This window comes from Salmo trutta, chromosome 28, assembly GCF_901001165.1.
Source record: "Salmo trutta chromosome 28, fSalTru1.1, whole genome shotgun sequence".
In the NCBI taxonomy this organism is placed as follows: Eukaryota; Metazoa; Chordata; class Actinopteri; order Salmoniformes; family Salmonidae; genus Salmo; species Salmo trutta.
This window is the reverse complement of record NC_042984.1, coordinates 29,539,167-29,803,734: the sequence shown is the minus strand read 5'-3', so window position 1 is coordinate 29,803,734 and position 264,568 is coordinate 29,539,167. Positions and strand designations below refer to the sequence as shown.

Below are 264,568 nucleotides of genomic sequence, written 5' to 3'. Positions count from 1 at the left end.
AAATCAAAAAGGGTAATATTAGCCGACCTTTACCCTCCGTAATTGATGGTTGGGAAGATGACGTGAAGAAGTGGCCTTGTGTCACCTACGGTAGCATATTTACTTACTTTGTTGAATACGTAGCTTGCAACGGTAAGGCGATGAGCAACTTAAAACCTCTATGGGCTAACGTCCCACCCTAGTCAACAGCCAGTGGAATCGCGTGGCGCAAAATACAAATACCTCAAAAATGCTATAACTTCAATTTCTCAAACATATGACTATTTTACACCATTTTAAAGACAAGACTCTCGTTAATCTAACCACATTGTCCGATTTCAAAAAGGCTTTACAGCGAAAGCAAAACATTAGATTATGTCAGGAGAGTACCCTGCCAAAAATAATCACACAGCCATTTTCAAAGCAAGCATATATGTCACAAAAACCAAAACCACAGCTAAATGCAGCACTAACCTTTGATGATCTTCATCAGATGACACTCCTAGGACATTATGTTATACAATACATGCATGTTTTGTTCAATCAAGTTCATATTTATATCAAAAACCAGCTTTTTACATTAGCATGTGATGTTCAGAACTTGCATACCCACCGCAAACTTCCGGTGAATTTACTAAATTACTCATGATAAACGTTGACAAAATACGTAATTATTTTAAGAATTATAGATACAGAACTCCTTTATGCAAACGCTATGTCAGATTTTCAAATAGCTTTTTGGCGAAAGCACATTTTGCAATATTCTGAGTACATAGCTCGGCCATCACAAGCTAGCTAATTTGACACCCACCAAGTTTGGGGCTCACTAAACTCAGAATTACTATTAGAAAAATTGGATTACCTTTGCTGTTCTTCGTCAGAATGCACTCCCAGGACTTCTACTTCAACAACAAATGTTGTTTTGGTTCCAAATAATCCATAGTTATATCCAAATACCTCCGTTTTGTTCGTGCGTTCAGGTCACTATCCGAAGGGTAACGCGCGAGCGCTTTTCGTGACAAAAAAATCCAAAATATTCCATTACTGTACCTAGAAGCATGTCAAACGCTGTTTATATTAAATGTTTATGCTATTTTTCTCGTAAAATAGCGATAATATTCCAACCGGGCAACGTTGTATTCATTCAAAGGCTGAAAGGAAAGAAATGGAGAGGTCTCGTGAACGCGCATCTCAGTCTCACTGTCCCCAGGCTGACCACTTACAAACTCTGCTGCTGTTCTTTGCCCAGAGACAGCAGACACCCCATTCCACTTTCTGGCGGCTTTAGAGAGCCAATGGAAGCCTTAGAAAGTGTCACGTTACAGCACAGATGCTGTATTTTCGATAGAGATGCAACAGAAGGACAACAAATTGTCAGACAGGGCACTTCCTGTATGGAATCTTCTCAGGTTTTGGCCTGCCGTATGAGTTCTGTTATACTCACAGACACCATTCAAACAGTTTTAGAACCTTTAGAGTGTATATGCATATTCTCGTTTCTGGGCAAGAGTAGTAACCAGTTTAAATCGGGTACGTTTTTTTATCCGGCCGTGAAAATACTGCCCCCTAGCCCCAACAGGTTAAAAAGTTTGGAGGCGTACCAATACCTACACAGTAACAAAGTTGGTCGGGTGTTATTGAAGGATTTTGGTGACGACCTTGTCCACCTAAAAGCAGACATAGAACCGAGTCAGAGCCTGCACGCATCTCATCACAAGGCGTGGGTACTAGCATCAACAACAGGTGTCATACAGACAGCGGACACATCTCGTCACAAGGCATGGGTACTAGCATCAACGACAGGTGTCATTCGGACACATCTCATCACAAGGCGTGGGTACTAGCATCAACGACAGGTGTCATACAGACAGCGGACACATCTCATCACAAGGCGTGGGCACTAGCATCAACGACAGGTGTCATACAGACAGGGGACACATCTCATCACAAGGCGTGGGTACTAGCATCAACGACAGGTGTCATGCGGACACATCTCATCACAAGGCGTGGGCACTAGCATCAACGACAGGTGTCATACAGACAGCGGACACATCTCATCACAAGGCGTGGGCACTAGCATCAACGACAGGTGTCATACAGACAGCGGGTTGCTCATGTATTGCTAGGGCCAGGATGCTCTTGTAGTCATGCTGCAGCAGTTCTGTGGAAAGTCGGTAAAGTAACGACCAAAAATTTCACAATTCAATTCGTTTGAGCGTGCACTTACTTCATGAAGTACTGTTTTAATAAATATATATATTAAATAATACATAAGATACTAATATATTAGGTAATCAACTTATTAAGAGATGCCTACACAAGCACAGTGTAATGATCTCTCACCAGTTTATTTTTCATAGGACAAAGTACAAGCTTATGTGTCAACTGGCATTGCTTGCGTGTAAATGCTGGTAAAATCAAGCGTACATTCCGTTCCTCTAGCAAGTCCCTAATTGTGAAGCCACGATCCCCCATCACCTCATCTCCAGCACGCAAATGGTGGAGAAGTTCTGTGTTATGAACCTATCGCTACATTTCCCACCATAAGCCTCTGAAATGAACATAACCATTCCTGATGGACCAGTTGCTACTAGATATTTTACAGTATTACTGGCATAGTAGTGACTGTAAGATTCAGTTCTTGGGTCCACATTTTTTGTCTTCTGCAAAACACTTTCTGTGCAGTCAATAACACAAGTTGTGTTTGAAAAATTCTCCTGAAAAACCTGTGGCATAGTAGCCTTTATCATCTCACGAGGCAGCCATAGAATGAGATCCTTGGTGTGCTCAGCTATGACATCTATCCAGAATTTCAATGTTTTACTGACCTGAACGGGTGACCTTTTGAAGCGTCTTGCTAAATCGGCTATAACAAAGTTCTGTCTACGTTTCATTAGTGTCAACAGAATTTGGTCAACAACCGGCATTGTTGATGATGTGTGGGCAAAACCTTAGAAGCTAGACACGAGTGTTGAATTCTAGTATTGGAATCCCTGTGTTCAGCAGACAAGTCTGCATCATCTTTCAATGTAACATCTTTAACAGACAGTAACCTCTCGGGCTGGTGCTGTCGTCATGCTACGTGATGATAGGTCCTTTTTAGTAGGTGTGGTCCTCCATTGCTGGGTCTGACCACTGTGTTTGGGCATCATGGAAGGTCTTTGAAATAGGACCTGGCTCCTCTGAAACCTCCACCACACCAGGCTCATCTGTAGGTGATGATTAGTTGAATATGAATATAGATGATTAGAATATGAATATAGATCATTAGTTCATGAGATTATTTGGTGAGGATCTGAAAAAGCAAATACACAATTTTTTTTAAACTCCCTGTGCCTTACTTATAGCGTTTATCAGACTATTCTCTACTGCAAATAAGCACTCTAAACCCAGTGGGATACATAGAATAGGTTTAATATTTTCAAAATAAATATTCTGTATCTATTAGCTAGAACATGGAATGAAATTAACCCCTGCCAAATACAGGGTTGGCTGTGGCAGGTAAAAATTTCAGGTCACCTACCACGATGGCAGATCATTCATAATAATATTAATAGAAGAATAACCTAAGAATAGTCATAGATTTAGGTTACACTATGTACCATATTTCTAATGTCAAGGAGCCTACCACTGACTCAGTGTTTACAATTAGAAAGCGTTTAACATAGATTTCATAAGTCGCTGATTTTTTTTTTAAAGTGGCTGGTAGAAATTAAAGAGAGAAATTTCAGACCCTGACTAGAAGCTATCGTAGTTTTTTATTTATTTTTTATTTCACCTTTATTTAACCAGGTAGGCTAGTTGAGAACAAGTTCTCATTTACAACTGCGACCTGGCCAAGATAAAATAAAGCAGTTCGACACAACAGAGTTACACATGGAATAAACAAACATACAGTCAATAATACAGTAGAAAACGTCTATATACAGTGTGTGCAAATGAGGTAAGATAAGGGAGGTAAGGCAATAAATAGGACATGGTGGTGAAGTAATTACAATATAGCAATTAAACACTGGAGTGATAGATGTACAGAAGATGAATTGTTGAAAGAGGAGAAGTCGGCACCAACACATCCCTTACAAATATTCCACTAGTAATTAGCCAAACCACTAAAAGGCAAATGCCTGTTTATAAAAGGTCCCACAGTTGACAGTGCATGTCAGAGCAAATACCAAGCCATGAGGTCGAAGGAATTGTCCGTAGAGCTCCGAGACAGGACTGTGTCGAGGCAAAGATCTGGGGAAGGGTACAAAAAAATGTCTGCAGCATTGAAGGTCCCAAGAACAAAGTGGCATCCATCATTCTTAAATGGAAGATGTTTCGAACCACAAAGTCTCTTCCTTGACTGGCCTTCCGGCCAAACTGAGCATTTAACATTCAGTTGATGCTTTCTATTTGCTGTCAGGTCATATGGTCTATCGCATTAGATGTTCTTTTATGTTTTTCTTGAAGGTGGATTTACTTTTTGCCTGAGAAATATGGATTGGTAAAGAGTTACATTCAGCTATGGCTCTACATAAAACTGTAGATTTAAGGCGATTTGTCCTTGACTTGGGTTGTCTTAGCTGCCCTGAATTTGCCTGTATGGTTTGGTGGTTATGCATGTTGCTAGTACTAACTGGACTGAAAAATACTATTTTTTTTTTTAAATATAAAATTCCGAAAGAAAATCAGAAGACTTGGATAGTAATTTGTTTTTAACGTGAAGCCATGAGAGATTCTGATGCATTTGGATAATATTCATACGGTTAGAGGAATGAAGAGCTAATCTGGAAGCCCTGTTCTGAGCCATTTGGAGCTTTTTTATATCTTTCTTTGCGGTAGATGACCATATAACTGGACAGTACTCTAAGTGTGATAGGACCAGGGATTAAATCACCTGATTCAGTGTGCTTGATGTTACATCCTCTGAACATTTTCTTGTAACTGCAATTCCATTACCCATCTTAATAACAATATTATCTATGTGTTCTGACCATGATAAAGCTGTGTCCAACGCCTGGTAGTTTCATTTTTTTCACTTGCTCTACATGCGTGTGGTGGCAGGTAGCCTAGTGGTTAGAGCATTGGGCCAGTAACTGAAAGGTTGCTTGATCAAATCCCCGAGCTGACATGGTAAAAATATGTCGTTCTTCTCCTGAACAAGGCAGTTAACCCACTGTTCCTAGGACATCATTGTAAATAAGAATTTGTTCTTAACTGACTTGCCTAGTTAAATAAAGGTAAAAAAGTGTTCTATTCATCTACAAATTCAATTGGGGATCATTAGCAAGCATATATCTTGAACCAAATACAATACATTTAGTTTTAGAAATGTGTTCATATCAACCCACTCAGACAATGTTCTTAGTTCACTGCTCAGTACATCTGTTAGCTCATTATATTCTCATGCTACGCTATACATTGTGGAGTCATCTTTGTTCATTACTGAAGGTAAATCATTAGTGAAGGTAGTGTTGAGAAGTGGGCCTAGGCAACTTCCTTGAGGAACACCACAGTGTATATCTTTACTTTTTGAAAGCTACCATTGAAGAACACGTTTTGCCTTCTCCTGGATAGATAGCTTTCCATCCAGGATAGAGCTGCAACCATAACATTTGAGTTTACCTAGTAACGGTTCATGATCAATTACGTCAAAAGCAGCACTGAAATCTAGCAACACTGCACCAACTAACTTCGTGTCATCCATACTCTTTAACCAAGGATCTGTCATTTGTGCTAAGGCCGTACTCGTAGAATGCCCTTCTATGTATGCATGCTGGAAACCCGTTATCAGACATTTACATGAGAAATAATCCTTGATTTGCACAGATACATTTTTTCCCAATAATTTACATAACACAGGCAGCAAGCTTAAAGGACGACTATTAGGACCAGTGAATGCAGATTTTTTAATCCTTAGGTAGTCGAATAACCTTTGACTCTTTCCAGACTTCTGGGCACACCCCATACATCAAGCACTTATTAAAAATATGGGAGATTGGGGTAGATATTTGGTTAGCTGTAACTTTAAGCAATTTGGCGTCTAGATTATCTGGACCAGGTGACTTGCCATCCGAAAGAGACAACAGCATCCTTTCTACCTCTTCCCTTTCTACTTGATTAAATTCAAACATGCATTGCCTCTCCTTCATGATACAATCTTTTATAAGGGTATATGACATGGAGCCATCAGTTGGAATCATAGCATTCTTCAACTTGTCCACTTTGCCTGTAAAATATTCATTAAAGTAGTTCTCAAGGACAGAACTACATACATTTTTTAAAGGTACACACAGCCTACATATCAATACATACACACAAACTATCTAGGTCAAAAAGCGGAGAGGCTTTGTGCCGCGAGGTGTTGCTTTATCTGTTTTTTGAAACCAGGTTTGCTGTTTATTTGAGCAATATGTGATGGAAGGAAGTTCCATGCAATAAGGGCTTTATATAATACTGTACGCTTTCTTGAAATTGTTCTGGATGTTGGGACTGTGAAAAGACCCCTGGTGGGATAAGTGTGTGTCAGAGCTGTGTGTAAGTTGACTATTTAAACAATTTGGGATTTTCAAAACATTGTTTCTCCTCAACTCTTAGCCAAGAGAGACATGCATGCATAGTATTTATATCAACCCTCTGATTACAATTAAGAGCAAAACATGCCGCTGTGTTCTGGGCCAGCTGCAGCTTAACTAGGTCTTACCTTGCAGCACTGGACCACACGACTGGACAATAATCAAGATTAGACAAAACTAGAGCCTACAGAACTTGCTTTTTGGAGTGTGGTGTCAAAAAAGCAGAGCATCTCTTTGTTACGTCTAGACATCTCCCCATCTTTACAATCATTGAATCTATATGTTTTGACCATGACAGTTTACAATCTAAGGTAATGCAAAGTAATTTAGTCTCAACTTGTTCAACAGCCACACCTTTCATTTCCAGATTCAGCTGAGGTCCAGCACTTAAGGAAAGATTGGTACCAAATACCATGCTCTTAGTTTTGGAGATGTTCATGACCAGTTTATTACTGGCCACTCATTCCAAAACAGACTGCAACTCTTGAAGGGCTTCAGTGACTTCATTCGCTGTGGTTGCTGATGTGTGTATGTTTGAATCATCAGCATACATGGACACATGTTTAATGCCAGTGGCACGTCATTGGTAAAAATAGAAAAGAGTAGAGGGCCTAGAGAGCTGCCCTGCGGTACACCACACTTTGCATGTTTGACATTAGAGAAGCTTCCATTAAAGGAAACTCTTTCAGTTCTATTAGAAAGCTCTGAATCCACGATATATGAATCCACGTTTTTTCAACAACAGGTTATGGTCAATAATATCAAAGGATGCACTGACATCTAACAGTACAGCCTCCACAATCTTCTTATTGTCAATTTCTTTCAACCAATCATCAGTTAGTTGTTTCAGTGCAGTACATGTGAAGTGCCCTTCTCTATAAGCAAGCTGAAAGTCTGTTGTTAATTTGTTTACAGAGAAATAGCATTGTATTTGGTCAAACACTATTTTTTACCACAGTTTGCTAAGAGCTGGCAGCAAGCTTATAGGTTTGCTGTTAGAGCCAGTAAAGGCCACTTTACCACTCTTGGGGAGCGGAAATCCTTTGGCTTATCTCCAGGCCTGAGGACAAAGACTTTCCTCTAGGCTCAGATTAAAAATATGACAGATAGGAATGGCTATAGAGTCAGCTACCATCCTCAGTAGCTTTCCATCTAAGTTGTCAATGCCAGGAGGTTTGTCATTATTGATTGATAACAATCATTTTTCCACCTCTCCCACACTACCTTTACAAAATTCTAACTTGCAATGCCTTTCTTTCATTATTCGTTTTTTTATGCATGAATACAATTGCTCACTGTTCATTGTTGGCATTTCCTGCCTAGGTTTGCCCACTTTGCCAATGAAATAATCATTAAAATAATTGGCAACATCAAATGGTTTTGTGATGAATAAGCCATCTGATTCGATGAAAGATGGAGTTGAATTTGTCTTTATGCCCATAATTTAATTTAAAGGGCTCCAAAGGAGGTTATTTTTCCATCATTCTTTATATCATTGATCATGGCTTCATTCTCAATTTGCTGTAAGTTAGCCAGTCAGATGTGAAGCAGACATATTAGCCACTCCTTTTGCCCCATCTCCTTCAGCCATAGTTTTTCAATTCCTCATCAATCCATGGAGCCTTAAACAGATTTTAGTAGGTTTCTTAACAGGTGCGTGTTTATCAATAATTGGATGAACCAATTTCATAAATTCATGAAGTGCAGCATCTGGATGCTCCTCATTAATCACATCAGACCAACAAATATTTTTAACATCCACATAAGAGTCACAGCAAACTATTTTGTATGATCTCTTATACACTATTTTATGCCCAGCTGTTGGAACTTTAGCTTTCCTGGATATAGCCACTATATTGTGATCACTGCATCCGATGGGTACGGATACAGCTTGAGAACAAAGTTCTACAGCATTAGTAAAAATGTGATCGATACATGTGGATGATCTTGTTCCTGTAGTGTTTGTAAACACCCTGGTAGGTTGATTAATAACCTAAACCAGATTACAGGCACTGGTTACAGTCAGAAGCTTCCTCTTGAGCGGACAGCTTGATGAAAACCAGTCAATATTTAGGTCCCCAAGAAAGTCAACCTCACTGTTTATATCACATACACTATCAAGCATTTCACACACATTATTTAGATACTGACTGTTAGCACTTGGTGGCCAATAGCAACACCTCAAAAGAAAAGGCTTTAGATGTGCCAAGTGAACTTGCAACCACAACACTTCAATAACACTTGACATAAGATCTTCTCTAAGCATTACAGGAATGTGGCTCTGACTATATACAGCAACACCTCACCTATAAGCGTTTCTGTCTCTTTAGGTGTTATATCCTTGTATTGCTACTGATGTACAGTTGAAGTGGGAAGTTTACATACACTTAGGTTGGAGTCATTAAAACTCGTTTTTCAACCACTCCACAAATTTCTTGTTAACTAACTATAGTTTTGGCGAGTCAGTTAGGGCCTCTACTTTGTGCATGGCACAAGTAATCTTTCCAACAATTGTTTACAGGCAGATTATTTCACTTATAAATCACTTGTATCACAATTCCAGTGGGTCAGAAGTTTACATAAACTAAATAGACTGTGCCTTAAAACAGCTTGGAAAATTCCAGAAAATGATGTCATGGCTTTAGAAGCTTTTGATAGGCCTATTGACATAATTTGACTCAATTGGAGGTGTACCCGTGGATGTATTTCAAGGCCTCCTTCAAACTCAGTGCCTATTTGCTTGACATCATGGGAAAATCCAAAGAAATCCGCCAATACCTCAGGAAAGCAATTGTAGACCTCCACAAGTCTGGTTGATCCTTGGGAGCAATTTCCAAATGCCTGAAGGTACCACATTCGTCTGTACAAACAATTGTGTGCAAGTAGAAACACCATGGGACCACGCAGCCGTCATACCACTCAGGAAGGAGACGCGTTCTGTCTCCTAGAGATGAACGTACTTTGGTGCGAAAAGTGCAAATCAATCCCAGAACAACAGCAAAGGACCTTGTGAAGATGCTGGAGGAAACAGGTACAAAAGTACCTATATCCACAGTAAAACGAGTCCTATATCGACATAACCTGAAAGGCAGCTCAGCTAAGAAGAAGCCACTGCTCCAAAACCGCCATATAAAAGCCAGACTACGGTTTGCAACTGCACATGGGGACAAAGATTGTACTTTTTGGAGAAATGTCCTCTGGTCTGATGAAACAAAAATAGAACTGCTTGGTCATAATGACCATCGTTATGTTTGGAGGAAAAAGGGGGAGGCTTGCATGCTGAAGAACACCATCCCAACCGTGACGCACGGGGGTGGCAGCATCATGTTGTGGGGGTGTTTTGCTGCAGGAGGGACTGGTGCACTTCACAAAATAGATGGCTTCATGAGAATGGAAAATTATGTGGATATATTGAAGCAACATCTCAAGACATCAGTCAGGAAGTTAAAGCTTGGTCGCAAATGAGTCTTCCAAATGGACAATAACCCCAAGCATACTTCCAAAGTTGTGGCAAAATGGCTTAAGGACAACAAAGTCAAGGTATTGGAGTGGCCATCACAAAGCCCTGACCTCAACCCTATAGAAAATTTGTGGGCAGAACTGAAAAGTGTGTGCGAGCAAGGAGGCCTACAAACCTGACTCAGTTACACCAGCTCTGTCAGGTGGAATGGGCCAAAATGCACCCAACTTATTGTGGGAAGCTTGTGGAGGCTACCCGAAACATCTGACCGAAGTTAAACAATTTAAAGGCAATGCTACCAAATACTAATTGAGTGTATGTAAACTTATGACCCACTAGGAATGTGTTGAAAGAAATAAAAGCTGAAATAAATAGTTCTCTCTACTCTTATTCTGACATTTCACATTCTTAAAATAAACTGGTGATCCTAACTGACCTAAGACAGGGAATGTTTACTAAGATTAAATGTCAGGAATTTTGAAAAACTGAGTTGAAATGTATTTGGCTAAGGTGTATGTAAACTTCCGACTTCAACTGTATCATCACATGAATTATCTAAGTGAATCTCGGAAATGGCTAATATATGAATGTTATCTGATGTTAGCAAGTTATTTATTTCATGAACCTTATTTCTAAGGCTGCATATTTTATTATGGGCGATTTTCAGGCCTTTCCTGGGTAGCTTATCAGAGATAGATATAATACTGAAAAGAGCAAACAAAGCAAGAGGAAAAAAAGATACATTAAGTAGTCCATTAATCAATGTGTGTGTGCGTGTGTGTGCGCTGCAGGGTTGAAGCTACGAACCCATAGGCTACGAACCCTCTCTTCCCCTCCAGGCCTCTGGGAGGGAGGGTGGACAATGAGCCTGTCATTGCTGAGGTAAGCAATGTCTCCACGCACTCTGGCAGCTTTCATGGCTGGGATCAGTTCTTTCCTCTTCTGGCGCACAGCTTCAGGATAGTCCTGGTTGAGGAAGATATACGTTCCTGTCAAGTTCTTGGCTCTTTCCAGAACATCTACCTTGTCCTTGAACCTCAGGAACTTGACCACTATCGGCCTGGGCCTATCACCTGGGTCCGGCGGTGGGTTTTCCAGTCCTTTGGGCACGCTCCACCTCAATCTTCCATCTTCAATTTCTCAGAGATAATTTCCCTCGCTTTGTCATCAGATTCAGACTTTGTCCTCAGACACTTTGTCCTCCAGGTCTCATGTGGAGATTCTGCAATTTCATCCACAACCATGTTGTTCCGCCTTGATTGTCCCTTTAGTCTGGTTTATCTGTCATTGTTATCATGGATTCACACACAGAACCGATGACCTCTCTCAATGACTTACAGATTGCTGTCATCTTGCCGTTCTCCTGTTTCAACTCATCGAGCTGACCCTGGGAGAACTGAAAACTGTTCTTCAGGTCCTGGACCTCTCTAGTCAGGTTGTCCATTCTTTTATTTGTAGAATCCACGAGTATTTGGACCAAACACTTGAAGCTATTTTCTTGTTGTAACAACTGCTTGTAGGTCTCTTTTTGTTCATTTAATAAAAAGTCCTTCACGTGTGATAGACACCACTGTCCTCAATGGTACTCCTGCCGGCTTTGGTCTTTGTCATGGTAGCTAGCAACGTAGGTTAAGCTGTTACTCGTCGCAGTTTCAGACAGGGCAGGTCACGGGGAAAATTGAAAACCACAAACAGCACGGATCTAGACAGCCACATACCCGGGACAATCCGCGGTCCCAGCCACAATGGCAGACCACGTCGCGGGCTGCATTCAAGAAAACCCTGCTAGCTTGATATGCAGCTAGCTAGCAGCTAGGCTAGCTGCGACGCCAAATAGCTCCTCAGTCCGGTCCTTGGTCGGCAGGATCACTGGAAAGAGACAAGCAGTCCCAGCAACCGATGCCAACTGCTTCGCGTGATCCAAACTAAGAAGCTAGCTAGCTTTCCAATACACTTTCAAACAAAAGGTGACCAAGAACCTGATGGTCACTCTGACAGAGCTCCAGAGTTCTTCTGTGGAGATGGGAGAACCTTCCAGAAGGACAACCATCTCTTCAGCACTCCATCAATCAAGCCTTTATGGTAGAGTGGCCAGATGGAAGCCACTCCTCAGTAAAAGGCACGACAGCCCGCTTGGAGTTTGCCAAAAGGCACCTAAAGACTCTCAGACCATGAGAAACAAGATTCTCTGGTCTGATGAAACCAAGATTGAATTCTTTGGCCTGAATGCCAAGCGTCACGTCTGAAGGAATGCTGGCACCATCCCTACGGTGAAGTATGGTGGTGGCAACATCGTGCTTACTAGTCAGGATAGAGGCAAAGATAAAGAGAGCAAAGTACAGAGAGATCCTTTATGAAAACCTGCTCCAGAGTGCTAAGGCCCTCAGACTGTGGTGAAGGTTCACCTTCCAACAGGACAACGACCCTAAGCACACAGGCAAGACAAAACAGGAGTTGCTTCGGGTGTGAGTGAAAAATTATGTATTCACCTTATTTGTTGGCTGTGTAACAATTATTTACTTAACGAACAGTAAGATATTTCAGTCCTGCTAATGCTGTGTTTTATGGTCTCCACTCTAGCACCCTGCAGCTAGTCTGGGTGTTGAGGTCATGGGTTCTACTAGAGATAGCTTGAAGCTGACAATTGACTTGTGTTGGTGATAAAAACCTGAAAGCTAGCATTCTATTGACAAGATGTGGTGTGTGTGACTCGAGATAGAGAGAGCCTGGAAGAGTTAAGAACAATGCCTCATTGTCTCATCTTCCTGGCATCTGGGAAACTAAGTAAAATACCATCCTGTGTAGATAACCAAGGTGGCTTATGGGAAGGTTAGAAGTGACTGACTAAGCAATCTTGGTATATTAAAACAATGCATCGTCTGTAAAGGCTAGACACTCAGCCTAACAGTCTGTCAAGACTGGTGGGCTGACGGTCTCGTTATTGCAATAATTAATTGACATTAAATAAAGATGATTGTTTGAAGAAATGACCAAGACCAAGTCTCTCTCAGTACTGATTTTCCACGACATGGGACAAGTCTCTAAATGTCCTTGAGTGGCCCAGCCAGAGCCTGGACCTGAACCCGATCAAACATCTCTGGGGAGACTTGAAAATAGCTGTGCAGCGACGCTCCCCATCCAACCTGACAGAGCTTGAGAGGATCTGCGGAGAAGAATGGTAGAAACTCCCCAAATACAGGTGTGCCAAGCTTGTAGCGTCATACCCAAGAAGAGTCAATGCTGTTATTGCTGCCGAAGGTGCTTTAGTAAAGTACTGAGTAAAAGGTCTGAATACTTATGTAAATGTGATATTTCCGTTTTTTATTATACATTTGCTAACATTTCTAAAAACCTGTTTTTGTATATGAACATGGCTGTAACGTAACAAATTGTGAAAAAAGTCAAGGGGTCTGAATACTTTCCGAGTGCACTGTACATAGAGTAATTGAACACTGGTCACTTGAATAATGTTTACATACTGTTTTACCCACTATGTACAGTCGTGGCCAAAAGTTTTGAGAATGACAAATATTAATTTCCACAAAGTTTGCTGCTTCAGTGTCTTTAGATATTGTTGTCAGATGTTACTATGGAATACTGAAGTATAATTACAAGCACTTCATAAGTGTCAAAAGCTTTTATTGACAATTACATGAAGTTGATGCAAAAAGTCAATATTTGCAGTGTTGACCCTTCTTTTTCAAGACCCCTGCAATCCGCCCTGGCATGCTGTCAATTAACTTCTGGGCCACATCCTGACTGATGGCAGCCCATTCTTGCATAATCAATGCTTGGAGTTTGTCAGAATTTGTGGGTTTTTGTTTGTTCACCCGCCTCTTGAGGATTGACCACAATTTCTTAATGGGATTAAGGTCTGGGGAGTTTCCTGGCTATGGACCCAAAATATCGATGTTTTGTTCCCTGAGCCACTTAGTTATTACTTTTGCCTTATGGCAAGGTGCTCCATCATGCTGGAAAAGGCATTGTTCGTCACCAAACCTTTCCTGGATGGTTGGGAGAAGTTGCTCTCGGAGGATGTGTTGGTACCATTCTTTATTCATGGCTGTGTTCTTAGGCGAAATTGTGAGTGAGCCCACTCCCTTGGCTGAGAAGCAACCCCACACGTGAATGGTCTCAGGATGCTTTACTGTTGGCATGAGACAGGACTGATGGTAGCGCTCAGCTTGTGTTCTCTGGACAAGCTTTTTTCTGGATGCCCCAAAAAATCGGAAAGGGGATCCTTCAGAGAAAATTACTTTACCCCAGTCCTCAGCAGTCCAATCCCTGTACCTTTTGCAGAATATTACATTTACATTTGAGTCATTTAGCAGACGCTCTTATCCAGAGCGACTTACAGTAGTGAATGCATACATTTCATTTCATGCATTTTTTTTTGGTTATTTTTTTTTTTTTTGTACTGGCCCCCCTTGGGAATCGAATCCACAACCCTGGCGTTGCACACACCATGCTGGCATTGCAAACACCATGCTCTACCAACTGAGTCACAGGGAAGGTCATAGTCTGTCCCTGATGTTTTTCCTGGAGAGTAGTGGCTTCTTTGCTGCCCTTCTTGACACCAGGCCATCCTCCAAAAGTCTTTGCTTCACTGTGCGTGCAGATGCACTCACATCTACCTGCTGTCGTTCCTGAGCAAGCTCTGTACTGGTGGTGCCCTGATCCCGCAGCTGAATCAACTTTAGGAGACTTCCTGGCACTTAATGGACTTTCTTTGGCGCCCTGAAGCCTTCTTCTCAACAACTGAACCGCTCTCCTTGAAGTTCTTGATGATCTGATAAATGGTTGATTTAGGTGCAATCTTACTGGCAGCAATATCCTTGCCTGTGAAGCCCTTTTTGTGCAAAGCAATGATGACGGCACGTGTTTCCTTGCAGGTAACCATGGTTGACAGAGGAAGAACAATGATTCCAAGCACCACCCTCCTTTTGAAGCTTCCAGTCTGTTATTCGAACTCAATCAGCATGACAGAGTGATCTCCAGCCTTGTCCTTGTCAACACTCACACCTGTGTTAACGAGAGAATCAGGCAGGGCTGAAATGCAGTGGAAATGTTTTTTGGGGATTCAGTTCATTTGCATGGCAAAGAGGGACTTTGCAATTAATTGCAATTCATCTGATCACTCTTCATAACATTCTGGAGTATATGCAAATTGCCGTCATACAAACTGAGGCAGCAGACTTTGTGAAAATTAATATTTGTGTCATTCTCAAAACTTTTTGCCACGACTGTATATACTGTATTCTAGTCATGGTTCATCCTAAATAACTACTGCTATGCACACCTTTTCTATTCATATATTGTCCATACTGTCTATACACACCATTATATGTATATACAGTATATTTATATTTCAGACTATGACATTGCTCATTCGGATATTTCTTAATTTCCAATTTTTTCATTTATTTTTTGGATTATGTTTGTATTGTTGGTATTACTGCACTGTTGGAGCTAGAAACATAAGCATTTAGCTGCACCTTCAATAACATCTGCAAATCTGTGTACGCAACCAATAAACATTGATTTGATTTTAAACTGTGTATTTTACAAATACATTTTATTTGATTTAAAGCCGCTAAAAGAAGGTTTGAAGGGGCCTGTTGCAGATGGTAATTTCTGCCTTCTTAATTACTACACATTGCTCGGGTTTAGATGAACATACACACACACACACACACACACACACACACACACTTATCTCAGTTGGTTTATCAGTTCAATCTGTTGGGGAAATGTGTAATTGCCCTGCTGCAGATGGTGTAAGGTGTATTGATACCCTGTAAAGAGGAGGGGACTGAATTCTCCCATAGCATATTTTACCTCTTAAATGAGGTTTGTCAGGGCATATGCTCAACCCAGCATGACTATTAATGTTATTAGAAAACTGCTTGCTTCATCACTTTATTTTGCTCTTTATCCTCCCTCCCCTCAGGAACTCACGGAACTTCAATAATTAAGAGGCATACAGTGTTCCTGTGCTGCTCTTAGACAGCTTGTTGGTAGTCCCATTGGGAGCCTAGGGTTCTATTAGAAAGTGCCCCGAGAGTGAGTGAGAAGGTGAGGGGGTACATGCTCGCCTGGGTAGTAAAAGTAGGACGTTAGTGAAGTGTTTGGTAAACAGCCCCAGCCCACTACACTATGGAGACAGAAGATGATTCATGCATCTATTTTGTTGACTCCCATTGCTTTTCCTATTCCATCATTACTGTATCTCTCTGTTGGTTTCAGCTGTTTCTATACCTTGTCTCATTCCTCCCTCTATCTCTCTCCTTTTATTCGTCCACCTCTCTCCTCTCCCCCCTCTCCCCCCTCTCCCCTCTCTCTCTCTCCCTTCCTTTCTCACTCCCCTTCCTCCCTGTATCTATTTAAAGAGGACATGAGATCTAGGATATCAAGGTTCAGAAGTAGATGATCTGAATGGAATACATCTGAGGTCCCTAGACACCCAGTCATGTCAAAAAGCTGCAGCCGAGAGAGAAAGTGCCAGTGCTGTTCTGCTTGCTCTCTGTGGAGAGATTTTGATCAGTGGAAGGGAAGGTGTTTTGTCTCTGCAAGTGCCCTGTTGGCCACAGATTTAGCTGTGGTGGTATCATAGACATGACAGCTCCTATTTCCTCTCTCTCTCCCTGTCTCTCTGGCTGATACGTACGCAGTTTGCAGTTAAGTCTCAGTCCTGCACTCTATGCCATGACAACAAAAATGACAAAGACAGCAAAATGCAAGTGATAGGGGATCGATGAGACTTGTTATAAAGTCAGTAGGTAAATCTACATCTGATTAGGTGGAAGAAGGAGAGGGGTTAACTTTCCAGCTTGTAGTCTATATCATGGTTGTATTAATGAAAACGGCCAAACCTGCTGACAGTTTATATTTGCTGGGGCACATGTTACATTTTCTCTCTTAGCCTCTTTTAGTGAGATTCATCTCTTGGCTGTCTCAGTGGAAATACCTCTTGTTATCCTGGGTTATCCTGGGTTGGATCAGGACCCCTGCAGCTGTACATACAGGACTGAAAGGAGGGCGCTTTTAGAATGACCATCACTCTCTCAGCTAAGTTTGATCCCTAACACCTAACAGCATTGCTTGCTGTTTGGGATTTTAGACTGGGTTTCTGTATACACTTAGTGACATCTGCTGATGTAAAAATGGCTTAATAAATGTGATTGATTGACTTCAGTGAAATACTGTTATATTCTGGGATATACTGTAAATTGCTGAACAGAGTTCAAACGTTACTTTACTACTGATGAGATTAAGATCATGGGGATGGTGGATGAACCCTCGTAGGTGTTATTCTGGCTCATGGGTATTTGTCAGCCGGTATGTGAGCCTATAGGGTCATGAGTCTGTTGTGTGGCTGCTGTGGTGCGAGTTATACCAGGGCCTTCAGTTCTGATTATCCAAGGCCGGATTGGGCTGTCTTCATGGTGTTGGCCAGTGGAGCGTCTGATTGGACAGTTGACCTAAGGGGCACCAGTGGCCATTTTTCCTGCTATTTCATCAGAGTAGCAGCTGAGTCCAGTATTTTTTTATTTTATTTCACCTTTATTTAACCAGGTAGGCTAGTTGAGAACAAGTTCTCATTTGCAACTGCGACCCGGCCAAGATAAAGCATAGAATTTCGACACATACAACAACACAGAGTTGCACATGGAATAAACAAAACATACAGTCGATAATAGAGTAGAACAAAACAAAACAAAAAGTCTATATACAGTGAGTGCAAATGAGGTAAGTTAAGGCAATAAATAGGCCATGGTGGCGAAGTAATTACAATATAGCAATTAAACACTGGAATGGTAGATGTGCAGAAGATGAATGTGCAAGTAGAGATACTGGGGTGCAAAGGAGCAAGATAAATAAATAAATAAATACAGTATGGGGATGAGGTAAGTAGATAGATGGGCTATGTACAGGTGCAGTGATCTGTGAGCTGCTCTGACAGCTGGTGCTTAAAGCTAGTGAGGGAGATATGAGTCTCCAGCTTCAGAGATTTTTGCAGTTCGTTCCAGTCATTGGCTGCAGAGAACTGGAAGGAAAGACGACCAAAGGAGGAATTGGCTTTGGGGGTGACCAGTGAGATATACCTGCTGGAGTGCGTGCTATGAGTGGGTGCTGCTATGGTGACCAGTGAGCTGAGATGAGGCGGGGCTTTACCTAGCAGAGACTTGTAGATAACCTGTAGCCAGTGGGTTTGGCAACGAGTATGAAGCGAGGGCCAACCAACGAGAGCGTACAGGTTGCAATGGTGGGTAGTGTATGCGGCTTTGGTGACAAAACGTATGGCACTGTGATAGACTGCATCCAGTTTGTTGAGTAGGGTGTTGGAGGCTATTTTATAGATGACATCACTGAAGTCGAGGATCGGTAGGATGGTCAGTTTTACAAGGGTATGTTTGGCAGCATGAGTGAAGGATGCTTTGTTGCGATATAGGAAGCTGATTCTAGATTTAATTTTGGATTGGAGATGCTTAATGTGAGTCTGGAAGGAGAGTTTACAGTCTAACCAGACACCCAGGTATTTGTAGTTGTCCACGTATTTTAAGTCCAGAGTAGTGATGCTGGACGGGCAAGCAGGTGCGGGCAGTGATCAATTGAATAGCATGCATTTAGTTTTACTTGCGTTTAAGAGCAGTTGGAGGCCACGGAAGGAGAGTTGTATGCCATTGAAGCTTGTCTGGAGGTTAGTTAACACAGTGTCCAAAGAGGGGCCAGAAGTATACAGAATGGTGTCGTCTGTGTAGAGGTGGATCAGAGAATAACCAGCAGCTAGAGCAACATCATTGATGTATACAGAGAAGAGAGTCGGCCCGAGAATTGAACCCTGTGGCACACCCATAGAGACTGCCAGAGGTGCGGACAACAGGCCCTCCGATTTGACACACTGAACTCTATCAGAGAAGTAGTTGGTAAACCAGGCGAGGCAATCATTTGAGAAGCCAAGGCTGTCGAGTCTGCCAATAAGAATGTGGTGAGTGACAGAGTCGAAAGACTTGGCCAGGTCGATGAATACGGCTGCACAGTAATGTCTCTTATCGATGGTGGTTATGATGTCATTTAGGACCTTGAGCGTGGGTGAGGTGCACCCATGACCAGCTCTGAAACCAGATTGCATTGTGGAGAAGGTACGGTGGGATTCGAAATGGTCGGTAATCTGTTTGTTGACTTGGCTTTCGAAGACCTTAGAAAGACAGGGTAGGATAGATATAGGTCTGTAGCAGTTTGGGTCTAGTGTCTCCCCCTTTGAAGAGGGAGATGACCGCGGCAGCTTTCCAATCTTTGTGAATCTCAGACAATACGAAAGAGAGGTTGAACAGGCTAGTAATAGGGGTTGCGACAATTTCGGCAGATCATTTTAGAAAGAGAGGGTCCAGATTGTCTAGCCCGGCTGATTTGTATGGGTCAGATTTTGCAGCTCTTTCAGAACATCAGCTATCTGGATTTGGGTGAAGGAGAAATGGTGGGGGCTTTGGCAGGTTGCTGTGGAGGGTGCCGGGCAGTTGACCGGGGTAGGGGTAGCCAGGTGGAAAGCATGGCCAGCCGTAGAGAAATGCATATTGAAATTCTCAATTATAGTGGATTTATCGGTGGTAACAGTGTTTCCTAGCCTCAGAGCAGTGGGCAGCTGGGAGGAGGTGCTCTTATTCTCCATGGACTTTACAGTGTCCCAAAACTTTTTTGAGTTAGTACTACAGGATGCAAATTTCTGTTTGAAAAAGCTAGCCTTAGCTTTTCTAACTGCCTGTGTATATTTGTTCCTAACTTCCCTGAAAAGTTGCATATCACGGGGGCTATTCGATGCTAATGCAGAACGCCACAGGATGTTTTTGTGCTGGTCAAGGGCAGACAGGTCTGGAGTGAACCAAGGACTATATCTATTCCTAGTTCTACATTTTTTGAGTGGGGCATGCTTATTTAAGATGATGAGGAAGGCACTTTTAAAGAATAGCCAGGCATCATCTACTGACGGGATGAGGTCAATGTCATTCCAGGATACCCCGGCCAGGTCGATTAGAAAGGTCTGCTCGCAGAAGTGTTTTAGGGAGCGTTTGACAGTGATGAGGGGTGGTCGTTTGGTCGCAGACCCATTACGGATGAGGCAGTGAGCGCTGAGATCTTGATTGAAAACAGCAGAGGTGTATTTGGAGGGCGAGTTAGTTAGGATGACATCTATGAGGGTGCCCGTGTTTATGGATTCGGGGTTGTACCTGGTAGGTTCATTGATAATTTGTGTGAGATTGAGGGCATCAAGCTTAGATTGTAGGATGGCCGGGGTGTTAAGCATGTCCCAGTTTAGGTCACTTAGTAGCACGAGCTCAGAAGATAGATGGGGGGCAATCAATTCACATATGGTATCGAGGGCACAGCTGGGGGCAGAGGGAGGTCTATAGCAAGCGGCAACAGTGAGAGACTTGTTTCTGGAAAGGTGAATTTTTAGAAGTAGAAGCTTGAATTGTTTGGGTACAGACTTGGATAGTAATACAGAACTCTGCAGGCTATCTTTGCAGTAGATTGCAACACCGCCCCCTTTTGCAGTTCTATCTTGGCGGAAAATGTTATAGTTAACGATGGAGATTTCAGGGTTTTTGTTGTTTTTTTCTTAGCCAGGATTCAGACACGGCTAAGACATCCGGGTTGGCAGAGTGTGCTAAAGCAGTGAGTAAAACAAACTTAGGGAGTAGGCTTCTAATGTTAACATGCATGAAACCAAGGCTTTTGCGGTTACAGAAGTCAACAAATGAGAACACCTGGGGAGTGGGAGTGGAGCTAGGTACTGCAGGACCTCTATTAAACTCCACATCACCAGAGGAACAGAGGAGAAGTAGGATAAGGGTACGGCTAAAGTCTATACGAATGGCCGTCTAGCACGCTCAGAACAGCGAGTAAAAGGAGCAGGTTTCTGGGCACGATAGCATAGATTCAAGGCATAGTGTACAGACAAAGGTAAGGTAGGATGTGAGTACATTGGAGGTAAACCTAGGCATTGAGTAATGATGAGAGCGATATAGTCTCTAGAGAGGTTTAAACCAGGTGATGTCATCGCATATGTAGGAGGTGGAGCAACATGGTCGGTTAAGGCATATTGAGCAGGGCTAGAGGCTCTACAGTGAAATAAGACAGTAATTACTAACCAGGACAGTAATGGACGAGGCATATTGATATTAGAGAGAGGCATGCGTAGCCAAGTGAACATATGGGTTCAGACAGTTAGCAGGCCGATGCTAACAGTTAGTAGGCCGGGGCTAAACAAGCTAGCAGTTAGCAGACCCGGGCTGGGAAGCTAGCAGTTAGCAGACCGGGTTAGCAAGCAAGCAGTTGGCAGACAGTTCTTCTCACCTCTTCCTTGGTTCTGATTAGGTGGAATACAGCTACGACCGGAAGTTACTTTTTCGTAGCAGGTTAGGATAATTCTTTTGGCAGTTTAGGAGAATTAGGTTCAGGTTAAGAAAAAGGTTAGAGTTAGCTAAAATGCTCTCCTAACTTGCTACGAAAAGTCACTTCTGGCCATAGCTGTAATTCCTATAGTCACAACCCTGTCCCGCTCTCTATCTCAAATTCAAATGCAAATTCACCATTCATCATATCACTCTCTTTCTCTCTCTCTTTCTCTCTCTCTTTCTCTCTCTCTCTCTCTCACTATCTTTTTCTCTCACGTTCTCTCACTTTGTATTTAGCTCTCACATTCTTCCTCCCCCTGTACTCATTCCGTCTGTCTCTCTCGATATATACCTCCTCCATTCCTCTTTCTCTCTATCTCTCTTTCTCTTGTTCACAATATAAATTAGCGTGTGTATGCATGTGTGTGTGTACTGTCAGACTGTAAATGATTTTTCACACGCTACTTTAATCTCAATTGAAATTCTCCATCCTCTTTGTGTGTCTCTGCTGGTTCCTCCATTTGTTAATCACTCTTTTCTTTGGGGAAGGGGCAGCCTGATCTTTCTGAAGACGCTTTGATTAGTTCTACGATGTGCTGGAACTGCCCAGACAGCTGACAGACATTAGCCCTCCATGGGCATCTCCATTTAGCCAAATCGACCAGAGTGGTTGTGATTGTCTCATCAGCATGTTAGTTGCCAAGCCCAGAGAACCAGAAGGCTCTTGGACATGCTGTAATACCAACTGTTAAAGGGTTTCTGACAATGTAGATAGACATTTTGTTATTTTTAGAGATAACATCACATTTTTTGTCATTTCAGGGTTGATATTAAGTGTTTTTTTGCTGGCAACATGAATATTTCCTTTGATTGCAATATTTGGACCTCCTGTGAAACTGAAGAGCTACCAAGCTTGTAGGCATGCATACTCAAAGAGGATTTGAAGATCCCTTTTGAAGAAAGTTATTTACCGTCTCTCCGCAATCATTTGCACTGATCAGTGGAAAATAATTTAACCCCAAATGACTTAAATATGCAACACATTTCAGTGTTCTACTACCATTCCATAATGAACTTAACCCTCATGCCCATGCATATATTCATGCATATCTCTGTCAATGTGTGTGTAATTTTCAATTTACTGCATGTTGGCTATCATTACTATTGAGGTTTTATCTGTATATGCGATATTCTGAGCTTGCTATTGCCTGTGGCTTGTTCTCTTGATAATGTTTTTTTAAGCTCTTCTTACTCTCAGATCCTCTCTGTGCTCAGTCCCTCTGGGACACGGGGGAGGGGGGGGCTTGTGTAAGATGACTGTCAGCAGGGACTGGAGAGGGGTGTTTGTTGCAGAGGGACAGAGGAGAACCTTGATGAGGTGGCTGTAAAAATGTTTAACGGTTTTGAGTTTTAGTCTTGAAAGGTGCCAGCTGTAGTAATTATGCAATTGTCTTTGGGTGCATTTTCTGAAGAGAAGACAGAAAAGCCCTCACAAAACCTACCCAGGAACCATAGCCGAGGGAAGTAGTTTGCCCAAGCTGCAGATGGCTATATCGGTCCGCTAATACAGGACAATTAAAAGCCCAGTGCTCAACTTTTTAGTTGTAAAAACTGAATGCCTTCAACTGAAAAGTGTCTTCCGCATTTAACCCAACCCCTCTGAATCAGAGAGGTGCGGGGGTCTGCCTTAATCGACATCCACATCTTCGGCGCCTGGGGAACAGTGGGTTAAGGGGGCACACCTCGGGGCAGAATGACAGATTTTTACCTTGTCAGCTCGGGGATTCGATCCAGCAACCTTTCGGTTACTGGCCCAATGCTCGAACCACTAGGCTACCTGCCGCCCCTTTTGACTGGTACTGTATATACAAAAGTTAGGACATACCTACTCATTCAAGGGTTTTTCTTTATTTTTGACTATTTTCTACATTGTAGAATAATAGTGAAGACATCAAAACAATGAAATAACACAAATGGAATGATGTAGTAACCAAATAAGTGAAACACATCATCCTCCTGAGGCTGCTTAGTAAGACCTGTACTCCTGCTGTAGCCTACAAGAGGTTTCAAGGGTTGAGGCAACATGAAGAATAGCACATTATTATAGCCTATTCTGCTGACCAGATTCTGACTCATAATAGTAATAATAAGAGATTCATAATACTGCTTCATTTAGTGATCCCCTGATTAACAAGTCACACTGCAATTCAGATTCACATCAATTATTTAATCATTAGTTCAACATTTAACTCAAGTCAAATTTACATATTGATAATATTAATCAGAACCAAGAATAATATGCATATTTGTTTCACAATCCTGGCTATTGACTATTGTCTTTTGTGTGAATACCTAAGCTCCCTTCTAAATACGAGTAGAGTACTCCTGGCAAAACCGTACTAGTGGTAAAATATCAACTGCACGCGTGACTGAATGAGTTTGATGTGATGCACAGGAGGGGCTCAGGGGTATGCTGGGCCCGCCGTATGGGTTGCCTCACAGCTTATTACTGTGGCATTGACATCATATGCAGCTGAGCAGCCCTGCTGGGGTCTGATAGGGTTTAAGGGGCTGGAAGTGGGACTTCTCTGGGTCTGAAGTCTGCCTCTGTCTCTAGCTCTCTCTCTCCCTGTCTTTTTCTCTCCCTGTCTCTGTCTCTCTTTCCCTCTCTCCCTGTTTCAGAGGGTCTCTATCCGCTGTCTGTCTGCTCAAAGAGAGAGGGGGAGTTCACAGCCGGCGCAAGGAGGAAGGGAAAGAAAGGGATGAAAAGAGAGAGGGAAAAGGGCGTCCGAAGATAACAAAAGGAGTATAGTCCTGAAAGGGTGAATTTGAATTTGGACATTTTGGCATTTGCACATCCAAACCAATGTACCATACTCCACACGCCACAATCTTTGGGATTCTTAAGGCAATAGCTGGCATTTTAAAGATACTGTTTACATTCCATTTCTTCGGCATTCATATGCAGTACATATTCTTTTTGAAGAGTAAAATGAACATCGGTGGACTGACATATAAATAGATGTTAAGTGAGCCAGGCAGATATAAAAGGCATAATGGTAGTGTTGTTGTCATGGTACTGATCTCAGTATCAGTGGCCTTGACTGAGCCTGCAGAGTCAAGTGCTTTGAATTCACCTATTGAGAGGAAAACACATCAAAGACAATCTATCTAGTAGGTCACACACACAGCAGCTCAAAACGTTTGTGAAAAAAACCCCACAGTGATATCCAGGACCCACTCCACCGGGAAATATAGTGGCACCTGAACATTATTGCAATAAATATGTACCAACGAACGAAGTCAAAACTATTTCCCGTTACTATTGTGTTTTGATGTCTTTTTCAATCTGTGAGGGGAAATCATAAAAGTGAATCTGACTGTTGTCGTCAAGGGAGTTTATTCCACTGTGGTTCGTTCCGTTGGGATTTGTTTAGCTTGATTTAATTACATGACAGGTAGTCCCACCTGAGGAGGCACTCAATTACTGGTGCTGTCTTTCTCTCTCATTCTATCTCTCTCCCTCTTTTTATCTCTCCACGGTTTACCAACGAGTTAATTGATTGTTTTTCTCCTGTTCTGTCTTGTTTCATTTACCCTCCTGCAGGAGTAAGAGCTTAGGTAAGCTCCTCCAGGACCTTTTCTGCCACAACACAACTCCCCGCTTCTCCTCCAATCACCCCTGGACTACACCTACCACTAAGGTAGAGCTTCAGGAGACTACCAGGAGAGTCAGATTCCTGCCCCTGGAATACCAACAAGTGTGCATCCTTTTACACCTTTCATCCTTAATTTCAAATCCACCTATTCTGATTACGAGGGGGGGGGGGGAAATGTTTGCCAGCCTCTCTGGCCTCTTGGAATCGATCCTGTGGGAACTGTTCTAGTTTTGAGCCTGCATTGCTTCAGCTGACTCGGACCATCTGGTGGGTTTCTATTGAACACTTTCAGGAACTAACACATAGGTCTAGTACTCTGCTGCAGGGATACCTAACAACAAGCCCGATCAGAAGAGGTAGAGAGGAGAGGCCCATCTGGAGTGTGCCCACTGGGCACAGATGTCAATTCAATGTCTTTTCCACGTTGGTTCAACCTAATTTCATTGGAATGACGTGGAAGCAACGTTGATTCAACCAGTGGGTGCCCAGTGGGTGGTGTGTTAGAGCTAGTGGAAGATACACCTGTGGACTTATAGGAGGCTCTGCAGAAGAAGACCTGATCCTTCCTGAACTGTAACACAACTCTGGGTGGAGAAAACCCTTCCTGCACTCAGCCAGCGTCACACCACCGGGCCTCTAACGATTGCTCTACATCTCCCCATATCTGTCTATCTCTGTCTGTTTTCTCTCTATCGTTCTTTTTCACCTGTCTACTTTACTTCGCCCTCTCAATTTCTCTCCTCCTCCCCATTCATTCTCTTTTTCTCCTTTTCCACAACACCCATTCCTGTCACATGCTCTCTCTGTTCTCATAATTAACGATGCTTGTGTACCAATTAGACTTTCAGTCGGTGCGACCCGAACCCTGAGAGCCCCCAGTGGAAGCAGGGACCTTTGGAGTGCCGCTGGTGTGTGGATCGAGCTGTTCTAGACCCCCCCCCCCCCCCCCCCCCCCCCCCAGTACCCCCTGTCATTGGCCCTGGCTGTAAATGTCACGGCGCCGGCTGACCACGGCTGAATCGTCCACAGGGTCACAGGGCTGGCTCTTTTATTTTCCACAGGCCAGGGATCTCTACGGGAGCCTCACTGTGTCTCAGGGGACCAAACGTTACTCCTCAGCCCCAGTTGGGCCCTGACAGCTGCCTTCTGGAATTTAGTGGTTTGGTCTAATTAGAAATATTCTGTCTGACCTCCAGAGCTTATTCCTATTATACTCGGATGGAGTTTTCATTTAAAGACTTTGTTCGGTTTTGGCTATTACCCTCTTCACCAGATTCAAATAACAGCTGAAGCCCAGGATAATTGCCTTTGGCTGAGAATGTGAATGCAGGTTCCTACCAAGTCATTGCAGTGGATTATCATGAATTCTCATTACCGTGAAGGTCACACCCTGTAGGTTTTTCCCCGTTGTTGTTTGATCCAGCTCCATCTCCCACTGGATGTTAACATTTCACAGGGATTGTGCATAAAGCTAGGCACACCATTTGCATGTGTTCGCTATAGGAAGCCTTCAAAAAAACCTTGTTTTAGCGTATTCCTCTCTAGAGAGCAGCGCACAGCTGCACAACAATCAACTGCGGTGATTTTTTTACCAAAATAAAAGCCCTTGAATGGAGTAATAGGATAAATAAAGGGCAGATGGCAACCCTGCTTTAAAACATCAACAAATGAATGAATAAAACATTCGGTGGTAAAGGCATTTGGCAGAGTGCTGAAGTAGCCTCTCTCTCTCCCCCCCTCTCTCTTTCTCTGTCACGTTCCCTCTCTCACTTGAGACAGGGGATCAGGTAGCAGAGCAGAAAGACCGGAGGTTGAGCCGCAGGGCCCCTGCTTCTCTGTTTGTTGTGTTTTTGTTTGCCCCACACCCGCCCATGCATGTAATGACCCATCACCTTCGTCAGCCTCAGGAGAGATGCCTATACTCGAGATGGCAGTGAGCCTAGTCAAGTCCCTGTACTGGGAGGTGTTCCCCCCCATGTCCACGTGCAGGGTCTACTGCACCCCTGTGTTCCATGACGGCCTGCTCTATGTGCTCGGGGGCTGCAGTGAGACAGGCCTGCCTCTAGACACTGCCGAGGTGCTGGACATAGAGAGCCAGACATGGACCCAGCTACCTCCACTCCCTACAGCCCGGGCAGGGGCGTCAGCGGTGGCCCTGGGGGGTCAGGTGATGGTAATGGGGGGCATGGATGGCCAGCAAAGCCCCCTGTCCTCCGTGGAGGTCTACAACCCTGACGAGGGCAAGTGGGAGAGGAAGGCCAGCCTAGGACAACCCTCCATGGGCATCACCTCATTAGAGAAAGGTAAGAGTCCACCTCATACTGGACTACTGCTGCAACAGGATAATATAATGTTGAGCTCCAACCCTCTCACTCTGCTGTTTAATAATTTAACTTTGAATCATCCACAGCCCTGCCAAGTTCTCTCAGGAGCAGATTCTCTTTAGTTCTAATTAACTAGTGTCACTAAGACCTTTAAGACTGTTATGCATAGTGAGGAGCTTTAGTTGTTGTCTCGAGCTGTGGTTTAGAAGAATACTTCCTCCTGATTAAGTAAACATATTGGATATGAAACCATTTCCCCTTTCCCTGTCATCTGAGAGTTGTCTCAGGTTATGTACAGCACCAGTCCAAATTTTGGACACACCTACTCATTCAAGGGTTTTTCTTTATTTTTACTGTTTTCTACATTGTAGAATAATAGTGAAAACATCAAAACTATGAAATAACACATGGAGTCATGAAGTAGCCAAAAAAGTGATAAACAAATCAAAATAGCCACCCTTTGCCTTGATGACAGCTTAGCACATTCTTGGCATTCTCTCAACCAGCTTCATGAGGCAGTCACCTGGAATGCATTTCGATTAACAGGTGTGCCTTGTTAAAATATATTTTTTGGTTACTACATGATTCCATACGTGTTATTTCATAGTTTTGATGTCTTCACTATTATTCTACAATGTAGAAAATAGTAAAAATAAAGAAAAACCCTGTAATGAGTAGGTGTGTCCAAACTTTTGACTGATAATGTAAATGTAAAATACTGTATGTTTATGCTGTTTGAAGAGCTGCTGGAGAGAGGAGATATATGGATGTTTAGCTTTAAGTGCTCCTCTGCAGTTTCCTGTTGCTCTCAGTTCACATTACTACTTACCAGACGGCTGCATCACTATGACCTTTCAAGGTCATAATATAGAGTCATAGTGAAGATAGGAAACAGCACAGGCAGACAAGTGACTTTGTTCAGCATAGGTGAAGTGTTGTTTCCATTGTGTTTTCTGTAGGCAGTTTCAGTTTGTTTATACACAGCTGTCTGAATGTGAACATGCTTCTACTTTAGGCTTCTGGTTTTCACAAGTATCCCTGGGTACAAGAGAGAGTGGAACTTTGTTAAAACACTCTGTGTACTATGAGTGGGAGCAATTATGGTTTTAAACTCTGTGAATAATCACTGGTAAAGCTTATGGAATTATACTTCTGTTACCTTTTCAGGCCTTTGTGACTGACTTCCCCCTCTTGTTTGTTTTGGTTTTAATTATTCATCACAAGTGTTTGATAGGGGTGTCACACAGCTGGCTGAGAGATGGCCTCATTCTGGAATATGTCAATTAGTCTCTGTGTGTTGGAGTGTGATGTTGACATGGGGTGTGATGTGAGAGGATGCCAATGATTTATCAGTTGAGACAGTAGACAGAGAGCGTACCTGACTCCTGCTCTGTCCCAAAGCATGTCCAATATCAGCCTTGACCTACAGCTACCTTATCTTCATCCACAGACATTGCATGCTGTCATGTTTAATTGGCTGTCTGGCATGACACAACATCTTGGTTACAGGTGCAAGCTAAAACATCCCGGTTTACAAATAATTCATTGTAGAGTTTTCCGTTTTAGTATGCCTGCTGGCGTCTAATGCTGTTTTCACAAATCAGGCAAAAAGTATCTTTGAGACAGGATATGGCTAAATTGATGATCATTGTATTCTGTAAAGTGTTGAGTGTAAAGGTGAACTATGCGGAGCAGTAGCTCTGTTTCAACAGTACTCTATTTAATTTGCTATGTCTCAGTAGTGCTCCTACTGTGCCAGTGAGGTCTGTCAGTGAGGTAGTGATGGCTTCCTGTGCTGTGTGGACTGGCAGCTGTATGCTGTGTGTGGTAAGATAAGCCAGAGGGGTATGCTACAAAGCAGGATTAGCCAGCTAACTCGTCTAAATATTTGTGATGATATTTTGTAGAAAGATAAACTTGAAATGGGCATGGTCTAATTAATTTAACAAACGAACGACATATTTAAGTTTAGCTATGATTTTAACCATAAAATCAATAGTTATTTCTGGTTGCTTATCAAAGTTAGTTGGCTAACTCATTGATTTTGCTTTGTAGTGTACCCCTCTGGTCTCTGACTTGTACTCTAAACTTCCCAACCTATCAGCTTCTCCACTGATACTTCCTGATGGCTCTCTGACAGCTGAGTGACAGTTGGCTCTGAGGCTAGCCCCTCAGCCCCTCAGCACAGCACATCATGCAGAATAGACAGCTGTATTCTCACCCACCTCTTCCCCATCCCTCACTCCTCTTATCAAACTCTGTTTTTCTCTCTTTAACCATTTTCCTTCTCACTCCTTGACTCACACTCTTGGTTGTGCAGTCAACTGATCAAGCGAGCATTGCTGTTGCTTAGCAACAAGTGTGTGTGTGTGTGTGTTTGTATTTAGATGTGTGACAGCGAGAGTGTGTGTGTGTTGGGGCGAAGAGCAACCCAGAGAGCACAACAGCATTGTTTTTAACTGTGGTGACACAACCCAGAGAGCACAACAGCATCGTTTTTAACCGTGGTGACACAACCCAGAGAGCACAACAGCATCGTTTTTAACCGTGGTGACACAACCCAGAGAGCACAACAGCATCGTTTTTAACCGTGGTGACACAACCCAGAGAGCACAACAGCATCGTTTTTAACCGTGGTTGTGTGACCATGCCAACGTTTGATTCACTCTTCTCTTCTGTTGCTGTTTCTGTCGGTTTTGTTTAATGGCATGCATGGCTGGGGTTAGGCCCTGCCTTTTCCTCTCCACCTCTGAACTGGGCCTCCTCTCCACCTCTGAACTGAATCCGTCTTCTCCTGTTTTTTCCTCCTGTTCAACCAGCTCCGTTACCACGGCCACCCATGTCTTGCCCATGGAGGTTTAAGCCTAGAGAGAGAGTATGCTTTTAATTTCACATTTAGCAGGAACAAGCCGGGTAAATTTCACTTTTTACTTAATATGTGCTTCATATCTAAGATTATTCCAAATTGTGGCTGTAGTCTTTTGATGGGCTGTCAGGCCTTCCCTATTGGCTGGCCTGCTACTTGCCTGATTAAAAAGCAGTTCCACTGTGTTGTCATCTCCTTAGGTTTTATTACAACCATGTCTCAGAACTTCCTCTGCCAATTACTTCCAAGAGCTTGGCTCGCTTAAATAGTCTTTTATGTCCTCGTTTGGTCGCACCAAGCTTCAGGTCTTGCTAGAGAATAATGTATTATGCAAAATCATTTCAGAGCAAGCAGGGTCTCTGAAACACTTTGTATGATATGCTAATAGCCCGTTTTTTGGGTTGATCTGAACACATTGAACGTTTTCATGGCTTGTTTGTATCTATGTTCTGCAGCTACAGTGTCACTATTATGTGAACAACAACAACAACATCCAAACACAAAGAAGTGAGACAGGAAATGGTAGGATTTCTCTTGTAAGAAGAAATAGACAGAGATTACAGCGCTATTAGCTACCCTCCTGTCTCAATCAAATAGCAAACCCAACAGGACATGAACCCACTGTGGCACTGTCCCCTGGGACACTCAACAATACAAGAGAGATTGTAATTAATTAACATTTTGAAGGTCTTTATATCTTTCAGTCTGAAAACACTGTTTTATACTTACGTTTTTAATAAGCACAGCAGGACTTTTAAGGCATACCTAATATGCATGCACATAGTCATATGTGTATACGCACACTAAAAATGTACGCACACACAAACACACACTTAGTTTTCGTGAAATTTCAGGACTTTTTGTGGTGTAAAAATGTTTGACCATTAAAAATCCTATTTTCCCAAACCCTTACCCTAATACTAACCCTAACCTTAACCTAAACTTAACCCCAAAAACCCTAAACCTAACCTTAAACGTAAACCTAACCTTAACCCTAAATCTAAGCCTTAAAAATTTGAACAAATTCAGGACCTGAAAAAAGTCCAGACTACCTTTTCATGACATTCAGGTGAAATGTTAGTACTTTGGAGTCCAGATAATGTAGGAAAACAAACACACACAGCATGCATGTACAAACGCGCACACACACACACACACACACACACACACACACACACACACACACACACACACACACACACACACACACACACACACACACACACAGTTGAATGAAACCCGTTGAGGCCTCCAAGCCATTAGTCTCCTTTTCTCAGTGTTATTGTGTAATGGCCGTTTGATCTTATTTTGCGAGTGTGACCCCCAGTGTGTGTCAGTGTTTTTGCTTGACCATGGGGATCAGAGGAACCTGCGCTGAACAGGAGAGCAACACACAAACACAGACACACACATACTAACTAAAGCGGTGTACAAACGGGGGTGTTTTTCAGGCTTTCAGAAATGCCTATCTGCCTGCAGCTGTAATGGAGTCGGTTTAGGTTCTTTCACGAGTCACATCAGAGCTCATTATCCCTGTGCCCAGTTGTGTGTGTTGTGTGTGAAGCCCGCCTGCCTATCCTCTGTCCCACCGCCCACCCGCCTCCCATGTCTGTACACTGTACCTTCACAGGAAAACATTCAATTTATGCTGCTGAAGCAATTTGTACTGCTATTCTGGGAAAAAAACAAAGTACAGCATCCCCATGAGATGTAATTGTTTGTTGCACAGATTCTGAATGCTACTGCACTGCTTTTGAAAGCTGATCCACTGTGACTAAAAATGTGTAGAATGTCATTACTTTGGCAAGTAGATGGTGCTGTATATAGATTAGGTCAAATTTAATGAAACATGGAGTCTCTCCCTTTCTCTTTTCTTTAGGGGCTGGCTGCCCCATCCTGACAAACTCTCACACACAGTAAAGCTACTCATAGTATGTTAGAAAACCCAGGGCTTTGCTGTGGCTGATGTGATGCTCAGGGAGGGAGACAATTAAATAAACCCACCACAAAGAGAAAGTTGCTAGCTTAGTGTCTTAAGCCTGGCAGCAGACAGCAGGCTATGTAGAGCAGTTTCTCAGGCTCACTTCACTTTCCGGACAGGAAGTTTCCTTCACCCAGGGGATGGGGGGTTGGGATGACTATGCTGTGTTTCTGTACTGTAGAGTAGACAGCAAGAGTCTGACAGGTTGCCTTTGCCGGAGGCAGAGATACCCTATTGTCCAGGGTGGGAAGGAGTGTCAAGCTGACAGATCCAGAGCATACTGTATAATTACCTCCCTATTCGTCACTTTGTTGAACCTCCTAGCACACCTTCATATTCACAGTGACTTACACAACCCACTATTCCTTTCTCTAGGGATATATATTACCATTAACTGAAATCAGAGCCTAATAGGATAATGCTGACTTGCTAATAGAACATTACATTCTCATAGGCAGTTTCATCTTTATCCTGCACTAGCTATTCCCTCCAGTCACACTTGAATCGAGTACAGGCTTAACTGAATGAACAGAGGCAGAATGCAATATGGAATTATATGAAATAGTTTGGGGTATGGCCTCGTCTCCGTGGAATGCTCCTCGGAACCAAGTGCTGATGACACATAGCCCTTTGCTAGACAGCTGGCATCGAAACCCCCCCAAAATCAATATGTTACTCAATAGGGAGAAGGGACACAGCGGAGAAACGGTTGGATCTAAAGATTGAAACAATGATTATTAGATGTAAAAGAGATGCATGTGAAGAATAGAATAAAACTGCAATTCTGCTGTAATGGAAAGCATTAATGCGAGGTGCGTTGAGCGTAGAATTCAAAAGTCGTTTAATGTGTAGGGTTGACATGAGACGTCTGCATGTACATCTAGACAACCACGCATGCCATAATGCAACATACAGTACCAGTCAAACGTTTGGACACACCTACTCATTGCAGAGTTTTTCTTTATTTTTACTATTTTCTATATTGTAGAATAATAGTGAAGACATCAAGACTATGAAATAACACATATGGAATCATGTGGTAACCAAATAAGTGTTAAACAAATCAAAATATATTTTATATTTGAGATTCTTCAAAGTAGCCACCCTTTGCCTTGATGACAGCTTTGCACACTCTTGGCATTCTCTCAACCAGCTTGCGTTGTGACAAGGTAGGGGTGGTGTACAGAAGATAGCCCCCTATAAGTCCATATTATGGCAAGAACAGCTCAAATAAGCAAAGAGAAACGACAGTCCATCATTACTTTAATAATTATCCTCTACGGGATCCGTCCCCCCCCCCCCCCCGCGGGACGGTTGCGCTAACGTAGGCTAATGTGATTAGCATGAGGTTAAGTAAAAAAAAAAAAACAGTTCCCAGGACATAGACATATCTGATGTGGGCAGAAAGCTTAAATTATTGTTAATCTAACTGCACTGTCCAATTTACAGTAGCTATTACAGTGAAAGAATGCCATGCTATTGTTTGAGGAGAGTGCACAATTATGAATTTGAAAATGTATTAATAAACCAATTAGGCACATTTGGGCAGTCTTGATACAACATTTTGAACAGATATGCAAAGTCTAAAACTTTGCACATACACTGCTGCCATCAAGTGGCTTAATCTAAATTGCACCTGGGCTAGAATAATGCATTATGGTCTTTCTCTTGCATTTCAAAGATGATGGTACAAAAAATAAAAACACGCATGTTTTTTCTTTGTATTATCTTTTACCAGATTTAATGTGTTATATTCTCCTACATTAATTTCACATTTCCACAAACTTCAAAGTGTTTCCTTTCAAATGGTATCAAGAATATGCATATCCTTGCTTCAGGTCCTGAGCTACAGGCAGTTAGATTTGGGTCCGATCCTTAAGAGGTTTGACATGAATGTTAGTCAATCCGGGAAAATTTCAAGAATTTTGAAATGTTCTTTAAGTGCAGTCGCTAAAACCGTCACGCGCTATGATGAAACTGGCTCTCATGAGGACTGCCACAGGAAAGGAAGACCCAGAGTCACCTCTGCTGCAGAGGATAAGTTTATTAGAGTTACCAGCCTCAGAAATTGCAGCCCAAATAAATGCTTCACAGAGTTCAAGTAACAGACACATCTCAACATCAACTGTTAAGAGGAGACTGGATGAATCAGGCCTTCATGGTTGAATTGCTGCAAAGAAACCACTACTAAAGGACACCAATAAGAAGAAGGGATTTGCTTGGACCAAGAAACATTAGCAATGGACATTAGACTGGTGGAACTCTGTCCTTTGGTCTGATGAGTCCAAATTTGAGATTTTTGGTTCCAACCGCCGTGTGAGAAGGTAGGTGAACGGATGATCTCCGCATGTGTGGTTCCCACCGTACATACACTCTATAATTAGTTTTTCAACAATGACCCAATACACAGGCTGTGTAAGGGCTATTTTAGCAAGGAGAGTGATGGAGTGCTGCATCAGATGACCTGGCCTCCACAATCACCCGACATCAACCCAGTTGAGATGGTTTGGGATGAGTTGGACCACAGAGGGAAGGAAAAGCAGCCAACAAGTGCTCAGCATATGTGAGAACTCCTTCAAGACTGTTGGAAAAGCATTCCTCATGAAGCTGGTTGAGAGAATTCCAAGAGTGTGCAAAGCTGTCATCAAGGACAAGGGTGGCTATTTTGATTTGTTTAACACTTTTTTGGTTACTACCTGATTCTGTGTGTTATTTCATAGTTTTTGATGTCTTCACTCTTATTCTACAATGTAGAAAATAGTAAAAATAAAGAAAAACCCTTGAATGAGTAGGTGTGTCCAAACTTTTGACTGGTACTGTACATATATAATTAACATCAAATGCTAGCTTAGTGTTGACCCCAATAGTGCATGCTGTAAAGCTATATGCATGATTAACATGAAACGCTAGCTGAGCGTTGACCCCAATAGTGCATGCCGAAATGCGGGAAGATATGGGCACCTGCCAAGAGTCCCGGCCCAATGTTGATCTGCTGAGTCCCTTGCATTGTTACAATATGAGAAGGTGTAATAATGAGTGATTGCCACCGCTATATGCATGAGTGTAATTGGATAAGTATTATGTGAACTTTGTAAATAAAGCACGGCACGCTGGCACCAGAATCAAACATTTGCTGATGTGTTTAGACAATGCTACGTATGCTTGTACATAGAACCCAACCATGTATGCTGTAATGCGATTTGTATGATATAATGGGATGTTTGCTTTGCTTCAAACCCAGTCATGCATGCAGTAATACAAAGCGATAGGGACAGATTACAGATAGCGTTGAGGTGAAAGAAAACACCTTTGTGTTACTTGAGAATGGAAGAGAAGTGAAACAGATGAGGGTTGAAGAGGGATGAGAAAAGATTGATGAGCAGAACAGGGTCAAGCTTGAAGATATATTAGCCTAAAGCATAAGAAAGGATTTATTTTTTCACCTTTATTTAACCAGGTAGGCAAGTTGAGAACAAGTTCTCATTTACAATTGCGACCTGGCCAAGATAAAGCAAAGCAGTTCGACAACATACAAAAACACAGAGTTACACATGGAGTAAAACAACATACAATCAATGATGCAGTAGAAAGAAATAAGACTATACAATGTGAGCAAATGATGTGAGATAAGGGAGGTAAAGGCAAAAAAGGCCATGGTGGCAAAGTAAATAAAGTATAGCAAGTAAAACACTGGAATGGTAGATTTGTAGTTTGAAGAAAGTTCAAAGTTAAAATATAAATAAAATGGTGCAAAGGAGCAAAATAAATAAAATAAATAAATACAGTAGGGGAAGAGGTAGTAGTTTGGGCTAAATTATAGATAGGCTATGTACAGGTGCAGTGATCTGGGAGCTGCTCTGACAGCTGGTGCTTAAAGCTAGTGAGGGAGATAAGTGTTTCCAGTTTCAGAGATTTTTGTAGTTCGTTCCAGTCATTGGCAGCAGAGAACTGGAAGGAGAGACGACCAAAGGAGGAGTTAGCTTTAGGGGTGACCAGAGAGATATACCTGCTGAGTGGTAGTGAGAGATATTATTATAGTACACCAGGAACCTGATTTAGAATGCTTAAGCGTGAGGCTGTAGTGATTAGGGTGAAAAGACCAGATCAGGAAAAACCTAGATCACGTGAAGGAATAATAGTTATAGGAGTTGTGAATGCGCCATTTGAAGGAAACCATAAGATAACAGTAAGAAGATAGCCTCACCAAAACGTCAATGCAGAGAGAAACCGCCTTGTCTGGGGGCCGGGAGCATATGCTGTAGAATAGGAAGTAGCAGGTATCTTAGTATTGAGAATAAAGCTGTTGTGTTGGGATGAAGAGTTGTGCTGATTGTATATGAGTTGCCTGAAATGTGATTTGCCTAGTGTGCAACATGCTGTCTCCAGGCCTATGAGTTGAGGCCCGCTGTAGAATTACCAATTATCCGTAATGTAAACCAATCAACTGCAGACTAATGAGCCTGAAAATCCCCTAAAGTAAATGGATGGGAAGCATCCGTAGTAAAAACCTGTCCTCGAGGGCCAACTGTTTAACATATGATGAGATCTTGAGATCAGACACTCTTGCAACAACCATAGTAAAAGTATCATGAAAACTGGGTGCTAACCAAGAAATGGCAGTTTTAGCACCCATAAAAGTCATGAAAGATTCTATAGATTTACATAGAGATTTAATTCTCTGTGAACCTACTTCTATATACTGTATCTGCATACTGTAGTTGTGTTATTGATACAAAAAGGTTCTGTCTGGTGATTTATCTGACAGGACATATAGTAACAGTGCATTAATGATTAATAATAATAATAATAATAATGCGTTTTGCTTGGCAGACGACTTTCAGAACACTCAAGGACACCTTCCATTAAAAGTAGGCCTACATACAGTAAAATCAAGTGTATCAATCAGTAGTGCAGAAGATGAACCTATTGTTCGATAATGTAGTCAATACTTGACCTTGGTGCTTTGGAATAGGAGATAGAGATCGATCTGTTTCTTGTTTACATGCCGCTAGATATTCTGCTTACAGAACAAGGTCAAGTCAGACAGGTTGGTCCTCATCTGTCACTGAATAATGTCTAGTTCGGGCATGAGCAACATTGATGGGGGTGGGGGCCACAAAAAATCTGAGGGGCCGACTTCTCTCACAGAGGCTGATTCTCCTATCTATTAGTGTATTCTGTATGCAATGATTACTAATAGGCTGATCTTAGCAGGTAGACTTGAATCAGGTGTTTCACTGCTGAGCTGGGACAAAACATGAAGTATTAAAGCTTTCCAGGAGCAGGAATGAGGATCACTGCTTTCAAGTAGAACCCACGCCTGCTTTATAAACTGCATAATAGATTGATGTCCAGCTACAGGAAGGAGCTTTGGTCCAAGAAAGTTGGATGTTTTCCGTTGTCCCCCGTGAGGTATTCCTTTCTCACGTGCTTGTCCTCGCACTCTCTGTCCTCTTTCTCCTCTCTGCTTGAATAGGTAAAGCTACAGGGCTTTATGATGTGGACGCACAGAGCATAGCCAATATCACCATCCAGTATTCCTTTCAACCAACAAAGCGGCTCACAGTCACACACACATACGCAAAATGATAAGAAGCAAATACCCCCTGGAGTTGGTGAGAATTAGTAACTAGGATATGAATATGGATGAATGTCTCATTAAGACAGCTTATTGAGATCATCTGCTGATTTAATCTGTCTCACTCTGACCAGCACCCTGCCCCTGTCACCAACCCTCCTGCCCCACTCCTCAATCCCTTTCTCTAAGCAGCAAGTCCCCCCAAAACACACAAATGTTCATAGTGCTTGTAATTTCAACAGAATTACACTGAAAAGAGGTTCAATCCAACGTGCAATCCAGTGTCCTGTTGGTGTCTGTTTTCCTGAGCACATGAAGATTGCAGAACACATTTGAAATGTTATTTCAAAGCTACAGTAGTTTCTCATTAGTTATGTCTGCCTCATGCTTCTGCAGAAAAGAACTTTCCAAAATGTGTTTTCACCCATCCATTTCAACCCTCTGTGTCTCTCTCCCTCTACCCTCTACTCCTCCGAGCTGTGTTTCTCTCATTTATTTCACTTGGCTGAAGGGTGTTTGGAAGCAGAGGGAGGATTGCGGTGGGCCCTACATGGGGAAGTTTCATTAGCAATTCAGCTAATGCCTTCACTGGCACACCACTCTGTCTGAAATGAAGATGAATCCATCCCTCTGTCCCTCCGTCTATCCTTCACCTTCTCCAACTAATGTCCTCCCTGACGTCCCAGACTGTATACAGACCCTCCAAGGACTTTGTCACAACGTAATGTAGAGCCATACAATACGATACCATAGAGCAACATTTTGTTTCTGTTTCTTTACTTTGTAATCACATAGTGACTAGGGCTTGGAATTGCCAGTGACCTCACGATACGATATTATTACGATACTTAGGTGTCGATACCATATGTGTTGCGTTTCTCACTATTCTACATCTATTGCGATTTGATAGCGATTTAATGTTCCAAACATATTGCTCACTATATGTCTGCTGCAGAGAGACGAGAGAGCACGAGAAACCGAGTTTTGATCAGTCAGGGACATAAAGGTTCTGAAAACATGTTGACTTACTATATTTTGCTACCATCACGAATAGTTACCCACTTATCAAAACACAGGCAGCTTTTCCTTTTACTTTAGTTACTATGGCAATGTCTGTTTCTATGCAAAGCGGTTGCTAATGGAAGGTTAGTGGGGTGGGGGGGCATATGAGTAAGGCATAGAAGACATCTCAGAAGTATCACGAAGTGTATACATTTACTGGCAGTGCCAGTTATATTCAGCCTGTATGTCAGAATGTATATGTTGGAACTGGCAAGAGGGAGTGCCGAGCTGGGTATTACTCTTGGGTCGGCAGGTAGCCTAGTGGTTAGAGCATTGGGCCAGTAACTGAAAGGTTGCTGGATCGAATCCCCGACCTGACAAGGTAAAAATCTGTTGTTCTGCCCCTAAACAAGGCACTGTTCCCCAGTAGGCCATCATTGTAAATAAGAATTTGTTCTTAACCGACTTGCCTAGTTAAATAAAGGTTAAAAAAATATAATATAATTTTTTTTAATCAAACACATTAGGTTACTTGCAGCCAGATTGCCTCACAAGTCGGCCACTGAGAAGATAAGGTTTTGTAAATGGAATAAATACAAGAATGTGCGAAATCTACAGAGAGTGGTTTCGCCCATGAGAAGCTCATCAAATGAATAATGTAATAGTGGTGAAAGATGAAAGAAAGCTTCAGTGTAGTCCCTCATGGATATATGTTGAACCATCTTCCTGTCTCTGTGAAGTAATTCTGAGCAGCATGTTCTCTCCACAGTTAAAGTCTTTGTCCTCATTTGTTGTGAAGACAGACTTTATTTGTTCCCTTTATTTTGTTTAGACCACCGCTGAAATGGAGTAGTTGGAGTGTGTAACGGCATGGCCGAAGTTCTTTGTGTTGCTGCCAATTCATTGAGCTAGGGCACTTTATTGTCCCAGAGGGGAAAATTTATTTGGACAATTAAAGAGTGATGCTGCTTCCACATAAATAACAAAGTTTTTTTTTTACTACCCCTTAGACCAGGCTTGGGCAAAGGCCGGCCCGGGGGCCGTATGATGCCCACGACCTGATTCAATACGGCCCGCGGCATCATGCTCAGATCACATAAAGAATGTGCAATAGTAAAGTTTTGAAAAATGTATTTGTTATTCAAATTAAAAGCCACGTGAATACTCGCCTTTGTGTAATGATTTACAGTTGAAGCCAGAAGTTTACATACACCTTAGCCAAATACATTTAAACTCAGTTTTTCACAATTCCTGACATTTAATCTTAGTAAGAATTCCCTGTCTTAGGTCAGTTAGGATCACCACTTTATTTTAAGAATGTGAAATGTCAGAATAATAGTAGAGAGAATTATTTATTTCAGCTTTTATTTCTTTCATCACATTCCCAGTGGGTCAGAAGTTTACATACACTCTATTAATATTTGGTAGCATTGCCTTTAAATTGTTTAACTTAGGTCAAACATTTCGGGTAGCCTTCCACAAGCTTCCCACAATAAGTTGGGTGCATTTTGGCCCATTCCTCCCGGCAGAACTGGTGTAACTAAGTCAGGTTTGTAGGCCTCCTTGCTCGCACACGCTTTTTCAGTTCTGCCCACACATTTTCTATAGGATTGAGGTCAGGGCTTTGTGATGGCCACTCCAATATCTTGACTTTGTCCTTAAGCCATTTTGCCACAACTTTGGAAGTATGCTTGGGGTCATTGTCCATTTGGAAGACCCATTTGCGACCAAGCTTTAACTTCCTGACTGATGTCTTGAGATGTTGCTTCAATATATCCATATAATTTTCTTCCTCATGATGCCATCTATTTTGTGAAGTGCACCAGTCCCTCCTGCAGCAAAGCACCCCCACAACATGATGCTGCCACCCACGTGCTTCATGGTTGGGATGGTGTTCTTCGGCTTGCAAGCCACCCCCTTTTTCCTCCAAACATAACGATGGTCATTATGGCCAAACAGTTGTATTTTTGTTTCATCAGACCAGAGGACATTTCTCCAAAAAGTACCATCTTTGTCCCCATGTGCAGTTCAAACCGTAGTCTGACTTTTTTTATGGCGGTTTTGGAGCAGTGGCTTTTGGAGCAGGTGCCAGGTTCATCTGTACAAGCAATAGTACGCAAGTATAAACACCATGGGACCACGCAGCCATCATACCGCTCAGGAAGGAGACGCATTCTGTCTCCTAGAGATGAACGTACTTTGGTGCGAAAAGTGCACATCAATCCCAAAACAACAGCAAAGGACCCTGTGAAGATGCTGGAGGAAACAGGTACAAAAGTATCTATATCCACAGTTAAACAAGTCCTATATCGACATAACCTGAAAGGCCGCTCAGCAAGGAAGAAGCCACTGCTCCAAAACCGCCATAAAAAAGCCAGACTACGGTTTGCAGCTGCACATGGGGACAAAGATGGTACTTTTTGGAGAAATGTCCTCTGGGTCTGATGAAACAAAAATAGAACTGTTCAGCCATAATGACCATTGTTATGTTTGGAGGAAAAAGGGGGAGGCTTGCAAGCCGAAGAACACCATCCCAACTGTGAAGCACGTGGGTGGCACCCCCACATGTTGTGGGGCTACAGTGTAGACATTGTTAATGTTGTAAATTGCTATTGTAGCTGGGAACGGCTGATTTTTAATGGAATATCTACATAGGCGTACAGAGGCCCATTATCAGCAACCATCACTCATGTATTCCAATGGCACGTTGTGTTAGCTAATCCAAGTTTATCATTTTAAAAGACCAATTGATCATTGGACAACCCTTTTGCAATTATGTTAGCACAGCTGAAAAGTGTTGTTCTGATTAAAGAAGCAATAAAACTGTCCTTTAGACTAGTTGAGTATCTGGAGCATCAGCATTTGTGGGTTCGATTACAGGCTCAAAATGGCCAGAAACAAAAAACTTTTTTCTGTAACTCGTCAGCCTGTTCTTGTTCTGAGAAATGAAAGCAATTCCATGCGAGAAATTGCCAAGAAACTGAAGATCTCGTACAACGCTGTGTACTACTCCCTTCACAGAACAGTGCAAACTGGCTCTAACCAGAATAGAACGATGAGTGGAAGGCCCCAGTGCACAATTGAGCAAGAGGACAAGTACATTAGAGTGTCTAGTTTGAGAAACAGACGCCTCACAAGTCCTCAACTGGAAGCTTCATTAAATAGTACCCACAAAACACCAGTCTCAATGTCAACAGTGAAGAGGCGACTCCGGGTTCCTCTGTCCTGTGTCTGTGTTCTTTTGCTCATCTTAATCTTTTCTTTTTATTGGCCAGTCTGAGATATGGCTTTTTCTTTGCAACTCTGTCTACAAGGCCAGCATCCCAGAGTCGCCTCTTCACTGTTGACGTTGAGACTGGTGTTTTGCTGGTACTATTTAATGAAGCTGCCAGTTGAGGACTTGTGAGGCGTCTAGTGTCTCTAGTTTGAGAAACAATGTACTTGGCCAGTTTTATTGCTTCTTTAATCAGGACAACAGTTTTCAGCTGTGCTTACATAATTACAAAAGGGTTTTCTAATGATCAATTAGCTTTTTAAAATGATAAATTTGGATTAGCTAACGCAACGTGCCATTGGAACACAGGAGTGATGGTTGCTGATAATGGGCCTCTGTACGCCTATGTAGATACTCCATAAAAAATCAGCTGTTTCCAGTTACAATAGTTATTTACAACTTTAACAAAGTCTACACTGTATTTCTGATCAATTTGATGTTATTTTAAAGGACAAAAGAATGTAATTTTATTTAAAAAACAAGGACATTTCTAAGTGACCCCAAACTTCTGAACGGTAGTGCATGTCTGTCAACACAGTCATACACATTATGTATAATCCTGCAATATGATCATGGCTCGCGATGGCAAAAATATATTCAAATGTGGTCCTCCATAGAAATAAATTGCCCAGGCCTGCCTTAGACCAATAATCTAATCTAGCACCTCCTAGTGCTGTAGAGATTATTAGTGCTCCTGTAACTAGTCAGCATTGACCAACCACTCCAGTCTAGACTCTAGTCATTACTGACCAGCACTTCAGAGACCTTGTCCTTGGTGGACATGAGCAAGTTGATGGCAGTCAGCCAGAAAGAGCCCAGCCCTTCAACTCCCTGCTCTCTTTTGATCCTGACTCTGATGAGCTGCGGTAGACATCCTCTGCTCTGATCCAAACTGTTTGATAAACTGCACACATGCTTTAATCAGGGACCGAGTCTCAGAGGCAGCAGGAGACTGGTCTGTTAACTTTATCATTCTGAGTCTGGGGTACCTGCTCTTATCTCAAGTATAAAGTTTAGTCTCTTGCTGAAAATCTCTTGGCTTTAGTGTTAAAAAGCAGTGGAAAAGACATTCAATCACTCCCACACCCTTCACCTGTAGATGTTGATGGGCTAATCTTTCAGTGTTCACATTTAGATCAGAGCTTGTTAGCGTCATAGCTGTTCTCCACCCATTCAAACTTTAAGAGCCAAACACACATTGAGTGGTGCATCACAGGAGACTTTAGTGTTAGCCTCAGCGCTAGCTATCTAGGTGTCAGGTGTGCTCATCTCCTCCGCAGACTCATCTGCATTGCAAATGAAGGAAACCAACCCCGGAAACCTCGGGAGCAGAAGGTGCCTCGGTGGCAATCTCCGTGTCGGGAGAGGGAATGAGAAAAGTAAACAACTGGAGTGGCAGGGAAAGCTGCTTTCTGTAATTCAGCAGAGAGAGGCAGGGGGATGGCAGTGACGGGAGCCACCCACAAGCTGTCAACACCCTCTGCTTTTCTCCTCCTGAAGTCAAGGATGACACCCCAAACTATAAGCTGATTCATTTCAGAGAGGGGAGAGAATGTGTCGCTCAGTGTTGGGATAGTCGGGATGATCTTTCTTTCTCTCTCACAGCCCTCTCAGCTTCTCTAGGAGAATTGGAGAATTGTTGCTCTCTTATGAGATCTGCTCTATTGGGTTTGGTGTGTATTGTAATTTTATCCTGTGTGTGTCTCAGGAAATTGCCTGTGGCTGCTCTTTCTCTGTCTGTCTCGTTTCTCTGTCTGCCTCGTTTCTCTGTCTGCCTCATTTCTCTGTCTGAGGTGAGAAGATGCTCTGTTAGACTGGGAGAAAGGAGATGAGAGGAGTGACGGCATCCATGGCTGTTAGTCTGGAGTAGTGCTGTGAGCAGGAAGAAGAAATGTGAGATGGCTGCCGTTATGCTGTTGAAGCTGTTGAAGCAGGGGCAGACAAATTGGCAGAATGACGGGAACATTCTCATTAATGAGGTGAATTAGACAGCACTCCTGAGTCATCTGGCCCATCTCTCTCTTACTCTGTCATTCTATCTGTTGCTCTCTTTCTCAATGCTCTCTCAATTAGCTCTCTCTCTCTTTTGTTGTCCTCTTTTCTCTCTGTCCTCTCCCTACCTCCTTATTTCTCTCTTTCTCCCTTCTCCTCATCCCCTCTTTCTTCCTCCATAGATCCTCACAGTGACATGTCATTAGTGAGCAGACAGCCCAGTGCCCAGTGCTTTCACACCAGCTCCCACCAAACAATTTTACACCGAGGGCCCTGCCCACAGAACCCTTTCTGTGTCCTGCCGCCATAGTTCCCCAACCCCCTTGGCTCAGCCCTGGCTCTACTCTAAACATATTCCCTTTCATTTCTGTTTCTGAAGCACTGTGACAGAATTACACTACATGACCAAGAGTATGTGGACACCTGCTCGTCGAACATCTCATTCCAAAATCATGGGCATTAATATGGAGTTGGTCCCCCATTTGCTGCTGTAACAGCCTCCACTCTCTGGGAAGGCTTTTCACTAGATGTTGTAACATTGCTGCGGGGACTTGCTTCCATTCAGCCACATCAGCATTAGTGAGGTCGGGCACTGATGTTGGGCGATTAGGCCTGGCTCGCAGTCTGCGTTCCGATTCATCCCAAAGGTGTTCGATGGGGTTGAGGTCAGGGCTCTGTGCAGGCCAGTCAAGTTCTTCCACACTGATCTCGACAAACCATTTATGTATGGACCTCACTTTGTGCATGGGGGCATTGTCATGTTGAAACAGGAAAGGGCCTTCCCCAAACTGTTGTCACAAAGTTGGAGCATAGACTCTTGTAGAATGTCATTGTATGCCGTTGGGTTAAGATTGCCCTTCACTGGAACTAAGGGGCCTAGCCTGAACCATGAAAAACAGTCCCCCACTCATTCCCTCCTTCTGCCATGCCTTAGGTTTAGGGTTAGACTGCTTCTTCCATGCCTTAGGGTTAGGGTTAGACTGCTTCTTCCATGCCTTAGGTTTAGGGTTAGACTGCTTCTTCCATGCCGTAGGGTTAGGGTTAGACTGCTTCTTCCATGCCGTAGGTTTAGGGTTAGACTGCTTCTTCCATGCCTTAGGGTTAGGGTTAGGGTTAGACTCCTTCTTCCATGCCTTAGGTTTAGGGTTAGACTGCTTCTTCCATGCCTTAGGTTTAGGGTTAGGGTTAGACTGCTTCTTCCATGCCTTAGGTTTAGGGTTAGACTGCTTCTTCCATGCCTTAGGTTTAGGGTTAGGGTTAGACTGCTTCTTCCATGCCTTAGGTTTAGGGTTTGGGTTAGACTGCTTCTTCCATGCCTTAGGGTTAGGGTTCGACTGCTTCTTCCATGCCTTAGGTTTAGGGTTTGGATTAGACTGCTTCTTCCATGCCTTAGGGTTAGGGTTAGACTGCTTCTTCCATGCCTTAGGGTTAGACTGTTTCCGCTATAACTTAAGCTCTGTTCAAACTGCTTCTGCAGGTGAACTTAGACCTGTTCCCCAATGAAGAGCAAGTCTCCCTGTTTCTCCCACCCAGAACAGCAGTACAGCAGGAGGCTGAGTACTGTACTGGCTTAGCTTCAGAGAACATTAAAGGAAGTTTGGAGGCACATTAAAGGGACTGTTTGGTAATGATATTATCCTATTTTAAATTAAGCACTTCATTAGTGTGTTTAGGATCATTAGTGTGTTGTGTTTGTTTATGATGAGAGCTTAGAAGTTGAAGGTAAACATTATGGCCTGTTTGGCTAGAGGATGTTTGGTTAGATTCTGTCTCATACACACACATGCAAGCATACATACATGCATGCACGCGCGTATGCGCGCACACACACACACCATATTAAAGTCTTTGAACTTGCAGAACGTTCCTGGGTGTGTGGTTCCAAATGATCCCTAGTGCGTAACGCTATGTACTGCCAGCTAATTAAGGCTTTTGTACGTGATGCACATGTCTATTTATATGCCTGTAATTCTGTGTGCCGTCTTTACACTTAAGAATCCAATCTGAGATCAAATAATCCCAAAATATTATCCTGATTTATTTGAAGATGTTTTGCAGATTCTCTTCATAGATGATACACTGCATGCATCAAATTTTCAGAAAGCTTAGAACAGCTGTATTGCTGCTGTCATGTATGTGAATTAGAGATCTTCACTGGTCCAAAAAGTTGTTTATGACCAATAGCCGATGAGCACCGATACGTTTTATCTGTAATTTCTCTTCATATGACAAGGATTGAAAAGGATTTGCCAGTAGATTGTCGACTTGATTCATGATGATGACTGCAAGCTTGCTAGCTATGATTTTGAAAGTATGATGTTGACAGTCCAAGGATGATGATGCAGTCCAATCAAAGCTACGGTAGATATTAGTGATTTGATGTAATTTTATCTGTGGCCAATGACCTTGAGCCTTTTTGGATGGGCACTTCTAATGTAACTCTATAGCAGCACCCAAGGGGCTTGAATTTTTTGGCTCCCCCAGTAGGTTTTCCGGTGATGTTAGTGTCCCCATGAGTGACAGAACATTGAGCCAATCACGGCTCAACTAGAAAACCAACCACTACGATCAGTATTTTCCGCTGGCAGCCCCACCACCACAGAAAGCACTGTGCTAGGCTGAAGCTCCTGCATTTTAGAGCTGCGTTACTCAAGAAAGCAAAAAAGAGGCCATGTTTGTATGCGGCTTTATTAACTCAATATTTTTGGGGGGGATTGTTTGCAAACTGGTGTGTGACATGCAAAACAGGCAAAAAAAAAATAAAAATAAATAAATATATATATATATATATATATATATATATATATATATATATATATATATATATATATATACTTTTTGTTTAGCTAAACAGGTGGGGCTCAAAAGAATTGGGGTCCAGATCGGGTCTCGGGTATTCATGGACAGGTATATCCGTGAAGACCTCTAATGTGAATCCATCTCAGTGACTGTGGATGAGTGTGGATCTCTTCTATTGATCCAGACCAGAAGGATCAGAGGTTAATAGGTCCCTGGCCTGTACAGTAGTAGTGTCAGAAAGCCCATGGAAGGGAGTTATTGATGAAGTTGTGACCCTGCCACCCTCCCTGTGTCTGTCTATGGTCCCTGTGGACATATTCTTTGTATCTCAGATTGTTCTGGCAATTGTCACATATAAACTTGATTGGGAGGAAGTATGCTTTACATGATTTTTACATTTGTATCACAAACAATTTGTTTTTTTAAATCATGATGAAAGTGGCCCTTTTAAACCCTTTTTAGACCTTCTATCAGTGTAGATGAAGGGGAGGAGACAGGTTGAAAATCAGATTTTTAAGCCTTAAGACAATTGAGACATGGATTGTGTATGTGTGCCATTGAGAGGGTGAATGGGCAAGACAACAGATTTCAGTACCTTTGAATGGGGTATGGTAGTAGGTGCCAGGCGCACTGGTTTGTCCCACTCTCAACAGTTTCCCCATGTGTATCAAGAATGGTCCACCACCCAAAGGACATTCAGCCAACTTGACACAACTGTGGGAAGCATCGGAGTCAACATGGACCAGCATCCCTGTGGAACACTTTGACACCTTGTAGAGTCCATTCCCCGACGAATTGAGGCTGTTCTGAAGGCAAAAGGTGGTGTGCAACTCAATAGTAGGAAGGTGTTCCTAATATTTGGTATACTCAGTGTATATGCCTCCTGTAAGACCCTATGATCTGTGAACAGTACTTGACACATCTTGGTGACATTATACTCCTTATAGTGTGTCCTAAAATATAGTGTATGTCTTGATTATGAAATACACGGCAGTGATGGTTTAGTAATCAATTGAGGCTAGGAATCTAAGCGCTAGGCCCATATCATTATTCCAGTGGACATCTAAAATCTGTCTTCACAGCAGAGCGTTTTCATCCACTATCAGCAATCAAATGAGCAAAGTGAAGAATAAGGTGTTGTATAATTGGTATTGTTATGAGTGTTACCTTGTTAACTTTTCATATTTGCCATGATTATTTTCTGACATGATTAAACATGGAGTAGAGATATTCAACGGACCCTGTAATTGACTTAAAGCATGTTTAATTTTGTCTAGAGAAAACGATGCTTTTCTAACAGTAAAATACAAACCACACAAACCATTTAAGGCACATTTGGGACATGCTGCTAAATTGAGTTACTAAATGAAGCATTCATAAACTATACTGAACAAAAATATAAATGCAACATGCAACAATTTCAAAGATTTTACACAATTACAGTTGATATAAGGAAATCAATCCATTTAAATAAATTCATTCGGCCCTAATCTATGGATTTCACATGACTGGAAAAAAAGATATGCATCTGCTGGTCACAGATAACTTTTAAAAAAAACCTAGGGGCATGAATTTGAAAACCAGTCAGTATCTGGTCTGACCACCATTTGCCTCATGCAGCGTGACACATCTCCTCCGCATAGAGTTGATCAGTCTTTTGATTGTGGAATGTTGTCCCACTCCTCTTCAACGGCTGTGAGAAGTTGCTTTAGATTGGTGGGAACTGGAACATGCTGTTGTACACGTCAATCAAGAGCATCCCGAACTTGCTCAATGTCTGGTGAGTATGCAGGCCATGGAAGAACTGGGACATTTTCAGCTTCCATGAATTGGGTACAGATCCTTGCGACATGGGCTGTGCAAAAGCCCCGCCTTATCTCAGCTCACTGGTCACCATAGCAACACCCACCCGTAGCACGCGCTCCAGCGGGTATATTGCACTGGTCATCCCCAAAGCCAACAATTCCTTGAGCCGCCTTTTCTTCCAGTTCTCTGCTGCCAATGACTGGAACGAATTGCAAAAAGTTCTGAAGCTGGAGTCATATCTCCCTCTCTAACTTTAAGCATCAGCTGTCAGAGCAGTTTACCGATCACTGCACCTGTACACAGCCCATCTGTAAATAGCCCACCCAACTACCTCATCCCCATATTATTACTTACCCTCTTGCTCTTTTGCACCCCAGTATCTCTACTTGCACATCATCATCTGCACATCTATCACTCCACTATTGTAATTATTTCGCCTCTATGGCCTATTTATTGCCTACCTCCCTACTCTTCTACATTTGCACACACTGTACATATATTTTTCAAATTTTATTTTCTATTGTGCTATTGACTGTACGTTTGTTTATGTGTAACTCTGTGCCGTTTTTGTCACACTGCTTTGCTTTATCTTGGCCAGGTCGCAGTTGTAAATGAGAACTTGTTCTCAACTGGCCTACCTGGTTAAATAAAGGTTAAATACATTTTTTTTAAATGATCATGCTGAAACATGACGTGATGGCGGCAGATGAATGGCATGAGAATGGGCCTTAGGATCTCGTTACAGTATCTCTGTGCATTCAAATTGCCATCGATAAAATACAATTGTGTTCATTGTCCGTAGCTTATGCCTGCCCATACCATAACCCCACCACGGTTCACAACATCAGCAAACCGCTCGCCCACACGACGCCCTACACGTGGTCTGCGGTTGTTTGATTTGATTTATTAGGATCCCCATTAGCTGATGTCAATGGCGAGAGCTAGTCTTACTGGGGTCCAACACATAACAAAAAATACATTACAGACAAAAGACTTCACAATTGACATACGTTTAAAAACATGAACATGTAGTGTGTGTGTGTGTGTGTTTGTGTGTGCGCGCATCTATCAGTTACACATACATGTCGGTACATACACACAACAAGTAGGTCCATGGGGGAGAGGTGTTGTGCTGTGAGGTGTTGCTTTATTGTTTTTTGAAACCAGGTTTGCGGTTTACTTGCGCTGTATATGATGGAAGGGAGTCCCATGCAGTCATGGCTCTTTATAATATGTATGTTTCCTTGAATTTGTTCTGGACCTGGGGACTGTGAAAATACTCCTGTTTGCATGCCTGGTGGGGTAAGTGTGTGTGTCAGTGCTGTGTGTAAGTTGAATATGCAAACAATTTGGAATTTCCAACACATTGTTTCTTATAAAAACAAGAAGTGACACAGTCAGTCTCTCCTCAACTCTTAGCCAAGAGAGACTGGCATGCCTAGTATTAATATTAGCCCTCTGATTACAATGAAGAGCAAGACGTGCCGCTATGTTCTGGCCAGCTGCAACACTTGACCATATGACTGGACAATAATCAAGATACGATCAAACTAGAGCCTGCAGGACTTGCTTTGTGGACTGTGGTGTCAAAAAAGCAGAGCATCTCTTTATTATGGACAGAACTCTCCCCATCTTTACAACCATTGAATCTATATGTTTTGACCATGACCGTTTACAATCTAAGGTAAGTCACTTAATCTCCACAATTTGTTCAACAGCCACACCATTCATTACCATATTCAGCTGAGGTCTAGAACTTAGGGAATGATTTGTACCAAATACAATTCTCTTAGAGGATGTTCAGGACCAGTTTATTACTGGCCACCCATTTCATAACAGACTGCAACTCTTTGTTAAGGGTTTCAGTGACTTCATTAGCTGTGGTTGATGATGAATGTATGGTTGAATCATCAGCATACATGGACACACATGCTTTGTTTAATGCCAGTGGCAGGTCATTGGTAAAAAAATAGGCCTAGAGAGCTGCCCTGTGGTACACCACACTTTGCATGTTTGACATTAGAGAAGCTTCCATTAAAGAAAACCCTCTGAGTTCTGTTAGATAGATAGCTCTGAATCCATGATATGGCCGAGGTTGGAAAGTCAGAACACATAAGTGTTCTCAACAACAGGTTATGGTCAATAATATCAAAGGCTGCACTGAAATCTAACAGTACAGCTCCCACAATCTTCTTATTATCAATTTCTTTCAACCAATCATCAGCCATTTGTGTAAGTGCAGTACATGTGGAGCATCCTTCTCTAAAAGCAAGCTGAAAGTCTGATATTTTTTTTTACAGAGATATAGTGTTTGGTCAAACACAATGTTTTCCAACAGTTTGCTAAGAGCTGGCAGCAAGCTGATAGGTCTGCTTTACCACTCTTGTATAGCGGAATTACATTTCCTTCCCTCCAGGCCTGAGGACAAACACTTTCCTCTAGGCTCAGATTAAAGATGTGACAGATAGGTGTGGCTATAGAGTCAGCTACCATCCTCAGTAGCTTTCCATCTAAGTTGTCAATGCCAGGAGGTTTGTCATTATTGATCGATAACAATACATTTTCCACCTCTCCCACATTAACTTTACAAAATTCTAACTTGCAATGCTTTTTTAATGTATTTAATTTTTTTTGCATGAGTACGATTGCAAGAAATGGCCCACTTTGCCATCATATGGCAAAGTGGGCCATTTGATGTTGGCCCACTTTGCCAATAAAGTAATCATTGAAATAATTGCCATCATCCAATGGTTTTGTGATGAAAAAGCCATCTGATTCGATGAAAGATGGAGTTTTTGTCTCTCTGCCCATAATTTTATTTAAAGTGCTCCAAAGGAGGTTATTTTTCCATCATTCTTTATATCATTGATATTGGCTTCATAATACAGTTTCTTCTTCTTTTTGTTGAGTTTAGTCACACAATTTCTCAATTTGCAGTAAGTCAGCCAGTCAGATGTGCAGCCAGACTTATTAGCCACCCCGTTTGCCCCATCTCTTTCAACCATACAGTCTTTCAATTCCTCATCAATCCATGGAGCCTTAACAGTTCTAACAGTCAGTTTCTTAACATATGTATTTTTATCAATAACTGGAAGAAGCAATTTCATAAATTCATCAAGTGCAGCGTCTGGATGCTCCTTTTAAATCACATCAGACCAACAATATTTTTTAACATCAACCACATAAGAGTCACAGCAAAATCTTTTGTATGATCTCTTACACACTATTTTAGGCCCATCTTTTAGAACATTGGTTAACCTGGATATGGCCACTATGTTCTGATCACTGTATCCAATGGGTACGGATACAGCTTTAGAAAGTTCTTCACTATTAGTAAAAATGTCATCAATACATGTGGATGATCTTGTTCTGTCGTGTTTGTAAACACCCTGGTAGGTTGATTAATACCCAGAACCAGATTACAGCCACTGGTTACAGTGAGAAGCTTTTGAGCGAACAGCTTGATGAAAACCAGTCAGTATTTAGGTCCCCAAGAAAGTAGACCTCTGTTTATATCACATACACTATCAAGCATTTCACACACATTATTTAAATACTTTTAGCACTTGGTGGCCTATAGCAACACACCCCCCCCCCCCCCCCCCCCCCCCCCCCAAAAAAAAGGCTTTAGATGTGCCAGGTGTACCTGCAACCAAAACACTTCAATAACACTTGCCATAAGATCTTCTCTAAGCATTACAGGGATACGGCTCTGAATATATACAGCAACACCGACCCCATAAGCATTTCTGTCTCTTCTTTAGGTGTTATATCCTTGTATTGCTATTACTGTATCATCAAATAAATTATTTAAGTGAGTCTCAGAAATGGCTAATGAATGAATGTTGAATGTTATCTGATGTTAGCAAGTTATTGATTTCATGAACCTTATTTCTAAGGCTACATATATTAATATGGGCTATTTTCAGCCCTTTCCTGGGTTGCTTATCAGAGATAGACATAATATGGAAAAGAGCAAACAAAGCAAGATAAAAAAATATAAATTCAGCAGTCCATTAATCAGTTGGTGTATGTAAGTGTGTATGTGTGCTGTGGGGTTGAAGATACAAAGCCATAGGCTTGGCCCTCTTCCCTTCCAGGCCTCTGGGAGGGAGGGTGGACAATGAGCCTGTCATAGCGGATGTAAGCAATGTCTCCACGCACTCTGGCAGCTTTCATGGCTGGGATCAGTTCTTTCCTCCTCTGGCGCACAGCTTCAGGCTAGTCCCCGTCTCTTTCCAGAACAGCTACATTGTGTTGAACCTCAGGAACTTGACCACTATCGGACTGCGCCTGCCACCTGTGCCGGTGGTGGGTTTTCCAGTCATATGGGTGCGGCTCCACCTCAATCTTCCTGTGGTCCATCTTCAGTTTCTCAGAGATCATTTCCCTCACTTTGTCCTCCGACTCCGTCCAGGTCTCATGTGGAGATTCTGCAATTCTAGCCACAACCAAATCAAATAAAATGTAACTTTGTCACATGCGCCGAATACAACAAGTGTATACCTTACCGTTAAATGCTTATTTACAAGCCCTTAACCAACAATGCAGTTCAAGAAAGAGTTAAGAAAATATTTACCAAATAAACTAAAGTAAAAAAGAATAAAAAGTAACACAATGAAATAACAATGACGAGGCTATATACAGCGGCTACCGGTACCGAGTCAGTATGCGGGGGTACACATTGACTCCGTACCGGTACATGTTGTTCCGCCTTGATTGTCCTTCGAGATAATCTGATTTCTCCGTCATTGTTATCATGGATTCACATACAGAACTCATGTCCTCTCTCAATGAATTCCATCTTGTCCTTCTCCTGTTTAAACTCATCGAGCTCAACCTGGGAGAACTGTAAACTGTTCTTCAGGTCCTGAACCTCTGGACTGGTCAGGTCGTCCAGTCCTTTATTAGTTGACTCCACCAGTATTTGTACACAACACTTGAAGCTATTTTCTTGTTGTTGTAACAACTCTTGTCCTCAATGGTACTCCCGCCGGGCTTTGGTCTTTGTCATGGTAGCAACACTGTTACTCCTCGCAGTTCCAGAAAGGGCAGGTCCTGGGGAAGATTGGAAACAACAACAACAAACAGCAGGGATCTAGACAGTTACAAACACGGGGCAATCCCCTGTCCCAGCCACAATGGCTAACCGCGTCTCAGGCTGTGTTCAAGCCTTGAAGAAAACCCTGCTAGCTTGATAGGCAGCTTGCTAGCATTTAGGCTAGCTTCTACTCAAAGCAGCTCCTCAGACCCGGCCTTGGTCAGCAGGATCACTGGACAGATAGTAGCGGTCCCTGCAACTGATGCCAACTGCGTCGCGGGATCCAAACTCAAAAGGTAGCTAGCTGGTAACCAAACTTTCAAAACTTGCCAAAACAACAAACTTGCCAAAATAACAAACCAAGCTCTCCCTTGTTCCGCATTCAACAGGAAATGACGTCTTGTGCGGAGTGTTCAAGACAACTGATGACCAGTTGGACGTACTGCCAAGTTCTCTAAAACGACGTTGAAGGTGGCTTATGGTAGAGAAATTAACATTAAATTCTCTGGCAACAGTTCTGGTGGACATTCCTGCAGTCAACATGCCAATTGCACTGCTCCCTCAACTTGAGACATCTGTGGAATTGTGTTGTGTAACAAAACTGCATATTTTAGAGTGGCCTTTTATTGTCCCCAGCACAAGGTGCACCTGCATAATGATCATTCTGTTTAATCAGCTTCTTGATATGCAGCACCTGTCAGGTAGATTGATTATCTTGGCACAGGAGAAATGCTCACTAACAGGGATGTAAACAAATTTGTGCCCAATATTTTAGAGAAAAAAAGCATTTTGTGTATATGGAACATTTCCGGGATATTTTATTTCAGCTCATGAAACATGGGACCAACACTTTACATGTTGCGTTTCTATTTTTGTTTAGTGTAGATGTTGGAAACAACCAAGCTGCAAATATCAACCCTGTTTCTTTATTCCATCGGCTAGTTACCATGAATGTGTATCATCCTAACCACTGTGTCTGAGTATTGAGGGAGGGTGATCAATGATCTCTCTCGCTCTGATTCTCTTTCTCTTTTTGATTCTCTCTCTGAGTTTGTCTCTCTCACAACATCCAGCTCTCTCTCTCTCTCTCTCTCTCTCTCTCTCTCTCTCTCTCTCTCTCTCTCTCTCTCTCTCTCTGCGACTTATGTAACCATTTTATTTACATTAATGAACCATCCTGTATGAAGAGCTCCTTGTCAACTTCCATGCATTTGAAAGTAACAACTTTTAGTCCTACGTTTTATGCATGTTTTCATGTAACTCATATGATTTTACCTGCCCTCTGTACAGGTACAGTAATTGAAAATACAGTGTTCTATTTTCTAACCCTGTGTCATGAATTGCATTACATATAATCTATAGGTTGTCATGACACCCAGGAGTCCAGTTATGTTTACGTTAATCTCCATGAAATATGGATACGTATGCAGGCATGAGATGTAGGATCATACATTCTAGCTTCTTTCAAACTATCTCTCTTTCTCTCTCTCCCTCTAGCTCGCTCAGATTCAGATAAGCTTTATTAGCATGAATGACAAGGCCACTGTTGCTAAAACGAAGGGAGATGATATCAATACATTAAAAAAAATAATAATGGTACACTTTATTTGGACTATAAATAATGGTACACTTGATTTGGACTATAAATAATGGTACACTTTATTTGGACTAACAGACAATATACAGACGGTCAGTAACATTTCAACTAACTATCTACTATCCATAACTCTATCCCTATCCCTAACCTTAACCCTTACCCTAACTCTTATTCTAAACCTAACCCTAACTGTGACCATAGCAAGCACTTGCTTATCAACAGTTTGTTGATAGTATGACCATCTGTAGAGCATCTACAGATGGACAATCTGTACTATCCAAATGAATTGTGACCGAAATAAAATAAATACATGAAAATAGTAATAATAATGTGACAATGTAAAAAGCCTTCTGCTTTGATAAGTAATCAAAAAGAAAAGAAGAAGATGTATAGGTACAGTGAGATCATGCAGTGTACGTGTAACAACATTGAATAGGTACAGTGAGATCATGCAGTGTACGTGTAACAACATTGAATAGGTACAGTGAGCTCATGCAGTGTACGTGTAACAACATTGAATAGGTACAGTGAGATCATGCAGTGTACATGTAACAACATTGAATAGGTACAGTGAGATCATGCAGTGTACATGTAACAACATTGAATAGGTACAGTGAGATCATGCAGTGTATACGTGTAACAACATTGAATAGGTACAGTGAGATCATGCAGTGTACGTGTAACAACATTGAATAGGTACAGTGAGATCATGCAGTGTACGTGTAACAACATTGAATAGGTACAGTGAGATCATGCAGTGTACGTGTAACAACATTGAATAGGTACAGTGAGATCATGCAGTGTACGTGTAACAACATTGAATAGGTACAGTGAGATCATGCAGTGTATACGTGTAACAACATTGAATAGGTACAGTGAGATCATGCAGTGTACGTGTAACAACATTGAATAGGTACAGTGAGATCATGCAGTGTATACGTGTAACAACATTGAATAGGTACAGTGAGATCATGCAGTGTACGTGTAACAACATTGAATAGGTACAGTGAGATCATGCAGTGTATACGTGTAACAACATTGAATAGGTACAGTGAGATCATGCAGTGTATACGTGTAACAACGTTGAACAGGTACAGTGAGATCATGCAGTGTACGTGTAACAACATTGAACAGGTACTGTGAGATCGTGCAGTGTACGTGTAACAACATTGAATAGGTACAGTGAGATCATGCAGTGTACGTGTAACAACATTGAACAGGTACAGTGAGATCGTGCAGTGTACGTGTAACAACATTGAATAGGTACAGTGAGATCATGCAGTGTACGTGTAACAACATTGAACAGGTACTGTGAGATCGTGCAGTGTACGTGTAACAACATTGAATAGGTACAGTGACAATCATGCAATGTACGTGTAACAACATTGAAGAGGTACAGTGAGATCATGCAGTGTATACGTGTAACAACGTTGAACAGGTACAGAGAGATCATGCAGTGTACGTGTAACAACATTGAATAGGTACAGTGAGATCATGCAGTGTACGTGTAACAACATTGAATAGGTACAGTGAGATCATGCAGTGTACGTGTAACAACATTGAATAGGTACAGTGAGATCAGGCAGTGTACGTGTAACAACATTGAATAGGTACAGTGAGATCATGCAGTGTACGTGTAACAACATTGAATAGGTACAGTGAGATCATGCAGTGTATACGTGTAACAACGTTGAACAGGTACAGTGAGATCATGCAGTATACGTGTAACAACATTGAATAGGTACAGTGAGATCATGCAGTGTATACGTGTAACAACGTTGAACAGGTACAGTGAGATCATGCAGTGTACGTGTAACAACATTGAATAGGTACAGTGAGATCATGCAGTGTATACGTGTAACAACATTGAATAGGTACAGTGAGATCATGCAGTGTACGTGTAACAACGTTGAACAGGTACAGTGAGATCATGCAGTGTACGTGTAACAACATTGAACAGGTACAATGAGATACATTGATGTCATCTATGGAATGTAGGTGTGCATGCAGGTGTCAGTTGTGTGTGTGCAATCGCATGCGTGCGTGTTTGTACAGAAATGAAATTAGTAAAATAATTCAATAAGGAAACAAAACAAAAACAGAACATGACAAAACATAACGAAACATAACAAAAACACTAACAACTGCAATGTCTATCCTATCTTTCTCTGGTTGTGGCACAATGCGACTTCTGCTCCTCTCCAAGCAGTATGGGGACTTTATGTACAGCCAGGGATTTTTTGGACATTGTAATCTATGGGTGTTTTTTTCAGGCCACCTAAGTACAAACAGTATTAAAACATAAAAAAATAATAATAAACATTTTCGGGATGGAAAAACACTTTCAGTGTAAACTTAACAGAGTAAAAACCATATATAAAGTATATATACACCTATATATTTTTTGCATAATATAATATTTGATAACTATCACCAAAATAAAAGCTAGACAGGGAGAATTTAAAATTCCAAAAGCAGTATTGATTTTGTTATTATGTTTGAGCATAAGAACTAGGCATTAGCCATGTCAAAATGCATAGAAATTGAGAAAATTAGCTTTAGAACTAAAACATTTTTCTCAGCTCCATAGCAGATTATGTAGAATTTCAGGAAATTAGCTTTAAAACTGAAAAACTCTCTCCCAGCTCCATGGAGAAAATGTTTGAATTGCAGGAAATTGTCTTAAAAATTCAAAATGCTGATATACAGTATATTTAATACAGTCTCTACCTTTATTATTCAACAACCTGCAACAACCGATTGTTAATGTAGGAGGATAGATTTCTCTCCAAACTGCTTACACACATGAATACCCTCTATAGTCGGTCAGGCAATTTACATAAATATAGGTTACATCTACATATTCACTTTCACACAAATGGAGACACAACCATTCCACATTCACACAAACGCAGATCCTCTAACATGCAGCTGTATGGTTTCTTGAGTGGAGTCAACCCTTCTCTCCTTTCATTATGGGAGCTATATTTAGTGTGTCTGTAATTGGTGAACAGAGCTCAGTTTGCTAAGGCATCAGTGTCACTGTTAAAGGTTGGAAGGCGGAAGCACCGCCATAATGAGGCACAGTGGTGTAACATCTTCGGTTTGATATACTGTATAGTGTAACCAACCCTACCCTGCTACCCACACCCAATCAATTAGATGTAGCCACACCGTCCTTCCTACATCAGCCTCGTCTCTGAGTGGCATGGCTGTAGAATAATAGATTGTGGAAGCCATTTCCCATGTTTCACACTCATACAGAAGAATCACAGACCATATGGTGCCTTTTAGAGCCCTGGTACAGAGAGGAGGGGGGGGGGTAGACAGAGAGAGATACAGTTGAATGAGAGAGGGGGAGAAGAGATAGAGAGGAAGAGATAATAGAGGGTTCTAGAAAGTGAGAAGAGTTGCATTAATGAGGGGATTCTCAAATCCTCAGAGTTATTCTGTCATTGAGGCGTTACTCAGGTCAGGGCTCAGTGATTCTAGCTCCACATGCACACAGCTATCATATTAGATGGCACAGTGTCTACTCTCTGGGCTGCAGCTGATGCCAACTAGCTGTAGTTTTAATAAAGCTGAGCTGTGTCCGGGCGTGTAGAAAATGTCATCTATAATAACACCCCCGTCGCTTCTCCTAGCAAAGGAATGTGCGGACTGATGTTGTGTTGTTACTTCTTCACCCCACCCCTCACCTCACCTGGGAAAGGCCTTGTCACACTGGTAGAAAAGTCAATATATTGATGGTAACTCAGGGTTTTAAACTTCAACACATTATAGCCCGCAACCTCCCCACCTCTGGAGTGTGTGTCTGTCTGTAACAAGGGCCCTCTTTACCTCCCAGTGGGCAGTGTTATCTTGGCTCTGTGTGGCCTCTCACCTCCCAGCTCTCCTCTCAGCCCTTGTGTAGCAGCTCATCCACCCTCTCCCTGAAGGACACACACATTTTCAAGACTTGGCACTGGCTCAAGGTGAGATCCTGACCTTTCTAAGCTGTGTCGGGTTCTTGCCACAGATCTCACTTCAGTTCAGTCCTCTCAGCTGTTCCAGGGCCTTCAAGACACATCCATTAGAGTAAGGTTATGGGGTGTCCTGGCTTTAGGCTGTCTTACTAAGGTTAAGGGGTGTCTTGGCATTAGCCTGTCTTTCCAAGGTTATGGGGTATCCTGGTTTCACCTTTAGCACTCACCGTACCTATTCAACGTTGTTACACGTACACTGCATGAGCTCACTGCACCTATTCAATGTTGTTACACGTACACTGCATGATCTCACTGTACCTATTCAATGTTGTTACATGTACACTGCATGATCTCACTGCACCTATTCAACGTTGTTACACGTACACTGCATGATCTCACTGCACCTATTCAATGTTGTTACACGTACACTGCATGATCTCACTGCACCTATTCAATGTTGTTACACGTACACTGCATGATCTCACTGCACCCAACTTACTGTGGGAAGCTTGTGGAAGGCTACCCGAAACGTTTGACCCAAGTTAAACAATTTAAAGGCAATGCTACCAAATACTAATTGAGTGTATATAAACTTCTGACCCACTGGGAATGTGATGAAAGAAATAAAAGCTGAAATAAATCATTCTCTCTACTATTATTCTGACATTTCACATTATTAAAATAAAGTGGTGATCCTAACTGACCAAAGACAGGGAATTGTTACTTGGATTAAATGTCAGGAATTGCGAAACTGAGTTTAAATGTATTTGGCTAAGGTGTATGTAAACTTCCGACTTCAACTGTAGACTTCCAATTTCATCGTCAATCTTGAACTATCTCCCTGGTTTCAATGCAGCTGCTGAGGAAATAACAGTATTGTCTATTACCTATTATCTACTACAAAGCATTTTCCTAGACAAATGTGACTTTGTGTGTATGTAATTTGTCTATGTTTCTATCTAGAACACGGATGAGTCCGTTCTGTATCCTACTGTACCTGGTGGTATTTTGGCTGTGTGTAGCATCAGGTTTGTGTGTGTTTCTGTCTTTCCCCCTCTCTCCATTCTCTCCTCTTTCCCCTCTGTCTTTAGTTCTGTCTCCTCCACTCGCAATAAAAAATAAAACCACCATGTCCTTTGAGTCCTTAGAAACACTTAAGGAGACAAAAGGCTTCAAATTGGCTACCTGCTGCTCAGATGAAACCAAAGAGCTGGAGACGTTCCTCTCTCTCTCTCTGTCTCTCTCTCTGTCTGGGAGGAGGAGAATGGTGTCCACGGAGACAAAGCACCTGCAAATCCACTCAGCTTTCAGAATGACAGAGACCTGCATGCCAGAAGCCCTTCAAAAGACTTTCACCTCTTAACATTCATTTGCTTTGATTGCTACTCATATTATCTCTTTCAAGTGTTCTTTCTCCTGTCAGGTCGATCAAAAGGATATATCTGTGGGTGGTAACTTTCATCAGGCTTTATGTGTTCCCTTTTTTTGTCATCTGTAATAAATGTCTGTCTATACCTGGTAAAGCTGTACATCAGTTTGTGTGGGTAGAAAGAGAGCTTGTGTAACAGAAGAACTGTTGCAATCAAGTAGAAAGATCTATCAGTGGCCCAATGGGGGTTGTCAGGTGTTTTACGAACAATGCAGCTGGCAAAGTCAGCACAATTATTGCACAACAGTTTACCCAATCCATTCCATTTCCTCTCCTGTCCAACCCACCCCACCAAATGCTGTCTGCAGGATGCAGCAAGATGCAGGGGAAATGCAATGTGTTTTCCTCTCTCTCCTCTGTGAATCCCTGCCATCTGTCTCGTTCCGCTACATCAGAGTTCTATTATCTCTACAATATCAGCTAACGATTCCATCAAGCCTGCGATTAGCACCATCCCTCAAATTAAACACACTGCTGCCTGTGGAAGGCTGGTTCCTGGCTCCGGCTGGGGAGCCTGGGGAGATGATGGGTGAAACCAGCAGAACGGCCATGCTCCTGACTATGGCTGCCTAGGAGTTAGAGGCCGGGACACTCACCATATCCTAAGGGATGCTCCCAAGGGAGGCAGTCACACAATCTGGGACATAAGGCACAGATACATCTCCTAGGCCCGGGGAAGGAGTGCAACCTAATGCAAGAGGAGCTGTTCCACTGTAATCTCGGATGGTCTTGTTGTCTCTTTCTGTCTATTTGTACACTACATTTATGTCTGTCAGAGACTGGTGTCTGTCAGAGACTAGTGTCTTTCAGAGACTGGTGTCTGTCAGAGACTGGTGTCTGTCAGAGACTGGTGTCTGTCAGAGACTGGTGTCTTTCAGAGACTGGTGTCTTTCAGAGACTGGTGTCTGTCAGAGACTGGTGTCTGTCAGAGACTGGTGTCTGTCAGAGACTGGTGTCTTTCAGAGACTGGTGTCTGTCAGAGACTGGTGTCTGTCAGAGACTGGTGTCTGTCAGAGACTGGTGTCTTTCAGAGACTGGTGTCTGTCAGAGACTGGTATCTGTAGAGGTGATGACAAAAGGATCTGGCACAGTGATAACGCTTTGTGTGAAAATAAACAGCCAGATGCATGGTCGTTCGCTCACCTGCACACATATACACACACACACACAGCGTGGAGCCTTCATTGGTTGTTAAAAAGAATAACTTTTCAACAAATTATTGAGACACTTACAGTACCTTTCGTGCAAAGGCAAAGCTGTGAGCTGTTGTTTTTGGCATAATTTCTGTGTCTGCTTGAGGGGTTTGTTCAGTCAGTGATAAATCAGAAGAGAATGATGTGATTGGGGCTGTGTTTTCATAGTGTGTGAAGTGAAGGCTCTTCTAACCTCTCTCTGATTAACCCAGATCTGTCACCACCCAGCCTAGCTGACAGCTTTACAAGCTACCTTATTTCAGCTGATATCCTTGCGAGCACAGGGAACAGTGTGTAGGCAGTACAGTGTGTGTGTGTGTGTTTCTAACTGCAGATCCATGCATGTGTACGTGCACCTGTGTTAGAATGTTTATGCAGTCAAATGTGTGTATGTGGTTTGAAGTGTATTCAGCACATTTGTTTTTATTTGTGTATCCAATAATGTGTGTGTACAGTGTGCACGCTTGGGTGGTGTGTATTTGGTGTTGTTGTTGGTCCAGAGGCTTTAGCCTCTGCTGTGTATCAGCAGCCTGTCACTTCAGGTTTCTGTTCCTTCTCTTGTGTTTGACAAATAAGCCCACACAATCGCTCAGCCAACCTGTCTCGCTCCACCTCATCCTTGCCCCCGTCCTGCCTGGAGCAGAACTGTTTCTCTCCGTAGTGCTCTCTCTCTCTCTCTCTCACATACACACACGCTTCTCTCAAGATGCTCATTTCAGTTTCAGGAGAATCACATTAGCACTTAGGTTGATAGAGAATCCATCAAGAGAGTGGTGGAAAAAAGCAACAAGAGCCCTTAATGAGAAACAAATAATTAGTAAATGCTTCCTCTGAGATGGACTGTGTAGCGCTCTGTTGTTCTAGAGAGGCTTCCGAACTGTGCCTCCTTTTCAAACATTCACCATCATTACTGCTGCTAATTGTCCGTTTAATGGTTATTTATACGTAATTTGATTCGTGTGTGTATAACCTGGTAGACAGGCTAGGGAAGTCTGATTATACTGGACCAGTTTTAGTCTTACGAAGAAGCTTTACCAAGGTTATCACTGTAGACATAGCCATCATATCCATACAGGAGCCAGATGTCCAGCATCTGTGACAGAGTATCATGCTCTTCTCTATCTCTCTCCTCCACTCTTTGCACCCAGTTACCTATTCAATTGAAGATAATGACCCCCAAGATAAAATATCCAATTTTTCATTCTCTTTATTCTCGGCATTTTAATTCAGTCTGTAGTCAAACCAAAGGATTTTTTTTTAAAGCTCCTACGTTCTTGGGAGGCTCAGTTGTCATTCCCTTTCAGCTTCCCTCTGACAATGAGGTGACTATGAGGTGAGGCTGCTGTTGTGGGTCAAGAGGACAGAAAATAGGGAGAGGGAGGGAGACAAACAGACAAACGGGACTTCAGTGATGGAGAGAGGACATTCACTATAACCCCCTCACTGTGAATCAGACTTACAGCAGAGAGAGGAAGTAGACATAGAAGCAGAGAAAATATCCCAGGGAGGTACCACCCCGTGGGTTCAGTGTTAGGCATAGTTAATTGGGATATTATTTGATTCATTCTTTTCCTCAGACAGCCAGGCATTGAAATGCCAGTGGAGGCCTAGTGATTGCATTATGCAACTGGGTGACAGGGAGGGGTGAGGAAAGGTCAGTAAGTGAAATTGAACGACTGTGAGGCTCTGCGTTCTAATTTAGTGGTTCTAACGAGAGACTGATCATTAAAGAAAGAACATCATCATGGGTTTATTTATGCGGCCCTGCCTTGTTATTTTACAGCCGACATAACAAAGACTGTCCATCTCAGTAGCAATTAAAGAGATGAGAGTGTATGGAGAGAGAGCGAGAGACGCGGGCCAACACAATGAGCTAATAGGATGTAGGTTATTGTATCCCAGATCAAACAGGCTAGGTTGATCTAGTCTAGACGAGTCAACATACTGTACTGTAAAGGTGTGTAAGTAAGATGTTTACAGTGTTGCCCTCTGTAAGTCACATTTCATGGTATCAAAAGGAGAAGTGTCCCAGAAAACCCCTGCAAAGTAACCCAGTAAATATCTCTCTGTTCACCTCCTATCATTCCCCTCAGTTCTCATATCAACAGGGTTTGGACTCATTTTCTATGGTGGCTGTTTGTGTCTGTGTGTACAGTATTTGTGCAGGGAGTTTTCTGCTATTGTAATCCTTGGGCAGGCCGCCTAAACGTTTCTTCGGGTCGCCAAAGTCCAAATAGTGTTAAAAAAATGAAATAATAACAATACTATTTTTGGAAATACATTTTAAATGACTATATAAAATATGTAGAAAAGATAATGGACTTATATACATTACATGACCAAAAAGTATGTGGACACCTGCTGGTTGAAAATCTAATTCCAAAATCACAGGCATTAATATGGAGTTGGTACCCCCTTTGCTGCTATAACAGCCTCCAGTCTTCTGGTAAAGCTTTCCGCTAGATGTTGGAACATTGCTGCAGGTCCTTGCTTCCATTCAGCCACAAGAGCATTGGTGAGGTCGGATGCTGATGTTGGGCTATTAGGCCTGGCTCACAGTCGGCTTTCCAATTCATCCTAAAGGTGTTTGATGGGGTTGAGGTCAGGGCTCTGTGCAGGCCAGTCAAGTTCTTCCACACCGATCTCGACAAACCATTTCTGTATGGACCTCGCTTTGTGCATGGCGGGGTTGTCATGCTGAAACAGGAAAGAGCCTTCCCCAAACTGTTGCCACAAAGTTGGAAGCACAGAATTGTCTAGAATGTCATTGTATGCTGTAGCGTTTAGATTTTCCTTCCCTGGAACTAAGGGGCCTAGCCAAAACCATGAAAAAATGCCCTAGACCATTATTCCTCCTCCACCAAACTTTACAGTTAGCACTATGCATTCGGGCAGGTAGCGTTCTCCTGGCATCCGCCAAACCCAGATTCGTCCTTCGGACTGCCAGATGGTGAAGCGTGATTCATCACTCCAAAGAACGTGTTTCCACTGCTCCAGAATCCAATGGCGGCGAGCTTTACACCAGTCCAGCTGACGCTTGGCATTGCGCATGGTGATCTTAGGCTTGTGTGCGGCTGCTCAGCATTGGAAACCCATTTCATGAAGCTCCCGGACGAACAGTTCTTGTACTGACGTTGCTTCCAGAAGCAGTTTGGAACTCGGTAGTGAGTCCCGTTCTGTGAGCTTGTGTGGCCTACCACTTTGCCGCTGACATGCTGACCACACCGCTCGCGTTACCCGTGCACGAATTGCAAAATAAATGTACACATACATGTTATTCAATAATGTCATCCAAACTGCTCGTGTGTATAGCCAGGCGCTAAAATAGAACTTTGTTCTAGAATTTAGTTCTATTTTTGACGCTGCACGTCCTGCCTCTCCCATATCCTCATTGGTTTTTAGGAGCATATACCCACGTGGGTGATTTAAAGAGGAACTGAGGTCCAATCTCCAGTCCAGTTGGTGGTGGTAATGCACCTTAAAGTTGTTTACCAACCACCATATAAAGTCCACAGAAGAAGAAGAAGAAGAAGATTGATGGAGGAGAGATTACACACATTTACTAGGTTTCCCCTTTTATCTGTGGATTAATTGTCGGGGTGTAAAGAACACACAATTTTGTGTGACTCAAAAGATCCAGAAGATCCAAAAAAGAAGGACCTTGAGCATTTCATGCAAAACGTTTATATCCCAGGACAAATGAACTAGCAACAGCAAGCTAGCTAAATGGCCATGAATGTTTCATGTGTTCCAACCTGTCCCCAAATTAATATAGTTGGTTCAGAGTTTGTTTTGATATTTCAACCTGCGTGTCCAGATCACGTCTGGTGTGGACGGACAAAATCAACATGTGCGCAATGGTGTACATGCATGTGTTTAGTCAGCATGTGAGCCATTGTTGTTCCTAGACGTTTCCACTTCACAATAACAGCACTTACAGTTGACCGGAGCAGCTCTAGCGGGGCAGAAATCTGTTGAACTGACTTGTTGAAAAGGTGGCATCCTATGACAGTGCCACGGTGAAAGTCACTGAGTTGTTCAGTAAGGCAATTATATTGCCAATGTTTCTCTATGGAGATTGCATGGCTGTGTGCTCGATTTTATACACCTGTCAGCAACGGGTGGGGCTGAAATAGCCAAATCCACTAATTTGAAGCGGTGTGCACATTCTTTTGTATATACCAAAGTAAAAGCTAGAGTCAGGGAGAATTGAAAATTCCAAAAACAATGAATTTAGCATTATTGATTTTGATGTAATTTTTTTGCAAAAGATCACATCATATGCAATGGCAAAATGCATAGAATTACAGGAAATTCGCTTTAAAACGGCAACATTTTGTCTGAGCGCCATGGCAAAATACAGTTGAAGTCGGAAGTTTACATAAACCTTAGCCAAATACATTTAAACTCAGTTTTTCACAGTTCCTGACATTAAATCCTAGTAAAAATTCCCTGTCTTAGGTCAGTTAGGATCACCACTTTATTTTAAGAATGTGAAATGTCAGAATAATAGTAGAGAGAATGATTTATTTCAGCTTTTATTTCTTTCATCACATTCCCAATGGGTCAGAAGTTTACATACACTCTATTAGTATTTGGTAGCATTGCCTTTAAATTATTTAACTTGGGTCAAACGTTTCGGGTAGCCTTCCACAAGCTTCCCACAATAAGTTGTGTGCATTTTGGCCCATTCCTCCTGACAGAACTGGTGTAACTGAGTCAGGTTTGTAGGCCTCCTTGCTCGCACACGCTTTTTCAGTTCTGCCCACAAATTTGTTGTCCTTAAGCCATTTTGCCACAACTTTGGAAGTATGCTTGGGGTCATTTTCCATTTGGAAGACCCATTTGCAACCAAGCTTTAACTTCCTGACTGATGTCTTGAGATGTTGCTTCAATATATCCAGATAATTGTTCTTCCTCATGATGCCATCTATTTTGTGAAGTGCACCAGTCCCTCCTGCAGCAAAGCACCCCCACAACATGATGCTGCCACCCCCGTGCTTCACGGTTGGGATGGTGTTCTTCGGCTGTCAAGCCTCCCCCTTTTTCCTCCAAACATAACGATGTTCATTATGGACAAACAGTTATTTTTTTGTTTCATCAGACCAGAGGAAATTTTCCAAAAAGTACGATCTTTGTCCCCATGTGCAGTTGCAAACCGTAGTCTGGGTTTTTTTATGGCGGTTTTGGCTTCTTCCTTGCTGAGCGGCCTTTCAGGTTATGTCGATATAGGACTCGTTTTACTGCGGCTATAGATACTTTTGTACCTGTTTCCTCCAGCATCTTCACAAGGTCCTTTGCTGTTGTTCTGGGATTGATTTGCACTTTACGTTCAAAATATGTTAATCTCTAGGACACAGAACACGTCTCCTTCCTGAGCGGTATGACGGCTGTGTAGTCCCATGGTGTTTATACTTGCGTACTATTGTTTGTACAGATGAACGTGGTACCTTCAGGCATTTGGAAATTGCTCCAAAGGATGAACCAGACTTGTGGAGGTCTACAATTGTTTTTCTGAGGTTTTGGCTGATTTATTTTAATTTTCCCATGATGTCAAGCAAAGAGGCACTGAGTTTGAAGGAAGGCCTTGAAATACATCCACAGGTACACCTCCAATTGACTCAAATTATGTCAATTAGCCTATCAGAAGCTTCTAAAACCATGACATAATTTTCTGGAATTTTCCAAGCTGTTTAAAGGCACAGTCAACTTAGTGTATGTAAACTTCTGACCCACTGGATTTGTGATCCAGTGAATTATAAGTGAAATAATCTGTCTGTAAACAATTGTTGGAAAAATTACATGTCATGCACAAAGTGGATGTCCTAACCGACTTGCCAAAACTATAGTTTGTTAACAAGAAATTTGTGGAGTGGTTGAAAAACGAGTTTTAATGACTCCAACCTAAGTGTATGTAAACTTCTGACTTCAACTGTATGTAGAATTGCAGGAAATTTCCTTTAAACTGCTATATTTTCTGTCAGCTGCAGGCAAAATGTGTCATTGTAGGAAATGAGCTTTACAATGGCAAGAATTCATCTCACCTCCACGGAGAAACGTGTAGAATGACAGGAATTTGAGTTAAAAAGACAACACCACCTGTAAAATGTTTGATTTTTCTTCTGCAGCTAACAGGTCGACTGTGCCCATTGCCACGCTCCCTGCCACGCCCCTCTGCCATACCCACCACCTAAGCCTCTTTTTGATACAGAAAAAACCTCATATGTGTGTGCTTGCCTGTGTGAGGCAATCTTATGTGATCAATTTCATCCTCAAGGTCGTTTACAAAATAAGGATTTGACAGAGTAATTGAGCATCCATCCGTTCTATACTGAACAAAAATATGAACACAACATGCAACAATTTTAAAGATTTTAGTTACAGTTCACATTAGTCCCTATTTTTTGTTCAGTGTTTAAAGGGGCCATTGTAATGGGCATTGACTGTCTGTGTGCCAATCACTGCAGCCCATTCTCTTTCCGACAGCCTCAGTCTTCAGACTCTCATTGACTTTTGTATTTATGCTTAACTGGCTGAATACATTTCCAACCCCCTTCTATCCATTCCATACATATCTTGAGAGCTAATAAAGGGTGTAGATATTGATTGCTTTTCAGAGGACAGAGCAGTGCGCCCTTTAAATGGCACAGTGGGAATCAGCCCTCAATCCATCAGCGGTCCGACAAAGAATAGGCCAGAGCAGGGAAGGGTTTTACTGCAGTCAGCCGCCTGCGCATCATTATCACCAGCTTATTAAAGGCTGTCATCACTCTGTGGGTGTGTGTTTGTGTGTGTGTGTGCGGTGTGTGTGTGTGCGGTGTGTGTGTGTGTGTGTGTGAGCTACAGAGCGTGCTGTCTCACTCTTAGCCCAACACACCCTGAGTATCATCCTTCAGAATCACCAAATACGTTTGCATGTGCAGGAATTTCCTACTGGGCTTCACACTGGTTGAATCAACGTTGTTTCCCCATCATTTCAATGAAATTATGTTGAACAACGTGGAATAGATGTTAAATTGACGTCTGTGCCAAGTGGGTTGACTTGATGAAATTGTGCTGCCACAGTAAACCAGAATATATAGACAGACAGTAAACAAGATATACAGTTGAAGGCGGAAGTTTACATACACCTTAGCCAAATACATTTAAACTCAGTTTTTCACAATTCCTGACATTTAATCCTAGTAAAAATTCCCTGTTTTAGGTCAGTTAGGATCACCACATTATTTTAAAAATGTGAAATGTCAGAATAATAGTGGAGAGAATGATTTATTTCAGCTTTTATTTCTTTCATCACATTCCCAGTGGGTCAGAAGTTTACATACACTCAATTAGTATTTGGTAGTATTGCCTTTAAATTGTTTAACTTGGGTCAAATGTTTCGGGTAGACTTCCACAAGCTTCCCACAATAAGTTGGGTGAATTTTGGCCCATTCCTCCTGACAGAGCTGGTGTAAATGAGTCAGGTTTCTAGGCCTCCTTGCTCGCACACACTTTTTCAGTTCTGCCCACAAATTTTCTATAGGATTGAGGTCAGGGTTGTCCCGGGAAGCCAGTTCATCCTTGAGAACCTCACTGAGTCTGTTCAGAAAGGCTGAGTGAAGTGCTTCTGTATTCCAATCGCTCTCAGCGGTGAGCGTCCGAAAGTCAATGACGTAATCCGCTACTCTCCGGCTGCCCTGCCCGGAGCGCAATGAGTCTTTGAGCAGCGTTCCTGCCACTGATGGGGTGATCAAAAACCCTCTTCATCTCCTAGCTGAAACTTTGCCAATTAAAACAAATGTCTGATTGCTGCTCCCATATGGCCATGGCCCAGGCCAGAGCCCGTCCTGAGAGCAAGGAGATGACGTGGCTGTGCTGTACTGAAACAGCTGCAAAAACTAGTCATGTTGTTGCTGGATGCAGGCCTTGCTCTGCTTTGTTGCCAGTGAATTCATGATTCAGAAATCTGCGAAGTATGGACAAATTCATTGTTTTATTGAAAATGTACGGCTGAATGAGCTATTTTTGTCAAATGTACTATCGTTTTTGAGTCAGGAAACGTGTACTTTTCCTCCTAAAACATTTGCGATTATTTTAAACAATGATTTTTCGTTAGCCGACTGCCACAGCAGCAGAGATGGGTAATAACTGAGCATTACACATTAGTTATACAAAGTAAACAGCAAACTACAAATATGTCTAATGACGAAATACTCACAAGTGATGAAGAAAACTACTGGACGGGTGCCGATGGTGTTGTTGAACTATATTTATTTGAGCCTGAGTATTCGGATGAATAATTGAGGCAAGTTGAGCTTCAGATGGCCGCTGCGCTCTAGCCACCGAAGCTGCAACAGCAGCTGGACCACAGCCCCAGCCCATCCCCAGGATCAACACAGACTGGTGGTGCAGTTGTGGCAACTGGCTCCAATGCCGAAAGATGACGAACTCTGGTGTCCTCGATTCCCCCCCCCCCCCCCCCCCCCGTATTCCAAGGATGAATCAGAGATGCAACCCTGTTCCAGCTGCGCCTATCCAAAGAGTACTATAAGTAGCTAACCTTCACTTTATTGAATGATAACTATAATTATAAACCTCTATGAGTGGGACCATTAGTGGGTTTATGTTTTCACATTAACATCCTTCGGTTTTCTGTCCCCATCATTTCTGATTGTATATCTTGTTCTTATGCATCGTCGCTGAAGAGAAGAGCTGGCTATACACACGCTGTGCTGCTAGGTTGGCTGCAGAAGTATTGAAAGTGCTTTCATATATTCATGCCCCTTCACTTTTTCCATATTCTGTTGTGTTACAGCCTGAATTTAAAATGGATTAAATTGATTTTTTTTCCAATGGCCTGCACACAATACCCCATGATGTCAAAGTGGAATTATGTTTTTCAAAATGTTTAGAAATGTATAAAAAATGTAAAACTGAAATGTCTTGAGTCAATAAGTATTCAACCCCTTTGTTATGGCAAACCTAATAAGTCACATAATAAGTTGCATGGACTCACTCTATATGAAATAATAGTGTTTAACATGATTTTTGAATGACTACAGTACCTCATCTTCATACCCCACACATACAATTATCTGTAAGGTCCCTTAAATAGAGATACAACCACAAAGACCAGGGAGGTTTTCCAATGCTTTGCAAAAGAAGGGCAGACATTGAATATCCCTCTGAGCATGGTGAAATTATTAATTACACTTTGGATGGTGTATCAATACACCCAGTCACTACAAAGATACAGGAGTCCTTCCAAACTCAGTTCCTGGAGAGGAAGGAAACCGCTCATGGATTTCAGCATGAGGCCAATGGTGAATTTAAAACAGTTAGTGTTTCATGGCTGTGAAAGGAGAAAACTGAGGATTAATCAACAACATTGAAGTTACTCCACAATACTCCACAATTGACAGAGCGAAAAGAATGAAGCCTGTAGAGAATACAAATATTCCAAAACATGCCTCCTGTTTGCTTTTAGGCACTAAAGTAATACTGCAAAAAATGTGGCAAAGTAAACAACTTTTTGTTCTGAATACAAAGTGTTATGTTTGGGGCAAATCCAACACATTACTGAGTACCACTCTCCATATTTTCAAGCATAGTGGTGGCTGCATCGTGTTATGGGTATGCTTGTAATCGTTAAGGACTGGGGAGTTTTTCAGGATAAAATAAAGGAAGGAAAACCTGGTTCTCTCCTTTCCAACAGACACTGGGAGATTAATTCACCTTTCAGCAGGACAGTGACCTAAAACACAAGGCCAGATCTACACTGGAGTTGCTTACGAAGAAGACAGTGAATGTTCCTGAGTGGCCGAGTTACAGTTTTGACTTAAATTGTCTAGAAAATCTATGGCAAGACCTGAAAATGGTTGTCTAGCTATGATCAACAACCAATTCGACAGAGCTTGAAGAATTTTGAAAATAATAATGGGCAAATGTTGCACAATCCAGGTGTGGAAAGCTCTTAGAGACTTACCCAGAAAAACTCATAGCTGGAATCGCTGCCAAAGGTGCTTCAACAAAGTATTGACTCGGGTGTAAATACTTATGTAAATTCTATATTTCTTTGTTGAATTTTCAATCATTTTGAAAACATTTCTATAAACATGTTTTCACTTTCATTATGGGTTATTGTGTGTAGATGGTTGAGGCTGAAGGGTCTCCCCCACGAGGGCGCACATATACAGTTGTTACCCGTCTCCGCAGCTGTGGCATTCGGCTAAATATAATATTGGTAAATGTTTGAGGTGGAAAAGTACACATTTCCTGACACAAAAACTATTGGACATTTGACAAAAATAGCTAATTCAGCTGTACACTTTCAATAAACGTTTAATTTGTCCACACTTTGTGGATTTCTGAACTATGAATTCACTGGCAATGGAGCAGAGCGAGGCCTGCATCCAGCAACATCACAAGTCACGTGACCTGTTTTTTTCCCCAGCTGTTTCAGTACAGAACTACAGGAAGAGAGAGGGGGAGAGGTCAAACTCCACTAGTTTCAATGTATGAAATCAGTTGGGAGTTTCTGGATTTGGGGGATACTTCTCCTTTAAGAGCTACAGAGCCAATGCTCCAGTTGGCATGAGAGATGTTGGAAGAGCTTAACCGCTGTTTAGCTCTCCCTCTTTACATTTTTGAATACAAAGCCTTTTATTTTGTCTCCCTATTTGGTTTGCTCCATTTTTAGCTCCAAATTACAAGTTGGTGTGGGGTTTTATTTTGGTTTGCCTTTTCTGGGGAAAAGTTAGTGGGCACTCATGGTGGGTGTCTTTTAGGACCCAGATTCTTGTTGCTAGTCAACTTTCCTTGGACACCCCCATGAGTGTCTTTCAGAACCCCTCCTAAAACTCTACCTGTTTTGTTCTGGTTGTCCATGGCTTATTTGTTTGTTCCCTATTTATGTTGAGTGGCTGATCTTTTTGGTTTTCTTATTGGGGAACATAACACTACTTAGAACCTAAAAGGGTTTTTCTGCTGTCCCCATAGGAGAACCCTTTGAATAACCCTTTTTGTTTCCAGGTAGAACCCTTTTGAGTTCCATATACTGTAGAACCATTTACACAAAAGAGTTCTTCCAGCAACCAAAAAGGGTTATTTTATGGAGACAGCTAAAGAACCCTTTTGGAACCCTTTTTTTCTAAGGGAGTACAGACAACATATAGGTACAGTATGTAGAAGCATATATTACACAAATCCACATGCAGTAAGTTCACAATGTACTGTACACTGTAAGCCAAGAACTACAAGCTTCCTCTGTCTATCTTTGTCTACCTATAACTCTCTATAGCCCTGCCAGTGTCTCCTCACCTAACTTGTGCCAAATACGTCTCTCTAGCTGTCATTATATACTGTACCATACAGTATGTACCTTTTTATGTGCTCTTCTCTGTAAATTCCACTGAATTTATTTTTGTTTATGGAAAATATATTTCACAGTGGTGTAGATGGTACAGTATGATTTCCTACATTATACTTGCTTGTTTTGACACTGTCGTAGAAATTATACACAGGGAAACTCAAAGTCAATCTTAAATGAATCATTCTTTATTATCAGCGCGCTGGAGGGTTCCAATCAACTCAATGCACCAAGTACACATCAATCAATCAATCCGTCAAATTTATTTATAAAGCATTTTTCACATCAGCAGATGTCACAAAGTGCTATCCAGAAACCCAGCCTAAAACCCCAAACAGCAACCAATGCAGATGTAGAAGCACGATGGCTGGGAAAATCTCCCTAGAAAGGCAGGAACTTCGGAAGAAACGTAGAGAGGAACCAGGCTCTGAGTGGTGGCCAGTCCTCTTCTGGCTGTGCCAGGTGTAGATTATAAGATTACATGGCAATTTAAGGCCAGATTGTTCTTCAAGATGTTCAAACGTTCATAGATGACCAGCAGGGTCAAATAATTATCAGTGGTTTTAGATGGTGCAACAGGTCAGCACCTCAGGAGTAAATTTCAGTTGGCTTTTCATAGCTGAGCATTCAGAGGTTGAGACTGCAAGTGCGGTAGAGAGAGAGAGTCGAAAACAGCAGGTCCAGGACAAGGTAGCACATCCGGTAAACAGGTCAGGGTTCCCTAGCCGCAGGCAGAACAGTTGAAACTGGAGCAGCAGCACGCCCAGGTGGACTGGGGACAGCCAGGAGTCATCAGGCCAGTTAGTCCTGAGGCATGATCCTAGGGCTCAGGTCGTCTGGGAGGGGAGGGAGAAATGGAGAGAGAATTAGAGGGAGCATACTTAAGACAGGAGATAAACAGACTAACCCTAGCCCCCCGGCACATGGACTATTGCCGTACAGATACTGGCGACTGAGACCGATGGGTCGGGGGACACTGTGGCCCCGTCTGACGATACCCCCGGACAGGGCCAACCAGGCAGGATATAACCCCACTCACTTTGTCAAAGCACAGCCCCCACACCACTAGAGGGATATCAACAGACCAATTTACTACCCTGAGACAAGGCTGAGTATAGCCCGCAAAGATCTCCTCCACTGCACGAGCCCGAGGGGGCGCAAAACCGGACGGGAAGATCACGTCTGTGACTCAACCCACTCAAGTGACACACCCCTCCTAGGGACGGCATGGAAGAGCACTAGTAAGCCAGTGATTCAGCCCCCGTAATAGGGTCAGAGGCAGAGAATCCCAGTGGAGAGAGGGGGACCGGCCAGGCAGAGACAGCAAGGGCGGTTCGTAGCTCCAGTGCTTTGCCGTTCACCTTCACACCCCTGGGCCAGACTACACTCAATCATAGGACCTACTGAAGAGATGAGTCTTCGGTAATGACTTAAAGGTCGAGACCGAGTCTGCGTCTCTCACATGAATAGGCAGACCATTCCATAAAGATGTAGCTCTATAGGAGAAAGCCCTGCCTCCAGCTGTTTGCTTAGCAATTCTATGGACAATAAGAAGGCCTGCGTTTGTGACCGTAGCGTACGTGTAGGTGTGTACGGCGGGATCAAATCTGAGAGATAGGTAGGAGCAAGCCCATGTAATGCTTTGTAGGTTAGCAGTAAAACATTGAAATCAGCCCTTGCCTTAACAGGATTCCAATGTAGAGAGGCTAGCACTGTCAATCAGGAGCTCTTTCAGGGCAGTCCCATTATATTATATTATAATTTGCTTGATTTAGCTTATTCATCATTCATAATTGATTTATTATTAACGTTTGTTTCATTCATGTGACCGACCAATACTGGTTCATGCATGTGACACACCAATACCTCACCAGGCTTCTTCTCTCTAAGCTGAGACCTTGAAACTGAGATATCTTTCATTCTCAAAACAAGGCTCTGGGTGTACTGCCAAATTGCAGATACTGAAATTGAGGATTTGTTCAATCAGTCACTTGAATGAAAACAAAAATTGGTTATTAGGAAAGCACAAACGTAGAACACAGAAATTGGTTATTAGAAAAGCACAAACATGAATTTCATAAACTGAAATTAGGCCAATTAGGAAATGCCAGAGTGATTTCTGAATAGTGCATCTTTAACTAATTCACTGTATGGTGACATCACCATGGAAAGGCCAAAGCTCCATCCCACCAAAACAGACTGAAACTTCCACTTAAAGGGCATTATTCCAACCTCGTAGTGTGGAAATATATATAAAAAAAAAATCACGTTTTTGACTGCATTGGGCCCCTAAAGAGATTAACGGGATCCTAAGCACTTAGAAATTCCGAACATATTGTACAAATTGGAATTCGTAACATATCATACGAATTGCAAGATCAAATTACAAATAAATTAAAGTCAGTTAAAGATGAATCATTTTGGCTCGTGAGCGCTGATTTCAAAACTACTGGCTGAAATTATACAAACCTTCATAACACATCTTTAACTGTCTTTAGGCTCTCGCCTATCATCTTCACTAGATATCACCCTTCCTTGTACTCCCTGCAACTCTTTCTCTCTTATCTCTTATTTAGATTTTCCTTCAATCTCGCCGCTGTGTGTCTTTCCTCCTTTGTAAATCCTTAAATCTCCCAGAGTGTTTGTTCCTGTCTTGTGTTCCATGACTATGGTGCATAGCTATCAGTCTGGTTACCTGTCAGCCCTGTGTACAGGCACCGTGTGACAACGATGGCCTCTGTGTGTCTTTTTCACATAACAACCAAACTTCAAAAGAGTGTGGTTGCGTGTGTGTGTGTATGCATGCTGCATGCGTGCGTGTTTATCTGTGTGTGAGTGTGTGGAGGCAAAATGAGAGGATGTGAGAGGAAGAGAGCCGTTGCAGGAGGAAATGGATGAGCAGCAGGTGGTCAGTTAATAAGACTGTTCTCCTTTTGGAGAAGCAGGATGTGCTTCATGCAGGGTTGATGTGTTTCTGTGTCAATCGGGTCTACAGTACATCACATTTTCTGCTGTGTGTGTTTGTGACTTTATCTTATGCTTTGTTCATGTGACTAAAGCTGTTGATTATCTGTATCTGTTAGAAAACGACTTACCATATCTAACTTCCTGTTATTGTTGTTGCGTCTTGCCCCTCTGTGACAGCACAGAGCTGTGTGGGCTCTCTGTATCTGTGTTGGTAACGGAGATTCTTCTGTTCATCTTTCATTGGTGTGTCACACTGGTCATGGGTCATGATGATGTATGTTATTATCGTCCACCAGTCAGCACCACCTGCACAAGCTCCGTGTGCTCCACCCCTTAAATGTCTACTGGGTAGCGGTTGCCATGGCGTCTCCCTGGGAGACGGGCATAGATCAGAGCAGAGTTACCTTAATTAGAGGAGACTGCGTGTGATTGTGCGGTGGAACCTCAGGGCGGCGGGACGGTAGGAGGTGGATGCTCCTGGGGCCCAGAGCGGAAGCTGGAACCCCCCTCTTACTCCCCCTCCCTACCTCTCCCTGTTGCAACCACAGCCAGTGAACATATGTTGATATTTTTATATGCACAGAGAAAAACAACAGATAACCACAGGTGATTACTGATGTTTTGTTAATAACACCCAAGGGGTACGTTTAGCTTTTTCAATGTTATTAGAATGAACTTGCAAGGATGGAGAATGTTATATCATTCGTTTTTTTTTTCATGTATTGTTTACACTGGGTGTAGAGGATATGTGTAGAGTCTTCATTGCCTGCAGAACTCCAAGCCCTCCAGAAATATTACAACAAAATCATCCCTATCTGTGACAATCTAATGTGGAGGATTATAATGAGTGAAACCGAGGAATGTCATTGAACAAGTGAGAAAATCAGGGTGTGGAATTTAGACTGCTGTGATACAGTGGTTCCCACAGGTCTTTCTGAATGGCTGTTTGATATTTGCTTGTTTAAAGGTTGTCATTTCATTTCTCAGGGGATAGGCCTATCAAAGCCTATTTAAAGAGGTTTTGGTGGTGAAAGCTCAAAATGGAAATGCAGTTACTCAAAAGTATTGACTGTCATTTTCTTTGTTCTTTTCTGAATTAGTTTACCCACAGATACTTTCATACCCATTATTCACATACACACATACACACACTCCCATTCCCATGGTTATGCGTCATATCTGTAAGTAGTCATTTATTTAGTTGTTCCTCTGTTTGAACGTGCTAAACACCCTGGCTAGATGTAACACGTTAATGATCATCCTGAGTGGTGTGTGGGCGGGCCGGGGAGAGAGGGTTCTCTCCCCTGCATCTCAGATAATCGGAGATAATCACAGGTCTGTGCGTGTGTGTGAGAGGGGCTCTGCGCTGTTCCCTCTGAGAAGTGAGGGGTCATTATGACCTGTGAGTTTAACAGGGAGCAGGCCACGGTGCTCACTGAGAGGAGGCCCTCCATACCAGGGCAGAGTGGAGCAGAGAGGGGGTGGGTGGAGCAGAGAGGGGGTGAGTGGTGCAGAGAGAGGGGGATGAGTGGAGCAGAGAGGGGGGTGAGTGGTGCAGAGAGAGGGGGGTGAGTGGTGCAGAGATGGGGTGGGTGGAGCAGAGATGGGGTGGGTGGAGCAGAGAGGGGGGGTGAGTGGAGCAGAGAGGTGGGGTGAGAGGAGCAGAGAGGGGGGGTGAGTGGAGCAGAGAGGGGGTGGGTGGAGCAGAGATGGGGTGGGTGGAGCAGAGATGGGGTGAGTGGAGCAGAGAGGGGGGGTGAGTGGTGCAGAGAGAGGGGGGTGAGTGGTGCAGAGAGGGGGGTGAGTGGTGCAGAGAGGGGGTGAGTGGTGCAGAGAGGGGGTGAGTGGAGCAGAGAGGGGTGGTGAGTGGAGCAGAGAGGGGGGTGAGTGGAGCAGAAATGGGGGTGAGTGGAGCAGAGATGGGGGTGAGTGGAGCAGAGAGGAGGGGGTGAGTGGAGCAGAGAGGAGGGGGTGAGTGGAGCAGAGATGGGGGTGAGTGGAGCAGAGATGGGGGTGAGTGGAGCAGAGATGGGGGTGAGTGGAGCAGAGAGGAGGGGGGTGAGTGGAGCAGAGATGGGGTGAGTGGAGCAGAGAGGAGGGGGGTGAGTGGAGCAGAGAGGAGGGGGGTGAGTGGAGCAGAGAGGAGGGGGGTGAGTGGAGCAGAGATGGGGTGAGTGGAGCAGAGAGGGGGGGGTGAGTGGAGCAGAGAGGGGGGGGTGAGTGGTGCAGAGAGGGGGGTGAGTGTAGCATAAAGAGGGGTGAGTGGAGCAGAGAGGGGGTGGTGAGTGGAGCAGAGAGGGGGTGGTGAATGGTGCAGAGAGGGGGGTGAGTGGAGCAGAGAGAAGGTGAGTGGAGCAGAGAGAAGGTGAGTGGTGCAGAGAGAAGGTGAGGGTGGACACAGATAGAAGGAGATGAGTAGGGAATAAAGGGATATTGTAGGAGACCTGGAAGAGGAGGCGGCAGTACAATCTCCAATGGTTTTGGAATTATTTTTGTAATCTGGTACTGTCAAATCAGTGATGGTCTTAATAAACAAGCAGGGATGCATTCAGATTGACTTCCTCAGCACTTATTCTTTGTCATCTCTCTGCCTGGCCTCTTCTCCACTTATCTCTCCTTTTTAGTTTGCTTGCCAGTGTCTTTTCTCTCTTCTTTCTGGCTCATCCTCCTTCATGCTCTTCTCTCTCATTCTTCTCTCCCTCGTTTCTCTGTGTGTGTGTGTGTGTGTGTGTGTGTGTGTGTGTGTGTTTGTGTGTATGTGTTTGTCTGTGTGTTTGGCACTGAGTCATGTTCTGAGCAGTAAGCAGGTCAAAACCTCTGTCAGAATCTGTGCAGCAGGCTGCAGGGACACGGGGGTATCTGTACATGATAGGGAAAAGAGGAAGAACTGTTTTTGTATTCCGAGCTCTAGCCCTCTGTCTGAAAGTGTTCCAGTAAATCCTCCTGCTTCTCTGGATTAGTGCAATGCTGCGGTCGCAAATCTGACTGCTAATAGAGTGCTGACCCTACTCTCCTCTCCTCTCCCCAACCCTCCTCTCCTCTCCCCAACCCTCCTCTCCTCTCCCCAACCCTCCTCTCCTCTCCTCGCCTCTCCCCAACCCTCCTCTCCTCTCCCCAACCCTCCTCTCTTCAACCCTCCTCTCCTCTCCCCAACCCTCCTCTCCTCTCCTCGCCTCTCCCCAACCCTCCTCTCCTCTCCCCAACCCTCCTCTCTTCTCTCCAACCCTCCTCCCCTCGCCTCTCCCCAACCCTGCTCTCCTCTCCCCAACCCTCCTCTCCTCTCCTCTCCCCAAACCTCCTCTCCTCTCCCCAAACCTCCTCTCCTCTCCCCAAACCTCCTCTCCTCTCCTCTCCCCAACCATCCTCTCCTCTTTCCCCTTGACCTTTCCAACCCCTCCCTCTACTCTGCCTTCTAGCAATCCACCCATCTATCCATCCATATATTAATCAATCCACCCATCTATCCATCCATATATTAATCAATCCACCCATCTATCCATCCATATATTAATCAATCCACCCATCTATCCATCCATATATTAATCAATCCACCCATCTATCCATCCATATATTAATCAATCCACCCATCTATCCATCCATATATTAATCAATCCACCCATCTATCCATCCATATATTAATCAATCCACCCATCTATCCATCCATATATTAATCAATCCACCCATCTATCCATCCATATATTAATCAATCCACCCATCTATCCATCCATATATTAATCAATCCACCCATCTATCCATCCATATATTAATCAATCCACCCATCTATCCATCCATATATTAATCAATCCACCCATCTATCCATCCATATATTAATCAATCCACCCATCTATCCATCCATATATTAATCAATCCACCCATCTATCCATCCATATATTAATCAATCCATCCATCCATTCCATCTATTTCCAGACACTCTGCAGGGAGTGATACATTGTATTTCTCTCCTCGGTATCTGACAGGGATGTTCAGTGGCATTAAGGCAGACATCTGTTTGGGTTTGGCTCCATCTCTCGCTAGTCTCTTTTTCCCTCCCTTTTAATCTGGCTGGCAACCGCAGTGTTTCGGCAGGATGGCCATGTTTGCTTAGCTTGCGTTTTTCTTTCTCCATTTCTTTTTTTCTAATATTCTAATGTCACTGCAGCAGAGATATTTACATTTCTCCTTGAAACTTCAGGCAGGGTTATCTGTATTTTTTAATCAGGCCCCTGGATTGTGTTTGCGTATGACTCATTACTTAAAAAAGAGATGCAGAGGATCATAACACACATCATAATCAAGAATAGGTGCACAGCGTGACAGCAAGGTTAGTGTCAGAGACCAAAGTGCATTTTTGTTTCGTTGGTTGAGTTGGTTCTTTACTTTTATTCTCTTAACACTCTGGATAGTGGAATTGTGAACTGATGAAATTACGCCACTCTTTAGTTCAACATGGGAAATATTTAACTCTCTCCCTTTATCTATCCCCCATCTCTCCTTCCCTCCCTCTCTCCCCCTTCACTCCCTCTCTATCTCTCCCTCCCTCTCTCTCTCCCTCCTCTCTCTCTCTCCCTCCCTCCTCTCTCTCTCCTCTGTCAGATGGGAAGGTATATGCGCTGGGAGGGATGGCAGCTGACACGACGCCCCAGGCTCTGGTGAGGGTTTATGAGCCGGAGAAGGACCAATGGCAGCCCCTGACCTCTATGCCCACGCCCCGCTATGGAGCCGCCTCCTTCCTGAGAGGCAACAAGATCTACGTGCTGGGTAGGCCACTCCCCCATCCCTTCCCCTTCTGCCGGTCACATCCCAGGGCAATCGCAGTATTATCGCCTCTGACCACTCAGAAGACAGCATGCAGAGAGAGGTCAAAAGAGATGTTAGGCAGGTGGACCACAGTTAGATTGTTGGCCTGTAGTTAAATGGCAGCCTGCGGGACATGTTTCAGAACACAGTGTCCTCCATGCCAAACAGGCTCCAACACCAGCCAACACTGGCCCCTCTCTCTCTCTCCCCTAACTGTGTGTCACTCTGGTCAGATCTGACCTACAGTACGGCCACACACTCCACATGTACACGCTGTTGTACTACACACATTTAAATATGCACGCATGCACGTACAGCGTAAGGGTTTCTAATTGACCATGAGGATCAGAGGAACCTGTGCTGAATAGGAGAGCAACACACAGACACACACACTCTTGCTCAGACGTCTGGGAAGGGTCGGGCCCATCGGGCTCTCATGCTCTACAGAACTTTCTGGGTCTTGACTCTGTGAGAGTTCCAAAAACAGGCAGGGAGTGAGGGACAGAGAGAAAGAAATCAAACAGGGAGTGAGGGAAAGCTGTAGATCTGTTCTCTGAGTCTCTGAGCAAACATGATCGATCTGATTTCAAATAGGTCATGAGAACAGATGAAACAGATAGGTAATTATTCACATTCATTCACTGGTACCAGCACTGCAGCTGTGGATAACAGTCCTAGTTTTAGAATACTTTTTAACGTGTAGGAGCAGAGACATCTAAATATATGGCTGTGTAGGAGTGAAAACATTATAAAAAGCTGGCTTCTTATGAATATTCATAAGTGATCTCCATTCCCAGCAAAAGAGTATAACCACATTCTCCTCTCCATGTCTGGTACATCTATCTGTTGTTACTGTGTTACTGTGTTACTGTGTTACTGTGTTACTGTGTTACTGTGTTTCTGTCTGTCTGTCTGGTACATCTGTCTGGTGTTACTGTCTGTCTGTCTGTCTGTCTGTCTGTCTGGCTGGCTGGCTGGCTGGCTGGCTGGCTGGCTGGTACATCTATCTGGTGTTACTGTGTTACTGCCTGCCTGTCTATCTGTCTGTCTGTCTCTCTGTCTATCTGTCTGTCTGGTACATCTTTCTTGTGTTACTGTCTGTCTGTCTGGCTGGTATATCTATCTGGTATTCACTGCCTGTCTGTCTGTCTGTCTGTCTGTCTGTCTGTCTGTCTGTCTGTCTGTCTGTCTGTCTGTCTGTCTGTCTGTCTGTCTGGTACATCTATCTGGTGTTACTGTGTTACTGCCTGCTTGTCTGTCTGTCTGTCTGTCTGTCTGTCTCTGTCTGTCTGTCTGGCTGGCTGGTATATCTATCTGGTGTTACTGCCTGTCTGTCTGGTACATCTTTCTTGTCTGTCTGTCTGTCTGTCTGTCTGTCTGTCTGTCTGTCTGTCTGTCTGTCTGTCTGTCTGTCTGTCTGTCTGTCTGTCTGTCTGTCTGTCTGGCTGGCTGGCTGGCTGGCTGGCTGGCTGGCTGGCTGGCTGGCTGGCTGGCTGGTATGTCTATCTGGTGTTACTGTTTGGCTGTCTGTCTGGTACCTCTATCTGGTGTTACTGTGCTACTGCCTGCTGGAATCCAGTCTCATAGATGAATGGCCGCTGCTTGCTAGCTAGCAGGCTTATGATGCAGATTCATATTACAGGGAGCAATGAGGAAGGAGGGGAATTATTTGATTCATGTTGTTTATCAGTCTATCATTGGCTGCAGTCCAAACACTTAAAATACACAGCCTATCCCCTCTGCCCTCAAATTAAGTGGACATTTCTGATGACGTATCATTACGTCTGACGAGTGTACACTTGCAAGGCGAGGGGTGAGGGAGGAAGGAATGATTTTTAAATGGACCACCCTTGGCTGGAAATTCGTCACTCGTTCATCCCACTATGATTGTGTTTTCAGCCACCGGTAGCTTGTGGGTGCTTTATATGCGCTAACAAAGAAACAAAGAACAATCTTCTGAAACTCGTCAATCTATTCTTGTTCTGAGAAATATAGGCTATTCCATGTGAGAAATTGCTAAGAAACTGGAGATATCGTACAACGCTGGGTACTACTCCCTTTACAGAACAGCGCCAACTGTCTCTAAACAGAATAGAAAGAAGAGTGGGAGACCCCGGTGCACAACTGAGCAAGAGGACAAGTACATTAGAGTGTCTAGTTTGAGAAACAGATGCCTCACAAGTCCTCAACTGGCAGATAGATATACCTGCAAAACACCAGTCTCAATGTCAACAGTGAAGAGGCAACTCTGGGATGCTGGCCTTCTGGGCAGATTTGCAAAGAAAAAGCCATATTTCAGACTGGCCAATATAAAGAAAATATTAAGATGGGCAAAAGAACACAGACACTGGACAGAGGAACTCTGCCTAGAAGAATGCTATTCATTGACTACAGCTCAACGTTTAACACCATAGTGCCCTCAAAGCTCATCAAAAAGCTAATGACCCTGGGACTAAACACCTCCCTCTGCGACTGGATCCTGGACTTCCTGATGGGCCGCCCCCAGGTAGTAAGGGTGGGTAACAACACATCTGCCATGCTGATCCTCAACACAAGGGCCCCTCAGGGGTGCGTGCTCAGTCCCTTCCTGTACTCCCTGTTCACTCATGACTGCACGGCCAGGCTCGATTCCAACACCATCATTAAATGGGCACGACAAAACCTATTCCCCCTCAGGAGACAGAAAAGATTTGGCATGGGTCCTCAGATCCTCAAAAGGTTCTACAGCTGCACCATCGAGAGCATCCTGACTGGTTGCATCACTGCCTGGTATGGCAACTGCTCGTCCTCAGACCGCAAGGCACTACACAGGGTAGTGCGAACGGCCCAGTACATCACTGAGGCCAAGCTTCCTCACATCCTGTATATAGTCTGGCTATTGTTATTTTGCTGCTGCTCTTTAATTACTTGTTACTTTTATTTCTTATTCTTAGCCGTCTTTTTTTTAACTGCATTGTTGGTTAGCGGCTCGTAAGTAAGCATTTCACTGTAAGGTCTACACTGGTTGTATTCAGCATTTCACTGTAATATTCGGCGCATGTGACTAGTAAGATTTTATTTGATTTGAGGGTAAGTGAACGAAGGTCTTCCCATCAATTTCACCCTGCTGAAGTGTGGGAGAAGGATCCTGTGTTCACAATGTATAGTGTACTTTAGCTACATGTTGATGCCCTTTTCATGTAAATAATACCCTTTTCAGTGCACTCCATAAACATAATGATTTCATGTGAAACAAACACGTTTCTGTACAGGCAAAATAAGATTGCTGCTGAAATTGTAGTATGCTGACTACCTTATATGGATAGAACTGTCAAAGTGGCATTGGTTTCTAGAATGATTTTGCTTGCATATGGGACTGTGTTTCAGGCTGCCAGACTGTTAGTTCTCACCCAGCCCAGTGTGTATAAGGTTCAGTTCAATATGGCTGTCTGTCATCAAAGCTGTCTGAGTGGGTGTGTATGTGAATACTGCCCATCTTGACTGTGAGAAGCTTTTCGGAGCCCCTCCATACACTCTCTCTGAGAACATCTTGTACATCAGCTGCTACTCTGAGTGGTGTACAGCCCGGAATGTGTATCTATTCTTCGCTCCCATCTTGTCTTTTATTCTCTCTCTCTCTCTCTCTGTCTACTGATGGAGGACTGTAGGGCTGCCAGACAGGGCTGCCAGACAGTGCTGGCTGGCTGGCGAGGGGTAACAGGCTCAGTGAATGCAGAGCAGACCCATACTTTTGGACTGCAGTGTGACAACCAGGGATCTGAACTGAAGACGTGTAGTAAATGTGACATTTTCCACAGAGCATTTCCCAGACTCCCATGTTTCAGCTTCCTGAGTAGAAGAGGGGCCGGGGCTGCTCATTAGCCTTATGCTAATTACATTGTTATACTATTACAATATAACAACCACAACCCTGTACAATATAGTACATTTACCTACTGTAAATCGATTAAATGTACACAATGTACACAATGTCCCTCTACTCTGTGTTATGTATAATTGAACAGGCACAAACACCTTTCTTGGCTCATTGGACTACAGTAGGATGTGTCTGTTTACTCCCTTTGATTTGTTTTCTTTGGATGAATAATAATGTCGTATGTAACTGAATACACAGACCGTGACATGTGATGTCCATGAGTAAAACCAGATGAATATTACCTGAAATACGCCATGTCAGGCTTTGTGTCTGTGTCGGCAATCAGTGTGTGATCACAGTGGGAATACTGTCAGCAGGTCCAGGCTGATCAAACCTCCGACACTGACAGGCTGTAGTGCAAACTGTCTACTCAAACATGGATAGAAACTTTAGCCCAAGTCCAATAGGATCCACACCTGTCTCACCTGCAGGTCCAACAGCATAGCAGAGTGACTGACACGGTGCATGATCTTCACTATACACACTGTCAGCCAGACCCAAAGTGGAATACTCATCACTACACACACACACACACACACACACACACTCTCTCTGGGTAGCTGTCATGTTTGGTGAGTTGTGTTGGGCCAGGAGTGAGCATGGAGGAGAGAGAGCCTGGGGCTGTCACAGAGAGAGAGAGGGAGGATCAGAAAGGTGAGAAAGGGAGAAACCAATGGAATGAGAGAATACAAAAATACTAATATCTGGAGGTGCCAAGCTTTTATTTGAGAACACATCCCAGGATATTTGGCTGCTCCTATCAGATATGGAATCAGCTAATGAAGGTAAACCATTTCCAACCATCCATTTAGTGTCAACATTTTTTTATTTTTTATTTAGTTATTATTATTCATTTTTTACAACTGTTTCTCCCTTGCTCTCACATCTCGTCCCTCCCACCTATTCTGACCCTTCATCTCTCTCCTCTCCCATTCCTTCTCTCTCATGCCCTGCTGCCCACTCCTTCTGACCCTCTCTCTCCTTTCTCTCCACTCCTCCCTGGCAGGTGGGCGTCAGGGCAAGCTTCCTGTCACAGCCTTCGAGGCCTTTGACCTGGAAATGAAGAGTTGGACGCGTTACCCCTGCATCCCCAGCCGCCGGGCCTTCGCCTGCTGTGCTGCCACCGAGCGGGGCTTCTTCAGCCTGGGAGGGCTCCAGCAGCCCGGCCCCCACAACTTCTACTCCAGACCACACTTCGTCAGCACAGTGGAGGAGTACGACCCAGAACAGGGTGAGTCAATTCAGAGTTTACACAGACACATACTTACAGGGGCTCCAGTCACAGAATTAAAGAAAACAATATATATTGTTCTCTATATTGTTAATTTATATTGTATCCTGGGGCTCCAGTACTCCAGCCAATCAGCCAGGCTTGCAAGATGAACCTATTTGGCTCAGCATGCTGTCACCCCCTATACCAGGGGTGTCAAACATTAGGCCCGCAAAGGGGTTTAATCCGGCCCGCAAGATGATTTTGTAAAGTATAAAAATGAGCTGCAATTTCTCAAAATAAACTGCTGTTCCAATTGCATCCACTGGATGGCGCAATAGCAATTGTGTTAAGCAAGCAAACTGTTTATACCGGAGCAGAGCAAGTAGGTCAAGCAAGTGCAGCCAGTCCGGATGAGCTACTTTGTTTTGCCCGCGATATTTATTACGACTTCTACTTTTAACATTATTTGCTTTGGCACCCTCATTGCCCCAATATGTCTCTGTCAAAAAAGAGAAAAGTGGACGCGGGTCTGGCGGGTCTGAAGAAACAGCAGTCTGTGTTTACTCACAGCCGAGACATCAGTGACGCTGCAGTGAAAGCTAGCTATCTCATTGCTAATGAAATCGCAGTGGCTTCAAAACCATTTAGTGAGGGTGAATTTGTAAAAACATGCATGATGAAGGCAGCGGAGATTGTGTGCCCTGAAAAGCGCCAGGCTTTTGCAAATATCAGCCTGACAAGAAACACAGTTGCAGACAGGATTTCCGATCTTTCAGTGGATTTGGACAGCCAGTTGAAGCAAAAAGTAAAGTCATTTATTGGGTTTTCAGTTGCAATTGATGAAAGCACGGACATTACAGATGTTGCACAACTGGCCATTTTCATCCGCGGAGTTGATGACACATTGACCATCACCGAGGAGTTCATGGAGTTGGTGCCGATGACAGATACAACGACAGCAGCTGATATTTTCACCGCACTCGTCGGCGCGCTGGACAGGGTCGGAGTGGAGTGGTCCCGCGCTGTCAGCCTGGCTACAGATGGTGCGCCCTCAATGATCGGGAAAAAAGCAGGCGTTGTGACAAAGTTCAGAGAGAAAGTGCAATCTGCAAATGGAGGACGTGATTTTTGGACTTTTCACTGTATTTTGCACCAGGAGGCTTTGTGTTGCAAGTCATTAAAGATGGATAACGTCATGAAGGTGGTCATCCAAACTGTTAATTTCATCCGATCCAGAAGCCTGAATCACCGTCAGTTTGACAGCCTTCTCAGAGAGAAAGACCACATCTATGGCCTGCCATACCACACTGAGGTAAGATGGTTAAGCCAAGGTGCTGTGCTTAGGCGTTTCTTTGATTTACGAGAAGAAATTGAACAGTTCATGGAAGAAAAGGGCAAACCAGTGTTAGAATTTAATTCCGCAGAATGGATGCAGGACCTTGCATTTATGGTGGATGTTACAGAGCACCTGAATAACTTGAACAAACAGCTGCAAGGGCGCAACAAAGTCGTCACGCAGTATTATGACATTGTGGGAGACGCAACTCGCCGGTGGTGATGCAGCTCACTTCTCCTGTCTGAAAAATGTGTGCGTGACCCAACATGTGGCAGACATGAAGCGGTTCAAAGATAAAATAACGGGACTGTTACGGGAGTTTGAGCAACGCTTTCAGATTTTTGGTGAACTGGAGAAAGACTTCAACGTTTTTTGCCATTCACCGTGAATCCCTCTGATCTGCCCGTCAGCTTGAAATAATAGACTTGCAGTGTGACTCGGATATGAAGGGCAAATTTGCCGCAGCTGGCTTGGACACATTTTATCAGAATCTCTTGCCAGGTTACCCCAACTTGACAGCCCTCGCTGCAAAACTGTTGTGCATGTTTGGAACCACATATCTTTGTGAGCAAGTTTTCTCTGTAATGAGCATAAATAAAACAAAGCTGTGCTCAAGGCTCACGCACAAGCACTTGAATCACATCCTGAAGTTGGCTGCCACTCAGGATGTGACGCCTGATATTGATGCGCTGGTGAAAGCTAAAAGATGCCAGGTATCAGGAGTCAACTAAACTATGCAACCCCACTTAAAGTGCTGCATGAGACACCCTGATATAGTTCTGTGATCTGTGATATACTTCTGTGAATCACTGAGGCATTGTGTGTTTGTGTGTTCTTTTTCTTTAGAATTTTCAAATAAACTTGAGGTGTTTTATGATTAATAGTGATGTTGTGCTTGTACTATTGTGGACACACTGTCCTCAGGCTCCAGCTTTATGTTGATCGTATTAAAACAAAGAAAACAATCTGAAGTTGTTGTTTTTAAGTTATATATACCATGATTTTACCGGTCCGGCCAACTTGGGAATAGATTTTCCTCCATGTGGCCCCTGAGCTAAAATGAGTTTGACACCCCTGCCCTATACAGTTGAAGTTGGAAGTTTATATACACTTTGGTTGGAGTCATTAAAAGTAGTTTTTCAACCACTCCACAAATGTATTGTTAACAAACTATAGCGTTGGCAAGTCGGTTAGGACATCCAATTTGTGCATGACAAGTAATTTTTCCAACAATTGTTTACAGGCAGATTATTTCACTTATAATTCGCTGTATCACAATTCCAGTGGGTCAGAAGTTTACTTACACTAAGTTGACTGTGCCTTTAAACAGCTTGGAAAATTCCAGAAAGTGATGTCATGGTTTTAGATGCTTCTGATAGGCTAATTTACATCATTTGAGTCAGTTTGAGGTGTACCTGTGGATGTATTTCAAGAACTACCTTCAAACTCAGTGCCTCTTTGCTTGACATCATGGGAAATCAAAAGAAATCAGCCAAGACCTCAGAAAATGATAGACCTCCACAAGTGTAGTTCATCCTTTGGAGCAATTTCCAAATGCCTGAAGGTGCCAGGTTCATCTGTACAAACAATAGTACGCAAGTATAAACACCATGGGACCACACAGCCGTCATACCACTCAGGAAGGAGACGCATTCTGTCTCCTAGAGATGAATGTACTTTGGTGCAAAAAGTGCAAATCAATCCCAGAACAACAGCAAAGGACCTTGTGAAGATGCTGGAGGAAACAGATACAAAAGTATCTATATCCACAGTTAAACGAGTCCTATATCGACATAACCTGAAAGGCCGCTCAGCAAGGAAGAAGCCACTGCTCCAAAACCGCCATAAAAAAGCCAGACTACGGTTTGCAACTGCACATGGGGACAAAGATTGTACTTTTTGGAGAAATGTCCTCTGGTCTAATGAAACAAAGAAAGAACTGTTTGGCAATAATCACCATCGTTATGTTTGGAGGAAAAAGGGGGAGGTTTGCAAGCGGAAGAACACCATGTGGTTGCTAATTTCTGTATTACCAAATGAGGAGAGACAAACTTCACACACACCAGTCAGAGTTTATACTTAAACTACAATTTTAATTATAAGAGCTTTGCATTAGCACCTGACTTTCAACGATTCACCATTTCTAATGACCCGTTGAGAGTGTTGAACACAATGACTACTGAGATCTTTATAGCAAGATCCACCCCCTTTTGACATGACAAACCACAGATAGTTAGGAACGGTTCCCAAAGAAAGACTGTTTACTTTAGAGAGGAGTATCCACAGCTAGATAACATTCGCTATAAATTATCGTTCAGTTTGATCCCTAATGACAAGGTTCTAATCTCGTCCCTGGTACTTCATAGAACAAAAACACCATTTCATCCAATGGCTTATATAAATTGTCAACTCTAGATACTCCCATCTCAAGCAAACCCCATCTTGACCCCACTCCTGGACAGGCTCACTGGGGGGAGTGAGCCTCTAGGCCATATACTATCACAGGATAAGTGCGAGATCTAAGAGACAATGGTCCCAGACACTGCCATAAACCTCCCCACAATAAGGAAAAGGAGGGTGTGACTTGCTCACAGACATCGTGGAGACAAGTCATTGGTTCCCCATTAATCACGCCATCCCTTCACATGGTTTAAGAATAGGTAAAGAGACATTCACATATGAAGACAATATTTTATTCTGTCCTCCTCTCTTGCTGATATTCTGCATAGCAAAAGAGACAAGTAAAAGACAAGTCTGACCTCTCCCCTCTCTGAGCCCCAAGTGACAACTTGGGGCTTAGGGAAACGTGCAACTGAAAGACACCATGGTTCAAAGGACACTTTCTAATGACAAGTATCTCACACAAGCATATTATACTAATAAAACATCTTAATTATCTATGTTACCCAACTAATTCTGATTCATCCACCACAACCATCCCAACCATGAAGCACGGGGGTGGCAGCATCATGTTGTGGAGGTGCTTTGCTGCAGGAGGGACTGGTGCACTTCACAAAATAGATGGCACCATGAGGAAGGAAAATGATGTGCATATATTGAAGCAGCATTTCAAGACATCACTCAGGAAGTTAAAGCTTGGTCGTAAATGGGTCTTGCAAATGGAAAATGACCCCAAACATACTTCCAAAGTTGTGTCAAAATGGCTTAAGGACAACAAAGTCAAGGTATTGGAGCAGGCCATCACACAGCCCTGACCTCAATCCTATATAAAATGTGTGGGCAGAACTAAACAAACGTGTGCGAGCAAGGAGGCCAACAAACCTGACTCAGTTACACCAGCTCTGTCAGGAGGAATGGGCCAAAATTCACCCAACTTATTGTGGGAAGCTTGTGGAAGACTACCCGAAACGCTTGACACAAGTTTAAAAAAATTAAGGCAATGCTACCAAATACTAATTGAGTGTATGCAAACTTCTGACCCATTGGGAATGTGATGAAAGAAATAAAAGCTGAAATAAATCATTCTCTCTACTATTATTCTGACATTTCACATTATTAAAATAAAGTGGTGATCCTAACTGACCTAACACAGGGACTTTTTACTAGGATTAAATGTCAGGAATTGTGTAAAACTGAGTTTAAATGTATTTGGCTAAGGTGTATGTAAACTTCCGACTTCAACTGTATATGCTACCCATACATGCGTAATATCAACCTCAGTCATAAACTCAACTCAACCCTTATCTACTGTTACACACTCGGCTTACTATACAGTCTCCTAACACATCCACTAAGAAAACACTTCTATATCTTTGCACTACTTTTGAAAGCATATCCATGATTGAGGCCAGGCAAGGTGGGTTGGGGTGTTACTGAGTCACAGAGCCATCGAATAGGGTCTTGATCACACATGTTTTCCTACTGCAGCAGCTTACTGGTACACTGAGACAGATATTCCAGAACTGTGCTGTGTATGATTCACCTTTCATTTCTGGATTAAGTCCTGTGTGTGTGTGTGTGTGTGTGTGTGTGTGTGTGTGTGTGTGTGTGTGTGTGTGTGTGTGTGTGTGTGTGTGTGTGTGTGTGTGTGTGTGTCTGTGTCTGTGTCTGTGTGTCTGTGTGTCTGTGTCTGTGTGTCTGTGTGCGTGCGTGGAATCTTATTCTCTGTCCATATTAACATTTTATATTTTACTCCCTGCTGTGCATTTCCAGTCCTGATATAAGGTATACTGTATAACCTTTGCAGTTGCTGAAATTAAAAGCCAGATGAGTTTAGTTTAATTTGGCTTTTGAAGATATGGATTTATTCTGAAGAACAAAGCATCCCAAGCTTTTCACGGTGAAAAGGTGACCTCCTGTGTGTGTGTGTCATCCCGTGTGCGTCCTTTATGGATGAGAGATTTTGTGGTTAGTGTGCTCTGTCTCCCTCTCAATTCCTTTCCATTCATTGCGTCCCTGCTAGGACCCAGGGGTAAACTCAAGGCATGGTGGCCAGGCAATCGCCTCAGACAGATAATAGAATAGCAGCACAAAAACAGGCCCAGTCTAAGAAGTGCATTTATATTCAATCTCCCTCTGCCTCGTAGGATAGTCATGAAATTCCATCTTAGAAGTGTCTATTCCGATGCAGTGAATAGTAGAAAGAGAAAAATGTTGTAAAGAAATAGAACTGATAGATTTTTAAACGCTTCCTACTGGTGTCAGTGCACAGTGTTCTGCCTTGGTTACACATCTCATGGAGTTTCTCTTTTGTAGGAGAATGCATGAAGATATAGTCTGGCTAACACCTAACTCAAAGTCCTCCTGACTTCAGAGTCTGGAAAGGCTGTTTTGATGTTGTCAGTATGATGCATGGATAATGAAGGGGGCTGCGCTTCTACTGGTTGGTTCTCCTTTGTGTCTTTCTCACGCAAACACCCACATGGACAGCCACACACAGCCCTGAGCGCTGCCCCCTTCCATTATAACTGTTGGATTTTCAAATCACTCAGAAATTGAGCGGATGCATTGATCGGTTCTCTCAAAAGTTACTTTTGAGAGAACCAATCAATGCAACTTTTGAGAGAACCAATCAATGCGTCCGCTACATTTCTGAGCGAATACTGCATTTACAATAGCCTCCTTTCCAGACCAGTGTGTCTCAGCTCTCCCTGCGCTGTGAGTCACATGAGTTGCGTCAGCCAGGCTATGAAAGATAGGCCTGTCGTGAAGAAAATTCCATTGTACTGTGCTGCAATGTAATATATTTGAGTCTAATACATTAGGGCTGGTTACATGAAGCGGGAGGGTTATGCAGGTTGTAACCGGTTAATTTTTACATCCTCAAATGTTTTAATCAAGACAATTTGCATGTAAATGTCCCTTTATGAAAAGGAATGGCTGCACAAGGCAGAACAGCATACCCAGTTAATGGAACATAGTGTGTCCCCTCTGTGTGGGTTGTGTGCGTGTGCGTGCATGTGTGTGTGTCAGAGAGAGGGAGAGAGAGCGAGGTGGCCATAATTCCATTATGTTTTATGTACAGTATGTTTTACAGTATGTTTTGTTTTGTGTACGTTTTGTTTTATGTACAGTTTGTTTTATGTACAGTATGTTTAATATACTGTATGTTTTATGTACAGTATGTTTGGTTTTGTGTACGTTTTGTTTTATGTACAGTTTGTTTTATGTACAGTATGTTTGGTTTTGTGTACGTTTTGTTTTATGTACAGTTTGTTTTATGTACAGTGTGTCTTATGTACAGTGTTTTACAGTATGTTTTGTTTTATGTACAGTTTGTTTTATGTACAGTATGTTTTATGTACAGTAATCACCAGCACACAGTTTACAGGCCATATCCTCAATTACACACCTCTCTGCTCTTATCTGCCCATTTACAACTGTGTAGCACTGAGCTGAGGAGACCTGTGGGTGTGTTGGTGGGTGACAGCATGTGTGACTATGAGCCTAATAGGGTGTCTGTGCAGAAGAAGGAACAGACAGAGGGACGAGTCCCACCACTCTGGCTCTTACCATACGCCTTCTTGACTACACAGTGTTTACCTCAATCAATACTGGCTATCGACAATGTGCTTAAACTGAGTATTCATGTCTTTATGATTTCCCTGTTGAACGGAATATTTGACTTATTCTTTCATTTGAAATTACTTTTGGAGAAAACCTTTTCGTTTCCATCAAACCGAACCATGAATTGAAGGGAGGGACGTGTGAGATGCCATTCAGCCATACGAAGGAACAGCCATGCCTGGGAAACATGCCACTCAGCCATATGAAGGAGCAGCCATGCCTGGGAAACATGCAACTCAGCCATATGAAGGAGCAGCCATGCCTGGGAAACATGCCACTCAGCCATATGAAGGAGCAGCCATGCCTGGGAAACATGCCACTCAGCCATATGAAGGAGCAGCCATGCCTGGGAAACATGCCACTCAGCCATATGAAGGAGCAGCCATGCCTGGGAAACATGCCACTCAGCCATATGAAGGAGCAGCCATGCCTGGGAAACATGCCACTCAGCCATATGAAGGAGCAGCCATGCCTGGGAAACATGCCACTCAGCCATATGAAGGAGCAGCCATGCCTGGGAAACATGCCACTCAGCCATATGAAGGAGCAGCCATGCCTGGGAAACCTGCCACTCAGCCATATGAAGGAGCAGCCATGCCTGGGAAACATGCCACTCAGCCATATGAAGGAGCAGCCATGCCTGGGAAACCTGCCACTCAGCCATATGAAGGAGCAGCCATGCCTGGGAAACCTGCCACTCAGCCATATGAAGGAGCAGCCATGCCTGGGCAACATGCCACTCAGCCATATGAAGGAGCAGCCATGCCTGGGAAACATGCCACTCAGCCATATGAAGGAGCAGCCATGCCTGGGCAACATGCCACTCAGCCATATGAAGGGGATCCAATTGACCCGGTGCGCTATAGCTATTATTATGCACGCATTTGAATTCCCATCCCAGTCTCACATTAAGTACCGCACATCTGCCTAATGGTAATGACTGAATTATCATCTTGAGTTCCCATTGAGGAGCTATTATTGAAGGCTCAATATTAAGATCCTTCCCTCTTAAGCACCCCCCCAGGCGCCATGTTAAAAGCCATTATGGTGGTTGGTTTGTAGAGGGCCGAGGGTGGAGAGTGAGTTTTTATCCTCTGGCAGCCTCTCTGGTTAATAGTTCCTCTGAGAATGATGGCACATCCTCACTAAAAGATTGAACATTCCCCATTTTGTGTGTGAATGTGTTAGTAATGTTAAAATGCCCTGTTTTCAGTCATATTTTATATTCTGCCATAGTTAACGTGTCTTCCCACCATTTCACCTGCAGCAGTTAAGCGTGTCAATTGAATGTGCGAGGAATGTGTGTAGAATACGGATTGGCTAATTGTGTATTTATAGGTCCCTCCCACCAATTTGAGTTGATTGAATCCAGGTGTATATGTGGCTCAGTTGGTAGAGCATGGTGTTTGCAACGCCAGGGTTGTGGGTTTGATTCCCACGGGGGACCAGTACGGATTTTTTTTTTTATGAAATGTATGCATTCACTACTGTAAGTCGCTCTGGATAAGAGCGTCTGCTAAATGACTAAAATGTAAATGTGTTTGGGGGAGAAAGGCAGTTGGAAGATGGGAAGGGTCTTTTAGAAGTTAGTAGGACTCTTTTTTTTTCTTTTTTCTCAGGAGTACTGAGTTAGGGAGGAGGATTTAGTCATGTGGAACTAATGTTGTGAACCGTGATTGACCACCTACTCCAGCTTAGTAGGTGGCGGCATGCACCTTAAACGTTTGTTTGCGGACCGCCATTATATCATGGAAAGGACCTGGGGATAGTGGACGACTGTAGGTCGAGTATAGGGCATAGCATTTCCCTTGATGAGGCAAAAAAGAGATTTAGACTTGGAAAAGTAGAACATTTTCAGAACAAATCGGTAATTGGTTAAAGGAGGAGGATTGGAGGGAATGAGAGATGAGGTTAAAAGACTGATGGAGGCACAGGATGGGTGTGAATCTGTTGAAGCTAGCAGTAATAAGGGAGAGGGGTATGTCGAGGAAGATTGGTGTCAATTTCAAACAGAGTGAGCCGGACGCCTTTTCGAATTCTGGAGGTGAAATGGAAGAGGTGGAAGGACATGGTTATGATAGATATAAGTTTGGTCCAGTGTGAGTGAGATTTTTGAAGAGGGTGGATCCATGGGTGGTTTCAGGTTGGGTGGAATATATGGTGGGTTCTGTTGAGTCGGTGAAGGTAGCATGAAGTGGACTTGTGATGTTTGTGTTTCTTCAGATCAGAGGGAGCAGGCGCTCCATGTGATGCAATTTGGGGAAAGACCTGTATCTTGCTTTACGCTTAGGTACAGGGCACCACTGAAGGGAGTGATTTCTGGGGTAGCGTTAAGTGTGGAGGTGGAGCAATTGAAGTCGAAGACTCCTGGTGTTTGTGACGCCCGCCGTTTGGTGCAACGCAGACGCAGTGTCCGGTGCGAGAGAGGCAGGTTGAGGTGGCCAGGGTCAGAGTAGTGCAGAAGGTGTCGTATGCTGAGGTAGTGAAGAAAGTAGAGGAGGTACGAGAGAGGCAGGTTGAGGTGGGCAGGGTCAGAGTAGTGCAGAAGGTGTCGTATGCTGAGGTAGTGAAGAAAGTAGAGGAAGTATGAGAGAGGCAGGTTGAGGTGGGCAGGGTCAGAGTAGTGCAGAAGGTGTCGTATGCTGAGGTAGTGAAGAAAGTAGAGGAAGTATGAAAGAGGCAGGTTGAGGTGGCCAGGGTCAGAGTAATGCAGAAGGTGTCGTATGCTGAGGTAGTGAAGAAAGTAGAGGAGGTGCGAGAGAGGCCGGTTGAGGTGGCCAGGGTCAGAGTAGTGCAGAAGGTGTCGTATGCTGAGGTAGTGAAGAAAGTAGAGGAAGTATGAGAGAGGCAGGTTGAGGTGGCCAGGGTCAGAGTAGTGCAGAAGGTGTCGTATGCTGAGGTAGTGAAGAAAGTAGAGGAGGTACGAGAGAGGCAGGTTGAGGTGGCCAGGGTCAGAGTAATGCAGAAGGTGTCGTATGCTGAGGTAGTGAAGAAAGTAGAGGAGGTACGAGAGAGGCAGGTTGAGGTGGCCAGGGTCAGAGTAATGCAGAAGGTGTCGTATGCTGAGGTAGTGAAGAAAGTAGAGGAGGTACGAGAGAGGCAGGTTGAGGTGGGCAGGGTCAGAGTAGTGCAGAAGGTGTCGTATGCTGAGGTAGTGAAGAAAGTAGAGGAGGTACGAGAGAGGCAGGTTGAGGTGGGCAGGGTCAGAGTAGTGCAGAAGGTGTCGTGTGCTGAGGTAGTGAAGAAAGTAGAGGAGGTACGAGAGAGGCAGGTTGAGGTGGCCAGGGTCAGAGTAGTGCAGAAGGTGTCGTATGCTGAGGTAGTGAAGAAAGTAGAGGAAGTATGAAAGAGGCAGGTTGAGGTGGCCAGGGTCAGAGTAGTGCAGAAGGTGTCGTATGCTGAGGTAGTGAAGAAAGTAGAGGAAGTATGAAAGAGGCAGGTTGAGGTGGCCAGGGTCAGAGTAATGCAGAAGGTGTCGTATGCTGAGGTAGTGAAGAAAGTAGAGGAGGTGCGAGAGAGGCCGGTTGAGGTGGCCAGGGTCAGAGTAGTGCAGAAGGTGTCGTATGCTGAGGTAGTGAAGAAAGTAGAGGAAGTATGAGAGAGGCAGGTTGAGGTGGCCAGGGTCAGAGTAGTGCAGAAGGTGTCGTATGCTGAGGTAGTGAAGAAAGTAGAGGAGGTACGAGAGAGGCAGGTTGAGGTGGCCAGGGTCAGAGTAATGCAGAAGGTGTCGTATGCTGAGGTAGTGAAGAAAGTAGAGGAGGTACGAGAGAGGCAGGTTGAGGTGGCCAGGGTCAGAGTAATGCAGAAGGTGTCGTATGCTGAGGTAGTGAAGAAAGTAGAGGAGGTACGAGAGAGGCAGGTTGAGGTGGCCAGGGTCAGAGTAGTGCAGAAGGTGTCGTATGCTGAGGTAGTGAAGAAAGTAGAGGAGGTACGAGAGAGGCAGGTTGAGGTGGCCAGGGTCAGAGTAGTGCAGAAGGTGTCGTATGCTGAGGTAGTGAAGAAAGTAGAGGAAGTATGAGAGAGGCAGGTTGAGGTGGCCAGGGTCAGAGTAATGCAGAAGGTGTCGTATGCTGAGGTAGTGAAGAAAGTAGAGGAAGTATGAGAGAGGCAGGTTGAGGTGGCCAGGGTCAGAGTAGTGCAGAAGGTGTCGTATGCTGAGGTAGTGAAGAAAGTAGAGGAGGTACGAGAGAGGCAGGTTGAGGTGGCCAGGGTCAGAGTAGTGCAGAAGGTGTCGTATGCTGAGGTAGTGAAGAAAGTAGAGGAGGTACGAGAGAGGCAGGTTGAGGTGGCCAGGGTCAGAGTAGTGCAGAAGGTGTCGTATGCTGAGGTAGTGAAGAGAGTAGAGGGTGGATAAAGGGAGATAGATTCTGAGAGAATCCCTGTGAGTAGTAGTTCTGTGCCAGAACAGAGGGATAGGCTAATGAGTGATATGTTTCATTAAGGTTGGCTTTTTAGCGTTCATAGCAATGGTTATCAACTGTTCTGCAAATCACAGAAAATAGATGTTGTGGTGGCAGCTGCAGAGAAGTTCTTGGGGGTAGGAGATTTGACTTCAGAAGAGTTACAGGGTGTGTTGAGTGGTAGTGTCCCGTCCTCTCAGGTCGTCGGCCTGGGGTAGGATCAGAGAGGGTTAAAGAAGTAGAGTAAGGTTTTAATGAGTATAGGGTTAGTTGGTAGGGTAATTCAAAATATATGTAGAATTTTTATTTTTCCCGGCTCCCCTTTTATATCACAGTGTAATGGATCTATACTATAGTTCAGTTGGGGGTGGTAATGCAACATATAGGATGCCAACTGCTGTTAAATAAGAAGGCGTTAGTTGGACGCAAGGATAGAGGAGAGCATCTTTGCTGGATTTTATGATATTTTAATCGTTATTTCAGCATTTTAGCTCTTAGCCTGATTTTAACCTATATTTATCTATTTCTTGACAAATTCAAAATGTTGAGGAACTGTTTCTGACTTCAAGAAGCCTTATGTGCACGAGGTAACGGCCAACTTCATCACACTTCCCTTCCACTCTGATGTGATCAGGGAGAGGTACTGACAAACTTTAATGGCTACTGGCTAATTGATCAATCAATAACTTTTACCAGAGTAGCTGAGTACACTGTACACCCTCTATCCCACTCAATATCATGCCCTATCTGGGTCTGTTACTTTCTGTGTTTGTATTTGTCTCTACCACCTTTAATGCACTTCCTTCCCTCCTCTCTCACTGAAAGCCAGCTGTTAATGTGATTAGTGTAGGTTATGGTGCTTAGGGCAGAGTAGGGGGATGAGAGTAGGCCTTTGGTTCAAACAGGGCTTAGAGGCCTACACAAATCGTACTATGTCCCTGGTGAGTCTACACTTCTGTTTGTGTGGGGGCTGAAGAGGTTTGGGGGGGTTTATGGGATGCGATGGAGGGAGGGGTTGATCTACATATATTCTATGTTCTAGATCTTAGAAAATAGGATGTTCTGTTGTATGCTGGCTGCCTTTTGAGGTGGTACCGCACCTCATGATCCAAGACTAGTTTCTAACCTCCTCATTCCCCACTAGTTTGATTCGGCTAAAAGCCTCCAGTAAAGAAAAGGCTTATCTGAAATATAAAGAGATTAGATCTGAGCAGAAGTCATCACTAAATCAAAATGGAGCTGGTCTCTATGCCTCTGTCAATCAGAAAATGAACCAGTCTCCCTCCTATCAATCAAAGGTTCCTCAAAGTTATCGTTTACTCTCAAAGTTCAATTGGTGGTGCATGATGGGGTAGCGCCACCCTCAGACAGAGCTGTTTCCTAGAGACGACCTGTCAATCAAAGTCACCTCTCTTTGATCTTCCAACAGAAAAACCCTAATGTCACCAGGGACCGTCTTATCTCTTCTCAAACTGACTTCCGCTTTCTTTCTTTCTTTCTTTCTTTCTTTCTTTCTTTCTTTCTCGACTACTGTTTGTTTGTAGTGTATAAAGGCCTGCAAAGAACATAACCTGAATCCAAAACCTCAATCACATTCCATAGCTTTCCATTTCTCCCTTCCATCTGTTGCTACTGATATAGTATTCACAGCATGATGCCCATTCACCGATAATACAGAGAAGCAGATTACACGCTAATGAACTGAAATGAATTATGGGACGTGAAAATAATAAATAGAAAAATGACTCTGAAGCTGACATTTTCACTGGAAATCAATGCTTGTTATTCAGCTTTCAGTCTCATGGTTAACTCCCAATGGTGATAATGAGATTATAATCATAAGAACATATTTTAGATAGAACGTGAGAGTTGTTCTGACTGAGAAAATTGCACAGATTATTATAACCATTTCTTTCCCACCAACTGAATAGTGGAAATTCCTCGAGGTAGTTTAGTGCGGAATTGTATTTCAATTAAAACAATTAACTATGCTCCTTGTGCGTCTTGATAATGATAATTATGTTGATACATGTTTAACAAGTCATTTGACTGCTTTAATGAAAAATCCTGTGATGAAAAGTAATTGACTCGAGTAAACCTGCATTGTGGCAGATATGTTGGACGCTGCATCCAAACAGGGTAAATACTCCCTGCAGCATGGGTTTTCTTCCGCCACGATGATAATGGAACCGATGGTCTAATTTATATTCAAACAGAGCATTGCAATGACGGTCAAATGTTTCCATGACTGAAGCAAGTAGGGGGGAGTGAAAGAACAGTGATGTGTGTAGACTACAGAAGCATTATCTAGGGGTCAGAAATCATGTTCGGTACAGCTAAATCCAATGGCCTCCTAAAGGAAATTGGGCAGTAGACAGCAGTCTGAATTACGGTATCTAGGTATGCATCCTGTACTATATTCTAGGATCCCACAGCAGTTTGACTGAGATGAGTCAACAGCAGCAGGGTCTGGCTGGCCCTGTCTCGTTTAGCTAACGTTCACATTCACTCTGCAGCAATCACAGCGCTTCACCAGACCAGACCAGGGCCTGTATCCACAAAGCTGATCTTGGATCTGTTCATGTAATATTATAAATTATGATTTAAAAGGGAGATGCTTTGTTGCTACGGGCCCAGACCAGTCATTCTCTGGTTCCTTCTACATCTTCTCTTTTCATCTGTAGAGACGTGATGGATCCAACCAAGAGAAGGTCAAGGTTCTAGATAGAGGTCTGTCAACATCCTCCATTCTCCAGCACTCCACTAATAAAATACACTGGATAAAAGTATAAACGCAACATGCAACAATTTCAAAGATTTTACTGAGTTAAAGTTCATATAAGCAAGTCAGTCAATTGAAATAAATTAATTAGCTCTTAATCTATGGATTTCACATGACTGGGAATATAGATATGCATCTGTTGATTACAGATACCTTAAGAAAAGGGTAGGAGCGGGGGTCAGAAAACCAGTCAGTATCTGGTGTGACCACCATTTGCCTCATGCAGCGCGACACATCTTCTTTACATACAGTTGATCAGGCTGTTGATTCTGGTCTGTGGAATGTTGTCCCACTCCTCTTCATTTGCTGTGTGAAGTTGCTGTATATTGGCGGAAACTGGAACACGCTGTCGTACACGTTGATCCAGAGCTTCCCAAACATGTTCAATGGGTGACATGTCTGGTGAGTATGCAGGCCATAGAAGAACTTGGACATTTTAAGCTTCCAGGAATTGTGTACAGGTCCTTGCAACATGGGGCCGTGCATTACCATGCTGAAACATGAGGTGCTGGTGGTGGATGAAGGGCACAACAATGGGCCTCAGGATCTCGTCACGGTATCGCTGTGCATTCAAATTGACATTGATAAAATACAATTGTGTTTGTTGTCCGTAGCTTATGCTTGTCCATACCATAACCCCACCGCCACCATGGGGCACTCTGTTCACAACGTTGACATCAGGAAACCGCTCGCCCACACAACACTATACACACGGTCTGCCATCTGCCCGGTACAATTGAAACCGGGATTCATCTGTGAAGAGCACATTTCTCCAGTGTGCCAGCTGCCTTCAAAGGTGATAATTTGCCTACTGAAGTCGTTTACGACACCGAACTGCAGTCAGGTCAAGACCCTGGTGAGTACGACGAGCATGCCGATGAGCTTCCTTGATACGGTTTCTGACAGTTTGTGCAGAAATTCTTCGGTTGTGCAAACCCACAGTTTCATCAGCTGTCCAGGTGGCTGGTCTCAGATGATACCGCAGGTGAAGAAGCCGGATGTGGAGGTCCTGGGCTGGCATGGTCTGCGGTTGCGAGGCCGATTAGACATGCTGCCAAATTCTCTAAAACAACGTTGGAGGCAGCTTGTGGTTGAGAAATGAACTTTCAATTCTCTGGCAACAGCTCTGGTGAACATTCCTGCAGTCAGCATGCCAATTGCACGCTTCCTCAAAACTTGAGACATCTGTGGCATTGTGTTGTGTGACAAAACTGCACATTTTAGAGTGGCCTTTTATTTTTCCCAGCACAAGGTGCACCTGTGTAATGATCATGCTGTTTAATCTGCTTGTTGATATGCCACACCTGTCAGGTGGATGGATTATCTTGGCAATGGAGAAATGCTCACTAACAGGGATGTAAACAAATTTGTGCACAAAATTTGAAATAAATACGCTTTTTGTGCGTAAAGTTAGGGCACTTCTAGTAATCTATCTCTCGTATTAAACTACCTATTTGTTTTAATTTTTGTCTGTAGATTCAGCCAGCGAGGCAGATTTGATATGGTTTCTCTGGGGCTCAGGGTAATGAACAGGGACTGTACAGTAGATTATGGGGTGTGTTTCACGGGCTGAGGCTAGCTATAAGTAAGCTATCTGTGGGTTTTATTCCTACGCTACCTCCCTAGCGCGTGTGACTGTGCCTTATTTCACTATTCAGCCCAGTGACAAAGCACTGCAGAATCAAACAACAGGCCTCATTTCCAAGTCTAATTGCCTGTATTAGAGTTGATCATGTCCACTGACAGACTTTGGGAATGTAACCTAGTGTGTTTGGATATCTGTTTTCACCGCTGTTTATTTAGATTTTATGGTCCAGCTGTCTCTGTAATAGTACTGTTCATACACAACTTGTGTTTCCTTTGTGCTGTATTCACACACTGACACGCTCTTTGTATTGTAAAAGCATGTTACGGTTGTGTCCAATGATGCCATCAAAAATACATTCACATTTTGTCAGTAACACCTCGCCGCTCTCTCACCACTCCACTGATGCCACCCCTCTTAGCCATCTCCTCCTCTCTTCTTCTGTCAAACAATTCTCCTTCTATTTACCTTTCCTCTCACTTAAAACCCCATGAACTTGAATCCCTCTCCATGTCTCTGTCTGTCTGTCTGTCTGTCTGTCTGTCTGTCTGTCTGTCTGTCTGTCTGTCTGTCTGTCTGTCTGTCTGTCTGTCTGTCTCAGAGGGCAGGCTGGTGTCTGAGCTGTAATAAGCAGTGTAAAGTGGCAGAGGAGCTGGGAGGAGGAGGGTGATTTCATCCAAGTGTGATTTCATCCATTAGCTATAACGGAGAGTAGAACAGTCCAGGACCTTGTCTCATCTCCACCGCATTTCTCACAGCATGAGAGGGACAACACAGCACAGCCACACACATCTATTACGCAGCCACACACATACAGTACATCTACAACACAGCCACACTCATACAGTACATCTACTACACAGCCACACTCATACAGTACATCTACTACACAGCCACACACATACAGTACATATACTACACAGCCACACACATACAGTACATCTATTACACAGCCACACACATACAGTACATCTATTACACAGCCACACACATACAGTACATCTATTACACAGCCACACTCATACAGTACATCTACTACACAGCCACACTCATACAGTACATCTATTACACAGCCACACTCATACAGTACATCTATTACACAGCCACACACATACAGTACATCTATTACACAGCCACACACATACAGTACATCTATTACACAGCCACACACATACAGTACATCTATTACACAGCCACACACATACAGTACATCTATTACACAGCCACACTCATACAGTACATCTACTACACAACCACACTCATACAGTACATCTATTACACAACCACACTCATACAGTATATCTACTACACAGCCACACTCATACAGTACATCTATTACACAGCCACACTCATACAGTACATCTATTACACAGCCACACTCATACAGTACATCTATTACACAGCCACACTCATACAGTACATCTATTACACAGCCACACTCATACAGTACATCTATTACACAGCCACACTCATACAGTACATCTATTACACAGCCACACTCATACAGTACATCTACTACACAGCCACACACACAGTAGGAAGCTAAGCGTGGCAGCGTGTGAGTATGGCATTTCGGAGTGGGCTTCTATACAGTCCCTCTCGCCTCATGAGACCTGTGGATTATCGCATTGATCTTTGTAATTAATCTCAGAACGCAATTAATCAAACCTGAGACCCTGGCTGTGTGTGTGTCTGTGTGTGTGTCTGTGTGTGTGAGAGTGGACCTGATTAACAGGCTATATTTATCCATCAGGCGTGTCGGAGGGAGGACCTGAGATTCAAACATGACTCTGACGCAGCCAGACAGACTGTATAGATCTATGTGTATTTTTAATGAGGGCCTGGCTGTACTGTATGTCATCATGAATACACTCCTGTCAGTCAGTAGACGGAGCAGACAATCTGGAGAATGGATGGCACAAAGGAGACCAACGTGGACCTCAATGCCATATCGCCCGCCGTATGTCAAAAAGTACTGTTCTGCTCAGTAATAGGCTTCATTTTCACATCTCGAACAAGATAGGGATCCTTTTCCCATAATTCCTCTGACAGCACATTCTGCTCCTCCAGAGACTCAGTGAATGGGACCACATGGAGGGATTGCATTTACTAGGCTATATATTTTCCTTTCCACTCCCGGCCGCTTGATGTCATTGGAAATGTAGTGGAGAGGAATATTGCATCCTCCCGTTGGGGAGATGTCAGGGTATGTGGCAGGAGATGCTGCGGTGGGTGAGAGAGAGTGGTAGGCTGTGGGTTATTGAGTGAGGTGATTGGAGTCAGAAGTGGTAGTGTGTGAAAGAGAGAGAGGATTGATTCTGGGCTTTAAATAAACACACGGCTTCTATACTCCAGCTGGGGCACTGTTCTCTGCCTAACCCACCTGTCAGTCAAGTGTGTGTGTGTGTGTGTGTGTGTGTGTGTAAAGGCAACAACACACCAGAAACAAAGTCTCGGGGCTTAAGATTGTCAAACCAACAAGGAGCCTGTACTTGATTGAATTAGAACCTCAAACCATCAATGTGTGTCAGTAAGTTTTAAACAGAGACAGAGTCCATTGGCAGATAGTTCCAGTATGTCATTGGCCAGCCTCTGTGCTGTAGCTATCATCCTATACATCATAACAGTAGAGCTGCAGACAGAGAGCATCTTCTAAGAGAGCCCTGGGCACAGAAACACTGTGTGGGAGAAGAAATGGCCATGGCAATTTATCTGCAGATAGCAGGGGAAGTTGTGCCTGCTTCCTAAACTGCCTCACTTTTTTTCCCTCTGTCTATTTTTACATGTTATCTTGCCTCCATTTGCCTGTGCTGAAAAACCAATCTGTTCCAATAAGCTTATCTGTTATTGAGCCACTGGCCGCTCTGCTTCTCCCCCTCTGGGGCGGAAATTGCTCTGGCCACTCTGTGACTGCCCTCTTTGATTACACTGTACAGCCAGCTTGCCTGCTGTGTGTGTGTGTGTGTGTGTGTGTGTGTGTGTGTGTGTGTGTGTGTGTGTGTGTGTGTGTGTGTGTGTGTGTGTGTGTGTGTGTGTGTGTGTGTGTGTGTGTGTGTGTGTGTGTGTGTGTGTGTGTGTGTGTGTGTGTGTGTGTGTGTGTGTGTGTGCACTAGAGACGTGATGGACCCAACCAAGTGAAGGTCAAGGTTGTAGATAGAGGTGTGCTCTACTGGTCAAAAGTTTTAGAACACCTGCTAATTCAAAGGTTTTTCTTTATTTTTACTATTTTCTACATTGTAAAATAATAGTGAAGACACCAAAACAATTAAATAACACATATGGAATCATGTACTAACCAAAAAGGTGTTAAACAAATCAAAATATATTTTATTTTAGATTCTTCAGATAGCCACCCTTTGCCTTGATGACAGCTTTGCACACTCTTGGCATTCTCTCAACCAGCTTCATGAGGTAGTCACTTGGAATGCATTTCAATTAACAGGTTTACCTTCTTAATTTGTGGAATTTCTTTCCTTCTCAATAGGTTTGAGCCAATCAGTTGTGTTGTGACAAGGTAGGGGACAAGGTAGCCCTATTTGGTATAAGACCAAGTCCATATTATGGCATGAACAGCTCAAATAAGCAAAGAGAAACAACAGTCCATCATTACTTTAAGACATGAAGGTCAGTCAATGCGGAAAATGTCAAGAACTTTGAACGTTTCTTCAAGTGCAGTCGCAAAACCATCAAGCGCTATGATGAAACTGGCTCTCATGAGAACCGCCAAAGGAATGGAAGACCCAGAGTTACCTCTGCTGCAGAGGATAGGTTAATTCGTTTCCAGCCTCAGAAATTGCAGCCCAAAAATATGCTGCACAGAGTTCAAGTAACAGACACATCTCAACATCAACTGTTCAGAGGAGACTGTGTGAATCAGGCCTTCATGGTCGAATTGCTGCAAAGAAACCACAACTAAAGGACACCTATAAGAGGAAGAGACTTACTTGGGCCAAGAAACACGAGCAATGGACATTAGACCGGTGGAAATGTGTTATTTTGTCTGGAGTCCAAATTGGAGATTTTTGGTTCCAACCGCCGTGTCTTTGTGAGACACGCTGTGGATGAACGGATGATCTCCACATGTGTATTTCCCACCGGAAAGCATGGAGAAGGAGGTGTTATAGTGTGGGGGTGCTTTGCTGGTGACACTGTCTGTGATTTATTTAGAATTCAAGGCGCACTTAACCAGCATAGCTACCACAGCATTCTGCAGCGATACGCCACCCCATCTGGTTTGGGCTTAGTGGGACTATCATCTCTTTTTCAACAGGACGATGACCCAACACCTCCAGGCTGTGTAGGGTCTATTTTATCAAGAAGGAGATTGATGGAGTGCTGCATCCGATCTCCTGGCCTCCACAATCCCTCGAGCTCAACCAAATTGAGATGTTTTGGGATGAGTCGGACCGCAGAATGAAGGAAAAGCAGCCAACAAGTGCTCAGCATATGTGGGAACTCCTTCAAGACTATTGGAAAAGCATTCCAGGTGAAGCTGGTTGAGAGAATGCCAAGAGTGTGCAAAGCTGTCATCAAGGCAAAGGGTAGCTATTTGAAGAATCTCAAATATAAAATATATTTTGATTTGTTTAACACTTTCTTGGTTACTACATGATTCCATATGTGTTATTTTCAGTTTCATGTCTTCACTACTATTCTACAATGTAGAAAATAGTCAAAATAAAGAAAAACCCTTGAATGAGTAGGCGTTCTAAAACTTTTGACCGGTAGTGTGTATATATATATGTGTGTGTGCGTTTGTGTGTTCATGCGTGTGTCTTTCTCTGCATGTGGCAATTTCTCCCTCCCTAAAAAAAACACTGAGTGTACATAACATTAGGAACACCTGCTCTTTCCATGACATAGACAGGCGTCCACATACTTTTGGTGATGTATTGTAGACTGACCAGGTGAATCCAGGTGAAGCTATGATCCCTTATCGATGTCACTTGTTAAATCCACTTCAATCAGTGTAGATGAAGGGGAGGAGAAGGGTTAAAGAAGGATTTTTAAGCCTTGAGACAATTGAGACATGGATTGTGTATGTGTACCATTCAGAGGGTGAATGGGTTAGACAAAAGATTGAAGTGCCTTTGAACAGGGTATGGTAGTAGGTGCCAGGCACACCGGTTTGAGTGTGTCAGGAACTGCAACGCTGCTGGGTTTTTCACCCTCAACAGTTTCCCGTGTGTATCAAGAATGGTCCACCACATAAAGGACATTCATCCAACTTGACACAACTGTGGGAAGCGTTGGCGTCAATGGGCCAGCATCCCGGTGGAATGTTTTCGACACATTGTAGAGTCTATGCCCTGACGAACTGAGACTTTTCTGAGGGCAACGGGCATTAGAAAGGTGTTCCTAATGTTTTGTTCACTCAGTGCATATTTCTCCTTCTCCCTTCCGCTCTCATCAACGCGACCCATGCTCTCTCTCTTGTTATCTACCTCCTCCCTTATTCCTACCCTCCTCGCTCCGTACCTTAGTATCATCCTTTATTGACCTCCTAGTTGTTTTGTGGGCTACTCCTCCAAGTGCTGAAAGCTCATTAAGAGTGTTCAATTTGTTTTGGAGAACGCAAATTAGCAACAACAGTGTCTGTTCTAAGCTCACAGGGTGCGCTTTGGAGCAATGGCTATAGGGAAAGAATCTGAACTGTACATTCTGGGATATAATAAATAAGAACATTAGTGACACATTTTCTTCCTGTCCATTATTCCAAATCCAGTGTTTTTGTTTAACTATATCGCTTTTTGTTATGACAGTTATGATTGGGCTGCATATACTCTGGTAACAGTCATTTGCCTGGACCTTGGAGTGTTCTGGTCTCTCACAGAGCTTGATTTGTTATATAGAGAGGTGTTGGGTTTTCTCTTTGCCTCCTATTGTGAGCTGCTGAGCTATCAGGGAAAGTTCAGGAGTTGCCTGAGGCCAGACTTTGCTACTGTGACTAAACCACTGAAGTAAATGGTGTCTCATCCACCTGAACAGTGCTGTCCTCTCCCTGACTGGACAGACCTGGCACATGGAGAGAAGATGGAGCACTTGAAGTCAGGCTTTTAGCCGACAGTGCAGGAGAGAGGAGAAAAGGGGAGGGTGGAGAGGGAATGAGGGCACGCTGTCCCAAATTTAGAAAATGTAATCTGCTGTGGGGCAGACATGTCGCCAGACGCAGCCAGAGCAGAGTGCACCTGGGATGGCCTCTTTGCGCTGAGTGATTCATGGAGCTCCCCCAGGCTTAGCAAAGGCAGCCTCCCAATCTATAGTATCGTTCGTCTTCATCTACATTATCTACCTGAAAGAGAGGGAGAGATCAGAGAGGAGGGGGAGATAAAATGGGTCAGAGAGTGAGAAATGGAGAGAACGAGGATAGAGAGAGAGGAAGAGGAAGAGGGAGAGCTAGACAGGGGCAGAGTGAGGAAAGATTTTGCGGCAAATAGAGAGAGGGTATGGCATATTAACAGTGTCAGGGAATGATGGAAACACTGAGGTGGTGAGTAAGACCCAGGCAGAGTAGAGGGCAAGGAGAGAGGGTTAGAGAGGAGAGAAAGACATAAAACAGATATAGATTTAGAGTAGCGGTGCTGTTTTCCTCCACACTGTAAATAGGTCAACCATCTGTGTTGTATTAGACATTTATGTTGGATACATGTAGTTAATGATGCTTGGAAAGGGATTTTGGAATATTTATGTCAAACAGTGTTTGATGTTACAGTCTCCTCTCTGACCTTTGCCCTCTGACCCCTGTGTGTTGCAGGTATCTGGATCAAACCAACCCGGACCTCCAGGATGAGGGTTAAGAGAGCAGACTTTGCGGCCGGATGTCTCGGTGGAAGGGTCATCGTTGCTGGTGGACTAGGTGAGCACTTTACTGCCCAAATAGATGCTTGGGTTCCAAAATAACCCAGAACCAATAAACTACTTGACCCTGACAAATAACAACACCACTTACAGCACTAACAACAACAACAAGGTCAGGTCCTAACACTAAAACAACCTCAAGGTGTAGTTCATGTGAACAAGCAAAACACCTGCGCATTAATCTTAGTAACACAGTGTGACAGTCACACCATGAGAAGTAATCATGTTAATTTAGGCAAATGAAGTTCCCATTGCTTTCTAATTTTCCCCTTGATTGAATTGCATCATAAATATACTGTGAAAAAAACAATGAATCATGTTTAGAATGAGTAATCAGAGGGTTAGGGTTTCCTCCACTGCATGATTGTAAGCAGTTTACATGTATAGCCGTGGCTCAGTAGGATATAAAGCAGTGTTTACCTCATAATGAGACAGTGTGGGAATGCATTCTATTCTCTGTCTTTGTACACATTCTGTGTAATTTGGTTAATGTATTTGTTCATTTGGGTCTCCATGTCACAGCTTAAGGAGACATTGAAGCGAGCTTAGAATCTGTCATAAGACCTGCTCCCACTGTCTCTGTGCAAGAGATAGAGAGGGAGGGACATTGAGTTTGAGTGAGAGATGTAGAGAGAGGAAAGACACAGGGAAGAGAGGATGCAGAGAGAGAGAGTACAGTTTGTGCAAGGGGGGGGGGGCGGGGGCTGGTACAGAGCGATGGGAGGAGAGAACGAATTAGGAAATGTTACACTCAGAAATGTCAACAGAGTCTGGGTATGATCATTTTAATCCAAGAAGGATATTTTGGGATTCTGATTCACGTATGGCATATTTCCCTTCCTCTGACTTTTGTCAAAAGCTGGTAAATGAGGGATCTGCTCTTAGTTTAACAGCCAGCTGGGAGAATTGTCTCTGTCTTTTGAGGCTGAATGAAGCACCTATTTATTATTCATAGTGTTGGATGTGTGGAAGCCAAAGGGCTGCTTTCAGGGTGACATCAGATTGCCATTGAAAAGCTGGAGCCGCCTCCTCCAACTCACTCTATCTCTGTATTTTCTCTTCATCTGTCTCTCAAACATTTCTGACTATCTTCACTTTTTCTCTCCCACTGTCTTTTTTTTCTCAAGCGTTTTAATTTTTCTCTCGACCTCCGCTCACTGTCACTCTCTCCCCTGATCACATATAGAAGACACATTGATATATGTATGAATATTATGATTAGAGAATATTTGAATTAACTTTGAAGAGATGGCTGTGTGAAGTTGGATGATATGCGATTATGTGCACAGCCCAATAGAATGTCACTCATGTGTACGCACATACATCATAACAAATCCTAATAGGTCTAATGATTTAAATGTCTTTTGGTCATTTCAGGGATTGGCTTATTTCAGGTGTGATATTTATTCACCGAAGCTTAATCCTCGTTAGCTGGTTTTAGGTCGGTGACCTCACATTTCTTTGTGCCGTTGTCCAGTTCTGTCCTAAAATCTATTGCAGGTAAGTGGTCAGCAGTAGCTGTGGAGTGCCTAATCCACTTCTGCTAGAACCCCCATTATGACACTAACCTACACTGCTGGGGCCAATACAATTAGGGTGGCAGGTAGCCTAGCGATTAAGAGTGTTGGGCCAGCAACTGAAAGGTTGCTGGTTTGAATCCCCAAGCCAACTAGGTGAAAAATCTGTCGATATGCCCTTGAGCAAGGCACTTAACCCTATTTGCTCCTGTAAGTCACTGGATAAGAGTGTCTGCTAAGACTAATTTTTGTCTTTTTTCAAAATGATCTTATCTTGGTCCAATTTAATAAAAACATCCCCCTTGAGAAGACAAACTTCTAGTAGCAGAGAGGGGGAGATATAGGTTAGGTGTTCGAGAGGGAGCTGGGTTGTGGGTTGATAAGAAGCATTGTGAAGCTGGGCTGGAAATCAAAGGCGTGACAGGATGCTTTGAGCGCCGAGAAGAGCGGAGCGGAGGAGCGGTTCTTCCCGCACAGCGCTATGGCGGAGTGTGTTCCTGTGAAGATAAAAAAGGAGCAGGTCTGAGCAGTACTCTGATTACCATGAAAAGACGATTCAGTTCGGCACTTTGTTCTCCCCAGAAATTATGATAACAACAGTAGCCTAACCCCCACCGACCAGTCCATATAATCTGCAGCTCATTGAGGGCCTCCATGGAAACCAGAAAAACTTTAGCAGCAGCTGGTGGCGTATAATGACACGGATAGGAGCACAAATCCTGAGGCTTGAGGAGAGAACTCACTTTGACTGATGTGGTGGTTAATTTCTGCATTACCAAATGAGGAGAGTTACAAATTTCACACACCAGTCAGAGTTATACTTAAAACTACATCTTTAATAATGAAGATGCTTTTGCAAAAGCACTTGACCTTCAATGATGCGCTATCTCTAATGAACCATTGAAAAGTGATTACACAAAAGTACAAAGATCTTTTATAGCCAAGATACACCCCTTCAATGTACATGACAAACCACAGATCTTAGGAACAGTTCACAAAGGTTAAGTTTTGTATGAAAGATATCTATAAAACATAACAGACAGCAACTGCTGTATGAACAGTGTTCATTGTATAGACCAGTATCTGGTCCTCCTACCTAAAACTGGGACTGTCTCTCCCTGGTACGGTATAGAACAGAACCATTAGCTCATCCAATGGCTACTCCCAATGGATACTCCCATCTCAAGAAAACCCCCTCTTGACTCCACTCCTGGACAAGCTCACTGAGGGGAGTGAGCCTCTAGGTCATATCTATCCCAGGATAAGTGCAACATCAAAGAGGACATGCAATGGTCCAGATACGGCCATACACCTTCCCCCAATGCCAAAGGAGGGAGTGACTTGCGCACAGACATTGTGGAGACAAGTAATTGGTTGCCCATTAATCACGCCATCCCTTCACATGGTTTAATAACAGATACATTCACATATGACAAGTATCACATAAGCATATTATGCAAATAAAACATCTTAATTATCTATGTTACCCAACTAATTCTGATTCATCCGCCACACTGACCCTCCTAAAGATATGAGATATTTATTTGTGTGTGGTGGAGGGAGGATAAGATGTGTGATTGTGGAGGATATACACTAAGTATAACAAACATTGAGAACAACTGCTTTTTAACCTCTACGGGCCACGGGGGCAGTATTGAGAATTTTGAAAGAAATATGTGCCCATTTTTAACTGCCTCCTACACCAACTCAGAAGCTAGGATATGCATATTATTAACACATTCGGATAGAAAACACTCTGAATTTTCTAAAACAGTTTGAATGGTGTCTGTAAGTATAACAAAACTCATATTGCAGGCAAAAACCTGTGAAAAATAGATTTAAAAAAAAGAGAATTTTGTGACTGTACTATTTAGTGTCATTGTTTTAAAGATACCACAGTGAGAAAGGATTCAGTTCGCAACTCCTACTGCTTCCACTAGATGTCAACGATCTTTAGAAAGTTGTTTGAAGCATCTGTGATAAATACACACCGAATTAGAAAGCTTACAAGTTGACACGTCATCACTTCATTTTTTGCGCCTGCGCATGAATCTGAGAAGAGTGCCTTTGTCATTATCGTTTATTCTAGACACTTGATAGGTTGTGTGAAAATATTACTGATGTTTACTGATGTTTCACGTTAAAAATGGAACAAAAGATTAGTGCTAAACAACGTTTGACATGTTTAAACAAACGTAAATAGATTATTTACTAGGTTTTCTTTAGTTTTTCGACGTGACTTTACACTGCCCACCTCATTTTGTGGGAGCCTACTGAACGCTAACTATTTGGACATAAATTATGAACTTTGTCAAAAGAAACCACATTTGTTCTGGACCTGGGATCTCTGGCAGCGCCTTCTGATGGAGATAATCAAAGGTAAGGGGATATTTAGAATGTTATTATCGATATTAGATGATGCTAATGCTAACGGTATAGCTTAGCTTAGCATATAGCTTATTGTTGTTAGCATAGTACCCAGTTTATACAAAATGTGATTTCCCAGTAAAGTTATTTTGAGATCTGGCCCTTCGGTAGCAATTACGAGATGATAATATATTATTCTTTGAATGACAATATTATAATTTACCAATGTTTTCGAATAGTAATTCCGTGATTTGTAATGCTGGATTCACTGGGTGCATTCGAGCCGAAAAAAATTCTGAATTTCACCGCGACTGTAAATGCTGTTTTTGGATATAAATATGAACTTGATGGAACTAAAAATGCATGTATTGTATAACATAATGTCCTATGAGTGTCATCTGATGCAGATTGTCAAAGGTAAGTGCATAATTCTAGCTAGTTTTCTGTCTGTTGATGCCCTTCTTTGAATTGGCTAAACATTACACGCAGCTATTGTCAATGTACTCTCCTCACATAACCTAACTTTATGCATTCTCCGTAATGCCTCTGAAAATCGGACAGCGTGGTTAGATTTAGGAGATATATCTTTCAAATGGAGGAAAATAGTTGATTATTTGATTTTTTGAAATGATTACTCTTGCAGTTTTGAATTCCCCGCCATGGTCACATGACAATGAATCCCAATACCGGGATAAGATCGGGATAAGATCCTCAACAGGTTCGAGTGACAGACTGACCACGTGAAAACTATGATCCCTTATTAATGTCACTAGTTGAAAAAGTAGGTAGATGAAAATATTAATTGATTGGTTGGCTGATAGGATGAGATACACTGAACATGTGAAAGTTGTGAGGTTCAAGAATTACAATTATTGTTGGTTGGTATTATATGCTAATTTATGCACATTTAAGTAGCTACAGTGGCAAGAAAAAGTATGTGAACCCTTTGTAAATACCTGGATTTCTACATAAATTGGTCATCATTTTTCTTCATCTAGGCCACAACAATAGACAAACACAGTCCGCTTAAACTAATAACACAAAAACAATTATACGTTTCATGTTTTTATTGAACACACCATGTAAACATTCACAGCGCAGGGTGGGAAAAGTATGTGAACCCTTGGATTTAATAACTGGTTGACCCTCCTTTGGCAGCAATAACCTCAACCAAACGCTTTCTGTAGTTGCGGATCAGACCTGCACAACGGTCAGGAGGAATTTTGGACCATTCCTCTTTATAAAACTGTTTCAGTTCAGCAATATTCTTGGGGTCTCTGGTGTGAACTGCTCTCTTGAGGTCATGCCACAGCATCTCAATCGGGTTGAGGTCAGGACTCTGACTGGGCCACTCCAGAAGGCATATTTTCTTCTGTTGAAGCCATTCTGTTGTTGATTTACTTCTGTGTTTTGGGTCGTTGTCCTGTTGCGTCACCCAACTTCTGTTAAGCTTCAATTGACGGACAGATAGCCTGACATTCTCCTGCAAAATGTCTTGATAAACTTGGGAATTCATTTTTCTGTCGATGATAGCAAGCTGCTGTCCAGGCCCTGAGGCAGCAAAGCAGCCCCAAACCATGATACTTTGCAGTTGGGATGAGATTTTGATGTTGGTGTGCTGTGCCTTTTTTTTCTCCACACATAGTGTTGTGTGTTCCTTCCAAACAACTCAACTGTAGTTTCATCTGTCCACAGAATATTTTGCCAGAAGCGCTGTGGAACATCCAGTTGCATTTTTGCAAACTTTAGACGTGCAGCAATGTTTTGTTTGGGCAGCAGTGGCTTCTTCCGCGGTGTCCTCCCATGAACACCATTCTTGTTTAGTGTTTTACGTATCGTAGACTCGTCAACAGAGATGTTAGCATGTTCCAGAGATTTCTGTAAGTCTTTAGCTGACACTAGGATTCTTCTTAACCTCATTGAGCATTCAGCACTGTGCTCTTGCAGTCATCTTTGCAGGACGGCCACTCCTAGGGGGATTAGCAACAGTGCTGAACTTTCTCCATTTATAGACAGTTTGTCTTACCGTGGACTGATGAACATCAAGGCTTTTAGAGATACTTTTGTAACCCTTTCCAGCTTTATGCAAGTCAACAATTCTTAATATTTTGTTCAAGGCATGGTTCACGTCAGGCAATGTTTCTTGTGAATAACAAACTCAAATGTTGTGTTTTTTATAGGGCAAGGCAGCTCTAACCAACATCTCCAATCTCGTCTCATTGATTGGACTCCAGTTTACCTGACTCCAATTAGCTTTTGGAGAAGTTATTAGCCTAGAGGTTCACATACTTTTCCCAACCTACACTGTGAATGTTTAAATGATGCATTCAATATAGAAAAATACAATCATTTGTGTGTTATTAGTTTAAGCACACTATGTTTGTCTATTGTTGTGACTTAGATGAAGATCATATCAAATTTGATGACCAATTTTGCAGAAATCCTGGTAATTCCAAAGGGTTCACATACTTTTTCTTGCCACTGTATAATGTATATTTCAGACCAAAGCTAGACCAGAGCTAGTGCGAACCCGAGCTAATTAACTACGCCCAGGACCAGAGCTGGACTAGAGCTAGTGCAGACCAGATCAGTAGTTGTGGTAAGTAGTTGTGTGGTGGTGTTGCAGGTTCTTTGGGCCCTACAGTATGGATGTGGTCAGTAGAAGTGGTCAGGAGTTTTGTGGTCAGTAGTTGTGTTGTTGTGGTCCCAAGTTGTGTGATTCAATAGTTTTGTGGTCAGTACTTGTGGTCAGTAGTTTTGTGCTTGAGGTCAGTAGTTGTGGTCAGTCTTTGTGGTCAGTGTCTAAACTACGATAGTTGCGTGTGAAAACTGAAAGAAGTGTGATGAGAAGTGATCGGAGTGAGTGAAGGGAGACCGCTTCGCTTGATCCAATCAGAGCAGCAGGATCAACGCACGGGACACAATCCTGAGAAGGAGAACAGCATTAGAAATCTTCCCTGTATTGTTCCAGGTCGTCCAGACCGGGGAAGCATTAGAAATCTTCCCTGTATTGTTCCAGGTCGTCCAGACCGGGGAAGCATTAGAAATCTTCCCTGTATTGTTCCAGGTCGTCCAGACCGGGGAAGCATTAGAAATCTTCCCTGTATTGTTCCAGGTCGTCCAGACCGAGGAAGCATTAGAAATCTTTCCTGTATTGTTCCAGGTTGTCCAGACCGGGGAAGCATTAGAAATCTTCCCTGTATTGTTCCAGGTCGTCCAGACCGGGGAAGCATTAGAAATCTTTCCTGTATTGTTCCAGGTTGTCCAGACCGGGGAAGCATTAGAAATCTTCTCTGTATCGTTCCAGCTCATGCCATAATGTAGTTATTTTGGTAGATAGCTCTCCTTATTAGCTGAAATTGGGTTTTTTTCAAAGCCATTTTAGCTGTCGCGTTAGCTGTTCGGTTCGAAATAGATTCACAAATCATGTAGCTATGGCAGGCCTGCTCCCTCCATGGCTAAAGCCAGTGTGAGAAACATGCTAACAAACTTTGTTCCCGTTGAAACTCTAACACGTTCAAAAGCAAATACTGGAACAATATTTCCAGTATAGAACGTGGGGAATGGACAGAGGTGATCTATAGAACACTAATGTTATATGTGACCCGTTTCAGGAAACGGTGTATGTCGTGGGTCAGCTAGCTAGCTAGCTAACGTTAACTGGCTGGCTCGCTAGCTAACGTTACATGTTTGATCTTATTATTCGTATCTCAGAGCCATTTTCTTGGCTAGCTATAACCTAATGTTAGCTAGCTAACATTGAACCTGGTTGGATAGCTGGTTGGATAGCAGATTCATGCAGGGTAGTAACGTCATGAGTTGGGATTTTGGTTTATTGTGTACCTAGCTAGTGTTGTGAGGTCAGAACGTTCGGATCAACCCTACTCATCAGCCAGTGTACGCTCCGAGAGCGAAACGTTCTGAATTTACGAACGGACAATCTGACAGCACAGCTGCAGAAACCAACACTCTGGATAAGATAATAGCCTAACCAGCTTTGCTAGGGCGAGTAATGTTCAGTGAGCTGTTCTCTCATTTGTGTTTGGAAGTAGCTAGCAAGTTAACTAGGGTGCTTGATTGCTATTGTTAGTACAGAACGCTCGGATTGTTTTCCTCACAGTATTCCCTTTTGCATTGGCAGCATATTGCACCTGGCCATCTTCTACATTCTCCTCAGGTAGCTTGTCTCCTTGTCTCCTGCCAAAGTTATACAGAGCCGGCACTGCAATAATGATTGTCAGTGTAGTGTCCATCTTCATGCAGATCCCCTCCTTTAGGAAGGGGAATCTTTTTTTTTCACACTCCAAAAACTAGGTTTCAAATTTGGTCCAACAAGATTAATAGATAAACTTTGATTTAACCCAGTTTAAGAGTTAATTCATCTTGGTGCAACCCACCCTTAGAGTTTAATTCGGGAGTTGGTAACTCTTTAAAGAACTGCTCTCGTGGTGCCCCAGATCCTAATTAGTTAATTGTTACATTATTAATATAATTGGGTGACAATTAAACATAGTTAATTAGATAAATAACAGTCTTCAGATTAATGTTAAAGTCAAGTCACAACAGTGTTGTTAACCAAAGCAAGGAAAGTGAACTCCAAAACATGGTGTAGTTTTATTGGAATTTGCTGTTGTTGGTAAGTAATGAATCTGCTAGCTTCTGACAAGACTTACTGCATTTTTAACCCTTTGACACATACCAACAAACGGGTGTGATTATTCTACAGTGGCCCCTGCAGCGTACGCTCAAACCGATGTGATTAGAACGCTTATTTATAATGTCCAGTTTCAACTGACGCAACAGTCAGTGTTTGAGCTGGCCACAGTTTTTTTCACAGAAACATTTTGCACAAACACAGTCCTTACAAAGTTATGTCCTGAATGTGACCAGTGTATTTTGGGATGCAATGTTCAGACATTCATAGAAGTAGAGACAGCATAACGCAATCATCCAAACCGGAAAATGTAGGCTACATTTGTCCTAGCGCTAACTGAGGAAAGACTGACGTAACAAGAGCAGTCATATTTGGCTAACTCTTGGCTGACAGAAACCACAATATGAATTGGCTAATATAAATTACTATTTACAATTCATCACATCACGGGTGAGCTCACCATTTATCAAAATAATTGAGTAAAGCACTTTCTAAAAATCAAAAGTAATGCGACGCTGGGTAATTTGTGCACGCCACCATTTTTGTTTATTCGCGTCAACCAAAGATTTGGTCTGTTTGCGGTATGCATGTTGAAAGGGGTGTGTCATCTATGATCATTCACTTCATTCACTTCCAGAAGTTTACTCGAAAGATGAGTGAAATGTCATTGACTTAATTAAGTTATAACATCTTTGGTCTGACAGATGTTTACATGACACCCAAAATGCATTGTATAATGTCAGCAAACATGGTGCCACACATAGCTGGCACATGGCTTAGCATTAGCTTATCATAATCAGTACAACCTTCAAAAAAAAGTATTTTACACACATCATACACATCATTACAATCTATGCAAGAATTAGAATGCATGATTTGTCACCAGAACATGAACACGTGAATAAAACAGTGAATACATTATGCTCCTTACATACATACGATATGCTCCAGTAGAAACGACCACACGGTTTACAGAAAATAAGGGACTGATTGGAACGCACACATGTCAAAGTTATTATTTGTAAGGAAAACAACAATGAAGGCAATGGGAGCGCCAGCCAGAAAATGTGCCGGAGTTTGTGCTAGACAGCGCAAATGTCTGCATATTTGATCTGGGGAAACACTGGAGAGGTGCTCGTCTGGTTCAATCAAGCCTCAAGTTGTCCTCAACAGTGAAATGGTCTACTTCTATGTGAATTAATGAGGAGGCGGAACACACATGGTGAAAAGGTTAATGAAAGCAGTTAATGGGTTACTAAAACAGCTCTACCTCTTGATTGGTAGAAGCTATTCCTGTTCTGTTTTCAGATTAGAAAATTAGAGGAAGATTTCATATGCTGTAAGTTTATGTCTGACTTGTTGGGGGTAGTGGTCAAAATGGCAGTTGTTTTTAAAAAGTTACAGAAAATGTTGTTGATACGGTTACTAAACCAGCTGTAACATTGGATCGGTAACAGATCATTCTGAGGTCCTGAGGCCCATTGTCGTGTTGAATAGAATATGAAGTAATTAAGCATACTATCTATATACAGGGTCAGTTCCAGTACCATATCTACAATGTGCAGGGATACTGGAGTGGTAGGGGTAGTTACTGTATGTATAGGGGTAGGGTGACTAGGCATCAGGATATATGATAAACGGAGTAGCAGCTGCGTATATGGTTGTATGTGAGTGGGTGTGTGTGTTTAGTCAGTATAAATGTATGTGCATATTACTGCATGTGTGTGAGAGCAGATGATGGACTGAGTGTTTGTATGTGTTGGAGTATCAGTGTGCGTAGTGTGTAGGGCCTTGTGAGTATGCATAGAGACAGTACAAAAAAAAGAATAAAATACAAAAGGTCAACTCCCACCTAATGAAGCGTTAAAACTTGGTAGAAGCACCTTTGGCATCAATTATAGCTGTAAATAAGGACAACATCTATTCATTCACCAGTTTATTAGGTACAGGCATCTAGTACCGGGTCGAACCCCCCCCCCCCCCCCCCCCCCCCCCCCCCCCGTCTCCAGAAGAGCCTGAATTTTCTGGGGCATGGATCTAATGTGTGCCAGAAAAACATTGACACCAGACAGGATGGGGCCAAATCCTGACTCTGCCATCAGCATGATGCAATAGGAATCGGGATTCGTCGGATCAGGCAATGTTTTTCCACTCTTCAATCATCAAGTGTTTGTGCTCGCGTGCCCACGCCCACTGGATGGCTTTTTCTTGTTTTTAGCTGTTTTTAGTAGTGGTCGTCTGCTGCAATAGCCCATCCGTGACAAGGACCGATGAGTTGTGCATTCCGGGATGCCGTTCTGCACACCACTGTTGTACTGCACCGTTATTTGCCTGTTTGTGGCCTGCCTGATAGCTTGCAAGATTCTTGCCATTCTCCTTAGACTTCTCATCAACAAGCAGTTTTTGTCCACAGGACTGCCACTGACTGGATGTTGCACCATTCTCTGTAAACCCTAGACACTGTAATGCGTGAAAATCCCAGGAAATCGTCCGTTTCTGAGATACTGGAATCGGCACGCCTGGCACTGACGGTCATGCGTACCTCAAAGTCACTTAGGGAACTTGTTTTGCCCATTCTAACGTTCAATCGAACAGTAACTGAATGCCTCGATTCCTGTCTGCCTGCTTTATATAGCAAGCCATGGCCACGTGACTCACTGTCTGTAGGAGCGAACCATTTTCCTGAACAGGGTAAATAAACTGGCCATTGATTTTGTTAAAATTGCTCAAGGTAAGTAAATTCAAATCAAACTTTATTTGTCACATGCACCGAATACAACAGGTGTAGACTTTACCGTGAAACTCTTACTTACAAGCCCTTAACCAACAATGCAGTTCAAGAAAGAGTTAAGAAATGATTAACCAAATAAACTAAAGTAAAAAATTATAAAAAGTAACACAATAAAATAACAATAACGAGGCTATATACAGGGGGTACCGGTGCCAAGTCAATGTGCGGAGGTACAGATTAGTCGAGGTAATTTGTACATGTAGGTAGGGGTAAAGTGTCTATGCATAGATCATTTTGGTTAGGAATCATTCATGGACAGCAATGTTCAAACCTTGTGTCTCTGATTTTCAGGCAGATTTAAATTAAGGACTGAGACTGGACTTCTCAGGAACACTGACCTCTTGGAAAGACATTCTGGTGTGTCTTTGGCATTAACGTGTATGTAATTGTCCCACTGAAAAATAAAACTCTATCACAGGGTTAAGTATATAGAAGACTGATATTTTCCTCTAACTTTTAAGCTGGGCTTTGCTTCTTTCATATTTATTTTGACCCTGACAAACTCCCTGTCCATTTCAGTGACAAGCATACCCATAACATGATGCTGCCACCACAATACTTGAAAATACAGAGTTTCACAACATTGCATTCACTCCACATTACTGGCCTTTAGGAAAAAGTGAAAAGAAGAAAGCCTGTGTTAAATCTATTTAAAATCGTCCATTATGTTTACAACAAGGCCCATACGTAATATTGCAAGACAACATAGCAAATAAATTTACTTTTTGGCTTCAAATAAAAACTTTAGATTTTGGTCAAGTCAAATACAATACATCACATAGTGAAACGCTCTGTATTTCCACACCAGAATGGAGGGGTCCTGAGGGGTCCAGTGTCAGTCCTGACTTAAATCTGCTTGAAAAATAAGAGACAGTGTTTGAATATTGATGTCCATCAATAATTCCCAATAAAATGTACTGAGCTTGAGCAATTTTGACAAAAACAATGGAGATATGTTGCCCTAAGAGTCGAAAGTATTTACAGCTGTGCTTCCACCAAATATTAATTCTGGGGTGTGAAGACATATGCAATCAAGACATCTTTGTTTTTAATTCTTTATTCATTTAGAAAATGTTATGTACTTTTTCTTTCACTTTGATAGTGAAGAAGGTTATATAGATCTGTAGGGGAAAATTCGAATGTAATCCCATTTTAGATGTCATTTTAAGGCATTGAAATGTGACAATTGTTCAAGGGGTCTGTAAAGTTTCACTAGGCACTGTATATTTGTTTTTTAGTTAAGTTTAAGTTTTAATTTGCTTCTTCCAATCTCCCCTAGTGCATTTAGATGTTTCTTACAGACTACAGTATACTCCCCCAGCCATCTGGATGGACGCAACATGCTGCATAATTCCACCTGTGGCTCAGAGACTGAGAGGCAGATCCCATTGCTAAACTAGACAGACAGACCCCCCAGTTCAAGATGACAACACAGCTATCCCCCGGGGCCCTAGTCTTAGACACGTTTGTCTTATCATCCATTTCTGTCTTATCATTGAGTATATAACCTTACTGGAGGGTGGAATTAAAGATGCCTTTATTCAGAATAGCACTAACATGCCTATTGCTATCGTTTTGAGTTTTTGTGTGTATTTCCGGAAGTGTGTTTGTGTGCGTGCTCATGTGTGACAGAGTGAAAATAGGTTGTGTGTTTCACATTGTTCAACAGTAGGTAGTATAGTTGTGTTAGTTTGATCATGTGTGTATGTCAGAGGACCCGGCTCCACATGTTTGACTTCCTTCCATGTATCCCATTCCAGCCATTACAATGAAACGGTCCTCCTATAGCTCCTCCTCTGGTGTGTGTGTGTGTGTGTGTGTGTGTGTGTGTGTGTGTGTGTGTGTGTGTGTGTGTGTGTGTGTGAGAGAGAGAGAGTGATGAACAGGTCTGCCTGTCTCCTGTGGTGTGTGTGCGTCAATGTGACATTTGGGGGGTGCAGAAGTCCTGGACCCAGACAGGTCAGAGTGATGGAGTAGCTTGGAGGCGAGCCACACTAACGATGTGGCTGTGAGGGGGATACACACCGGACATGCCTTTGTGCTCTTCTATTACGCCAGGCACTGACTAACACAGAGCTATTTATGAAGCTTCCATCCTGTGTTCTACCGCTCTCTCTATAATGTTAGCTCAACTGTAAAATATTGACGGTCACATTTTCATGTTAAGAAGGGAATAGCTGTTCTTTTTTCAGGGAAGATCCATCTGTGTCCTAATTTTAGGGGGCAAACAATTTGTAAATTGGTGTTCATGATCTCATCGGTGTGTGTGTGTCCAGGTAACCAGCCGTCGCCCCTGTCGTCCGTGGAGAGCTACAATCCTGTGAAGCGGAGTTGGGAGTACGCTGCCCCCATGCCCAGTCCCCGCTGCTCCTGTTCACCCCTGCAGACCCCCAACATGCTGTTTCTAATCGGGGGCGTGGCCCAGGGACCCAGCAACGCCGTGGAGGCTCTCTGCCTCAGAGAGACTGTGTGACACACACACACGTACACAGAGACAGACGAAGGACTCAATGCAAGCAAATTCAATGTGTGCAGGGGATAGACACTCATACAGACTTTGTTTTTGCCTTTGAACCTTGCAGATGGTGGGCAGGATTAAGGACAGTGACCCTGACACCTGTTTCTTTCAATGGAGAAACAAACACTTTTCTACATTTTAGAGACATAAGAGGAGTCAAATAAATAAGCAAAAAACAACACCACAGACACACAGACACACATACACACATATACACACTACACAAAAGACGCCTTTGAACAGTACAGCATTTTTCTAGAAAAAAGCAGAGTACTTTTCTGGAAACTAAAGGAACTTCGGGCCATATCTGTTTCACTACAACAGTCAGGCTGCAGTGGCTTGTTTAGCCACTTTTCTATCACCTTACAAAAGTAGAGAGTTTAGGATATAACATTGGTGTATTTGTCTGTGTTTTGGTACCTTCACAGCCAGGCGTGTGTGCATATAGCATTGCTATACACGTGGTGTTAAAATCCCACACACCATGAATACCACCTCTAGAATGGCAAGCCAATCCCTGCACTGTAGCATCCAGAGACGAGTGCTTTGGCACTAAGAAACATTTCCCTTTTTTAGAGAAAAAAAATATATATTTTACCTCAAGAGCTTTGCAATGAACAATATATGAAAGGCAAAGGAACTAAAGGCAGGACAAAGTGCTCAGAAAGTGTATTTATTTCAGATAATCCTTAGGTGGCGGCTTAAAAAAAGAGAGAGAGACGGAAAGAGAGAGCGAAAGAGAGGGAAATTGGAAGTGTGTTTTTAAATGGAAAATCGTAAATGGAAACTTCACCGCTAGACAATATTTCCCGACATAATTATGAGGGATGAGAGGTGTTTCAGACATAATTATGAGTGATGAGAGGTGTTTCAGACATAATTATGAGGGATGAGAGGTGTTTCAGACATAATTATGAGGGATGAGAGGTGTTTCAGACATAATTATGAGTGATGAGAGGTGTTTCAGACATAATTATGAGGGATGAGGTGTTTCAGACATAATTATGAGGGATGAGAGGTGTTTCAGACATAATTATGAGTGATGAGAGGTGTTTCAGACATAATTATGAGTGATGAGAGGTGTTTCAGACATAATTATGAGTGATGAGAGGTGTTTCAGACATAATTATGAGTGATGAGAGGTGTTTCAGACATAATTATGAGGGATGAGAGGTGTTTCAGACATAATTATGAGGGATGAGAGGTGTTTCAGACATAATTATGAGTGATGAGAGGTGTTTCAGACATAATTATGAGGGATGAGGTGTTTCAGACATAATTATGAGGGATGAGAGGTGTTTCAGACATAATTATGAGTGATGAGAGGTGTTTCAGACATAATTATGAGGGATGAGAGGTGTTTCAGACATAATTATGAGTGATGAGAGGTGTTTCAGACATAATTATGAGTGATGAGAGGTGTTTCAGACATAATTATGAGTGATGAGAGGTGTTTCAGACATAATTATGAGGGATGAGAGGTGTTTCAGACATAATTATGAGTGATGAGAGGTGTTTCAGACATAATTATGAGGGATGAGGTGTTTCAGACATAATTATGAGGGATGAGAGGTGTTTCAGACATAATTATGAGTGATGAGAGGTGTTTCAGACATAATTATGAGGGATGAGAGGTGTTTCAGACATAATTATGAGTGATGAGAGGTGTTTCAGACATAATTATGAGGGATGAGAGGTGTTTCAGACATAATTATGCACCATAGCAGTATTTTTTTTATTTTCACGCCGGGAGAGTTTGATTGAGCCTGCTGTCTGATCTAAAAATTAATGGAGTCATGTTTTGTAGCAATTATTGTGGCCTTTGTGTTTTGCCAATTACACATACATGCTAGCAGCGAGTAGATATGGTTGGCCTTGTTCAATAGAGCCATTGGACTTGTCTCAACGATGTTCCTATCTGCCACGACATTGCAGGATACCTAGGTTGACAAATTTTTCCTGGCTTTGTAAAGACTACAGCCTGACAGGAGCCTCACTTTGCTTTTCAAAATGGCATCGGTACTAGTTTCTAACCATTAATGGGAGCTATGTTACCAAGATGGCTAAATAATTACAATGGCTGCTTCTGATGATTCCTCTTTCCAAGAAGAACTTCACGACGAAACAGTTTTTTGATGTTCTTTTACATACTAACATAGGGACATACTGCCCTATCCATTTGAGACGGAATACACTGAAGCCGAATTGAGACAGCGAGAACAAGAATTGCGAGACCAGCAAACGATGGGGAGCCACGGTCAGACTCCGACTGGTGGTACCTATGAGGGTGCTGTCCAGCCATGCCAACAGAAGAGGAACGTCTGTGTTGCAACAAATTCTCTTACTGGAGAAGGTCACTGCAGACCCCATGGATCATGTGTATGTGACAGACCATCGAAGTTTCGACTCACATATGGATTTTGGTATGCTGGAGACGTTCTTCAGAACCTTCAAGATCAAGTGGCGGAGGCAGCCTAGACCAGCTGGACCAGGAGGGCAAATGACAAACTAGTAAGTTATTTTGCTATCGGTAGCCAGCTAAGTTCTCTTTTCACATGAGGCAGTATTTTTCAGCACAGTATAATTTCGTAATCGTTGTCCCGCACAGTGTAATTTTGTGATCGATTCGGCCATGACAGGGCTTGCTAATACCACAAGCCAAGTTAAGCTAACTAGCTCTGTTTGCTATACCCAAAATGTACTGTAGCCTAATGTAGCACGCTAGATAGCTAACATTTGCCTAGCTAGCCTCAGTAGCTAACTAGCTAATGTGCGTCTGTGAGATGTGTAATATTCTGCACCGTGCTGCTACAGTAGGAATACAGACAGTACACAACGATTGCCCATGAAAGTCTAATAGCGTTTTTGTCATTCTCTTACAGACAATACCGCTTGGTGGCCTACAGATTATTTTTGGAGTTTGTTCTACATGGGAGAAGCTAGGCAGAGGGCACCGAATCCCCTTGCCTGCATGTGTTGTTGGAGCCATATTAGCAATTTAGCCCTCACACAGTGGACAGTATGTTAGATACAAATAAGTTGATGACTCAAGAGGAGAGTGTAAGGTCCATAACAACAATCTCCCCTTGTATCAAAGTGACTCTGAACACTTCACTGCACCCCTCAAACAGGCCATATGCAAGTATTCCCATTGTAGAACTGTAGTATTTATTATAGGTGTTAGTAGTATATTTTTCTTCTATTGTATAAATGTCATACAGTACATTGCCATAACTGTTCCTGCATACTGCTGTGTAAACTCACCTTGGTCTCCAGAGCAAATAAACTTTGTCTGGAATAAAAGCCATGTCTACTTATTTTCCACATTGACAGACTATTCTATTGTTGTATTGAAACATGTTTAATTCTAAACACATTAAAGTTGAAATGATGCAGCAACTTCCTGCATCATTTGTTTTAGCAGTAAGATTGTAGCTAGTTACTTCCAAATACATTTAATGAATATCACAATGAATTGATCCAGAAGTTGAAGTCAACACTTTACTGGTTTCTGATGCAGCTGGAATCATTTAGCCAGTACTCATGTAAAAAAGATTATATAAAACATTTGATCAAACACCATTATATACATAAACTCAGCAAAAAAAGAAACGTCCATTTTTCAGGACCCTGTCTTTCAAAGATAATTCGTAAAAATCAGAATAACTTCACAGATCTTCATTGTAAAGTGTTTAAACACTATTTCCCATGCTTGTTCAATGAACCATAAACAATTAATGAACATGCACCTGTGGAATGGTCGTTAAGACACTAACAGCTTAGACGGCAGGCAATTAAGGTCACAGTTATGATATCTTAGGACACTAAAGAGGCCTTTCTACTGACTCTGAAAAACACCAAAAGAAAGATGCCCAGGGTCCCTGCTCATCTGCGTGAACGTGCCTTAGGCATGCTGCAAGGAGGCATGAGGAATGCAGATGTGGCCAGGGCAATACATTGCAATGTCCGTACTGTTAGACGCCAAAGACAGCACTACAGGGAGACAGGACGGACAGCTGATCATCCTCACAGTGGCAGACCACGTGTAACAACACCTGCACAGGATCGGTAACATCACACCTGCGGGACAGGTACAGGATGGCGGCATGTAGACTAGTGGTTAGAGTGTTGGGCCAGTAACCGAAAGGTTACTAGATCGAATCCCCGAGCTGACAAGGTAAAAAATCTGTTGTTCTGCCCCTGAACAAGGCAGTTAAACCCATTGTTCCTAGGCCTTCATTGTAAATAAGAATTTGTTCCTAACTGACTTGCCTATTTAAATAAAGGTTAAATAAAAAAATGGCAACAACAACTGCCCGAGTTACTCCAGGAACGCACAATCCCTCCATCAGTGCTCAGACTGTCCGCAATAGGCTGAGAGAGGCTGGACTGAGGGCTTGTAGGCCTGTTGTAAGGCAGGTCCTCACTAGACATCACCGGCAACAACGTCGCCTATGGGCACAAACCCAGACAGGACTGGCAAAAAGTGCTCTTCACTGACGAGTCGCGGTTTTGTCTCACTAGGGGTGATGGTCGGATTCGCATTTATCGTTGAAGGAATGAGCGTTACACCGAGACCTGTACTCTGGTTCGGGATTGATTTGGAGGTGGAGGGTCCGTCATGGTCTGGGGCGGTGTGTCACAGAATCATTGGACTGAGCTTGTTGTCATTGCAGGCAATCTCAACGCTGTGCATTACAGGGAAGACATCCTCCTCCCTCATGTGGTACCCTTCCTGCAGGCTCATCCTGACATGACCCTCCAGTATGACAATGCCACCAGCCATACTGCTCGTTCTGTGCATGATTTCCTGCAAAACAGGAATGTCAGTGTTCTACCATGGCCAGCGAAGAGCCCAGGGATCTCAATCCCATTGAGCACATCTGGGACCTGTTAGATTGGAGGGTGAGGGCTCGGGCCATTCCCCCCAGAAATGTCCGGGAACTTGCAGGTGCCTTGGTGGACGATTGGGGTAACTTCTCACAGCAAGAACTAGCAAATCTGGTGCAGTCCATGAGGAGGAGATGCACTGCAGTACTTAATGCATCTGGTGGCCAAATCAGATACTGACAGTTACTTTTGATTTTGACCCCGCCTTTTTCCAGGGACACGTTATTCAATTTCTGTTAGTCACATGTCTGTGGAACTTGTTCAGTTTATGTCTGTTGTTGAATCTTGTTATGTTCACACAAATATTTACACATGTTAAGTTGCTGAAAATAAACGCAGTTGTTAGGGAGAGGTCGTTTCTTTTTTTTGCTGAGTTTATCTACCGCTAGCAATATCTATACCACAATGCAGTTGTAGGCATTCTATATTATACTACAACGTCAGTCTAACTGAATATGGATGTTGTGTTGGTTGAATGTTCCAGGCAGGGTCCTGAATGTTCTTAATCTGGTTAACCTCATCTTGTGTTGGGCAATGGCAGAACTTCATGAGCTCTTGCCAGACCCGTGCAGTCTTTGCCTCTCCCGAGTCAGATGGTGTTGAGCTTAAGCATGTTCACGGCTGAAAGCTCTCATCCAATGTGTCTACAGGATCTGTACTACTAAAGCTGGTGTCCAGGTCATCAGCAGCAGGATTAGTCTTTAGAACATACACTAGTCAGTGATTAGCCAACATTTTACTACTTTGTCCCCATCAATACAAACTCGAACAAGGTACTATATCCCCCTATCCCCCTCATGTCAATAAATAATGCGTACTGTCACACACAATACACACCCCCAACAGACACCAGTCAGTCACCCACACCATCCCCTCCTTACTAATAACTCATGTTTTTCTCCAATTTAGACTTCAAGTTTTGCATAAGCAATCAACTAAGTCTCCATAATACAGAGAAAAGTTGTAGCCTACTTATAAACACACCAACTATGACAACTAGACACAGACCATGTTTATCCCAAGCTCCAGTTAATTTTTTTGCTCATGGAGTCATGGAAGGAAAAGGTGACTTACACTAGTACCTGGTGCTGAGCTTGATGTTGATGCCGCTGCATATGTTGAATGGGAACACAAAGGCTAGTCATGTTAGCCTCTGCGGTAGTTAGCTTGCTAATGTAACCTAACGTTTGCTTGCAAAGTTACAAATCACATCGCCATATACATAGCAGCTGGCTAATTACATTGATTTGCTTTGGGATATCTAGCCAGCATATTATGAAAGCTAGCTAGAATTTGGTTTAGATAAACAAATGTAGTTAGCTAGCTACTGTAGCTAAGTTAGCTACCTTACCTCTGCTTGACTTGTTACCCCATCATCTTGTGCTTGCTTGTAGTTTGCACATCCAGGTACTGAGCACCACACCATGACAAAACTTTACAGTTGTTGTCGACACAAAAATAAAAATAAATAGTTATTCTCAAGCTGATGTTCTATGACCGAGTGGCTTGTCCAGTGAGTAACATTAGCTACCTGCTGACACCCATTCTCAACTGGTTCCACCTCGACAGGGGCGGTAGTACGTTCTGATATGAATTCGCTATGAATTCTGGATATTGTGGTTTGCTTACAACCAGGAAATGTAGATGGCCTGTTTCTTCCGGTGAGATGCAAAAACACTCACTTTTGCATGTAGTGAGGAAGTAAACATTTTTTATGACACATTATGTTAATAACATATACATTTTATTTTATTTATTTAACCTTTATTTAACTAGGCAAGTCAGTTAAGAACAAATTCTTATTTACAATGACGGCCTACCCCGGCCAAACCCGGACGACGCTGGGCCAATTGTGCACCGCCCTTCGGTACTCCCAATGGACAGATACGGTGAAAGAGCAGCGGTAAAATGTCCCTTTAATAGAAAGACCATGCTGCATTTTCCCGAGCCCTCCTGTAAACATACCTTCCTTGTTCAGCCTTGCCTTCTCAAGGACCAGATAAGAAATAGAGAGAGCAGGAGTGGTTTTAGAGCTAGTGTTGGAGGACAGAGGGTGGAGTTCACATTTGCTTGTTCTAAAAATATATTTTTAGTATATATTTTTTTCCTTTCCTTGGCCACCTATGTATAACCCCACATATTATGGATCATGATTTATTTTATTTTTAGGATGTCGTCCTCAACTAAGCTGGACAACTGTCTCCTACACCTGTTCAGGCTGTGGCTTCTGCTCTCTCTGGTTGTCTTATTGACTTGTATTTATTCAGGGTAGCACAATTGAGACCATGGTCTCTTTACCAATGATGCCCTGAGTACAAAATGTTTCTCACAAACAGGAACAAAAATTAACATTACAATAAAATAATCACCTGGTTCATGACTTTATTCATTATTGTGTTCATCAGCCTCTCCTGTTGCACAGTCCTTTGATGTGCTAAATTACAGGCTGGAGGGCTGGGGCTGTGGCTGGTTAGTAGGGCTGGGGCTGGTTAGTAGGGCTGGGGCTGTGGCTGGTAAGGAAGGCTGTGGCTGGTTAGTAGGGCTGGGCTGTGGCTGGTAAGGAGGGCTGTGGCTGGTTAGTAGGGCTGGGGCTGGGGCTGTGGCTGGTAAGGAGGGCTGTGGCTGGTTAGTAGGGCTGGGGCTGGTAAGGAGAGCTGTGGCTGGTTAGTAGGGCTGGGGCTGGTTAGTAGGGCTGGGGCTGGGGCTGGGGCTGGTTAGTAGGGCTGGGGCTGGTAAAGAGGGCTGGGGCTGGTTAGTAGGGCTGGGGCTGGTAAGGAGAGCTGTGGCTGGTTAGTAGGGCTTGGGCTGTGGCTGGTAAGGAGGGCCTGGTCTGTGACTGGCTAGGAGGGCTGGGGCTGTGGCTGGTTAGGGGATGACTCAGCAGGGTTATTGGCACAACCATAAAATGATGGATGTAACACATATATGTATATACGTAAATAGATTTTCGTCAGTGGAGAGAATGCTGTATTCATTAGCAGTTTGTAGGGGGCCCACGGTCTCCTCTGCAGAAAATAAGCTCTGGTTTCTAAGCTCTTGAGTACAGTTCAGTTTAGACAGTGCTCACACACCCTCAAGGCATTCTATGGGGCTTCTCTGTCGTTCTGAATAACATTTCCGAGGTAAAATCCATTTCAGATGTGCTCCACTGGCGCTGACGAGACATATGACTCAACAGTGTAAACTACTGTTTACTCTAGTTCTGTACTGTAATCTCATCGCTGCTGGTTTTATAAACATAATAGTGTTGTAGAGCATTCAGTACATTTACTTTTCCCATTTGTTTTCTTTGTAGTACTGATCTCCTTAAGCAGTCTATTAGACTCAGTCAGGTTTTATAACATGTCTCTCTGCCTTCTCTTCATGGGATAAAATACTGTATGATGAGTCCATACACTACATATTTCCGAACTTACTTACATTTGATTGATAGAAATCATTTCAGAACTGTGTCTTATTTTCACCATCAAAGCCTCTGTTTTTGTGCGGTTCACTGTGACCATGTGGTGTCCAGGCAACAGTCACTGTGTCACACCCGCCAGTAGCATTACTGTGTTATAGTGTTGCTTTTCCTTCCAAAAGAAATGAGTATTTAAATAATTTATGTTATCTCTGTTGTTTTAACCCCACAGTGCTTCTCCTGCAGGTGTTTATTTGTGTTGTGTGGGTTGAGCTGTACAGAGTCAGGTTTGTGGTGCTGTTGCCCTGTCGTGTTGACACAGGCCTGATATCTCTCTATGATGCTGTGCTGTGACGTGTTTCCATGGTGCGTAACCACGGTGATGGTGTTAGCTGATGATCTCTGACTGTATCAAGTGCACTGTGTGTCTGTGTGTCTTGACTCCTGTCTCAAGGAGGGAGGCTACAGTATGTGTCTGAATATCACACAGGGGTTCAATGGGAACGAAAGCCTGTTACAATTATTTTAATTTCAGGTTGTTGTTTGAAGCCATGAAGCCAGATGAGTTTTGGTCAAGATATATATACACACACACACACACACACACACACACACACACACACACACACACCACACACTAATTATGTCAGCACATCCACACATACTAATTATGTCACAGCACATCCACACATACTAATTATGTCACAGCACATCCACATCTGGAGAAGGAGATTCCAATAAATGGTACAGTATGGATGAGGAGAGGAACAGCTGTCATATGAAGTCTGTTGCTGAACCTCAATCAATTCTCCTGAAAACCAATACAAATAGTCCAAATAGGACACTCCCATGACTTATCTGTTGTGTGTGGCATCTTTCATGTTCTAACTGACAATCAGCAGGAACTGTTTTACTCCTATAACGTGAGATGGTTATATTATATTATATATTATATCATATATTTTATATTATAATTTCGGTTATATTTCAACAGAGAAATATGGACACCCAGACCTCTAAATAACTCAGCTTTGGTACTCACCAGCCAGAAGAGAGGAGCCAGTTAGTCAGCCCTCTAACAGACCTGATAACTCCCCCCAAGATGATGCCTGATGGCTGGGCAGCATCATGTTCTGTAGCACCAGAAACTGAATGAGGAAACAAGTTTACTAATGGCCTGATTTCTGGATCGATGTGCAGAAGAGAGCACCGGGCGTTTTGACAGAGCTCTGGTCTGACAGAGAGATGCCTGGATTGAATCCTGTGGTTGTTTCTGATTGTGTTCACTTGTTAAACATTGTTAAAGTAATGTGATACAGTACACAGGCAGAGCTGTGGCTGTGACTCCAGTACAGTAGTTCAGTGCCTATAAATGTGAGGTAGTGCCTCGAATATATGAATTCTATAATAAAATATTTTGACTTGATGTCTGATTCCATTGGTTGTGTGTGCCATTATTTCTGTCAGTCGTTTTCTCATACTTTCACATGCAGGCAGCAACCAGGCGCCTCATCCGCAGTGTGTAGTTCAATGTCTAGTTAGCAGAGGTGTATCAAAATGTGAGAACATTTGACCTTGTTCATTATAGATGAGCCAGGCGGTACAAAGCAGTTCAAACGTTACTCAAGGTTTCTGTTCCTATGGTGAGAATGGAAGTGGTTTCCTTCTTGTTATAATGATGTTAAGGTATGTCTCCACAGTCCACTAGTTTTCTAAATGAATTTCCTTATTTTTACCATTTCACTGTAAATGGTATGTCATCCGCTCTGAGTGTCATCATATTCAACGGAACAGTGTGTAACGTAGAATTCCAAATACTGAATTATGACAGGGAAGTATTGTATGTTTCTACTGAGGTACTCTGTTAAGCAGGAGTTTAGCCTGTGTAAATAATCTGTAGCCAATGTCCCTGTTTCCAGGTACACAGTTTCTTCATTGTACATCATAATATCAATGAATAAAACCTAAAACTTTGTCTTTAATGCGATGCCTCTTGGCAGTGAATTTGGTGGGCGAAACTCCCATGAAGTCAAGGGCCAATTAGGCAGCTCCCTACCCAGAACACTCATGGTCCACACAAACAGCAACACGTCGTGAAGAGGGCACAACAATGCCTCTTCCCCCTCAGGAGGCTGAAAAGACTTGGCATGAGTCCTCAGATCCTCAAAAAGTTCTACAGCTGCACCATTGAGAGCATCTTGACTGGCTACATCACTGCTTGGAATGGCAACTGCTTGGCATCCAACTGCAAGGCGCAACAGAGGATAGCGCATACAACCCAGTACGTCACTGGTGCCGAGCTCCCTGTAATCAAGGACCTCTATACCAGGCGGTGTCAGAGGAAGGCCCTACAACTTTTCAAAGACTCCAGCTTCTACCGCCAAGCTATAAGACTGCTAAATAGCTAGTTACTGTTTATTATCTGTCCCTACCTATATGTACATATCTACCTCAATTACCTTGTACCCTTGCATGTCGACTCAGTACAGGTACCCTGTGTATATAACCAAGTTATTGTTGCTCATTGTCTATTTATTCCTTGTGTTATTACTTAAATTATTTAGACTATTTCTCCATTTTTTTTATCTCTGCATTGTTGGGAAGTGCCCGTAAGTAAGCATTTCACTGCTTGTCTGCACCTGTTTTTTAAGAAGCATGTGACAGATACAATTTGATTGATTTTAATTTGATTTTGAATCCCTAGCCCTGAACTCTGCTCTTAGTTAACTGAGAGGTAATGTGTTCAAATTCACCAACCAGAACCCAGGGAGAAGCAGGGTTTGATGAGCTTGTTTCAAAAACCCATTGTGGCTATTTGAATATAACCCAGATACACATATTGAACTAAATGGTTTTCTCTTCTCATCTTGTGGCTTTCCCTGGCCTCTACAGTATATGTATTCATAGATTTCTGCTTCTTTTTCCGATTCTGTTTTCTTGATAGTTAATTTTCTATTCTTGTCAATATTCATGCGTACATCATTGGGTTTGTTTTGTTTGGAACAGTTTTGATTACCGGTATTCCTGGAGTTCTGGGTTTGTTGCTGCACTTTGGTTCTTTGTGAGGCATACAGTAATAAACTACTATATCTCTAGATGCTTTTATAGTTTATTTCATGGTTGTAAATGAGGTTATTCAAAAATATATAAATTTAGAGCTAAGGTCAACATCCTATCATACCAGGGTCACAATGCTCAGGGTTTTACTTATGTATTTATCAAAATATCAAGGTTATCTTTTGGTTTTGGAGGTAATTTAAAAATCTAATCTCTGAGATCTAGTTATGTCTGGTAGAATCATTCACTTGGGACTTCAGAAGGAGACAGTGTGTGAGATACAGTCAACCGTTCATTCCATCCCTTATTTACCAGCCAAACTTGATTAGAGCGCTGAGCCTTTGACAGGAGCCCACAGGGATTCTACAAAAGCCTCTGAAACACTATCTGCACCAATTGATTTTAAGGGTGAGGCAATTAAAACGATGAACACTATTCATGCACTGTAGATAAACAAGAGGAAACATTTTCCTATCAGTAGCGCATGTTCTCGAAGGAACTACTCAGACCGGTTGTAAGTGTCCGCAGACAAATAGTGAAAAATGTCCTCATAACGTCCTCATAAGAGGTAATGATAACGAGCACAAAATGTCTCCTCCGCATCTTCCCAAGATGCTTCAATCATTTTCTGATACATGCGATCATACAACAGGATGACACACCTCTTGAACGATGCACACTACTGCTGGATGTCTTGTTTGTCTTAATTCTTCCTAAGCAGAAGAGTAGAAAAAGAACATGAAGTTGTGACTGGAGAACTTGTGAACACAGACAATGGTGATGAATTCCACCACCACTGAGTATTATTAAGTCCACATCCCGCACTAACATCAAACGCTAACATCTATTTGTTGCCTTGTTTCTTATCGTATTACAAGACAAAGACCACTGTTAGTAAGGCTTGAGTGACGTGGGTAAATATGTGAATGTACTGTATGCACACGAAGATGAATACCCGGCTGCACTCACACCCACCCATTCATCCTCGCATGCACATCCACGCAAACACAAACACACACATACAGTTGAGGTATAGGCTGCATGCTAAGTCTGGATCTGAGGAGTGCATAAAAGCTTTTCCAGCTGAGAACATGGCGATGATGACTAACTAACGCAGGAGCAGAGCCGTTCATTTATAGACTCAGCTGCTGCTGCCGCTGCCTTCCACTGCTCTGCCTGGCTGTCTCACCATCCATTAGGAAATTGGGAGCTGAAACTTCACAAACTCAATTAGCTCTCTCTCTCTCCTTCTGATCTCTCTCTCTCTTTCTGATCTCTCTCTACAAATTTTCAGTAGAATGTGATACTCATTAAGGCCTACCTCTCTCTCAGTTTCTTTCATAGTTTGTCAGAGGATCGAGGGAATCACATAACTTAACTCATACTACATCAATCTTCTATATGCTACGCAATTAACCCGGTAACCCTAGAATAGTAATACAATGCACCTACAGCTATAACACTAACCGTTAACCCTACAATGGTATTACAATGTACCTACAGCTGTAATCCTAACTGCAACTCTAACCCTAAAACTGTATTACAATGTACATACAGCTGTAATGCTAACAGCAATCCTGACCCTAACCCTAGAATGGTATCACAATGTTCCTACAGCTGTCATGCTAACAGCAATCCTGACCCTAAAATTGTATAACAATATACCTATAGCTGTAATGCTAACTGTAACCCTGACCCTAACCCTAATCTTGTAATATATCTAAACCTAACCTCAGCTGTTATCCATAACCCTGCAGAGTTGTGGTTGATAGTTTGAGCATCTACAGACCATCGATAGATGCTCTATCCAAATAAAGTGGGACCCTGGATTAGATGCTATATCAAATGCAACAATAAATACATAAATTGTTTTTACATAAAAAACATATTCAATTTGTGGTGACATTCATTTAACCTAGTATTTATCAAGACTGTATGAAATGGGCTCCTGAGCAAAGCTGCGGTCTAAGTCGCTGCATCTCAGTACTAGAGGTGTCACTACAGATACCCTGGTTCAAATCCAGGCTGTATTCACAACCGGCCGTGATTGGGGGTCCCATAGGGCGGCACACAATTGGCCCAGCGTTGTCTGGGTTTGGCCGGTGTAGGCCGTCATTGTAAATAAGAATTTGTTCTTAACTGACCTGCCTAAAGGTTAAATGAAGGTTAAATAAAAATGGGTGAACTGTGCGTTTAATACAAAATAGTTGTCTGTGTCTGCCACCTACTGTTACAAATTTATGTTGCAGGCTGTTGTTCAATGACGTCACTCAGTAACGTGAAGGAAAATAGACCATGTTTGGATAGAAGGAGTTGGCCATTTGTTTCAACTCTCATTCCATAGGAAATCACTATTCAGTTGCTTTAGAAATATACTTTTTCACTCTGAAATGAACTTTGCCAGTTTACCATATTTCTATTTGGTACAGAGTATAATGTGAGTATGAATGTAATTGCCTGACGGGACACAGAAATAATTGGGGGTTAGTACACAGAAGATTATTAATAGATTATTTTTGTCACCATGTGACATTTGAAATCCATGGCCCTTTGGCAGTTTATAATAAGTGGGACAGTAACATTTGGATTTGGGAAATAAGGATGGTATTTAAAGGTCCAATGCTGCCATTTTTATCTCAATATAAATTTTCTGGGTAAAAATGCAATACCTGTGAATGTTTTCAACGAAAATAGTAAAAAAAATCAACTAAAATAGCTTCTTAGCAAATAGCAATTTCTCAAGCAAGAATTTAGCTAGGACTGTCTGGTATTGGGCTGGGTGGGCAGGGGAAAACTGAAAACTAGCTATTGGCAGAGGGGTTTGGAACTCTTTCTTATTGGTCTATTAACTGATAATGTCACCAGGCAGGTCAAAACTCCATCCCACCAAAACAGGCTGAAATATTTTAAACAGCTTACACTAAAAAGGAAATTAACATAATGTTCACAATTTCACAGTATTATTCCAACCTCATGGTGTGGGAAATATATATAAAACACAGCAAAGTCACACTTTTGACTGCACTGGGCCTTTAATTTGTAGTTTAGAATGAAAATGAAAGTCAGGAGATTTGATGCATTTCAGCATTTTTATTTGAGCACTCAAAATAAAGTATTCATAACAACCATGTTATGTGTCCATCGCAGCCATAAATGTATCTTTAAGACCAAGAGCAGGGCTTGGACACACAGGGCTTGGACACACAGGGCTTGGACACACAGGGCTTGGACACACAGGGCTTATCCACATGACAAATGGAAACCGTTATACGATCATATTCCAGGCTAGAATGGGCATTTGATACCATTTGATAATTGTTAACCCGATTTGATCATATTTTGTGTCTGCAAATGAACAACTTTCAATTGGTTTTATGTGAATAGAGTTCTACATTTTGTTTCATGTCATGCAACACTAATCAGAGGTGTTCTGGACCACAACATCAAGCTAAACATCAAAAACCCAAACCATAAGTAACTCTTGTCTGAAATGTTGTGACACATCACTACGACAGCACTCACAAATGTCTGACTGACAAAGAGTGGTGTCAGGGGAAAATCAGCCCTGTGAATCCAAGCCCAGTTAGAGAGGTGACATTGTGACATGTGAAATAGTGCTGTCATTGTCCAGTTGCCAGGTTTGTATTGAGGATAGTCTACATGCTGGGAATAAAGGTACTTTGTCTTCTTATTCAACACAGGCTGTAAAAAGAGGTGAAACAAGAACATCAGAATGTTTCATGACCACACACAATGATTGTGCAACTTATCATGAGGTGAATATTACACATGATATGACCGTAGACACACTTTATTGGGGGGGGATGCATCTTGAAAGAGTCAACAGTTCACAGTGCATTTCTCATGTGAGTGAGATGGGACTCTTGTCCATGTGCAGTAGATATACAGTACAACACATCATTTACTACCTGAGGTTTCATACAAAATATAAAGTCTGTATCACTACAATTATGTGGTTTTAAAACGAGGTCACATTGAGCTAGCCAAATGTGATGCAACGATATGAAATGATTTCCAATGCATGTTTTGTTGATTTAATTACAGTGATATGGTTTTATCCACTCGTTGGGCAAACAAGCAAATTAGATTGTATTTAACTGTAAAAGGTGTCTATTGATGAAAGGAGTCAACACTATTAAAACGCAGCTATATCTTCTGTGCAGTAGCTAACCCAAAACCCACGTAGCTAGCTTTAAAGTAACCAGTGAATACTACCATTTAGATTGCTTAATACTGCCATTGGTCGAGTCTGTTAGACAACTACTGCTGTAGGTTTGTGTCCAGGAACATGAATGGAGAACAAGAGATAGTCAAACTGTAGTCATATCACTGACCCTCTTCACAATCAGTAGGACAAACACACACACACACACACACACACACACACACACACACACACACACACACACACACACACACACACACACACACACACACACACACATACACACACCCCTTATCTTAATGTGTCATACAGTAGTGACAGACAACAGAGGGCTGTGACCGAGGATGTTGTCCCCCTGCCCCACCCTTGTCCCATGAGTCAGCAGCTCCTCCACTGTGGTCCAGTCATCCAGCAGTTTATGGTTCCTCAGACGGCTCTGCTTCCTGTGGCTGAGCTCCAGCACTGTGCTGCAGCCTCCTCCAGGACCCCCTGCACCCCCAAGGCCCCCAGCAACCCCTGTACCTCCAGCCCCATTCTCCCCTGCCCCCTCAGCCCCACGGTTCAGCTTCCTCTGCCTCTGCTCCCGGGCCCACGCCAGGTGGCGCCGGCGCTCCGTTCTGTTCCAGTAGCGGCCTGCCCAGGCCTCCCCGCGGGCCTCCTCGTCCGTGGTGACCTCACTGCGCTCGTCAGCCAGCCGAGAGGCCCGTGCCTTCAGGAGCTGGTTCCTCACCGCCCGGGGATTCCCAGAGAGACCCCTCCTGGAGCGGACAGAGGGCCCATCCAGCGTGCTATAGAGGGGACCGCAGGGGCAGTCTGCTTGGGGCCAGTCCCCACCAATGTGAGGATGTCCCAGTGTCGCAAACTGACGCCAGTCTGCTGGCTCCTTCCCAGGCTGTTTCTTTGAGGGACTCTTGGAAAGACCCTGTTTCTCACTGTTATATTCCTCACTGGCCATACTGCTTCTGTGGTCACCCACACATCCTTGCCAGGTGCCTTCCACATGGTCACTCAGTGGACATCTCCTCTTTTCACTGATGTCTGTGTTGAACCCCCTGTTGTATTGTCCTGTGCCAGAGTTCTCAGTGGGCACGGCTAGGTGGTTTGGGCTGCTGGGCGGTTGTCGGTTTACGTGTCTGTATTTCCCTGTGGCAGTGTTCCCAGCGGACAGGGCTGGGTGGCTGGCCCGTCTCCTGTCTGATAAGTCATGCACGGTGTGGCTGCGGCTGGGGAGGTCCTCAGAAGAGTGCTGGTTCAGCATCAATGCTCTCCTCTGGCAGGGTTCTGTACGGCAGCTGGAGGCAGCAACCCTAGGAGCAAACCCGGTGCCATGCCTGCTCAGCTGGGGGCTCCTGGCTTTGCGGAACTGAATGGAGCTACTACCCATGGTGCACTGGTGGGTCATGGCTGTGTGAACTCCGTCTGCGGCTCTGCCAGCCTGGGGGTCACAGGTCAGGGTCTCAGGGATGGACTCCAGGTCCCAGCGAGACTTTGATCTCTGTTCCCGGGGCATGACGCGACTCCGGTAGTTGTGGATCCTCCCATCTATAATCTTCTGGAAGTGGCGGAACTCCCCTGTGCTGACGCTGTGGAAGCCAGAGTCACTGAGCTCTGACGAAAGGAGGGACTCAGAGGAGGGAGAGCTTCCCCGGCTGGTGTTTCCTGGAGGAGAGGACATAGGGGCCTCTACCCCCTCCTCTGTCTCTGGGTCGGACAGTTCCCCCTGGTGGAGGCTGCCGTCGGTGCAGCCCAGGCCACTGTCAAGCTCGTGGAGGGGTAGGTAATTCAGAGGCCTGTCCAGCCAGTGGCCCTCATATTCACTCTGAAATAGAGGATGGAAGAAACATTGGTTATTATACTTGTGAATGTCTATGACCACGTGTTCAAATAGAAAACATTTGTCTATCTTTTTATTTCTTACAGTACCTGGCTCAGGAAGCTGCTAGGCTCATCATTATCAGTGTTACAGCAGTCAATCAGACAGTTCCTGTTATTGGGCTGGTTATTCATCATCTCTGGATCCTATCAGTATAGGTGAACATAAGGAGTGGATACACAAGTCTTAGATATCAATGGGATGTACAAAATCTAGGCTAGACTCATATACAGATGTAGGATCTTAATTTGATCACCCTGTTAGAGGAGAATGTAGAACTTGTATATTTGAGGTATAAAAAGACTTCTGAAGCTTGTCATTTCCACTTAGAAATGGTAGACTTGATTCTCCCTTACAAAAAATGTACCAACCTTAACAAAAAATGTACCAACCCTAACAAAAAATGTACCAACCCCGACAAACATGTCCATTCATTATAATCCGCATAATACATTTCCCGATGCTGCAGGATTATTTTCCTGCTATAGCAAACCGTCTCAAATTAATAACTCACATCATCATACTCTATCCTGTTAATGTCCTCCAGATTGTAGGCAACACTGGGGAGGTATCCATTGGCTGCATAGAGTTCTGGTGAAAGGGTCATGTGATCATAGTAAAGTCTGTGGAGAATGAGGTCACGACATAAGAAAACATGGCTGTTTCACACCGTAGGCATTTTAAGCGTAAATGACTATGTTTACACATTAGACCAGTTCAAGTCAGTGGTTCCATTCAATTCTAACACCCCTTCTGTATACATCTCACGGCTATACTCTAAATGACATAACCTCAATCATGGGACATCACTGGTTCAATATAACTGGGTCACTATTAATCTGCTATTATACTTGCATACACAAGCAAATATAGAGACAGAGAACAAGTGGAGAGGCCCAAACCAAGCAGCACATACCCAGAAGCGTAGGCACCGAGGCCAGGCCCGGCCTCCTCCACCCCCCCTAGGGCCCTCAGAGCCTCCCAGGATTGCTGCTCCGTCTGAGTGCCGCAGTCAGACACTGGGTACTGGGAGTGATGACGCCTTCTCCCTCGCCGGTGCCTCCCCTCAATCTGTGTAGTGACTGGCTGCTCATAGCCGTCCCCCCGGAACTGCAACGCCTCTCGGTGGCTGAGATGGGACAGGTCACGCCCTTTGACCTGGGAGACATATGAACATGCAAGGTCAGATGTAGAGGAAGTGAGGTAGTTGAGTTTTGCTGGTTCACTGATATGCTCTGTTTCATGCCATCTGATATCTTATGTCTGTTTTGTTTTTTGTTAGACACAAGGACACCGAGGACCGGGATAGCACAGTTGATTTAATGTACAGTATATGTGTGGGCCATGTCCCATCGAACAAAAGCACTATGGTGGAAAGAATAATAGAGCATCAACACCTCAATAAAGATCATGTTTGGAAGTGGCAGACAGTACTGTAAGCAGACATTAGCTTCTTGTTATTATAATGCGTGAAGTCTCATGGGTCTAGAAATGTAGGCCAGCTGAGCTGGACTGATTCTCGCCATGGATTCTGGGCCGTGCTTTCTGGCTCATCTGAAAAGCTTTGTGCTCAACAAAACCCTAGAGATGCAAGTCAGGAAGATCTTTTTCATCCCACTGCACTCTAGGGCTGTCCCCAGCTAAAAAGAATCTGGGTGGACCGAGAGTCATCTGCTCTTTTGACCAAACGATTGTTTGACATTTTAAAACGCATATTTTTCAATATATAGACACATCCTAAGTGTTTAAATCATATCAACTATATGCACTGAGCTTGTCTGATGCTTTAAGCACTGTTTTGCTTTTATGCTCTGTTTGATGAAATAATTAAGACACACAAGGTACTAGAGGGAGTACGACCACAATTGATTTGATTGTGCAGGGCTGGGCTCAGACATGATGTGCTGGGTTAAAAACAAATCACAGCCAGTGTCTGTCTGACTAGCACCCGTTGTCTCTGCTGCAGTGACCACCACCGAACATCAACAGTGTTTATCGCGCTGTCCATGTTGCTGAAGCTGCAACATAATTACAGGCCTTTCTGACTGAAAAGTTCTGTTACTGAAATCCTTCACTTCTTAAGGAAAAAACATTCCCTATTCCCTCAACCCTTGCTCTCTTTATGTGACACATGTGTGCATCAAAAGCAAGTGACCAATAGGGCCTGAACTACAGCATATCATAATCACATCAATAAAATGGTTATAACAATCTCCGAACACCGTAACACATGTGACAGCAAAATGGATGCAAAGGACGTGACAAATAAACTTGAAATGGGAATGTTTACTGGTTGCTCAGGAGGTAAAGGGGAAGTCAGATGTGTGGAATAAATTTGTCTAGTTGTGGAAAATACTGGAGATCAATAAATAAAATAAAAATAAGAAGCAAGCATGTATATTATGTGTGCCAAACAGGTGCTGTTAGATTACAATATAATTTTCCTGATCGTTTGGAAGAATGTAAACAAAACAAAATAAATTGTAAATGTACCAGAGAATCTGTTGTAATGTGTTTTGTAAATCCTTTATTACAGCAAAGACTAAAAACAGCCACATTCATTCCTGAATACAATTTCCGAAATGGAACAGTTTATTTATTGCTGATGCTAGTTATTCAAGGGTCGCTTTGTTATTTAAAAAATAAAAATAAATGCTTGATTGTATTTCGAATCATGAATGACTTGTATACTGTGTGATGACATGAACAAATGAATGATTGATTGATACAGTAGCCAATATAAGTATTGAAATATGGGCCTAAGTAAGTTACGGTATCAAGACTAAACAGGATGCGCTCTTCGGCCTACAGCTCAATGGTGGTTATACAATTTAAAAAATATATATATATATTTCACCTTTATTTAACCAGGTAGGCAAGTTGAGAACAAGTTCTCATTTACAATTGCGACCTGGCCAAGATAAAGCAAAGCAGTTCGACAACATACAACAACACAGAGTTACACATTGAGTAAAACAAACATACAGTCAATAATACAGTAGAAAAATAAGTCTATATACAATGTGAGCAAATGAGGTGAGATAAGGGAGGTAAAGGCAAAAAAGGCCATGGTGGCAAAGTAAATGCAATATAGCAAGTAAAACACTGGAATGGTAGATTTGTAGTAGAAGAAAGTGCAAAGTAGAAAATAAATAATGGGGTGCAAAGGAGCAAAATAAATTAAATAAATAAATACAGTAGGGGAAGAGGTAGTTGTTTGGGCTAAATTATAGATGGGCTATGTACAGGTGCAGTGATCTGTGAGGTGCTCTGACAGCTGGTGCTTAAAGCTAGTGAGGGAGATAAGTGTTTCCAGTTTCAGAGATTTTTGTAATTCATTCCAGTCATTGGCAGCAGAGAACTGGAAGGAGAGAAAGCCAAAGGAGGAATTGGCTTTGGGGGTGACCTGACCTGCTGGAGCGCGTGCTACAGGTGGGTGCTGCTATGGTGACCAGTGAGCGGAGATAAGGGGGGACTTTACCTGGCAGGGTCTTGTAGAAGACCTGGAGCCAGTGGGTTTGGCGACGATTATGAAGCGAAGGCCAGCCAACAAGAGCCTACAGGTCGCAGTGGTGGGTAGTATATGGGGCTTTGGTGACAAAACAGATGGCACTGTGATAGACTGCACCCAGTTTGTTGAGTAGGGTATTGGAGGCTATTTTGTAAATGACATCGCCGAAGTCGAGGATCGGTAGGATGGTCAGTTTTACGAGGGTATGTTTGGCAGCATGAGTGAAGGATGCTTTGTTGAGAAATAGGAAGCCAATTCTAGATTTAACTTTGGATTGGAGATGTTTGATGTGAGTCTGGAAGAAGAGTTTACAGTCTAACCAGACACCTAGGTATTTGTAGTTGTCCACATATTCTCAGTCAGAACCGTCCAGAGTAGTGATGCTGGACAGGCGGGCAGGTGCAGGCAGCGATCGGTTGAAGAGCATGCATTTAGTTTTACTTGTATTTAGGAGCAGTTGGAGGCCACGGAAGGAGAGTTTTATGGCATTGAAGCTCATCTGGAGGGTTGTTAACACAGTGTCCAAAGAAGGGCCAGAAGTATACAGAATGGTGTCGTCTGCGTAGAGGTGGATCAGAGACTCACCAGCAGCAAGAGCGACATCATTGATGTATACAGAGAAAAGAGTTGGCCCAAGAATTGAACCCTGTGGCACCCCCATAGAGACTGCCAGAGGTCCGGACAACAGGCCCTCCAATTTGACACACTGAACTCTATCAGAGAAGTAGTTGGTGAACCAGGCGATGCAATCATTTGAGAAACCAAGGCTATTGAGTCTGCCGATGAGGATGTGGTGATTGACAGAGTCGAAAGCTTTGGCCAGGTCAATGAATACGGCAGCACAGTATTGTTTCTTATCGATGGCGGTTACGATATCGTTTAGGACCTTGAGCGTGGCTGAGGTGCACCCATGACCAGCTCTGAAACCAGATTGCATAGCAGAGAAGGTGCGGTGGGATTCGAAATGGTTGGTAATCTGTTTGTTGACTTGGCTTTCGAAGACCTTAGAAAGGCAGGGTAGGATGGATATAGGTCTGTAGCAATTTGGGTCAAGAGTGTCCCCTCCTTTGAGGAGGGGGATGACAGCAGCTGCTGTCCAATCTATGGGAATCTCAGACGTCACGAAAGAGAGGTTGAACAGGCTAGTAATAGGGGTTGCAATAATTTCGGCAGATCATTTTAGAAAGAAAGGGTCCAGATTGTCTAGTCCAGCTGATTTGTAGGGGTCCAGATTTTGCAGCTCTTTCAGAACATCAGCTGAATGCATTTGGGAGAAGGAGAAATGGAGAAGGCTTGGGCGAGTAGCTGTGGGGGTTGCAGTGCTGTTGACTGCAGTAGGAGTAGCCAGGTGGAAAGCATGGCCAGCCGTAGAAAAATGCTTATTGAAATTCTCAATTATAGTGGGTTTATCGGTGGTGACAGAGTTTCCTATCCTCAGTGCAGTGGGCCTGTTCGATGCTAATGCAGAACGCCACAGGATGTTTTTGTGTTGGTTAAGGGCAGTCAGGTCTGGGGAGAACCAAGGGCTATATCTGTTCCTGGTTCTAAATTTCTTGAATGGGGTATGCTTATTTAAGATGGTGAGGAAGGCATTATTTAAGATGGTGAGGAAGACAACAATGCTGTTATATAAGATTCTAATGATAATGACGTTACTTATTATTATAATGATGATCATAATAATAATTGTAATAATAACAATAAGAAGGAGATCAAGAAAAATGAAGATTAATGTTATTACTATAAATATAATTTTGGAACAATGTAAACAACACAAAATAAGTTATAAATAATACCAGAGGATGATCTAACGAGAGAAAAAAAGTGTAAAGCCTTTATTACAGCAAAGTAAAGATAAAAAATGTCCGAATTTTTGAAATCGTTTATCCAACATGTTGTGATTGTGTGAGGCTTGGTGCTCACGGAATCAGTAGGCTACTAAACAAACACTCAAACATGCAACAGAAGTAGGATCTGTCTTATTTCTGTAGATATACAGGACCAGTCAAAAGTTTGGACACACCTACTCATTTACAGTGGCTTGCGAAAGTATTCACCCCCTTGGCATTTTTCCAACTTTATTGCCTTACAATCTGGAATGAAAATACATTTTTGAGGGGTTTGTATCCTTCCATTTACACAACATGCCTACCACTTTGAAGATGCAAAATAATTTTTCTTGTGAAACAAACAAAAAATAAGACAAAAAAACAGAAAGCTTGAGCACGCAAAATATTACTTTGTAGAGCCACCTTTCGCAGCAATTACAGCTGTAAGTCTCTTGTGGTATGTCCCTATAAGCTTGGCACATCTAGCCACTGGGATTTTTGCCCATTCTTCAAGGCAAAACTGCTCCAGCTCCTGAAAGTTGGATGGGTTCCGCTGGTGTACAGCAATCTTTAAGTCATACCACAGATTCTCAATTGGATTGAGGTCTAGGCTTTGCCTTGGCCATTCCAAGACATTTAAGTGTTTCCCTTAAACTAATCAAGTGTTGCTTTAGCAGTATGCTTAGGGTCATTGTCCTGCTGGAAGGTGAACCTCCGGCCCAGTCTCATATCTCTGGAAGACTGAAACAGGTTTCCCTCAAGAATTTCTCTGTATTTAGTGCCAGCCATCATTCCTTAAATTCTGACCAGTTTCCCAGTCCCTGCTGATGAAAAACATCCCCACAGCATGATGCTGCCACCACCATGCTTCACTGTGGGGATGTTGTTCTCGGAGGGATGAGAGGTGTTGGGTTTGCGCCAGACATAGTGTTTTCCTTGATGGACAAAAAACACATATGGAATCATGTAGCAACCAAAAAAGTGTTAAACAAATCAATATATACTGCTCAAAAAAATAAAGGGAACACTAAAATAACACATCCTAGATCTGAATGAATGAAATAATCTTATTAAATACTTTTTTCTTTACATAGTTGAATGTGCTGACAACAAAATCACACAAAAAGAATCAATGGAAATCCAATTTATCAACCCATGGAGGTCTGGATTTGGAGTCACACTCAAAATTAAAGTGGAAAACCACACTACAGGCTGATCCAACTTTGATGTAATGTCCTTAAAACAAATCAAAATGAGGCTCAGTAGTGTGTGTGGCCTCCACGTGCCTGTATGACCTCCCTACAACGCCTGGGCATGCTCCTGATGAGGTGGCGGATGGTCTCCTGAGGTATCTCCTCCCAGACCTGGACTAAAGCATCCGCCAACTCCTGGACAGTCTGTGGTGCAACGTGGCGTTGGTGGATGGAGCGAGACATGATGTCCCAGATGTGCTCAATTGGATTCAGGTCTGGGGAACGGGCGGGCCAGTCCATAGTATCAATGCCTTCCTCTTGCAGGAACTGCTGACACACTCCAGCCACATGAGGTCTAGCATTGTCTTGCTTTAGGAGGAACCCAGCGCCAACCGCACCAGTATATGGTCTCACAAGGGGTCTGAGGATCTCATCTCGGTACCTAATGGCAGTCAGGCTACCTCTGGCGAGCACATGGAGGGCTGTGCGGCCCCCCAAATAAATGCCACCCCACACCATGACTGACCCACCGTCAAACCGGTCATGCTGGAGGATGTTGCAGGCAGCAGAACGTTCTCCACGGCGTCTCCAGACTCTGTTATGTCTGTCACGTGCTCAGTGTGAACCTGCTTTCATCTGTGAAGAGCACAGGGCGCCAGTGGCGAATTTGCCAATCTTGGTGTTCTCTGGCAAATGCCAAACGTCCTGCACGGTGTTGGGCTGTAAGCACAACCCCCACCTGTGGACGTCGGGCCCTCATACCACCCTCATGGAGTCTGTTTCTGACCGTTTGAGCAGACACATGCACATTTGTGGCCTGCTGGAGGTCATTTTGCAGGGCTCTGGCAGTGCTCCTCCTGCTCCTCCTTGCACAAAGGCGGAGGTAGCGGTCCTGCTGCTGGGTTGTTTCCCTCCTACGGCCTCCTCCACGTCTCCTGATGTACTGGCCTGTCTCCTGGTAGCGCCTCCATGCTCTGGACACTACGCTGACAGACACAGCAAACCTTCTTGCCACAGCTCGCATTGATGTGCCATCCTGGATGAGCTGCACTACCTGAGCCACTTGTGTGGGTTGTAGACTCCGTCTCATGCTACCACTAGAGTGAAAGCACCGCCAGCATTCAAAAGTGACCAAAACATCAGCCAGGAAGCATAGGAACTGAGAAGTGGTCTGTGGTCCCCACCTGCAGAACCACTCCTTTATTGGGGGTGTCTTGCTAATTGCCTATAATTTCCACCTGTTGTCTATTCCATTTGCACAACAGCATGTGACATTTATTGTCAATCAGTGTTGCTTCCTAAGTGGACAGTTTGATTTCACAGAAGTGTGATTGACCTAGAGTTACATTGTGTTGTTGAAGTGTTCCCTTTATTTTTTTGAGCAGTTTTTGAGCACCCTTTGCCTTGATGACAGCTTTGCACACTCTTGGCATTCTCTCAACCAGCTTCACCTGGAATGCTTTTCAAACAGTCTTGAAGGAGTTTATACATATACTGAGCACTTGTTGGCTGCTTTTCCTTCACTCTGCGGTCCAACTCATCCCAAACCATCTCAATTTGGTTGAGGTCAGGGGATTGTGGAGGCCAGGTGATCTGATGCAGCACTCCATCTCTCTCCTTCTTGGTCAGATAGTCCTTACACAGTCTGGAAGTGTGTTGGGTCATTGTCCTGTTGAAAACTAATTATAGTCCCACTAAGCGCAAACCAGATGGGATGGCTTATTGCTGCAGAATGCTGTGGTAGCCATGCTGGTTAAGTGCGCCTTGAATTCTAAATAAATCACGGACAGTGTCACCAGCAAAGCACCCCCACACCATTACACCTCCTCCTCCATGCTTCACGGTGGGAACCACACATGTGTCTTACAAAGACACGGCAGCTGGAACCAAAAATTTCAAATTTGGACTCATCAGACCAAAGGACAGATTTCCACCGATCTAATGTCCATTGCTCGTGTTTCTTGGCCCAAGCAAGTCTCTTCTTCTTATTGGTGTCCTTTAGTAGTGGTTTCTTTGCAGCAATTCGACCATGAAGGCCTGATTCACGCAGTCTCCTCTGAACAGTTTATGTTGAGATGTATCTGTTACTTGAACTCTGTGAAGCATTTATTTAGGCTGCAATTTCTGAGGCTGGTAACTCTAATGAATCTTAAATTCTACGTTAGAGGTAACTCTGCGTCTTCCTTTCCTGTGATGGTCCTCATGAGAGCCAGTTTCAACATAACGCTTGAAGTTTTTTGTGACTGCACTTGAAGAAACAGTTCTTGAAATTTTCCACATTGACTGAACTTCATGTCTTTAAGTAATGATGGACTGTCGTTTCACTTTGCTTAATTGAGCTGCTCTTTCCATAATATGGACTTGGTCAATTCCAAATAGGGCTATCTTCTGTATACCACCCCTACCTACTTTCTCCTGAGTGGCGCAGCGGTCTAAGGCACTTCATCTCAGTGCAAGAGGTATCGCTAGAGTCCCTGGTTCCAGGCTGTATCACATCCGGTGGTGATTGAGAGTCCCATAGGGCGGCGCACAATTGGCCTAGGTTTGGCTGGGGTAGGCCGTCATTGTAAATCATAATTTGTTCTTAACTGACTTGCCTAGTTAAATAAAGGTTAAAAAAATGACCTTGTCACATCACAGCTGATTGGCTCAAATGCATTAAGAAATAATTAAATTCCACAAATGCATTGCAGGTGACCACCTCATGAAGCTGGTTGAGAGAACGTCAAGAGTGTGCATCAAGGCAAAGTGTGGCTAATTTGAAGAATATAAAATATATTTATATTTGTTTAACACGTTTTTGGTTACTACATGATTCCATATGTGTTATTTCATAGTTTTGATGTCTTCACTATTATTCTACAATGTAGAAAATAGTACAAATAAAGAAAAACACTTGAGTAGGTGTGTCCACACTTTTGACTGGTACTGTATATGGATTATTTATAAATCCAGGCACATTTAAAAGCTAGTATATTGATTATAGAACTAAATAGTTGGGGTTTCCTAAATAGTTGGGGAAAAGGTTAGAGGAGAGCAAAAAGGAATTATACAACTAGCAAAGTGATGATGCTGTATGTGGCTGCTTTGAAAGTGAACTGTGTGTGCGGGTGTTTCGGGGGGTGTATTCATTCCGCTGATTCTGTTGCCAAATGTTTCTTAAACGGATCGAAGCGGGGAGGGACCTACCTGAATTTGTCCAATAGAAACTCTTGTTTCAGTTGAAAAACGGAACGTTTTGCAACTGTTTGGACTAATGATTACACCCAAGATCAGCTAGATCCAGGCAATAGTGTGCATGGCCGTATTGAATGTGTCGCTTTCTGTCACCTTGATTACTCCAATTTGTCTCTTGACCTGTGCACCTACATTATAAACGTTCAATTGTAGGCTAAGTTGAAGCAACCTCATGGTGGGTATAGGACAAATTTGAGTATCATGTAGTTGCTTAAACCTATCGATGATACATTGAGCAGGGTGAATGGAATATGGATGACAGTCATCCAATATGCTGTAATAGAAATAAGGCCATGCTCATAAAAAATGTATTGTCCTCCCTAATCTTAAACGGCACCGACCGCCACTGGTATACTGTGTGCCTGTGCTTGCAAACCTGTGAGTTTATATGCGTGTGTATTGTGCTCAGATTCCAGTTTATAAATGCAAGGCAGGCAGCCAGGTTGAGCAGCCATAGCTATTGCTAACAGTAGTTACTCCATTGACAATGGAGACATACACTCTATCAGGTCACCCATGAACACATTCACCCTCTGGTCACCAACGAGCAATCTTCTCTTAATGCACAGTATACAATTCTTTTGATGCATTACAATGCACAGTATCTTGGACGATGGCTGCTGAATGACCAGAGGCTGCTTGGGGCAAATAGAGATAGACAGCGTGTTGGTGAAAAGTCAGCCTGTCTAGAGGCATCTACATGGCTTCCTGTGAGACCAGAGCAGGTCACCACAGCCACCATCAGTCCCTGTTAGCTACGCTTGAACACACACAGAAACTGCAGTAGTGTCTCTTAGACTGTTCTCTTCATGGAATATTTTTGCCAACACAAATACGGTATGCATGCTAAAGACCCTCAGTTATGCAAACACACTCAAACGAACGCACATGAGGTCATACCATAAATGTGTGCGTGACCACACAAACACGTACGCACACACGCACACACACACACACACACACTGTCTGCCCCGAGTCTTCAGATTACGTAGCCTGCGTATGCTGACTTTTCTGTGTGAAGGCAGACATGATGGTAACAGTATAGGCTGCTTTGTCTATAAGCACACAAATCCCAGAACAAAGGCACAGGTTGAACGCACTCATGCAAACACCCACACACACACACAACCACCCTTACTTACCCCATTCCCATTGTCAGCCCACTGTCCCTGTCCAGAGAACCGACAGCCCATGTCTGTGTCACTCTGGTGGAGGTCTGGCCGATCCACTTACAGCAGTGGAGGGGGAGAGAGGAGGAGGGAGGGCCAGCTCGAAGGTAAGAGGAAGGTAGACAAGCCAGCTTGGAGGTATGAAGGATGAAACCAGTGCAGCGGTGCATCAATCCAATCTGTGCCAGAGTCCAGGGAAGAGGAAAGGCGGGCAGAAATGCCCCCCCCCCTCCTCAAATGATTGGGAATGTGAGCCTTGTCAGTGCGTGGATTCTGCAGTGCTGGAGAATAGAACGCTGCTGTTACTCGCTTCACTTCTCTCTCATCCTCTCTCAGAGTCAGCCTCTGAGGCTCCACCCACGAACAGACCCTCTGCTCATGCATATTCAGCATCTGTCAACACCAATGAACCAATCCCAGAGCCAGAATGAGAGAGGGAGGGAGGCCTGTGGATGGTATTGGTTCAAAGGATCAGCAGTTAAACATTCATTCATTTATTCAGTCTTCCCCACAGTGTTATCACCATTTGTACTTGATGAAAATGAAATGGTCTTTCCCTTTTTAAACCCCCTCCTCCCCAAACGAAGGTACAGTATGTTGGTAATTGCATGGCAGAGATTACTCCCATATCAATATGATATTTTGCATTATGTTTATATTTGCCATTTTAATGATAGAAGCTAAGTGTGTAAGTAAACAAATACAGTATCTCATTATTATGCTTAAATATTCAAGTAGCTAACCCTTGGCAGGCACTCTTACCAGCTGTGGTATTATTGAATGCTGGGGAATTGGTTTAGTTATGGAACATAGTTGTAGTGGCATAAGGTGTCCAGAAGGAGAGGGAATTTTGCAAGAAACACTAATGCTGGTTAATGAGCTTTCATTCTAAACTCTAGGGAGAGAAAGGCATAAACACACATCCACCAGCACACATTCCTTCACATCACCTACAGCACCCGATGTCACAGGAAGGCCAAAAAGATCATCACGGACAACTAACCACCCGAGCCACTGCCTGTTCACCCCGCTATCATCCAGAAGGCGAGGTCAGTACAGGTGCATGAAAGCTGGGACCAAGAGACTGAAAAACAGCTTCTATCTCAAGGCCATCAGAGTGCTAAATAGCCATCACTAGCACATTAGAGGTTGCTGCCCTATATACATAGACTTGAAATCACTGGCCACTTTAATATTGGAGCACTAACTTGAATAATGTTTACACATTTTGCATTACTCATCTCATATGAATATACTGTATTCTATAATATACTACTGTATCTTAGTCTATGCCGCTCTAACATTGCTCATTTATATATTCTTCATTCCATTCCTTTACTTACATTTGTGTTTATTGTGTGTATTGTTGTGTATTGTTAGATATTACTGCACTGTTGGAGCTAGAAACACAAGCATTTCGCTACACCCGCAATAACATCTGCTGAGCACGTGTATGTGACCGATAACATCTGCTAAACACGTATATGTGACCGATAACATCTGCTAAACATGTATATGTGACCGATAACATCTGCTAAACACGTATATGTGACCGATAACATCTGCTAAACACGTATATGTGACCGATAACATCTGCTAAACACGTATATGTGACCGATAACATCTGCTAAACATGTGTATGTGACCGATAACATCTGCTAAACACTTGTATGTGACCGATAACATTTGATTTGATGATTTTGATTTGATCACCCATCTAAAGCACTGACACAGTCATACTCACAGAGGATGAGTCAACCCCCAGCAGAGGCAAACAATCTCCGTCTCTATCTGCTGGGCACAGTTACTGTCATGTCAGTCACTCTGTCAGCACACCAGACAATTTGACGCTCAAAAGCATGGATTTGCTATTCCCTTTGTGCGTGTGAGCTGTGTCTTTGGGATCAAGTCCAGGGTCCTGGTTTGCCTGCTTGCATTCTCACATGAATCCAGTGTCTCCAGGTTCTAAGAATATCCCCTTCACCAATAATCTCCTCTTCTAGATGTTCAGTCCGTTATTATGAAGGATGACAAGAGTGGAATAGATCAGTTAGAGGTAGCCTAGAAATCCTGAGAACAGAGAGCGCTTCAGAGGAGAGGCGATAAAAGGAAAAATAAAAAACAGGAGAGAGAGAGAGAGAGGGCACACTAGTTCATGTCATCTTCAATCACGTCCCCACGGAGTGCCAACCTCCCAGCTTCTCCTCCCAGTCCCAGCTAGCCTGCAGGCTTTGTCCTGCTGTCCCCTCTCACCATGCCTGACTTTGCCTGTTGTTTCGGTCACTGGGCTCTCTGCATCCACTATTTGTGTCTGAATTGATATGTCTAGCTATATTTCATATGTAAATGTTGGCATTGTGGTGTGCAATGGTGCAGTCAGTGTCATAGAATTAGCCACTGTAACCCACCGGGAGTCTCTCTGTCTGTCTTTGAATCTCATTCATTAAAGTCTCTGTGCACACACCCATTAATACAGTACAGACATGCACTTTAACAGCTGACAGGGTTGGTTAACTGCTCACGTCAGCATTCGGAGAAACCAAAAAATGTCACATCGAATCATCTAAGGAGGAGATGCATTTAACGAGCCTGTGATGTAACGTGACATTTCAATGCCTAGGAGAGTTTTTAAAAAAAAATCCAGTCTCTTAAAAATCTATCTAAAATACCAAGCCAGGGAGCGAGAAACTCCTTCAGTTCTGGGTACCTTACAAGTGGAGCCCGGGCCCCCCTTGACTCATTTTAATTTATCTGTGAACACTGTGGAGGCCTGAGTGTCTAAATGCACCTCCAGAAATAGCCTCACAGAGAAGTGGTAAATGAATATTTCAGTTGTGCTGCTGACTGTAAGCCAGGCCAGGCTGAGCCAGATCTGTTTGGATTTTTTTATATTTTTCTCCCCAGGTGTTTTGTTAACAGGGCTTTGCACTTTCTCACCAACCAGTTTATCCCTTCCTTTGCATAGGCCGACTCTGTTTTTCTGATGGTTTTTTTTCTCCACTTCGTTATGTAATTCTTTTACATGCAACACACCTAACTGATGAAAATGGTTAAAGGAGAGTGAGAATGATAAAACATTACAGAGAAAAGGACTATAGGAAGACGCAAAGCATATTCTGATACAGAATAACCTTTGAACTCACATTGTTATGGCCCCTAAAAGAAGTCATTTTGATGAGGAGCTCGTCTGCTCATCAGGTTGCTGGTCTCTATTCTTTGTGGTAGTGGGAAACACGTGTTCACAGTCCAGAGGAAGGTACAGTATATGACACATGGAAGTGTTGAGACCCGACGAGTAGAACAAACAATATTTATTGTACTCTATATACAGACATTTACAGAAATATTCAATATTGACAATAGTTCTGCTCCTTTAGGCTTAGGAATCACATTCCTGTTTATAGAGGAAGTGACTTGCTTTAAAATGTAGTTGCTGTTAGATTGGTCACCGGTCATAACTGTTTTTATACAACTGTTATATTACATTGATAACTATTGCATGTTCTATGCTTATTGCTAAGAAGGCATATGGCAAACTACCAACTGTAATTATTTACCAGCAAATAATAGCTAAATAACCATGAAATTAGCTACTTTGGTTTATTTAATATAAATCCATGCTGTATACATAATTATAAACTGGGTGGTTCGAGCACTGAATGCTGATTGACTGACACCCGGGGTATATCAGAACGTATACCACAGGTATGACAAAACATTTATTTTTACTGCTCTAATTACGTTGGTAACCAGTTTATAATAGCAATAAGGCACCCCTCTGGGATTTGTGGTATATGACCAATATATATGACCAATATACCACGGCTAAGGACTGTATCCAGGCACTCTGCGATGCGTCGTGCATATGAACAGCCCTTAGCTGTGGTATATTGGTCATATAAAACACCCCCTCAGCCCTTATTGCTTAATTATATCACACTGTAATTCAACTTCCAGCAATGTCCAGTTCAGGTCCAGATAGTGCGTGTGTGTGTGACACCTTTTCCCTCATGCACTCCCTCACAATCCCATTGACAGTAAAGGCATCAAGCTAGTAACCAGAAGCAGGGAAGTAGAAACACTTCCTGCGTTGGCCCTAGGTTGTTCCCTAGTACTGTCCTTCTCCCTCTCTGTCGCTCTTTCCTCCCCCTCCCACTTCTCCTCCTCCTCCTTCTCCTCCTCCTCCTCCTTCTCCTCCTCCTCCTCTCCAGGCTCTGTGTCTGTCTCCGCTCTGTCAGCCATGGTTGGCTCAGGACCTGATGAGTAGTCGGGTTGTGTCCTCGGTGGTGATGGCGGTGTGTCCTCGGTGGCGGTGGCGGTGGCTGTGGCTGTGTGTGTGGAGGGCTCATTAGTGCCTGAGGGAGAGCTGTCCATTGTCTCCTTCTCTACATCAGGCTCCTCTGTAGGCTCAGGGGCATCAGGCACTGTGGGAAACAATAATGAGAAATCTTCTGTCTTCGAAACTGATTACAGGGTCCCTAGCCCAAAGCAACAAATAAATCTTCACAAAGAGGGAATATCATGATCAACCACAATTGGCTTGACATTTAGGTCAGGTTGGAGAGGACGAGATTTGACATCTGTGTGTTTTCCAAGACACTGGAGGTAGATAGTGAGGTAAAATACATTTGGGGGACGGAGAGGGGGCAGGCAGGCGGAGTTGTGGGCAGAGTTGTGTTATTGACATGTGCTGAATTCCTACCACAGAGGTTCTGGTCACATCGAGGCAGGTTGTCTGGACACTTGGAGCACCATTCACCTTCCTCATAGGGTTTCTCATCATTAAAGTTACCTCTGAAATGCGAATGGTAACACAGGTCAGCGGTCACTCTGTCAGGGCTGTAAGTCAGGGATCAACCCTAACCCCAGAATGGTATTACAATGTCTCTATAGGTGTAATGCTAACCCTAACGCAGTCAGTGAAATGCAATGGTAAGGATTCATTATGTTAACTGAATGTCTAAGTGTAGAAATAGGAGATGAATGTGGAATTTAGTCCATGTTCTCTGGTAACATACTTACGCTGGATAATAATTGCAGACGAGGAAGGTGACTTTCTCAAAGGACAGCCCCTCCATGGTGTCACAGCGATGAGCAGCACAGCCCACAGAGTGAGAGTCCGCCCACACCATCTGAAACATCCCCAGCAGTCTTGTATTAATGTCACCATCATCATCACCTTCATCAACATCATCACCATCATCACCATGACCATCATCACCATCACCATCATCATCACCACCATCATCACCTTCATCAACATCATCATCATCATCACCATGACCATCATCACCATCACCACCATCTTCAACACCATCACCATCATCATCACCACCATCACCATCATCATCACCACCATCATCACCATCATCATCATCATCATCATCACCATCATCATCACCATCATCACCATCACCACCATCTTCACCATCACCACCATCATCATCACCTTCATCAACATCATCACCATCATCACCATGACCATCATCACCATCACCATCATCATCACCACCATCATCACCTTCATCAACATCATCATCATCACCATCATCCCCATGACCATCATCACCATCACCATCATCATCACCACCATCATCACCTTCATCAACATCATCATCATCATCACCATCACCATCATCATCACCACCATCACCATCATCATCACCATCATCATCACCTTCATCACCATCACCACCATCTTCACCATCACCACCATCATCATCACCTTCATCAACATCATCATCATCATCACAATGACCATCATCACCATCATCATCACCACCATCATCACCATCATCATCATCACCACCATCATCATCATCATCCTCATCATCACCATCATCATCACCACCATCATCACCATCGTAACCATCACCACCCCACCACCAACATCATCACCACCACCATCATCACCATCACCATCATCACCATCATCATCACCACCATCATCACCCTCATCACCACCATCATCATCACCACCATCATCATCATCACTATCATCATCATCACCACCATCATCATCATCATCACTATCATCATCACCATCCTCACCCTCATCATCACCACCCTCATCATCATCATCATCACCATCATCACCACCATCATCATCACCATCATCACCACCAACATCATCATCATCATCACCATCATCATCATCATCATCACCACCATCACCATCATCATCACCCACTATCACAGGGGTTATACACACAGGAGTAAAGACATAAAGGAATATTCCACCTGTCACAGTTGTAGTACCGTAAATTCCGGACTATAAGCCGCAACTTTTTTCCCAGGCTTTGAACCTCGCGGCTTAAACAACGACGCGGCTAATATATGGATTTTTCCCGCTTTCAATTTTTTTTTCTAAAAAAAAAACATTCTGTGACGTGCTCAGTTTTTTGGCGGCATGAAGCTTTCATTAGACCAATGAAATTGCCGAACGGGTTACGGTCAAACAACTTTTTTGTTTACTGTTTAGATTAAATCGAGCGCTCTCAAACTTCCCATCATTCTGATTACGGTAGTCATTTTGTCACCCTCATCATGGCAAAGACACGGAGAAATGCATATGATGCAGCTTTCAAGTTGAAGGCGATTGATCTGGCTGTTGGAAAAGGAAATAGAGCTGCTGCACGGGAGCTTGGTCTTAATGAGTCGATGATAAGACGTTGGAAACAGCAGCGTGAGGAATTGACTCAGTGCAAAAAGACAACTAAAGCTTACTGCTAATTTTTTATTTTTTGTTACAAGCCGTGTTTCGTTAAAGCCTATTTATTTTTGTTACAAGCCGTGTTTCGTTAAAGCCTATTTATTTTTGTTACAAGCCGTGGTTCGTTAAAGCCTATTTATTTTTGTTACAAGCTGTGTTTCGTTAAAGCCTGTGTAAAGTTCATTTGTTTCAATGTAGGCACCTGCGGCTTATAGACATGTGAAGCTTATTTATGTTCAAAATAAAAACATTTTTTTAATTCAGTGCGCTTAATAGTCCGGAAATTACGGTACTGTGTTATAAGAGGTGTATTCTACAAATACATTAACTATTATCTCCCTGTGTCACTCACCTGAGTGTAGTGTCCACACATCTTGTCATCCTGGCAGCTGTTGTTGTTGTAGTCGTAGTCTAGGTGCTCCAGGAACCAGTTCTCCATGGCAATGTTGGGGTCAAAGAGTCCGTTGGACACAAACAGGTTCTCTCCCATGTTCAGCTCCTCTAGTTCCGGGTTGTGCTCCCATATACACTTCACAGCATAGCCCTCAGCTATGATCTTCAGCTTCTCATCCCATTTCTGAAGGGGAAAAAGAGACAAACCATCGTATTACTGTAGACTACCAATAATGTGCTTGACTGCTACCTGTAATCTGTACAGATGTAGTGCTGCAGACTGAACGACAGAGGGAGACAATAACCAACACTGAGGACCAAAACAGAACTCTTTGTACGTAGCCTGATATGCAACTCTATTATATTAGTGTTTCAATAGTGTACAACTTCAAACTACTTCAAATTAATAATTCTATTCAGCATATCCACCACATTGCAAGTAAGTTTGATCCTAAAATCACATCTGTCCTATTACTCTGATTCTAAAGAGGGAAAAATGAATTTTTGCAAGTGGCATTCTAAAACCAATAGCTATGATCCTATCTCTACCCCTATCTAAATACCAAGCGTTCACGGTTGATCTAGACAGCACAGCACTGGCAGATTGTAATACAAGAGGTATGCTTATGAAAACATTGGTGGAGTTTGGAGATCAGACACTCTATTGCTAATGGTTTTTGAATTTAGCTATTTATTTATTTGATGTATTTATTTGATGTATATTTGATGTATTTATTTGATGTATGTGCCAATTTATACTACCCTAATAATTGAACAATTCCTGACCCGGCCACCCGCCAGTCGACATTGGTATTTCCTTCTAATACTGCCTGTAGCAAGAGGAATTTCCTTCTCCGCTATTGAAATGTTAATACTGCAAACCGACAAGGGAGGGTTTGTTATGTTAACATTGGAGGAGGACAATGACTATCTCTGTCTAAAAGGATCCTCTTTAACTTTAGACATAAACCATACTGTACATTACATTAGTCACACCTTTAACTTTAGACATAAATCATACTGTACATTACATTAGTCACACCAACATTCCCATGTAAACCTCACACTCCTTTTTATGTTCCTTCCTTATTAAATCAAACCTTTACTTAGGAACTTATAAGGAACCTTTCAGTAATACGGGTATTAGAGGTTGAGGAATGTTGACTTATCCCACATCGTTTCAGTTCAATTCCTATACAGGTATTGTAATGAGCAAGAGGATGAGGTGGCACTTGACAGATAAGGCTTGATCTTGATTTAGCTCGCCAAATGTTACGGTGGTAATTGGTTCGAAGAAATGAAGAGATGCAGTATTGTACGAACGCGTATTGTCTTTGTATCATGACCTGTCCAGACAGAGACGTCCAGTGTGGAGTCATGTAAAGTTCAGTTTATTTGTCACCCCATGAATCTAAACAAACAGGGGTCTTGTGTTGGAGGCTGGGGATACTAGTTGAAATTCCACAACATCTTGCATCCTAGCCTCAGGACATCAGATCTCCTCCTCTCTGTTCTTGGGGAAACAGAGTTGGACATCTTTGTCATGCTTCAGCCAGAGAAAACAAAGGCGTCCCCCTGACCATCTGGTCAGCATTAGATGCTGTGTCCAGTACACAGAAAAGCAAGGACATTCCTCATGGGGTGTGACTCTGCAGATGAAACCTGACCAAGTAGTGACGTAGAAAGCTGTGATATATGAGTCAATGACATATGGCTATGTTTTGAAACACCCATTAAAATTTAATTGAATCTTCCATAAAAATACAAATAAAAAGTTACATAAATTTCTTGTTTATAATAGGTATGTTCTGTTTCTTCTTGTATAGTCCACATTATCTGTCTTTCTCCAGGTAATTGATTACTGTGATGTTTGACGGACATTCCTGTCCCAGGACATCTAATAAACTGTCATTCACAGAAGGTGAGGATGAAGCAATGCTTAACAGGAAGTTACTGTTTAACTGTTGGAATGTTGCGGTTTTGTTGGTCATGATGACTCATGATTCCACTCAACTGCAATTAATGCTTTAATGCTATGAATGAATGATATGAACCCATTCATGAAAATGGCCTCGGTGTTGCGTTCATCTTAACACAGAGACAGGCAGAGATCCAACCCTGGGACTGTCAGATAGCAACTTTAGCGTGTACATTCCACAGTGTGCACACTCACACACACACACACTCACTCACTCACTCACTCACTCACTCACTCACTCACTCACTCACTCTCATGCATTGCATAACCCTGGACTCAACTCTGAACACCCACTCACTCAGTCACGGTGGGGTGAATCAACACAGAAATGCACTGAGGCACAGACAGGCTCTATCAGCAAAGTAATTAACTTAACTCTGGATGTCGACGAACGTTTTGTCTTGGGATTACTTTTATCATTGATATGCTGATTTAAACATGGGGCAGCGCTGCTTTTGTCAACTTTACTGGGTGGTAATACGTATTAGGTATGATGCATCTTCTGCAGCACTGTGGTAAATGTTCTGCACAACAAGCTTTTTGTCATTTATGATATGTTGATATCATGTCAAAGCAATGGCCATGACACTGTAGATGCAGGCAGAGTTTAGTTTTGATGCAAGGCCGTTTTAAAGCTGAATACTAACGGATATTTTAAGTTGCTGAAGCATCCATTTCATGTACAATACTGAACAACTGCCAGCATTGCACAAACATAAATATCATTCAAAAATCCCCTCACCAGCAGAAACCTATGTATCTACATCCACCTGAGATCAATTCTAATACATATTAACCCCATGAGAACAACGAGTACTATTAACCACACCAGGTGACAGCAGTCAAAACAGGGGTAAACTCCACCAATCCCACCAGCCATACAGTAGTATCCCAATATCCAAGAAGCTCCTCACCACAAAGGGTTAAAACGTATTATTTCCACCTATTCTGATGCAGAAGTGCCCAGACTGAACCCATCCCGCAGCGGACAGGTAGAGATCCAGGTAGAGATAACCTCCTATCAGTCCCCCCAGTCATGCTGCCCTTACCACTTTACGCATGTAGGTGGAATTGGGCTCCACCTGGCCACGGTAGCTGTTGTGCAGCTCCACGAGGGTCTCTGTATCTTCCTCGCTCAGCTGGCAGGAGGCTGGACACAGGGTGACGATGACATAGAATCCCACCAGGCCAGCCCAGAGAAGTGTCCCCCTCAGCATGTCTAGGCAGTAAAGTCCTCTCTTTCTATCTCTCAAGGGTCACTTCAGATGTCTGCCAGTATCGAGGGTGTTGCTCTATGTGAATGTGTGTTTCCAGTGTGTAGATGTGTGTTCTGTGAGTACGTGTATGTGTGTGTGAAAATCTTTCTTTCGGTCAATGTACTTGTGTGTGTACTTATATGTGTATGTGTGTATAGTGTGTGTATAGTGTGTGCTTCAGCTGCTCTGTCTCTTCTCGTCTTGGATCTCAGGCTGGAGATATTAAGAGGGAGTGACTCCACCCCGCTCTCCACAGGAGAACACCCACACCACCCTCACCCTCACTAGGTCACATTACACGCTGCTCTGACTGGTACGCACCGACACCACTTGAAAACAATCGGCCTATTCTTCCGAATCTGGTGTGATTTCAGGCTGGACACAGACACAGATCGAGATACGTTGAGATACAGATACTGTTCATATGTCTGACTCACACGCAGTTGGCCTTCACTCTGTGCTCTCAACACTGAGTCAGGACACAGATTTCCATGTGGTGCACCTGACAGGAAAGATCTTAAATCCAAACATGGGAAGACTGAGCAGCATCAGGCAGTTGACCTATGTTGTGTTGTATCTCACCCCAGTGTCATATTTACTTTTATTCTCCTTCCGTTACAGCTCTTCATAACAGAGGAATTTCCATAGCTGATAAAGAATGTAATGTGATCCTATGCAGTGGGTTGGGTGGGACGTGATTCACTTGGCACATACACATCTCTGTACCATCAACATTTGGTCGCTACCAGACCTCAATGTGGTCATTCAGATTTCAATTTTAATTTTCAGGAATCCATTCCTTATGACAATCAAATTAAAGAAATGCTTATTAATATTAGGGACACATTCCTAAATCCTGAATTGCAATTGGATTTCATGATTTCAGTTATGACAAATGTAACGAACAAAGCAGTTTCCCCAGTCCATAAGTCATATAATCCTGCTGGAACCGGGGAATGTCCCATTGCTCACACCAGGGTGTTTTTACATGGGGCCTTTATAAGGTTCAGGGCAGTACATTCAGCACACTGAGACCCTTCCATACATTATCTCAATACTATTTCATGAAAACATACCCAGTATGAGTCTATGAGAGACAGGAGTTTGCACTGCAGAAAAACAACAGATTTGAGCATGTGATGTTTGCTGTCATTCATTCTAGTGGTTAACATTCCGTTCATGAATTACACATGCGGTAGGTACCAGTCATATTGGGGTGTTCACAGGAAAGGTTAATTTCATTTTTTTTTGCGTCACTAGAGCCATAGAGGGTGTGGACCGCTGAGCTCCTTAAAACTTCATTAGACCAGAGAAGTGGGGCCAAGTCCCTCACATACACATAGCAACCAAACACTCCAGCTGTCCATGGTCAGTAGCTCGGTATGCACAGGTCTGCAGAATGAACTGAAAGCTGAGACCTGATAAGCTGATCCTGAACCCTCCCAAAAGCCCTTCTTCCAGAATGTGCTCCGTGACTATAATGCCACAGGGAGAACAAGTATTGGAGTCGTTCTGAGAAACCTTGCCTGAGAGAAAAGCTTTCAAAACAACTACGACTTACTTACAGGAAATGTACAATATTACTACCAGCTGAGAAGAGGATTGCATCATTTCATGACGTTAACCTCCACAGAAAGGATCTCTCCGCAATGTGCTGTACCTCAAATACACACCCTGGTATCCATCCCTCTCTATACAATGTGTTTTAGCAACTTAATGGAGGTAGGAGTAGTTTTTCTCACACATTAAGTAGAGTAATTTATGAGGACTTGTCCATGGATCCGCCCTAGCTGTCCTGCCATAGGGGAAGAGACATTTCTCCCTGGCTAAATAAGAGCAGAAACCACAACTCGTTAATCAGAGCTACATCTGAATTAATCCAAATCAGATACATTCATTTTTCAGTGATGGAACACAACAACAACATGTCACGAACTCGCACTTAGCTTGTTTTTCTCTGTCATAATCTTCCCTGTTATCTTTCATGCAGGGCTAAAGGATGACTCGACCAGGCCTTTCTGAATTCGGTTTTTCTAGGACACAGCTATCTTGGTTGCAGATGCAGTTTGATATCAAAAGTACATGCCACTACAACGCTTGAATAAGCACTAGCAGCTTCACTTTGTCTTTATTCAATAACACCACTTTCTGTGAGTTTATCTCAGCCTACTATCTCAGAGGTCTTAGCAAAGTGATGAATGGACAAGACAACAACATAAAGGCATTAGGCATTCCCTCAACCTCTCCTGGGGTGTTACAGATGTTCACCGTAGATGTATCCCTAGTTCTCCAGCATCATACCCGCCTTGGTCTTGACTGGATTCAGCAGGCCTATGACAGGCTTCAGATGGCCAGAGGAGAGCTCTGGAGATCCACACTTTTCAGGGATCTAGAGCCCAGTTCTGAAGTCATGGTGAGCTATGGTACAGGTAAACACACCCCAGGGCTGCCTGTGCCCCTTTGGCCTGACCCAAGCCATGGTTGAGCTTGAGCAAGAAGATTAAGTCCAATCTCAGATTACTTTCTAAGAGCTTGTTGATATTGAACAAAGCTCAGTATGTTTGATTGTTATGAATGGGGTCAAATTAACAATTCTTTCAAAGTGACATAGAGGCTAGTTTTACATGTCCAAGTGTGAGTAAACATTCTGAATGACAGTGTTTACATGGGTGGAGATAAGGATGATTTTATTGTCCATTACAAAAACATAAAATCATACAACCATCAACTTTGGCATGGTAACCAATTTTTTATTTATTTCACCTTTATTTGACAAGGTAAGCCAGTTGAGAACAAGTTCTCATTTACAACTGCGACCTGGCCAAGACAAAGCAATGCAGTGCGACAAAAACAACACAGAGTTACACATGGGATAAACAATCATACAGTCAATAACACAATAGAAAAATCTGTATACAGTGTGTGCAAATGAAGGAAGGAGGTAAGGCAATAAATAGGCCAATAGTGGCGAAGTAATTACAATTTAGCAATTTACACTGGAGTGATATATGTGCAGATGAGGATGTGCGAGTAGAAATACTGGTGTGCAAAAGAGCAGAAAAACAAAAACAGATATGGGGATGAGGTAGTTGGTTGGATGGGCTATTTACAGATGTGCTGTGTACAGCTGCAGCGATCGGTAAGCTGCTCTGACAGCTGACGCTTAAAGTTAGAGAGGGAGATATAAGTCTCCAACTTCAGTGATTTTTGCAGTTCGTTCCAGTGATTGGCAGCAGAGAACTGGAAGGAAAGGCAGCCAAATGATGTGTTGGCTTTGGGGATGACCAGTGAAATATACCTGCTGGAGCGCGTGCTATGGGTGGGTGTTGCCATGGTGACCGGTGAGCTGAGATAAGGCGGAGCTTTACCTAGCAAAGACTTATAGATGACCTGGAGCAAGTGGGTTTGGCAACGAATATGTAGCGAGGACTAGCCAACGAGAGCATACAGGTCACATTGGTGGGTAGTATATGGGGCTTTGGTGACAAACGGATGGCACTGTGACAGACTGCATCCAATTTGTTGAGTAGAGTGTTGGAGGCTATTTTGTAAATGACATCACCAAAGTCAAGGATTGGTAGGATAGTCAGTTTTACGAGGGTATGTTTGGCAGCGTGAGTGAAGGAGGCTTTGTTGCGAAATAGGAAGCTGATTCTAGATTTAACTTTGGATTGGAGATGTTTGATGTGAGTCTGGAAGGAGAGTTTACAGTCTAGCCAGACATCTAGGTATTTGTAGTTGTCTACATATTCTAAGTCAGAACCGTCCAGAGTAGTGATGCTAGTCGTGCGGGCGGGTGTGGGCAGTGATCGGTTGAAGAGCATGCATTTAGTTTTACTAGCATTTAAGAGCAGTTGGAGGCCACGGAAGGAGTGTTGTATGGCGTTGAAGCTCGTTTGGAGGTTTGTTAACTCAGTGTCCAAAGAAGGGCCAGATGTATACAGAATGGTGTCATCTGCGTAGAGGTGGATCAAAGATTCACCCGCAGCAAGAGCGACATCATTGATATATGCAGAGAAAAGAGTCGGCCCGAGAATTGAACCCTGTGGCACCCCCATAGAGACTGCCATGAAGTGCAGACACACTCTTTTTGGAAGTGTTCCATCCTGCTTATTATATTGTAGCGATCCTCATCCTATGAGACACTTAACAATTCCCACCAAGTGACTTATTGCTATTGGTGCGATGAATAGGGTGTTTGCCTTTCACCCCAGCGACCTGGGTACACTGCTGTGCTCTGCAATATCATCACCTCAGAGAGACATGAGATGTATTTTGCAATTAGACACTAAGAGGTTCATACTGCGTAATTTATTACAGTATGAATTAAAGTAAACGCCCATTAGAGACTTACAGGTGTTAGCCCTGGAAACTATGGTGATGCCTGACTGCTTCAGTTCCGTCTGTCTGTGTATGCAGCATGGAGCTTCTGGATGTCTGGCCCTGGACTCTGCTGCTGTCCTCTCTGTTCTCTGGCCTGTCTGTTGCCTTGGTGACCATGGTGCAGAAGTACAGGCAGATTTTGGGGTGGAGTGTCTTCTGGCTACAGCTGAGTATGACTTCAGCTCTGGGCTCTAATTCCCTGTGTTCTGCCCCTTAGGACTCCCCCCAAAACTCCCCTCCTCATGCATCTGGAAGCTTTCACATCCCAGGCCCTCAGTGCAGAGCAGCTCCCCGTCATGCTCTCTCTCTTTATCTACCAGGAGGCGTGCTGTAGAGAAGCAGGGTTCTGGGAGGAGCCTTTTCTGTTCAACTTGATGAAAACTATGTTCCCCAGGACAAGTTAAATGAACATCTTATGCCTTGTGGTCAGCAAAGACATAGAAATTGTGTTCCATAACCTATTTTGATTGTCAGAGTTTGACTACAAAACAACTGCTACTCATCATCAAGTACATGCAAGTGTGCATGTGTAACCCTAGAAAAGGTTGGATATTTCTTACATTAAAAATGTAATCAAATCCGATCAATGCACCAAACTTTTTCCAGGCCTAGAATTTAAGTATGACTTATTCTCTGGACCATCTCAGGCAGGGACTTGTATCCTTGGGGATATTACACAATTTGTTTTCTGATGGGAATTCTGCAACCACTGCACGGTGCTCAGAAATTCTGAACAGGAAATTACTTCTCAAAGAGACATTTGTTGTTTGTTTTTTCAATGATTATGTGGAGTGAAGAACACTTCAGAAGCCCTAGAAGCATCAGCACCCTTCTCTCTGATTGGAGACATGCACCGACTGTACTCTATGATGTGTACCTCAACTGAAAATCGAAATAAAGCCTTACCAAATCAAAAGCATTAGTTGTGTTCCTAGGCAAGTCAAATGCAACATAAAATGACTCAACTGACATCTGCTGGACAACTATAATTCAAACAAAACAAGCGCATCTCGGAAGAGCAACTGATGACATTCTACTGTTGTAAGTCGCTCTGGATAAGAGCGTCTGCTAAATGACATAAATGTTAAACGTAAAAATGTTACTGTCTATTTGATTCATATTTACATAACCTCACTTTTTATTAGATTTGTCCTATTGACGGTAGTGTGGAACAGGTTATGAATATAGTATTGTGAAAACTAAGCAGAAAACGATGAGCGATTCAGACAGGCAGTGCCACCTGCTGTTGATTACGTTTACATTACATTTTAGTCAGATCCAGAGCGACTTACAGCCAGTGCATTCATCTTAAGGTAGCTAGGTGAGACAACCACATATCACAGCCATAATGAGTACATTTTTCTTCAATAAATCAAAGTCAGTGTCAGTAAGAAGTAAAACAATTGTGAGTGTTAGTAAGAAAGGCAAGGGTGTTCTTTTTTTCTAGTAATGAATCCTTGTGGGCTACAATATTACTGTTATCCAACATACAGTACAGTACGTGGATCTAATTCAATCTTTTTCATTCGACAAAATATTAATGTTTCTAATTGTAACACATTGTAGATGTACTATTTCAACTATTTGCAGAGTTGTGTGTAAGAATGTTTCAAAGGTTAGAACAGTGTGTGTGCTCTTAGCGTGTGACTTACTGTAGTCATCATTGGGAAATCAAATAAAAATAAAACATCCGCATCACATTCAGAGTGTTGCTGCCTGGCCTGTGTGGGTGGAAAGTCCTGAGAGGACTCATTTCCTCATCATGACTGATAAATAATGCAATGGCCATGGACCTCCATTCAACTGTACAGAGCTAGATATTTAAGAGATAAACATGTACTTTTACACTATGGTGTATATGTTAACGTTGATGGTATGGATGACTAATATTGCTGAGTCTGACTAAAACAGTCTGTTAACAGCAGGAAGTGATGTATGGCCATGACAGGAAGTGGCTTGCTCAAACCCTCAGTAGCGGGCTCAGGCCTGTTGACCAGCCTCCCACCCACGTAGCAACCACCACAAGCCTTACTCATCAGGGATCTCTGTACAGCTGATGCATAGATCTTATGTTATAATTAAGCATTATCACAGAAAGCTCATTCACCCTCACTAAGTTTCATGTGATTTACTGGGCACATACTTGGATTAACTTGTACCTCCGATATGAATACCTCTAACGTGTTACTATGACCTTCCTTTACTATGGTTTTCCATAAACTTACTGTTATACTCTCATTTTCCTTTATCTTGGTATTTATGACTAGCTTGTCGCTTGAAATGCCCTCAATCCACGGCGGTAAAACAACATCAACGTCACGTAATAGGAAAGTACCAAACATTTCTGCAGTGAGATTACTGATGTTTGTGTTAAATCAACATTGTTGTTACAGATCAGATCGCTATTGTAAAAGATCATGTGTTCTCAATGACTTACCTGCTTAAATAAAGGCTAAATAAATGATTCAAATAACACTGTTATTCAATTTGTCGCCCAGCAGTTTCCATCACATCAATGCTCATTTCCACTACAGTTTCATAAACAACATCTGACATTTCGCCCACAGTGACTGTTATTCACTTTTGCACTGTCAAGACACTGTGATGAGATTAGAAAATGCTTGCAATATGGCTCTCACATTTGACATATTATCCACTCAATGGTTGTATTGCTGTAACTGTGCATATTGGTCCATTGTTTGCATGTTGTAACTGCAGAGAAAATAACAGTCAACTTAAAATTCAGATTTGAGGTTAGTGCGCTCTCCTTCCAGGTTACACAGAAGCCGGTGGCACTGAGTCTGCAGGGGTGATACAGCCTTGAATATCTGTGTGTGTGTGTGTGTGTGTGTGTGTGTGTGTGTGCGTGCGTGCGTGCGGAACTGAGAGTATGAGAGAGTGAGTGAGTGGGTGAGTAGAGAGGAAGCGTGGAGAGGTAGAAGAAGTAAAAGAAAAAAACAGTGCTCTCATCAGCTTCCCTTAAGCCAAGGAGCCCAGTGTTAAGACTGCCTGTGTCTGTAATGGCTTATCTGGACTGAGGCCCTGGTCGTCACACAGCCACATAGTACTCACGGACAGAGGAGATTCTGAGGGCCAACTTTGATTGGCAGTCCCTTGCACTGGTGAGTTATCTTCCAGGCCTTTCTCATTCAGTGCGATAGCGACAATCACAAGCCAGAGTAAAGGCATAAGTATACTGTACTGTATGGCTGCAGGTGGACTACAGATTGTTTTCCCCCATCATCATGTTAACGCCACCTTTTAGCCGAGAACATGGAAGACTCTGGTCAGTCTGATGCTGTATGTCAGCCCATACAGATGAACTGATGCATACTTTCAGCTCTTCCATCATTGCAGCAAGGCTTACGGTTGGTTATGTTCTGAGCTTCCTTACTGTATTATTTGTTGTGCTATAAGTAATAATCATATCATTGACCACATCACCTCCTCATCATTTAGTATTCCAATAGTCAAGTGTTTAGTATCTTAAAAACGCTTTTGAGCTCAAATCAAATACAATTTCAAAGCTATTTATGTATCTGAGAGTATTTCTCTATTGTTTTTTTAAACATAATTTACTTGTCTGATACAATCCAGCTTCAACGACTTCATCAGCAAATCCAATACACTATGTGCAAACATTTATGCAAAACAGAATGTTAGTATGATGAATAAATCATGGGCAACTATTGACATGCACATTTGCGCCAGCCTTGAGCCTGGAGTCATTGAGGAATGACTACTGATTCACCTATTCCCAAAGCAGCTCAGCTTCACAATATTCTCTGCCTCTCTTTCCTCCAGGAACTTCTCAGTGATTTTTCAGCCACTCTCACGTTTAGACGTGCACCTGAAGCCAAAGAGGCTAGCTACTAACATACTGAGGCACTGTGTCAAAAAGATTGCGCGTCTGTTCTTGCTCACTCTCTATTTCTCACTGTCTCTATCTCTCTCTCCCCCTCTCTCTCTCTCTTTCTGTTTCTCTCTCTCACTTTCCAGTTTCTTCTTGCCCTGGTTGGTTCATGTCAACGGCAGATATTTAATTTGGCTTTGGATTATTCTGACACATCGGCAGCCCAGGATTCAGGTATGGATAGATCCAGTTTCGCGACAATTTGGCAACAAGAGATGGGAAAGAAATGATGATCTGAAACAGAAATTGTTAGTCAAGGGTGTTGTCTACTGAGTGCCATGTGTTGTGAATGTTATTTCTCCGTTTTAGGGGATGTGAGATATTTCATTAGCTGTTGTACTTTTGACAAGAAGAACTGATAAGGGTAAATATTTCAAATTCCATCTGAATTGAATTGCTATTGTGGTCTGTTGGTATAATGAGGAATAATGTGATATAGCAATAAACGTATAATACAGTTGTGATCAAAATAGAATAGTTAATTACAAGATCCATGGAGAGTTTAGATGTTAAAATTGTGTGTGATTTATGCCAGTTTTGAGGTCTGGGTAGACTAGTTGAACAGAGAGAAGGAAAAAAAACAATGGCTGAGTGTGTTTGTCACAGAATTAGTGAGGTGGGCAGTAAAGGTCAACAGGTCAATTCACTAGCAGTCTTTAATACTCTCTCTCTCCCTATCCCTCTCTAATATTGGGGAAGCTACTCTGAAAAGATAGTTTACCAAGCTACCAATTACTTCACACTGACAGAAGTTAAGCTACACTAGAGCTACCCCTACGAAAAATATTGTTTACTTAACTAAAGTTACTGTGAAAAAGTACTTCACTAAATCCAAACTACTTTGTGAAAAATTATCATATGTAAATCTGAAATGTCATAGACCAGGGTTCCCCAACTGGCGGCCCGCGGGTAATTTTATTTGGGCCCCCCAAGTTAAAAAAAAGACAGGGTAAGCAGGTCCAGAGACAGGGCAAGCAGGTCCAGAGGGGAATCCAAAGGAGTAGTAGAGTGGGGAATCCAGGACAGAGTAGCAGGATGACGAGACGTGGGACTGGAGACAGGGACCAGAGTCAGAGTGAGCAGAACTGTAGCGGAGAGGAAAACAGCACCAGGCAAGGAAAACAGGTACAACAGGATAACTGGATCTGAATAGTAACAAACGGCTAGCAACATAGACTGACTGAGCAGAGATTACGATCTGGCAGCGTGGAAGTGGCAGGGCTGAGTATTAGTATTAGAGGTCTTGATTATGGAACAGGTTGCAGCTGGTGGAGATCTGCTCTGACTCCAGCACACCTGTCTCTACCCCCCCCCCCCCCACACACACACAGAGAGAGAGAGAGGGAAAGTGCACTGGGGGAGGCGGCAGATCAAGGCGACACAAGATGAGCAGTAGAGGGCGTTGCAGGAGCAGATGTGACAAAATTATAACGTTTTAGTCAATTATTATATCGGTTTGGGCTTCTTGCGGTCAATTTGTGGTCTACAAATGATTAGTAATTATGTTCCAGCCCACTCAGGCAAAAATCGGCCTTTGGCTGAATCTAGTTGATGATCCCTGTCATAGACTATAAATTGCAAGAACAGATCACACGAAACCAATATTTCAAGTGACCATTAGGCAGGTTTGATGCTGGAAATGATTGGCTCCTTCAGCCAAAAAAAGTAGTGTGTACTTCCAGTAGTTACTGTAGCTACAACACTACATGACAAAAAAAAAAGTTATACTGAAAAGACTACCTAGATTCGAATTTAGTTCAGCTACCACCAAGCTAATGCAAAATGTAGTTCACTACTCTCTCTCTCTCTCTCTCTCTCTCTCTCTCTCTCTCTCTCTCTCTCTCTCAGGTCCGTTTTCACTCTATGAACAGATGTCAGTGGAGTATGGTTGTATGGTATCCTTCTAAACCTCCCAGTCATTCCACACACCACCATGAATGAGTCAGTAGAATCCCCATCATCATCATCATCATCATCACAACCTGTGGACCAGGAACAGTCATTCCCCTGCCCTGCTGCCACAGCTCCTCGCAAACCAGTCCAGCTCCAGGAGAGGTAGAGAGACATCCATGATAATAAACAGTACTGTCATTATATTTATTGAACAGAGTTCCTGACCTTTTGTCCTCTCTGTGGTTCCATACATCCTCAGACGGGGCTCCAATGTGTCCCTGGTGCTGGACGTGAGCAGTCTCAGCCTGGGTGCGGTAGAGCCCTTGTGCTCCATCTCCACCCCCAAAGAGACCCTCCTCCACCTGCTGAGGACCTCAACACGCCCTCTGACCCCCTCTCAGCTGCAGGAGGCATCTGACGAGACCAGCAGGCTGAACTCAGAGTACCAGGTTAATATCTACTGTAACTGTACGTGCAGAGATTGACTGCATGTAGGATCAAGTGGAATGTGTACCCTAAGCCTGTCCATTCTTTCCAACAGAAGATTCCTCCAAACTTTGTCAACCCTGCAGAGCTGGACATTCCAGGACGCGCTTTAAAAGACAGATACAAGACCATACTGCCAAGTGAGTTCCTAAGTCATAAGTGAAGAAATAGTTGATAAATGCTGAAACACGCTGGCACCCAGGCAATGTAAACACTATAATCATGTTACCCAGATCCTGAGACCCGTGTGTGTCTGAGGAACCCTGCAGCAGAGGAAGGGGGTACTGAGAGATACATCAATGCAAACTACATAAAGGTTAGAATCATGCATTATTACAACCACCGTCTTTTTTTATCCATTTTTGACACAACTGTGTCATGCGAACTTAAAGTAAGAGTAATACAAAAGGTGAGGAGAAAGTCAAGAATACACACTGCACAGTGTATGTTAAAGCGGCAATCAGCAGTTGAAACTATAACAAAGCGTACTCGCCAGAACTGTTTTGCAAATAAAGCTGAGGGATGGGGCTGGAGAAATGTAACCATTCTCAAATTCATAGACAGAGCTATGGATGCAAGTGCTGACCATCCATGAGATAAAAAATGATAGTTTTAATCATGTTTTGAGGCTATACAGTGTATGTGTACATTTACTTTGTTTACAAACATTGGAGTAAAACAAGCTTATACTTTGGGTGCTATCTAGAACTTAAAAGGGTTCTTCGGCTGTCCCGATAGGAGAACACTTTGAAGAACCATTTCTGGTGCCAGGTACTGTAGAACACTTTTGGTTCCAGGTAGAACCCTTTTGGGTTCCATGCATAACCTTTTCCTCTGCGAGTTCTACATGGAACCCAAAAGGGTTCTACCTAGAACCAAAAAGGGTTATCCTATGGGGACAGCGGAAGAACCCTTTTGGACCCTTTCTTCTAAGAGTGTACTACAGTTGAACTAAGCTCATGAGGCATTTATAAGTTACATTCTTCAAAAATCAATCCTACATATCACTCCTTTATCAGTCCAAAAATGGATGCAGCAACTGTAGCTTGCCGTAAAGAGTGATACGGTTGGTTTACGTGGGTGTATCTTGTCAAGCAAGGAAACCCACAGGAAGTCAAAGTGGAAACGAACGACACAGGCTCAACTCTTGCTGTCTCCCACGCAGGGTTACAACGGTGCACCCAGTGCCTACATCGCCACCCAGGGACCCATGCTCAACACAGTGCATGACTTCTGGGAGATGGTGTGGCAGGAGGGATCCGCCACCGTTGTCATGATCACCAAGCTAAAGGAGAAGAACGAGGTGACAGGGATATGTCAATTTTATCCCACCTCCAAAGCTTTCATCAATGGTTTCCGTTGACAGACGTATTGATGTTTAGGTCTACAGTCTACAAAAAGTCTGTCCTGTTTTTCAGAAGTGCGAGCTTTACTGGCCAGAGAAGGACGGCAGCTATGGCAGATTTGAGGTCAGAGTGTCCATTGTGAAAGAATGTGACGGCTACACCATTCGAGATATGATTATACAAGTGAGATAGTAGGTTATTATCATCTGTAAAGTGTGAAGTAATGCCAGTCAAAGCGCTGGGTTAAACCAGTTAAAAAAATCCCGAACTTCTGAAGGAATGATTGAATGAATGAAAGAATGAATGAACCAAATAATTCACTAACAACAATGTGTATGACAGGTGGGCTCAGAGAACAGGCAGGTGAGACACTACTGGTACTCCACATGGCCAGACCACCAGACCCCAGACTGCACTGGGCCCCTGCTCAGACTGGTGGTGGATGTGGATGAACACAGGCAGTCCATACCCAGCCCAGGACCCACCATCGTCCACTGCAGGTCCCACTAGCACACCCCTTAACACTGGTTCTCATTAGCTATCAATATAATACATGTGAAAAGAACAAACAATGACGTATGATAGAATGTCCTTGAAAAGAAAATAGCCCTAGGCTACTTGAACGGATCTCCCTTCCAGAGGATTTATACGTTACGACACCTTAGGGAGGCTCCTTTCACATACCATGTCAGTCAGAATTAGGCTCCGAAATGATTTACGGTGAACGGCTGGAATTCACTTACTGACGGCAAAGGTGAATGCTATGGAATTCCGTTTGTGTTGTGATATACAGTATAGTGTACATGTGGACTGTGTATTTCTGGCAGATACTGTATCAGAAAGACTGAAGTATAAATACATTGTATGACAGAAGGTTGAACGTTACAGCTCTATTTGACATGATCTCATGGGCTCTGTCTTGCAGTGCAGGGATTGGGAGAACAGGTTGTTTCATCGCCAGCAGCATTGGATGCCTACAGCTGCTACACACTAGTAAGGCTGATGTGCTTGGGATCGTCTGTAAGCTACGCCTCGACAGGTACTAGCCACTACACACTTTGGCCATCCGCCCTGCTTTTGGTAGTAACCTGTTGCCTAGTCAAGATTTTATTCATGTTGAAATTGTACATATAAAGTTCATTTTTAAAGATGTGACTGTGTACATATTTTTAGCTTGATTCTAACTTAATGTCTACCTCCATCACTCCACTATCCCTGCACATGTAAATATGGTATTGAAAATGATTTTTTTTAAATATTTCCTGTATATAGTATGCTTACTCACTTAATTGCGTATTTCATATTTATTATTCTTATTTCTCGTGTTTTTTCTTTATTTCTAGTAATACACTGTTATTGACTATTGTATTGTTGGGCTTTGAGTTTGCAAGAAAGGCATTTCACTGTACTTGTGCACGTGACACTAAAACTTGAAACTAAAGTGACAAGCACATTTAAACCAAACTCTGTTACTTATCACGTAAACTGTCAAGTGAGCACCTTGGTTCAAACACAGCATTTGATAATTATCTTGAGTTATGAAAAAAATGGTTGTAGTTTGGGGATGCTGCTCCCTCACTCTCTCCGCCTCTGTGTTTTTAGGGGTGGTATGATCCAGACCAGTGAGCAGTACCAGTTCCTGTACCTCACCCTGGCTCAGTACAGTAGGCAGCTGGGGAACACAGACAGTGGCTCAGAGAGCCCTGTCCCTATCCAGACCATTAGAACTACGGGGACATGTGGTGACAGAGAAAGCCCAGCTAAAACTTGATATTTCCGCATGGGGGAATAAGCTCCTGGAACTCTGCTCACACACTGTGGCCATCTCATCCTCTTGACCGTGACATTGATTGTGGCATTTTGATGGGCATGTGATGTGGTACTCACCACACCATGCAGTTCGAATTTGATTGAAAGTCATTCGTAATAATATTGTCCATATTTGTTACCGTGATAATAAAAACAAGCATTATGCATAATGTCCTTGGCTCTAATTAGACCTAATTGCAGTTCACTTGACATTCTGAAGAATACATTCATATAGTAGATAAATACATGTATTATTATTTGATGCTTTTCCAGGTGTACATGGTGATAGGTAAAACAGAAAAGAAATACACAAGAGCTACGGTAATGTTCCTTCTCTCCAGCAGAGGGCAGGTCTTGTGAAGCCAGAGCCTCATTTGCGCTGAGCACCCTCTTTATCGAGCACTCCTCTCACTGCCTGATTCTGAAATCCCACTCAATGAGGAAGGACAACCCTTATTGGAAAATACAGACAGGGAGGGAAGAGGCATAGTAAACAAGGCGGATAACTGAAAAATACCTCAAATAATATAGCCAACACGTCCGCGCAAAACGGGATTATTTAGCGAGTATTCATTATAGGCACGCTTTTCGTTCTGTATGTAACGTTACTGTGTTGTCAGATAGCGCTAGCTAGGCAACTTGTAACTAACGTTAGCTAGCTGGCTAGCAGGTTCCCTTTCCCAGTAGTAGCAGTGCTATCACAACGCTCCCAAAATGATCGCGTTGATCAACAAGCTCCTTGACTGGTTTAAAGCACTATTTTGGAAGGAGGAGATGGAGTTGACTTTGGTGGGACTACAGTATTCGGGAAAGACAACCTTCGTAAACGTGATTGCGGTACGGTCAATCATTTCTTACTGTCATTTAATCTACGGACGATGTGTCCTTGTTGTTGGAACAGATCGAGATGTCTGCTCGTGCACCACCGATGCAAGCGCTTGCTAGCTCAGGAGTTAGATAACGTTAGCTTCTGTTGTTATATCCATTTTATATAGCTAGCTACGTCTCGATGACATATTTTAAAGGTCGGCTTTAGCGAGGAAGCTAACGTGTGTGGTTGCTGACATGTACGAGCGGTGATGATGACCCTAGCTCTGTTAGCTTAACGACAGCATGCACATGAGGCATGCAGTAGTGCCACCACACCGTGACCCCATGGAATCTGACAACACTCGCCTATCGTCCCCCATCACACACGTGTATGTCCTGACAGTTCACTTGTGCACAGTGCATTCAATCGTATTTCTTAAGTCCCTTTCATGAAATTACTAGGGTCAGTTTTATGAGCGACATGATCATATTTCACAATTTAAGTCCTAGCAATATTACAAACACTATTTGCCAGATGATTTAATATAACTTCATCTGTAACCCAGCTCTATTCTTAACCCCTTGCAGTCAGGCCAGTTCAGTGAAGACATGATTCCCACAGTGGGCTTCAACATGAGGAAAATCACCAAGGGAAACGTCACCATTAAGGTCAGTACACTGCCAGGTCAAAGGACAGAGGTCAGGCCACTTAATGGTCATACTTGATTCATCACTTGGTTGCTCCAGCGAGAGGAGAGTTAAGTATTTAGGGGGATCTTGGATGGGCTCTCGGATTGACTGTGACTCACTGAAGCTATTTTATTAATTGTGAAAGGTTTAAAACTGATTAGCTTCACAGTATCAAGGCTGTATTGATGTTTTGATCCCTTGCTTTTCTAGCTGTGGGATATCGGCGGTCAGCCTCGATTCAGGAGTATGTGGGAGCGATACTGCCGAGGAGTCAGTGCCATTGTGTGGGTAACAGCATTGACTCAGTCATGTCTCCTACCCCTTGTGGTGGTGGGGGTGGTCAATTATATTGGTTGCCCGCTTCAAATAAGGATATTTATTCAAACTTTTGAAACCGTATCATTTTAAAGGTACATGGTTGATGCAGCAGACCCAGAGAAAATTGAGGCCTCTAAGAATGAACTACACAACTTGTTGGACAAGCCCCAGCTCCAGGGTATTCCTGTGAGTACCCCATACAGAGCTTGCTGATCTAATAGCTACAGTAGTAGGCCTAATTGCTTCAATTTCCTCGTTGTGGTCAGTTGGTAGAGCATGGCGCTTGCCATGCAGGATAGTGGGTTCGATTCCTGGGACCACCCATATGTAACATGTATGCACTCATGACTAAGTAGCTTTGGATAAAAGTGTCTGCCAAATGGCCTATATTCATATTACGTTGACTTTGTCCAACTCTCCATATTGTTTCCCCCTCACAGGTTCTTGTCTTGGGGAACAAGAGAGATCTTCCTGGGTCGCTTGATGAGAAAGAGCTGATTGAGAGGATGTAAGCACCAACTGTGTGTGTGTGTGTGTGTGTGTGTGTGTGTGTGTGTGTGTGTGTGTGTGTGTGTGTGTGTGTGTGTGTGTGTGTGTGTGTGTGTGTGTGTGTTGAGAATGAGTGATACTCATGACTCTTCTGTGATCCACAGGAACCTCTCGGCCATCCAGGACAGAGAGATCTGCTGTTACTCTATCTCTTGCAAGGAAAAGGACAACATTGGTCAGTATCTGACGACTTTATTACTTGTTATTTCCAGTTTTCTTATTTATTTCATGGCATTTTAAACTTCTGTTATTTTATTTCCAGATATAACACTACAGTGGCTGATCCAGCACTCCAGAACCAAGCGGAGCACTTCATGAGAACCTCATCTTACGGTCACAGCCCTGAGACAGCCCCACAGGCCTGCACAGGTCCCTTACACCCTGTCCTCTATCCTCCCAAGCTTATCCATTCTCCCCCTGTTTTCTTTGGATGGCCCCCCCCTTGCCAAGACTCCTTGCCTGATTCCACTCTCCCGAAGAGAGCCTGGAAACGTTTTACTTGCACTGTTCATTTTCTTTTTTGTAATATAATAATTATTGTAGTGACATATAACCTCTGATGGATAAAGTGGTACTTAGCTGCCCTGAAAAAGAAAAAAAAGATAATTGTGTTCATATTTCATCATCTCTGTTGATGTTGAGGTTCATATTCAACTGATCCGGAGACAGGGCGGAGTACTGTACGTAACCTCTGCTCCCAATAGGTAGAAGAGACTATGGAGTCTGAACACTGCATCAATTAACAGCCCCAAAGTCAAGTTTAGAACACTGATATCAAATCTCAAACAATATAAGTCTCGGACCATAGTCTTATCACTTCCCAATGACAGTGCCCAACTGAAATGGTACTGTACATGTATGTACCTTTAATGAAGGGGGATCATTACACCATTTGATTCAAATACTTGGAGTGTGTACAAGTATCTCCGTTTCTCATTTTTTAAAGGCTAATTGGTAGGTGTTGTTAAAGAGTACCCTTGATGTAATCTCTATTGTCAATATATATCTATATATACATTTGCGTTGTATGTCGTCATCTCTGTCTGTCGCCCTGACACCCTTCTGTTACTTTAGAAACAGCAGACAGGGTTTCTTTAAACTAAGCAACCTGGCCTTTTTACATTTTCATTGGCCATGTCTATGGTCAAGCATTATCTGCAACACATGGGTTATAAACAAAATATATATTTATTGATTTTTGCATATTCTTTCCCCTTTCTTACCATTCATTTATGTAATTATGTAATAGCTCATTTGTACCCAGTAATGTACTAATGTACAGATACTACTTGGCCAGTTTTTGTCTTATCACGAGTCATGAATAACCCATTATAAAGTGTCAAATGTGTTCTTCAGTGACTGTTGATAAAGAAGTCCACTAGATAAATTGAGATTCTACAGGTGCCAGCCATATGAACTAACGATGAAGGCTTCTATCTAATTTTGTATAAACTAAACTTACATGTCTATGAATTATTCTGCTTCCTACATTGCCAACATTACCTAAGTCATTTTTGATTATTGACAACCGCAGCAAAATATCTTTACTTATTTGTTTGCATGCTTGGGCATAAGTATTTGTGGGACCTTTGAGAATGAACTATAAATGGTTATTTTTATGGCAAATAATAGTAAATACTGTATCTGTTTTAACCTGTTTGTACATTATTGTTTCAATTAAGTTGACAGTATCATACACAAACTAAAAACAATGGTGAAAACAACTGTATACATGGTCTGCAGAATTCATATGGTTATTGTTGCCAAACAATATAGAATCTCACTGTAACTTTGGGTTGTTGGGGTGATGGTTGGTGCTTTACATGTGGTGTTGTCTGTTTGTTTCATGTGGGAGAAAGTTAGTGTTTCTGTTGCTCTCATTAAAGGTCCATGCCACGGCACTCGTCACAACCTGAGGAAAAGGTTGTGACGAGGTTGTAATCACTTCAGTCAATGAGGGAAATAGCAGTGACACCGCCAACCTTTACCTCTTACCAAATATAAACTCAGCAAAAAAAGAAACATCCCTTTTTCAGTGTTCAAAGATAATTCGTAAAAATCCAAATAACTTCACAGATCTTCATTGTAAAGGGTTTAAACACTGTTTCCTTGCTCGTTCAATGAAGCATAAACAATTAATGAACATGCACCTGTGGAACGGTCGTTAAGACACTAACAGCTTACAGACGGTAGGCAGTTAAGGTCAGCTATGAAAACTTAGGACACTAATGAGGCCTTTCTACTGACTTGGAAAAACACCAAAAGAAAGATGCCCAGGGTCCCTGCTCATCTGCGTGAACGTGCCTTAGGCATGCTGCAAGGATGCATAAGGACTGCAGATGTGGCCAGGGCAATAAATTGCAATGTCCGTACTGCCTAAGACAGTGCTCTTCACTGACGACTCGCGGTTTTGTCTCACCAGGGGTGATGGTCAGATTCGCGTTTATCGTCGAAGGAATGAGCGTTACATCGAGGCCTGTACTCTGGAGCGGGATTGATTTGGAGGTGGAGGGTCCGTCATGGTCTGGGGCGGTGTGTCACAGAATCATCGGACTTAGCTTGTTGTCATTGCAGGCAATCTCAACGCTGTGCGTTACAGAGAAGACATCCTCCTCCCTCATGTGGTACCCTTCCTGCAGGCTCTTCCTGACATGACCCTCCAGCATGACAATACTACCAGCCATACTGCTCACTCTGTGCGTGATTTCCTGCAAAACAGGAATGTCAGTGTTCTGCCATGGCCAGCAAAGAGCCCAGATCTCAATCCCATTGTGCACGTCTGGGACCTGTTGGATCGGAGGGTGAGGGCTAGGGCCATTCCCCCCAGAAATGACTGGGAACTTGCAGGTGCATTGGTGGAAGAGTGGGGTAACATCTCACAACAAGAACTGGCAAATCTGGTGCAGTCCATGAGGAGGAGATGCACTGCAGTACTTAATGCAGCTGGTGGCCACACCAGATACTGACTGTTACTTTTGATTTTGACCCCCCCCTTTGACCCCCCTCTGTTCAGGGACACATTATTCAATTTCTGTTAGTCACGTCTGTGGAACTTGTTCAGTTTATGTCTCAGTTGTTGAATCTTTTTATGTTCATACAAATATTTACACATGTTAAGTTTGCTGAAAATAAACGCAGTTGACAGTGAGAGGACGTTTCTTTTTTTGCTGAGTTTATATGTGTGTGTGTGTGTGTGTGTGTGTGTGTGTGTGTGTGTGTGTGTGTGTGTGTGTGTGTGTGTGTGTGTGTGTGTGTGTGTGTGTGTGTGTGTGTGTGTGTGTGTGTGTAAAGGATTTCCTCAAGGGAAGATCCAAGCCTACCGACATTAAGCAAATATTGTGAACAGCAGGGGGCAGTAGCTTCCCAGTCGCATGTCCTTTCTGGGTGATTGAGGGTAGACTAAGGCAGTCAATCCCTCAAAACTATTCTGAACGCATACATGGTCTACATTTGTATGCGTGTGGTTTAAACTACTTCAGATCTGGTTTCCATAGTGTTATAATGAGTATTCTGAGGGACATTTTCTAATGACAGAAGGTTGTGCATTAGAAAGGACGTTTGGCAGGATTCATGGTTAATAACCTCAGGACTGTCACTTTGAGATGATCCCCTTCTGCAGTATTTATCCTAGCAGCATGGTGAGCAGGCTACTATGTTGCATCATTATATTGTTCTGTCTGTTGCACACAATGCTGCCCTGTGGGAAACTAATACCACTGATTGGCACTTTTACTTTCAAATAATAGATTTTAGAGATCTGTTGTTACTGTGTATTTTTTCTCTGTATATTTAATTATGCGAAAATTGCCATTTTAGATTTAGTCAAACGCTGGTATGGAAGAGGGATTTGTAAACTAAACTCTACGCCTAAAACAGCAGGTAGGCTCTAACGTGCTTACACTACACAATTAAGGGGATTTCTTTCTACCCCCACAACACAATCTTTCTCACTCCCTTTCTCAGAACTGATTTTCAACAAGTGTGTGAAGCCTTTGTGTATGGCAAATCTCACCTCAATCCAAATAAGTTGGATTGAGGTGTTTTGCAGGGCTTCCCAATCTCCCAGACCCCAAAGAGGGAGTAATTGTGGGTACCAGAGAGGTGCTATGGAAGTGGTGATCTCAGAATGGCCAGACTAAAGCTGAAAATAAGTTACTCCCCTCTCTACTCTCCTCTGGGTTTAACCGCCATTGGCCATGAATACAAACGAGTTGTGACAAGTTCTGTTTTTGTCTCTCCTTGGCATCACAGCACACTATAATGAGGCTGACCAGGACTTCCTGTCCAGAGAGAACAAGGTGGTCCGGTGGCTATAGAAGCCTGGGGTCCGGAGCGGGCCGGTGTGTGTGTGTGTGGCCGTTCGTGCTCAGGATCTGCGCCAATCTCTCTGATTCAGATCAGTTTGTGTTTCTCGGAAGGGCCAAGGCTCTCTGTCAGGCCTCTGCCATGACAACAGGGGTGAATGGTTCTGAGAGCTCCCCCCCACCCTCGTCAGTATTCCAACAGAACAAAACAAACACTGTTCCCGCATCAGGGGGAGGTGAGGCAGCTCTGTGTTCATAAGTGGGGACATTCAGGGCATATTAGTCTGCGTTCACTGAGCCAACCCAAAGAGGACATGCAGCATGAGAGAGAGACACACTCTCTCTCCTCTCTCACTCAATGACACAGGCACACATACAGAATTGCCTCTCACCATACAAAAAACATTCACATGCAGTCACACATTCACACAGTGTCTGAGACAGCCACGAGAGCCATTCACAGTCTGAAAACAATCAAGCACCCTCATATACACCTTTTAAACCTAGACGTTTTGTTACCAACTTTAGCATGCCGCCAACTTCTTTTATATCTGAAAGGTATTGCCGGCAACAAAGCCTGTATGTTTATTTCTGCTAACCGAGCTAGTCATGATTGGGGTAATATGTTTAAAAGTATTGCCAACTCAGTTTAAATGTCCCCTATCATCTTACCTGCTTTGGCACATATTAAATCATGGTCATTTTATTGTTGCTCTCCAACATCAACTTGCCATTGTCATTATGAAAAAGCATAATCAAAACGGCAGTCTGCATGCAGCAGCCTGGTCAAAATAGCAACGTTACCTGCTCTATTTTTTGCAACGGTCGCAACAGTAAGGTCAAAGTTGAATGTCTCTTTCTCAATTGCCACCTAAGTAATGGCTATGTAAAAGGTGAATGCCGACAAGAAAGAGGTAAGATGGGGCTGTTTGAAAGGGGCTCATATAAACATTGCCCAATTGTTTGTACAGGGAACATACCATAAATCCTATGAAATAAATATTACAGTATTACAAGCTTGCACACAAATAACACACACTGGCAGTGCCAGAAAATAAGTCATTTACATTTCTGCACACTTGTCTTTGGTGTTTCACAAATATAATACCAAAGATTTCTCCACAATGACTTCTTGCTTAACATTTCATGTTTTCAGTAATCTGACAATACAGGGGAAAACTGAAATAGTTTCATAAAGCATTCAGTCATGTACTTTTCAATCAAATGAGCCAAGATCTCTGCTTTGTACATGTGCATATGATCTGATCTATGTTGATACCTTCTATCCTATTTCTGCTTTTGATGCCAGCTCGCTATGTCATCATGTACATTCAACTTTTCATCCTGGAAGGACTCATTCTATTTATTCACCTGTTGTAGTGCTTCATAAACCATCCCTCTCCCTCAGTCCTTGTATATCAGTGGACTGGCATTGGATGTTGTGGCAGGGGCTGTCTGTTGATTTGTGTTGGTGGCTTCATTAAGGAAACAGAGAGGGGACTGTTAACTGTGCAGTCATTAGTGGCCAGGGGAGCTGAAGAGCTCTGTGCTCACTGCTAATGAGGCTCCAGCACCCCCCCCCCCCCCCCCCTCTCTCTCTCTCTCTCTCTCTCTCTCTCTCTCACACACAGTCATCTGCCCAGGCCCTGACAGGCTCCAAGACCCAGAGAGAGAAACTCTAAAGAGGTCAACCCCCCTGAAAAAATACCCTCCTCTGTCTAACCCCTTCAATCAGTGCATATTTGTAGGAACCAGACTGTCTCTGTAGATTCCCACTGACTTCTAAGTCAATCACCATTGGTTATTGGTAGGCCCTATTGGCCTGCAGGTGATCTTTTGATATGCTTTCCAATCAGGTTGTTTTCTTGAGTTTCATTGTGGCCGTGATCTCTGATTGAACCTAGCCCATCCATCAGAAAATGATCATGTCACCAAGCCCTTGTCCATCTCCATTTTTTTTAAAGTGAAATAAAACAAACTAGAAACATTTCTATATCATGTATTTTCTTTCTAACCTTCACCACAACATGAGAGAACATGCAGCAGCACCCCATGTTTACATTTACATTTACATTTAAGTCATTTAGCAGACGCTCTTATCCAGAGCGACTTACAAATTGGGTTTGGACAGTTAAATGCCCTGTTTCCAGGGGAACCAGGCAGGGTGAGAAAATGGAGGAAAGCCTGCCCGGCTTTGGCCAGTCTGCAATACACGTGAATTTTGGGATGGTAACCTGGCAACTCAACTGTAGTAACAGGGCATTGATATTCAGAGTGTAGGGTTCCATCGGCCCCTGGAGAACAAGGATACCCTTATGAGAGCAGCTCTGCTGCTGTCCAAAGCCTGAATCAGTGAGAGGAAAAATATGCTCCAGCTCAGGGGGAGGACCCCATTATTGAGTTTCAGAGGGTCAATGGGATGCTCAGTCAAGCACTAATCACCCAACATCCCTCTAGGAGAAAAATGACAAGCGCTGATAAATGATAAACCTTTATTGGATAAATTAACAACACTACATCCGGCGAATTTACATCTCAGACTTCTCTCTTGACCTTCTTATAACCGGTTGATAACCTTGACCTCTGTACAGTGACTTTTCATGATTATCTCGTCAAATATTTATTATTCACAGCACTTTGATGGAAATTAATATGTCTTAACCATCCCTCTTGATTATTAATAAAACTCAAAGTAATAATGTATACAATGACACGGGATGGCTAAAGATGAAGTAGCTCCATCGGGGTGGGGGGGGGAGGGCATGAATAAAATTCTATGGCACACTTGTCTGTGTTGGCTAGTGAGCGAACACACATTGTTTAACAGATATGTAAATAGGCTGTGACATCAAAAATAATTATCTCAGTGCCCCACACTCTGAGGCTCCAAGGGAATGTTAGTTAGTCAAACCTATCATAATAATCTAACATAATACGCAGTTTATCTTGCTCTAATAATCCATAGGATGAAAACATTGGGGTGACACTTCTACAAAAAATATTAAATGGAGCTCTTCTCCTAATCTGCACTTAGTCAGTCTTAACTTCCTGTAAAACGAACCACCTTAAAACTGGATGGGATGTGGTCTCTATTTGGAGAGAACATCAAAAGGAGAGACATTACAGACTTTAAAGGTACAGAGAAGGTGGCACTGACAATGGGCCCAGTCCTCTGACTAATATCACTGAAAACAAAGGCGTGTCCATGGAGAGATCCAGCATCTGATCCCTGTGTGGTGGGACTGGGGAGGAAAGGGGGGTGAGGTTGAGGTTGGAATGTCCACTGCTGAAAGGTGAGTTGTTTTGTTACCACATCTAATTAGGTTAGGTGATAGGATGGAAAGAAAAGGCAGGCAGGAGAAGTCAGATCAGCTGGACCCGCTGATTGACAGGATGGTGGAGCTGTCCTTGGCTTTGTCAAAGAAGATGGTGGAGGTGCTCTTGAGTTTGGCCTCAGTGCCAGGGGAAGAGGAGCTGCCGGGTTGGCACTCCTCACAGCAGCAGCAGCAGCAGTCCATGAAGGCCTGGCCCAGGGACTTACAGAGGCACAACAGCAGCACCGGCGTCACCGACGACTTGAAGAACAAGAAGAACTGGTTGATGAGGGCCAGCAGGGTGGCGGTGTTGTCAGAGATGGGCATGGCGGTGTAGGCCAGAACGATGTTGCACACGTTCTCCGGTAGGGCGCAGATGCCGTAGACCACGGCCAGGGCCATCACGGTGCAGTTGAGCTGGCGCTCCACCTGTTGGTTATGTTGTATCTTCTGCTTCTTGGAGGGGGAGCGCTCCTCCAGACGCTCAGGGATGCTGTCATGGGACACGTGGCAGGTGGCCAGCTGGCACAGCAGGGTGAAGACCACGGGCAGGCAGAAGTAGCAGCCAAAGTACCACCACATGCGGCACTCGTGGTAGTTGATGACCAGGGCGTAGATGGACTCGGGAAGGTTGGAGGTGGGGTTCATGGTGCAGGAGTCCATCAAGGCCCCTGTGGCTGGAGACACGGCCTGACTGAGCTGCCATAGGAGCAGCTCTGGGGCAGCCAACACCATGGAACCAACCCAGATGACCAGCAGCTTGGCCAGGACGGACTGACAGCGCTCCACCCGACGGGTCTTGGGCTGGGAGCTAGTGGTAGCATTAAAGCGGTCGATACCCAGGGCACACAGGCTGAAGGAAGTCACCCCTAGGGAAGTCACCTAGAGGGATAAATGGAGTTAAACTTGTTAGCCATGCTAGAATTTTCATGGTGTGCAGATGCTTCTTTTGTATGACAGTTATGATCTTTTGACCTACAACTGTGGGTGGAATGAGGGAAACGTTTTCACACCTTGCACACACCATTTATTAACACAGCATGGTTTTATAGCAGAATGTCACTGGAACTAGAAATATCCCATTCAAACTATGAACCCATCACTCACAAATGACCCGTCTGAGAGATCAGATCAAAGGGAGGATCACTGGCCATTTCAATTAGACAACAGTTTCAATATGGAAGCCGCCTTTCCAACCTGTTACATTAGCTGTAGAGATATAAAATTAGGAGTTTAAATTGTAGTTTGACACAATAAAATCGTACACAAAATGCATGGCTTACATACAACTATGTAATTTGTTGTTAATTAGCAAACAATAATCAGTTAATAAACTTTGGATTACCATACAATTGTACTATAAATATTAGAGTGGTAAAAGTTTTAAACATTTACAACATTTTACATTTCAAAATACTATGTGGCCCATAAACATAATTCAACCCATATGTTTATTTTACTGGCTGATTTGCAACAATGTCATAAATCAGAGTAAATATCTCATAATGACATAGTCAAAAGCAGAAAATAAATGGAGGGTTGTTTTAGGCAACAGCAGGTACTAAACTTGTCCTTGGGGACTCAGAATCATAGCCATGTTCATGAATTATTTTCATACAAGGCCACAGTGATTCCACCATGGCGGGAGGGGTGAGAGGTGTGGGGTGTGATGATGGTGGGGGTGGGGTGGGGGGGCTAAGGGAATCAAACCCACCTCCATATATGGTACCACTCTGCATGAGATGTCCCCCAACAGCCTCTTATTGGTGAGCTCATTGAAGACCACCACAGGCAAACAGAAGCAGAGCACCAGGAAATCCCAGAAAGCCAAGCTGGCCAGGATGTAGTTCCAGGCACTCCTCATGTAGTAGTTGTGCCAGACGATGCACATCACAGCCAGGTTCCCTATAATCCCCACAGCGAACACCACCAGAGACAGGAACATGACAGCGTAGGCAGTGTAGGAGCTGTCAGTCACTGGGTACAGAGGGTTGTGGATGTGGGTGATGCCCCGCTCTGTGGTGCTGATATTGCCCTGGTCCCCATCTGTGTTGGCCCCAGTGGCTCCAGTGTCTAGGGTTGAGTTAGAGAACTGGGTGGCTCTGGGTGTGGTGAAGAATTCATTCTCGTAAGACTGTGAGAAGGTAGACTGAGGTTCACCTGCATCTGTGTCCATGATCTCTGCGCCCCGCGGCGCTCTCTTGTGCTGCTTGTCAAATTGCAGTTGTTTTACATCCTCGTCACCATAACCATGGCTTTGAATGACTTGAATGTCGAGATTTGACATATCCTTTTCAACAGATGCACTGTTTGTCTGTGGAACATTTTTTGCATCGGAAGCCCACACAGTCAATAGTATCACCAATGAAATAAAGGGAATCATCATGAGATGAGTAGCCTGAAAAGTAGATTTTCTTTCAATTCCAAAACTTGCCAGCTTTGATCACTGCAGGAGACGTGGTAAAAATGAGGCCCCTCAGCAGAAGTTAATTTAGGAGAAGAGAAGAAGGTGCCAATCCGGGGTGAGATGCTGAAGCTTGGGGAACTCTCTCTCTGCGTCCTGTGGCTGCAGTCCTATAGGAGCATCTGTGAGTCTGTTAACAAGTACACTGCCTGCTCAGACATGGGTAGCGGGTCCCGTTGGAGAGGGAAAGACAACAGTCGAACCCCATCTGTTTTTCTCTGTGGACCCCCAAAAGTGCCCTCTGCTGGTCAAAATACTTGGACATATCAGTTGCAGTTTCATGTTTTTCATGTAGGGGGCAGTATCTACATAAAAAGTACATCAATCCCCAATCCCTATCTGTTCCCATTCATTTCAATATCACTTTGTGGTGGAATCCCTCAGAGAATAAAATGTCATGCAAACAAAGACACTGGCACAACATCAATAAGGACAAATGCAGAAAGTTTTATTGGATGTGCTGTATCTATATAACCAGATCTGTTGTGTTATCCAAAGGTGCCGTATATTTCGGTAGTATAGGAAGTGTGTCCTGTTCCAAAATCCACATGAACAGTCCAGCTCCCCCTACTATACCTACAACAGTATCAACAGGAAATGCCCATAGGAAAGGTGGAGATATTTACTTAATCTACAATCAATTGGAATGTGGGTTAGGGGTTAAGATTAGGGTTAGGGGTTAAGGTTAGGGTTAGAGGTTAGGGTTAGAGGTTAATGTTATGGTTAGGGTCAGAGATGCTGTATATAATGATGAGATGGTCTTGTGTCCGCCCTAACAATGGGAGGCGTTGTCCCAAAGGCGGAAAGACTGGCCACTTGGTCTTGGTCTGCTTGGTCTGCTTAATAACCAGACCAATATAAGCAGACCAGGCGGGGATTTCTTTTTAAATTCTTGTCTGGACAGATTTTGACGAGGGTAGACCCTCTAGCTTCACCTCTTCCTCTCTGTTAGGGGAAGGGTTAGCTAACATGCTAAGTAGTTGCAATGTAGCTAAAAAGTAGTAAGTAGTTGCAAAGTAGCTAATTAGCTAAAATGCTAAAATTGTCCATGATGTGATTCAAACACGCAACCTTTGGGCTGTTAGACATTAAACGTTATATGCCCACCCATCCTTCCCGGAACCTTCTGTCTTATGTGACATTAGCAAAGGTAACACATCATACTAATTGGAGGGACATACATTCACATTTACTATGTTACATCTACTATGTTACATATTTGAGGACAGGCTGCACATTCCCACTGCCCTCAATGCTTGAATTATTTTGAAAATACTTGAAGCAGGATGGTCATTCCCTGTTTGTAAAGAGGGAGGGGATGGGATGAGTCTTTATCTCTCTGTAAATACATAGGTGAACAGGTTCCACAGTAAAGGTCACTTCCTAAGACTCAGATACTGTATGTTTGTAGTGTCCTTTGAAGCGGAGAGCATATTTTACAGTCAACAAAGTACAAACACCATTCATGAAGCGGGGTATGGAACTCACTGTGAAGGGCGAAAATGTTACCTAGTAGGCTATACTTGTCTCTTCTGTTCCAAATCGACATAAATATGTTGGTATTTTCACTCTTACACCTGTGTTGGCCGATATATTTTATAATGTAGTTTCTCTTGTACCTATATATGGTGGTCATTGGCTGCGGATGCAGGGGCAAGACTGAGGCTTTTTCATGGGTCATCTGTGGCAAGGACCCCAGAGAGGCTAAGTTTTGGGGTCAGACTGAAATGCGTAATGCTATGCCCTAATGAGGCAGTCGGCGTGTCTCCCCAGCAGGAGAGGCCTTTTATGGTTGCTGTGCCAATAGAGAACGAAGAACGTGGTCACTGCAGGGCAGACATATCTATGCACAAGAAAAATCTAAAAAAATAACTGTTCAGCTTTTGATATAAAGAGACGGCCTGGCTTAACTGTGCTATGTAAAATAAACTTACCAAAATGCAAAGGATTTAAAACGTATTACATATCAAAATTCTGAATCTGTAACACTGATGAACAGGGTTCAAGTCAGTTACATACATAAACACAGATCTAGTTTATTTGGTTTTGTTTCATAGTCAAAGCCCTCATACATCTATAGCTTTGAATGCAGTGCATCAAACCACAATAGCAAAAGTTAACTCCCAGGTGTAATAATAATGACATTGTGTAGAAAACAATGGGTCTGACTTTTGAGTGACCCAAACATTCCCAAGTCGCTGACTTCAGGTGAACAATCAGCTAGTTCCTTCCTTTTCTAACATTGGTTGTTTTAACAGTCAACTGCTCCCCTGCAACCTCTCTCTCTCTCTCTCTCTCTCTCTCTCTCTCTCTCTCTCTCTGTCTCATTAGCTGATGAAATAGATGAGGGTCTCCTTGAGAGACACTAAATCTGAGAAGTATCTAATGACTATTTGATATGGCTGAAACTATTACAATCGCTTTCTGTGCTGACTGAGTAAACATGAGTGAAGCCTAGAGCGAAGCCTAAATCAAATCTCTTTCGATCTCTCAACTGATCATGGAGCATTTCAAAGCAGATTCAGATACGCTAGAGCAAGGAAGATAATAATCCTTGCAGCATGCTACTTAATCTTGGGGGAACTATCAAAACCTTTGTTGCACTTAGTTTGAATGGAGTGGATCGTAATGGTGCATTTGGTTACAAGAAAGGGGATGTTACATGCTTGATGAAGCTTAAAGTGTCTGTGTGTTACTTGTAAAGGAGAAGGTGGGGTCTCTCCAACCATCACTGGAGGTAGCCTACTAAAGTAGGTATTAATCACAATGAGAGTGAGACAGAATGTTCCCCAGGTCCGGTGGACCTCTATGGGCCTCACACTCCTCCATTGGGCCTTTCTCTCCATCACTATGGAGACAAGACTGAGGAACCTTGAAATGCAAATGGTCACCATGGACACATTCACATGGGCCAAGGAATATAATCAAATTCGCTGCCTGGTGTACAGGTATGGCCCGGCCGGGGACATGAAGGTTAAGGGAGTTAAAGGCAGTCAGTCAGTCAGTTACAATGACCTTTCAATGCCAGCGCTAACCAGAGGAATCATGGAGAAAATAGAGGGTATGGCTGTCATTACAGTTTGGAAAATGTTCCTGGTCGAGAAAGCAAATCAAAAGGATCCCACATTTTTGTGACATGGCCTAACTGCCATATGAAATCAATATTTCATGAAAAATTTAAAAGGAAAGAACTGCATGTTTATAGAGTTGTATTTTTGGGAATACTGCAAGAAAGTACTTTAGATAAGGTTGGAAAACTATTGTTGTGATAAGTTATAACTGGCACATTGTTAGAAATGTCATTTTCTCAAACACTGACCTTTTGAATGGCCAGATGAGATCTCAACCGATTAGAGCTTCCCTCTAGAAAACCATGAAAGAGAGGCTATATTTGGATTGAATAGGCCTACATATTGTGGTGTGTAAGGAAAGCAACAAGACGTCTCTTACAACAGCTTGGCTCAGCCTCAGACTGTATCACGCCTTGACTGCGACAGGAAGTCCAGGCTGAAGGCTGAGCATGATTTGCCAGTCACTACATGAGTTGTCAACAATCAACACAAGCCCAGAGGCTGTAACGTGTTTGCTACATCAGCCTAAATGCTGTTCAATACTTTATCATGCTTTTACTAAAGCAAACTATGAAGATGTAGTAACCGAGAACCCTAGACGGTAAAGTATGGTAAGAAAGTGACATCTGGAATAGTAAACATCCAGCAGAGCATGGCAATAAGTTGAGATTCAGATTAAATTACAGGATCCTTTAAAATAATTCCAGTTAAACAGGATTAGTTACCATAGGCTGTATAAAAGAGAAAAGAAAAGGGAAATGTCTGAATCTCACTACATCACTCTCTCATAGACAGTAGCCTAGTACATCAGTGATCTTTTGATCTTAAATGGATACTTCAGGATTGAAGCCCTGTATCTTTTTTCTCTGAGTCAGATGCTAAATAGCATTAGCGCTGTTGCTAAATAGTGTTAGCACAATGACTGGAAGTCTATGGTAACTGCGGGCATACCTCCAGTCATGTGCTAATGCTAGTTTTGTGCTGCTACCATGTTGTGCTGCTGCCATGTTGCGTTGCTACCGTGCAGTGTTGTCATGTTTTGCTGCCTTGCTATGTTGTTGTGTTAGGTATTTCTTTGTGTAGTGTTGTGTTGTCTCTCTTGTCTTGATGTGTGTTTTGTCCAATATTGTTATTAAATGTTTTTATTTTAAATCCCAGCTCCCGTACTCCCAGGGGGCCTTTTGCCTTTTGGTAGGCTGTCATTGTAAATGAGAATTTGTTCTTAACTGACTTGCCAAGAAACTTAACTGACTTGCCATAAAGGTTAAATAAAATAAAAATAAAAAAGTTAGTGGTGGCTTGTGAAACTACCTCTTAATAACATTTCTTCATACTGTATGCAGTGACATACAAATGGTATCCATGAGTTCATCTGACTCTGGGGAAGTAGACAAAGGGCTTTATACTTCATTGCTGTTCATAGGAAACTCAATCAACTAAATGTAAAATATATCTTATAATTATGGTTTATTCGTTTATAGGGTTTAAATTATGGTTTATTGACAGTATTTCAATCATTTGACTGATACTGGCTCTATATGAGCACGTAGGCCTAATCATGTTCGCTGAATAAAAACGTGAATGTTAACTCTGACACCCTTGCAACCTACATCCTTTTACCAATTCTCAGTGCGTTATTGTATGTAGGAAAGAGAGGGTATGAAGGGGTGTGTGGATCTTTCTCGTGTTCTTTCTAATCTACACTGTCAGAACAGGCTACCGCGGCTCACTAGAGGATTTATCATCATCACACACTTCCTGGTTCTTCAGGTGCTGTGACAACATGAGGACTTCGCTGACACATTTTGACTTTCTCCGCTTTCATTTATATTGGGCTATCATTGCTCATTTTCGGGTTTAAACTTGATTTAATAGAACATAGAAAACTATTATTTGAATGAACTACATTGTCCTCCTCGATGCATTACAACAAAGTCTAAAGTAGTTCGAATGTGGGTTCTTAGAGCGACATTAGATACGCGTAGCACTCCAAGAAGTTGTTGCAGTCAAGTAGAGAAGACAGAAGGGGACAAAGTTTGTGTTTCAGTTGATCATTTTCAAGGAGAAAGACACCGAAGATGTCGGATTCAATGTCCAGCTTTTTGCACATTGGGGACATCGTTTCCCTTTACGCAGAGGGCTCTGTCAATGGTTTTATAAGTACACTTGGGTAAGTATTTGCATGTCCCTACAAATAATACCTATTTTGACAGATGATAATATACATGTACCTTCATGTCAACATACCGGTAGCTACTCCATCCGTTGTCCTTACCTAAAATACAGCTATTGGGTCTGTGTGAATGGTTCTCAGCTTTTTCTGCAGGTAAATTCATTAACACTTCCAAATTTAACACCTCCCTAATTATTTGAAGTGTAAACAGCCCCCATGGTTTAACAACACCCCAACCGCTCCAATTGCCAGTTACACACTGATATGTGTAAATGGAATACCTTCAAGAAAGTGTTAAATAAGGGACTGTTTGACACAGAGGCTACAATCTAGCTGAGAGAGATTTGATTTAGGCTTCGCTCATGTTTACTCAGTCAGCACAGTAAGCGATTGTAACATTTTCAGCCATATCAAATAGTCATTAGATACTTCTGAGATGTAGTGTCTCTCAAGGAGACCCTCGTTTATTTCGTCAGCTAATGACAAAATAACTTATACCCAGTCTCAATATGGCAAAAGTGGGCCGTGGAGTCTCATTTCCACAGTATTAATAGTGGATGACCATGATCTCTAGATAGTCATGCATACCCGTATGCAAACATCTGTTCTCTAGTAAAATTGTGTTCAGAGAGCTCATTGTTGAGCTGTATTTCACAATGCAATACACTAGAGTATCTCAATTATGAGCAGAGTTGCACTCTATTGTTGTTGATGAATACGGTTGTTACACCTGCTTCTGTGTATGCCTAAAATAGTGCCGCATTTCCTCAATGGTCAGAGACTTGTAAAGGTTGAAAAAACATCTTTGACCGTATTGGTTTAACACTGATCTTTCCCTGTCAGTGAAAGGTGTGAAAACATGGGTGAACTATTAACAACTTTGTCTCTAGACAGCTAAATACACTGAGTGTACAACACATTAGGAACACCTTCCTGATATTGAGTTGCACCCCCCTCTTTGCCCTCAAAACAGCCTCAATTCATCAGAGCATGGACTCCACAGGGTGCCAAACGTTCCACAGGGATGCTGGCCCATTTTGACCCCATTGCTTCCCACAGTTCTGTCAAGTTGGCTGGATGTTATTTGGGTGGTGGACCATTCTTGATACACACGGGAAACGGTTGAGCGTGAAAAACCCAGCAGCGTTGCAGTTCCTAATGTTTCGTACGCTCAGTGTATTTTCCCCTGACAGTGGTATATGTTGTTGTTTATGCTCACATAAAGGCTACACTGCAGCCCACCTCTCCCCGTCCCACCCCTACTTGATCGTTTGCCTAAATGAAAATACTGTAGTAGGGATTATGGCAGGAAAAGGAAATGATGCCAGTGTGTCCTTTGTAGATTTCCAATGGAGTGGTGCTCATGTCACATGGGACTTAATAGCTCTCTATTCATAGTGCTTCCTGTGGTTTCCCCAGTTGCTGCTGGAGCAGGAGCAGCTTTGTATGTGGTCTGGTGCCCTCTGTGACCGCCGCACCCAACCCTGTCCAGTCAGGCTCAGCAACTAATACAGTTCCAGGTCTTGGCCTTTGATGCCTGTTCAAACAGCTTTCTTGAGGAGTCACCTCTTAGCCACACTTAGTTCATTCACTTCATACTGTTCAAAGTAGGCTACAAGTGTCTGGCTGAGTCATATTTCTAACAATGTGTAGTCAATGTTTAACTTTTTATTTATCATCTGTGGGGACAATAGATTCCTTCCGGTGGAGTGATGGGGAAATGGTGCGGCTCAATTAAAAAAATAAAAAAATCTGATCCTAGCCCTAGTTTGCATGAATTTAAATACTGGGAGTGACTGCTCTCACTTGTCTTTCGAGGACACACATTTGACTGTCTAACAACATAGGGCAGCTTATTAGATATCTGTAGCATGGCTAAAGCTGCTTTAAGTGTGGTTTACTGCATAACACATTATGCCTGTTAGGGCAGGGAAATCAAGAGCTTGGGACTGTGGGGGGGTGGGGCGTTCAGCATGATAAATGTCTGTTGGGGTGGGGCGTAGCTGACTAGTGGTGGCTATTCATCAGCCTGATGGTCTGGGGGGTAGGAGCTATTGGCCAGTCTGTTAGTTTTAGCCATGATGCTCCTGTACTGAGTGATGGAAGCGGGGAGAACCGGCCGTGGCTCAGATGGCTGAAGTCCTTGATGATCTTCTTGGCCTTCCTGCAACACCTGGTGTTGTAGGTGTCCTGAAGGGCAGGCAGTGTGCACCCAATGGTGCGTTCGGCTGAGCATGCCACCCTCTCTAGTGCCTTGCGGTCAGCAGTGGTGGAGTTGCCATATCAGGCTGATGCAGCCCGACAGTATGCTCTCGATGGTACTCCTGTAGAACACTGTGAGGGCCCTTGGAGACAGGCCAAATTTCTTCAGCCTCCTGAGGTTGAAGAGTTGCAAACTTGATGATTGAGTTTGGACTGTGTGAGGCCACTCAGTTGTGGGTATACATGGAGTACAGGAGGGGACTGAGGACGCACCCTTGTGGGGCCGCTGTGTTGAGAATTAGTGTGGAGGAGGTAATGTTGCCTATCTTCACCACCTGTGGGCGGCACGTTAGGAAGCCCAGGTCCCAGTTGCATGGGGAGGAGTTCAGTCCCAGGGCTGTGAGCATAGAGGGCACTATGGTATTGACTGCCGATCTATAGTCAATGAACAACATCCTCACACATTCCTCTTGTCCAGGTGGGTGAGGGCAGTGTGCAGTGCAATGGCGACTGCGTAGTTTGCAGACCTGTCGGGGCAGTAGGCGAATTGGAAAGGGTCACGTGTGTCGAGGAGGGAGGAGGGTGATGTAGTCTTTGACTAGCCTCTCGAAGCACTTCATGATGACAGAAGTGAGTACTACGGGTCGGTAGTCATTCAGTTTAGTTACTTTCCCTTTCTTGGGCACGGGGATGATACTGGACATCTTGAAGCAGGTGGGGATGACGGCCTGAGCTAGAGAGAAAACATTTCAGACAACTCAACAGCTGGCTGGTCTGCACATGCTCTGAGGGCACGGCTAGAGATGCCATCTGGTCCGGCAGCCTTGCCAGGGTTAACACGTTTGAATGACTTGCATATGTCCTCCATGGAGACCGCAAGCACTTAGCCCTCGTTGTCCTCAGGGGCTCTCCTCGGCAGCTCAGAGTCGTTTTGCTCGAAGCATGAGAATGAGGTGTCCGCGATGTGACTGGCTTTCTTTTTGTAAGTCGTGATCGTTGAAGCCCTTGCCATATATGCCGCATATCTGACCTGCTTAATTGCTTCTCTACAATTGCTTCTCCACTTGTCTCGCCATCTTGATCAATCTGCGTAGGTTTTATTTGTACTGTTTAATGATACAATTGTCTCGGGTCACCTTGACTTGTTTATATGTTGCATCTCTCGCCTTCAATCCACGGTTTTTGATTCAAATAAGTTTTGAAAGACACCATCGGTATCACGTCATCCATGCATTTTTTTTCTGAATATGGTGACTGAGTAGGCGTATTCATTGATGTTATCCTCAGAGGCAACCCAAAACATATTCCTGTCCACGTGATCAAAACAATCTTGGAGCATGGATTCTGATTGGTCAGACCAGTGTTGTACAGACCTGACCACCGGAACTTTCCTCTTAAGTCTTTGTTTGTAGGCGGGGAGGAGGAAAAGGGAGTCAGTCAGATTTGCCGAAAGGAGGACGGGAGATGTCCTTATACCCTCTTCCTTAGGGTGCTTTTTAGTCAAATCCAATCAAATGAAATTGTATTTGTCACAAACAACAGGTGTAGACCTTACAGTGAAATGCTTAATTACAAGCCCTTAACCTCTCTAGGCTAGATGGGACACTACCGTCCCACCTGACCAACATCCAGTGAAAGTGCAGGGCGCCAAATTCAAACTACAGAATTGTAAATATTTAACATTCTTGAAAATACACATGCAATATGTCAAAATAAAGCTTACCTTCTTGTTAATCCAGCCACGGTGTCAGATTTCAAAAAGGCTTTACAGCGAAAGCAAACCATGCGATTATCTGAGGACAGCACCCCATCAAACAAACACAGACAATCATATTTCATCCCGCCAGGCGTGACACAAAACTCAGAAATAACGATATAATTCATGCCTTACCTTTGAAGAGCTTCTTCTGTTGGCACTCCAATATGTCCCATAAACATCACAAATGGTCCTTTTGTTCGATTTAATTCTGTCGTTGCATCTCCAAAATGTCAATTTATTTGGCGCGTTTGATCCAGAAAAACACCGGTTCCAACTCGCGCAACATGACTACAAAATATCTAATAAGTTACCTGTAATCTTTGTCCAAACATTTCAAACAACTTTAGGTATTTTTTAACGTAAATAATCGATAAAATTTAAGACGGGATAAACTGCGTTCAATAGCGGACAAAAACAAAGTGGAGCGAGCTTTCGGGTCGCGCGCCCCAACCACAACAGTACACTAGACTCAACCCTCATTCTGAACAGCCATACTTCTTCATTACTCAAAAGAAAAACATCAACCAATTTCTAAAAACTGTTGACATCCAGTGGAAGCGATAGGAACTGCAAGCAAGTGCCTTAGTAATCTAGATCCACATAGAAATCCCATTGAAAACACTGTCACCTCAACAACAACAAAATTCTTGGATGGTTTATCCTCGGGGTTTCGCCTGCCAAATAAGTTCTGTTATACTCACAGACATCATTTAAACAGTTTTAGCAACTTCAGTGTTCTATCCAAATCTAATAATAATATGCATATCCTAGCTTCTGGGTCTGAGTAGCAGGCAGTTTACTTTGGGCACGCTTTTCATCCGGACGTGAAAATACCGCACCCTATCCCAGAGAAGTAAACCAACCATGCAGTTTTAAGAAAAATAAGTGTTAAGTAAAAATAGATAAGTAAAAAATAAAATAACAAGTAATTCAAGAGCAGCAGTAAAATAACAGTTGAGGCTATATACAGGGGGTACCGGTACAGAGTCAATGTGAGAGGGCACAGGTTAGTCGAGGTAATTGAGGTAATATGTATATGTAGGTAGAGTTAAAGGCACCTTCTGTAGTGCCTTGTGGTCGGAGGCCGAGCAGTTGCCATACCAGGCAGTGATGCAACCAGTCTGGATGCTCTCGATGGTGCAGCTGTAGAACTTTTTGAGGATCTGAGGACCCATGCCAAATCTTTTCAGTCTCCCGAGGGGGAATAGGTTTTGTCGTGCCCTCTTCACGACTGTCTTGGTGTGTTTGGACCTTGATAGTTTGTTGGTGATGTGGACACCCAAGGAACTTGAAGCTCTCAACCTGCTCCACTACAGCCCCATTGTTAAGAAATGTGGGAATGCTTGGTCCTCCTTTTCCTGCAGACCACAATCATCTCCTTAGTCTTGATCACGTTGAGGGAGAGGTTATTATCCTGGCACCACGCGGCCAGGTCTCCGACCTCCTCCCTATAGGCTGTCTCATCGTTGTCGGTGATCAGGCCTACCACTGTTGTGATGTCGGCAAACTTAATGAGGGTGTTGGAGTCGTGCCTGGCCATGCAGTCATGGGTGAACAGGGAGTATAGGAGGGGACTGAGCACGCACCCCTGAGGGGCCTCTGTGTTGAGGATCAGCGTGGCAGATGTGTTGTTACCTACCCTTACCACTTGGGGGCGGCCCGTCAGGCAGACAAGGATCCAGGTCCTTAGCTTAGTGATGAGCTATGAGGACACTATGGTGTTGAATGCTGAGCTGTAGTCAATGAATAGCATTCTCACATAGGTGTTCCTTTTGTCCAGGGGAGAAAGGGTAGTGTTGAGTGCAATAGAGATTGCATCATCTATGGATATGTTGGGGCGGTATTCAAATTGGAGTGGGTCTAGGGTTTCTGGGATAATGGTGTTGTGAGCCATGAGCAGCCTTTCTTAAGCACTTCATGGCTTCAGTTATGATGTAGTGTTTTATCCTCTTATGTTTGTTGTGTAGTAAATATTAACATTTTTATTTGTTTTTCATAGTTTTTTCCTGTGAAGCACATTGCATTGCATTCCATGTCTGAAATGTGCTGTGTAAATAAAGCTTGATTTAATAAATAAAGCTTGATTAGACATGTAGCAATGGTCCAGCGTAGAATCTCTGCGGGTTGGACAGTCAATGTGTTAATAGACATCCGGGAGCACTGTTCTCAAATTACTTTTGTTAAAGTCCCCTGAGACAATGAACCGTGCACCAATAAAGAACTTTGAGAGCATTTTTGGTATCGCTTGGGGCGGGATGTACACAGCCGTGGCGATAATCCCTGAGAATGTAAAAAGAGCGACATTTAATGACCAAGTATTCCAAGCAGAAGCTCGTAACTTGCTGTACGTTTCCCCCGTCGCAACATGTATTATTGGTCATAAAACAGAACCCTCCGCCTTTTTTCTTGAAAAGAAAGAGCCCTCTTCCTATCCGCTCAATGAACTGTAAAACCCACTGGTTGTACATAATCCATTTTGATATCGGAGGAACGCCAGGTTTCAGAAAAACAGAATATGTTGAAGAATCTGATGTCCCTCTGGAAGGAGATCCTCACTCTGAGTTTGTCAAGTTTATTCACTAATGTTTGAACACATGTGAGAACAGTGCAGATCTCTGTGTTATGAATGAAAAAATCAGGGACCTGACACAGGTTTCAAAGGTGTCATAGACCTGAAAACCACTTCAGCCTGCTCTCTTCCTGTGACGTCTGACAGCTGTGCTGCATTCAATCACGCATAAGAGATGCTTTGCATTCTCAGTCGCAGGTAAAGCGCTGCCACCCATTGATGGTAACCTAGTCAAACAGCACACCACTGATGGTATTCACACCACAATTTAAATATATAAAAATATCTTGCAAACGTTTTTTTGTACGTTTAGTCTCATGTTCAATTGCAATTCGAAATCTTTGTTTAGGCCTAATTTATTGAACCAGCTGTTTTGTACATATATCGTGTTTTTTGTTGTGGTCATATAAACCCGCTTGGGTTTCCAACCTCACTTGCACACCTTTTTTTTACCTTGTTTTTATCAGCACTGTTTTGTCTTTCACTTGTCTTCTTTTGTGTGAATTAATTAAATGACCCTAAAGTGTCTCTAAAAAAAAAAAAATCTGTGTTTTGGAAAAAATACCTAAATTCCTGAGGCTGAGTGATTCATGTGCAGTGCAAATGACCAGGGGAACAAAAAACTATTCATTACCAGGTGGAACACTACAGACTCTAGCCAAAGTAATGAGCCCATAATAGGGAGACAACACCCCTACCTGGCTGCTAGGTAACTCTCATTGATTATGTGGAGGGGATAAAGGGACATTAAATGGAGACAACCCTCTGCACGCTAACATGATTTTACAGACAGATGGTAAAGATGTAGGATTAGCTTGGCCTTTCAGACAGGCTCTTTTAAAAGCATGAACCTTTTTGCATATTTTCACAGCATTGTATGAGCCTGTCCTGCCTTCTGTGTGTCATCTGCAGTCATGGAACTACCACTTATAATAGACAATACAGTAGATTACCAGAAATGGGTCGATTCCACGTCAACAGGAGCAAGAATATTTTTGGTATCAGATTGTTCTGGCAATTTTCACGTAAAAACGTAATTGCGAGGAAAGATGTTTAAAAATGCTTTTAACATTTTTACAAACCATTTTTGAGAAAGTCATGATGCAAGTGATCAGTTTAGGCCCGTTTTAGACAGTGTACAAAACAATAGGAACACATCCTACTATTGAGTTGCACCCCCTTTTGCCCTCAGAACAGCCTCAATTTGTCAGGACATGGGCTCGACATAGTGCCGAAAGCATTCAACAGGGATGCTGGTACATGTTGACTCCAATGCTTCCCACAGTTGTCAAGTTGTCTGGATGTCCTTTGGGTGGTGGACCATTCTTGATACACATGGGAAACTGTTGAGTGTGAAAAACCCAGCATTGTTGCAGTTCTTGACACACTCAAACCGGTGTGCCTGGCACCTACTACCATACCATGTTAAAAAAGCCACTTAAATCTTTTATCTTGCCCATTCACTCTCTGAATGGCACACACATAATCCATGTCTCAAGGTTTAAAAATCCTTTAACCTGTCTCCTCTTCATATACGCTGATTGACATCAATAAGGCATAGTAGCTTTCACCTGGTCAATCTAGGTCATGGAAAGAGCCCGGTGTTCCTAATGTTTTGTACATTACCCTATGATCTGTGAACTGTACATGATACGGAAACATCTTGGTGTCATTATACTACTTATAGTGTGCTCTAAAATAGGGTGCTCTAAATATTGTCTTGATTCTGAAATACAAATGTTCACATTCATTCATTCAATATTAAAAATATCATTATTAATATTTCAAAACTATCTGTTTTTGATTTTGTTAATTTTAAGATTGGAACAATATTCTCTAAAGCACATCACATTTCCGGAGTGGGCTTTCTGTTAATTCTGTGTGGGCTCTCTGATAATTCATACTAAAGGTATGATCCATTTTTATGAGCACCACCATCACAGTGAATGGGAAAATGGATTCAAAGTGAACTCCCTCTGCTGGTGACTTGCTGAATGTGCAATCCTAAAGGAGGGCTCTGATTGGTTAATGACCTATAATGTACATTTCTATGTATAAAATGGTCATATCATTAAGGTACCAGAGAGCCCACTGTGGAAATCTGACATGTTTGAAGAGTAATGTTATACTGTTCCAAGCCATATGTCTAAAAATAAGCGAAATCAAAAAGGGTACTTTTTGTAATATTCATGTTTAGTGTCTTCCCTGTGGCTCAGTTGGTAGAGCATGGTGTAATAATTATTATTATTATTTTTTTAAATGCATGAAATGTATGCATTCACTACTGTAAGTCGCTCTGGATAAGAGCATCTGCTAAATGACTAAAATGTTAAAAAAATGTAGTGTTGAGTAAATGAATGTGAACATGTGTATTTCAGGATTTAGACATACTCCAAGATACTCAATACTCCTTTATCATGTACAGTTCACAGATCATGGGCTCTTACAGTAGGCATGTATAGGTCTAAAAGGGGCCTAAAGTTGCACCAAAAATTGTTTGTGATACACATTTAAAAACCATGTTAAACGTCCTTCATCCCAATTAACTTACTATGTGAGAATTTTCAGAAAAAATGGCGTGAAATCGAGTAGTATTCATAACCCTTGGCTTATTCCACATTTTGTTCTTACAGCCTGAATTCAAAATGGATTCAAAAAAAATATATGATCACCCATCTACACACAATACCCCATAATGACAAAGTGAAAACATGTTTTTGAAATGTTAGCAAATGTATTGATAATAAAATACAGAAATAGCTAATTTACATAAGTATTCACACCCTTGAGTCAATACATGTTAGAATCAATCACCTTTGGTGACTGAGTCTTTCTAGGTAAGTCTCTAAGAGCTTTGCACACCTGGATTGTTGGTTGTTGATCATTGCTAGACAGCCATTTTCAAGTCTTGCCATAGTCAACATTTTAACTAGGCCATTCAGGAACATTCAATGTCATCTTGGTAAGCAACTCCACTTAATATTTGGCGTTGTGTTTTAAGTTATTGTCCTGCTGAAAGGTGAATTCATCTTCCAGTGTCTAGTGGAAAGAAGACTGAGTCAGGTTTTCCTCTAGGATTTTGCCTGTGCTTAGCTCTCTTCCGTTTCTTTTTATCCTTAAAAAAAACTCCCTAGTCCTTGCCGATGACAAGCATACCCATAACATGATGCAGCCACCACCATGTTTGAAAATGTGGGTAGTGGTACTCGCTGATGTGTTTGATTTGCCCCAAACATAACACTTTGTATTCAGGATATAAAGGTCATTTCTTTGCCACATTGTTTTGCACTTTTACTTTAGTGCCTTATTGCAAACAGGATGTATGTTTTGGAAAATATTTTATTCTTTACAGGCTTCCTTTCCACTCTGTCATTTATTTTACCCATCTACCAATAGGTGCCCTTCTTTGCAAGGCATTGGAAAACGTCCCTGGTCTTTGTGGTTGAATCTATGTTTGAAATTCACTGCTCGGCTGAGGGACCGTACCGATATTATTAAAAAGCCACAAGCTTCCTTGTCTTTTTATCCTAAAAAAACTCCCTAGTCCTTGCCAATGACAAGCATACCCATAACATGATGCAGCCACGACTATGCTTGAAAATATGAAGTGGTACTCAGTGATGTGTTGGATTTGCCCCAAACATAACTGCAAAAAAAACAAACATTTTCTTTAGTGCCTTACTGCAAACAGGATGCATGTTTTGGAATATTTTTATTCTGTGAAAGGCTTCCTTCTTTTCACTCTGTCATTAAGGCTAATATTGTGGAGTAACTACAATGTTGTTGATCCATCCTCAGTTTTCTCCTATCACAGCCATTCAATTCTGTAACTGTTTTAAAGTCACCATTGGACTCCTGGTGAAATCCCTGAGCGGCTTTCTTTCTCTCCGGCAACCGAGTTAGGAAGGACGCCTGCATCTTTGTAGTGACTAGGTGTGTTGATACACCATCCAAAGTGTAATTAATAACTTTGCCATGCTTAAAGGAATGTTGAATGTGATTTAAAAAAAAAAAATAATCTACCAATAGGTGCACTTCTTTGCAAGGCATTGGAAAACCTTGTGGTTGAATCTTTGTTTTGAAATTCACTGCTCAGCTGAGGGACCTTAAAGATAATTGTAAATGTGAGCACAGATGAGGTAGTCATAAAAAAAAATAGAGAGTGAGTCCATGCAACTTATGTCACATTTTTACTCCTGTACTCATTTATCCTTGCCAGAACAAAGGAGTTCAATACTTATTGACTCAAGACATTTCAGATTTTCAGTTTTTATTAATTTGTAAATATTTCAAAAACATAATTCCACTTTGACATTATGGGATAAATAAATGTTTTATTCAGGCTGTAACACAACAAAATGTGGAAAGAATTAAGGGGTCTGAAGACTTTCTGAAGGCACTGTTTGTTCCATTGATAAAAAATAATTCGAACGAGACCATTTGAGACAAATAGATCTATTTTTTTCTGTGTATATTAAATCAACGTGTTTATGCTATTCACTCTGCGCTCTGTTCATGTAGAGTTTAAGGATCTGATGATCTTTATTACAATGCAACCCTATGTCACTGACACTCACAGTGGCTCATAATAAATAGCTGCTTAAGTCGGACCACAATGAGACATGGAGAAAATCCAAGTGGAAATCAATGTAGATGGTTTCTGCATGAGGGAATTAGTGTCATGGTATTTGTTCTGCCATATCAGTGTTTCTCCTATATTAATTTAGCAGTGGTGGGCCGCCGCAGCTAAATTGTTGCCACTGCTGCAAAAAATGTATATATTTCTTCTGAGATGTGCTTTAAAAAAGGATAGTCATTGGCTCAATTACTAGAAGTCTATAGGAACAGCTAGCATGTCATTGCGCTAACGGTAGTAGCAATGTCCCATCCTTGCCACCACTGCTGAAAACAAATCCTAGGGGAAACACTGCATATGTTGCCATATGTATACCAGGAGTATTCAAATCTTACGAGGTCCGGTTTCTGTTCTACCTGCTATTTCATTGTACCCACCTGGTGTCCCTGGTCTAATTCAGTCCTTGATTAGAGGGGTAGTTTGAAACAAAGCAATGGAATTGGCTTCAAGGTCCAGATTTGAATTTGAGGGCTGTATACAAACACTGCAGTGCAATTATTTGACTGTAAATGTTGATATATGATCTGCTTTGTTGTTTTTCTCCCTAGGTTGGTGGATGACCGATGTGTGGTAGAACCAGCTGCAGGGGATCTGGACTATCCCCCAAAGAAGTTCAGAGGTTAGATGAGTATTAAATTATTTATTTAGGCCTACAACGTAAAGTGTGTGCAAGTGCTTGTGGGTGTGTCTTTGTCAGAGTGGCATGTATGTGTGTGCGTGCATGTATACTTCCCTGTGTGTTTGTGAGTGATTGCCCATGCTATGCATGTTATTGTGTGTCTGCTTGTGCCTCTGTCTGTCAATGACTGTGACATATGGGGAATGTACTGTTCTCTGCCCACTCTGCCTGATATTGGCACCAGAGAGAACAGACTTCAAGTCAGAGAGCAGCCAAACACCCAGAACATTTTCCTCTGGCTGGCCTCTGAAGGGGGCTGAAACCCACACTTTCCTCTCATCCATCCCTCGAGTAACACACATTCAGAGCATTTCTGATCAAAGGTTCATTTGATGTCCTACTCTTGGATCTTAGTTTTAACAGAAATGTTGACGATCTACATACAGTCTAATGAAAAAGTAAGTACACCCCCTAGAAAGTTGTATTTTTTTGTAAATATTTGGACAAATGTATATGTAATCTTCGCTTCAACACTATTGGCAGATAAAGGTAACCTACTTCAACAAATGAAATTGAAAGATCATACTTTGCAATCATTTATTCATCAAAATCAACAGAAATGTAATTCTATAGTCCGGGAAAAAATAAGTTCACCCCTAGCTTCAATAGCTGTTGTTGCCCCCTTTGGCTTAAATAACTTAATGTAGCTGTTTCTTGTAACTGTCTATCAGGCTCTTATATCGACTGGGAGAATTTCTTTCCCCACTCTTCTTTACAGTACTGCCTCAACTGTGTCATGTTTGAGGGATTTATTGTATGCACTGCCCGCTTCAAGTCCCCCCACAGCATTTTGACAGGATTGAGATCTTGGCTTTGACTCAGCCATTCCATAATCCTCCATTTCTTCTTTTTGAGCCATTCTGTTGTAGATTTGCTTGTGTGTTTTGGATCATTATCCTGTTGCAAGATCCATGTTCGGTTCAGCTTCAACTTTTTGACAGATGGCCTCACATTCTCCTCAAGAATTCTCTGGTACAATATGGAATTCATGGTTGACTAAATGATGGCAAGTTGGGCAGGCCCTCAGGCAGTAAAGCAGCCCCAAACCATAATGCCACCGCCTCCATGCTTTACGGTTGGTATGAGGTTCTTTTGTTCAAAGGCAGTGTTTCGTTTTCGCCAAAGATGGTGTCTGGCATTGCGGCCAAACAACTCCACCTTTCACTCATCTGTCCAGAACACATTGTTCCAGTAGTTTTGGTGTTTACCCAGGTGTTGTCTGGGAAACGTCGGTCTTGTCTTGATGTTGTTTTTTGAGAGCATAGGCTTCTTCCTTCCTGACCTCCCATGTAGGCCACCTTTGTGCAGTCTCTTCCTGACAGTTGATTCATGTACTTTGACATTGATTGTGGCAAGAGAGGCCTGTAGATCCCTTGATATTACCCAGGGGTTCTTAGACTTCTATGAGCATCTTTCGGTCAGCTCTTGGGCTAAATTTGGCGGGACGACCTGTCCTAGGTAGATTGGTAGTGGTCTGGAATTTTCTCCATTTGTAGATGATCTGTTGGACAGTGGAACAGTGTACACTGCTCAAAAAAATAAAGGGAACACTTACATTGTATTGTTTAACTCCAAGTCAATCACACTTCTGTGAAATCAAAGTGTCCACTTAGGAAGCAACACTGATTGACAATAAATTTCACATGCTGTTGTGCAAATGGAATAGACAACAGGTGGAAATTATAGGCAATTAGCAAGACACCCCCAATAAAGGAGGGGTTCTGCAGGTGGGGACCACAGACCACTTCTCAGTTCCTATGCTTCCTGGCTAATGTTTTGGTCACTTGAATGCTGGCGTTGCTTTCACTCTAGTGGTGGCATGAGACGGAGTCTACAACCCACAGAAGTGGCTCAGGTAGTGCAGCTCATCCAGGATGGCACATCAATGCGAGCTGTGGCAAGAAGGTTTGCTGTGTCTGTCAGTGTAGTGTCCAGAGCATGGAGGCGCTACCAGGAGACAGGCCAGTACATCAGGAGACGTGGAGGAGGCCGTAGGAGGGCAACAACCCAGCAGCAGGACCGCTACCTCCGCCTTTGTGCAAGGAGGAGCAGGAGGAGCACTGCCAGAGCCCTGCAAAATGACCTCCAGCAGGCCACAAATGTGCATGTGTCTGCTCAAACGGTCAGAAACAGACTCCATGAGGGTGGTAGGAGGGCCCGACGTCCACAGGTGGGGGTTGTGCTTACAGCCCAACCCCGTGCAGGACGTTTGGCATTTGCCAGAGAACACCAAGATTGGCAAATTCGCCACTGGCGCCCTGTGCTCTTCACAGATGAAAGCAGGTTCACACTGAGCACGTGACAGACGTGACAGAGTCTGGAGACGCCGTGGAGAACGTTCTGCTGCCTGCAACATCCTCCAGCATGACCGGTTTGGCGGTGGGTCAGTCATGGTGTGGGGTGGCATTTCTTTGGGGGGGTCGCACAGCCCTCCATGTGCTCGCCAGAGGTAGCCTGACTGCCATTAGGTACCGAGATGAGATCCTCAGACCCCTTGTGAGACCATATGCTGGTGCGGTTGGCCCTGGGTTCCTCCTAATGCAAGACAATGCTAGACCTCATGTGGCTGGAGTGTGTCAGCAGTTCCTGCAAGAGGAAGGCATTGATGCTATGGACTGGCCCGCCCGTTCCCCAGACCTGAATCCAATTGAGCACATCTGGGACATCATGTCTCGCTCCATCCACCAACGCTACGTTGCACCACAGATTGTCCAGGAGTTGGCGGATGCTTTAGTCCAGGTCTGGGAGGAGATCCCTCAGGAGATGCCCAGGCGTTGTAGGGAGGTCATACAGGCATGTGGTGGCCACACACACTACTGAGCCTCATTTTGACTTGTTTTAAGGACATTACATCAAAGTTGGATCAGCCTGTAGTGTGGTTTTCCACTTTAATTTTGAGTGTGACTCCAAATCCAGACCTCCATGGGTTGATAAATTGGATTTCCATTGATTATTTTTGTGTGATTTTGTTGTCAGCACATTCAACTATGTAAAGTAAAAAGTATTTAATAAGATTATTTCATTCAGATCTAGGATGTGTTATTTTAGTGTTCCCTTTATTTTTTTGAGCAGTATACTTCAAATTGCTTGGAAATGGATTTGTAACCCCTCCCAGACTCACAGGCATCAATAACTTTTCTTCTGAGGGCCTCGGATAGGTATTTTGATCTTTGCATGATGTGTTTCCATACACCCATATGGTTAATAACAAACCAGACCAAGTGTCTAATCTTTATGGAAGGCTAGACCCTCCCAAGGTACTCTCTAATGATGGTAGGGGTGTATACATTTAGTTTTTTTCCTGCATAAGGAAATCGTGTTTTTGTTTATTTTAATTGCATAACATTTTCAAAGTATTTTTTTTTGTGTGATTTAAGTTGGTTTACCTTTATCAATGAATGTGGTTGTAATTCAGCTCAAATATTCATGTGTCCAAATATGTATTAAAAAAAATACCACTTTCCAAAGGGTGTACTTAGATTTACAGTCATGTGGAAAAGTATGTTGACCCATAAGTCTCAACAACTGTGTCAGTCTAATTACACTCTAATTGTTTCCCATGTAATGGTTTTATATGAATAGTATTCTGTCAGCTGTTTGCATGATTTCCCTATATAAAGATTTATCCCGCCACACGTTGACTGTATCAAAGAAGCAATTTCAATATTTGCAGAGGGATGAGTGACAGACATTTTTAAATATGTTTGCTGTTTTGGTGGCTCTAGAAGCTTCCTGTCAGGCCTGTGTGGCAGATAACAACTACTGTACTGTACTCACAAGGCACACAGACAGCCAGCTGATAAAGCCCTTCATCTCCAGTATTAGGCTCCTTTAAAAACAGGATATCCCTCTGAGGATAGGACGTATAATATTGACCAGACGCCCAGATCCACTCTCCCCTATGGTGGGTGTGGAGCAAATTACTAATCGCTTTTTAACAAGGACATTATACTACTGTAAGTCGCTCTGGATAAGAGCGTCTGCTAAATGACTCAAATGTAATGTAAATGTAATGCTTTTTATGTGGAAGTGATAAATACTTGCTCAGACAGTGACCCAACACATCTTCACTATAAAAAAAAAGTAGATGTTTGTGATAATGGCAGCCATCTTGGGATAGTAATCAATCTGTGATAAGTTGACCACTAGATCTCCCCCCCATAATACAGGTACTTAAGTTTGAAACCAAAACGGCTATTACATTGAATACTCACCAGTCCCCTGAATAGCAGTCTTGACCCTTGAACCCACTCTCTTGTCTCAGACTGCCTCTTCAAAGTGTGTCCCATGAACCGTTACTCTGCACAGAAACAGTTCTGGAAAGCCAAGCAGGCCAAGCACGAGAAGGACAAGATCGCTGATGTTGTGCTACTTCAGAAACTACAGGTAAAAGATACTACCAAGGATCATAGCACTAGGTTAGATGCAGTACACTGGACTAACACTGAAACTGATGAAACCTTGTTCTCCACAGCATGCCTCTAACCTGGAGCAGAAACAGAATGAGACAGAAAACAAGAAAGTCCACGGAGATGTAGTAAAATATGGCACTGTCATTCAGGTAAGGTAGGAGTTCCCAGCAGCACTGTTTAGGTAAGCAGACCCTCAGGCGTTCAACAGCTTACGCTTCTTCCTACTCTGGACAATGTAATTACTGTGACTCTGTTGTGATGTCATGGGATTAGGCCACTATCAATGAATGGCTGGTCTTGTACCCGAGGGGAAGCTTGAGCACACCTGCACATTCTGAGTGTGAAGGGTCTGCAGAGCAGAATGGGTCTGGTAAACAGAATGGGTCTGGTAAAGTATTGAGGTTTGAGCACACCTGCACAGTATCAATCAGGGCTGGTTCCCAGAACATCTGTGTTTGAATACGTTAAGTATGCAGCATCACTCATCACGAGTTACAGGGATTGGTGTGATTAGTCAGTCAGGTGATTCACAATCAAATCTTCCTCATCATAGCTGGTTCATAACGGCATGTTTCTGCATGTCACTCCTGTATGGAAACCGAGACAGTCAGTGTGTCAGGTTGTCATTACCATAGCCAGGTGAAGTCAGATTTTCCTCTAGGTGTGTTCATATTCTAAAGAGATTCTAAGTGTTGAGAGAGAAGACTGTACAGGTTTTCCATTTATACCTGCCGCTGGGCATTTCACATGAAATGCCTATGTAGCATAGTCTAGATTACTGCATATATAGATAGCACTAGTCTGTGTTAAACCAAGAACAAGAATATTTGTCTGAACTTGAATGATAACATATTTGAGAGTTTAGTTAATTTCATAGATGGGCTACAGTTGATAGTCATCATCAGATCTCTAACCCCGGTTTTCATCACCGAAGGCGCAATGAAGAAAAGAGGTTTGATGATTCACCGGAAAATTCACAGAACCGTGTTCAGTATCGCATGAGAAATGGATGTATTGACTGCGGTCTAGGGGCCTGGATTCCCACTCACTGGACCTGGACCTGGTCAATATTGACTCTGAAGCCTTATCTTCACACAAACATAAAGGGCTGTGCACTTACAGAAACATGGGACATAAAGTTAAGGGTTAATGTTAAGAGCCCTCTCTTATCTGGGCAGACATTATAGGTGTGGTTCCTTGTGGCTGTGTGGTGTGGCGTTCCTCCTGATTCGGACTGGCTGAGGTGGGAGACGGAGGGGAGGGTTTGTAGACAAAGTGGGTGTTGCTCTCTCTCAGGAGATCAATAGCTGTAATCTGTTAATGGCTGTGCAAGTGCACACATCACACCAACGACAAGCATACAGTACAACCCATCTGGTGGCGTCACTATCTTCCAGGAAGTAAGTCCTACTGCATAGCTTCCTCGGGTTTCCCCCACGCCGTTATTCTCCTTAATATCCTCTTAGCATACGCTTTAGTGAAAGAAAGATGTGCTATTTCCCATTCATTCTCTCCCATTGAAATGAGAGAAATGCACTGTCTGTAGAACATAATAATCTCTGAATGACAACAGCAGGGTGATCCTGTCTGTTGATGCATGGTTTTAGTACTATTCATCTTGGTCTTTCAGCCATTTTTTCTTAAGTGGTTCCCGTTCTGGCTGGCTGGTTCCCATTCCTGAATAGGATAGTGAGCTATTCTAGCTTCCACCATAACAGCACAGGATCACAGACACAATATGAAAGTGAGCGAGGTTTAACAGTGGCCTGTTTTTCTCTGTGTGTGTGTGTGTGTGTGTGTGTGTGTGTGTGTGTGTGTGTGTGATCTGCCCTGGCTGACAGCTGCTGCATATGAAGAGCAATAAATACCTGACTGTGAATAAACGTCTTCCTGCCCTGCTGGAGAAGAATGCCATGCGCGTCACCCTGGACGGGACGGGGAATGAGGGATCCTGGATGTTCATCCAACCCTTCTGGAAGCTAAGGGCCAATGGAGACAATGTAACTCACCTCTCGTATTACAGCACAGACTCAACTGACATTAATGCACAGTTGCATTCAATAGCATACACACAGGGGTGGAAAAAGTACTCAATTGTCATACTTGGGTAAAAGTAAAGTTACCTTTTAATAGAAAATGATTCAAGTGAAAGTCACCCAGTAAAATACTATTTGAGTAAAAGTCTAAAAGTATTTGGTTTTAAATATACTTAAGTATCAAAAGTAAATGGAATTGTTCAAATGTACTTAAGTATCAAAAGTAAAAGTAATAATTTCATATTCCTTATATTAAGCAAACCAGACAGCACCATTTTCTTGTTTATTTTTATTGACTGATAGCCAGGGGTACACTCCACCACTCAGACCTAATTTACAAACGAAGCATGTGTATTTAATGAGTCTGCCAGATCAGAGGCAGTAGGGATGACCAGGGATGTTCTCTTGTGAATTAGATCATTTCCCTGTCCTGATACTACTGAGTACTTTTGGGTGTCAGGGAAAATGGATGGAGTAAAAAGTATATTCTTTTCTTTAGGAATGTAGTGAAGTAAAAGTTGGCAGAAATATATAAATGGTAAAATATTTTTTTTGGGGGGTATCTGTACTTTTAAGTAAAAATACTTTAAAGTACTACTTAAGTACCTAACACCAATGCATACTCACATTCACGAATACATGCAAACTCACAAATCTCAGACAATCTATAAGGGCAATCTGCAGTTGTTATATCCATAATTTGTTTTACTTATAAATGAATGATATTTACCCATTGATTCTTGAAGAACATAACTTCTAAATGCCTCATGAGCTTACTTCAACTGTCATATCCTATCAGAACCCAAAATATAAACTTAAATCAACTCCAATGTTTATAAACAATGTAAATATAATCAAACACTATATAGCCTCAAAACATGGTTAAATCTATTAGAAGTTTGATATCATGGATGGTCAATCCTTGCATCCATAGCTCGGTCTATGAATCGGAGAGGGATTACATTTCTCCAACCCCATCCCTCAGCTATTTGCCGAAACAGGTGGGGAGACGGAATTATTGTTTCAACTGCTTATTGCAGCTTGAGTTCTTGTGCTTGTTGTTGTGCTTATTTCTGTGTTCTTCTGTAGGTAGTGGTAGGAGATAAGGTGATCCTGAACCCAGTGAATGCAGGCCAGCCCCTTCATGCCAGTAACTATGAGCTCTCTGACCACGCTGGATGCAAAGAGGTAAGAGAGTCCAGTCATAACCACACTGTCTGATTAATCCAGGACTGAATCTGTCTGGAAGAGCGAGGCTTCTGACTGTTTCACTTCCCAATTGCAAAGAACCAACGGGTTGTTACTGCCAGCAATGATGAAAAGCTTGAACGTTAATCTCATAAGCCCCACCTATTTCTACAATTTATCTTCTTAAAATCTGATTTTAACCCTAACCACACTGCTAATCGTATGGCTAACCCTAACCTTAAATACATTTTTGTTTTCGTACATTTTGACGATATGGCGAGTTTTGACTTAGCAGCTTACCCATCTAGTGGGAACAGGTGTGCTATGCTGAAGCTGACGTATAGGTGTGTCCCCCTGCAGGTTAACTCTGTCAACTGCAACACTAGCTGGAAAATCAACCTGTTCATGATGTTCAGTGACCACAAGGATGAAGTCTTGAAAGGAGTAAGTCTCCTTTAACATTCGTGTGTATATTACTGTCACTATTTGTATCATTGTAATTGATTCTTCTTCGCTTTCCCACCCTAACCCTATCACAATCATAGCATTCTAACCTCCAGCTTTAGATGATTTGATATCTCTGCTGGTGTGTCTGGTCAGGGGGATGTAGTGCGGTTGTTCCATGCGGAGCAGGAGAAGTTCCTGACCTGTGATGAGTACAAGGTCAAGCTGCATGTGTTCCTCCGTACCACCCTGCGCCAGTCTGCCACCTCTGCCACCAGCTCCAATGCCCTGTGGGAAGTGGAGGTTGGTACTTGCCATTTTTGAATACTAGTACAGTTTCGATATGCTCTGTTGTACAGCAGCTAAATGGCCTAAGGTGTGACGATTGAGGTTTGTTTTGACGGTGTGGTGTTTTCCAAGGTGGTGCATCATGATCCATGTCGAGGAGGGGCCGGACACTGGAACAGTCTGTATCGCTTTAAACACCTTGCCACAGGGAACTATCTTGCAGCTGAGGTAACATGATCATGGATATTGGTCACCACAGTGCTCTGGTTATCACACGGGCTGTATTGATGCAGTCATTTTAGAGTGCATGTGTTGTTTGTGGTTGCTTTAGGAAAATCCGGGTTATAAAGGTGACAGCGTTGAAATCCAGACTTCGGCGAGTGAAGATACGGTACGCATCCTTTTTTTTTTTTTTTTTGACCTACCAGTACTTCTGTCTAGTTAATCTAACACATGACAGTCAATGTGCTAAACTCTGACCCTTGACCCCTGCCCTCTGTAGCTGGACAGTAGAGGAAAACTAAAGATGTTGGGTGAGAGGATAAAGTACAAGCTGGTGGCTGTGCCTCATGGGAATGACATTGCCTCCTTGTTTGAGCTAGACCCCACTACTCTGCAGAAAACAGACTCCTTTGTGCCAAGGTACTATACTGTGCTGTACCACTTCAACTCACTATCGGCCTCAACCCGTCTGTACAATACAGTATATACAACTGTATATAGCTATTTATAAAGAAGTAAAAGACTTGACCTACAGTAGGTTTCACTGGCTCTCTATTGTCAACTTTCTTCCTCTCAGGAATTCGTATGTGCGTCTCAGACACCTATGCACCAACACGTGGATCCAGAGTACCAACGTGCCCATAGATATCGATGAGGAGAGACCCATCCGGCTCATGGTAAGAATCATGTCACTTGATTTACCGTGACACTGAGTTTATTCGGACTCAGTATTTCTATTATATCTTTGTTTCAGCTGGGCACCTGCCCTACCAAGGAGGATAAGGAGGCATTTGCCATAGTGTCAGTGCCAGTGATGGAGATCCGGGATCTGGACTTTGCCAATGATGCTAGTTTCATGTTGAGCACCATAGTGGACAGGTTCAACGAGGGCTTTATCAGTCCCAATGACAGAAGGTAAAGTAGTTGCAGAAAAGGCCCCAAATGAATCTGTGAAATCAAACTACTTCTAATAAACCTAACTTTTCCCCTGTGAGCTCTATGTTATACTTGATTAAAGCCAGCTGTTTTACAGCTTATACTGTAATCCAGTCAATGGCATAGTTCCCTGGCCAGACCCAATGGGCCAGACCAGTAACAGCTGTGTCCGACCGTGTCCTGTGTTTGACCCTGCAGATTTGCCATTAAGCTGCTGGAGGACCTGGTGTTCTTTGTGGTGGACACGCCCAACAGCGGCCAGGTCGTCCTGGATGTGGCGATGACCAAGGCCAACCGCGAGAGACAGAAACTCATGCGGGAACAAAACATCCTCAAACAGGTCAGAAGACCCACTTTAAACATCTGGGTTGCATTAGACCAGGGATGGGCAACTTTGAAAACGGAAATCATCATGGGGCGTAGAGAAAATGTTGCCATTTTATTTAAAAAAAAATGAATACTCAAAATGTACAGTTTTACAGCTAATTTCCTTCAATTCTACACATTTTGCCATAGGGTGAAGGCAAACAGTTTTTTATATGATAACTGATGATCAATGGGCCCCAACCTGGTCGGTAATTCAACCTCGCTTACTACAAGTTTAGATAGCTGGCCTCAAGACTAACTTACTAATAAATAAATAAATAAATTGCTGGCATGGGCTAATTGAGTGACTGCTGGTGCACAGCCAAATTTCGAAATTGTGCTTTGTGTATTCTATTGTTCCACCCCGAAAAGAAAATAGCCAGCGGGCCTGCATTAGACTGATGATGACATATAGGGTCATCATTTCTTGTCATTATATCCATATTGTCACATGTTCCCTTGAATAGTTCTCTATTCTTTTGTCCCTTGAAAGATCTTTGGGATCTTGAAGGCCCCTTTTAAAGATAAAGGGACAGAGGGCCCGTTGCTGCGATTGGAGGAGCTGTCAGACCAAAAGAATTCCCCCTACCAGTACATGTTTCGTCTCTGTTACCGGGTACTGCGACACTCACAGGAAGACTACCGCAAGAACCAGGTAAACCACCTTGTCTCGCATACTTTGTTCCTTCCATATTCCTGTCCCTCCGTTATTTATCCAAACTGAATTATTGATCCCTGGGCCTTCTTTACTGCCAAGACACATTAGTCTCACTCTTTTGCCCCATCAGGAGCACATAGCCAAGCAGTTCGGGGTGATGCAGTCTCAGATTGGCTATGACATCCTGGCTGAGGACACCATCACTGCTCTGCTGCACAACAACCGCAAGCTGCTGGAGAAACACATCACCAAGACGGAGGTGGAGACCTTTGTTAGCCTGGTCCGCAAGAACAGGGAACCCAGGTGAGGAGAGTGACCCCCTGACTAAATAAGACCCATGCACATTCGAAACTGTTGTGGTGTATCTCCAACACGGGCCTGTTTCCCCTCAGGTTTCTGGACTACCTGTCAGATCTGTGTGTGTCCAACAACGTGGCCATTCCTGTCACCCAGGAGCTGATCTGTAAGTGTGTGCTAGATCCCAGGAACCAAGACATCCTCATAAAGACTGAGTGAGTGGTACATCTCTTTTACTAAACTGCACACATACACACACTTACCTAAACATGCGATGGCCTCTGTATGTGTGTGTGCATGATTGAATGTGTGTGCCTATGCTTGTCCATGTAGACGGCGTGTGCCCAAAGAGATTCCCAACGCCACTGAATACATGGGCATGGAGGAGTATGCTGACGATGATGAGGTGTGGCTAGTCTGGACTGACAAGACGAATGAGAAGCAAGAGAAGGGCATCAGACAGCTAGCCCAGGAGGCCAGACAGGGGAACGCTCATGACGAGAACGTGCTCACGTACTACAGGTGTATACTCCTCACTGATGTCACATCAGTATCCTTATTGTTTAAAAAGGAAGTTCTACTGATCAGAAATATTCAAACTACGACGACCTACTTTGACGACGTTTTGTCTATGCTTCATTCTCAAACCTTCCTCTTTTTTTATGGTAGGTACCAGCTGAAGCTGTATGCACGGATGTGTCTGGACCGCCAGTACCTGGCCATAGATGAGATCTCCAAGCAGCTGGATGTGGAGCTCATCTTCCTGTGCATGATGGATGAGACCCTGCCCTTTGACTTGCGTGCCTCTTTCTGCAGACTGATGCTGCATGCGCACGTCGACCGAGACCCCCAGGAGCTGGTCACGCCCGTGAAGTTCGCCCGTCTCTGGACAGAGATCCCCACCTCCATCACAATTAAAGAGTATGACTTCAAACAGTTTTCCCAGATTTGGTTTTGAGCATAATGCCACTGCAATCTATCTGGTTGTTGTTGTATTCCTATACTTCTATATCTCTTCCCTTTCTCAGTTATGACTCCAACATGGATGACTCGCGAGACAATAAGAAGAACAAGTTTGCCAACACCATGGTGTTCATGGAGGAGTACCTCAACAACGTCCTCAATGATGACTTGCCTTTCGCTGACGAGGAAAAGAACAAACTGACCTATGAGGTATCAATTATCTTTTCTCATTCCTATTTCTACTTAGAATACTGCGAATACCTCCAGAACGCTGCTGCCTATATTTGGTATTGAGACGAGAACTCTCTGGCTCTCTACCACTTGGCCCGGAGAAGCCCCGATTAGCATGATAACTGCTAGAATGTTCCGTCCCCTCAGGTGGTGAGCCTGGCCAGACACCTCATCTACTTTGGCTTCTACAGTTTCTTTGAGCTGCTGAGGTTGACACGGACCCTTCTGGGAATCATCGACTGCATCCCCAACCCTTCACCCATCAACCCCATGTTCCAGGACGATGGCAGTGGTAAGAGAATGAGAAACACCTCTACTCTGCATTTAACATTATTATGAGAGGACAACCGCACGGCATCATTTTTTTAAAACAAATCAGCACAACCGACGTTCAGATTCAAGTTTCCTCGGGATTTTCACCATTGTAGTAATGATGCCACTCCCACTCTGTCTGTTAGGGAAGAACATGAAGCGTTCCATCCATGGCGTTGGCCAGATGATGTCCACCATGGTACTGAGCAGGAAACAGTCCATGTTTGGAGGTCCAGGCCGGAGTGCTTCCAACATAGAGGGCCAGAACCGCAGTAAGGACAGCATCGACAAACAGGACGTCACTGTCATGGACACCAAGCTGAAAATACTGGAAATCCTGCAGGTTAGAGCTTACTAGAACCCAGCACGTCTCATGAAATGATACAGACATGGCACTGTTGAGTTTTACGCTTGTGAAAAATTACAGCCATTCAAGTATCCCTTTTATGCTAAGTGCTGTTCTTTATCTGTTGTTGATATGCAGTTTATCCTGAATGTCCGCCTGGACTATCGGCTCTCCTTCCTGCTTTCTGTCTTCAAGAAAGAGTTTGTTGATGTTTATCCCATGGCAGATGCCGATGCTACAACATCAATGGAGCAAGCAGGTAGTGCAGTGCCCATTTGAGGGACCCATTGCTCTCCACTAACCATACCTTATACAGTATTCAGCTCTCCATCTAAATACATAACATTCTTAACTCTCTTTCAACAGCCACCATCAACCTGCAGTACATAGGAGAGCAGGCAGAGGCCATGTTTGGTGTGGGGTAGGTTCAGTACATCACTGTAGACCCTCACCAGCATATGTTATGGGTTTGCCCCAGTGTGTTATGATAACCTGTGACTGTGTCCTCCTGTCAGGAAGGGGAACAGTATTCTGGAGGTGGATGATGAGGGAGGTCGTATGTTCCTGAGGGTGCTGATCCATCTCACCATGCATGACTACCCTCCTCTGGTCTCTGGAGCTCTACAGCTGCTCTTCAAACACTTCAGCCAGAGACAGGAGGTGCTGCACACATTCAAACAGGTAAGGAGACACAACTATCTGCGGTCACTGATGGTAAACAAAGGTGCGGCCAATAATGACCTGCACTCCAACTTGGTACCGCACCTGCTATTCCCTTTCTTATACAGTATCTATATATATTATTCATATATATGTTATTTTCTGGTCTCTCAGTCACCGTCTCTCTGACACACTCTCTCTGTCTCCATGTTGTCCTCAGGTCCAGTTGCTGATCTCGGGCCAGGATGTTGATAACTACAAGCTGATAAAGAGCGACCTTGACCGTCTCCGCACCATGGTGGAGAAGTCTGAGCTCTGGGTGGACAAGAAGAGCAGCTCTGGAGGAGGGGAGGGGAAGAAAGACAAGAAGGACAAAAAAGAGAATGTAGAGGTGAGGGCGAGATACGTCTTCTCCATCTATGATAAGAAAGTGTGTAATAACATGTAGTAGCTACAAACTACTACTCACTAACTGTACTTCTGATTTCCTTTTAGATGGCCTCAGAGGTTGCGACCCCCAAAAAAGAGAAGTCGGATAAGAGCAATGAGAACTACCAGAAAGTTAAAGATGTGTGTTTTGGTGTCCATTGACATGTCACTTTTTCCTTTATCCTGCTAGCATGTCCCATAGTCACTGTTTGTTTATTTATATATATATCAGTTGAAGTAGGAAGTTTACATACACTTAGGTTGGAGTCATTAAAACTTGTTTTTCAACCACTCCACAAATTTCTTGTTAACAAACTATAGTTTTGGCAAGTCGGTTAGGACATGCACTACTTTGTGCATGACATTATACATTTTTCCAACAATTATTTACAGACAGATTATTTCACCTATAATTCATTGGATCACAATTCCAGTGGGTCAGAAGTTTACATACACTAAGTTGACTGTGCCTTTAAACAGCTTGGAAAATTCCAGGAAATGATGTCAAGGCTTTAGAAGCTTCTGATAGGCTAATTGACATAATTTGAGTCAATTGGAGGTGTACCTGTGGATGTATTTCAAGGCCTACCGTCAAACTCAGTGCCTCTTTGCTTGACATCATGGGAAAATCTAAAGAAATCAGCCAAGAGCTCTGAAAAAATATTGTAGACCTCCACACGTCTGGTTCATCCTTGGGAGCAATTTCCAAATGCCTGAAGGTACCACGTTTACCTGTACAAACAATAGTATGCAAGTATAAACACCATGGGACCACGCAGCCGTCATACCGCTCAGGAAGGAGACGTGTTCTGTCTCCTAGAGATTAACGTACTTTGGTGCGAGAAGTGCAAATCAATCCCAGAACAACAGCAAAGGACCTTGTGAAGATGCTGGAGGAAACGGGTACAAAAGTATCTAAATCCACAGTAAAACGAGTCCTATATTGACAACCTGAAATGCCGCTCAGCAAGGAAGAAGCCACTGCTCCAAAACAGCCATTAAAAAAGCCAGACTATGGTTTGCAACTGCACATGGGGACAAAGATCGTACTTTTTGGAGAAATGTCCTCTGGTCTGATGAAACAAAATTACCATTATGTTTGGAGGAAAAAGGGGGAGGTTTGCAAGCCGAAGAACACCATCCCAACCGTGAAGCACGGGGGTGGCAGCATTATGTTGTGGGGGTGCTTTGCTGCAGGAGGGACTGGTGCACTTCACAAAATAGATGGCATCATGAGGGAGGAAAATTATGTGGATATATTGAAGCAACATCTGAAGACATCAGTCAGGAAGTTAAAGCTTGGTCGCAAATGGGTCTTCCAAATGGACAATGACCCCAAGCATACTTCCACAGTTGTGGCAAAATGGCTTAAGGACAACAAAGTCAAGGTATTAGAGTGGCCATCACAAAGCCCTGACCTCAATCCTATAGAAAATATGTGGGCAGAACTGAAAAAGCCTGTGTGAGCAAGGAGGCCTACAAACCTGACTCAGTTACACCAGTTCTGTCTGGAGGAATGGGCCAAAATTCACTCAACTTATTGTGGGAAGCTTGTGGAAGGCTACCTGAAACGTTTAACCCATGTTAAACAATTTAAAGCCAATGCTACCAAATACTAATTAAGTGTATGTAAACTTCTGACCCACTGAGAATGTGATGAAAGTAATGAAAGCTGAAATCATTCTCTCTACTATTATTCAGACATTTCACATTCTTAAAATAAAGTGGTGATAACTGACCTAAGATGGAATTTTTGCTAGGATTAAATGTCAGGAATTGTGAACAACTGAGTTTAAATGTATTTGGCTAAGGTGCTTGTAAACTTCAACTGTATATATATTATTTTATTCCAGATCCCCTCTACTCTTCCTGGGGTCCAATTATTAGACACTGCTCTACCATAACATATGTACAATACAAAATTAATAATACTGCACTGTTAAGTGGTGTTTGGCCATATTTCTGAAGACATTCTCTTTACCCCAGATCTTGGAGCGTCTGAATAAGATGTGCAGCTCGGGTGTGTGGAAGAAACAGCAGAGACTCCTGAAGAACATGGGAGCCCACAAAGTGATGCTGGACCTGCTGCAAGTGTCATACGATCAGGTGAGGGATGTACGTGAGCTGTGCCTTACCCCCACTCTGACAACCAAACACATAGTCCAATACTAACGTTACCTCGCTGTCTCGCTCTCTCTCACGCACTTTCCTGGTTCTCAGCATGACACCAAGATGCAGGGGATCATCAAGTGCACTCACCTGTTCCTGCAGAAGTTCTGCATGGGGAACCTGGAGAACCAGATGCTCCTCCATAAGAACCTCAGTCTCTTTCTCAACCCAGGAGTGAGTGAATTCACACACAGCTTTTATTGCCTTTTCTACTTCCATCCGTCCTGTTTTCGTCAGACACAATAATGTCCTTTCTGTCCCTCCCTTCTCTCTTGCTCTCTCTCCCCCCCCCAGCTCATGGAGGCAGAGACAGTGCAGCACATCTTCAGCAATAACTACCAACTGTGTACAGAGATCAGTGAGAACGTGCTGCAGCACTTCATCCACTGCCTGGCCACTCACGGACGCCACGTCCAGTACCTCAACTTCCTGCACACCATCATCAAGGCCGAGGGGAAGTACGTGAAGAAGTGCCAGGACATGATCATGACTGAGGTAAGACAACCTCCCACGCAACTTGCTTTTAACTTTGTTTCATTGGTATGGAATCCTCGAAAAGTTGTAAATAAGGCTGCAGTTTTTCAATGTTTACAAAATCTTAGTGAAACATCGAGTCTGTCTTACAATCAAATATTTGTGCGAAACCCGGATGAGTAATTGAAAAATAACAGATGAACAACCACCAAGCACTCACAAGCCACATTAATCATATCAGCGATGATGTAATTGTTTATCCCACACGGTGTGTTTGCTTTACCCTCTAGTTAACCAACGCCGGTGAGGATGTGGTGGTGTTTTATAATGACAAGGCATCATTTGCCACCATGCTGGAGCTGATGGCAGAGTCCAGGGAGGGGGTTCAGGAGCACAGCCCCCTGCGCTACCACATCTCTCTGGTGGAGCTGCTATCTGCCTGCGCTGAGGGAAAGAACGTTTACACAGAGATCAAATGTACCTCGCTGCTGCCCCTAGAGGACGTGGTGAGAGTGGTCACACACGAGGACTGCATCACAGAGGTACGTCTGAAATGGAGCAAGTATACAATTAGTTAGTAGCCTACGTCGTCCTCAGTTCGAAAAACCACAGCAGCATGCAATGATATGCAGACATGCAACTGCAGAGGTAATGGAAACCATTATCAGTACAAAATGTACAGAGGCCTGAGCCAGCTGTATGTGTTCATGTTTACCCTCGTGGTCCTCAGGTGAAGGTTGCCTACGTGAACTTTGTGAACCACTGCTACGTAGATACAGAGGTAGAGATGAAGGAGATTTACACCAGCAATCACATCTGGAAGCTGTTTGAGGACTTCACTGTGGACATGGCCAGGGTAAGTCTCACTCCCCAATCAGTGGGACTGCTCTTACCCACAAGTTTCATCGTCTCTAACCGCTCTCTTTTCCCTCTAGGTGTGTAACAAGAGAGAGAAGCGTCTGACGGACCCTATCCTGGAGAAGTACATCATCAACGTGGTGTTTGATACCATCAATGCCTTCTTCAGCTCCCCCTTCTCTGAAAACAGCACCTCTCTACAGGTCAGTCAGCTCTGATGCTACTGCCTACTCCGAGGCTGTGATATAGAGTTTACTGTAATGCACTGTTTAGCAGAGTGTTTGTATTGTGTCTGACAGTATTTGTGTGGTCATTTAACATGTCATGAATTCTCATGGTGTGATTCTCCTTCCTCTGTGCCTGTCACCAGACCCACCACACCATAGTAACACAGCTGCTCCAGTCTAGCATGCGTCTGCTGGACTGTCCCTGGCTGCAGCAGCAACACAGAGGCCTGGTGGAGACCTGCATCCGCACCCTGGCTATGACAGGTGAGACAGGCCTACTGCAGGGCCCAGAGGTGGGCTACATTTAGGGCCACACAGGGTCAAACTAGGGTTGCATTCCTTTGTGAATATGACTTTAGATTTTTCGACATGGTTTGAGTGGGAGTACCTTTTTGAACTCAGTGATGACTTTCCCCGATCTTGTGTGTGCAGCGAAGAACCGCTCCATCTCCCTGCCTCTGGACCTGGAGTCTCAGATCACCACCATGCTGAGCAGCAGTGCTCCCAACTCTCTGTCCCGCTCCAACCCCAACTACAAGAGCTCCACCCGCTCCAGCCGCCCCTCCGCCCCCAACAACCCCTGGGACTACAAGAACATCATCGAGAAGCTGCAGGTTCGACCCTTAAAACGACTCATTAATTACCCTGCTGCCTTCTCCCCCCTCCTGTATCCGTCACTTTATTCAGCCATAGCCACAACCGAATTACACATGACATCATTCCTTGGCCTCTGTCTCTCTCTGGTTTGTTCCCTGTTCTTGAGGGTTTGGTGTTTGACACAGTGGGTGTATATTCCCTGTTCCTCTATCTATGCTGTAATGTTCAGGACATCATCAACACCCTGGAGGAGCGTCTGAAGCCGCTGGTGAACGCAGAGCTGTCTGTTCTGGTGGACGTCCTGCATCAGCCTGAACTCCTCTTCCTGGAGGGGACGGACGCACGGCAACGCTGCGAATCAGGAGGCTTCATCTCCAAGTAAGGGTCTGCATCTGAAATGGCACCCTGTTCTCTACGTAGTGCACTACTTTGGACCAAAACCCTAAGGGAGGCCCTGGTCAAAAGTAGTGCACTATATAGGGAATAGGGTGCCATTTTGAAGTCAATGATATGTCACTATGGTGTGGGGGCTGTGTGGTGTGTGTGTGTGTGTGTGTGTGGGGATGATAGTGTTTATTTACCAACACAGTCACTGGGATTTACACATGCAAATATTTACTCATGCAAACTCACTGCAAAGTGCAATAAAGAGCATTTTTGGCATGGTATGGATGAGGTCTAACACTGTCTTTGTGAACCCAGACTGATTCAGCACACTAAAGCCCTGATGAGCTCAGAGGAGAAGTTATGCATCAAGGTTCTGAGGACCCTGCAGGAGATGCTCATACGCACACTGGACTTTGACGAGAAGGTAAAGACTTATGACCAGTCAGTGTAGGTCTTGGAGATCAACCAATATAATATCTTAGTGTATTTAAAGGCCCAGTGCAGTCAAAAACTTAATTTTCTTTAATATACTGAACAAGAATATGAGCGCAACATGCAACAATTTCAATGATTTTACTGAGTTACAGTTCATATAAGGAAATCAGTCACTTTAAATAAATGAATTAGGCCCTAATCTATGGATTTCATATGACTGGCCAGGGGTGCACCCATGGGTGGGCCTGGGAGGGCATAGGCCCTCCCACTTGGGAGCCATGCCCAGCCAATCACAATGAGTTTTTCCCCACAAAGGGGCTTTATTACAGACAGAAATACTCCTCAGTTTCATCAGCTGTCCTTGTGGCTGGTCTCAGACGATCCCACATGTAAAGAAGCCGGATGTGGAGGTCCTGGGCTGGCTTAGTTACACGTGGTCTGCGGTTGTGAGGCCGGTTGGATGTACTGCCAAATTCCTTAAAATGACGTTGGGGGCAGCTTATGGTAGAGAAATGAACAATAATTCTCTGGCAAAAGATCTGGTGGACATTTCGGCAGTCAGCATGCCAATTGCACGCTCCCTCAAAACTTGAGACATTTGTGGCATTGTGTTGTGTGACAAAACTGCACATTATAGAGTGGCCTTTTGTCCCCAGTACAAGGTTCACCTGTGTAATGATCACACTGTCTAATCAGCCTCTTGATATGCCCCACCTGTCAGGTGGATGGATTATTTAGGCAAAGGAGAAATGTTCACGAACAGGGATGTAAACAAATTTGTTAACAAAATTTGAGAGAAATACGATGTTTGTGTGTGTGTAGAAAAATTCTGTGATCTTTTATTTCAGCTCATGAAACATTGGACCAACACTACATGTTGCGTTTATATTTGTGTTCAGTATATATACTGCTCAAAAAAATAAAGGGAACACTTAAACAACACAATGTAACTCCAAGTCAATCACACTTCTGTGAAATCAAACAGTCCACTTAGGAAGCAACACTGATTGACAATACATTTCACATGCTGTTGTGCAAATGGAATAGACAACAGGTGGAAATTATAGGCAATAAGCAAGACACCCCCAATAAAGGAGTGGTTCTGCAGGTGGAGACCACAGACCACTTCTCAGTTCCTATGCTTCCTGGCTGATGTTTTGGTCACTTTTGAATGCTGGCGGTGCTTTCACTCTAGTGGTAGCATGAGACGGAGTCTACAACCCACACAAGTGGCTCAGGTAGTGCAGCTCATCCAGGATGGCACATCAATGCGAGCTGTGGCAAGAAGGTTTGCTGTGTCTGTCAGCGTAGTGTCCAGAGCATGGAGGCGCTACCAGGAGACAGGCCAGTACATCAGGAGACGTGGAGGAGGCCGTAGGAGGGAAACAACCCAGCAGCAGGACCGCTACCTCCGCCTTTGTGCAAGGAGGAGCAGGAGGAGCACTGCCAGAGCCCTGCAAAATGACCTCCAGCAGGCCACAAATGTGCATGTGTCTGCTCAAACGGTCAGAAACAGACTCCATGAGGGTGGTATGAGGGCCCGACGTCCACAGGTGGGGGTTGTGCTTACAGCCCAACACCGTGCAGGACGTTTGGCATTTGCCAGAGAACACCAAGATTGGCAAATTCGCCACTGGCGCCCTCTGCTCTTCGCAGATGAAAGCAGGTTCACACTGAGCACGTGACAGACGTGACAGAGTCTGGAGACGCCGTGGAGAACGTTCTGCTGCCTGCAACATCCTCCAGCATGACCGGTTTGGCGGTGGGTCAGTCATGGTGTGGAGTGGCATTTCTTTGGGGGGCCCACTTTAATTTTGAGTGTGACTCCAAATCCAGACCTCCATGGGTTGATAAATTGGATTTCCATTGATTATTTTTGTGTGATTTTGTTGTCAGCACATTCAACTATGTAAAGAAAAAAGTATTTAATAAGATTATTTATTTCATTCAGATCTAGGATGTGTTGTTTAAGTGTTCCCTTTATTTTTTTGAGCAGTGTATATTTCCACACCTGGCTGGAATAATACTGTGACATTGTGAAAATGATGATGATGATGATGATGATGATGCTCTTTTAGTATAAGAGCTTTTTGAAAAGACCGCCTGCAATGTCTGCCCGTTTTGGTGAGATGGAGTTTTGGCCGGCCTAGTGACATCAATAGACCAATAAGAAAGAGTTCCAAACATCTCTGCCAATAACAGCTAGGTTTCAGTTTTCCCCTCCCCACTCCCAGACAATCCTATGAAAATGATTGCTTGAAGAATTGCTCTTTGCTAAGAAGCTATTTGTTTTCAATTAAAATGGTAAAAATGGAACAATCACTGTAAGGCATTTAATTGTTACCCAGAAATGATTTGATATTGAGATCAGAAGGCTGCATTGGAACTTTAATAGAGGTTTTATGAAGGTGCTTATTGAGGTACTATTTGGGTAGAAACTATCCAGTGTGCGTATGCTAACCATGTCTCTGTGTGACTGAATGCCTCTCCAATCAGGGCATTGCACTGAGGAAGGTGCTGCTACAGAACTACCTCTTCACCAACAAGAAGAACAGCAAGGGAGATCTGGTTGAACTTGGAGCAACAGGTTTGTATATATTAGGCTTATAACATGATTGTTACTGATTTGTGTATATATTTACCATGTGTTAATGTGTAGGTGCTGAGCAGGAGAGAGACTGGGCAGCTGTAGCTGCAGTCCAGTGTCGCCTGGACAGGGAGGGTGGCACAAAGCTCTTTACTGACCTCGTCATGAGCACGAAGAACGACAAGATCTTCCAGGAGAGCATCCAGCTGGCCATATGTCTGCTGGAGGGGGGGAACACAGAGATCCAGGTTAGATGTAACACAGTATAGCCTACTGTACGAGGCAGGTGCATGGTGATTCTTTCCTTATAATAATGCACTGATCCTCTTCCTTTCTGATTTCCTTCAGAACTCCTTCTACAAGCTGATGATGGGGGACAACAAGTCTGAGAAGTTCTTCAAGGTCCTCCACGACCGGATGAAAAACGCCCAGATGGACATCAAGGCCAACGTATCAGTCAGCGTGGGAGAGATGAGTAACAAAGCCAATGACAACAAAGACCTGGAGACCAGTGAGTGGGACACTACTCTGATCTTAGATAATCAAATGCAGGTTTAGATTGTAGTGATTTATAAAAAATAACGATGGTCATTTATGAGAAACAATGATTCTGTGTCAATGACTACATAAGTCTATGGTAAGGACATTGTTGGTGTGTTTGAACTGTCACTTCACTCTTCATGGTGCCCTCCCTGGTATTTGTCCCTGACAGGCTCTGGTGGGTTGGTTCTACCTGCGACTACTCTGCCTCTCTTGGCCCCCTCCATCACCCAGGTCACTGCCCTGGCTTCGGAGCCTGAGCAGAAGGAGGTGGAGACCGAGATGGGCCCTGCAATCATCATTATGAAACCCATCCTGCGCTTCCTCCAGCTGCTCTGTGAGAACCACAACCAGGATCTGCAGGTGAGAGGAAGAACAAGCACCACTTATACAGCTGATACTGCTCTCTGCTGAGGTGTAAACAGACTGACGTTATTCTACAGAAACTCTCCTGTGAGGTAGCTACTAGCTAGGGGTGATAAAACCGTTAGGGTCTGTTTGACCTATTGACCATCCTTCTCCCAGAACTTCCTTCGCTGCCAGAACAACAAGACCAACTACAACCTGGTGTGTGAGACTCTGCAGTTCCTGGACATCATGTGTGGCAGCACCACGGGAGGCCTGGGCCTACTGGGCCTCTACATCAACGAGAGCAACGTGGGCCTCATCACCCAGACCCTGGAGACGCTCACAGAGTACTGCCAGGGCCCCTGCCAGGAGAACCAGGTCAGATGGCCACACACAGAGTGCTACGGAAATTATTACTTTAAACAAAAACTTTGATAAATCCGCCAGGAATGAGGTTTATTCAAAGTTCCATTAGGTTTCAGACAAATAACACAGGGTTGTTTTGTCATAATGATAATAACTTTCTAGGTGTGCTTTGTTTTTGTAGACTTGTATAGTGACCCATGAGTCGAATGGCATCGACATCATCACAGCCCTCATACTGAATGACATCAGTCCTCTGTGTCGTTACCGCATGGAGATGGTGCTGCAGCTCAAGGTTCATTTCACTTACTGTTCTTTTACAGATTTTTGTGTCCAAGCTCCTCTGTGTCCAAGCTCCTCTGTGTCCAAGCTCCTCTGTGTCCAAGCTCCTCTGTGTCCAAGCTCCTCTGTGTCCAAGCTCCTCTGTGTCCAAGCTCCTCTGTGTCCAAGCTCCTCTGTGTCCAAGCTCCTCTGTGTCCAAGCTCCTCTGTGTCCTCACTCACTCGTCTGTGTCCTCACTCACTCGTCTGTGTCCTCACTCACTCGTCTGTGTCCTCACTCTGAATTGACATGGTCGATGACGGTGTTGTTTCCAGGACAACGCCTCCAAGCTGCTACTGGCTCTGATGGAAAGTCGCCATGACAACGAGAATGCCGAGAGGATACTGTTCAACCTCAGACCTCGGGAACTGGTCAGAGCAAATACTCATTTCTATTTCTTCTTCTCTCTCTCTTTTTTCTCCTCATTATTTTTATACTAACTAGCATCTAAAATGGCAATTGTATACACATATCAAGGTGCAGCACACTACAGAATACACCAGTCAACATTAGTATCACACTGTCACCAGGTGAAGGTGATAAAGAAAGCCTACCAGCAGGAGAGTGAATGTGAAGGTGGAGAGGTGTCACCTCAAGAGGTCGGCCACAACATCTACATCCTGGCACTTCAGGTAACGCTCCCGTTCAGATTAATGGAGTGTATATATACACTCCTATAATAACGTAATAAGGTCATGTTAGAGAATAATGCTTTCACATGCTATGCTTCTGATTGTGGGCCATGTTTTGGTCAGCTGGCGAGGCACAATAAGATCCTGCTCAATCTGCTGAAACCTGCAAAGAGGACCAAGGAGGGAGAGGAGGGCATATCCTCTATGGTGAGTGTCTTTCTCTCTCTCTCAATTTAATGGGATTTATTGGCATGGAAAACACATGTTTACATTGCCAAAGCAAGTGAAATGGGTAATAACCAAAAGTGAAATAAACAATTTAAAAAATGAACAGTAACTCTCTGATTTAGAGGGGTTGGGTTAAATGTCCCTTTCTCTCTGTCAGCTGTTGCATTCATTTGATCGCTTTTGTATTTTCATTCCCTTCTGGGCAGAATTCTTTGCAGCCTTTCTAATGCGTGTTTATTTGAAGTCAGGGTATTTGTTCAAGACAAGCTTCAGCAAATCTGGTCTTCTCATTAGAAGAGGAAGTTGCCTCACTCTGTACTTCTGTGCTGCAGCTGCTCGCATTCATGGCAGCAGTGACTCACTGCAAACTTTGTTTAACAACGGATTTTAGCGTTACATGGGGATATTTTCATATCTGTGATTTGTTGAAAATGCCTGAAAATGGTTCAACATAAAGCGAGACTAAAAGTATTATAAAACTGGTTGTTTGGATCCTGGATGCTGATTGGTTGATATGCAAAAATATGTGTTAATGTCGTAATTCCACTGTCCTGCAGCCCAAGCAGGAAATTCATAAACTTCATCATCCTCTGGGGTAAAAAGCATCTACACATTTATTTTTCCATGCTACTGTTTGGTTTGCAACAGTTGGGGGTTGTTAAAACCTACATGTCTGGCTCTATGACCTGTGCAACAATGTATCATTTTACAAATGCAATCTCTCCGTTATCCCAAGAATGATAGTGAAACGAATAATTCACCATGGAATCCGTAAACACTCAGAATTCCACTAATTCATTAACCAGCCTATGTAGGCCTATTGGATATGTATTAACCTCTAAAAGTCTAAGCCGTTGGGGGTGGGTACTAAGCTAACATATGGAATTGTTTTAAGATGGTCATACCGTGGATCATTTAGTGTTTGATTTAGAATTTTAGGACCCCTGTAGGTTTAAAAAAAAAGATGTACAACATTTTTGGGGGATAAAATATTGCATTTGGACTTTAGTACTATAAAACACATTGAATAACACATTCATAAATGGATAAACAGACAGTCAATAATATCATAAGGAATCAGGTTTTGAAGTGTCTGTCCTATATCTAGGAGATGTAAGAAAGTTCAGGAAATATTTGTTTTTCATGTATATCATGTGGAGGTAGAATTGAAACAAGCTGAATGGGGAATGCTAGGTTGCTCAGATCCACTGATAATGCTCTTTAGTATTGTTGTTGTTGTTGTTGTTGTTAATGTTTGTCCTGTTGACTTCCCGCAGTTGAACCTGAACAATCGGCCGCTCTCTCAAATGTTGAAATCTACCGTGCCAGTAGAGAGTGAGGAGCAGGACCCACTGGAGTTCTATGACCAGCACACTTCACAGATAGAGGTCTCTACACTTCTCCCTCAACTCACCCGTACTACAGTAGTCGATCTTTCTAATTTTAAAAAGTTCAGTTCAACTGAAGTGCCCACTGCAAAAAGTATTGAATGATGATAATAATATAACAACAATAAAAATAATGAATGGATAAAAGCATCTGCTAAATGACAAAGCGACTCAGTCATGCATGCATACATTTTATGTACAGCTGGTCATGGGAATCAAACTCACTATCCTGGCATTGCATGCACCATGCTCTACTAACTGAGCTACAGAGGACCAAAAGACCCCTATCCTAACTTGTCTGTCCCTTCTCGTCCGGTCAGATTGTGCGTGAGGACCGCAGCATGGAGCAGATCGTGTTTCCCATTCATCCCATCTGTGAGTTCCTGACGGAGGAGTCCAAGTTCCGTGTGTTCAACACCACCGAGCAGGACGAGCAGGGCAGCAAGGTCACACACTTTTTCCAGCAGGCCTCCTTCCTCCACAACGAGATGGAGTGGCAGAAGAAGCTCCGCAGTAAGCCAGGCTCAGCTGATCCAGTAGATATTTTCTACTGGCCTCAACGTTTCCTCTCTATCTCGCTATCTCATGCTGTTTGATGATAGAAGAAGACTGAAGAGTGTTGTTTGTGTTTCAGGTATGCCGGTGCTGTTTTGGTTCTCTCGCAGGATGAGCACCTGGGGCAGCATCTCCTTTAACCTGGCTGTCTTCATCAACCTCATCATCGCTTTCTTCTACCCCTACGACTCAGGCCAAGGTGTGTGTGTGTGTGTGTGTGTGTGTGTGTGTGTGTGTGTGTGTGTGTGTGTGTGCGCCCATAGTCATTATCCTGTGTACTTATTGAAGACAATAATTATGAGAAACTGAGACGTAAATGTTTTATATATTGATGATTCCAATGTGATTGCTGTCCTCCAGGTGCGATAGATGACTCGATGCTGTCCATGCTGTTCTGGGGTTTCCTGGGTCTGTCTGTCATGGGCATGTTTTCCAAACGCTACGGCCTCAGGCCCTTCACTGTGGCCCTCATACTGCGCTCCATATACTGCTTCGGCATCGGCCCCACTCTCATCCTACTGGGCACCCTCAATGTAAGCCTCACTTATGAGTGAATTCTAACTTCCACTTGAGTCATGCAACACAACCCTGTACCACACCTTGATGATAACATGAATATCATCGGGTTGGGGAGTCACGGAATAAGAGATTACAAAAACGGTAACTGCAAAAATATTGTAATCAGATTACAGATACTTTTGAAAAACGAGATAATTACTATGAGGATTACTTTTAAATTAAGAAAGGATATTTGCTGGGAAAAAATATTTGACCCTTCTCTGTTTTCTGAATGACATTCAAATCAGCATTGAGAAAAGGCGCAAGTTTAAGTTTCTTCCAACTGAGAGAGTCTGATCACAAGTCAGAGACCACTATGATGACATACCAAACATGTTTCATGGATTGCGGGAATAGAGCAGGAATAGTATTTTGCAGGCTACAGTACAAGCTATGTCTTCCAATAGTGTGACTGCTGTCGGCATCCAAAGATTATCCAACTTGAATAAACATTGAATAGAATTATTATTGATATCTACATAGCGCATTGATGTGAATCACGCTGCTGCTCTCTCATTTAGCTATTTGTGCCTTATGGATTCTGGTTGTTGTGGATGGCTGTTCAGAAAACTAAATGTGTATTTGAACCTAATAATGGTTGAATTGAAGAAGAAGCTGCCTTTGAAACCAGTGGACAGCCAATGAAAAATGCGCTCTTGCAACAGCTGTATAGTGCGGATCCCAGCCTAGGAATAAAAGTGGGGCTTTTATTGCTTAATCTAATTCATGCTGCTAAAAGAAATCAATCTATAGGCCTAATGTACACATGTTCAAACTCGCACACTTTCGATAGACTTATCGGGGTAATCTGTAGTTGCTACATCAATTTTTGGACTTATAAATTATATATATTGATGTAAAGATGTAATTTAATCATATTGTATGTAGTAGAAAGAAAAGCAATGAGTTAGAAGAAGCCTACATAACCAACCCAATAAAGTAAAATATAATGTCCATATATGGCCAGCTATGTAAACTTCAACATTGATTTATCCTGCAATAGATGTTATTTAATTGGTAACATACATTTTTGTCTTTCTTCTAATGCCTCTTAAGGGAAAGTAATCTAAAAGTAATGGAATGTAATCAGATTACGTTACTGATTTTGGGTAATCCAAATGTTATGTTACTGATTAACTGTAACGGATTAACTGTAACTGAGTAACTGTAACGGATTACATTTAGAAAGTAACCTACCCAACCCTGAATATCATCTATGAAAGCATGGTGATCCCAGGACTGTTCATCTGTTCCACTCCACAGCTGATAAATAAGATAGTGTTTGTGGTCAGCTTCGTGGGCAACAACGGCACATTTATCATGGGCTACCGTGCGATGGTGATGGATGTGGAGTTCCTTTATCACCTGGCCTATGTTCTGACCAGCACCCTGGGGCTCTGTGTCCACGAGCTCTTCTACAGCTTCCTGGTGGGTGACCCTCATGACTCACAAATATATGTTGTTAATAATATTACTGCCATTAAGTACCAATCACCTGGCAATAAATTCCTTGGCATGCACACACATCTAAATACACGTACACATACACAGACCCTTACAGTAGATAACTCTGGCAGGATTTCCCTACTGTATGTCTAGTCTAAAAGCATGTTACCTTTGCTCTGTGTGCAGCTGTTTGATCTGATCTACCGAGAGGAGACCCTGTTCAACGTGATAAAGAGTGTGACCCGGAATGGACGCTCCATCCTGCTCACTGCCCTGCTGGCCCTCATCCTGGTCTACCTGTTCTCCATTGTGGGCTTCCTCTGCCTCAAGAACGACTTCATCATGGAGGTGGACCCTCTGCCTCAGATCGACTCAGGTACTGGACCAGCAGACTCAAATAGCCTCTACTAGTAGTCAGCATATGGAAGGTACAATAAGACATGGTCAATCAAACCTGTATGGCAGGTCTCTCCAACCCTGTTCCTGGAGAGATACCCTCCTGTAGGTTTTTCTCCCCAACACCAGGTGTAACTAACCTGATTCAGCTTATGAACCAGCCAATTATTAGAATCAGGTGTGCTAGATTAGGGTTGGAGCTAAAACCTACAGGACATTAGCTCTCCAGGAACAGGGTTGGAGAGCCCTGGACTATGGTATAGGGTTGTACTGTATGGTATAGGGTTGTACTGTATGGTATAGGGTTGTACTGTATGGTATAGGGTTGTACTGTATGGTACAGGGCTGCGCTGTATGGTACAGGGTTGCGCTGTATGGTACAGGGTTGCGCTGTATGGTACAGGGTTGCGCTGTATGGTACAGGGTTGCGCTGTATGGTACAGGGTTGCGCTGTATGGTACAGGGTTGCGCTGTATGGTACAGGGTTGCGCTGTATGGTACAGGGTTGCGCTGTATGGTACAGGGTTGCGCTGTATGGTACAGGGTTGTATAGCGCTGTATGGTACAGGGTTGTATAGGGCTGTATGGTACAGGGTTGTATAGGGCTGTATGGTACAGGGTTGTATAGGGCTGTATGGTACAGGGTTGTATAGGGCTGTATGGTATAGGGTTGTATAGGGCTGTATGGTATAGGGTTGTATAGGGCTGTATGGTATAGGGTTGCGCTGTATGGTATAGGGTTGTATAGGGTTGCACTGTATGGTATGGGGTTGTACTGTATGGTATAGGGTGGTGATTGGGTTCTCTTCTACAGGAGGACATGGCAATGAGGAGGCATCCCAGGACTTCCTGAACTCCTGTAGTGGAGATGGAGTCAGCTGCACTGCCGAGGCAGGACTCCCTGCTGAACCTGATGGTTAATCTCTACTTATTAAATCATCTATTGCTGCTTTGTTTCTTAAGTCACCCTCATCATGTGACAGGTTTGGATAGGAAATAAAGGTTAAAGAAGAAAAATATTTAGTTTGGATGGGTGTCAGATGATGAATTGTCAAATATCATGTACTTGGAGTCTGGTGTGAGAGGTTCGTAGATAAACAATTCACGTTTTTGCAGAGGAGAACAATTCGGAGCGGGCCTGTGACACTCTGCTCATGTGCATTGTCACCGTGCTGAACCACGGGCTGAGGAACGGTGGAGGGGTGGGAGACGTGCTACGCAAGCCCTCCAAAAACGTAACAACGAAGACACAACACACACTCTCGCTATACTTACTATCCATCTCATACACAATCAGTATCACATCATGTCAAAGAGCACAAATGTTCCACAAACCAACATAACATTTACTGTACATTGTATTATGACCGAACATTTGAAAAGGTGTCATTAAACAACGTCATTGCGTGCCCTGCAGGAGCCGCTGTTCCCAGCCCGCGTCATCTACGATCTCCTCTTCTACTTCATCGTCATCATCATCGTACTCAACTTGATCTTTGGTGTCATCATCGACACCTTCGCTGACTTGCGTAGTGAGAAACAGAAGAAAGAGGAGGTCCTCAAGACCACCTGCTTCATCTGTGGTAAGAAATTGAGATTTGACTGTTTTTATATTGGCTCATTTTATGCATTCTGGACATTCAACCTGAAACTCTCTCCCTGCAGGTCTGGAGAGGGACAAGTTTGACAATAAAACTGTGTCTTTTGAGGAGCACATAAAGTTGGAACACAACATCTGGAACTACCTGTATTTCATCGTGCTTGTTCGCGAGAAGAACAAAACTGACTACACAGGCCCAGAGAGTTATGTGGCCCTCATGATAAAGGTAAAGTAACCTGCTTTCATTCTAGTTTCATTGGAGACACACTCACCTCTAGACTATTTCTCACTGAAACCATTTTACAACGTCTCGTTGTTGTAAGTAGCATTCGATACCTTTGTCTCTGGGGTCATCTATTGCCAGGAGAAGCACTGACTCTACATGTCTCCTCAGAGTAAGAACCTGGACTGGTTCCCCCGCATGCAGGCCATGTCCCTGGTGGTGACGGATGGAGACGGAGAGCAGAATGAAATGAGGAACCTGCAGGACAGATTGACGTCCACTATGAACGTGGTCAGCCAACTCACAGGACAGCTAACAGAGCTCAAAGAACAGGTAAAGGCAAAACACAGAGCTTGCCAGTGCATACACACTATTTGGTTCTGGTTGCCCAGATAACACAGCACATGTATTCACAGGATATCTTATCCAGGGCAAGTCACATGACCTGTATAATGATATGAATGACGATGACGACTTATTTGGGAGAAAAAACTAAGTCTGGTGTACGATTAGGTGAACTGATGTCCTCATAATATAGGCTAGTGTTTCCAGCAGTATGGCCCTGGCCTGGCTGACATAGTGTGTTGTTGCACTGTTTCCTGCGTAGATGACGGAGCAGAGGAAGAGGAGGCAGAGGATGGGCTTCGTGGATGTCCAGTCAGGAGGAGCTGGTGCAGCTAGTGTAACCCCCAGTGCTGCTGGAGGAAACCACCAGATGTTCAACAAACCCTGATGTCCCGTCTTACCGCCATAGACTGGAAGAGTCCGCCGAGCGTATCCATCCATCCAACACTTTGTGATGGAATCATCAATCATGTGTTAAACATAGTGGCGATGTTCTTAGTTGTGACTGATGCCGAGTGGACTGAGTTACTGCTGTTGGGTTCTTTGTAAACCAATGTTTTTCTTCAAGGGCCCCTTCAGTACTTCCAGTAGTCTGAAGCAATATCTCAATTGCATACCTCACATCCTCTCCCCTCAAAACCCTTTGGATGAGAAAGCCAGAGGTCCCTTCCCTCTGACTTTCTCTTCCAATGGGTTTTGAGGAGATGAGGACTATGCAATTGAGATTTTCCCCATGGGTGTTTGTCCTCACAGCTATCTATTAATGGCATTTGCACTGTTGCTGTGACAGACGTACCTCTGAGGAAATTATGGGAAATTGATTCCTGCAAAGCAGGAAGCAACATGTCCATCCTTTATATGAATGTATTTATATACACTGATTAATACAGTAGGCACATGAGTACCACAATGTTTGAGTGTCTGAAGCATGCATGTGATTTGAAACACTTGTCACAGGGTCATTGGACTGGTTAGAGAAGTATCTCCATTGCACTGCGAGTGCTTGCATTGAGATTGTTCTGACAGCCCTCAGTAAAATATTTCATTTTAACTGTTTGTGTTTTAACTTCCTTACATGCCAGATCTTCCAAATGAGAAATTAAGTAAACTTTTTTGGGGGATAGATTTATTAAACAAAATACATATTCCAATCATTTTAGTATACAAAGAAAGTGTGAAATGTTAAGGCTAGAGTTAAGGTGCAAGGCAGGCACTTTCAGAGAAAGATGTAACATTGCAAGTGTTTAGGCTATTGAGAAAATCATTCTTAGGTTAGTTTGAAATTCACTCAAGCATGTAGACTAGCCTATTTCACAGTGCAACAAAAGGTTTACCTCCCTGCTCTGAAACGTCATTAGTGGTACAGGACCTATCCGTTACTGCCTGCAGTATGGCAAAAATACATAGTTAAGGCATACCTCTAGTCTAAAACTCACTTCCAGTCGTGCATTCAGATTTGGCTCACACGCCCTCATCTGGCATATGAAAGGAAACAAACCTGAATTATTTTCCCTTATGTAAGTCTATATTGACATTAAAGTGACTCAAATCAAAATCCAGTACAGAGGCGGCGTAATACTATAGCAATATAAACAAATCTGGGTTAAGAATGATTCAAATGCCTTGATTTTAACAAGTTGGAGTGTTGATCAATAGCTGTCAGACACTGGGTTTCCCTTAATGTGTAAACAAGAATATCTACCCCTTACAGAAGGAATCATTTTCTACCTGCATTACTTTAACTTGTGCAAAGTTTGTCCTTAAATTAATGGTCTATCCTTTTTCCATCCTAAAGTTATTAATCCACTTACATCTCAATAAGAATGAGAATGGCATAATTGAAAAAGCAGGAATATTTTTGAAATAGTGAACTATTATTTGCTGTTAAAACTGTTTTGGAAAAATAGACGTTTAATAAAAAGTTATTTCCAAGCAGCTGTATCATAAAAATGACTTGCATGTCTACAATTTACAAGGTAAAACAATCAAGCAAAAAATGAACTTTATAGACAATTATAACATGCGATTGTTTTCTGCTATTTGTGCATGCCTTGGTCAGTTGAGTGTATTCATTAGAATGTCTAACAGTTTAGACAGTGCTGTGGGAAACATGTCAAGAGACCAAAGACCAAAGACCAAATCCCTCATTACTAGGTTCCATGAAATGCTTTCCTCATTATCTTTGGGTTAAGTGGCCTTTTCCCTTTTGAGCTTGGCCTTAGTGTCTCCCTCACTCTCCACCAGGGCCTCCTTCATCAGGTACTCCTTCAGGCTGGGCTGGTTCCCTATATCAGCCCCCGAGTCCTGGATCTCCTGAAGCAGCACTTCCCACTGCCGCTTATCCTTAGAGATCTTCCAAGACAGTCTGACGTTGGTCTGGAGAAGAGGAATGAGCAGTGGGTGAAAGTGGTGCTGCTGCAAGGCCTCCGGTGAGGGGGCCAGGTCCCTCAGGGCTCGGTCACAGTGCTCCTGGGCCTCCCCCAGCTGCTCCAGCTCCTGGAAGCAGGTCACCAGGGCCAACAGGGTGAAGAGCCAGTGGGTGCCCTGCTGGTGATGGGGCTGCTGCTTTCCCTGCTGCTCACAGCCTAGCTTCTCCTGGAGCCTCAGGCCATTGAGCAGAGGGCCCAGGGCCTCCTGGTAACGGCCCACGCGCATCAGCATCTGGCCAGCCTGCAGGTCACCCAGGTAGAAGAACTCCAGGAAGGTGGGCGAGCACCGCAGCTCAGCCAGCGAGTGCATGTGGGTTAGGTACTGCTCAAACGCCCGGCTCCGCTTGGCGATGGTCTCAGCCACAAAGTTTTTACGCAGCTTCTTGCGGGGAAAACCAACGCGCTCCATGTTGTCCCGGTGACGACGGCGAAGGCAGCTGTGCAGGCGCTTAAAGTCGGTGTATCGCCGGGTGATGGCAGCGGGGGTCTCGTCAAACATCCCAGACTGGATCAAATGGATGGTGTAGAGCTGCGGAGGAGGAGGTACACTGTCAACAAGATGACACACAGGCTTAGCCAGGCAATAGACATTCGTCTCTGCTGTGTCACACGTACCACATACTTGGAGGAGCTCTCTTGCACCACACTGGCATCAGTCACTTCAAACACCAGCTTCTGAGGAACACTGCGGAATCTTAAGCTCCTCCAGCTATCCTGCAGCTGACGTGTGAGCAGGGATGAGCCTCCAGGAGACGGGCCCACTGGGCTGGTGTCTGAGGAACAAAGGCAGAGACACGTCAGCTAAGACAGCCCTCAACCCACTCATCTAAAACTGAGAAAGCTCACGTTTGCACATAGACTGAAAAACCTGAAGTGAAACTTGCGGTTTCAAGAAAGCAGAATACAGTGGAATGCCATTCTTATTCTGGTCAGATGTGTCAGTTGACTAATAGTATAGTACATTAATGTTTATACAAAGACACATCACAGTACTGGATAAGTGTATCCCACCATCTGCCTGCTATATGAGAGATCATTGTTGTGAATTATGTCTACAATACCTGTGCTGCTGAATCCATCCTCTATGGACTCTCCAAGGTAGTCTGAGTCACTGTCTGGTCCTGAGGCCTCACCTGGGTCTTCGGATTCCAGGGCACTCTCCCCATCGAAGCAGAGTGTTCCCCCAAGCCGCTCTGAGACACACTCTGTATCGTCCTCTAACTCAGAACTCTCTGGGAAGCTTTCCTCTGTTACATCAATTGGCTCCTTAGAGACTACCTCTCCTTCTTTGAACAGTGTCCGTCGCAGTCTGTCCATGAGCTTAGAAGCCATCCCAGCACACCACTAGGAAATAGTTTCAGTAAGTTCATTTGATGTCAGATAGTGTACAACCTACAAGAACTATGTAGGTGTACATCAAGTCAGCTTATAATAGTCAATAATCACAATCATTTTTTCGTATGGCAATGTGTAAAATCGGTAAACTCTGACATGTTAACGTTACACCTGTTACACCAACTAAAATGTTTGGATGGAAACATTGCAGCTCATCAATAATGCAAATGTTGAAGCAAGACAACTGAGTAGGGGGCGGGGTCTAAATAAAGAAAATAGCAAATGTTATAGTTAGCTAGTTAACGTTAGTTCTTCTTTGAAGATAGCCTTTTAACAGACATGCATGCAATATGGAGAAACAAGCGTTCCAGCACGTAAAAGCATTCAGCGAGTTGAACTAGAAACAGAAGTGGCTAACTAGGATCTGCAGACAAGCTAGTTACGAATACAAAATAGGGTAACTTAACAAGCGAACTACAGTAGCTAGCTAGTCAAATTAGCTTGATCAGCTAGCTAACTACGGATAACAACGTACTTTAATTTATTTGGCTAAACCTAGCGGGCAAACTTCAAATCATAGCTAAAGTTGCGAATCTCACTCACTGTTATAATGGATCCGTAAAGCTCCCTTAGCTATTTCATCAGCATTATGCAGCTTCTGAGTCTGCCCCAAATTTATTTAGGACAGTCTGTCCAAATAATGTGCGATTGCGTCCCGGAATTCGGGGCGTTCCTGCATGTGGGCATTCCTGCATCAGCAACGCCCCCGTAATTATGACAGGGGTGCGTTCGTAAATTCACTTTGGTGTTTTCCCATATGTCTGGACGTAGCCAGCAAGCTAGCCAATTTAGGCCAGTGAGCTTGGGTGCTTTACTGCCGTTGTGAGGTCTGAACGATCGGATTAACCCTTCTCCTTTATTTAAGTAAACTGGAACTGTGAGCATGATTAAACATATTTGAAAAGTGGTCATGACTGATTCAGATCTGTGTAGTTTGTTAACTCTCACCTCCCTGTTGCCCCTGAGAGACCTTTTAAAAAAAATACAATTTACTCCTACAAGTAGATTCCAGCTGTATGGAAACAAAAAGAGGAGGTGGGACATATCTGACAGGAAGATGTGTTGAAGGTGTGGTGAAACCCATAGAGAATGATAGAGGCCTCTGGTGGCCAAAAGGGTAAACGCATGGGCAGTGCCATTGAGGGCTTCCACCATTTCCAACTTCATTTACTGATCCCTCCTGGTGACCCTGTTGGAGTCATGTTTTGAAGAAGAAAATTGACTACTTCAAAATGGAGGTTGCTTCAATGGCACTGTCCATGTTGTCACAGACTCTATAATGGCACAGGTACAAAGATGAGTCCTCTATCTATCTCTGTGGGTGAAAAAGGATTACCCAATCTTCACCTAATGACAGCCATTGGGGAGTTTGGGTAAGGTGTGTAAAGATTAGCCTAATATAACACCTTGGTGTGCCTGGAATTTATCAAATTCTCATTAAAGAAGGTAGGCTAATGATTCTCTCTGTTTCTGTTAAAATATTTCATCTTCACCTTGCTCACCAGAAGCTTCTAAATGTATGTCTGATTTAATGCCTTTGTGTATTGTACAAACACTATCATGGAGACGATTGCTCTTTTTGAGTCTGCATTTGACTCTGTAGGCTTTTGAGTCTCAGCTGTGGTTAGTCCATTTTCATCTGGTGGGATTGTTTAAAGAAGCAATTCTTGAATTGCTGAGACTTATATCTACATTTAATCAGGGCCATATTGGGTGTGTTTGATTTGGTAAACACTTCTGTCTGGAATGTTTTCTAGAGGTTTCCCCTAACCTTGGAACACAAAGATCATAGTGGGACTCTAGTTTGTTGAATCCAAGCTTCTGTTTTCAACTTTAACAATGACTTCCCAAATGCAGAAACAGCCTGGAGTGGAATCCTACCACCAGTATACTGCGTCAGGGCTGGGCTAGGGCTTACTAAGGAAGCAGGACAGCTGGTTGGATTGGTGTGCTCCCTCTCCATTGTTCAACAGCACTGTCAAATGTGACTGAACATGCAAGGACACAGTTTCTCGATCCAACAGGTCAAATTCAAACTGATTGTATCACTATTATGCAATCATCGTCAATTGTGGAGCACAACAATGAACTGTTTGCTTCTCTAACAAAGACTAGTTAATACAGTGCTGGAGGCGTCACTACAGACCCTGGTTCGATTCCAGTCTGTATCCCAACCAGCCGTGATTGGGAGTCCCAAAGGGTGGTGCACAATTGACCCAGCATCGTTAGGGTTTGTCCGGGGTAGGCCGTCATTGTAAATAAGAATTTGTTCTTAACTGACTTGCCTATTTAAAATAATAAGTTGCTTGAGTGAAGCTTAATGTGAGGATTGTAAAAGATGGACCTTTTGAACAACTCATTCAGATTGACATTCACTCACTGCCCTGGAGTTGACAAGCACATTGATAATGCAGGACACAGCTCCAAATGACTAACCGACATTCAAGAAAAACTAGTTTAGGGTGTATATTGCAGAGCTGTTTACACACAACTGTGTCGCTTTGCTGAATGAAATCCTGGACTCATTAATCTCTTCACAGGGTGCCACAACTGTTACCTAGCAGGTATTACATTAGGAATCTGTTTTTTTTAACAGAAAAGTTGGTGATGAACCATGATCTGAGTGATTACCATTTTAATGACTCACAATGTATAGTAAAAAATGAATGTCGATGCCCAGTAATTTTCCGTCTTTTCTATTAACAGCAAGCAGCTCAGTCATGAGTTGCCCTTCTCCTCTCCTCCTCTCCCTCCTTCTCATTGGTATTTATGGACCATGTTCAGGCTTCAAGATATGTGCCTTCAACATCCAGAACTTCGATGCCACCAAATCAGCCAACTACAGAGTGATGCACACTCTAACCAAGGTGACTCTAGTTGTCTTTTCAGAATAATACAGGCTTACAAGAAGAGAACTGTTGCTTTTAGAGAAAAGTGGCTCAAAAGAGAAACTAAGATTTTGTATAATTTCAGCCAGTAGCTTTGAAAACTAGTGCTCACACGCCAAAACGGGTCCCCCCGGAAATGTTGCACAATTTAGTATGATCTGTTATGTACTGCAATTTTTTTGATTTGCAATTTGTATGATATGTTACAAATTCCAATTCATACAATATGTTACGAATTTGTAGCTAAGTGCTTAAGATCCTGGACAGCATCTTTAACTATGGTGTCATACTGTTGTGTAAATCAGTCTCAATCCACTTAAATGTAGGGTCTCCTAAATAGGGGACCTTCGTATTCAATGTCGTCTAAAATGAGAACGGTAGCCCCTATCCTGAAAGCTGGGGATCTTTGCTTTCCATCCGTACATACAATCTTTGGTGCGACTAGTATATGGGCATACGGCCATAATGGGTCAGGTCACACCCTATATATACACTTGAACAACCTTGATATGTGGTGAAAGCGAAGATTCCAAAGATGATACAAAACGGATGTTATTTGTCGGCCTGTGACCAACCGTTATCGAGTCAAGAAGTTCATTTTATACTTCGTTTTCACTAAACAACAAACATCTTACAAGGTAAGCTTCGATTTGGCCTGTGTTTGAGCTAGGTTCTTACGGAGAAAAGTAGCCCATTACCAATGTTCTCCGGTAATGTATGGTTGAATTAGAACGTCAACGTCCACCCAGTGACTACATCTTTGTGCACAAAGGGTGTGGTTAGACTGGGGTGCGGATAAAGTGAAATATGGACAGTCGTGTAGCCAATAAGGTAAGCTTTATAGCTATTTTGAGTAATGTGGCCCATTACTACCGGCATTTTGAAAGGACGCACTCCAGAGCACATCATAATGTTTTGAACGGATTTGGCATCGCTTTGGCATAAAAATGGCTTATCAGGAATGTAAAAAGAAAGCGAAAAACCAAGCAAACTGCCCAACAGGGGAGTAAAAAGATTACAAAAGCCAGGTATACCGTGAGAGGCTTTGGAGGAAATTCTTAGTGAGTCAAACACAGAGGCTGGGAGCGACCTTGACCAAGATGGCTCTGGCAGAGAAATATTTACTACAAGGATTGGATTCAGTTTTAGTTCTGTATGTAAATTATTTTGCATAGCTTTCTATATATAGTATGTATTTCAGTGGAGGCCGCTAAGGGGATAATGGCTCATAATAATGTCTGAAATGTAGCGAATGGAATGGCATCAAACACCTGGAAACCATGTATTTGATACCATTCCACTGTCTCTGCTCCAGTCATTACCTGTTCTCCCCAGTTAAGGTGCCACCAACCTCCTGTGATGTATTTAGTACTTTTATATAGTTGTGGTCTGCTTCTTTTTGTTTTATATTTACAGTATAGCGGTGTCATGTGTATCATTCCAAAGTAGTTACATGTTGTATTTATTTCACACTAGTTTACTGGTATACATTGAATATATTCTGTGTAACTTTGGAGAGGCCACCAAATTCTCACGGCCATTGTTTAAAAAAAAAAAAAAAAAAAATGTTTTATTGAATATTAAAACATATACAATGTACTTGCAGTGAAGCCGCTCAACATTTACATTACCTTAAGTCATTTAACAGACTCCCATCCAGAGCAACCCACAGAAGCAACCAGGGTCAAAGCCCTGCTCAAGGGCAAGTCGACAGATCTCCCACAAGGTCAACTGGCAGCTTCATTAAATAGTACCCGCAAAACACCAGTCTCAACGTCAAAAGTGAAGAAGCGACTCCGGGATGCTGGCCTTCTCGGCAGAGTTGCAAAGAAAAAGCCATATCTCAGACTGGCCAATAAAAAGAGAAGATTAAGATGGTCAAAAGAACACAGACACTGGACAGAGGAACTCTGCCTAGAAGGCCAGCATCCTGGAGGCTGGTGTTTGAGACTGGTGTTTTTGCGGGTACTATTTAATGAAGCTGCCAGTTGAGGACTTGTGAGGTGTCTGTTTCTCAAACTAGACACTAATGTACTTGTCCTCTTGCTCAGTTGTGCACCGGGGCCTCCCACTCCTCTTTCTATTCTGGTTAGAGACCGTTTGCACTGTTCTGTGAAGGGAGTAGTACACAGCGTTGTATGAGATCTTCAGTTTCTTGGCAATTTCTCGCATGGAATAGCCTTAATTTCTCAGAATAAGAATAGACTGAGTTTCAGAAGAAAGGCCTTTGTTTCTGGCCATTTTGAGCCTGTAATCGAACCCACAAATGCTGATGCTCCATATACTCAACTAGTCTAAAGAAGGCCAGTTTTATTGCTTCTTTCAATCAGAACAACAGTTTTCTGCTGTGCTAACACAATTGCAAAGGGTTTTCTAATGCTCAATTAGCCTTTTAAAATGATAAACTTGGATTAGCTGTTTCCAGCTACAATAGTAATTTGACATTAACAATGTCTACACTGAATTTCTGATCAATTTAATGTTATTTTAATGGACAGTCTGTTTTCTTTTTTTTTCTTTAAAAAACAAGTACATTTCTAAGTGACCCCAAACTTTTAAACGGTAGTGAATCTTTCAACTATGCTGTGATGTTTAACCTACAATTGGAATCTATTGAATAGAATCCACAGATTGTGAATTGAAGTTAAATACTTTTACTAAGAGTATAGAAATTGGCTGACCAGGTCTCTCCAGATCTCCCAACAATGCTATTTCTAGGGTCAATTTTAGATTAATGTTATGCTTCTTCAGCCATTCCTGAACCTGAGACCAGAAACAGGCTACCTGAGGGCAATACCAAAATAAATGGTCTATTGATTCTGTATCCTCACAACAAAATCTGCAGTGATTGTATACCCCAAATATTCAACATTTTGTTGGCAAGAATTCTGTGCAATCATTTTAGCTGAAAGGCATGAAGTCTTGAATCTTGCGTCGTTTTATATATCAACTCATACACCATGTACCATGGAATCGGTACATCAACTATTTTGCGATCTATATGGCACAGCTGTCAACCTCCTGGTCCTCAAATGAAATTGATATACTTTCCTATTTATGCTATTTTTATTCCTCTGCCAGTTTTGATTCTTTATATTGGGCAGACACCAGTTCCCTACCTCCTCCCGCTGCCACCTGTCTCCTCCATTTTTGGGGTAATTCTGTAATTAATTGGTTGTAATCTTGGATTGAGCATACCTTCCCATACAATTCTGATAACGCCATGAAATGAGACTCTACAATTTCATTTAAAAACCATACCCTTTTCAAACATTCAGCCATAATATTTATATTTTCAGGGGGATGAAATTGTAACCAGCTCTGCAATGCTTGTTTGAAAAAATAAATGCTTTGAAAAAGGTTTCATTTTCAATTAATCGAAAATGAGACATGGCAATCTGAACAGGCAAAAAGGACGTTTTTAAACAATGGATGAGCTTTTCTTAGTAATCTACATGTGATAAGATAATTATCTAATAAAGGTAAATGAATCAATAAACCATGATGAATTATTAGTCATACAGCATGGTTAGTAAATGAATCAATAAACCATGATGAATTATTAGTCATACAGCATGGTTAATGAATAATCAATGTAGTGATCGATTGGTCTGATTAGTTCCAGAAAGTCCAGGAACCACTGGAGAGGGAAAGAAATGTGTGTATGTAATTAGTGTAGAGAGCAGGGGACAGATGGTAAAGGGAGTAAAACTTCAAAGGGTTCCTAACCTTGAGGGAAAGGAACAGGCTGAGCTAGGTAGTGATAAACAGTGTGTGTGAAGTCAATGGGGGATGCAGGTCACCAACAGTTTGTGTGTAAATGCATGTGCGTAAGTAAGCAAGAACTATATAATGACTTTTGTTATCCTGACCTCAGAACGTTCTCTGAATAAAGCTACAGAAACCTTTTGCAGAAAGCTGAGTCCTTGCCTAATTATTTAACCCATTGTCTTACAAACCTTGGGCATTAGTCAAGGCGAATTGATTATTATCATCAAGATATCAAATTATTCTAACAACATGAGAACCATTTTAGGGTTGAAGTAAAACTTTTGTATAAGTGAAGCGTTTAGAGGTTTTATATTTTATAATCTCAACCCACCCAGTTCATATTCATTATAGATAAGATAAAGCGTGCCTGTCTGGTTTAGCATCCTAGATAAAGCTAAATATTTTTTGCTCATATGATTTGAAAAATGAATCATCAGGAGTAGGTATTGCCATAAGTGAGTAAACTGAGATGACTAAAGAGTTAATCAGTGTAAGTTTTCCATAAAATGGCAGGTTTTTACCTCTCCATGGTTGCAGGATCTTGTCTATTTTTACTAGTTTTCTATTGAAATTCATTGTGGAGAGGTCATTTATAGCTTTGGTGATATTAATACCAAGTATGTCTACTTCACCGTCAGCCCATTTTTATAGGTAAACTGCAGGGTAATATGAAAGTTTATATTTTTAAAGATCCAATATGTAATATTGTATACTTATCATAACTTTTCTGGACTAAAACCTATCTAGATCTTCAATGAGACATTGCAGGGATCTAGCTTTCAGACTCAATATAAAACTTGAGTCATCGGCATACAGTGAGGGGGGGAAAAAAGTATTGATCCCCTGCGGATTTTGTATGTTTGCCCACTGACAAAGAAATGATCAGTCTATAATTTTAATGGTAGGTTTATTTGAACAGTGAGAGACAGAATAACAAATAAATCCAGAAAAACACTGGGCCTGCAGTCTTGCGAGGGTTAACACGCAAGGGCGGGGGAGGGCCTTATATGCGTCACAGAAGTTAGAATAACAGTGGTCTAGGGTTTTGCCCGCCCTGGTAGCACAACCGATATGCTGATAGAATTTGGGGAACCTTGTTTTCAAATTAGCCTTGTTAAAATCCCCGGCTACAATAAATGCAGCCTCAGGAAATGTGGTTTCCAGTTTACATAGAGACCAATGAAGTTCTTTCAGGGCCGTCGATGTGTCTGCTTGGGGGGGATATACACGGCTGTGATTATAATCGAAAAGAATTCTCTTGGTACATAATGCGGTCGGCATTTGATAGTGAGGAATTCTAAGTCAGGTGAACAAAATGACTTGAGTTCCTGTATGTTGTTATGATCACACCACGTCTCGTTAATCATAAGGCATACACCCCCACCCTTCTTACCAGAGAGATGCTTGTTTCTGTCGGAGCGATGCGTGAAGAAACCAGGTGGCTGTACCGACTCAGATAGCGTGTCTCGAGTGAGCCATGTTTCCGTGAAACAAAGAACGTTACAGTCTCGGATGTCTCTCTGGAATGCTACCCTTGCTCGGATTTCATCTACCTTGTTGTCAAGAGACTGGACATTGGTGAGTAGTATGCTCGGGAGCGGTGCGCGATGTGCCCGTCTACGGAGCCTGACCAGAAGACCGCTCCGTCTGCCCCTTCTTCTGCGACGTCGTTGTTTTGGCTCGCCGGCTGGGATCCGATCCATTGTCCTGGGTGGTGGGCCAAACAGAGGATCCTCTTCGGGAAAGTTGTATTTCTGGTCGTAATGTTGGTGAGTTGACGTTGCTCTTATATCCAATAGTTCCTCTCGACTGTATGTAGTAAAACCTAAGATTACCTGTGGTAATGAACATCCACGACCCATTTTCAATGCCCTGGCTGAGGGAAGGAGGTTCTCACCCAAGATTTGACGGTACATGGCCCCGTCCATCGTCCCTTTGATGCGGTGAAGTTGTCCTCTCCCTTTAGCAGAAAAACACCCCCAAAGCATAATGTTTCCACCTCCATGTTTGACGGTGGGGATGGTGTTCTTGGGGTCATAGGCAGCATTCCTCCTCCTCCAAACATGGCAAGTTGAGTTGATGCCAAAGGGCTCCATTTTGGTCTCATCTGACCACAACACTTTCACCCAGTTGTCCTCTGAATCATTCAGATGTTCATTGGCAAACTTCAGACGGGCATGTACATGTGCTTTCTTGAGCAGGGGGACCTTGCGGGCGCTGCAGGATTTCAGTCCTTCATGGCGTCGTGTGTTACCAATTGTTTTCCTGGTGACTATGGTCCCAGCTGCCTTGAGATCATTGACAAGATCCTCCCGTGTAGTTCTGGGCTGATTCCTCACCATTCTCATGATCATTGCAACTCCACGAGGTGAGATCTTGCATGGAGCCCCAGGCAGAGGGAGATTGACAGTTATTTTGTGTTTCTTCCATTTGCGAATAATCGCACCAACTGTTGTCCCAAGCTGCTTGGTGATGGTCTTGTAGCCCATTCCAGCCTTGTGTAGACCTACACATCGTGTCCCTGACATCCTTGGAGAGCTCTTTGGTCTTGGAGAGTTTTGAATCTGATTGATTGCTTCTGTGGACAGGTGTCTTTTATACAGGTAACAAGCTGAGATTAGGAGCACTCCCTTTAAGAGTGTGCGCCTAATCTCAGCTCGTTACCTGTATAAAAGACACCTGGGAGCCAGAAATCTTTCTGATTGAGAGGGGGTCAAATACTTATTTCCCTCATTAAAATGCAAATCAATTTATAACATTTTTGACAGGCGTTTTTCTTGATTTTTTTGGTTGTTATTCTGTCTCTTACTGTTCAAATAAACCTACCATTAAAATTATAGACTGATCATTTCTTTGTCAGTGGGCAAACGTACAAAATCAGCAGGGGATCAAATACTTTTTTCTATTTACTATTTTACACCTCGAGTTGCTATACATTACTTTTACGCATTTTACAAGAGACTCCACGCATTTATAAATAAAATCCAGTCTTTATCAAAGGCCTTTTCAATATGTCCCGCTGGTGGGACATCGATCCCATAGCCTTAAAACCTCTATCAGACTGTTATATAGCCATCACTAGCCAGTACCCTGCCCTGAACTTAGTCACTGTCACTAGCCGGTTACTCAACCCTGCACCTTAGATGCTGCTGCCCTAAGTACATAGACATGGAATCACTGATCACTTTAATAATGTTTACATATTGTTTTACTAATTTCGTGTGTGAGAGAGCTTACGATTACAGAGTTACAGTTCATATAAGGAAATCAGTAATTTGAAATGAATTAATTGGGTCCTTATCTATGGATTTCACTTGACTGGGCAGGGGCGCAGCCAGTTGGGAGTCAGGCCCAGCCAATCAGAATGAGTTTTTCCCCACAAAAGGGCATTATTACAGACATAAATACTCTTCAGTTTCATCAGCTGTCCAGGTGGGTGGTCTCTGACGATCCCGCAGGTGAAGAAGCCGGATGTGGAGTTCCTGGGCTGGTGTGATTAGACGTGGTCTGCAGTTGTGTGGCTGGTTGGGCGTACTGCCAAATTCTCTGAAACGACATAGGAGGGCAGCTTATGGTAGAGAAATTAACATTAAATTCTCTGGAAACAGATCTGATGGACATTCTTGCTGTCAGCATACCAATTGTACACTCCCTCAACTTGAGACATCTGTGGCATTGTGTTGTGACAAAAATGTACATTATAGAGTGGCCTTTTATTGTCCCCAGCACAAAGTGCACCTGTGTAATGATCATGCTATTTAGCTCACATTATTGTGAATTGTTAGATGTAACTGCACTTTTGGAGCTAGGAACACAAGCATTTCGCTACACCTGTAATAACATCTGCTAAATATGTGTATGCGACCAAGAAAATGTGATTTGAGGAGTGGAATTACCCCATTCGGACACTTTGGAGAGGTTGAAAGATTGTCCCCTGACACCTCCACACTGTTTGAAAGAGGTTGGTATTGTGGAAATTGTGTTTTTATAGCGACTAATAACTTTTAGGCTTATTCAATGTGTAATAGCAGTGGAATTACCTTATTTACATACTTTGGAGAGGTTGAGGGAACACTTGGCGATGTCCCTTGACCACACCTGACACCTCTTACTAAAAAATCTGAAGTTCTAGCTGTTGTCTTAATCTTGGGGGGTTTTTCAGAAGTTTTTTTACTTGTTGTGGAAGGCATCTGTTTCCAGCACTATTCATCAATAATTGACTTATAGCTTGTCCATTTAAAGTTGACAAAAAAAAGAACATAGTTGGTTTGTGTGCTTGATTCTATGTGAGCTGAACTGTGCCATTCCTATCTATGGTCTGACCATTTCCTTATCTCCCAGGTGTTTTCTTTCCAATGATGCCAAGTTGATGCATGTCCTTATCATATAACTGCTCATTAAAAGCGGTTACTTTTGGGTATTTTTATATAGGCGGAAATCTACATTTTTGCCATTACATTTTTTTAACTTACTGCAAGCTCTTTGCAGACGCAAGATTCGGTGTGTTGCAATGCCGTTTTTTGTCACAAAGGGGGGGGGGCTCCTTGGAATACGCTTAGACATACTTTTTTACTGCCTGAAAATGTTGACATGTTGCATAATTTCTTCTGCAGCCATGGGGTCAGTGTTGTCGCTTGGTTCCTTGATCTGATCTATAGGCTATTCATCAAATTAGCCTATTTTGCATTGATAACCAAATATAATTTCAGCAACTGTTCAAACAGTAAACCAAACCACAAGAATCCGCCCAGAAATGTATTTTGTTTCGAAGTAATAACTAGTGATTTACAGGCTATTGTGAAATGGTATAATTAAGTGATAATGTCAGAGTAGCCGGTGTCTTGGAGGATATATTGGCACGGTTCGTCTTGGGCCGGCAAACCGTGCCAATATATCCTCCAAGCACTGGCTTCGAGGGCATTAACACTTTTATACAACGGGTTACCAACATATTCAAATAATGATGTACATATGTTCATGAATATAAGTATAAATAAATTCATCAAAATATTTCAACTTTCCACAAGATAGTCCTGACACATCTGGTTGTTGGTTCTATCGGTTCGGTTGCCAGAGAAGCGACAGTCGTTCAGTCTTTTTGTTCTGTATCTATGGGCGCGACCCAGTCAGTCGTTCTAAATGTTCTGTTGCCATACAGGCTGGCAACTTTTTTTTATCCCTTAGTCACATCAAACAGTGAAGCCAAAATAACAACAAAGTAGTTATTTGTTTAAGCTGTTTTCTAGTGACATTTATTTGGATACATCTATAACAATGAACTAATGAGGTGTGATTTCACCTGGCATAGAACATGTGCTCTGTCTGAAGGAAACTGTTGTTCAGGAGCTAGCCAACAACACAGCTAACACGGAAGCTGGAAAGACTGCAAACTAGCTGCACTTCGTTTCGTTTACCTGTTTTCTATTGATATTTATTTGTATATGTTTGCAAATGTATTACAACAACAACAACAAAACTATCACATTTACATAAGTATTCAGACCCTTTACTCACTACTTTTGTTGAAGAACCTTTGGCTGCGATTACAGCCTCGAGTCTTCTTGGGTATGACCCTACAAGCTAGGCACACCTGTATTTGGGGAGTTTCTCCCATTCTTCTCTGTAGATCCCCTCAAGCACGGTCAGGTTGGATGGGGAGCATCGCTGCACAGCTATTTTCAGGTCTCTCCAAAGATGTTCAAGTCCGGGATCTGGCTTGGGCCACTCAAGGACATTCAGAGACTTGTCCCAAAGCTACTCCTGTGTTGTCTTGGCTGTGTGCTTAGGGTCATTGTCCTGTTGGAAGGTGAACCTCCGCCCCAGTCTGAGATCCTGAGAGCTCTGAAGCAGGTTTTCATCAAGGATCTCTCTGTACTTTGCTCCGTTCATCTTTGCCTCAATCCTGAATAGTCTCTCAGTCCCTGTTGCTGAAAAACATCCCCACAGCATGATGCTGCCACCACCATGCTTCACCGTAGGGATGGTGCCAGGGCCCTCATTTATCAATGTTACGTAGAAAAGCTTCTAAATTAACTCGTAAGAAGAAAATGTAAAATGTTCAAGTACAAAGTTAGTATTTATAAATTGCTCGTGCGCTTGATTTACACACACCTGGAAGTATTTTGCCTTGATAAATCAGACACGTTCTAAAACACTGTGCTAGTGCACTTGAAGTCTCATTTACATAAAGAACTGCCCTAAATGACCATTTATGGTCACAAACCTTCCCTTTAAAGCTGCAAGAAATGTCACTAATTTCTGTCCGCCAACATGGAGAAATCATAATTGGACGCAGAAACTTTTTGATCACTGAAGTGGAAGCCAAACAAGCCATAGTTTTGGAGCCCTCAGCAATGGCTTGTCAAATAAGATTCAAAAAAATATTGCTTGGGAGCAGGTTAGAGCTGTGGTAAATTCTGCCTCATCTGAGTGCAGAACAGTTAATGAAATAAAAAATAAATGGTTTGATTTGAAAACATGCAACAACAATAAAAATAATGATCCACAAAAGAATACCAGATACACCAACTGATGGTAAGTCAAGATTTATATTCGCAACCATATTCAGACATGGACCACATCTAAATATTTTTTTCTTGACAATAAATGTAACAAAATTAATATAACAAAAATGAAATCTTCACAGATGTGGGTGATTTGTCTGACACCTCAGCCATCCCCAGGCCTACCAGAAGGGTGTTCTCTTTGGTGAGCACTTCAGCTGCGCCGCATGTTTTGACTGACGCAGTCCTGAAACAACAAGAAGAGATCAACACATCAAACAGACTCAAACAGCAGCTGGAGGATGTATGCAACAGCCTGAAAGAGAGAGCCAAATCAATCATTGAAAGAACTTGTTGATTGTGTCAAACATGTGAGACAAATTCTGGTGCAATGTAAATGTGTTTTCCTTGTCGATTTGATTACAATATTTGGAAGAACAGATACCTAAAACCATTGTATGATATTGACTCTTGTCCTCAGTGCCAGGGCTATGGATGGTGGGAAACACTGTCAGGCATGGGCTAATCGGGTCATTCAGTGGAATGCCATTGTTTTTATTGCAATGTTGTGGAGCACACTGCAAGCCTTGACAATGTAGCAAACCTAAAAAGGAATTTGGACGTTGTATTACATTCATGTAATGGCATTTGAAGCAATGTCATTTCAGAGGCAAACCTTGCTAGGCTGGTATTGCAGTGTGCCTCCTGTCCCAGACAAGCACAGCCAGCACCCTTTCAGCAGGCCTATGGTGCGCTCCACTGTTCTTGTGCATGCGTGGGCTTGGTTGTAACTTGCCTCTTGTTGGTTTGTGAGGGGAGTCATCAGCCATGCTTTTAATGGGTAGCCCCAGTCTCCTGCAGTTATGAACACAACATGCAGATATTGTTTCCCAGTAGAGGTCCAACATGGCAAATAAAACCTTGCAAGTAAAACATAAATCACTTACCAATAAGCCATCCATCCTCAACAGCTCCTTCCTGGAGGTTAAGGCTGACTGAACTGTTCTGCACAATGAATGAATCATGTGTCCCATCTGGCCATTTGGCCACTACATTCAACAAAGCCAAATGTGAATCACCGATGACCTGCCCATTGACAGAATGGGAACCTTTTCTGTTGACGAAGTTGAATTCGTTCAATGATGGTGCTTTTATTGCGATGTGGGTGCAGTCAATTACTCCAATGACATTGAGAAATCCAGCTAGGGTATGGAAATCCCTTTTCACTCTGGCCTGTTGCACAGCAGTGTTCGTAAACTGTATGTATTGTGGGGTCAATTAAATAATGCCATGAAGGACTGCAGGCAATATTCATCTCAGTGTTGGTTGTGTAATGCCAGACCGATCCGCAATCTCCCATTGGAATGTTCCTTTGGCCAAAAATCCCAGGGTGGAGAGGACTTGGGGATGCACTGGGATGCAATTGGTGCATTTCGTCTCCCTTTCTAATACTGGAGAGAGTTGGTTGCAGAGATACAATAAAATATGCCTCGGAAAACAAAATCTACTAATAAGCCAAGCGTCGCCCTCAGAAAACCAATCTGCAAGCTCATTGAAAACACGCTCCCTGCGTAATGCAGCTTGTGCCAGATCCTCCAGCAACGCAAGATTTGCCATTTTGGACAAGTCACAACGCCTCAGTGTTGCCCTTTTTTTATATTATTTAACTGGTTAAACTAAATTGCCTCCAACCTTACATTCCACTCTCTTTCTAATTGACTTTATTAAATGGTTTCATGTTTATGAATTCGATAGCACCCTGAGAACTATTAGTAGCTTAAGTGTCTATAAAATAAATACACGAATAAACTATTAATGTATTCATCTTTTCTTCATAGTTTCTGATTTGGTCCAGTATGTCAATCCTTTCTCCATTTGGTGGATGGTATTTCATTAGCAGTTTGACTTTTCTACCACAAGGTGCTGTGGGTACGCACGGTCAGAGGTGTGCTTAAATTTACACACATTCTCAAGTATAAGTACAAATTGATAAATCCCACACTTTGCTTAAATGATCACATGCATGGTTTACGAACATTTATGTTCGTACGCAACATTGATAAATGAGGGCTCAGGTTTCCTCCAGATGTGAAGCGAGGCATTCAGGCCAAAGAGTTCAATCTTGGTTTCATCAGACCAGAGAATCTTGTTTCTCATGGTCTGATAGTCCTTAAGGTGCCTTTTGGCAAACTCCAAGCGGGCTGTCGTGCATTTTTACTGAGGAGTGGCTTCCGTCTGGCCACTCTCTACCATAAAGGCCTGATTTGGTGGAGTGCTGCAGAAATGGTGGTTCTTCCATCTCCACAGAGGAACTCTGGAGCTCTGCCAGAGTGACCATTGGGTTCTTGGTCACCTCCCTGACCAAGGCCCATCTCCCCTGATTGCGCAGTTTGGCTGGGCGGCCAGCTCTAGGAAGAGTCTTGGTGGTTCCAAATTTCTTCCATTTAAGAATGATGGAGGCCACTGTGTTCTTGGGGACCTTCAATGCTGCAGAATTTTTTTATTTTTTTGTACCCTTCCCCAGATCTGTGCCTTCACACAATCCTGTCTCGGAGCTCTATGGACAATTCCTTCCACCTCATGGCTTGGTTTTTGCTCTGACATACACTGTCAACTGTGGGCCCTTACATAGACAGGTGTGTGCCTTTCCAAATCATGTCCAATCAATTGAATTTACCACAGGTGGACTCCAATCAAGTTGTAGAAACATCTCAAGGATGATCAATGGAAACAGGATGCACCTGACCTCAATTTCGAGTCATAGCAAAGGGTCTGAATACTTAAGGTATTTCAGTTTTTTTTAAATTTTAAATACATTGGCAAACATTTCTAAACCTGTTTTCGCTTTGTCATTATGGGGTATTGTGTGTAGATTGAGGGGAAACAATTAATGTAATCCATTTTAGAAAATGGTGTAACAAAATGTGGAAAAAGTCAAGGGGTCTGAATATTTTCCGAATGCACTGTATACCCATAAAAAGTATGCTGATTCATGATTTCGACTGGCTGAGGTAACCTGCCTGTCGGTCTCATCCTTCTGACTCGTCCATTACTATGCAACAGCTAGATCGAATTTGAATATTGAAACAATGTTGCAAATGTCGGAGAGACAGACAATTATTATTGTTTTAAAGATAATGTCTAAATGCTTTTTATAGTGGAGATCTAGTTCATAAATTGCATGGCTAGGTTGATGAGACCGTGGATTGTGCAGTCCGGTGGAACAGAATAAACAGGCATTTTAACGACATGGCTTTAGCGGGTGATAACTTGTGGAATAGATACCGGTTGGAATGCGGTTTTAACCAATCAGCATTCAGGATTTGACCCACCGGTTGTATTACGTGCTGTAGACAACTAACTAGCCGTGTGCTTTATTTTTCTCATGACCAAAACATGTCATTTACATTTTTATCTGATATGGGAATGAATATACCAGCAGCAGGTCACTCGGATAGTGTTTTAGGTTACACCGGCAATTATAGAAATATTTACCACGGCATATTTTTTATTTTATAAATATGATTATTTCACATGATAATGTGAAGCTAAAAAGGCTACTGTAGCTAGCTTGCTATGTTTTTAGCCAGGCTAAAGATAGCTGCTACTACTAGCAAGGGAAGGCGACTCTTCCTTGCTTTCACAAAATGAGAATACAAAAATAACAAACATGTGAATGGGACCGGCGAGGATATCATGTTACCAAAAAGGTGTCTGCTACTCAAAATCCCACTTCACCTGCATGCATGTAGATCAACAGAGTGAAGCTTGTAGTAACCTTTTAGTCCACAGCTATATAATCTAGGTATTTTTCAGTGATTGTTAGACATTCATGTTCTGACCATGTTGGTTGGTTGCCCACAGGTTGTGTCTCGCTGTGACATCTGTCTCCTTCAGGAGGTAAAAGACCTACAGGGCAAAGCCACCAGAGCTCTGTTGGGGAGACTCAACAGATACAGTACTAGGTACAGTAGAATCTATATACTGTAACAAGTATCTAATGCAGATACCAGATGCACTGTTCAATCATTCACGCTAAATTGTTTTATTTGTTTTATTCCTCTTTGTTTTTGCTCCCTGTAAAGTGTATTGAGGCTTTTGTTAAAAGTACTTGAAATAAATTGATTTGAGTTATAAAGAAAATCATTATTTATGCTAGACTTTTTGTTCACTCAATTTATGGACTCAGACCCCTTTGTTCATTCTGTCTTAGATATGATGACCACTATCACTATAAATATGTTGCCAGTGGAGGTCTGGGGCGGACACCTGAAGACCAGGAGCAGTATGTCTATCTGTACCGGTAAGGGACACCATTATTTTTACATGATATATTTGAATCCCGAGCTGACTGTTGATGGGCCCTTGAGCAAGGGACATATCCAGATCGACTTACAGGAGCAATTAGTGTTGTCTGCTAAATGACTAAAATCTGTATCTATTTCAGAGCTCTTACATCATTCATTTATAAATGCTATTCTCATGACGTAAACTTGCAGTCATTTAAAACCTCCTAAATATGCTGCCTCCCCTGTCCTACTCTTTAACTCTGTCACCCTGCTTAACTTTAAGCCCAAGTGAGTGATGCTATAACTAAACGCCTCTCCACAGGAATGAGACTGTAGAGTTGACAGATCGGTACCAGTACACTGACAAAAAGCAGGGGGGTGTGGATGCTTTCTCCAGAGACCCCTTTGTTGTTAGATTCCAAGCCAAGGAAACAGGTTGGTTCTTTTTAAGTTCATGAGAATTGAAATTCAATGTGTACTGTTTTGATAACTAATGATCTTCCTCTGAACAGTGATAGGAGACTTTGCTCTGATCCCACTGCACACTACGGCCTCTGATGCAATCAAGGAGATTGACAAGCTCTATGATGTCTTTGAGGAAATAAAAATAAAGTGGAATACTGAGGTGAGACATGACAAGACTGGGAGAACAATTTCAACTACCTGTTTTTGTTTGGTTATAGTAAGATGAATTCAATTACTGTTTTATCTGTCGTGCTATATTAGCCACATACCTAACTTACACCAATGTAATGCAACTCTGTGTCCCATAGAAAGTGATGTTCCTTGGAGCCTTCAATGCTGGTTGTGGGCACATAACAAGGCAGGACAAGGCAAACATCAGACTGTTCTCAAACCCTGGATTCTTCTGGTTGATCGGGGACAAGGTGGACACCACTGTAGGAGACCTCACCAGCTGTGCCTATGACCGGTGGGTGGAAATTAGAAAATGAGCTACACTGAAATTATACATTCTTTGAATAAGGGATTTTTTTTATTATAGACATTGATGGATACAATAACATATTACTATTCAGCTCTATTGACTTGACACTTAGTTTTTCTTAGGATTGTGGTACACGGACAGCCCTTCCTAAAGGCCATCAAACCTTATTCAGCTCGGGTCTTCAACATCGCCAAGGAGTATAAACTCTCAAAGGAAATGGTAATGCTCTTTTCAAACAATATTTTATCATATTTTTTAGCGTTTCAAACCCTTTTCCATCTCAAAAAGCCCCCAGGAAAAGCTGCACCATGCCAGAAAAGCCAAAATTGTCTATGTATTTTTCTTCTGTCATAAATATCATGTCACAGAATAAACTCAGTTCGTTATTTCAGGCACTAGAAGTGAGTGACCACTTCCCTGTGGAAGTGGAGCTGAAGACTAAATCGTCGGGGCAGCTTCAAGCTCAGGTTCAGCCTCTCCTCCTAATCGCTGTCTCTGTCATCACCTACGTCCTGCACATCTTACCTTCGACCACTGTGGTGTGAGGAGGACTGAGGGCCTTCTCTGGAGTATGAACCATAGCAATATAATTCATTCTATGGTATTTACATCTAAAACTTCCACGAGCAGCTGGTCCTCTCATGCAGGGGTTCACAAACCTCTCTTTGGGGACACCTAGACGCTTCAGAATTTTGTTGTAGCCCTGAACTAGCTAACCTGATTAATCTAATCAAGGTCTTGATTAGTTGACAAGTTTAATCAGGTGTGCTAGCTCTGGAATAGATCTAATATAGGGAACTGCTGGGGGTCCCTGAGAAGAGGTTTGAGAACCACTGCTCTAATGCACAGTGATGATTACATCTTTGGCTGGTCCCCTTGAGATTGCATGAAGATTTAAGACATTAAGAGGCAGCAACATTATCACTACATGAGTTAGTTGATGGCAAAATGTCCCTCATCTCCTTTTTCCCAACATATCTATGAATTTGCTCTGGTGTTGGGTTACTGATCCCCATTTGCTCTGACATCCCGTTTCAGGTATTTGAATGGAAGGCTACAGCTTTCTGAAGCCCCCACTTCTGTCAATAATCTTTGCTTTTTAATAACAGAGAAATAAATATACTTTGTAAATGAATAGTTGTAAATATTTCAAGTTACATTTTATAGGTTAAGACAATCTATGATAATGTGGTTTCAACATTGTCACTAAATGTTTTTAAAATGTTCCATGCCTGTACTGTACCTATTATTTGAATAAAACATGTATTGAAAACTATGTAGACTATAATTTACCTAGCTAGGACACTTTTTGAAATAGGATTAGGATGCTTCTGAATTGATTTCTATCATTGAAATAAAAAAATGTATCAGCAAGTTAAAAAGATCTCCAGAGAATGATGGCCTTAATGTACATATTTTCAGGAGGATATTGTTGAATTTATATTCAATGTCTTTAAGGAAGCAATTGATTTAGGGGTCCTGCCTGTTTCTGACACAAGGCCTTTTTCTGTAATCCCCAAACTAAACAAGGATCCTATAATGTTAGAAAATTGGCGATAAATCACATGAATGAACAATGATGGAAATCTACTTGCATCCATCTTTGCAGAAAGACTTAAAGGTCTTGACCAAATCATTGCTGATACCAAGTTTGTATATTTCTGTTTTGTACTTGTTTTATTGTTCATAAAAAAATATATATACAGTTGAAGTCAGAAGTTCACATACGCCTTAGCCAAATACATTTAATCCTAGTAAAAATTCCCTGTGTTAGGTCAGTTAGGATCACCACTTTATTTTAAGGGAAATGTCAAAATAATAGAGTGATTTATTTCAGCTTTTATTTCATCACATTCCCAGTGGGTCAGAAGTTTACATATTCAATTAGTATTTGGTAGCATTTCCTTTCAATCGTTTAACTTGGGTTAAACATTTCAGGTAGCCTTCCACAAGCTTCCCACAAAAAGTTGGGTGAATTTTGGCCCATTCCTCCTGAAAGAGCTGGTGTAACTGAGTCAGGTTTGCTCACACACACTTTTTCAGTTCTGCCCACAAACTTTCTATAGGATTGAGGTCAGGGCCTTGTGATGGCCACTCCAATACCTTGACTTTGTTGTCCTTAAGCCATTTTGACAACTTTGGAAGTATGATTGGGGTCATTATCCATTTGGAAGACCCATTTGCAACCAAGCTTTAACTTCCTGACTGATGTCTAGAGATGTTGCTTCAATATATCCAAATCATTTTCCTCCCTCATGATGCCATCTATTTTGTGAAGTGCACCAGTCCCTCCTGCAGCAAAGTACCCCCACAACATGATGCTGCCCCCCTCGTGCTTCACGGTTGGGATGGTGTTCTTCAGCTTGCAAGCATCCCCCTTTTTCCTCCAAACATAACGATGGTCATTATGGCCAAACAGTTCTATTTTTGTTTCATCAGACCAGAGGACATTTCTCCAAAAAGTATGATCTTTGTCCCCATGTGCAGTTGCAAACCGTAGTCTGGCTTTTTTATGGCAGTTTTGGAGCAGTGGCTTCTTCCTTGCTGAGCGGCCTTTCAGGTTATGTAGATATAGGACTCGTTTTACTGTGGATATAGATACTTTTGTACCTGTTTCCTCCAACATCTTCACAAGGTCTTTTGCTGTTGTTCTGGGATTTATTTGCACTTTTCGCACCAAAGTACGTTCATCTCTAGGAGACAGAATGCATCTCCTTCCTGAGCGGTATGACGGCTGCGTGGTCCCATGGTGTTTATACTTGCGTACTATTGTTTGTACAGATGAACGTGGTACCTTCAGGCGTTTGGAAATTGCTCCCAAGGATGAACCAGACTTGTGGAGGTCTGATTTCTTTAGATTTTCCCATGATGTCAAGCAAAGCAGCACTGAGTTTGAAGGTAGGCCTTGAAATACAGCCACAGGTACACCTCCAATTAACTCAAATGATGTCAATTAGCCTATCAGAAGCTTCTAAAGCCATGACATCATTTCTGGAGCTATCCAAGCTGTTTAAAGGCACAGTCAACTTAGTGTATGTAAACTTCTGACCCACTGGAATTGTGATACTGTGAATTATAAGTGACATAATCTGTCTGCAAACAATTGTTGGAAAAATTACTTGTGTCGTCCACAAAGTAGATGCCCTAACCGACTTGCCAAAACTATAGTTTGTAAACAAGAAATGTGTGGAGTGGTTGAAAAACGAGTTTTAATGACTCCAACCTAAGTGTATGTAAACTTGCGACTTCAACTGTATATAAAAAAAAGGTATTTGTTCCAAAACAACCATCCATACCACTAGGTGGTGTTAAGTACTGGTTTGAAACAATATATTGACAGCAAGTGAACCAACAAGGAAGAGAATGGTACTCCACAGGGGGAGCATGACTAGTCCTCTGTTGTTCTCAATCATGATCAATGATGTTTACTCTCAGGTACAGTCAGACATTGGGAGGTCATTATTTGCAGATGATGGGGCCTTATGGAAGAGGGGAAGAAATGTGCAATACAGGAAGCAATTGATGAGGCAGAGCTACAGGCATTAATGTGGGGATTCAGGTTCTCTGTAGAGAACTCAGACAGTGTTCTTTACCAGGAGGAAGGTGGGATATGAGGTATGCTTGAGGTTATAAGGGAGAAACTTGGAGAGGGTGGGGGGCCTTCAGGTTCCTTGGGGTATACTTTGACACTCGACTGACCTGGGCAGAACACATTGAGAGAGGGGTGGGAAAGTGTAAGAAGGTGTGAAATGTGATGCGCTGTCTGACGGGTCAGGAGTGGGGGGCTGGGCGTTTCTCATGTATGTTGCATTGATCCTATCTGTAATAGACTATGGCAGTATAGCTTATGGTTCAGCAGCCCGGACCTCATTGGAAAGGCTAGGTGTCATACAGAGGCAAGGACTCAGATTATGTAGTGGGGTGTTTCGGACCTCCCCAGTGTCTGCACTACAGGTGGAGATGGGGGATATGCCATTGCAGATTAGGAGACAGCAGCTGGCAATGCATTTTTGGGTCAACCTACAGGGACATGGCCTGCAAAAGGGATTTTACAGGTATGCTGGGAACATGAGCGAAGACAGAACACAAGCTTTGGGTGGGTGGGTAATATCCAGGCGAAGGAGATGGGACTGTATAGAAGGGAGTTTAGTCCAACAGTAGTTATTCCTGTAAATCCACCATGGCTACTCACCACCTCCAGTAGTTGGTCTAGAAGTGTTGGAGAGACTACAAAAAGATAGGGAGCGTGTTGATCCATCTGATTTGTTTAAGAGATGTCTGGATACTGTGTATCAGGACTTTGTGGCCATTTAAACAGATGGTTCAAAATATCCAAAGGACAGGATGTGCTGGGTCAGCATTTGTAGTGCAGGAATGTGGGGTGGAAGTCAGAAAACGTATTACAGATCATCTGGCTGTATATACGGCGGAGCTGATGGCCATACTGTTGGCCTTGCAGTGGGTGGAGGAAGTCAAGCCAGACAGAGTAGTTATTTGCTCTGATTCATGTACAGTGTTGATGAGTCTCCAGTCCTTTATGTCAAGTAGCAGACACGATCTGCTTGGTGCGGTGCAACAAACCCATGGCAGGATTAGGCAGATGGGTACGATTACGATTTACATGGGTCCCAGCCCATGTGGGGGTGGAGGGGAACGAGGCAGTTGATGTACTGGCTAAACAAGCACTTAGTAGTGGGGATGTTGATGTTGTAGTTTCAATGAGCAAGGCAGTGGCGAAAAGCCTGATATGGACAGTGATGGGCCCCCGAGTGGCACAGCGGTCTAAGGCACTGCCTCTCAGTGCTAGAGGTGTCACTGCAGACCCTGGTTCGATTCCAGGCTGTATCACAACCGTCCGTGATTGGGAGTCCGATAGGGCGGTGCACAATTGGCCCAGCGTCGTCCGGGTTTGGCCGGGGTAGGCCGTCATTGTAAATAAGAATTTGTTCTTAACTGATTTGCCTTGTTAAATAAAGGCTCAATAAAATAAATACAAATAGAATGATGCAGAGATGGCAGGAGCAGTGGAATAGAGAGACTAAGGGCAGGCATTTATTTCAGTACAGAGGAAAGTCAGGGAGGGGAGGACAGAAGAGAGGAGGCTATTTTTACTAGATTAAGGGTGGGACACAGCCAGTTGAATAAGTCCTTAAATGTGATAGGAAAGCATCCAACAGGAAAGTGTGATTCTTGCCAGGAAACAGAGACCGTGGAACATGTATTGCTGCAGTGTGGGAAGTATCGGAGGGAAAGAGGGAGGCTGAGATCTAGTATGAGGGAGAAGGGGATACAGGAAATTAGTTTAAAGAGTATATTGAGTAGAACGTCATTAGATATAGTCTCAAAAAAAAGCAACGGTGCTGGCCGGTAGGATTTAGTGTCTCCCTGTCTCTGGCCCACACTCCACTACAGCAAGTGGCGGTAATGCAACATAACGTTGGATGCCAACCGCCGATAAACCCCACCGAAGAATAAGAACAAGGAAGAGGTGTTTCAATTGGCAAAGAGATAGGGAACGTGGCCTTAGCAAAAGAGAACGTTCTTATTAAGTGAGAAACGACCAGTCTTCATAGATCGAAAACAGTGTACACGTCTCATTTGGGTTGGACAACTTGCAAACATGGCGGATGTTGATCAAGGATCGGTCTTACCCAGCGAAACTTCACCTCTCATTCTGGACGGCCTGAATGCTACCGACTCAAATGGTACCGACGCTGTCAACGCGACCGTGGCCAAGTTTGTGGCGACACCGGAGGGAACGGCACTGGCATATGGCAGCCTTGTTTTTATGGCTCTGTTGCCCATCTTCTTCGGTGCACTGCGGTCAGTCAACTGTGGCAAAAGCAAGGTAACGTTAACATGATTGCAATGTACAAGTAGCTAGCTAAGTAACATTAGCTAGGTAGTTTACTCAGCTAACAGTGGGAAGCGCTAAACTGTTGGATCCTGTTGTTGGGCCATAAACAAAGGATGCAACGAAACTCATGCAGCTGTCAAGTGTCTCGCACACAAGTCTCATGCAACATTAGCCAGATGTTACTCACGTTACAGTCAGTGTTTCTGTTCCATATCCAGACAAGTCTGATGTAGCTAGCCAGTTAGCTAGGCATGGCTAGCTAGCTAACAACAGTAATGAATGACTGGCAGGCCTTGGCCGGGGCTGTCATGAACCATATGTTAACCCGATTTGCCTGATCGTTTGCTTGCTTAATTTACTAGTTAAATTGATTTTGTTTTTGTTGAGTGGTCAATGTTATTTTTAATCATGACATCTAGCTAGCTGGCATGATGTTGTTCATTCATTCCAGCCGGTTGTCACTGCCAAGTCTTTAGCAGGTGATGGAGAGACGTGTGCAAGGGTTTAGGCGATTTTTATTTGTTTTGACATGAGTGGATACGTTTAGGTAAACCCATTTCCATTGCTTCTCAGTTAATTTCGAGCCACGCCCGAGCCTATTCTTTTCTCTGAAGCCCTTCTGACACTTGCTCAAAGTACAGTAGGAATATGCAAATCAGTTATATTTTCACAACTACACGTGTCATACAGCCGTCACTACTGGTCTTTTAGTCGGTGGGTGGAGGGAAAGGGATGATGATGATGATGCATGATTTGGTTGTCTGATAACAGGCTTTTTGAGTGGCGTGAAATGAATGAAGTTTTCTGGTGGTTGTGAACTAACTGGTACCCTGCTGCAGTCCTTCCTGTGTGGTGTTGACGTGCGGTTGGTTGATGCCTCAGCTAGAATCTTCCCTGGTGCTTACTATAGATGACCTACTATATGTTTACTGCATACCCAGCTTATGACTTTCTGAACACTTATTTCATCCTTAGGTTGCTGGAGAAAATGGTTGCG

The 264,568-nt window shown here is 43.0% G+C and overlaps 10 protein-coding genes and 1 long non-coding RNA gene across 19 annotated transcripts in view; 7 read left to right on the top strand and 4 right to left on the bottom strand.

Annotated features, from left to right (window-relative positions):
* Positions 1–26,030: 26,030 nt before the first annotated feature.
* On the top strand, positions 26,031–123,714 carry LOC115165972 (kelch domain-containing protein 8B-like). Its single transcript, XM_029719536.1, has 5 exons — positions 26,031–27,354; positions 80,809–80,973; positions 85,935–86,159; positions 109,026–109,127; positions 122,735–123,714. Exons 1-5 carry the CDS (start codon positions 26,964–26,966, stop codon positions 122,929–122,931), a joined length of 1,080 nt encoding a protein of 359 aa, XP_029575396.1. The 5' UTR covers positions 26,031–26,963; the 3' UTR covers positions 122,932–123,714.
* A 978-nt stretch (positions 123,715–124,692) lies between these two features.
* Positions 124,693–126,375, top strand: LOC115166425 (uncharacterized). The gene is made up of 2 exons (XR_003870323.1): positions 124,693–125,487; positions 125,859–126,375. It is a non-coding gene; the product is annotated as an uncharacterized LOC115166425 (long non-coding RNA).
* Positions 126,376–138,813: 12,438 nt separating this feature from the next.
* On the bottom strand, positions 138,814–151,583 carry LOC115166367 (PDZ domain-containing protein 4-like). Its single transcript, XM_029720279.1, has 5 exons — positions 151,295–151,583; positions 141,299–141,540; positions 140,897–141,005; positions 140,433–140,528; positions 138,814–140,328 (listed from the first exon to the last, which is right to left on the bottom strand). The coding sequence occupies exons 1-5, from the start codon at positions 151,343–151,345 to the stop codon at positions 138,814–138,816; spliced, it is 2,013 nt and encodes a 670-aa protein (XP_029576139.1). The 5' UTR covers positions 151,346–151,583.
* A 3,031-nt stretch (positions 151,584–154,614) lies between these two features.
* LOC115165971 (peptidase inhibitor 16) lies at positions 154,615–161,891 on the bottom strand. Its single transcript, XM_029719535.1, has 5 exons — positions 161,454–161,891; positions 158,386–158,610; positions 156,344–156,453; positions 156,024–156,115; positions 154,615–155,745 (listed from the first exon to the last, which is right to left on the bottom strand). The coding sequence occupies exons 1-5, from the start codon at positions 161,619–161,621 to the stop codon at positions 155,342–155,344; spliced, it is 999 nt and encodes a 332-aa protein (XP_029575395.1). The 5' UTR covers positions 161,622–161,891; the 3' UTR covers positions 154,615–155,341.
* A 7,132-nt stretch (positions 161,892–169,023) lies between these two features.
* LOC115165968 (tyrosine-protein phosphatase non-receptor type 7) lies at positions 169,024–175,662 on the top strand. Of its 4 annotated transcripts, XM_029719531.1 has the most exons (12): positions 169,024–169,165; positions 170,043–170,130; positions 170,266–170,320; positions 171,805–172,011; positions 172,109–172,298; positions 172,391–172,475; positions 172,569–172,651; positions 173,501–173,638; positions 173,754–173,864; positions 174,024–174,181; positions 174,607–174,720; positions 175,284–175,662. In XM_029719531.1, exons 4-12 carry the CDS (start codon positions 171,890–171,892, stop codon positions 175,450–175,452), a joined length of 1,170 nt encoding a protein of 389 aa, XP_029575391.1. In that variant the 5' UTR covers positions 169,024–169,165; positions 170,043–170,130; positions 170,266–170,320; positions 171,805–171,889; the 3' UTR covers positions 175,453–175,662. The 4 variants fall into 4 exon arrangements, with proteins under 4 accessions (XP_029575391.1, XP_029575389.1, XP_029575392.1 ...); XM_029719529.1 differs by lacking the exon at positions 170,266–170,320; XM_029719532.1 differs by lacking the exons at positions 170,043–170,130; positions 170,266–170,320.
* A 218-nt stretch (positions 175,663–175,880) lies between these two features.
* On the top strand, positions 175,881–179,510 carry LOC115165970 (ADP-ribosylation factor-like protein 8A). Its single transcript, XM_029719533.1, has 7 exons — positions 175,881–176,327; positions 176,889–176,969; positions 177,201–177,274; positions 177,401–177,494; positions 177,749–177,816; positions 177,962–178,032; positions 178,120–179,510. The coding sequence occupies exons 1-7, from the start codon at positions 176,205–176,207 to the stop codon at positions 178,173–178,175; spliced, it is 567 nt and encodes a 188-aa protein (XP_029575393.1). The 5' UTR covers positions 175,881–176,204; the 3' UTR covers positions 178,176–179,510.
* A 5,129-nt stretch (positions 179,511–184,639) lies between these two features.
* Positions 184,640–188,113, bottom strand: LOC115165967 (G-protein coupled receptor 37-like 1). Its single transcript, XM_029719528.1, has 2 exons — positions 187,190–188,113; positions 184,640–186,357 (listed from the first exon to the last, which is right to left on the bottom strand). The coding sequence occupies exons 1-2, from the start codon at positions 187,859–187,861 to the stop codon at positions 185,530–185,532; spliced, it is 1,500 nt and encodes a 499-aa protein (XP_029575388.1). The 5' UTR covers positions 187,862–188,113; the 3' UTR covers positions 184,640–185,529.
* Positions 188,114–192,776: 4,663 nt separating this feature from the next.
* On the top strand, positions 192,777–236,544 carry LOC115165965 (inositol 1,4,5-trisphosphate receptor type 3). Its single transcript, XM_029719526.1, has 58 exons — positions 192,777–193,180; positions 204,898–204,968; positions 209,293–209,414; positions 209,503–209,589; positions 211,282–211,440; positions 212,566–212,664; positions 213,025–213,108; positions 213,265–213,411; positions 213,529–213,624; positions 213,728–213,787; positions 213,899–214,038; positions 214,196–214,295; positions 214,373–214,533; positions 214,753–214,894; positions 215,414–215,575; positions 215,709–215,881; positions 215,971–216,090; positions 216,209–216,397; positions 216,545–216,796; positions 216,904–217,048; positions 217,217–217,361; positions 217,528–217,724; positions 217,866–217,986; positions 218,094–218,148; positions 218,243–218,408; positions 218,608–218,778; positions 218,883–218,957; positions 220,803–220,922; positions 221,037–221,159; positions 221,280–221,480; positions 221,750–222,001; positions 222,190–222,315; positions 222,395–222,520; positions 222,688–222,808; positions 222,977–223,158; positions 223,371–223,519; positions 223,844–223,952; positions 226,460–226,550; positions 226,623–226,798; positions 226,899–227,061; positions 227,263–227,453; positions 227,616–227,816; positions 227,986–228,096; positions 228,398–228,493; positions 228,653–228,754; positions 228,878–228,961; positions 230,260–230,370; positions 230,691–230,883; positions 231,005–231,124; positions 231,286–231,458; positions 232,747–232,911; positions 233,116–233,305; positions 234,140–234,241; positions 234,442–234,560; positions 234,743–234,908; positions 234,991–235,151; positions 235,320–235,481; positions 235,756–236,544. The coding sequence occupies exons 1-58, from the start codon at positions 193,089–193,091 to the stop codon at positions 235,879–235,881; spliced, it is 8,043 nt and encodes a 2,680-aa protein (XP_029575386.1). The 5' UTR covers positions 192,777–193,088; the 3' UTR covers positions 235,882–236,544.
* Positions 236,545–236,602: 58 nt separating this feature from the next.
* Positions 236,603–239,969, bottom strand: LOC115165966 (sorting nexin-21). Its single transcript, XM_029719527.1, has 4 exons — positions 239,861–239,969; positions 238,984–239,266; positions 238,538–238,695; positions 236,603–238,451 (listed from the first exon to the last, which is right to left on the bottom strand). The coding sequence occupies exons 2-4, from the start codon at positions 239,252–239,254 to the stop codon at positions 237,681–237,683; spliced, it is 1,200 nt and encodes a 399-aa protein (XP_029575387.1). The 5' UTR covers positions 239,255–239,266; positions 239,861–239,969; the 3' UTR covers positions 236,603–237,680.
* Positions 239,970–240,508: 539 nt separating this feature from the next.
* Positions 240,509–258,990, top strand: LOC115165964 (deoxyribonuclease gamma). 3 transcript variants are annotated; one of them, XM_029719524.1, is made up of 9 exons: positions 240,509–240,605; positions 242,024–242,184; positions 256,344–256,444; positions 256,693–256,782; positions 257,091–257,203; positions 257,281–257,393; positions 257,542–257,699; positions 257,837–257,933; positions 258,107–258,990. In XM_029719524.1, the coding sequence occupies exons 2-9, from the start codon at positions 242,038–242,040 to the stop codon at positions 258,257–258,259; spliced, it is 972 nt and encodes a 323-aa protein (XP_029575384.1). In that variant the 5' UTR covers positions 240,509–240,605; positions 242,024–242,037; the 3' UTR covers positions 258,260–258,990. The 3 variants fall into 3 exon arrangements, with proteins under 3 accessions (XP_029575384.1, XP_029575382.1, XP_029575383.1); XM_029719522.1 differs by lacking the exon at positions 240,509–240,605 and adding an exon at positions 240,642–240,763; XM_029719523.1 differs by lacking the exon at positions 240,509–240,605 and adding an exon at positions 241,632–241,881.
* A 4,127-nt stretch (positions 258,991–263,117) lies between these two features.
* LOC115165963 (minor histocompatibility antigen H13) overlaps positions 263,118–264,568 on the top strand; it is a 12,180-nt gene continuing 10,729 nt past the window's right edge. Inside the window, exons 1-2 of one of the 4 annotated variants that reach the window (XM_029719517.1) lie at positions 263,118–263,562; positions 264,547–264,568. The exon at positions 264,547–264,568 is cut by the window's right edge and continues 14 nt beyond it. In XM_029719517.1, coding sequence (XP_029575377.1) covers positions 263,335–263,562; positions 264,547–264,568 — 250 coding nt within the window. In that variant the 5' untranslated portion in view covers positions 263,118–263,334. The remainder of the gene's footprint in view (positions 263,563–264,546) is intronic. The other 3 variants (XM_029719519.1, XM_029719518.1, XM_029719521.1) reach the window with 3 other exon arrangements.

Excerpts from the sequence above, each read along its gene's own strand:
- LOC115165972 (XM_029719536.1), top strand. The coding sequence starts at position 26,964 with ATGCCTATACTCGAGATGGCAGTGAGCCTAGTCAAGTCCCTGTACTGG. Across the intron at positions 80,974-85,934 it reads CAACAAGATCTACGTGCTGG|GTGGGCGTCAGGGCAAGCTT; the intron begins GTAGGCCACTCC and ends CCTCCCTGGCAG. Across the intron at positions 86,160-109,025 it reads GGAGTACGACCCAGAACAGG|GTATCTGGATCAAACCAACC; the intron begins GTGAGTCAATTC and ends TGTGTGTTGCAG.
- LOC115166367 (XM_029720279.1), bottom strand. The coding sequence starts at position 151,345 with ATGGGCTGTCGGTTCTCTGGACAGGGACAGTGGGCTGACAATGGGAAT. Across the intron at positions 141,541-151,294 it reads GGGCTGACAATGGGAATGGG|GTCAAAGGGCGTGACCTGTC; the intron begins GTAAGTAAGGGT and ends TATGTCTCCCAG. Across the intron at positions 141,006-141,298 it reads CTCGGTGCCTACGCTTCTGG|ACTTTACTATGATCACATGA; the intron begins GTATGTGCTGCT and ends CATTCTCCACAG.
- LOC115165971 (XM_029719535.1), bottom strand. The coding sequence starts at position 161,621 with ATGCTGAGGGGGACACTTCTCTGGGCTGGCCTGGTGGGATTCTATGTC. Across the intron at positions 156,454-158,385 it reads TGTGTGGACACTACACTCAG|ATGGTGTGGGCGGACTCTCA; the intron begins GTGAGTGACACA and ends GGGATGTTTCAG. Across the intron at positions 155,746-156,023 it reads ATGTGACCAGAACCTCTGTG|TGCCTGATGCCCCTGAGCCT; the intron begins GTAGGAATTCAG and ends TGTTTCCCACAG.
- LOC115165968 (XM_029719532.1), top strand. The coding sequence starts at position 171,890 with ATGAATGAGTCAGTAGAATCCCCATCATCATCATCATCATCATCACAA. Across the intron at positions 172,012-172,108 it reads CCAGTCCAGCTCCAGGAGAG|ACGGGGCTCCAATGTGTCCC; the intron begins GTAGAGAGACAT and ends ATACATCCTCAG. Across the intron at positions 173,639-173,753 it reads AGCTAAAGGAGAAGAACGAG|AAGTGCGAGCTTTACTGGCC; the intron begins GTGACAGGGATA and ends CCTGTTTTTCAG.
- LOC115165970 (XM_029719533.1), top strand. The coding sequence starts at position 176,205 with ATGATCGCGTTGATCAACAAGCTCCTTGACTGGTTTAAAGCACTATTT. Across the intron at positions 177,275-177,400 it reads CGAGGAGTCAGTGCCATTGT|GTACATGGTTGATGCAGCAG; the intron begins GTGGGTAACAGC and ends ATCATTTTAAAG. Across the intron at positions 178,033-178,119 it reads CAAGGAAAAGGACAACATTG|ATATAACACTACAGTGGCTG; the intron begins GTCAGTATCTGA and ends TTTTATTTCCAG.
- LOC115165967 (XM_029719528.1), bottom strand. The coding sequence starts at position 187,861 with ATGATGATTCCCTTTATTTCATTGGTGATACTATTGACTGTGTGGGCT. Across the intron at positions 186,358-187,189 it reads GAGTGGTACCATATATGGAG|GTGACTTCCCTAGGGGTGAC; the intron begins GTGGGTTTGATT and ends TTATCCCTCTAG.
- LOC115165965 (XM_029719526.1), top strand. The coding sequence starts at position 193,089 with ATGTCGGATTCAATGTCCAGCTTTTTGCACATTGGGGACATCGTTTCC. Across the intron at positions 213,412-213,528 it reads ATGCCCTGTGGGAAGTGGAG|GTGGTGCATCATGATCCATG; the intron begins GTTGGTACTTGC and ends GTGTTTTCCAAG. Across the intron at positions 218,958-220,802 it reads ACTACCAGAAAGTTAAAGAT|ATCTTGGAGCGTCTGAATAA; the intron begins GTGTGTTTTGGT and ends TCTTTACCCCAG.
- LOC115165966 (XM_029719527.1), bottom strand. The coding sequence starts at position 239,254 with ATGGCTTCTAAGCTCATGGACAGACTGCGACGGACACTGTTCAAAGAA. Across the intron at positions 238,696-238,983 it reads GGATGGATTCAGCAGCACAG|ACACCAGCCCAGTGGGCCCG; the intron begins GTATTGTAGACA and ends TTTGTTCCTCAG. Across the intron at positions 238,452-238,537 it reads AGAGCTCCTCCAAGTATGTG|CTCTACACCATCCATTTGAT; the intron begins GTACGTGTGACA and ends CCTCCTCCGCAG.
- LOC115165964 (XM_029719524.1), top strand. The coding sequence starts at position 242,038 with ATGAGTTGCCCTTCTCCTCTCCTCCTCTCCCTCCTTCTCATTGGTATT. Across the intron at positions 256,445-256,692 it reads CTCAACAGATACAGTACTAG|ATATGATGACCACTATCACT; the intron begins GTACAGTAGAAT and ends ATTCTGTCTTAG. Across the intron at positions 257,204-257,280 it reads ATTCCAAGCCAAGGAAACAG|TGATAGGAGACTTTGCTCTG; the intron begins GTTGGTTCTTTT and ends TCCTCTGAACAG.